General features: G+C 36.2%; 1 protein-coding gene across 1 annotated transcript; it reads right to left on the bottom strand.

Moving 5' to 3' along the window:
- Positions 1 to 39346: 39346 nt before the first annotated feature.
- Positions 39347 to 144690, bottom strand: LOC145683040 (dehydrogenase/reductase SDR family member 11-like). Its single transcript, XM_081754398.1, has 6 exons — positions 144410 to 144690; positions 128272 to 128434; positions 91517 to 91646; positions 84828 to 84957; positions 82604 to 82753; positions 39347 to 41585 (listed from the first exon to the last, which is right to left on the bottom strand). The coding sequence occupies exons 1-6, from the start codon at positions 144539 to 144541 to the stop codon at positions 41544 to 41546; spliced, it is 747 nt and encodes a 248-aa protein (XP_081610524.1). The 5' UTR covers positions 144542 to 144690; the 3' UTR covers positions 39347 to 41543.
- Between the last annotated feature and the right edge of the window lie 115430 nt (positions 144691 to 260120).

The raw sequence follows: 260120 nt of genomic DNA, 5'->3' as shown, positions 1-260120 counted from the left end.
TAATGGGGATTATGAAGGATAAAACAGGCAAACGCTGAAACGAAAAGCTGCAGTGAGTGATGGCTACAAATTTTAAACCCTGAAATAAATGTAAGTACATGGTCACAAAGAGAAGTTAATCCACAAAAACCTAACTAATATTACAAATCCTAAACATTGTCTGAGATCTGAGAACTGTTGGTATTTTGGAAGAATGTAAGGAATACTCAGTGGGACAATATATTCTTTACAATAAAGCTCATTAGCGGCACTCATTGGACAAGAATGTGTGAGATTGGAGTTTCCAAAACACAAACGCACAAAGATCACTTCAGCTCGACAACCATTTCGCGACGTCTCATACTAATTCCCAAAGTAGGTTTTATTGGGTGCTATTTATTTCGTCGGCCTAGTTACAATATCCCTTCCAGGAAAGTGCATTCACTGAAGAAAAATGGCTACAGAAATTCCACCACAGAACAGAGCACTCTAGTGTAACTGCTTATGTCATATTCTTGGCTTCTCAGTAAAAACGCTAATTTTCAGGACCCCAACATGTTTGGTACCCAACAAACTACGACAATACAATCCTGTTGCTTTCGCTAATAATTTAATCCCATCTCACTGAAACACCTTATACAATAACGTATTTACTAAATTATGTCTGAAACATTATAGTTACACGTTGCGAGTCAATGCAGATAAACATACGGCGGAATATATATATATATATATATATATATATATATATATATATATATATATATATATATATATATATATTAATATATATATATGTAAAGCGCTTAGTTAACGGCAAACTTAAGCGCTGTAAATTCTGAGTACCGATGATGAAGACTAAATCTTACGCAGTTCTTATTCTTGAAGATGGCTCAACTAACGGACGTTTCACTTTTGATACAACTCATGTAAAACGTTATAGGTCTAATTGGAGAAATCTAGTAATGCTCCGTATTGTTCCTGGTATTTGCAGGTACACTTGAAGAAATAAATATTTTCTATCTCGAAATATATTTGGCATCATTGCACATGCCCAAGGGTAGGAGCTTCAGAAGATACTGCAAGATAGGTGACTATGATACTGACTATGGTTTCATATATTTGCCTTCCAGCTAGCCTATATAAACCGAGATGTCTGTACCTTTTGTATCCCTTCCTCTCTGCCCCTATTTGAAAAAATACTGTTTTTTCCTCTCATGTTTTACATTTGATTTGTCATATTACGTTATTAAAGAATCAGCTTTTTAAAGTGGTTATAAGATACGTTAACAGTTAACACAAGAAAATACACGTATGTAGTTAACGAATGAAAGGAACAATAGAGCTACTCTTTTCTTGTATAATTGAAGATATGGATGCTTCCGAGTTTCGCGTTTTGGTGCTTGTGGATGGAATTCTCGTTGAAAACCTTAATTAGATTTTCTGCTTTCCTTATTCACATAAGGCGAATGACGATAATCAAAGCTAAGTTATTGACTATTAAATAATCAAAGTTAGGTTATTGACCATTAGTTAATCAACTGGAATGTATGTTTTTCCTTTTCTCTATGTCCAGCAAAAAAAAAAAAAAAAAAAAAAGACATACTGACGGGGAGAAAATCGATTTGTAGCACCTTCCACAACTAAATAACTATGGTTCTCGCTTTGGAAGTGGAACAGTTATCGTGAACCCAAGGCGACAAAGTTATGTTTAGATCTCACTACAAATTATTAATCTATGTGTCATATAACGATTGAAATATGTAGACTAAATAGAAAAACGCTGTTGATCGGAATATAACACTGGTATACAAAATAAATAAATAAATAAAGTATCTGTCACAAGAACAAAACAAACTGTTTCCGGAAGATAATTTGACCCTGAATCCAGATCAAATTGCACAATTTCGGCCTCAGTTTTCATGTGAAACTCGTTTTTGTGCATGCCTATGGCAGCTTACGCATTATATATATTTGCCACAAAGCCATGGTCTCGAAACAATAGTTTCTTATATGAAGTCTTTAAAAATTACTATTAATACAGAAAGAAATCAAAGGAATGAGCAGCGTAGAAGTAAGTTAAAATTAAGAAAATTACCTTAAAATGTTTTCTACCCGATTTTCTGCGAAATTTTTGCCTCAGGAAAGTCCCGTCGTAAGGTCCAGCAATAGTCAGACATCATTCGTGCACTCCACTTCCCTTGATAATTCTTTTCCATTTGAAAAATATCCTGGTGAAAGCGTTCACTATGTTTGTCACTAATGGGACTTCAATGTTATCGGGGAAGAATTCCAGATTGTCGTTCAGGAAATGCAGTTTAAGTGTCATGTTACATTCCATACGATGATATGATCTCACTAGTTCATGTACTATATCACATAATTCTCTGCCTTACGGTTGCCTAAAAGTTCTTGCACATATTTACAAACGACACCCATGCCACTTTCTCATCATCACTCAATAAGTCAACAATATTTTCATCATTCATTAATTCCCTAATTTGCAGACCTACAAATATTCTTCCTTTATTTTAATATCACTGATTTTTGGGAACTTCTGCGTAAGTACATGAATGCACGTGATGTTTGATCCTACCTTTCACAAGGTTTCTGATAAGTCCCAATCTCATGTACAGTGGAGGTAAATACACATTTTTAGGATTAACAAGAGGATGTTCGCCACATTTTTATGTCCAGGCAGCAGTTCATTGTGAGCACGCCATTTTTACCACAATGGCGATTTTTTCTGTCCCTGCTGTCCTACTCGCATAGAAAGCAGCAGTACTTTGTGTACCCCGGCTGCGTGTCAAGCAGAACAGAAATTGCCTTGAGATCTCCACAAATATTCCACTTGTATTTGTCGTATTGGATAAGAGTGACAAGCAGTTCCAAAGTCTCATAAGTCTCCTTAGGGTTAACTGCGTGAGCAATCGGAACAGAACGAAATTTTTTCCCGTTGTGAAGAAGAACTGCTTGAGACTCAATTTACTAGAATCTATGAATGGACGCCAATCATGTACACTGTGTGCATGGACAAGAGCCCTGGCCAATTGATAGTGATCCATCAAGTAGTTCTGAAATTTTTCATCTCCCGGACGGAGAGACATACACACACTCATACATTCATACTCATAGTCAGACAGGGTAAATATATAAAAGAGTTTTCATAAACCAAAATCCTTAAAAAGATGAAGGTGCAGGGACACTTTTTTTTGAAACAGTGCAATGTTATCCACCGACGTGGAGAGAGTAAAGCTTTTCATTAATTTGTTTTGACAAATGCAAGAGAATGAAGTCAGTATCATGTTCCGGTCGCCTTGAACTCCCAACGTTTCCCACAGGTACTTTACCGAGACTAGGAGAAGGCTTACGCTTAAATAATACAAAAATAAACAGTTATAAATACAGGTTAATATCTAAAATCAATTACGGATAAAGATTACGCAGGTACCCCAAAATTGACAACTGAAGCCAAGGAGATCAACGGAGAAAGAAGAAAATCACTTTCGAAAGAACTAAGAGACAAAAGAAAATGGATGAATGCAATAAAATTAAATCAACCAACATTAATAAATAGATGTTTCTACAAATAATGGAATACAAAATTGGATAGAATAAAATTGCAAAACTACAAGTGAAAAGAAACTAATAACAATAAATAATGAAGTAATCAATATTTGTAGAAGCGATAACAGCGTATTAGATTTTACAAACCCAAATCTTAAATCATTTCCGCAAGGATTCGCAACATAGACTGCGAGCTCACACAATGAATTTAATTCATCTGGCAAGTACGAACAATCACGATACAGAATTAGCAATATTTCTAATATTAGCATTCTAAAAAAATACAGCAAAAACACCCTTTATTCATATTATCTCATTTGGGCTTGACTTTATCCAAGATCTGGAAACCTTAGTATTATAGTGTAGCATCAACCTCAATAATTCATATGCCGCTGTTGCTCAGTGGTAGAGCGTTCATCTTTGGTGCTTGGGGTCCCTGGTTCGATCCCAGCTCGGGCCGTGTGGACTTCGTGGTGTACAAACACTGTGCTCGTGGGTTTTCTCGGGGTTCTCCCATTTCCTCCCACTTTATTCATTCCACCATTTTATTCATTTCTCATTATCACCGTCTCCTTTAGCTTAACCGGCATAACCGTGGGATGCAAAACATAAATATTTCATTTCAATAATTCCTATGAGGTAAATATACTGCAATATAAATGGGTAGATGGAAACATAAGCCATAGGATGTTCGAAACATAATAGATAATTAACTAACTAACTAACTCTATGGCCTATGGAACCCGGAGGTTCAATGCCGCGTTCACAAAAGCTCTCCACTGACTTCTATCCTTAGATAACTGCATCCAGTTTCTACTTTGTATTCCAGGCTCCGCGGGATCCATCTTAATATTGTCCTTCCATCTGCGCCTAGGTCTTCCTAATGGTCGTTTTCCGATTGGTCTTCCAGTCAAGACTTTGAAAGCGTTTCTACTTTCTTCCATTCTAGCTACATGACCCGCCCACCTAAGCCTCCTAGACTTGACGACCCTAACAATGTTGGGTAAACCGTAGAAATTATGTAGTTCCTCGTTATGAAGTTTCCGCCATTCCCCATTCCCCTTCCTCTTGGGTCCGAATTTATCATCTCAGGATCTTGTTCTTAAATACTTTCAGTCTATGTTCTTCCCTCAGTGTAAGTGACCATGTTTCGCAACCATACAAAACAACAGGCATGATTATCGTTTTGTATATTTTAAGCTTCAAATTCATCGACAGAATTCGCGACGACAAGAGATTTTGAACCGAATAGTAACACGAATTCCCTGCTTTTAGTCGACATTTAATTTCTCCGTGAATATGATTTTCCTCTGTCAATATTGATCCTAGATATTTGAAACTACCCACTTTATCAAAAGTATTATTTAATATTTTAACGCATCCATAATTTGCTGTATTCCGGTCCCGACGCACTTCCATGTATTTAGTTTTCTCTGCATTTACTTCTAAATCCATGTCCCTGCAAGCGTTTAATAAGATCTCTGCATTTCTTTCTATTGTTCTCCTATCATACCCTATTAAATGATATATTTGGTGACACCTGTTTCCAAAGTTTTGGCAGAGAAATAGATAAACCTTTCTCAGGGAAAATTAGGGAAAATTGTTTTCATAAAATTTTTTGGAACTCTGTTATACAGAACAAATTTCTATAGGTATCAGAACAAAATAGTAAGTAATATGTTGTATTTTATTTGGATTTTGAGTTTAGCGTCCCTTTCAGCAGCGAGGTTATATGAGACGTAGACCTACTGATTAACGTGGAATTCGAACTACACGAGCTCTCGATGGGAATCGAACCCGGGTCTAGTTGTATTTTATATTTTACAAGTGTAGAATTGTTAGTGTAATCTCATTATATGTGCTGTACGGCGGTGAAACCAAGTGTTTGCACACGAAAGATGACTGTAGATACTGGTTGCAGCAGGCGTGGTATTTCTGCGCAATATACAAAACTGTATTTTATGTTTAGAAATGTAGTGCTACTAGTAAGAAACCGTCACAAGCGCTATAGGAACTGGTATCATTGTGAAAACCCACATGTTCGTTTGCTTAAGCGCATTTATACAGTCGGTGACGGGACTACTTCCTGCGACACATTCCGCGCGGCTCTCCAACGTCGACCTGTCCTGACTCAAGTAGATAGTTTTGTTGTTTTGAATGGCCATCTAGCAAAAATTGGTTTGTTTTTTTTATTAATTTTATGATATATGTCTGGGCAGTGTATTTATAGGCAAATCGTGAAAAAAATTATAATTTTTCAAAACTAGTTTCAAGTGGTGTGCCTAAACTTGGTCTGCTTGCAGTTATCATCTAGAAAAAAGTTGGTACTTGTGTTTCACACTTGTATTCCTTTCTGCACTTAGAGTCTACACCTAGGAATATGTCTCCACGCATAATGTAAATCTGTAGGCAAATAATGAGCAGCATTCTAGCAGAAACTGGATGATGGTTTTAGATGGTATCGTCGGATTTCACGAAGAAAGTACTGTAATTATTTACTATCATGATTTTGCCCTCATAACGTCAACTTGCACGGAGGAATATAAGGTCACGTAAAATGCGATTGCTGAAGGTATCCAGTTTATTTCGTTAAAAAAGCAGAGCAATATAATAAATACTACTTGACCAACCATAGTCAATCTGTGCTGATCCTAAATGCACAGAGAATTACGTACATGGAAGTTCAAACTAGATGGTAATATACAGTCAGTGGCGTATTTAGGGGGCAAAGCAAATGAAATATATTGCAGAATTTTCACATTTCCAGGCAAAGTCCCCCCCCCGAAAGTTAGCAAACCTCCCCGAAACAAAATCGTAAATACGCCACTGTATACAGTATATTAGGTACGGATGGAATAATAATTTATTTTTCACTCCTTTGTACAATAATAAGTCATATTTACTTTGATAAAATCTGAAAGAGTTGCGTATATTGCGTCCAGTACTCCTTCCATTATGTTTGAAATGGTAGGCTTTGGAACTCGGTACAGACTTTCAAGAATTTTGTAACAATCTCCCATTGCAATATATCTTAAAATAATTTGAAGTTTTATTTCTGCTGGAAGAGCTGCTCTCATAAAAGTATCTTGTCTTTGAATGAGAGGTGACACTTTCTTCAATAAATATTGGAATTGCAATTCTGACAATCGTAAATGATTGTGGTAAGATTGAGGATCCTCTACTGAAATTTCTTTCATCAAAGTATTTGATGCTCCTAAATATTGTTTTCTTAATATCCATTTCCTTACTCAACACCGTTTTCTTTTCCTTCTCTTGTCATTGCTATTTTACTTTCATCCCTTAATTCTTCTACTATAATACGGAAAATTATTTTACGTTTGGACATCTTTAAAATAGCCAATCGATTTCGAATTGACCGGAGGAGAACGATTCGACAAGCAGCATTCAATTTCGGTTGAAACAATTGAACACATCCACCGATGTGATTCGGCATAGTTGCTTCGATTTAGTCGGAAAAGAAGCGAGTCGATTTAGCCATACAACTAAATCGACCGAGTGAATACAGGACTTTACTGCCATGTCTATAATCATAACTAGAGACCGGATGTTTAGGCACTAAAAACCTGGAAAATAGGCAGGCAAATAGGCACTTAAAATTTAAAAATAGGCAGTAAAATAGGCACTAAAATGTAACTCGAAATAATAAAGATAAATACTCAATACCATTAAAAAATATATTCAAGTCATAGATAATGTTCAAAGAATATAGAAATATACTTGTTTGTTAAAGAATATCTTCTTTTACTGTATATACAAAAACGAGGCATGTTATGCATTCCACATACTGGGTGAACCTGAAAGATGTGATTCGTGACATGAAAAGAAGACAAAAAGTGCTGTTGCATGTTGTCGAATTCTGCGTCGTGTTCACGTGACAGGGGTGCCAACTTGGAATCGAAAATCGAATCCTGACAATTGGAAAGGGACATAAAGGTGCGCACATACTTCAGGAAATGATTCGTGACATTCAAGAGGACTTTTGTCTTCTTTTCATGTCACGAATCACCTCCCGAAGTATGTGCACATCTTTGAAGTTCATCTTGTATAGCTATATATTGCAACGTACCACATATTGCCAACAGATGACGAGAAGAGCCCTAAAACAGGGGTGGCGGGGAAAGGTCAACGACACGGTCAAGTCCATTTTCGGTTTTTAAGGTGTGGTCTATACTTAGATGTCGTCTGCTATTCCGGGTAAAGTTATCTGTGTGCTATTCCGTGGTATCATTTGAAACGCGCGTTGTGCTTTGTGTTTCGTGCTTAGTTTCGTTGTGTTTTTCGAATTAGTGTGTTTTTAATATTATAATATACTGTGTTTTAGTGTAATGGCGAGCTCTAGGAAGAAAGGCGCGACTATTCATAGTGATTGTCGAGAAATAATAAGCAACATTGTTGAATTCTGTAACCGCGAATCAAGAGAGAAACAGTGTTTAGTACCTCTTGGTCAAGCCACAAAACGTGCTTCTAGAGCTACAGGTTTGTCTGAATCAACTATAAAAAGAATTCGCAAGGAGTCTCTTACACGGAAAATGCATTCTCCGACACGAAAATTGATTTCTCCCGGTAAACACAGGAAAAGACCCGATCACAGAAATGTCATTGTAGACGATTTTGATTTGTGTGTTATAAGAAATGCTGTGATTGAAATGTACGTGTCAGATCACATTGTACCAACGTGTGCTAAGCTTTTAACTGTAGTGCGGCAAAAAATTCATTTTCCTTGGAAAATAGACTCACTGCGCAAGGTATTGAGACAGTGTGGTTTCATTTGGAAGAGATGCAACAATAGGAGAAAGGTGTTGATTGAAAGACCAGATATTGTAACGTGGAGGAGTAAATATTTAAGAGCTGTCAAGAGATATCGGGGAGAAAATCGCGCTCTGATATATCTTGATGAAACTGGAGTCGACAGCAACATTACAACAAAGAAGTGTTGGCAGTCAGACGATGTCGTGGGGGTCCATGCGAATGCTAGTTCTGCATATCGACTCATAGTTGTGCATGCAGGAAGCATTAATGGATTTGTGCCGAACGCGTGTCTTATATATAAGGCAGGTAGTAGTACAGGTGATTATCACGGTCAAATGAATGGTGAGAATTTCCAGAAGTGGGTTAGAGAAAAACTTATCCCAAATATTCCTCCTCAGTCTGTCATAGTAATGGATAACGCTCCTTACCATTCAGTACAAACAGAAAAAGTTCCTTCGGGCTATAGCTTGAAAACCGATATGCTCTCCTGGCTAAAATCTCGACAAATTAGCTGTGATGAAACCATGAGGAAGGCGGAATTAAACGCTATAATTCAAGCCAACAAACCTCGTGAGAAAACGTATCGTGTGGACAAATTACTTGAAGAACATGGCCATACAGTGCTTCGTCTTCCCCCGTACGCGTGTGATTTGAACCCGATAGAACTTTCGTGGGCCAAGGTGAAAAAATATATACGTGACCATAACACGACAGGGTCACTTTCATTCACAGCACTCCAGGAACTTACCTCAATTGCAATATCATCATGCACTTCAGAAGATTGGAAGGGTTTCTGTCAGCATGTCGAAAAAATAGAAAAACAGTATTGGGAGCGGGACGGCTTGATGGAAAATGAGGTAGAAAAAATTTTGATTTCGTTTGGAGGAACAGAAGATAGCGACAGTGAGCCGTCAGATGATTCGGATGGTGCATTCGAGGGTGAAACAGATGATGACAGTGACGAATTGGCACAGCCGTTATCACAGTAAAGGGTAAGTACCCTATTCATTTAGTTTTGTGTCTAATTTTTGTTATACTTGTTATACTTGCGTTGCAACGATATTCCTTGGTAAAACATGAAGGTGGACGTTAGGGATACGCACAAGACAGGATTTGAGGCTGTCTCGACTCAAAAATATGTCGTGAAAGTGATGTCTCGTCTCAAAAAATAAATATGTTTCTATTAGAAGCACTCTGTCTCGACTCGAATTTTTTGACGAAAATTCTGTCTCGTCTCGTCTCGAGCGAAACCCTAGTGGACGTTACTTAAATGGAATCGCAGGTATCACTATTCATCATCGACTCCGAAAAAACTGTGGAATCGACAGTATCATTTCTCTCTAGGGTATAAGTGACATTTGTACCAAGTTGATTGGAATTTCTCGAAACCAATGCTGGCACATGCACACATACACACACACATACACACGCGGATACATCATATGATCAAGAGGGGGGCTAGGCTGTATATAGTCTTCAAATTGTCCAGTAAAGGATAAAATCAACTGCCATTTATGCCGTGTAAATTTTGATGTAAAGGGGGAGCGTACTATAGCCTCTATAGTTCCCTTGGATCCGCCTATATGTTTATATATATACATATATACGATATATCAATCACTCATATTTGTAAAATACATATTTAAATATAGAACTTATACGTTGCGCGCAAGAAAACGAATGTATTAATTAGATAGCATGAGAACTCGTATAGGGAACGACTTGCCGAAACCCCCGTGCGAAAAGTGGGTGAGCCCATACCTACGTCACACTACTTCTGCTAGGGCTCTTCTCGTCATCCGTCCACTGTACTTGTGTTTACAAACACATAACATACGTAAAAATGTGTGCATTATGTTACATAAATTATATATTTTCCCAATGAAGGCTTATTTTGAAGAAAATGCATAGAATAGGCAATATTAGGCACTAAAGCAATTATTTAGGCAGTAAAGGTCGAAATAGGCAAAATAAAATTGCCTTAAATCGAAACTGTAACCCCCCCTCCCCATATTCACTTTAAAACGTTATTTTTAATCATATCTTTAATTTTAACAAAAGAGAGATTGACCAAAGCTTAAAACCCACTTTATTTTAAATTATAATTTCTAACTGTTTCGGATATCTAGCATATCCTTCTTCAGACACTATCTAAAGTTTATTTATATGTCTGTATTTTCGTTTATTTTCGATAGTGTCTGAAGAAGGATATGCTAGATATCCGAAACAGTTACAAATTATAATTTAAAATAAAGTGGGTTTTAAGCTTTAGTCGGTGTCTCTTTTGTTAAAACAATCAATCCGAAGCCATGAATAGTCTTAATATCTTTAATATTAAAGAATAGGCATTTTGCCTAACATCCGGTCTCTAATCATAACCTAGGACGCAGATTTTGCGTTGCGTTGAAACAAACCAATACGGAATGAAGCTCCCATTCACTGAAACTATTTTGTGCAAAAACTCTTTCTTATGTTAAATTGTTTATCTAATTTACATTCCGAGCGGTGCCTCAGTGATAGAGCGTTCACCTCCGGTGCTTGGGTTCCCTGGATCGATCCCAGCTCGCGCCGTGTGACTTTGTGGTGGACAAACACAGTGCTCGAGGGTTCTCCCGTTTCCTCCCACTTTCTTCATTCCACTATTTTCACTCATTTCTCATCATCACCATCTCCTTTAGCCTAACCGGCATAATCGTGGGATGTAAAACTTAAAGATTTCATTTTTTCGTTTCTAATTTACAGTAATCCTGCAATAAGAGTTCATATGAAAAAACTGATTGCCTCTTTAGTTATAGTGTGTGCATTAGTATGTAATAATGTTTAAATCTATTTGCTGTGGAACTGGATGAACAGCTGTAAAGCACATATAAGAACAATAAAAATGAAATAGGACAAAAATAAAATTATCAAAAATCGTGAGGCAATTCCATGATAAAAATATCCCAAAACTGAGTTGATTCTAAGTAAACCACCCACGCTTTACATTAGTTATTCGTACATAAGAACATAAGATTATATTGATTCACATGTTTATTATATTGCTGAACGAGCCCTCAGTTCGTTCACCTTTGAAATGAAACTGACACAGCGCGATACCTTAGATTTTTTCTGGGGGAGGGGGGGGGGGTGAAAGCATAAATATTTGGTCCCCTAGAAAAAGTTGTTTTGGTCTCCCTCAAAATTCTAAAATCCCCCTTCTCTCAATCTTTGTCTTAGTCTTTGTGGGCCCCTGGAGCCTGTGGGGCCTACCGCACGCCCCTAGGTCCGTTCTCTACATGACAAATTAATTAAGTGTTCAATATTAACAAATCTCGAAGCCATATGAATAAATATTGTTTCTATTACCCCTAATAGTATATATATATATATATATATATATATATATATATATATATATATATATATATATATATATTTACTGAAATGGGCCCACGACTCATTTTTGTTTTATTTACCTTTTGTGTGATGTTTTGTTTATGTAATGTAGTGAACCTGTTTGATACTTCATTTATAATTTCATGATCGTATCGTATATGCAGTAAGAAAATTGTGTCTTAAAGTGGGCCCCCTTGTAAAATGGGCCTAGCTTTCCTAGCGAGTCAGTTGCCCCCCTGCCCCCACAAATTACGGATCTGTGTTACACTGATAATCGTAATTTACGTATATTTAAGATTAAAACGTAATTTGCAGTTACAATATGCACACGAGCGGTTATAAAATACATGAGGTGTGTCCTAGCTGTCCATACCCACCCTGGAAACCTCGAATTTCTATAAATTTAGTCTAATATTATTGGTGGTTTTACAACTTTTGATATAATTTACCCTCGCATTTAGTTTGGGCCAGCCCAAAACTTTTCGAAATTTCACTAAATAAATTTCTGTATGCGTGCCTGGTCACGGGAAAAATATTTGCTAGAGACTGTATTGTTTTAATATTTTTGATACCATATAATTTTCTATAAAAATGACATTTTCTTTTGAATGTATCTAGTGAAAGATCGTCTGAAGTGCAATGAATGTAACGAAGAAATTGCGTTGATTTGTGGAAGGGAAATCACAGTTATATTTTTCTAATATAGTGCAAAACGAACATGCGAAATGAATCTTTAATGCAAATTATGTTCAAATATGAATATGGAACGTAGGTTATAAACTTAGAATGCTCGGATGCCTACCGTCGGTAATACTCCTGCCCCTTACGAATGCACCAGTTTCGCTCTGCTTAAGTTATAAAATATACCGCTAATTGTGGCTACCTAATAAAGGTTTGTGCCTGCTTTTCGCATGAAGAACAGTTTCTGTAGTTTGTCAGTTTAAATGTATCAATCAATACGCAATTCCTTGACTATATGCCAAGCAAATAGCTCTCTAAAATGTATAGAACATTATTAAAAACGCGAAACGTAGTGTAACAGCAATATCATACGCAAGTGTGGTTCCAGGTTTTAACCACCACTAAAAAATCATTTATAAGATATGTACACAAACATCTGTAAATATTTGAATTCTGAAACATGAACCCATCTCTTAATGAACTCTTAATGAATCGTACGCTACTTTGCAAAAGGCTTTTCATAAAGTTTACTCTCCTCCCCCCGCACTTGTAATTCGTACGTATAGAAACAGGTACCATATTATTGTAATTTTCTAAATATTGTTTAGAATGTACACTAGAAGATTGTAGTCTAGAAATTCAAACTCTCGAGAATAATGCTATTAACGTCATGGCAAGGATGTCTTAATAACTAAGCACAACCCACTTAACAAAAGAGTGGCGAATTTATTAATTTGCATTTGCGTAGAAGGAAGAAATACCTGCAAAACTTCATTAACACAAGTGTTTAGGCTAAAACTCACAATGAGTTCTTTGTTTGTCGTGCCTTTAAACCTATAACAGATAAGAAGAAATAAGAGACTTACTACATTCTGTACGTGTTCGTGTTATATATCAAGGAAAGGACAAAAATGTTGATTCGGAAGTTGTACCTGAGAATAATATTACTAATTTTAATATTATTCTCGGCATTGTATCTATCTATTTTATTAAGTGTTATAAGGAATACTAATACTAATACTAATAGTGATGTAAGGAATACTAGGAATACTAATAGTGATGTAAGGAAAAAAATGTTTACAGATGGATTTGGAAATCAATATAAGCTATTTAACAAAGAGGAAGAAAGAGAATTCAATAAAAGATTCTAGGTATTTTATTTTTGCTGCAGATCCTCAAGCAAATCCCTCAAAAAATCTCACTTTGGCACATCTCAGAAATTTGGCTCGAAAGCTAAAATACGTAAATCCAAAACCGAAATTTGTTATATTAACTGGTGGCTTCAAACAAATTTCTAATTCCTCTGTGAGCCAATCAGAATATGAAATCACCATTAAAAACATATTGAATGATATTTCTGAGGAAATTCCTATCATTTTCTTGTGTTGTAACTATATTGATAATCCACTGACGGAAGAAAATTTACATAAATATCGATCTACTTTTGGTGATGATTATTTCTCATTTCTAGCTGGTGGAGCATTTTTCATTGTGCTTAATTCAGAATACTATATGACGGACTATCAAAACAAGTTACGAATCAAACATGACCAATGACTCAATAAACAGTTAAATGTGATTCTACAAAGTCCATATCAACATATTGTTGTATTACAAACTAGGCCATTTAACTTAATGGAACATCGTTTCACATTACAAAGTCAAGCTATCAATTTAAACACTAGTAGCATACTGTTAAACATGCTAAGTGATGTTGGAGTAAACATTTTATTTTGTGGACATTCATTTGACAATAGTGAAGGATATTTTGGAAACTTGGAAATAGCAGTTACGTCAGCTTTTCATAAAGATTATTCTGAAGTGTTTGGGTTCAGAGTTGTATATGTAACTGAAAAATTTATATATCATGAGTATCGTGAATTTGACGATATATCACCAGTTTAGTTATTTTATGCTATAACAAATGTATTAACGTTCAGAATGTTGCATGAAAATACATGTAACAATAATTAAGAAATCCAAATAAACAAATGATGCGGTAAAAATAATTGTAATAGTTTCACAACTTAGGTTATATTTTTAGAAAATTTGCAGATAAAATTATTAATTCACAATCATAGGTATTCTGGCATGATTCGCAGGCCACTTGCAGCAACCAAAAAACTTCCAAGCTTCAAATTCTTCATGTAGGTAATCAACCTGTAACTCATGTACTAGCCGTGTCTCTTGTATTTGCAAGTATAGTTTTGTTGTCATTCAATTACAAATCTTTTACGAACTCTTGGCACTGCCAATTCACATTAAAATACTTGTTACTGCAACAAACAGAGTAATTCAATATTATTACTTTACTAACCTAACCTACTGTATTAATCTAACTATCCTAAAATACTCTACTACCTAATCTGTAATACTCTACTATACTAGCCTCACTCTACTCTACTAAACTAACCAACTATATTAATCTTTGCTACTCTACCCTATCCTATCATCCAACTCGATTAACTAAACCTTTTGTGAACCACTAGCCTAACCTAATCTAGCATATTGTTCTCTATCTTAGGACAAGTTACTGTTCATTCTCAAGCAGCAAACCGACTTCGAAAAGACGTCCTTGTTTTGGTGTAAAACACTGTAAAATACACTGAAAATGTTGTGATTTACACGTCTTTTTCTACATGGAAATATCAGGGAATATGACGTTTTTTACACATCACAGAAATGCCGTGATTTATCACGTTGACGTATAAATCACGTCTTTTTCAAGTGATTTTCAAGTGTAAATCACGATTCTCTCGTCATTCAGGCCCTTCACGTGACCTTAGGAGAGAGGACAGTTCTAGAAAATGAGGCAGCGAGAAGCAAAGGGATGGAAGTGACATTTGCCATAAAGTATGAAAGTTTCAAACAAGTCACAATGTATTTTTATCAGGAGTCCTTCGTGAGTGAGTCGGCAGACGCATCGCATTTGTGACCACTTATTCCCGGTTTCATGTCCAAAATGGACAATTGAGGCCTATTCCGGAAGAAGGGCACATAGACCGTTTTCGTAAATGGAGAAAAAGAGGCTTAAAAATTTTATCAGAGTTATATAACAATAACATAAGCTTGCAAATACCTATTACAGGCTTTCTTATAAAAGATCTATTTGACTAAAAAATAGCTTGTATGAAATGAAAAATATATGCTATTTTATATATTTATAAACGTATTTGTATAAAATGTTATGTGCCCTTTTTTCGAAAATCCTTGTTGGTTGAAGAAATAGCACACTATTAATGCATCACAATAATGTCATTATTCTAAATAGAGCAAATATAAGCTATTACCCATGGCAATAGATGTATTATGGATTTAGTCCTGTTCATACTCATTCATATATATTCAATCCAGTTGCTGTCTTCAGCTGACAAGAACTTCATTAAAGACCGAAAATCTTTCTATTTCTGTTCGGTCACTCCAACAAAAGGGGCAGACTTAGGGCCAATATCTCTCAATTCTTCGATATTACTTTTTGAAAAATAAGAAAATGGGATATATTTTGGTATGTACGTAATGGTGTAGTTTGAAGGTTTTGATGATGGGTTGGAACGAAAGAAAGGATCAAGAGCTGAGTCCCAATCCTTAATCAAATCTTTATCCATTGTCAGTTCAAAAGGAGATGGATTCTGTCGACAGGTAACGATGGCTTCTAACCATGGTTAGGAGATACGATTCGCTCCAAGTTTTTTATTTTGTTTCGAACAAACCCGAAGTTGTAGTCACACTGGCTAAACGAGTGTCCACGCACAGGATATAAACAAATTATTTCCACTTTATGAACTTTAGCGAACCAAGAACATTTTGTTATTGTAGTGTTTGTTTTGTCCACCTGTAGCATCTGACAACAATACTACTGTTCTTAGTACTGAAACTTGCTGAGGTTCTTTTCTAAGTAAAATAAGGAAGAAGCTACCGCTGCTAGGGTCTGAAGTCAGCTGTGCGCCAAAACAGTAGTGCAAAGGCTTACAAAAAGAATAGCGCCAGTCTGCCAAAAATAAAGATATCGAGATGAAATTTTCACACCACCTACAGTATAACATGGAGGTTGGTTTCAATGATTTCCGGAAAAAGGGCGAATAGGCCTATGCGCCCTTCTTCCGGAATAGGCCTCAATTTATCTTGGATGTAAGCCGATGAAGCGGTTTGGATTCCGCTTTAAGCTTATGTGGTCCCTTCCATCATAACCCTGTTGTTTCATAAGAACACCAAGGCGAAACAGACTTATTTCTGTTCATATGTAATACAAATACATAGAGGAAATTATTTAAACCAAAAAATCCGGGTTTAAACCAAAAAAGCAGGTTTTTTTTAAAAAAAATAAAAACCATGCTTTTTGCCAACCCTGTTTGATGGTGAAGTTTGTCGCAGCGCACTAGAGTGTCTACCCATGAATGCTCCAGGACGAGCTTCATCATCCAGTTTATATACTTTGCGCTGCAAAACCCATTTTAGAGGCATACATACTTCGTTTCAAATGCCACTTATACCCCTTTGCTTCTTGCTGTTTCAAATGTCATGGGAATCTGACAAGATTCTTCAGTTCCGAATGCCAAAACAATAAGCTTAATGGCATACATTGAAAGGAAAACAGAGAACGTTGGAGGATGTACTTGCAAAATAAAAAAGACCTCGAATGTAGACTCACCCTTTGGGTAAAATAGAAAAAAAAAGTGCATTGCATAACTACATTGACTTGTAGGAATGAAAATAAGGACAACATTGTAAAAACAAAAAGGGAAATGGGTAAATAAATTAACATTGAACTTTCCATATTGAGAAAAATGTATTCATTTCAGCGCTGGAATTTATTTGCGTACTTTTACTTTCTTCCCAATAAAATTACAGCACAGTACTTGCTTCTGTGAGTTTTATACAACAAAGGCATATTTCGATGTATATTGTAAGTTTAAATGTGGCTACTGTTGAACATATAATGAGCAGACATAAATATAATATTTATGAAGTGAAATAAATAATTTTCGATTGTCTACTTAGTATAAAATAGTTCTGCAGTGTAGATTGATTATACGGGCACACATATTTGTAAAGTTTACAGAAGAAATTTGTAATAATATTTTAATAGAGTAGTGTGGAAATGATAAAAAATATTACGTGTGAAATGCTGTATGTACGTGAAAATACATTAATGAAAGCTGAACCTGGAGTTAATGAAAGTCGTACGTATTCGCCGAAAATGTAAATAATGACGAATGGACAATTTCTAAAATTAACAGAAAAAAATAGTATTACTATTGTATATTCCAATATTTGGAAAAGCGAAATACATTGTGCTCTTACATTCGACACAATTTGTACCTAGAAAAACAGAAATTGAAATGTAACACGTTACAAACATTCTCCTTTTGTACCTATTGAGCATAGCGTGTAAACGGAAGGAATGTGATTCAGAGTATAAGAAGGTGAAGATTTAGAACTTTAGAGTTATATTTCTGGGCTTTCGGCATCTATGGCCATTTAAGTCGTCATGTTTGTGGGATGACGTCCTTCGGCAAACTATCCGAGGAAAGAAGAGTACCAGATTGGGGAAGGAAGGAAGCGGCCTGAAACTTACAAGTTAGCTATCACCCTTTCATTTGTTTGGTGTGAATGGGGAAAATCGATTAAAACCTCATTCAGGGTGGCTGACCTAAGAAAGCATTTTACACTTTTTCGACCGAGTGCCTCAACCAGGACCGCTCGTACCGAAGGCGAGAGCGCTAGCGACTACGCTACGCGGGGCCATACGAAGGTGAAGATAAAGAAGCGGAACCATTGAACTGTTGTGAAAGTTCTTACAAATTTCTAAAGTTGTTACAAATTGTCAGCACGAAATAGTGATAAGATGTGGAGAATAGGGAAAGATAAGTTTTTCATATTATTTGTAAGTGATAATATAAATGAAGGGAATAATCACATATCTTCGTATCGCGAAAGCAGGTGTTTTCACAATCCTCGTTCGTTCGTATACCCGCCATCACCGACATGCCTCCTTCCTACGGATGCACTCTCTCGCTACCACTTGTGCTCCTGCTGCTCTTACTTGGTTAGAAAACATTCGTGTTTTCTAGTGGCGACCTAACACAGTCTCGTTGTTGATTTTGTACAAGACCTGTTAAAGTAAATCTGCAGATATATATATATTACGAGTTTATGTATGGATTCGTATAATCAATATGGATCCGCAATGGCACAGAAACAAGGCAGGAAACCAGATGGGGCTAGGGAGTCCTGGCCCCCTAAACTTTTCTTGGCCCCTCCAGACCTCAATACAAAAATCAAAATTTTGATACTTGTAGTAGTATTTTTAATGAATTTGCCCCTTAAACATAGTCATGCTCCTCAAACGTTTGTGGCTGGTTTCGGACCTGACAGAAACACCACCAAAAATGTTGCTAACTGACCACTGAAAAGATCTAATATCTCACAGTTAGGAACACGCCATATTTTTTATTACTTACACACTACTCTTTTAGATCATGTGGTTCGGATTCCATGTTAATCAGTAGGTCCACGTCTCATATAGCCTCGCTGCTGAACGGGACGTTAAACTCAAAATCAACTCAACTCAACACTACTCTTTTAGAGTATTATAACAAATTCTTTAAATTTTACAAATATATGGATCCGTATAATCAATCTGCACCTATCTATCTATTAACCTATGGAGCCCGGAGGTTCAGTGCCGCGTTCACGAAAGCTCTTCACTGACTTCTATCCTTAGCTAATTGGATTGAGTTCCTACTTTGTGTTACTATTTCTGCGAGATCCATCTTAATATTGTCCTCCATCTGCGCCTAGATGTTCCGAATGGTGATCTTCCTAATGGTCGATTTCCGGTTGGTCTTCCAGTTAGATTTCGAAATCGTTCCTACTTTCTTCCATCCTGGCTACATGGCCTGCCCACTTGAACCTCCAAGACTTGATGACCCTAACAATGTTGGGTAAACCATATAAAATTATATACTTCCTCGCTATGAAGTTTCCGCCATTCCCCATTCCCGTTTCTCTTAGCTTCGAATATTGGTCTGAGGATCTTGTTCTCAAATACTTTCAATCTATGTTCTTCCTTCCGAGTGAGTGACCATGTTTCGCAACCACACAGAAAAACAAGCATGATTATCGTTTTACATATTTTAAGCTTCAAATTCCTGGACGGAATTCGCGACGACAAGATACTTTGAACTGAATAATAACAGTAATTCCCTGCTTTTAGTCGACATTTAATGTCTTCGTCAATATGGTTTTCGTCTGTTAATATTGATCCTAGATATTTCAAAGTATCCACTTTATAAAGAGTGTTATTCGATATTTTAACGCATAACCGAATCGTAAACCTTTCTAAAATCAATGAATAGTTGATGTACCAATGTTTTGCATTCCCACTTCTTTTCGAGTATTTGTCGAATGGTAAATATTTGGTTGATAGTTGATCTATTTCGTCTAACTCCGCACTGATAATCTCCAATAATTTCATCTGCTCATGGGGCCAACCTTGCTAAGAGGATGTTTGAGATAATTTTATAGGATATTGACAGAAGGAAAATGTCTCGATAATTATTGGTCAGTTTTGTTGTCTTCTGAATAATAACAGGAATTCCCAGCTTTTAGTCGATATTTAATGTCTTGGTCAAAATGGTTTTCGTCTGTTAATATTGATCCTAGATATTTGAAAGTATCCACTTTATAAAGAGTATTATTCGATATTTTAAAATGGATAGACTCTGTGCGAATTTATAGAATATAGGGCATTAAATATCTTGAAAAAATTAGAGGACAAGCCCACTTTATGAAACAAATTTCTCTTGTTCCATCAATGTGCAAAAACATGAAAGAATTTCAGCCAGAATATTTTCTTGAATTAACGCATCGAGGAGAAGAAGGCACAGGAGGAGGAAAGTTGCGTTTATCCTCGAATACTCTAGTCTGAGAGGCTTGGTTTTATAATGAGGACCTGCCGTTCAATAAAATTTATGCTAGTAGGCGGAAGTAGGTGGTACATGTAAGACCCGAGATCGTATCCCGATATTGCAAGACTTCGTCTTTCGTCGTTAAAAGATCCCAATTTGTATTGTAAAAGATTCCTCCCAAAAAAAACATTCTTTGCCAAAGTCATCCGTTATTATTATTTGTATTTTTTCCCGCAGCCACCCTCCGTTAACGCAAGGTTCGATAAAGGCTGATATTGTAAGTTGATTTTCAAATTGTGCTCACTAATGCAGCTTATAACAAGCATGACAATTCGTCATTAATTCTCTAAATCTTTTGCTGCTAAAATTATTACAATTCTAAACCGGGAGTTTCAGCCGGATCTAGTTTACATTCATCTAACGCACGATTTTATAGAGGCATTGGAATCCATCTGTGCTAGTCTCATTGGTAGGAACCTGTCAATTGACGCACTCACCGATGCTATTACTGTTTTAACACAAAATATTATAGAAGGGTTGCATTATGTCCAAAGTCAGTAGATGGCTACGGAACAACTGTACTTGTTGTCGTTATCAGGAAGTCAAAATCTGGAAGTCCGAATTGCCATATTACAATTAATAGAGGCAGTATCATCTCTTTACGAGTATGGGAATATATAACATTGTAGGAACGGAAACTTTGGGAAAAACTCCTCGGTTTCATTCCTCCCCGACAGGCCTCTAAGATATTGTCACCCTTTTTCCGCTATTACCTGCGACGACACCTGGCATTGTAATAACATAAGATGGGTCAATTCCTGCTATTCAAAGGCTGGCTGTATACTTTTGGTTCGCGAACCGCAAAATGGATGAAGGATGTTTACGCGATTTATGGCTTCGGTTTCCGTGTACCTAGTAATGGACACCAACGACAATCCATTCCACGTACGGGTTGCTTCCGGAAGCGTAACCTGGGATAAAGTTTTAGAAGAAGAACAGATCCCGTTCTAGGTTAATTAGGTCATTTCTACAGTGCCCATCTTCGTTCTCTTTACAATAACCCGTTAATTATTAATTACAACTTACTTACTCTATGGATAGGATAGGATAAGATTTTAGATTTCTGGGCTTTCGGCACCTAAGGCCATTTAGCCCGTCACGGTTTTGAGGGATGACGTCCCTCGGCGAGCACACTATCTCGGGAAAGGGAAGGAAGAAAGGATTGGGGAAGGAAGGAAGCGGTCTGGGACCTACACGTTAGGTACTAACCCGGCATTTGCCTGGTGTGAATGAGGAAAACCCAGGAAAAACCTCATTCAGGGTGGCTGGCCTGAAAAAGCGTTTTATACTTTTTCGACCGAGTGGCCCCACAGGGAATCGAACCCGGGACCTACTCTATGGAATCCAATAGAGTATGGAGCAAACCATATTCCAAATCGTTATAGAAACAAGAGAATAAAGTTATGCTGTGTCCACCGCAGAGATGGGCACCCTCAATCATTTTTGCCCTCAAGAGGGCCGTCCTCACCCTCACACCCTCATTTTGGTAGATGAGGGTGAGAGTGTCTGAGGGTAAAAGTCGACTGAGGGTGAGAGTGTCTGAAGGTAAGATTGAGGGAGTCGATTGAGGGTGATGGTGGCTGAGGGTGAGGGAATCGACTGAGGATGAGGGTGCCTGAGGGCGTGTATGAGGGAATTGACTGAGGGTGAGGGTGGTTGAGGGCGTCTGTGAGGGAGTCGATTGAGGGTGAGGGTTGCTGATTGTGAGGGTGAGGGAATTTATTGAGGGTGAGGGTAAATGATGGTAAGCAAAAATGCCCATCACCAGAATGAATTCCTGAAGGATGTTTGTTTGAAAGTTATTTTTTGGAAAATGGTTGAAATAGCTCTTTCCTGCGAACTTCAAATAGAGTAGCAACGTGGCTGGCAAAGAGTGACGTAATTAGGTTACAAAATATCAGCTGGTCCAGCGTATGAATTGACGGGGAAGCTGAAAGGGATATTCCCTATGACAAAAATGTATTTCCTTCCCTGAAGAATATTTTATTTTTCCCCTTTGTAGGATATTTTGAGTGATCATAAAGATAGACAACGTATTTTATGCAACCAAATAAAAACATAGCATTTATATCTGACTTAAAACAGGTTATAAACATTTTTGCAGTTGTTAGAATCTACCACTTTGTTTAATCGAATAGTTACTTACTCATACGGGAAACACATTGTTTTTGTCAGAAGCAAACTATAGAGGCTCGTGAGGGGTGAAAAGGTCCCGAAAATTCTGTAATTCTTGGAAAAGCATTTCTTGTAAGACGTGTCAATGTCACAAGTTCTCATAACATTCGCTGTAACGGATGATCTATAATTTAATGGTTTGACGTATTAACTTCTATATGCCTATTCAGCAGTATATATATGGCAGCATAACAGTATATGGTGAAAATGCAATATATATATATAGTGTTGGGTAAGTTACTTGTAAAAACGCAACGCGTTACAAGTTACTTTACTTCGAAAGTAACGCGTTACTAACGCGTTACTTTTAGGTCCGAAACTTTAAATATGTGAAAAGAATATTACTTCAATTTTCCGTAGTACTATTACTACCGCTATTATTATTATTATTATTATTATTATTATTATTATTATTATTATTATTATTATTATTATTATTATTATTATTATTATTGCACTTCTGAATCGCTTTATGTAAATGCAAGGACAAATTTTTACTTCTTATATGAACATTTTCATATAATGTAACATTGATAAAATGCCATACTGCGTTACTCGTAGGAATGGGTACGAGCGAGTTTTCTTTGAAACTCGATTCGACTAGAAACATACATCTTTGAGCTTGACCCGAGAACTCGGCTCGAAAAATTTCCTCCAACTCGACTCGAATTGGGGTCGAGTTTCGAGTTGAGTCGAGCCAAATCCGGTGTATACTTTCGAATACTCTCTTTAAGTATATTACATAGACAATATAATTATTATCAATGACACTACTACTACTACAACTTTTATTATTATTATTATTATTATTATTATTATTATTATTATTATTATTATTATTATTATTATTATTATTATTATTATTATTATTATTATTATTATTATTATAACACCGTATATAAACATGAAAGATAGGCGGTTTGTATTTGAATACTAAAAACTAGTTGTTTGCCAACCTTGCTAGTCGTTAAGTCTAGGAGTCAAAGACATTGTTCACGACATTCTGAATTTGGGTCTAGGTTGAGTATTCGAGCTCGAGCCAAACACTTTAAAAAATTATAGGGCACTGGCCAAATATCTTCAAAACTGCTCGGGCCGGGCTTAGAATTGTCAACACCTCGAGCAGCTTGGCTCACAGCTCAATCACTATCGACCCGAACCGAGAAGTGAGCCGAGCCAACAGCTCACCCAACCAACTCGGCTAAAGCCCGCGGCTCAGTTGAGCCGAACCGAGCAGATGGCTCATCTCAACCAAGCCAGTTCGAGTCGATGGTTCACCCCAAGCGAGCCGGCTCAAGCTATCTTCTCAGTTGAGCCGAGCGGAGCTGAGCTTGTTATAAAAAATATCTTGTGATCTCGCTATCGAGACGAGAGGAGATGCGAAGAGTGTTCCCTCTCGTGAGCAACACTAAAAGTATTCCATATTACTGCTTAGCTTACATTTCTTATGGTTTTCGCTTTCCAGAGTTAAAACGAACGAGCCTATTAACAAACTCGACTAGACTCGAAACTCGACGCGATAAATTGAATCGGCTTGGAACTCGACTCGAGAATATTACCTTTGACTTCACTCGAAACTCGACTTGAATTCGAGTCGAATCGAGTTTTATCTTGACTTGTGCTCATCCTTATGCGTTAGAAAAAATTGTTGCTTATTATTATACTGCTAAACTAATTATATAATAATAACAATGTTGTTATGTAAAATTAAAAATACAGAATATAGAGAAACATAACACTACAACCAATAAAATGAGAACACATGAACTGGGGGTGAATCAAAACTTGCCAGTAATTCTAAAATCGATACATGCTTTTTAAAGCTGGTTTCAAACTCTATAATCAATGGGACTCTAGGATAAGCAAACTGATCTGAAAGAACTCCAATATTACATACCATTAGCAAACTATTTTCTAGTAATAAAGTAGGCCTGCTCATCAGAACAGTTTATTCATATTAACCCCTTACTGTATATCGTAAATTATGGCACCCTAGTTGTTGATATTTTCCACCAGGGGACTTCAGACATTTTACTTTTAAATTCTGTTCACCATCATCCTCAGCTCTTAAGAAAAAACAGTATTCTTTATAATGTTCGAACGGTAAAATATTTTCGTTCTCCATCTTCATAAAAACAATACCAATCAAAGTAAAATAGACTACCGATATCATTGCACTCCTAGTTCACTCACTGAATGTATTGATTTGGAGCTGTCAAAATCTACGACAAAATCTTCCAGGTGCTTGCAATCAGTACACGTGATTTCCCTAAGGCTGTCCTCATCTTCCAAAAACAGCAAGTGGCACTACGAACTTATCTGTTTCTCTGTGTGTCGATAACCGTCGGTCACTGACATACGTACTTAGGGTAAATGTGCCAGTCCTCGATCACCTAACTCATTTTCTTATGGTCCTTAATCGTTTTTCACTCAATGCAACAACTTAGGAGGATGCAAGCAACTCACATATGTTCCTAAAACTATATTTTATCTATACTTTATCCAAAACTGAGATAACTTATGCCATTTATGTAATATTAGTCGGAGGAACACCAGTAACTGATTTCTTTTAGTGTTCGACCATTTTTCGTTAATGTTCGACCGCCTACTGTTTAGTCATCGACCACTATTCGGTTAATGTGCTTTTAATTACAGTATGAAGGCTAAAGCATAACTTTACCAAACTAATAGCATCTGTAAATGTTACATCATTAGTTTTTCAGGTATCACTTCGCATTTTCGCACAATAGTCACTGAGATTAAGTAATTTTGTGATAATTTTGTCAAGAAAGGGACTACCAAATTCATTTAAGATTCAGTGGAATGCAGCACCAAACATGCTTCGTCTTCTCTGGATTGAAGGGGTATAAACCCCATCTTCCAAATTCGTTTTTAATTACTAATTGTGTTGCTACCTTGTATATCACTCTTTTAATTAGTGGTGCAGAAATAACACGTGTAACATTTTACTCAGTTTCCATGTAGAACTCTCGAAAACGATTTGAACACTGATACGTCGCAGGGTTGAAGAATATGTGTGCTGTTTGGTGGAAGGCAGTAGAATACTATAGCATGGCTGAAACAAAATTCGTTGACTTCCATTGCCAAGTGAGTCTTGTGGCCGTCGATTAGCAGAAGGACTGGTTTCTTAATAGAGGGATCATTCACTCATTTTAGGAAGCCGTTTTCTATCCATTCGTAGTGTTTCACTTCGCATCCGGCCGTTATCTGGCCTGACCTGCCTATGAAAATCTCTGAAGAAACTGCACTGATAACGTCCTCTGGAAGATCTCTTACAGGTATACGGCCATCGAGGATACAATTTCTCTTGCTGCGGAAAAAGTGCAAAGCAGTGTCAATGTTTCTTTCTCGTTGCCCTTCACCTCGTACATATTTTTCCACGATTTGGACCCCAACGCTTTTCTTGATTTGTGACACAGTTAAAAGCTGGATTGATCAGCATTAAATATTCGCTCAGAATCATTTAGAATACCACATTGCCCCGTTTCTTTCAAGTATTCCTTAAGCTCCTAAAACCACAAGCGAATGTTTCCCTCGGTTACAGCATATCGCGTTTTGTTCCAAGTTCAGGAACACGATTTGCGGATGTCTCCTCAAGTAAGTGTAGTACCAGGTTTCACCGGCTCGATTGTCTTTGAACGGCGTTTTGCGTTTTTCTGAATCGACAATTTTTTAACACTGTTCAGAAGATCGTATTTCTTCTGTAGAAAACCCTTTTGCTCATATTAAGGAGCCAGTTTGCTAATCCCTCTTCTCCTTTCTGTTAGGTATGGTTCTGGATCTATTTTAACTTTTTGGGACTGTGACCATGAAATTTATCCATCAGCGTTACCCGAGGAATTCCATAGATTACTGATGCCTTTCGTATGGAGCTTTTTTTTTTTCGACAAGCCTCCAGAGCTTTTTGTAGATCCTCGTTTGAATAAGCTGGCAGTTTAAGCTTAGGCCTACTCACTCATTATCTGTGAAAGAAACAAAAATTCTTAAGGACATGCAAGGAAAACAGATGTATTCCAGACGTAAGCTGATATTTGCTATTCCGCTAACAATATTTGAATGCGTTCCACGACGAAGCGAGAATAGTGTAGTTTAGTATTAAACGAATTAGACCATATAATAAATTTATTATTCAAGGGTGTCATACCCTAACAGGGCCGTTAATTTTCCATGAAAATGTTGGGAAACTACATGAATATTCAGTTATTTGAATTTATTTTATGGCCTTTAGGCATCTACGGTTCCGACCGGGATAGGGTGGGGGAGAGGATGTTGGAAGTTACACGGCCAGGGCCTATTTTGAAGATACCATCCCAGCATTTGCTTGGTGTGACTGAGGAGAAACCTGAAAAAACAGTCAAATGGTCGACCGCTGGGATGAAACCGAGGACCTTCCGAATGCTAAGTTCGAAATGCGAAAGTTCGTCTCAGCCGAGACATTAAGCCTGAATGCTCCTCGAGCCAATTGGAGGTAATCCAATCCTGACAGGGACACGAACACAGAAATATCGAGGATAATTAAAAATACCCTTGCTCTTGAGAGGGATTCGAACCCTCAATGGATTGCCTCTTCACCATTGCCACTGAGCCACGGTTATTAGGTGAATATTCATGTATTAACGGTAAGACTCAGCAGATGATTATACAAATGTAAATTGATCACTGAATTAGTGTTTGAATCAAGAAATTCTGCGAGAAAATACAAACGCAAAGCATGGCCGGACACTGAGAAAGAAACAGCTAATCTTCGACCAGTATAAATGTATTACGAAAAGTAGTGGTCGAACACTAGTAAATGTTTTCGTATTCCATTATAACTTCAGAATTGGTAACAAGGAACTCATTTCATGCAGATGAATCGAAAGTTAGTCGTTATTGATATTTCTACAATTTTTTAGTGCTCGACCACCCTGTGGTCGAACACTAGTTAACAAAGAATATTTCATAAGTCAGTGTCCGACCACTACATTTTATTGATTTATTCTTCATACCTTAAAGGTATCACTAAAATTTAATTACTAAAACGTGCTCTACAGTTTCATGTAACAGAATAATATGTGCATTTCTTACCTGGTGAGATAAAACTATGGAAAAGCACGAAAAACAGGGCGCTGTCGTTCCCATTTGCAACAGATTAAAGTTGTCGAAAATTCAGTGCGTCTTCCGTAGGCACACATTTGATTGGCTATTACCGAATGCATGTGCAATATATTTTGACAGTATCTTTGTGATTGGTTCAGAATAAGCTGCAATTCAATTATAACGGAAAAGCATGCTTTTTTATAGGAAAATAAGCTTAATATATGGTTTTAAAATGAAAAGTGGTCGGCAACTAGGGGGTGGTCGAAGACTGACACAACCACCCTAGTTCATGCTCGATTGTTTCATTCTGAGAAATTCACTTACAGGAAAGAAACATTTGTTTCCGAAAAAAAAAAAACATATATTGTAGTTACTTATCCGAAATATAACGCGAAAAAGTAACGCAAACTAGGTACGTTACTCAAAATGTTTAACGCGTTACCGTTACTGTTACTTAGGAAGAAATGTAACGCGTTACTTGCGTTACGTTACTTCCCAAGACTGTATATATATATATATATATATATATATATATATATATATATATATATATATATATATATATATATGGGGATAAAAATGCTTGGGAACGACGTCCCTCATCTACAAAAAAATATGTAAGACGTCCCCCAAGTTCCTAAAAAAATACAATGGGCAGAGATAGGCAAGGAAACGGCGTGACGTCATACCGCTACCTACCGTCCCCCTACCTTTTCTGATCCGCTTTTATCCCTATATATATGTTCCCTTGCCTATCTCTGCCCATTGTAATTTTTTAGGAACTGGGGAACGTCTTACATATTTTTGTAGGTGAGGGACGCCGTCCCAAAGCATTCTTACCCCCTTATATATATATATATATATATATATATATATATATATATATATATATATATATATATATATATATATATATATATATATATATATATATATATATATATATATATATATATATATATATATACACCGTGTCCGAGAATTATCCATACAACTTTACGACGTTATATTTAAAGAAGTTAAGGTGATATTTACATGCGGTTTGTTGCATTCAATGCAGAAAGTCTTAAAGTTTTTTCTTTTACAGGCGGTTTTGTGCATTCAAAGCAGAAAGTCTTAGAGGTTCTTCTTTTGTCTTTTACAGGTTAGCAAACAATAAATGAAGATGTGGACACCACAAGAAAAAGCACAGTGTCTTGCCTGGTTCATAGAAACGAAATCGGAGACTCAGGTGCAGCAGAATGTAAGGACCAAGTATGCACGTGATCCTCCAACCAGAGCTACAATTAAAGCTTGGTATAAACAATTCATGGAAACGGGAAGTGTTCTGCACCAGAAAGGAGCTGAAAGACCAAGTACCAGTCAGGAAGATGTGGAAAGAGTGAAACAGGCCTTTGTGCGTAGGCAACAAAATCTGTTCGCAAAGCGGCGAGAGAATTGAATATGCCCAGGGCTACGGTTCATGATGTCCTTCATAAATGGCTGAAGCTGCTCGCCTAAAAGGTGCAACTCCTTCAGGCCTTATTGCCAACCGACAAACCCAGACGTACTGACTTTGCGTGTTACATGCTGAACTGCATTGAGCACGATAACCAGTTCCTGCAAAAGATTTGTTTCAGTGACGAGGCAACATTCCATGTGTCTGGGAAGTTGAACAGGCACAATGTTCGCATATGGGGATCCGAGAACCCTCATGTAACACGTGAGATGGAGCGCGATAGCCCTAAGGTAAATGTCTGGTGTGGGTTAATGCATAATCGCATTATTGAACCCTTCTTTTTCGCTGAAAATTCAATCACAGGTAAGGTCTATCTGGATTTGCTCTAGCATTATGTGATTCCTCAGTTGGAGGATCTGCAACCAAACATTCTGTTTCAACACGATGGAGCTCCGCCACACTGGTCTTTAGGAGTTCGAGAATACCTGAATGAGGTGTTTCCCAATAGGTGGATTGGTCGCAACGGTCCGATATCATGGCCTTCGCGGTCGCCGGATCTGACACCACTGGACTTCTTCCTGTGGGGGTACCTTAAGGACATCGTCTTCGCTACGAAGGTAGCAAACCTTGAACAGCTAAAGCAGCGTATCCTTGCTGCTTTTCAGACAGTAACTGATGATTTGCTGCAGCGCACATGGGCTGAAATTGATTTTCGTCTGGATGTGCTTCGTATCACACATGGTGCCCACATAGAGGTGTACTGAACAGGTAAAAAACTTCCTGTATTGAATGCAAATAACCGCATATAAATATCACATTAACTTCTTTCAATATAATGTCGTAAATTTGTATAGATAATTCTCGGACACCCTGTATATATACTGTATATATATATATATATATATATATATATATATATATATATATATATATATATATATATATATATATATATATATATATATATTGCATTTTCACTACTAAACTTAAAGTATTTTAAATCTAATTCATCAGTTTGAAATTTGGTTGCCTCTTTAAATGTACAGTACACATCATGTTTTGCCACTCCTGTACAAAAATAAAATTAATGATTAGTTCAACTTTAACTAATACCAATATAAACTACTGTTACTTATTTTCTAACCCTCGTCATCGCTACTCTAGTGGTTAGCGTGTGCACCAGTGGTGAACAGAGTCTCAGGTTCAACTCTCGGTGAGCGAACACAAGGACTTAATTTTATGATTATTCATTTGGTATGTCTTTTATAGGGATCTAGGAAAATTCGATGTAGGAAAATTCGGTGTAAGAAAACTCGGTGCAGGAAAATTCGGTGTACGGAAAACTCGATGTGGGGAAATTTAGGTGTATGGTAGATTCGGTGTAATACATATTGAATATTACCACTTACGATAATTTACGATACTTCATATTGTGAAAACGAAAACTATAAAATGTAACGAATAAAATGTTATTACCTATTTCAAGAAAAGCAAATTTATTCTTTTGCCTTGAGTCCAATACCTCTTTCATGTCTTTTGAGGGTACTTTTCATCACACAATGAAGCTGACACTTTTTGTAAGAAATAAAACAATTACAACTATAAGTTCAGAAAATAGTTATAGGAACAACTAAAACATCTTTCCTATAGTACATCATACACACGTCCTATAGTTCGTGAGTATGTGCGCAAAATGTACAACGAGTTTTACACTTGTGTGTACAGTACCTCTCATCATAAGCTTTCAAACAATAATAACAATACTTTTGAGCCTTGAGGAAAGTTCTAATGTTACGAATAGGCTCGAAATGACCAACAATGTTAAGTTCCTTATAGTATTTCAGATCATTGTTTGACCTTTCATTGCTTTCCAGAAAATAGGTTTGTTACACTATTTTATAACATTATAGGGTAAATAGTTAAAAGTTTCAGTGTTCGAATATCGATATTCACAAATAATAGTTTTACTAACCTTTATCTAAAATTCAAATTTTCTTGGATATAAATTCTGTGCGTTTAACAAAGTAATTGAGTAGCAAAGATACACGTACATATGACTGACTGAACTTTTTCGTGATATATATAAATTTAGCAATACTTAATATGTTTGTATAAGAGCAGAGTGAAAGATAATTGTAAATTTAACCACAAAAAAATTGTGGAACTACAAAATAAACCTGTTACACCTTCATGTACAGATTAAGAATAGGTGAAGTAATCAAAAATCTTCGTTTAGTTGAATTAGACTTTAGTGTCCCTTTCGGTACTGAAACTATGAGATTCAGATTTTCAACTTAAGGTGGAATTTGAACCATCGTAATGAGTTTATATTTCAGTGTACTTCCTGGAAGACTAGGCTTCGATTTCCGGCGGGAGCTCACGTGGTTTGGATTCCTCGTTAATCAATATGTCAACGTCTCATGTAGCCTCGCTGCTGCACGGGACGTTAAGCAGAAACTCAACTCATTCAATGTACTTCTACCGCAAGTCAAACTGAGGAACATGTGCACTAAAGGTGTGCATATGAGCCATTTGACTAGTGAAGAAGGCATATAAAAAGTAATTACATATATCCTGTGTTTGATTAAACTGTACTGTTAGTACATTGAGAAGTTGCATTATATAACGGCAGGTTTGAATTAGAAGCACAATTATTATTGCTGCAGATGCATTTTCTGGGCAAAATGACTCATGTTGTCTAAAAGCAATCCTACTGCTGGAGTGTTGCAAATTAGCATATGGAAATTAGAAGTAATATACTATATATATGCCGAGGGAGAGATTGGGAGGTCGCAAAATTGGACAAATATTTGGGGCAGTGGTTTGGTTTGATTGGTCAGGGAGGATCTAAGGCGAGTTCTTGCCCCAGGCGACAACTAGCGTATTTCCGTCGCTGCATGGCTTGCACACGTGACTCTCTAGCCGCGGGTTGTGAGCTTTCGCTCTCTTGTCGGAACACCTATTTGTTACACACGCAACAATATTATCATTCTATCACCGGTGTGAACATTACAGTATCTGACTCATTTCTTTTTGAACACTCCTTATATATAATTTACGCGTAACTCATACCTGTAAGGTAAAGGGGAACCGAAGAATTTCAGCAATCAAGTCATTCCCTACGACAGAAGGCGTTCTGCTTCTCTTTGTTGGAGCATTATTTATCTTAAAGTGTGACCTAGTACTGAAAGAGCACATGGAATATAATACCAGTAGCTATAATGGTTATATGACAGTACTGTCAAGAAGTGAGAGTATTGTTGCTTTAGCTTGGTACTATTGGAGGTTACGTGAAATGCAAAAAGTTGATTTGAAAAAAAAAAGTATGCAAAAGCAAGTACAGATAGAACTAATGCTTACAAATTAGATTAGATAAACTTGTGCATTTTAAACAATTTTAGTGTAAATAATGCACGTTCTATGACTTACGAGTCCTAAGTCTTCGTGTTATTTGTTATGGATCGCTTTGCATGTTTCCAGCTAGTTCACGGAAACAATCCACTCGTTCAAGCAACTTAATGAAGAAATATAACTACTTCTTAATTAATTTGAAACGAATTTTGTTTTAAAAAATCACAGTATTCATCAGGCTTTGAAATCCAATCCATCAGACAAAATCCACATGAGTCCGTGTGGGTATTTTTGGTTTAAATTGATTTTGTGAAAGTTTCTTTGGGACGGTAATGTTAAAATGTGATTCTGTAATATCATATACAATAACTTGTTTCGGGGCATGGGTGGTTCAGTAGTAGATTTCTCACCTGTGCCGCATGGTGTATTAGGCTTGATCCAACCGAGCCAAATGGACTTTGCAGTGGACAAACATCATGCTTGTGGCTTTTCTCGGTGATCTCCCGTTTTGTCATTCCACTATCATCCACAATCTCTTTTAGCCTTGATGGATAATTATGCAACATTAAACTGAAAAAGATCTTCAGCTAACGAACTGGATTAGTAGGTAGCGCACGCACTTTTGTTGCACCACTAGGAGTTCTGTGTCAGATTCCTTGTTGTTCGGATTCCAGAACTATCACTTCACGTCTGATATAATTTTAGTGCTAGAAAAAGAACTGAAACTTCAAAAACTAATTGTAAGACTATTTTCTGTTTACTGATAGAAGAGGCTTCAAGATGCTGGTGATGTGTTAGGGGAAATTAGGTATGAAGAGCAATAAAATAGCAGTGTGCAGCAGAGCCCTGCACGGGCCGGGCGCGCCCGGTTCGGCCCGGAATGTGCCCGGCCCTGCCCGTTTCAAATTGTACCGGCCTAAACCAGGCTGATCACTCTAAAAGACGGATCGGAAACTAATGTTAGCCTATGCTAATCATAATGTGTCTGGGAGACTGATTCTTTATTCAAGACTGCAAAGAACTGTAATACTAGTGCTATTACTACTTCTACTAGTACTACTACCACGACCACTACTAATACTACTACAACTGCTACGACTTCACGTCAGAGTTGACATGTCTGGTGGTACCGAATTTACCTTCTAAGTACAGAAAAAAAGGAGAGATACTAGTTACTATGGCCGGTCTGCGTAGAATATGAACCGATGCTTGATCTACGAGGGACAACGGCGGCTCAGGTCTGGTGCTAGAGGTCGTCGGATCAATCCCTGCTCGTGCTATGTGAGCTTTGTGGTGGACAAACATCGTGTGCATGGGAGTTTCCGGAGTGGTCCCGCTTCCTCCCACTGTTTTCATTCCACCAATTCATCCCATCATCATCCATACGCCCTGAGCCGTAGTTACATGAAAAACGTACAGGGTTTGTATGATAAGTAATGAGACCAGGTCTGGAAACATTGTTTTATTGATCTGATCTGTACAGGGACTTAAAAGCTTTCGAAGTACTCTCCTCTTGCGTCGATGCACTTCTGCAATCGATGTTTCCACGCTGCAAACGCCCCCTGGAAGTCAGCAGCCGGCATGTCCTTTAGAAATGTGGTCACGGCTGCTTGGATGGCTGTGACGTCTGCAAAACGGGTTTCTTTCAAGCGTGGCTTCAGCTTCGGGAAGAGGAAGAAGTCGGCCGGGCTCACATCTGGGCTGTAGGGTGGTTGTGGAAGGACTTCCACCCCAATCCGGGTCAAAAAGGAGGTCACTAAGAAGGCGGTGTGGGCAGGGGCATTGTCGTGATGCAACTTCCACCGGCTAGCGATCGCCGGTCTTTTCCGCTTGACGCTCCTGTGCAGTCTCTCAAGGACTTGTTTGTAGAAGGCGGCGTTGACGGCTTGTCCTTGGGGTACAAACTCCTTGTGGACCACCCCCACATTGTCAAAAAAAACAATCAACATTGTTTTCACCTTTGACTTCGACATTCTGGCCTTCTTGGGGCGCGGGGACGCAGGAGTGTGCCACTCCGCGCTTTGACGTTTCGTTTCAGGGTCGTACTGGAACACCCACGACTCGTCACCTGTTATGACGTCATCTTCAAAGTTAGGGTCACTGTTCATGAGGTTCAACAATTCCTGACAACAATCAACACGTCGTTGCTTTTGTTCGTCAGTCAACACTCGCGGCACCAGTTTCGCACAGATTTTTCTCATTCCCAATTGTTCCGTCACAATCTTGTGCACTGTTGTGTGGTTCATATCGAGTTCATCAGCAATCAATCTCAACGATAATCGACGGTCTGAGTTCAGGAGATCCCTCACTTTTGCCACAGTTTCGTCCGTAGTCACTGTTGTCGGGCGTCCAGCCCTCTCCAGATCCTCAACGCTTTCCCGGCCGTTCCGGAACGCACTGTGCCAACGAAACACCTGGGCTTTGGATAGGGCTTCCTCTTTGTAGGCCTCCGTGATGAGAGAAAGCGTCTGAGTAGCCGTTTTCCCCAGGCGAACGCAAAATTTGATCGCATAACGCTGTTCGATGGAACCCTCCATGTTTGTTGATTTTCCGCCGTGACAAGAATGTTCACAAGGGCTTTGTCCAAGGCTTGTCCGCGCTCCACTAAGGCTCGGAGCCAACTGACGCGCGGTGCGTTGCTTTGCTCGGACCCCCCCCTACATCCTCCATCACCGACAAACCCGCTCCAGCGACACGCGCGCCGCGGCGCGGCGAGTCTCATTACTTATCATACAGACCTTGTATGATGAAGTCAAATACTTGACCTACTAAGTAGAATTTGGCATGCTACCATTAGACCACGGAGGCCAAAACCGTGAACTGGCGTGCTTATAAGATCAGCGCAATTTGTAGTAATGTTCAATTAGCAAGGGAAATACCAAATGGCGTTACATGTTCCTGTAATCTATTGTTTATAGTATGATACCACAAATATAACAAAATATAATGGTCAAATAAATCACCAAGACGCCAGAGTCGATTAGGTGTTCCTGGAACGGTGGCTCAGTGGTTTAGCATTCACCTCTGGTGCATGGGGTCCCTGGTTTGATCCCAGCTCTTGCCAAGTGAACAAACGCCGTGTGGGAGGGGGTTCTCGGTGTTCTCCCGTTTCCTCCCACTTTATTCATTCTCCATTTCTCCTTTAGCTAGCCGGCATAACTGTTGGACGTAAAACTCAGATGTCATTTCCATTCCTTTGTTTACGTATTACTAGTAATAGCAGTAGTGGTATTCGCTGTTGTATTAGTATAGTAACGAGTAGTAGCAATAGTGGCAGAAGCAGTAATAGTAGTAGCAGTGGCAGCAATAGTGGAATTAGCACTAGCATTCGTAATAGTAATTGTAGTATTAGCAGTAGTAGTGGTAGTATTAGTATCACATATGGTGTAGCAGTTTTACATATCTTATCTGTTACTCGTAATGCACTAATGAGTGTAGTATAAGACTTTTACGTCCATGAGCTGTATTATTGTACCTAGGTACAATAAACATGGTTGGACAGAGCAAGCATAGATAACATATAGACAGATAGAATAGGGATATACATCTCGACAACTGCAACATTTTTAATAACTCAATTTGTTCAATTGCTTTTAAGTTCAGTTTTGCGAGATACTTTATTGTTTTAAGATAATATTCCAAATACTTTAAACGTCTGAGCAGTTTAGGTGGCCAGACTCTTATTGATGAGGTCTGGGGTTCGAGTCCGGGCATAAAATGTTTTCGAACCTCAAATAAAATTGTTCTAAAACGGAAAAGGGGCCAATAAGTAACATCCAGAATTTCTAGTAACTAGAATGATCCATAAATATCACAGTTAATAGTCCAATGTAATCTCTGAATACATTTACATGAGAGTAAATATGTTACTTTGCTGCAACTTTTTCTTTATTTTGAGACAACTTCTGACCAAGGTGTACTTTAATAATATATTTCACCTCATGATAATCTTTGATGTATTTGCTGAGAGACATTCCCACTATAAATGCAACATGTAGTCAGAAAAACAAAATTGTACGTCCCGTAAATGTGCCTGGCAGTCATGTTGGATTGATTGCCATATTTGATTAAGCAAGAGTGGGAGAGGTACAATATTTTAACATGTTATTATATACATATATCTTGGCGATTCTAGGTGTAAGTTTTCACAAACTCAACAATTATATCCGGGTTTATCTTACACCTATACTGGGTTTTAAGTGTGGTTGGCAGCCATTTTGGATTATTCTCCATATTGGATGAAGCAAGCGTCGGAGGGGTGGGAACTTTTAATATGTTATTATACATACCTTAGAGATTCTGTGTGCAAAGTTTCAGAAATTCAACAATTATGTCCAGGTTCACCTCCTAACTATACTGGGCTAGTATTATTTGCTGGCAGTTTTCTTGAATATAACAAGAAATTGGTTTGGACAGAAATCATGTATCAATAGGAGGTTAAACATTTAAGAAACTGTAGATTAAAAGTAAACAAAGAAGAGGAAAATAAAAATAATTTTTAAAAATAGGTAAAAAAAAAAAAAAAGAATTATTTGATAATCAGTTGAGAAAAATTGTAATTTTAGAAGTGTAAAGAAGGTAAAGTAGAAGCAAAAGAAGAGAGAAGGGAATATCGAAACTTGATGTTTGGTATGAACATAAAAAATTGCTGTCTATTAAAAAGGCCAAGGTAAAGGGACTAAACGAGAGGACATATGACGACATATTCTGCTGTATAAGCACAATTCTAAGATTTGTTTACCAAAAATCGTTTAAGTATTCATCCTATCTGTCAGTATGTGTGTATCCGGAAGACTAGAATCTCAAGAACTTCTTTATGGATCCCCATCAATTTTGGCCAGGGTGTAGAAAGTCAAAGCTTAGGAATCAAGTTCGTTAATGAATGAGATATTCAAACCGAAAGTGATAGAATAAAATATTACCGGCATTAACGTTGATTACAATCGAATAAAAACGGTAATACTGTAGATAGCGAGGAATTGTTTCCCCAATCGACTAAATGTCACAAAATTATTTCATCTGCATCTTTAATTCTCTACTGAAACCAAAGTGATACAAATCGATTACTTTCGGTTTCAATAGTGATTTACATAGAACGAAAAAAGCAAGAGATATTCTTTTCGTGAGAATAAGTATGGTCTTCTCTCTTCACTCTCTATTCAAACAGGATATAACATAAATCAAACACTTAACATTTTAACAGTAAAAGTGGTAATAGGTAGCGGTTTTTTGCGGTCAATATTAAGTGTCCCAAAAATATATATTCCCTCTTCATTCTAATTTCTGTATGAAAACTGAAAGTGGTAGAAATCTATTACCACTTCTGCTTTCAACATTTATTGAGAAAATATCAAACCAAACGAACCAAACTGTTTTATGTGGTGTATACGTGACTATGATACTTGTGATCATTACATTAGCTAAAATCATCCGAAGAGATTATTACACATTTTGGTTATTGTATTTGGTCTAGGAATTAATTCGTGCGGGTGGACAAGAGATGGCGCAACGAACGGAGCGTCCCACAGTTCCGTGTATCCACACATGTGTTGCAAACCCCTGTCATCGCGTATCGTTCGTAGTATAGGGCAGTGGATTAAAGCGTCAACAACACCAGTTTGTAGTTAAGTGAACATGGCGCAATTTGTGCCTGATAAAGTGTTTTTGCGGGGTGTCCTGCTGCATTACTTTAACATGCAGAAAAGTGCGACTGAAAGTCATCGTATTTTGGTGGAAGTGTATGGTGACCATGCTCTAGCTGAGCGAACGTGTCAGAAGTGGTTTGCACGGTTTAGAAGTGGTGATTTCGGCTTGGCAGACCAAGAGCGAGCTGGACAGCCAAAAAAATTTCAAGACGAAGAATTGACAGCATTGCTCGAGCAGGATTCGTGTCAAACGCAGGAACAACTTGCAGCAGCATTAGGCGTTGATCAAACAACAGTCTCCAAACGCTTGAAAGCCATGGAAATGATTCAAAAGATGTCACATTGGGTTCCACATGAATTGAAAGACAGAGACGTTGAAAGACGAAAAACCATTTGCGAATTGCTGCTTCAACGACAGAGCAGAAAGGGGTTTCTGCATCGAATTATTACGGGTGATGAGAAGTGGATCCATTACGAGAACCCTAAACGAAAAAAGGCCTGGGTGAAACCAGGTGAACCAGGTCCATCACAACCAAAACGAGATATTCACTGTGCAAAGGTTATGCTGTGCATATTGTGGGATATGAAAGGTGTGGTGTACTATGAGCTGCTGCAACCGGGTGAAACTATGAATGGAGAACGTTATCGACGACAATTAATGCGTTTGAAGCAAGCTCTGGCCAGAACACGATCAGAATGGGAGAACAGACATGATAAACTTATTGCTCAACATGATAACGCTCGCCCACATGTCGCAAAACCGGTCAAAACCTATTTAGAAAATGTCGGATGGGAAGTTTTACCCCACCCGCCGTATTCACCAGACGTTGCTCCTTCGGACTACTACTTGTTCGATTGCATGAACAACGATTTGATTGGACAGCGGTTTACTTCTTCAGAAGATATCGAAGCATGGGTCTCTGACTGGATCGCTTCCAAGGATGAGGACTTCTTTCGCCACGGAATCCGTACATTGCCTGACAGATGGGCGAAAGTGGTGGCTAGCGATGGACAATATTTTTCTTAAGGTATTTATGTATTTTGTGTTTGTACTACAGCTTCAATGTGTGCGTACCAACCGCACGAATTAATTCCTAGACCAAATATATAAATTATGTTATTGAATAAACATTTAAAATTTAATCTTTTATGTACAATACTCAATTGGTTTTTACTTTCAGGTTCATGACATAATTGTACGTCCAACTTAAGATGCAATGTAATTGTTGCAAATAAAACAAAAAATGCAAGAAAATCCCATTTAATTTCAGAAAACTATTAAATATTATACAAGGTAGAGATTAAGGAATTCAAATGCGTTTTCGCTTGACATACAGAGCTCCTTCCTGGCTAAGCGGTTAGCGTACGCGCCTTTGGCGTGGGAGACCTGGGTTCGATTCCCGGCGGGAGCTCATGTGGTTCGGATTCCACGTTAATTAGTAGGTCCACGTCTCATATAGCCTCGCTGCTGAACGGGACGCTAAACTAAAATCAACTCAACTCAACTCGCTTGACATACAGGACCTGTCTATATAAATATCTTAAAGTAATGTTTTCATTTTGACTAAACTAATAAATACTTATAATAATTATATTTTTTATCTTGTCTAATTTATTTCTTACTTATCGAACCTTGTTTACTCCTTATAAATGAAAATCACTAAATTAGCATTTTTACCGAATTGAAATCTTGTCTAAGACAAAATAGCCAATTTACATGTATGATTGTTAAATATTTCATTTTGAAGAAAGGTAAGGGTTATAATTTTAAACTTGAGTGAATGGTGTGAAATAAATAAATTTGAACTTAATATTTCAAAATGCAATCTTGTAAAGTTTACGATAATCAAGAAACCTGTTATATTTAAATATATTATACTGAATCAAGTACTGGAAAGAAAAGAAGTTGTCAAGGATCTTGGAGTATGGCCTGATGCAAATCTTTAGTTTACGTATCATATTAATATCAAAACAAATGAGGTGTTTAAAATGCTTGATCTATTAAACGATGATGTTATCATTTTAAAAACAAAGACAATATTAACATTGCATGATTCTTTTGCTACAACAAAATTAGAGTATGCTTCTATAATTTGGGAACCAATCTATCAAAAACAAAAGCAATAAATAGATAAGGTACAAAAGAAAATGTTAAAATATAAGTTATAAAATTAATAATTTACCAACTTGTTATATATCTTACAATATGTTTCTCAGGAGATTTTACCTTTGTCGTTGGAAGATAGAAAGTTCATTCAATGTGTATACTTGAAGAAACTTATTGATAACGAAGAGGATAATATGTCTTTCTTAAGTAGATTACCCTTGTCAAAATCTACCCTCTATTGCCCTCGTCAAAATCTGAGATTCAGACAAATGTTTTATATGCCTGATAACAAAACGAATTTAGCTAGAAATTCTCGATTATGTAGAAAATGTGATGCAGGAAATAAAATACATTTTGTGGGTTTGGATATATTTCAATTCAAATTCTCAATATTAAAAAAAAAAATACGTCCAAATGTTCAGAGGCGGATCTAGAAGGTAAAAACTGGGGGGAGGCAGCCACACCCCAGACTATGGAAGGTATATCATGAGTTTACTATAAACTTTGAAAAGTATATAAATAAGAGCCTAAATTACTTTTGTCACTCAAAAACTGGGGGACTAGGCCCCCGGCACCACTAGAAATGTTAAATTAAAAAATGTAAAGATTGTTATCGTATATTTTGTACATATTTGACTATATCTAAATGATCAAAATGTTAGTAATGGTTGTTAATTCTTGAAATTACTTCACATGTAGCATTTTCTGCACCATTATAAAATTAATAATTTGTACTTTGTAATTGCCTTCGGTTGTTAACTGGAAGTAAATGAATATTATTATTATTTAATTCGCTCGTTATTTATTTTAGCGTTAAGAGTATTTTGAAGACAATATTCTCATATGGATTTTTTTTTTAAAAAAGTTCATGTGTCCATGATTCGGCCATTATTACTTATTTACTTATTCAACTTTTGCCTCAATATTTTGTTCAATAAACGATTAATTTTAAATATAGATAATACAATAAAAACACAAGAAAAGGTAAATAATTTACGTAAATATTAAAATTATATCTAATACTGAAAATATTAAAATGTTATTTATGCATGCTAAGGCACATTAGGTTCATATAATGATATTGATGAATGAGTATACAAAGTAATTCTGTGCAACTGTATTGTGTAACTTTAATTATCATATCACATTTCCTTAAACAATGAAAATATATTTCATTTCCAAAATCTTGAATAACTGAAAATTACCAACGAATATCTCGCTAACAATGTTTAAACCATTATTCTTTTTTTTTTTTTTTTTTTTTTAATACATAACTGGCGGACGGGTGCTGTTGTTTACTACACATATTTCAATTCCAAAAATGGGTAGCTTTGATGAGGTTACATGAAATTTTCTTGAACTGTTTGCTTGTTTCCGTGTAATTATTAAGTCAAATCACATGTTGGACATACAAGTATGTCACGAACCTGAAAGTTAATAAAAAAAAAAAAAAATGTTACTAAAATATTAATTGTTATCTTATGTTACAATATAAAGAGTTCAGAGAACCTGAAAGAATTTGTCAATTATGAAATGTGCAAAGCTAAAATCATATAATTATATGTATTTTATTACAATAAACTTCACACTTTTTTTCTGGTGTATAATATCCATCAATTTTCAGTTTATTTTGCCCACTCTTTTACTTTTATCATCCTTTCCACAATGTCCCATCTCAAATAATTATATAAGCAATCTCGTTTAATATTTAAATTATCATTACTGTATACGCTTCTTTATTCGTTTCAACATCTTGTTGTTTTATTTTCTAATTTACCATATACTTAAATGTTTAATATTCATTCGGAACATTGTTTTCAGTTGAACTCTTCTTCAATTCTTCAACTAGTGCAAATATACAGTATGTTGAGTAAATTGGTTGAAAGAATGTCCCTATACAACTATATCTATTAAGTAGAGGGTCATGACTGTTCAGTATAGTTTTTTTTTTTTTCATTCTTTCTGATATAATTCAAGAAACAAATACAACGCACTGTTTTAGATTAAAGAGCTATAACTACTAGGTTCCATAACAGGAGAAATTATAATAGTTATACTAAAGTGAAATCGAACTTAATATAGAGTAAACGCAGATATAGATAGTGAGTGTCAGAATTTAGTACGGATGCGCACGAGTCAAGATATGTCTCGAATCTCGACTCGACTCGACTCGAATTCGAGTCGAGACACACTTTGTAAAATTCGAGACGAGTCGAGACAGACGTATTTCTCGACTCGAATTTTCCAGTCGAGACACGAGTCGAGTCGAGACTGCTCATAAAAATCTCAACTCGACTCGAATGTTTCAAAAAATTTTCTATAACTTTTAATATTATTTTGAAAAAAGTTTTCACTCAGAAACAGCCTTGAAATGATTTCTAGAATTTATTACTTTAGAAAGGTACAGAACGCATAAATTTAATAGTTAATCTTTCCAGATCAAGATTTAATTTTCAGCTCAATTCAGTTAATTAACACTAATAATTAATGTCGTGATATTTGATTGTACTTCAAATATAATAATAATATTTGATTATCTAGTTTGTATAAAACTATTATGCGTAGCCTATATCTAGCTTGTATAAAACCATTGCAATAAAGTGAACATCAAAAATCTCTGAATGAGCAATTGGCAGTCTATAGTAATTTAGCATAGTTATAACTATTGTGTTTTTATTTCCATGAACCAGGCACGTAGACAGAATTTCGTGAAAGGAGGGGGGTTCGTGACATGAAATACTGTGGTCATCACACCAGGGGCTCGATCATTCTGAACTATTTTACTGCGATAAATACTGGTTAGTTTAGCCAGGATTTCATAACGGGGAGGGGGGGGGGAATTGACGTGAACACAGAAAGCCCAATCAATCTAAACTACTTTACTCAGTGGCGGCGTAAGGGCGGGGCGAGTGGCGCCCACGCCCCAGGACCCAATTTCTGAGGGCCCTCGACGGTAGGTAAAAATAATTACTTAGGAACTTTGTTAGCATGAGCCGTACAAGGGCTGTCAAGGTTTATAATCCACACCTTCCCTAAAAGGAAACGCAATTACTTGTCAATCAATATGACACCAAATGACGAATGAAACAACAGAAAAATTTGTCTAATGAAGCTAATCAGTGCCGGATTTCAGTATAACCTATACAAGCTATAAGCTTCGGGCCTCACTCTCTTGGAGATCCGAAAAAAAATTAAAGAAAAAATGAATGTAGATTAAAAATAAATAAAATAAAAGTTTCATTATCTTGCAGGCTCCCAAAGAAATTTAAAGGAAAAAGATCTGAATATAGGTGAAAAATAAAGTAAACGTTTCACTTTCTTGGGACCCCCAAGAAAATCAAAGAAAAATGTTGAATTTTGGTGAAAAATAAATAAAATAAAAGTTTTACTCTCTTGGGGCCCCAAAAAAATTTAAAGGAAAAAATGTATGTGGATTAAAATATGAATAAAATAAAAGTTTCACTTTGTTCAATAACCTCAGAGAAATTGAAAGGAAAAACCTGTCTAGATTAAAATATAATAAAAGAAAGTGAAAGTATATTGTATTGTTTACATTCTAAGGTCTTATCATGCAAGTAATAGGGCCCCATCTGCTTGCCTGCTTCCTAAAACATCACTATTTATTTATTTATTTATTTATTTATTTATTTATTCACATATCAGTTCAAGAGAAGGGTAGAAAGAAGGGATTAACGTAATACTTTATTAAGGTACTAGCATTCTGTTGCTAACTGAAAGCTCTTAGGTGCAGACGCTATAGTCGCAGATTCACTTCTTTTTCCTCTGTCTTTTTCTTTTGTCCTTTACAAGTCGAATCTTCAGCGAGCGAAACCTTTTTGCTCAGTTTGTTTCCCCATTTCCGCTCTTGTGTTTTGGCGTATGAATTTACATTTCAGCCCACAAATTTAGGATGAAAAAGTGTTCAATAAGAAAACAAGTGTTCAAATATTCAAAATAGTTCAGCATTATATTTAATTCAACTCCTGATTGTTCTCATGTTGAACAGTTCTCACAAATCATTCGATTTGTTGACATACAACGTGATTCTATTCAAGTTCGGGAAGCATTTATTGATTTTATCTCTGTCAAAGGAAAGACTGCTGAGAGTATTTCTGCTGAAATACTGAAGTAACTACAACGTGATAGGCTTGATATTAAGATTGCAGAGGCCAATCTTGTGATAAAATCAGCCTACAATGACCGGGCAATATTCTGAAGTTCAAACTTTGATACGGAATATAAGTCCTTTGGCCATTTTCGTTCCTTGTAATAATAATTCATTGCACCCTGTGGCTTACATGCTGCGCACGTTAACGTTCTGGCGGTCACTTTGTTTGGAGCAATGGAACGTTTTTGGTATTCTTTTCTAGATCTACTCACCGATAGAATGTGCTGGAAAATCACGTAAGAATTGGTCCGAAACGTAAAACTGACACTAGATGGAGTTCAAAAGCAGAAGCTTTGAAGACGCTTTCTAGTCAATTGGATGAAGTTGTTGATCTGTTGGAAGATCTGTGTGACACTTCAACTGACACACTTGATACTAGAAGAGACGCTGGTCTTGCATCATCTTCTTCTTGCAAGCATCCAGTCATTTAACTTCATCGCTTTACTATATTTCTGGTCTGCAGATCTCTCATATATTGATCGGATCCAAAACTTCCTTCAATCTCAGGATATGAGTTTCAATCAAACTCTTATTCAGTTACAGAGCCTGGTTGACACCATTGATACCTGGAGACTTGAGCTGGGCAAGGAAATCATATCTGCAGCTGAAGGAAGTTGCGGGGCATGGAACATAACTGTATATACACACAGGAGAAAGAGATGCATGCCTGGAGAAGTAAAGAATGAACCCCTGACTACACAGGCCAAAGTGAAGCGCTCTATCAAAGAAATTCTAGATGAAATGAGACAGGAAATGTATGACCATTTTACTCAGATGCATGACCTGAACGACAGATTTGGATTTCTGTGTTGCATGGCCAACTTTGTGCAGCAGCTAGATGATGAGAGCAAGGAAAGACTAAAAGCATGTTGCTCTGATTTGGCTTTGTTCTACTCGAATGACCTGGATGGCTTAGAATTATTTCAGGATTATAAAAATATAATTCGTTCACTAAGGTGTGCTCAGAAAGCTAAAGAAAAGCTTGACTTTTCCCCAAGAGGCATCCTGAAATATGTATCTTCAATGGGGCTTGAAATTTACTAAAGTTTGCGAACCGCTCTTCAGATTTTGATTACACTGCACGTACCTGTCGCATCGTGTGAAAGGTCTTTCAGCAAAATGAAATTGATAAAATCATGCGTTCCACAATGAGTCAAGATAGACTCACGAATCTGGACATTCTTTCTATTGAAAGTTAAATAGCGTCTACTTTGGATTTTGATAATATAGTTGAGACTTTTGCTGCTACCAAAGCAAGGAAGGTATCATTCTGAATGTTGCTGGAACACAGGCTCATATGGTAGTGGAACTACTGTCGAAAGCAGTTTCATGTTTGAAGTGAAGGCAATAAAAATACAAACGTACCAAAAGAGTAATATAATAAAAAGCCGTTAAGATCTGTCAATTGACTGGTGATAGCTGGTAATGAAAAGTAGGATGGTATAACCCGTAGTAGAATTCTGTGCTCACATATTTAATCTATAATATATTCCCAATTATTCAATACATTCAGGATTTTTTGTTATATCCTAATGCTATGTTAGTAAGAGGTAATGGAAATAATCATAAGTGATAGAATATAAACATGACTGAATTATTAAATACAAAATAATATAATCATAAAACAAGTGTGAAATCTGGAAACAATAGTAAAATAGACAAGTAGGAGAGAAATATTCTAGTGCTTAACTATTCATTGATACTTCGGCAAAAGAAGTGGGACTAAGTAGATAGTACATTATCACTGGAGAGAAACCTAGTGAAAGATAAATGAAAAAGACAAGCAGGAGAGAAATCTATTCTAGCTATTATTTACTGATAGTTCGGTTAAAAAAATGTTTAAGTATTGTGTATGATCACTGGAGAGGAACCGAATGTTAAAGTGAATGGGGCTAATTGTAGAAGAAAAATCTAATCAAATAAAACCCATGTAGCGCAAATTCAGACAGGGAGAAACTATGAATAAACTGACTCATATGAGAAATTGCACAGGAGAAACGCTAAAGGAGAGAACCGAACAAAGAATTCTAGAAAACATAGAGCTTACATTTAGAAATCGCATCGGTTATATTATGATTTGCATTTTTTTTCAACATCAGCTCATTGTTACATTTTGTAGGTAAATTTGTCTCTAAATGTATTATTAGGAGCATTACTTCCACTATTCCATCTTATTACAGTACGCGTTAATACTAGGATAGTATAGGTGTAGGATAAATCCTGGATTCTTGATTGTTAAGTTTTGTTTGTTCTTAAGATTATGTTATTTTTGTCCTGGGTTGTAGTTTCCGTTACACTTGTATCCCTAATCCTTTTTCTATCGTGTCCTTTGTTTAAAAATGAATAAAAAAGAAAACAACATGCAATGATAGTCTTGGTCCAGTTTTATTATTAGATACCAGCCTGAAGGTAAGTATTAAAAACTAGACAGGGATGCTGAATGTCACTCCATTTGTTTATATATATAGTGAGTAAAACGAAATGTTGCTAAATGGAGAAGAAAGTTTCATTTTTGTTTTATTGTTCTTATTTACTGCTCTTTTGACAAAATTTGCCACTTACATGTCTTTGCCGATTATACACATACTACCATTGTAAGAAATACCGGGCGAATTCGTTATCAAATTATACTCCTACAACAACATATTTATAGACATGTGACAATAATTTTGGACATGAGTGTAAATATAAACTCAATAAGGTCTTGTAAAATATTTTACAATATCTTAATCAAATGTTACAGAACTTCCTTTTCACATAAATTTTTGTTTTAGAAAATAGTTTTTGAACAATTAGAAAATTGATTTGAAATAATATATTTGATACTGCAAGGATGCGATGACAAAAAATTATGATCAGAAATGTCCACGCTGTTACACAACTGGCATTATTTCCAAGCGGGAGCTCATGTGGTTCGGATTCCACGTTAATCAGTAGGTCCACGTCTCATATAGCCTCGCTGCTGAACGGGACGTTAAACTCAAAATCAACTCAACAACTGGCATTATGCTTTCAGAAGCTTGAAATCTCCCTGACTAGTTGCAGAAATTCTAAGAACTGCGTAACTTCCGGAAATTTCAAATTGTCTGACTCTTCCAGGATACCCCACTCACCTCGCCACCATGTATTGCAAATAATACAAATGTCCTCATAAGAAAGAGTAACCAAATTTTTTTGTAGTTTTTTTTATTTTTAACGCCGATTCTTCTTTTTCACATTTCATTTCGTTTTATCCTTCCTTAAATTTTTTTCATTTCTGGTCTCGAAGGGGGGTCCGGACCCCACGGAACCCCCCTGGGCTACGTGCCTGCATGAACGCAATGGGGCTACATAACTTCTGGATTATTCGCTTCCCCAATCGCGTGTTACGGATAATATATAATGCAACATTTATTGTAAATTACATATTATGATACGGGACTATTTTACATAGTATATTGCAATAAACGGACTGCTTGGATGCCAAGAACTAGTACAGGTATCTTTCACTTCTATAGATAGGTATTTTCTGAGAGGAGTTTTTTAAACACTAAATAAAACAATAAACTGCATACAGTAGTTATGGTTTTGGTTCCCAACATAAAAGAAATATGAATTGTTCATGAAATATTGAAGTTCAACTTTCAATCTTGAAAAATTTAAATTTTGAGTTAGACTACTTGGCATCAAAGCAGTTCACTGTGAGATAAATACACTTCTCACTTTACTCTTCTGGTTGCAACGGTATTTTCTTTTCTTTTTTTCTTTCTTTTCATGACAATTCCAGATAGTTTTGTTTTGTGCTGGGATCATATTTTATATTCACCTAATAAAATTACGGATTCCTTTTGTAATCAGTTTTAAATTTACAGAAACATTAATATAAGTTCACAATCAAATCGAGTTAATTGTTTAATGCATTTCGAAGGCTTCATAATCGTAACGTTTATGTACTACGAAACTATGAACGTAAAGTGGACTCGACCTAGTCCCGGGTCCGCTGTGACTCAGTGGCACAGTTTTCACCCTTGGTATGTGAGGACTCGAATTCGATTCCAGCTGGTACCAAGTGGGCTTTGTTGCACAGAAATACCGTGTATGTGGACTTTCTCGTGGTACTCTAGTTTCCCCCCATTTACTTCATTCTACCATTTCATTCATTCTCAACGTGACTGTTTTCTTTAGCTTACAGGGCAAAACGTGAGACGTGAAGTAATACTGAAAGATTTCATTTCGAGTTAGTCGCCCAAAATTATTTTGCCCCCCCCCCCTGTTTTAACTTATGGTTGGAGGCCTGAGTTGGAGGTGTGAAATCCAGGATGCAAACACTTTGCTCATGGAATAAGAAGCAGTAATTCCTATACTGCTCTAACTTCAGATCTTATAAGCACATAATGTTGAAGTGAGGATTCACTTAAGTCAGAGACATGAATCATTGATTGTAAGCTCCTCAATAAGAATGAGCAAACACGTATTCCAGTTTTTCCGTTTTTAAAGGAGAAAAGAAGTTATTTCTTATAACACTGACATTTCTGGGATTTTATTCATTAAACTTTATTCTTCCTCACGTACCTCGGAAACTTCTGCTAGTATATGTACCTAGGTACCGGTATAAACTGTTGTGCAACTTTTAGGACAAAAGTAAATTCCGTGTGGTATGTCACTTTCAAAAGTAAGTTTCGTATGCAATAAATGGCATAGATTGGTGGAACTTGAACCATACATAGAAATTATGATACAGGAAGCAATACAAAGAAACACATGATTAGAAAAAATGACACTTTTATTCAAAGTCGACGCTGAAAGAACTGCGTTTCATGATGTCTCCTCAGACATTACAGTAGGCACTAAGTGTAATTACAAGGTTCTGTGATTACCACTCACAGTGATCCATGCTCTGCACTGTGCTTTCATGCTACTTACAAGGTTGGTAATGAGTAGACATCGGATTTATATGCAAATGCATATTTTGTTTCCTTATATGCATCTTTGTTAGACTTGGTAGGGGTTTCTAACAACAATAATACAGCTCGAATTTGAAGTTTTATAGTGCATATAAACACATATTTCAAAGGTTAATGCATATATTAGTGCTTAAGAGCATATTCAGCATATTCTGTGTTTTTACTTAAGATATATGCTTATAGCATGCAAAAAGGTCTATGTAACAGAATGGCTTTTTACACATGGGAGCATGAGGAATGCCTAGTTTATGGAGAAACAATATTGTTAACAACCAAGACAAACAAGAGATAAACTTGTTCTGAAGTCCTACAGGTTTTTATCTCACATCTCTCAGCCCTTCCTCGCTTTCTAGAAGGACTAGGCAGAAAATAGAAATTTTAAAAAAATGCACCTTCATACTCTTGTAGAAGGCGAAGGAAAGTTTAGAAGAAGGAATAATTGGCCCACTCCCTCCTCCCTGCTCTCTCTCTCTGCCTAGTATATTTTCTGTATTTTATTGTCTCCGAAACACCATTCCAGACAAATGCTTTTCGGTAGAAAAGTTAGAAACAAACCGTCCCACTCTTGGACAAAGTGGGCAAGATGCGGTACTCAGGTCAATGAACCTGCTTTGGAAATTTTCGTGCAATTTAGTTTACAGAGAAAGTATAGTTACTTCAACTATGCCGCCTTCTACTATGGCTCGTGCCATAAATAAGTCATCGTCTGATCATATGGGAAAAACCGCTAGTTGTTCTTGCCTGACATCTGTTTCATATTCATATTAGCCAGTGGCAGCGATAAAGGGCCCGCAGACCCCGCGGTGCGCGGAACAGACTTGAGTGGGCCCCTACAAGGTACGCTCAGCAAGTCAACTTTCACTTGTCATTTATAATTTTAATGGATTTTGAAAGCGTTTCTACACAGTCTGTAATTAATTCTAACAGTTTCACAGAATTAAATAATGAAGTAATCATTAAAATTAAATAATGAGGTATGACTGTGAACATCAATGACAGGTTGCTCTTTGCGATTTTCCAAAGGTTTTATTTTCCAGTGTAACATTTGCATATTATTATGTTAGTCTATAATGCCATATTTTCGTTATCATGTATCTTAGACTACAATTACCGTGTATTACATAAATTATCGTATTTACCAGAAATATCTACCAAGAAAACAATTTGAGATGTTGCAACTTGTTAATTGAAAAAGACAGTTGCTTACTGACAAGGGAGTGGCTCCACTGAGATCCGAACGAGACAATTGTGTTCGCATTTGATATGTTATAACTAGAGAAATCCCGAAGTTACACGTACCACCGGGCAGGATATTGTGAGTTACAACATATTCAACGAACTTTAAGAAAGTTCGTTACTGAATTGTCTACTGTATGTCTATGTGTGTGTGCGTCTGTCCGTCTGTCTGTTATTTGCGATTTTTTCAATTTTGAACACTGCATTCGATAGAGCATCAAAAACTATCAGAGAAAGTGATTAATTTTTTCGCGTCACTCTTACCGTTCCCGAGATATTGGCCAAAAAAACGCCCGATTTCCAGAAATTTAAGGTCCCATATCTCGGGAACTGTAAGTCATAGAGTGATCATATTGGTGTTGATCAATATCTAAAAGAATGGTGAACATTTGGTACCAAATAGTAACCAGTGGCCACTGTCCAACTGGCCAGTGGTTTGACTAATAGCCAGTTGGCCAGTGGCCACCAATTAATATTGGTATAAAAATGTTTAACATTTTATTAGGGATTGATAACCACCAATATCATCTCCCTATGAAATACCATTCCCGTGATATTGGCCAAAATGGTCAATTTTTACATATTTAAAAAGCCATAGCTCGGTAACCATAAGTTGTAGAGAGATTATATTGATGTTGATCAATACCTAAGAGGATGGTAAATATTTTGGTACCAAATAGTAACCGGTGGCCACTTTCCAACTGGCCAGTGGTTTGGCCAATCGCCAGTTCGCTAGTGGCCACCCATTATTATCGGTGCCAAAATGTTTACCATACTCTTAAGTATTGATTAACACGGATGTCATCTCTGTATGACTTACCGTTCCCGTTATATTGGCCAAACAATGGCCAATTTCTAGATATTTAAAAAGCCATAGCTCGGGAACCGTAAGTTGTAGAGAGATGATATTGATGTTGATCAATACCTAAGAGGATGGTAAATATTTTGGTACCAAATAGTAACCGGTGGCCATTGATTAACTGTCTACTGGCCAACTGGCCACCGTTCCCCAGATATTGGCCAAAAAGTTCGAATTTCTAGATATTTAAGCAGCCACATCTCGAGAACTCTGAGTCATAGAGAGGTGATATTTTGCTAATTTTTGAGAAAAGAGAAGACGGTGTGCATCAAAAGATTTACTTTTACATCTAGGAACAATGACAGTTATCCTTCCCGCTCCATATCTCCATTCTTTTTAAGTTCGTTCTGGCAATGCTCTTGAAGCATTTTCAACTGGTTTGTAATGTGAAAGCTAAAAAAAAATCTAGTTAAATAGTTTCAACCGAGTCATTTGTTCGGAAACGGTTGGGTAAATGGAAAACTCGGTGAACACGTATCCCATCATTTTTAAGGGCAAACTTTTTGGGGTAAAAAAGTTTGCCCCAGGGTACGCCGCACATCCCAGACGGGGTCAACTCAAAAGTTTCAAATGGCAAGGGGGGTTAAGTAGCACATCGTTTAAAAGCTGTTGTAAAATGAAGGAAAATGAAGCAAGTCTCGACTCTCTACGACAATCCTGTGCAAAATGGCGGCGGGTCAAAATGTAAACAGAAACTTAATTGAGAAGTCCACGGCCACCCCTATAAATCGAAAATGGCGAGACACATGTAAAAACAGGAAAGGACATGTGGCATTACGAGATTGAGTGAGAATCTTGACTAGTGTGATTCTCATTGAGATTACCGAACACAAGCTCCATTGAGGATAGAGAGAATGAGCCCCAGTGAGTCACGGGTGCAAAATTCCCATTTTTACTTCTTTCTATCTATCTTTCTTTTTCCTACTCGAATGCGTAAGGTTTATGAACAGCAGAAGTGGTTGCTAGAAAGACCTTAATTAGCATGTGCTTGAATTATTCATAGGAACTGCTTATATATCTAATGCAACTTATGTTCACATTTTAACAATTCAGGTTGTAATTAAAACCTTGAATACTGAGTAGATGAGCACGCAGATTCTTTTGGGGGGTGTATTTCTAATACACAATTAATTCTTCGTAAACAAATACAACTATATAGTATCTGAAGGGGCTTGGGTTGGATTGAATGAAAACGTGAACATGTATTCGAACTGCGCAAAATACTGTTAATTATCATGAACTGGAACAGTTAGAAAAAATGGAAGCGCGATTGATGAGCACCAAACATCAAAATTTCACAAGGGATGGTCAAAGCTCACACCTCAAAAACAAGAAAAAAGATTGCCTCATCAACTAACCGTTGTCTTGTCCAAGTCAGTTGCTTCTTGTCATAACTTGTGAAATTTCCTGCAAGTTAATCAGAATATTGAAAATTTCCTACATTTTAAATTTATTTATTACATACTGATCAACCAGAACATGATGACTACTTACCTGCTATTGATATAAATCCGTCAAGTCGATATCTGCGTCACCTGCCGACGAATGCCTGTTAGTCAGTCACACGTACGGTGCATGTAGTATCAGTGAGAGTACTGGCCGTGTTTGTAGAATGGGGAAGACATGCCATCTATTTGAGTTTTACCGAGGGCAAGTTGTAATGGCACGGAGACTCGGCAGGAGAATTTCGGAAACTGCAGGACTTATCGGGTGTTCGAGGAGTGCTGTGGTGAGTGTCTTCAACAAGTGGCGAAACCAACGGGAAACGACGTCCAAACGTCGAGGGGTTGGGCGCTCCCACCTCATTACAGATGTCGGACGTCATAGGCTGGGCAGACTGGTAAAACAGGACAGGCAACGAACTATGGCAGGACTAACACCAAACTTTATTACTGGGCAAAGCACAAGTGTGTCTGAACACACAGTGCACCGAACATCCCTAACGATGGGCCTCCGAAGCCCATGTCCCATCCATGTGCGAATGTTAACACCACGACATCGGCAACTACGACTGAAATGAACACATCACCATCGTCACTAAACCTTGGCACAGTGGCAGAGCGTTGCATTGTCTGATGAAACTCGATACCTCCTTCATCACGACGATGGGCGGGTGCGACTCCGTCGTGTTCCAAGGGAACAGCTCCTTGACACCTGTACTGCTGGACAGAGATAATCTGGCGGCGGCTTAATTATGCTCCGGGGAATATTCACATGAGCATCCATGTAGTGATGTGAGGTGGAAAATTTTCTTCTATATTTTTTCGGAAAATTTTCCGTTCTAAAAAAATATCAGTAATCAAGTAACAATTCCTCAGCAATCATAAAATTGTTTGAATTCATGTACAGAAATGTTAAAAAGTGAAAGATCGTTTAAAGAATCTGAAAATTTTCATGGCTCAGATAATTTTCACTACTATGTAGGAACAAGTTAAACAATTTTTCATGAATCGAAATATTTTCTGTCTTATTGAAAAACTTTTTATGAGTCGGAAAATTTTTATAATTTTGAAGCAAAAAGTAAAACAACTTTTTGTGAATCGAAAAGTTTTATTGCTCTGTAGAAACAAGTGTAAGGAATTTTCATAGATCGGAAAATTTTCATCACGATGTAGAAACAAGTGGAAAAAAACTTTTCATAATCCGGACAATTTTGGATATTACCTATAGTGATGTTAGGTGGAAAATTTTCCACTATATTTAACTGCACATTCAGCTACAAAATTGAATTTCTGTAGAGGAAAGTTAGTCAGAAAGATATTATAATTTTCCAATTATCTTTCGGGAACCGGAAAATTTTCTAATATTTCAAGTTGGGAAGTAAAATTTTACACAGTGTTTCTCTCTTCATCTGCAAGCTCCTTCTTTGGTAAGCGGTTAGCTTACGCACCTTTGGTATGGCAGACCTGGCTTCGATTCTCAGCGGGAACTCGTGTAGTTCGGATTTCCCGTTACTCATTTGGTCCAGTCTTATATAGTCTCGCTGCTGAAAGGGGCGTTAAACTCAAAATCAAGTCAATTCAATCCGGTGCTTGGGGTCCCTGGTTCGATTTCAGTTCGCGCCGTGTAGATTTTGTGGTGGACAAAGACCGTGCTCGTGGGTTTTCTCGGGGTTCTCCCGTTTCCTCCCACTTTCTTCATTCCACCATTCCACTCATCTCTCCTCATCACCGTCTCCTTTAGCCTAACCGGCATAATCGTGGGACGTAAAACTTAAAGATTTCATTTCATTCCATTTTCAAGTCAATTCAACTCCTCTCTCTTTCTCTCTCTCTCTCTCTCTGTGTGTGTGTATGTGTGTGTATGCAAAGTGCAGAGAACATACAGTGAGTTCGTAGAGTACAAATGTCCCATTCTATTATTTAAAATTTCAATTTATTAAAAGTCATGAATATTTTCCGATTCATAAAAACATACTCCACTTATTCCTATATCATTGTTTAGCCGTAAAATTTATTGTTAATAAATATTTTCCCTAAAAGTTTCATGAAGTGAAAATCTAACAATTCTTCATTTCAAGAATGTTTCAAAAACTTCAATGCGTTCTTCCCTCAGAATCCATCTTTGATCTTACAATATTAGATTTCGTCAGTTTAATACGCGTAAGACGGTTTTCTCATATAGTCAGGTTCACTGTGTCATGATATATAACTTCGCGGGAACTTTGTGGAGAGTCTGAAAAGCGTACATTTCTTCAAAGCTTATAGTATAAGCAATAAGAAAAACAATGTTTCCATTTTCTACGACTCCTACGTGGACGCCATCTTGGATTTTACAAAATGGCTGACGTAAAAACAGTTTTTGTTAATATCTGAGCGTCTAAACAACATAAAAATATAATTTTGACAGATAAACATGCATTTTCCAGGCCAGGGCCCGTGTGGAGATTAACATTTGTAAATCCGATCTAAAACATGCAATTCTTAGTTGTATCACGCAAACTAAAAAAGACCGTTCAATCAATCTTGTTTATTTTAATTAGCGTTTTGTAGATGTTTTGTAGATTGTTATGACAGCAATCATATATTGAAGTTAAGTATATGTATCATAACATGAGTGAAGAACCACAAACTGCTGAAGTAATTTGTCAAGGTCAATCACCTGTGAACTGGAAGCTATGTATATTGTGTCAGTCCTCTGATGAGAAGGATAACTTGGTGCAAAATCTTTGGATGCACTCTTACCAGCGCACTGTGGACGTAGTAACAGAGAGAGCCAGTTTGCAAGATGGTAAGTACGTTGATATCCATCGACGAATTTACAGCGGGAAAGACGCACTCTGTACACATCAAGCAGTCTACCATCGTAGTTGCTATTCAAATGCAGTTAACAACGACAAAATCCAACGTGCCCGAGACCGTTACGCACATGCATTAGCAAGTGGTAGACACGTCCCCAAGAAACGGGGATTCAAAGGAGGAAGATTTGAAACGGACGAAACAGGTTCATCAACATCTGACTCTTCTTCACCATTCACCAGGTCACATACATGCCCACTGAATAAGGAAAATTGTTTCTTTTGTCAGAACGATGAAGATGAGAAGCTTTATAAAGTGAGGACAGTCAACGCTGGGGATCTTTAAAAGAAGCTGTTAAAAGATCTGATAATTTAAGACTGAAAACAAGACTGAACACATGCATTGTACCAGGGGATGCACATGCAATTGACGTCCGGTACCACAAATCTTGTTGGACAAAGCATGTTTTCCATAGACAGCGAGAAGGCCGCACCAGCAGAGTAGACCGCAAAGAGCCCTTTTTACAGCGTGCAAGTCTGCTCGAGTTGATAAACCTAGTTGACATCCAAACACAGAACAAAGCATACTTACCTATGCAAGATATCGAAACCACTTATGTGAATATGCTTGGTACAGAAGGCTTGGGAAAGCACAAACCTACATTCACTAGAAAATGGCTCAAAGAAATGATTATGAATGCCTTGCCACATCTCAAGTCCTGTCTTTCAAAAAACTGAAGCCAATCAGCTGTTCTTTATTCCCTAGAGGCCTGTGATGAACTCATAGTTCAATCTGCTTTGGAAAATAGTAATGACGATGCGAACAACATGCAGAAAATCTACAAAGGAGCACAATTGATAAGGAAGAGCAATGTTCAAGTCAATGATGAACTACCTACAGCGAGTGGAAACAATTCTTATGTTTGTCGCTGCAACTCGGAATGCAGATCTTGAGCTTCATCTTCTAGCTGGAGAGCAGCTCAGCAAGCTCTTCTTTGCATTTGACCGGATCAAATATAAACGACTCTGGCCAAGATACATCACGGACATGCATAACCTTAGAAGCAATCACCCTCAAACATGGGCAGAACTGAAAGCAGGTAACATTTCAGTGACGAAAAATGATATCCCCTTTGTATCCATCGGGGCGGACCATGCATGCGAGCATCTGAACAAGCTCATGAAAAATCATTCTGGAATTGTCGGCATCTCGAACAATGCCAGTGCTCTACAGATATTCTTCATGGTTACATCTGAACTCTCCCGTGTTGTCAATAAGTTTACGAGTCAGTTTGATTTAGACTGATAAAACCAGAGAACATCATGAACTTGGGCCAAGTACAGTCAAGAAGCATCATCATGTTATAGACAAGACAAAGGAAGCAATTTTGAAACACGGAAGCCCATTTGCTGCTGTAGGTGACAAGTTGTACAATGTTATCACTCATACCTTCATCCCTGATGAGTATGTAAAAATGATCGTGAATGCAGATGAGAATGACCAAAAGCTGTACGAAGAATACGTGTCGGAGCGAATCAATGGGGATGTTAGTCTATGGGCACTAGTAAAGAAGGAAAACAACAAGATGTTTATGTCGGCAAATAAGAAAACCATACAACTCCGAGACAAGACTGTGTATCTACAGGAGACCAGGAACTTATATGGCAGAATGATGGTCTTGGCAAGGTCCACCAGAGACATTAATCAGAAAGAGGCCATTGAGAACTACGAATTCACTGTGACACCAAGAGATTTTTTTGTTCCAGATGGTACAATCTTGCCATGCCTAGACAAGTCGAAACTGATCAGTCTCCTCAACAATTTGGCAACAGCAGAAACATTAAAGGAAGATATGCACCCAGAGGATTGGATGGACACAACATGAGATGCTTCAAGTCGTAAGATCGCCCTGGTAGATGGAATGGTTCTTCTTCAGAAGATGGCCAAAAAACCAGCAACGATGGCGACGGTCAAAGATCTCGGTGCTTCCTTCAATAGCAGGCTTATATCTCTCGTGGGAAATTATGATGAAATCATCCTTGTGTTTGATACATACAGAGAAGATTCTCTCAAAGGTGCTACTAGGGATAGAAGAAGGCAAGGAAAAGCACCAATTCAGTATCAGATCAGAGATGACACAAACATTAAACAAATCCCAATGAACAGGTTTCTTTCACATGACAAGACAAAGATTGCTGCTAAGATTCTAGAGTACAATAGTTCCTCACAAAAACTCATCATTACTTCTTCTTCAGGGTGCACCAGGAGCAACAAAGATTTAGTTTTCGACGACAATAATCATGAAGAAGCAGACACACTGTTTATCTACCAAGCTGTCCTGGCAACACAACGAAACTCGCCGGATGCAAAGATGGTTTTCTTTTCCCCAGATACTGATGTCCTGATGTTAGTTATAGGTAACTATGACCTCATGCTGAAGAATACTTGGATTTCAATGGTCTCTGGAGTAATCGACATAGAGAAAATAAGGAGAGCCCTAGGGCCGGAAAGAGCAAAGGCTTTGCTAGCTTTCAATGCATTCACTGGAGCCGACAACACTGGACGATTCTCTCGTATAGGTAAAGCAACCTGGTTGCAAGCTTTCATAAGAGCAAACCCAGATGTGATCAGTTCTCTGCAGATGCTTTCAACAGAAGCAGAAGTGCCCGATACCATGTTGTCAAGTCTTGCTATCTTCGTCTGTGTAGCTTATTGCCCCAAAGGCATCTACATCGACAATATCATCGAACTGCGATGGCATCTATTTTGCAAGCATATGGCAGAAACTGACAAGCTACCTCCCAGACTAGAAGCTCTCAAACAGGAAAGTCCACATCCAAGCCAGAGTGTGGGGACAGGCTAACATTGCTATGCAAAATCATCAGCTGGATCCCACGAAGAATGGCTATCACAAAGATTTGGATGGTCAGCTGAAACCAACCATGACAGATATTCTTCCAGCTCCAAAGGCAATAACGTTATCATGCACCGATCTTTGCCAGTGCGGCAGTGAGTATACAAATGATGAGGACACACAAACACAGTATGAAACTGATGATGGCAATGACGACGATGAATTGTAAAGATTCTGTAGTTGCTATAAAATCAAAAATATTAAACCCTATGTTGTTGGTGTCAGGAAATTTGTATAAAAAGCCATTTGATGTAAATCAACATAGTTTGTCACTTAATCTAGATCATTAATTTCGATACCAGTGGATTCCTTAGTCCGGAAAATGCATGTTTATCTGTCAAAATTATATTTTTATGTTGTTTAGAAGCTCAGATATTAACAAAAATTGTTTTTACGTCAGTCATTTTGTAAAATCCAAGATGGCGCCCACGTAGGAGTCGTAGAAAATGGAAACATTGTTTTTCTTGTTGCTTATACTATAAGCTTTCAGAAAATGTACACTTTTCATACTCTCCAACAATTTCCGGCGAAATTACATAGTGAACCTGACTAATAGCTTTATTATTTTTATAGATGTATACACGACTCCAAAAGTGCATTACCACCTGCAATTCTCCTTTTCCTGCAATAGCAGGCAACCCAAAAAGCTCGGCGGTTGAGTTGGTTGCGAATTCGAAAGGAGTTGGACAAAACCTCAATTTTGTCACAAATATATCAGTGTGGCAAACTGCAAATAAGGGAATAAAACAAATAGTTAAGAATGTCAATTTTATTATTGTGATGGAGTAGGATGACATCAAAAGTTACAAAATGACTTACTTAAGCAGTTCAAACAAGATGAATGGTAAGAAACAGATATCAGAAGAAAGCATTTCTCTCTTTCCCCCCGCCCCACCCAAAAAAGAACTCATAAAAAGAAAAAGTTACATAATATAAAAGTTTCATATAAAAGCCTAACAGCACAAAAACACATATCTACACGAAACGAAAAAGACAAACACAGAATAAGGGACACCAGTGGCGTAGCAGACTTGCGGCCTTCCCATGCAAGATAAAGAGACAAGACCCTAGTTGTAAACCCCATTGTTATAATAATAATAATAATAATAATAATAATAATTATTATTATTATTATTATTATTATTATTATTATTATTATTAAAAAGTCGTTTCCTTTTCTAAATATCTGACTCTCCCTCAGAGCATAAATGCATATAGAGATCATGTGTGCACTATTTGTCAATTAGCGGTCCCAAAGGCCAAAAGGGATGGAAATCTCCAAGGAAAAGAAACGAAAAACTTTTTTACGGTAAATTCTAGTTCAAAGTTCGAAGTACTTGCTTTTCCACGTGATTTTTTGTTTCTTTCTTCAGGGAACAAAAAAGTTCTAGCGCCTACGAAATTACATCATATAATATTGCAAATTTGCAAGTGGATGTATTTACATTGCAATGTTTGGTAATAAAGATATTATGATTAGAAAACAATCTTGCAAAAAGTAAGTTTAATTTCTTCATCCATCGCAAGTCTTAGGGGACCTTATACCTCGCATCCCCACTCCCCGAATATCGATATCGAAAATTTAGAATGATTATATTCATGTCCATATATTTGCGATATCGAATGTTGATATATGATAATATAGATATCGATGATAGCGATATATCGACATATCACAGGCCCAGATTCCGAGAAGTGATGCTTGAAATATACCGGAATCAACAATCAAATTCTAAATAAGTTTTTCATTTCCGTATCCAATGTTGAGGGGGAAGGGGTGGGAGTCTACTTAGCTACAGAGGCCATATCAATTGTGTTCTCAAACCAGCCATTACACCTGCTATTATCAAAGTGTTAAGTCAGCCATTGTCTGCGAGTTACCCCAGTTCCATTTGAAGTTTGAATTGAAAACCTGAATTACAAAACATCCCAAGACCACTCTTTTTCTTCGTATTTTTCGTTTTCTGTTTTTTATGTTAGCATCTATGTTTCAGGGCTATTCACTTGCATAATACGTAAGTCCAAGTCAAAACTTTAAAAAAAAAATCAAAATAATTTCAGCTAAACAGAATAGCATTCCAAGTATAATCTTCTTGCCTTTCTTCTAAAAAACAAAAAAGTACTCCGGTGGACTTCGGATGTTCTGCAATTCAGAACTTCAATTTTATTTACGGTCTTTAACCATCTTTAACTCGCAGGCTCCTTGCTTTCATAAAAAGCATTTGTTGTGTAGATTAAAATCAAAAATGAATTAATCTATATTCTTGGGAACTTATTGTTGCACCAACACACATATATACAGGGTGTAACAAAAAGGTACGGCAAAATTTCAGAGATGGATTCCTTATGGGTAGACAAGCAAAATCGTTCATATGACCATATGTCGGGAAATGTATCATTACAGAGTTACGGCCATTGAGTCGCCTAATGGTGGAAATAGTCTAATGGTGGAATATTCTGGTCGCTCCTTAATGTGACTCAATTTATACCTCAATAACTCAGATCCTAATTAACCTAGGAAGATATTTTTGATATCTATGTATTTCTAAAGGACGATGCTTTCCGCGTATATATATAGGGTAGGTCAAAAGTCTTGGACACCAGCATAAGTTTTAAAATCGACGGGAAAAGTTAAAAGTGATGATGGGAAAAGAGGTTTGATGAGGGGCTGCAACTTTTGGAGTGTATGTCATTCATGGCCGCCATCTCGAAACCTGCCATTTTGCATTCAAGTCTTTTTTTAAATGGGAAAGTGTATGTCACATCAAATGACACTAGCTTGAGCTCAGAAATTTAGTGGTGTAATTTGTTTTTTTTATCTTGTACAGTTTAGAAGTTATTAATGTTCAAAAGTGGGAAATTATCTTGATACTGACCCAGTTCTCTCTGTTCCAGGTGATCTAAAATAGGTCTGACACGTGAACAGAAGATCGAAATCATCCTTATATCAGTGGAACGCAGCTACCGAACAATAGCAGCTGACTACAACCGACGGCACTCAGACAGAGAACCGGTATCGCACAGCACGGTGGCTCACGTGATGACCAAATTCCGAGAAACGGGCTCTGTTCAAGATAGGGCACGTAGTGGGCGACCAAAGACTGCCACCAATGAGGAAACTGCAACGGCGGTTGTTGCGTCGTTTGTGAAACGTCCTACACGAAGTACCCATCGTGTGTCCCTCGCATGTCCAATAAGCCAATCCTCCGTTATCCGGATATTGCACACCAATCAGTGGCATCCTTAAAAGCTGCACATGCAACATAAACTGAACGAGGATGACCCTGATCGCCGGTTGGAGTTCTGCATGTGGGCTACTAAACAACACGAACTGGATCCTGCGTTTGTCAAGGGCATACTGTTAAGTGACGAGGCGTATCTCACTTTGAACGGGGAGGTTAATCGACATAATTGTCGACACTGGTGTGACGCAAATCCGATCTGGGTTCACCTGAGTCGAGAACATAGTCCAGCGAAGGTGATGGTTTGGTGTGGCATATGGGACACCCGCATCATTGGGCCATTTTTCAGTTACAACACCTTAACTGCACCACAGTATCTGATGCTGTTGCAGGACTTTGTGTTCCCTGCCACACTGAACGCTGACGGCATTTTCCCATCTTATTTTCAGCACGATGGACCCCTCCATACTATAGACTTGGTGTCCGTCAATGGTTGGATGAACAACTGCCACGGAAGTGAATTGGTCGCCGTAGTCCCGTGAAGTGGCTGCCCAGATATCCTGACTTAACGCCCCTTGATTTTTGTCTATGAGGACATCTTAAGCAGATAGTGTATGCTGAGACAATCAGTGATTTGAGACACCTGGAGGAACGCATCCAACAAGCCTGTGACCAAACTTCAGGAGACATCTCCTCCGTGTGAGACTCCAGTCAGAGTGGTTGCAGGGACTACAGTTGTGCATTGCACGAAATGCACGAAATGGACAACACGTAGAAGATGTGTTGTAGCATTCAGTATCAAGGTAATTTCCCACCTTTGAACATTAATAACTTCTAAACTGTACTAGATAGGAAAAACAAATTACACCACTAAATTTCTGAGCTCAAGCTATTGTTATTTGATGGGTCATACACCCCCTTCCCATGTAAAAAAATGACGTGAATCCAAAATGGCGAATTTCAAGATGATATACACTTCAAAAGTTGCGACCCCTCATCAAACCTCTGTTCCCATCATTACTTTTTTCTTTTCCCGTCGATTTTCACTTATGCAGGTGTCCAAGGACTTTTGACTCACCCTGTATATTTTATGTATGTGTGGGAGTACCACGGTGGACATGGGAGGGTAATTACTTGATTTTTGTTTGATTTTTGCATCAGCATTTTGGAGATGGCATTCCTTGGGGATACACTCATAAAATGCATATCAGCGGAAAGCTTAATTTTTGCAGAACACGTTGCTACTAAAATTACCTTCCTATCTTAATCAGAGTTTGATATATTGAGGTTTAAATTGAGACACATTAAGGAGCGACCAGAATGTGACTATTTCACACTAGTAGTCAGCTCAAAGGCCGTAATTCTGGAACGATGCATTTCCCGACATATGGTCATCGGAACGTTTTTGCTTGTCTACCAATAAGGAATACACCCATGAAGTTTTGTCGTACCTTTTAGTTACACCCTCTATATACAAGATCCGTTTTGTTGATTTACGAAATCACTCTTTTTTCCTCAAACAATTTACAAAAAGGGTCTTGAATGAGGTGGTCGCACTAGTAATGACATCCCGTAGCGTCGTTACGTAACACACAGTATAAATAAAGCTTCAAAACCACAAATTGCAAGTTCTGCCGCAGATAATTCGGTAAGGTGTCTGCTTGTTGAGTGGGCAACCCAGATTCATATCACGGCTGGTACGGTTTGCTTTTTTTCCCTTTCAAAATACGTTTCTATATGTATATATTTCTTCTTAATAATTACTTTCTTGCAATATTAAATTAGTCGGGGTTAAGTAGTCAGAAGATTAAAATACATGTATGACTACTTTATCCGTGTGTGTGTACTCATATATGTATCTTTACATATTTGTTTCTTTCTTGGGGCCGCGGCGGCTCAGTGGTAGAGCGTTCAACTTTGGTGTTTGGGGTCCGGGTCCGACAAGTGAACTTTGTGGTGGACAAACACCGTGTGCGTGGGTTTTCTCGGGGTTCTCCCGCTTTGTTCATTCCACCATTTCATTCATTACTCATCATCACCGTCTCCTTTAGCCTAACCGGCATAATCGTGGGACGTAAAACACACAGATTTCATTAGTTTCTTTCTTTCAACTAGTGTTGCCACAAGACCAAACAGAAACCTTTGATACGAGACACGAGACGAGACAGACTACTTGTCCCGTCTCGTTTCCCAGACGAGACGAGACGTCTCTTGAAATGCCTCGTATCGTCTCATGTCTCAAAAATGAAAAGTCAGTTTTTGAAATTGTTTAAAAATTTATTAACTCGGAGTAAATTATTGCCTTCGAAAGTATATCAGCGTTTATTATTTCAAATGAGGACTATCTTAAAAGAACAAGGAAGACCTAAAGTTATTTTTTAAATGATTCTTACAAACAGCTTTCATTTCTATTTTCCAACCGATTCAAGTTTAAATATTTAGTGTTACTGTTCCAGATTCAAGTAAAATGTTAAACCATTCTTTGAGATCAGTGTTTCAGAATATTTCATTCCGAGGGCTGGTGGTTATATCTATGTATAAAAATCCTTTATAGAAATACAAGTTCTCTTAATGCCAGTTTCATCAGCAACTAACCATTGTTTCATGAGTTTTCTCGTTCCGAACAAAGACAGAAACGTGTAGGCCTTTTCCTGTACTGAGTTTGAAAGGATGTTGGTTTGACAATAAAATTTAGTTTCGTTTTTTTGTTTTTGTTTTATGATGTTATTCGAACCAAAGTCATTTTTGAAATCAGAAAGTCACATGGGCCTTCTTATATTTTGAAGTGGCGCCAGAGGTTTTGAAAAAAGGATTTCAGAATAAGTGGGGAAGGCTTGCCTTTCGACTGTACCGACGATACTGACAAATATTCCTGTCGTAATAATTCATTACTGGAAACCATTGGCGCCCGAATAATTTTTAAGGGGCTCATCTCCTTGATTGCTATATTACGCCTGATATTTAATATACGTAGTTTGCTATATTACACATACATTTTCGTGAGCAAGGGCGGCCGGGCCCCTTCCCCCTCCCTTGGGGCGCCAGTGGTCGAAACTAAGTAGTCGTTGTTTTAAGCAGTGTTTCTTCCAGACATGTTTTTGGGGTGCTGCCCCCTGGAACTCTAAGAGTACCCCCCACGGGGAGACCAAAATAATATATGTATAATAGAATAATACCAGCAGTACCCCCGGAATCCTAAATATACCCTCCCAGGAACATTTTTTCTGAAAGAAACACTGATTGGAAGATTGTAGTCGTGTTGTGTGTTGTGCTGATAACCAAACAAAAGTGGTTAAAAGCTGTAATTTTAACCACTTTGTATAACAGCTCCTTTTTGTGGGCCTCATCCGCTCTAATGTTGCCACGAGACGAGACATTTCTCGAGTCTCGTCTCACGAGACTAGACAGCTTGAAGTCTTCTCTCGTCTCATCTCGTGGAAACACTACTTTCGACCATGTGGGTTACTGCCTCGATCCAGTAGCGTAGCGTTATATTCCGAAATGGGGATGCCAAAGTTAGTCATTTGTGCGATATAGTACTACTGCAAGCAGCAATACATAGCTATTCCGAATGGAAATATAGGGTCATACAAAATTTAGGAGGAAGCCCCCCTAATTGGAGGTCTAGTGGGGCATAGAGAAGCGAATGCGTGGATTATGTTAGAATTTAATAACCAATTGTCTCAGCTCCTTCTTGCCACTACCATTGTGACGAGAAAACCAGGCCCCACTTTTGTATGAACATTGTTTCCAGTATCGTTCCCTTCATTTCTTTCTCGTGGGCGGCTTTTTTCTCCACATACCACACGTCAAAATCGTTCTTTCAAAATATATATATATATATATATATATATATATATATATATATATATATATATATATATATATATATATATATATCGCCCCTAGAAATTTGTCATCTTGGGTCCGGAACTCAGACGCCCGTTCGTGAATATGGGCCTGAGTGTATATATCATTTGAAGATGTAAATACAAAGCACTTAAACCAACTCTGGGGGCCTGTTTCTGTATCCAGATACTGAAGTCAAGGGCGCAAATCTGTCTTCAACGTTCGTGGGATGGGTAAGACTGTTCCCATAATCCCTTCCTTTTTTTAACGATGTTCAAAATATTTATGAAGTTGAAAAAATGCTGTGGAGGATTAGGGGAGCAGAGTTGTCTATAGCATCGGCAGAAGGGCACATTTTAAGGCTTATTGTGGGGGGAGGGGAGAAGAGACTTATATTACAGTAGATAAATCAGATTTCTGAGGTAAACCTGTTGTACTCGTATATTATATACCAAATGATGTAGACGAAATAGTGGTACATATCATTATTACAACTCAGTACCGTGAGCACATTCTGAAATTTGAATATATGCATAATAATAATTGACATGTTTCTTACGCATCCACAATGATCCACATTAAAATTTTAGGACATTTGTTTTATAACAATACAAATAATGACTTCCCCAAAACTATAAAAGAAAATCAATCAGGCCTATATTTGGCGCAACAATACTCTTATCTGAGCAAAATTAGGATTACCACAATAGCATTATAGGAATTGTTACAGGAATTAAACAAATAGTTGAAAATAGACTACTAATAATTAATGACAATGAAATATTAAAGAATACGATTCTTTTTTAAAAATAAAACAAGTCAAAGGACATCAGTTTCCTTTGTGGCAGTCGGATAGAAATCATCATCATCACAATCTCAAATCGGATTATTTGGGGGGGACAAGATTCTAGGGAACATGTTCCCCTTATGTTCCCGAGATTTGTGCCAGTGGCTGAAGGGCTCTGGCACAATCTTTGCGAGGGACGGGGAGTGGTGGCTCTCTTGCCCTACCAGATCGGTGACCGTAATTCTACAGAATGCTTTAAATTTATGCCTGTGTCTGTGAGCTCCTTTACGATGAAGATTACAATTACGATGCATTTAGTTACGATTAAGGCATAACTATTTTAATACTATTATTTACATAACCGGCATGCTTCAAAAATGCGTTGAGCTAACCATTTCCGTTTTGTTCTATTTCCTTTATATTAGGGCTCGTACGTTCTGTTCAGAAACTATAGCTTAGTTCAAAATATATACAGTTGGAAATACTTGAATATGCCAGCGTATATCTAAAGCAAATGTAGGGTTGCAAGGGATGAGGACGAGTGAGAAGGGAAGTATTGCGCATGTGCATTCAATAGAAAGCAGACGAAAACCCCGATGCTTTCAATAGGCCTGGAAGCCCGAGGAAAATAGCATACGACAGGAGGAAAGACAGAAAATGTGCATCTGAGCGACGCGCATGCGTAGGCTCCTCTTGTCAAAGTAAGTCGAGAGAGCGCGCCAGAAGATTGCAGTGGAAATAATTGTGATAATTACAAGCAAACAATTTATATATAATGAGATACGTACTTTTTCTTATTAACAGGGGATGCCGGGCATACCGGCGTTCCCTTACGCTACGCCGCTGCCTCGATCTTGGAAATGTCCTCGAAGGGATTGTGCTATGAATAACATATTTTATTCGAACTAATTGACTGACTCCGATGCAACATCGTTCCAATTTCGCCTATTCGCAATGTAATTGAATAGACAAACATACGTTTATATGGTTACATGAAGGCGGTCCCGTGTTCGATTCCTGGTGGGGGCACTCGGTCGAAAAATTTAAAAGTTTTTCAGGTCAGTCACCTTGAATGAGATTTTCCTTGGTTTTCCACATTCACACCAGGAAGATGCCAGGGTGATACCTTAGGTTTCAGATCACTTCCTTTCTTCCCCAATCCTTTCTTCCTTCCCTTTCCCCGGAAAGTGTGTTCGACTAGAGATGTCATCCCTCGAACGTGACGGGTTAAATGGTCTCAGATGCCGAAAGCCCAGAAATCTAAATCCTAAATCCTAAATTTACAAAGTTACTTCTGGGAAACATTGTTCTTTCAAAATATATTTTTATATATTGATATTTATTATTAATAATTGCTTTCTTGCATCTTTCCTACATTATTCTAGATTAGTTATCATCGGTTAGTTTAGTCACATTATGTGTAGTTAAATACGGTTACGTATGTTTACCGTTTCTTTTCTTTTTTTTTTAAAATACATTCCTATCTGATCACATGAATTGTCAATAATTTATTTGTTGCATTTTTTAATAATTTATTTCATACACACAACAGATAAAACAACTCATACATTTTAATTACACACCACATAGTTCTTTGACATAGAGGGAAATCTCCTTTGGCTATAGGAGGATATAGTATTACCAATGGGGATTTCCCTCATCCCCCTTGTAATTCGCACATCGTCAAAAGATATAGAACATTGTTGAACATTTCTTGAACCACTTCATCACACTCCTGGCCTTGTGATATGGTGCATTATTTTGTCGAAAAATGCCACTACCGTTGGGAAACATGGTCGCCATCAAGGGGTGTACGTAGTCTGCAAGCAGTGTGCGATACGCGTCGGCCGTCATTGGGCCTTGCTCGAGCTATACTAGATACATTCTCACGTGTATGTCCCCCACAGCATTATTATTATTATTATTATTATTATTATTATTATTATTATTATTATTATATTTGAAGTAGAATGAAATATCACGACATTAATTATTAGTTTTAATTAACTGAATTGAACTGAAAATTAAATCTTGATTTCGAAAGATTAACCATTAAGTTTATGCATTCGGTACTTTTCTAAAGTAATAAATACTGGAATTGGTTTCAAGGCTGTTTCTGACTGAATACTTTCTGACTGAAGTTATTATAAATTCTAACTACAGCCGAATTTAGTATTGTAGATATTTGTCTTCAGACTCTAAATCGTTTGCAGAAACCACTTCTCACTATCCGTTATCATTATCTTTATATATGGACAAACGTTGAAATCGAAAATGGCTAATTTGAAGCAATTCCGGTTTGAGTAGAAGGTTAACGGAGGAAATAGAATATATTCTTTGGATACTGAATTAATTGCAAAAGACCACATCTTGAAGCATTTACTATTTCTATTAGGCGGAAATTGGAAATTGAAACCGGAAGTAATAGTAAATTTCAACCATTTATAATTTCGGTAGAATATTTTGTGTACCCATGATATTGACTCTAGATGGTAACTCGTTTTCAAAAATCAGTTCTCGCTATGTTACCGTTTTATGCTATGACGATGAAAGTTGAAACTGTTGTTGAAACCGGAAGTAATAATAAATTTAAACCATTTTCATTTTTGGTAGAGATTGTGAATGACCATGATATGTTGCCTATACACGCGCAATCGTTTACAAAAAAAAAAGTTTTCATGTATGTTACCGTTTTCATCTATGGGTTGAATGTTAGAACCGGAAATTGCTAATTTGAACCACTTCTGGGTTCAATATAAAGTTAACGGATGAGATGGAACCTATTCTATTCATTGTATGAAGAATCAATAGCAGAAAACCATTTCTCTATACAGAGGCGGATCCAGGACCGACTTCTGGGGGGGCGGTGGGTTGTCATAATGCTACTTTTAAGGGTTCCAAACTCTGGGATGGATTTTATTTATATATAAAAAATAAGAAAGTTTCCTCTTCTGGGGGGGAGATCGCCCCGATCGCCCCCCCTTGGATCCGCCCCTGTCTCTATATCACTTTCTGTCTTTGCTTTGGTATCTGTCAACAGACACACGGATTAAATCACTCTATAAGATTTCCGACTTTATGCACAGCACAATTTGGTAGTTTAAAACCTGTCTTTGGTTAAATAAATATTATTAACACTAGCATATCAATGATACTCTTGTGTATGATTCAAAAAGTTAGCCGTGAAATTTAATCTAGATTGGAAGTAGTTGTAGAAAGGCCTCTTGCTATAACAGATTTGTGGGTGTTCAGATAAAACCAACATAATATTTCTATTTCACAACGGGTGAGTAAGGCATAGGTCATTTCTACTGTATATCAACTTCAGACCAAAGCGACTTGTGACTTCATGAGAAACCATTTGTTAGTTCTTCAAGGTCAATAACAACAAAATAGCTAATACCAGCACTACACGCGACCCATTACTTCGATAGAAGAGGCAGATTCAATAGATGTGTTTACGTATAAAAGAAGCCCTCCGGCACTTAGGCTGGGTGGAAGCAACAACATTCTATGCGAAAGAACGCTGTTTGTTCTATCTGTTCGAGTTTGCTTGTGTGTCTGTCTGTGTGCGGCCTGGGGATCAGACGAGTTGACAAAAAGTTACTAAATTTTAATAACGGATACTTTTATGCAGGCCCCAGACCAGGACCAAGTGGTTTTTATTTTTAAAAAATCGAACCAGGGGTCTCAGGGGAGGGGGACGTTTACCGAGACATGTAATAATATTAGGAAATTGCCGATATTTGTGTCGAATTCATAGTTTTCACGGTCACTGAGATCAATGGTGACACTTCAATTAGCGATGACTTTCAAAATCAGCTACCATCGCGTGCGGGCCGGGGTCACCGGGAGGGGGGAGATGTAATGAAACATGTAAAAATAGTCCAAAATGACCTCTATTAGTATCAAATCCTTAGTTTTCACGGTCGCTGAGATGAATGGTGATTCTTCCAAAGGCGTTGAATTCTAAATACAGCTCCCATCGCTTGCGAGCCAGAGGCGTTCTTTTTAAATTTTGAACCAGGGGGTCTCAAGGGGCGTTTCCCGCGATATGTAAAAGTAGTAGAAAATTACCGATATATTTTCGTTTCGTTGTTCAGTTTGTTTACATAGATATTTTATCTGACCCATGCGAAAAGTGGTTATTTTCAGCTAGTTATTATTAAATGCAAGAAATAAATTATTAATAATATACAGCGTGGCCCAAAAGTACGTATACAGTACCGTACTGATCAGCTCATTGCATTTTATATAATTTCTTATTTTTATCCATCAGGTAAACTTAGTTTCTTTATTATTTGTTCTTAATATGTTTTTACTTACATCTTAAGCTCAGAAGAGTCGAAGCAAATAAACTCATACACTAGAATGTTATAGTTGATCAATACAGAGGTGTATGCCTACGTTTGGACTACGTGAACAGATAGGAGTGCATTTTGAAAGAAAGAAACGAAAATGTAAACATACATAACCGTATTTGACTTTACATAATCTATCCTAAACCGCGGTCACTAATCTAAGATAATGTAGGAAAAAAATACAAGATAGTAATTAATAATAATAATAAATATGAGCATATAAAAATATATTTTGAAAGAAAAAAGTTCCTCTGGCAGAACTGGTTTACTCCATACGGCGAAACGTTAACCAGAGTTGGAGTGGGTGAGTGGGTCAGTGGGTCGAGTTTTCTGAGTGGGACGTGGGTCAACAGCATGTGACCCACCACCCATCGTGACCCACTGCGACCCAACACCCACCATGACCCACTCTGCTTACTGCATTGTAAACAGCATTTTCTGAACAGCATATTTTTTTTCACCCTCGACTCTAACCATAGAAAGTAAAAACTAAAAAGAAGAAGAACATTGAAGAAGCAGTTGAAGTTAAATTTATATCATGGCAGTCACGGTGGTTCATATCAAGGACTGCCTAATATCAATATTAGGCAGTCAACTAATATCGATCAGTTTCGATTATTTTTAGAAATCAATCCTATATATAGAAAATGCCCCCCCCCAACAAAAGGGAGTTTTAAAAAATGATATTGAGATTAGGGCCTAACTATGTATATGCCAAATGTCATTTCAGTTGACTTTGATGTTGATGATCACACATACATAGTTATATTACATTTTTATATAATAATTCATACATTATAGGTGATTCAAAATAAAACAAGTAGTTAGCTCCTCTAAAAACTCTTAGGCTGTGTCTGAAAAGTCAAGAAGTAAGTCCTATTGCTATTATTACAATTGCAAATATGATCAATTTCCTAAAGTTCTGCAAGAGTGCCTGAAGTTCTTTCTTCAATAGAAACAAATGAAAAAGAAGAAAAAAGAAGGCCTTGAAAGTAAAACGTAGACAAATTCACCAGTGCTCAGAAGAAGCTGTTTACAATGCACTGAGCAGAATGGGTTGGTGAGTCATAGTAGTTCGGTGGGTCAGCGTGGGTCAGAACGGATGGTTTGGTCAAAGTGGGTCACGGTGGGTTGTGTGTTGCAGTGAGTCATATCCTGTTGACCCACAACCCACTTAAAAATCTTAATCCAATTGACCCACTGACACTCCATTATTTCAGTCATTTTTACCGAAATCCAGAACATCAACATTTTCGATTACTTTCCAAAATTGGCCCTGTAGTGGCGAAACGGTCAGTGAGTGGTGGTTGTGCCTATTAAATTCTTTTCTCAGAATCACAATATCTGCAACATATCACAGTTTCAGTCATTTGTACCTAAATCCAGAACATCACCATGTTCCGTTACTTTAAAAAAGTGGCCCTGTAATGGCCAAACTGTCAGTGATTAGTGGGTATGCCCATTCAGACCTTTTCTCGGAATCACAAAATCTACAACATATCACAGTTCCAGTCATTTTTAGCGAAATCCAGAACATCAACATTTTCGATTACTATCCAAAAAGTGGCCCTGTAGTGGCCAAACGGTTACTGATTAGGTGTTGTACCATTTTCTCAGAATTACAAGATCTACAACATATCACAGTTTCAGTCATTTTTACCGAAATCCAGAACATCACCATCCTCGCTTACTTTCAAGAAAGTGGCCTGGTTGTGGCCAAACGGTCAGTGATTAGTGGGTGTGCCCATTGAGACCTTTTCTCGGAATCTCAAGATCTACAATATATCACAGTTTCAGTTATTTTTTTAAGAAATCCAGAACATCACCATGTTCCGTTACTTTCAAAAAAAGTGGCCCTGTAGTATTGAAACGATCAGTGATTAGTGGTTGTGCCTATTAAATCCTTTTCTCAGGATCACAATATCTACAACATATCACAGTTTCAGTCATTTTTACCGAAATCCAGAACATCACCATCCTCGCTTACTTTCAAGAAAGTGGCCTGGTTGTGGCCAAACGGTCAGTGATTAGTGGGTGTGCCCATTGAGACCTTTTCTCGGAATCTCAAGATCTACAATATATCACAGTTTCAGTTATTTTTTTAAGAAATCCAGAACATCACCATGTTAGGTTACTTTCAAAAAAAGTGGCCCTGTAGTATTGAAACGATCAGTGATTAGTGGTTGTGCCTATTAAATCCTTTTCTCAGGATCACAATATCTACAACATATCACAGTTTCAGTCATTTTTACCGATATCTAGAATGTCACCATCTTTGGTTACTTTCAATTGGCCTGGTTGTGGCTAAACGGTCAGTAATTTTTTGGTTGTTCCCATTAGGACATTTTCTCATAATCACAATATCTACAACATCTCACAGTTTTAGTCATTTTACTTAATTCCAGAACATCACCATTTTAGCTTTCTTTCAAAAATGTGGTCTCGTAGTGTCCAAACGGCCAGTGATTATTGGCTGTACCCATTAAGAATTTTTCTCAGAATCACAATATCTACAACGTATCACAGTTTCAGTCATTTTTACCGAAATCCAGGCCATCAATATTTTCGGTTCTTTCAAGAAAGCGGCCTGCTTCTGGCCAATGGTCAGCGATTATTGGTTGTGCCTATTAGGACCTTCCCTCAGAATCAGCAATCTACAACATATCACAGTTTTAGTCATTTTTACCGAAATTCAGGACATCAACATTTTCGGTTACTTTCAATATAGTGCCTTCAATGGCCAAACGGAAACTGAGTAGTATGTGTGACCATTGAGACCTTCTCTCGGAATCAGAAGATCTACAACATATCACAGTTTCAGTCATTTCTATCGAAATCCAGAACATCACTATGTTCCGTTATTTCAAGAAAGTGGCCCGGTAGTGGCCAAATGGTCAGTAATTATTGGTTGTGACCATTCGAACATTTTCTCAGAATCACAATATCTACAACATATCACAGTTTCAGTCATTTTTAATGAAATCCAGAAAATCAATATTTTGGATTACTTTCCAAAAACTGGCCCTGTACTGGCCAAACGGTCAGTGATTAGTGGTTGTGTCCTTTTCTCAGAATCCCAAGATCTACAACATATCACAGTTTCAGTCATTTTACCGAAATCCAGAACATCACCATTTCGGTTACTTTCAAGAAAGTGGCCTGGTTGTGGCCAAAGGTCAGTGATTAGTTTGTGTGCCCATGGAGACCTTTTCATGGAATCACAAGATCTATAACATATCAAAGTTTCAGTCATTTTTACCTAAATCCAGAACATCACCATGTTCCGTTACTTTCAAGAAAGTGGCCCGGTAATAGCCACACGCTCAGTATTTATTGGTTGTGCCCATTAGGACATTTTCTCAGAATCTCAAGCTCTACAACATATCGCAGTTTCAGTTATTTTTACCGAAATCCAGAACATCACTGTAGCCCTGTAGTGGCCAAACGCTCAGTAATTATTGGTTGTGTCCATTAGGACATTTTCTCAGAATCACCACATCTACAACATATCACAGTTTCAGTCATTTTTACCGAAATCCAGAACATTACCATGTTCCGTTACTTTCAAAAAAGTGCCCTCGTAGTGTCCAAACGGCCAATGATTATTGGCTGTGCCCATTAAGACTTTTTCTTACAATCACAATGGTTACAACATATCGCAATTTCAGTCAATTTTACCGAAATCCAGGTCATCAATATTTTCGGTTACTTTCAAAAAAGTGGCCTGGTTGTGGCCAAAGGTCAGTGACTAATGGTTGTGCCTATTAAGAGCTTTTCTTAGAATCACCACATCTACAACATATCACAGTTCAGTCATTTTTACCGAAATCCAGAACATACCATGTTCCGTTACATTCAAAAAAGTCGCCCTGTAGTGGCCAAAGGTCAATGATTAATGGTTGTGCCTATTAAGACTTTTTCTTAGAATCACCACATCTACAACATATCACAGTTTCAGTCATTTTTACCGAAATCCAGAACATCAGCATGTTCCGTTACTTTCAAAAAAGTGGCCTAATGGTCAGTAATTATTGGTTGTGCCCATTAGGACATTTTCTCAGAATCACAACATCTACAACATATCACAGTTTCAGTCATTTTTACCAAAATCAAGAACATCGCCATCTTCGGTTACTTTCAAAATAGTGGCCTCGTGGTGGTCAAACGATCAGTGATTAGTAGTTGTGCTTATTAAGACCTTTTCTCAGAATCACAATATCTACAAAATATCACAGTTTCAGTGATTTTTACCGAAATCCAGAACATGGCCATCTTCGGTTACTTTCAAGAAAGTTGCCTCGTTGTGGCCAAACGGTCATTGATTAGTGTTTGTGCCCATTAAGACCTTTTCTCAGAATTACCACATCTACAACATATCACAGTTTCAGTCATTTTACCGAAATCCAGAAAGTGGCTATCTTGGGTTACTTTCAAAATTGTGGCCTCGGGGTGGCCAAACGATCAGTGATTCGTGGTTGTGCTCATTAAGACCTTTTCTCAGAATCACAATATCTACAAAATATCACAGTTTCAGTGATTTTACCGAAATCCAGAATATGGCCACCTTCGGTTACTTTCAAGAAAGTGGCCTTGTTGTGCCCAAACGGTCATTGATTAGTGTTTGTGCCCATTAAGAACTTTTCTCACAAGTAAACCTTACGTTTGGGTGAATCGAGTTGCTGACTGAGACACATATGAGAAAGTAGTACTAAACGTGGTCAGTATTTCAGTGAAGTTGTAGGTGCGAAGCTCCAGAGGTTTAGGAGATACAGCTACCAGAACATCAATTGCAAGTACAGAATAGTCTTCATGCAGTTGGAGGTATAAGCCCTGTAAGACCTCTTGTAACGACAAAAGGTGAATAACAAATATATGGGTACATATTAGGACTAGGGGGAAGTCATATAGTAAGGGTATACCTGACGGCGGCCATCTTGAAATCCGCCATTTTGAATTAAGGTTAAGTTTTTAAAATAGGAATAGGGTCATGTGATACATGATTTGAGGCCCAAATTTAATCAGAAGAACAATGGTGACGTTAATTTTGATTTATGCACAATTGGTAAAAAGTTACAGGGAATTTAAATATTGTTGCAGCATATGTATTAGTCCTATACCCCACCTTGCATATTTTGCGTTAATGATAATAATTAAATAAAAAGCAGGTGGATAAATATTAGGTCTATGGTAAGAGTTGCCTTGGTGGCGGCCATGTTCAAATCCGCCATTTTGAATCAGACAAAAGTTTTAAACAAAACGCATAACATTGACACCTTATTAATAGCAAATTGTACCATAAATCCAACGGTATAACCATTTTTGCTTTATCATTAACCAGCATTTGTTATCGCATAAACAAGTTGCTAATTTAAGGAAAAATGACCAAAGTGGAATTGAGTAATAATTGAACTTGGGCCTTTCTTCCAGAAAAGTCCTCAATTAGTACTATCAATATGTAGTTCAGAAAAGAGTGCATGACTTGCACAAATGCTCTTCTCACAGTGAGCACACCTCACAAAGGCAATCGAGTTACACTTGACACATTTGTCGTTAACAATTCCGTCAAAGCAGTATTCGTAAATCAAAATTAACGTATGGATTATGGTAAAATTTGCTATTAATAAGGTGTCACTGTTATGCGCTTTGTTTAAAACTTTTGTTTGATTCAAAATGGCGGATTTGAACATGGCCGCCATCAAGGCAACTCTTACCATAGACCTAATATTTATCCACCTGCTTTTTATTTAATTATTATCATTAACACAAAATTTACAAGGTGGGGTAAAGGACTAATACATATGCTGCAACAATATTTAATTTCCCTGTAACTTTTTACCAATTGCGCGTAAATCAAAATTAACGTCACCATTGTTCTTCTGATTAAATTTGCGCCTTAAATCATGTATCACATGACCCTATTCCTATTTTAAAAACTTAACCTTAATTCAAAATGGCGGATTTCAAGATGGCCGCCGTCAAGTATACTCTTACTATATGACTTCCCCCTGGTCCTAATATGTACCCATATATTTGTTATTCACCTTTTGTCGTTACAAGATGTCTTACAGAGCTTTTACCTCCAACTGTATGAAGACTATTCTGTACTTCCATGTGATGTTCTGGTAGCTGTATCTCCTAAATCTCTGGAGCTTCGCACCTACAACTTCACTGAAATACAGACCACATTTAGTACTACTTTCTCATATGTGTCTCAGTCAGCAACTCGATTCACCCAAACGTAAGGTTTACTTGTCAGAATCTCAATATCTACAACATATCACAGTTTTAGCCATTTTTACCGAAATGAAGAACATCGCCATCTTCGGTTACTTTCAAAACAGTGGCCTCGTAGTGACCAAATGGTCAGTGATTGGTGGTTGTGCTTATTGAGACTTTTTCTCAGGATCACAACATCTACAACACATCACAGTTTTACTGATTTTCATTGAAATCCAGAATATCACTATGTTTGGCTGTTTTAGAAAAAAGTAGCCCTGTAGTGGCCAAATATCAGTGTTTGGTGGTTATGGCCATTAGGACCTTTTCGGAATCACAATATCTACAACATCACGGTTTTAGTATTTTTGTCCAAAATCTCGAATGTCGTTTTCTTCGGCTTTTTTGTAAGAAAGTGGCCTCATGGTGGCCAAACGGCCAACGATTTTTGGATGTGTCCATTGAGACATTTTCTCAGGAACATAATATCTACAACATAACACGGTTCCAAGCAATTCCACCGAAATCCAATTTCCATAAAGATTGTTCGGGGTCCTTTCTCATTTCGAAGGAGCATTGCCTCTGCAAAACTTCTCTGTGAAAAACTTCAAAACCCGTATTTTGTACTTTGAAGTCATCTTTGCATCGGCAGAGTATCGTTTCTTTGATTTGGTCCTTTTAAATCAAAGGTACCCTTTTTTAAAAGGGACCCTTTGCCTCCTTTAACATGTTCTCCGAAAGAAACAAAAAAAAACATGTGTGCATTTATTTTCGGTCTAGTATATATGTGCCAAGTTTGAAGAAAATCAGATGAATAGAAATCCTTGTGAAGCTATCTCCTTTATAGTTAAACTTTTTGGACTTGATAAGTCGTTTGTCCTGAAGTCCTCAATTTCTTCATTACCTCAAATTGCATTGTAAATAAATGCACTTGCAAATTTGCAATATTATATACTGTAATTTCTTAGCCGATACAATTTTCTGTCCCCGAAAAACAAGAAAGCACCTGTCAAAAGCAATTCCTCGAACTTTTCCCTAGAATTTATCATAAGAAAGTTTTTTGTTCCTCTCTCTCAGATATTTGCATCCCTTTTACCTTTAGGGCCACTCATTGACAAAAGGTACTCACATGACTGCTATATACAGACATGCTCTTAGGTAGGTCAGAGATTGGAAAAGTAGACGATTTTTAATAATAATAATAATAATAATAATAATAATAATAATAATAATAATAATAATAATAATAATAATAATAATTATTATTATTATTATTATTATTATTATTATTATTATAACAATTAGGTTTACAACTAAGGTCCCATCTCTTTATCTTGTATGAGAGGCCCGCTAGTCAGCTAAGCCATTGGTGTTCCTTATTCTGTGTTTCTCTCTCTTTCTGTGTCGTGTGGATGTTTGTTTTGGGGTGTTAGGCTTTTATATTAAACCTTTACATTATATAATCTTTTTCTTTTTTACGAGATTTTCTTTTGGAAAAGGAAAGAAACAGCTTTCCTCTTATGTGTGTTTCTTACCATTCATCTTGTTTGAACTGCTTAGGTAAGATGATTTTGTAACTTTTATGTCATCCATTGCCATCACGATAATAAAATGGTAAGTCTTAACAATTTATTTTATTCTCTTATTTGCAGTTTGCCACACTGATATATTTGTAACAAAATTGAGGTTTGGTCCAACGCCTTTCGAATGTGCAACCAACCCAAGCGCTGAGCTTTCTGGGTTGCCTGCTATTGCAGGAAAGGGAGAATTGCAGGTGGTAATGCACTTTTGGAGTCGTGTATACATACTGCAGCATTTAGAATTAAGTAGATATAATATAAAGTGCATACTGTAAAGTTTTGACTACCCAAAATTCGAGTTTAAGTAACTCATGAAAGCAAATAATGACCATTTTCTGGAAATAAACATTTATTTATTCATATATTCATTGAGAAGAGAAAGTGAAATATAACTAATGAGGAAGCTGATTTGTGTAGTTGTTCTTCCAATAAAATAATAAAAGAAACATATTTTAATTTACAAAATAAAAACATTTTTCTTTTATATATATGTACTTGTTCTATCGAATCGTCATTACTTCTAAGACATTTTATACATACTAATGGTAGTTTTACAATACAAATATCTGCTCTAAGATGTTGATTATACAAAATTCCAATATTGAAATTATGACTTACGAGTGTTAAACACAATAAAATCATTTTTTGAAGATTATGAAGATTATTTTCTGTTACAAAAATAATCTTCATAAGGAACTTTTATGTAGTTATTTCATTACATAGACAGGCCTACATGTGAAAAAGTAGTGGAATTTTCTGTTTCTGAAATTGATAAATTTACAAAGGTTTGTTTTAAATTTCTTGTTACATTTAAAATATTGGAATGGGATATTTGTTCTCTACGAACTCGAAGTATGTTCCTTGCACTTTACACATACACACACACACACACACACAGAGAGAGAGAGAGAGAGAGAGAGAGAGAGAGAGAGAGAGAAACACTGTATATTTTTAGTTTCCGAAAGCTAATTGGAAAATGATAATTTGTTGCTGTCTAACTTCCCTCTACAGGAATTGAATTTTATAGCTGAATATGCTGTTAAATATAGTGGAAAATTTTCCACCAAACATCACTATACATAATATCCCAAATTGTCCGGATTACGAAGTGTTTGCACTTGTTTCTACATCATGATGAAAATTTTCTGATTCATGAAAATTCCTTTCATTTGTACCGTCTCCTTTAGCCTAACCGGCATAACCGTGGGACGTAAAACTTAAAGATTTCATTTCATTTTTTCCTTTCATTTGTTTCTACACAGCAATAAAACTTTCCAATTCACAAAAAGTTGTTTTACTTTTTGCTTCAAAATTATGAAAATTTTCCGACTCATAAAAAGTTCTTCAATTTTTCCATACAAGACATAAAATATTTCGATTCATGAAAAAAATTGTTTAACTTGTTTCTACATAGTACTGAAAATTGTCTCAGCCATGAAAATTTTCAGATTCTTTCAACGATCTTTCACTTTTTAACATTTCTATACATGATTTCAATCAATTTTATGAATACTGAGGAACTGTTACTTGATCACTGATATTTGTTAAGAACGGAAAATTTTCCGAAAAAATATAGAAGAAAAATTTCCACCTCACATCATGGCTAAACAAAGATGTAGAAATAAGAAGAATATGTTTTTATGAATCAGAAAATTTTCATCACTGTATAGGGCAGCCAATTCTTCGATTCATGAAAAATTGTTTCACTTGTTCCTACATAGTATTGAAAATTGTCTCAGCCATGAACATTTTCAGGTTCTTTAAACTATCTTTCACTTTTTAACATTTCTATACATGAATTCAATCAATTTTATGAATACTGATATTTGTTAAGAATATGATCACTGATATTTGTTAAGAACGGAAAATTTTCCGGAAAAATATAGAAGAAAATTTTCCACCTCACATCACGGCTAAACAAAGATGTAGGAATAAGTGGAGTATGTTTTTATGAATCGGAAAATTTTCATCACTTCATCCATGTGTCTAGTTGAGCTCGAGCAAGGCACCATGACGGACGAGGCGTATCGCACACTGCTTGCAGACTACGTACACCCCTTCATGACGACCATGTTTTCCAACGGTAGTGGCATTTTTTGACAAGATAATGCACCATATCACAAGGCCAGGATTGTGATGGAGTGGTTCGAGGAACACAGGGCAAGTTCCAAGTGATGTGCTGGCCGCCCAACTCACCGGATCTGCACCAATCGAACACATCTGGGATGTGATTGAACGCGACGTCAGAGCGCATCGCCCCCCTCCCCAGAATTTACGGGAATTAGGTGACCTGTGTGTACGCATGTGATGCCAACTCTCTCCAGTGACCTTTCAAGGATCATTGCGTCCATGCCAAGACACGTCGCCGTTGTTATCCGTGCCAAAGGTGAACACACTGACAATTAAGTAGGTAGTCATAATGTTCTGGCTGATGTGTGCGTATATTTTAACTCGTATATTTTGTCTCGACTCGAATTTCGAGACGTCTCGTCTCAAATTTGAGTCGAGTCGAGACAGAAACTGTCGAGCCGAGGCAGAAACATATTTTCGAGTCGAGACACGAGTCGAGACAACATTTTCTCGAGACGAGTCGAGACAGGCTTAAATTTCGATTCGATTTGACTCGTGCGCATTCCTAATATTTAGTAGAGTACAGATTGAGAATATATCTAAAAGATAAGATATCAATATTAATACATCCCAAGTCATTCTGACAGCTTAAATTTGGAAATCAATTTTGCTTTCTTTGTATTTTACACTGTTATTTAATAAACTCATCACTCTCATTGCTTTGAAAATCATTGTATTTTCATCTACAGGTGCAATTAAATGAGAATAAGGTGAATCGTCTTCGATCAATAGGGGTATTTATTTCAAATCAAAGTAATAAATCTAGTGAGTGGAGCCAATTTTGCCTGCCCTTCTAAAATTTTAATATTTCTTACCAATCTTATAATAAACTGTTTTCTAATACTCTTGATTTTTAATTGTACGTTTAAATGTAATGTTCACTTTTGTTAGTGCTATATCACAGTATAGTGTGTTGCATCTTTACCCCCCCCCCCAAAAAAAATGGTGCGTAATGATTTGACCGCCCCTTTGCACTAGGTGTAACCCACCTTTGTTTTCGTCATTTTTCTTTTCAATTTTCTATTCAGAGCATAAACTTCATTTATTTAAAAGAAAGTTACTTCTGTCTCTTATATAAACACTGGATATTTTTTATTATTAGTGATATTATTACTTTCACCTTTTTTGAAACGATGTTTTCATAAAATTACACAACGGATGTGTTCTGCTGCTTGGTCTCCTTTCTGGAAGATTCGAGTACTTCCGAGTGTTTTCAATAACGTTCTACGCACCGAGAACGTATGGTACAAATGTGTGAGACAACCAAGAGTTAGACAGTTCCAAATTTTGAGTTCACTGCTCCTCATATATTGAACTTTGAAATTGGAATTATCCTTTCCTTTTAAAATGCATTACCAATTGTACCGAGTTGTTATTTAACATAAACATGTATTAAACATTAATACATTTTACGTCAATGGATTATTATTAGGTCTTAAATGTGTGAACAGTATTTACAATGAACAAAATCCAAGAGAACGGACCAAGTCCGGATAGATGTGTAACCTGCAGGGCCGGATTTAGCATTTTCGCGCCCCTAGGCCCAATATTTTTTTCCGCCCCCTAGTCTGGTTAAAGTTACTTTCCTAAAAACGTTTATTAAAAATTACAGCCAGTTCTCTCGTGTTTGAGATCAATGTTGTAACGAAGTTGATGCATAATGTTGAAAAATAGTTTAACTTTACCAACAATTATTTGTTCCAATGAACTTCAAAATCAGAATGCTTTATTAGCCTGATTTTTTAAATCAATTAAAAAAATATGTTAAGTTATGGCTATTTATTTTTATTTCTAGATATTTTTTAATTTTTTCTCTCGGCCGTGCGCCCCCTGTGAGCTTGCGCCCATAGGTCCGGGCCTACCGGGCTTATTGGGAAATCCGGCCCTGGTAACCTGACTTATTTAGATTAGTTAAATTAATAGCGATTGTTAACAATAGTAACTTTGTTCTCGATGACAAGTATTACTTTATAACCATTTACCTGAACTCTATGATGAGCTGACAATATGTAAATTACAGCATCTGCCACGTCTTCTGCTTCTATTAAATTCATTTTTGCAGTAAGTTCCGGACTTCGAACTTTCATGGATACAGCCACCATTTCTGTTTTAACAAGGCCTGGGCTGACGGACTGCAAATAGAAATATTTTCTGTTGTTGCTTTCTCTATGGTTTAGGAATTATCTATTTGTATCAATTGAACCACACACCTGAATTACAGGGTCATCGAGGAGCATAAACTGAACCAAACCCGGAAAACAAAGGGGTGAATGTTGGTCTAGTAGCGCAACAATAATCTTGGAAATTTAATTACTGGTCGATATGAGGCACTTTGATAGGCTACTGACTGTAAATCTGACGGAAAGTGAAAAGCCTTAGTTGAAAAATTGATTTAAATTATGGAGAAATTGTTTTTAAAACTTATAGATTTGTAAATAAAATTCAAACTTCAAATAGAACCAGGGGTGACTCTTTAACAGTTTCGAGTTTAATAGCTGATTTAACAACATGTCTGATATGGTCTGTGTAGCTTAAGTGGACAGCATGTGTGACTCTCATTCTAAAGGTTCTTGGATTGATTCCAAGTCTGGATTTACAGTTGTTTCTTCATGGAATTGCGCAATGTAAATTATGTTCGCGATTGTTACTGAGAGGGATTTATCTCATAAAGGGAGAAAATCCTAAGTTAGAGAGAGTGGGCAGGGAGAAAAGACGTGAACTGTTTATCCTCAAGCGTTAAAATTTCATTTATTCCCATATCTTTTGCTCTTTTCTTTCCCGTCTGTTCTTGTGTTCTCCTTTTGTTTTGCTCTGCTTTGTCTGTCTCTAAATGATGTATATTATTAGTTTTCTTTTCTTTGTATTAATTCCTACCTCTTAGAACATAAAATGAGTAAGACTTTTGCCTATCTATCTCGTGTTTTTCTAAATGATGCAAACATTTCTTGCTCCAAATAAAGGACATGTCTGTATGATTATGTTGATTGTCCAACTATCATGCGTACAGTAAAACAATTCTGAAACATTTCTCCTGGAAGAAAGAGCTATCATTTCTTATAACTCCAACTTTCACAAAATTATATTGTCCAAGTAGATACACATTTTTGTAAATGTTAAGGTTAATAATGAATTTGTCATTACTGAATTGTTAATGTTTATCTTGTACATTATTGTTTATATGTATTTATTTTTTACTGGAATACTTCACAAATTTGTTCTACTACCAGTGTTCGAAATGTTATGGGATATTGATTTATTCGTTTGAGATTAATGTATAGGGTTACAAAAGTCTACCGAATAGTATATTGCTTAATTATTTTCTAACTTGTCACATTAGAGTTAAATAAATGTTAATAACCTTTCACTATAGCTACTAACAAGAATTTTAGTTCAATGTTTCCACAAATTTCTCATTCGTATTACATTGGGAAACATACTGATACTTTTTTACATGATGATTTTTTTTTCAAAACTAGAGCCAAGTATTCTATTGTAAATAATTGGCAATTTTGCAAAAGAGCAGCAAAGTACATATTTATATTATCTAATCTTGTCATATCATGCTCAAATGAATGTAAAAAAATGTAAAATTAGAGAATTTAACACATTCGATCAAACTTTGTTAAATAGTGATGTTCAAATATGTGAACTCTCTATGTCTAAACTTTCCAGTGTGAAGAGTTTTTTTACTCTCTTCTCTCCCTCCGATACACGCACACATACTTCGACTGTTATGATTTCGTACCCTATCTTGCATTATTATTCTAATAATACAATATAAATTTGATATACTGTGAACACATAATGAGTTTACTTTGAAAAGGGAATATTTCTATCTTTCGTTTTTCTTTTCTTTTTTTCTTTTTTTTTTTTTTTAACAAAATTGACTTTCAATGGTTTCTCAATATTTGGAATGAAACATTCAAAAATTGCTAATTTTACAGTGGAAGTGAATGAACGAAGTGGATATATTTCTTTCTTATAGACACGACTTACTTCATATTATAAACTTTGACAAAAACTTCCAGTTTGAATAAACTCTATCACGTATTCTGACAGAGTTCATCCCAATAGATTTAAAAACCGTTAAAGTTCGTTAGCAAAAAAAAAAAAAAAAAAAAAAAACCTTTTGAAACTATGCTCCTCATGCGTAATTATTTTATGTGTTAGCCTACGTTAAATTGTAGGTGCACTTTCCTTACTTACTGAGACTCTGATATGGCTTCCCAAAGCTGCAAGTTCTTGACGTAATCCTTCTGTCAGGGCTTTAAGAGCATACTTTGTCCCTGAATAAAAATGATGAGACGGAAACGGACGCACATAATGGCCAGAAAAGCTACAATTGTAAAAAGAAATAAAATCAAATAATTCTATTTGTAAAGAGTTTAAAAATAAACAATCGTCCCCCATTTTTTAACTTTAGTTTACAGATAATGACTAAGACCAAGATAGTGAGCCAGATAGTATATGTACAAGAAGTTATAAAATGAAGTAATAATTGGTGCTTGCAGGCATTTTCTTAGGGAATAGAAAATTAGATGCGCATTTTATGAGTCACAATTGTTATGCTTTTAAAATTTTATGCTATATGAAATGTGTTGAAAGCAACACATTTTTTGTACATAATAGAGATAGCTCATTTCAAAATTATTACAGTACACTCACGGCTGACTGAGTCCCGGCTATCTGAGCCAAGGCGATTATTACTTTTAAATTTTTATTTTTATTTTCAGCTTGAACCTAATACTTCAGAGTTAAACATTGTTTTTTAATACCTTAAACTAATACATAAAATTTTGTTAATTTTATACTGTTACTCATTGAATTTCATGATGTAATAACTGGATGCAAATATACAGTATTAATGTTACGTTCGTGAAGATTTTAAATATTAACTTAAAAAAATATTAGTCACTGGTTGCGTATGGCATGGAATGATGTTAAAGATTCCACAATACAAAAATCATAGGGTAGACCTAACATTTTTGACATTGAAAAAACGATCAAAAAGAATGGAAAGACGAGAGAGTTAAGGCATCTCACCGAATATGAGGAAAAACGATAATCTAAACAAAAATTAATATTATTTGGAAAATGTAGGTGAGCTTACTAATCTACCCAACCAACTCTCCTCAGAGGTGCCGATAACACATGAAGATAGAGATGGAAAAGAAGTATAATCTTTTGAGTCGACAGACAACGATATCATCGATTTAGTAATGGCATCAGAGGGAAACAGTGAAGAAGGTGATGTCAGTAGAAAAAGATCTCCATTTGGCAGACTGAAATCGATTGAAGCAGCATTGGCATTTGTCGAAGAACAAGAAGAGTATACTAATCATGATGTTCTACTACTCGAATAATCATATGGCCGCAAAGAACACAGGAAAACTTCTGAAACAAAGACAACTAAGAACTTTTTAGTACTTGTAACTAAATTTAAACTTAGTATTTGTAAAATTAAGTGTTGTTCATTAACAATTTCATTTTACTCTATTATTCTTAAAACTGTTTTCCTTCAGAATTATTTCTTTAAAATCAGTTTTCTATAGACTAACACTAGATATATTGATAATAAAGATATTTTAAATTCATTTACTTGTTTAGAAAAGTCTACTTATACAATAACCTCAAAATGCATTTCACCTCCTTATTATCCGAAGTTTTCGTTATCCGGGTAGCCTCAATTCCGATGATCTCGGATAAACGGGAGTGTACTCTATATTGTTTGTATTACTTAGCTCTTAAGAAAATAAGAAAAAGTATGGGGAAATGTAGTGAGAACCAGCGTCGAATTTTCGACTAGACAAACGAGGTCATTTGACTAGGGCCAAAAGAAAATAAATATACATTTAGAAAATGTATTTTCTCTAAATTACCGATAACTAGTGGTAAGTTTTCTAGTCAAACATGTATTGCACACACATACACACACACACACACTGTGAACAGTAAAATAAAATGAACAGTAAAATGAGTTTTAACTGTAAAAATTTTAAATCGTACCTGTATATTATTACACACTATCTAACTTTGATTAACCACAATCTTAAGTAAATGGTAACCTAGGCAGTACTTTTCTATATGTATTTATGACCTCACAAATAAATGTTTTCACCAACAATCAGAAATTTAGACACGGTATATATATATTCGTAAAGCGCTTATGGAAATTAGAAAAGACAAAATCTGAGCGACAAATATCAAAAGAGTGTAGGGGTTAGAAATACCTAAAAATAACATTGCTATCTATGAATAATCTTATTTTCACGTTAGCTTCAAATTTCTACTATGCAGACACGTTAAGATTGACGAAGTTTCAGAAGACAGGAAGGGCACAATTAGAGCGTGATTGCAATGGGAAATTGCTATTGGAATCAATTTAGGCAAGAATCAATGACAGTTAATGCTTATTGACAGTTAATATGAAGATCAGATACGAACGTATGCGTTTGCAAACAGTCTATTCGCAGTAAGAACACTTCTGCCGACTTCCTTCAAGGGATTTAATGTTTGCAGGATCGCCGGGTTTTGATGCTGGAATGATTCCGATAGCACGGCATAAATGGGTTTCAACTCTCCCCAAGCATTGAGATAACAGGGAAGATCATATATGAGTGCGTAGTTGCGCTGATGGATCCAACAGAAGCTCGTATAATAAAAATGCCACGATGACGAACAGACCGGTAAGAGTGCTGTTCTCAAAGCGGCATTGGTCTACATTCAACAGATTCTCTGGCTGTAGTTTTTCATTCAACATCAGCTCACGAATATACATTATGGAACAATTGCAACATTTTTCCTAGTCGGCCTAATCTAATCTCTACTTTTTGCTGACGCGATGAGTTATGGCACGAATGACAATCGAATGACGTTTGAATCGGAGAACCCAGGATTGTGATATAAAGTTGAGACGATTGTGTAGATCAAAGATTGCTTTCATTTTCAAGGCCCACAAACGCAGCGTATGGTCATGAATAACAGTGTATGTTTCCACCATTTTCTTAAATTCCTTAAATTTAAGGAATTTATCTTTTAACAGACTCGTTTATCGCTTTCATCGTTGGCTTTAGCAGATTGAAAACCTCCTCGTACTCATTCAACGTTTTCGTAGTTTTGAACAACTTGAACTCGTTTATAACAGTTTTTCCTAGTTTCCTCTTTTTAAGAATTCTAACATATGAAACAGCAGTCCAGTGAAGGAACTTTCTCTATGCTCGTCGTCCAAAACAGCTCGTTCTCTCTTTTGGGGAGGAAGTTCCATAAACTCCAGATGAAGAAGCTTGTGATGTTTGTGCAGATTGCAAATCTGTGAAACTGAAGTCATTCCCACATTTTCGTCATCTCGCAATCAACTTCATCTTCATTACCTTCAAAATCACCCACAAAATATATTGTTTTAACCACATTAATGTTTTATAATGGAAACAAAACAATTTGATTGAAAATTTGCATCCGTATCTGTTCATTCTCAATTCAGTTATGCCATACATGTTCACCAGAGCGGAGACCACGACCTTTGGATTCATTTGTCTCCCTGTAATATAATATCATACCGAAAACACAAATTTGAAAAATAGAGCTAAATTTTCCTGCATTTATCACTTTGTTGGGCCAGAGAAAGAACAGAGATCTAAAATGATAAAGTTCTACTGAAATTCAGAAGTCGGAATATGAAATTAGCAACTTATCGCTGAGAAAAGCTTGCCATGCCATAGCCCTCAAAGTACTAAAGTTGCAAAATTAATTTTCCGACTTTCGGATTTCCATAGAATTTGGCGTCGATTAAGTTATTTTTAATACTTACAAATTCATTTGAAATTCACCGTGATTCAAACCATTCCTTATATTATCTTTGACAGAATTGAAAGCTTCTAGGTAAGTATTCTGATGCCAAGTTCTATATAGATTCGAAAGTCGGAAAATTAAATTTGCAATCTTAGTGCTGAAAACAAATTATACACAGTCGCCTCGAAAGGCTTTGTCTCACAAGTTCTCAACACTAAATTTGCAAATTTCATATTCTAATTTTGAATTTAATAGAACTTGCCATCGATTCAGATTTCTATTCTTTTTCTGACCCAACAAAGTGATAACTAAATGAAACCTTGGCTCTATTTTTCACATTTATGTTTTTGGTGGAATGTTACTTCCTTCTGGAAAATATTTAGAATTATTTACTTAGTACGTAAAGAGGCAGATGAACTGTTAGTTAGTATATTAAATAGTGATAGTAGTGAGTATTTAAACCTTATTTTTTCTTGTCAAGTTCCAGATTTTCTTGTTTATAGGAAATATTTTACAAGTTTTAGTTGATTTTCAGTGACATCATCCTAGCGACCCAACATGCAATTATAAGGAACCTTCTACGTTATTATGATTGTTGAATTGGTGAAATTATCATTCCTGTAAGTTCTATGTTTACTTATACCAAATACTTACTCTATGGAATATTAAATATTTTGTTTAGAAGAAATAGTCTATTGTTTGTGTTTGAATTAATATTTCTGAGTTACTCAATATGAAAGTTTTTTGTTTAGAGGAATGATAATTTATAATCATCTTCACAAGTGATTTATATGTGACATTAATATGTAAATTTCCCTTTATCTTTCAAATTCTTACTTCGGAGAGAAAAATTCGGAGTTTTGGGATTATTTTTTCACTTCAGTTGCAGCTTATGCCTTCACTTCTGCTAAACTCCAAGTTTGCATGCTTGCAAGAAGTTCCCTGTAAGTTTCGAAGAAAAAGTTTCTTTGTTCTTGAACGGTCCAATGCAGGAAACACACAAAGGTCCAAAGCAGAGAACTAAAAGGTTGAAACTAAAAGACGTGTTTGTGAATTTAAGGCCTACTACTATTTTCCATAAGTAGAAGGTTTGCTTTATATACACAATTAAATACGCACTAATTATTTGTTGAGCAAAACCATTATATTTTCATTAAAAATTAAATACGTGTTACAGTTTCACCAACTAACTTTTTGGCTTCATCAGACACTTTGAGTTCCAGGATAACTATACAATCTTATATACATGCAACAGCTAAGACATCTTTCTTCTGATTGGCTCCTGGCAGCAGCAAATCTCCTTCAAGTATACTTATTTGAAAATTCCTATATAGATGCTTTCTATTGGTGCTAATAAGACAAAATGACGATCTCAACTAAGTATAGCTGTAATAATGTTTATATGATTATATATATATATATATATATATATATATATATATATATATATATATATATATATATATATATATATAATAAATAAACATATAAACATTATTACACCTAAATATGCACACATATACAAGATGTGCTTCAATCAATCAATCAATCAATATATATATATATATATATATATATATATATATATATATATATATATATATATATATATATACCGTATATATACAGGGCCGGATTTAGGGGGCTGCAAAGGTGCAAGTGCACCCCCCTTCGTTGTAAATATACACTACCTAAAGTGAGAAGCTAACAGTGAGTTTTGCAAAATCAATAAACAGCTTAAGTCAATTTTCTGAAGGTTGAAAGAAAATAATTCATGGAGAGCAGATATTTAGCATTTCCAAAGGTATTCCTCATTCACATCACAAATGTCTAAAGGCATTTAAAATACTCAAATTTAATTCAAATGTATTGGTAGTTATTGGTGCATCCCCCTCAGAGAATCCTGGATCCGGCCCTATATATATATATATATATATATATATATATATATATATATATATATATATATATATATATATATATATATATATTATTCTTTAAGCTTTTGTAACAATTTGTTACACTTCTGGTTTATGTTAAGTCCTGCGTTCCACTTCATCGCTTTATTACCGTTTCCCTTATGTGTTTGTAGATCGCATTTTTGTCCCTCTCTAATCTAACGTCATCTTTATGTTAAGATTAGATCTGCTGCCAGGAGCCAATCAGAAGAAAGATGCCTTAGCTGGTGTATGTATATAAGATTGTACAGTTATCCTGTAACTCATAGTGTCTGATGAAGCCAAAAAGTTAGTTGGTGAAACTGTAACAAGTATTTAATTTTTAATGAAAATATAATGGTTTTCCTCAGCAAATAATTAGTGCATATTTAAAACATATTTATTTAACTTTCACCATAAACGAACTCTGTAATTATACAGTACATAGCAATATTTAGAATTTAATTTTGTACAGCATAAATATAATAATCTTTCAGAATTATGGTAATCAAAATTCTATTGAATTCAGTAGAAAGCCTGTGTTTCGAGCAACGTTCGGATAATTACAAGTATATATTTCGGTTGGTTGATTAGGAGTTTAGTGTCCCGTTCAACAGCTAGGCTATATGCGACATAGACTATCGTGGGATCGGAAAATCACATGATCCCCTACTGAGAATCTAACGGGAACTCTAGCGCAAAAGACGCATATGTTGTAGCCACAGGGAATTCAAATCTATGTTTCGGAACACAGAATAAACTCATAATACTGAAGTGCGAATGAGTACTCGAAAATTAGGTTGGGAAGTAGTTGGGGATGACAATTTAATTTGCCATTTACTATTTAATGAAGAAACAAAATACGGTATCATGTGCATGATGCCATGTACAGTGTTTTCATGATAGTTTCATTGCTTGACGTTGTGTACGTAGCCAAGAAATTCTTTGACGACCAACTGGAATGAAAAGTAAGAACAGTATGGTTTTCGATATTCGAGATTCAGAACTATGTTTCTTTCCTAGATCCCAATGTCAAAAATATGTAATTAAATTCATTTTTTTAACTTACCTGAATCTTTCTAAGTAAACAATATTAGTCTCGATTTACGTTTGATGGTTTTGAAATTTGTAAACATACTTTATAATTTTCAGTGGCGTACTATTGCTTACCTATTAATGTTAATAATATGTCCATCGTCCACGTTTCTCTCTTTCATAGATTTAATAGCTTCTCTGGAGAATATGCTGGGAGCCAAAACATTTACATTTAAGGCATTCCTCCAGTGTTCTGTTTTTCCATCTAAGAGAGAAAATAGTTATTGACTCGTTAATTCAATATGTTTTAAAATCTCTCTTTGATAAAGAAGTAAGTCTATCATAATTTAATTTATATGTATCATCCCACCATACTGCCTATGTTCCAGCCTGGCTGTCGCTACAATAGTGTAGATTATATTTCCGTTAGCAGGGCTTAGTCCACTTGTCATTCGTAGGGGAATGATAGAATGTGTAAATTTGAACAGAACTAGACCATTTGACCAGTAGATAGAACACAGATGTAATGAAGAATTGTCTTCCTCTTTAGTCCAAAGCATATACAAGGAACTCGAAATTGGAGAATTGAAATAATGTGATAAAGATGTAGTATATTGAATTTATAAATTTATAAGTTTAACAATAATATAAGACATAATACCAAAGATTAAGTAATTCTGTAATGCATTTTTAAAAAATATTTCTTATATATGTCGAACAATATTATTCTGATATAAGAGTTTGTTACATTTCACCGTCAAGAAGCCAAATCTTTAGCACTATTTGTAGTTCGAAGGAAATTTTCCAAATCTAGGGAAACTTCGTAAGTAAATTTAACAAAAAGGGAATTTTTTTTCTATAAAACATGAAAGTCCTGGAAAATTGTTGCACAGAGTACTTGACCAATACATATTGTTTAAATTTTTCTTTGTTCTTCAGAAATGAACCAATACAATAGCAAGAATGTGTGTGTGTGTCTTTTGAAAAGAGCATAATTTGTACCTATTCTTGGCTGGATGTATTTGTGTCTATATTTTTTGTAAAAAAAAAAAAAAAAAAAAAAAACCCCGAAGGAAAAACTAAAAGAAATAGAAGCAAAAAATGGAATAAAACAAGTGTGATTGGCACTTCCTTTAACATAGCTAAATTAATCTTGTCACGTAACTACTGTCATAAGAATTAGACACTCAATAAACTAGCGAAAATTTGATAAGAAAAAGGAAAAATGTGTGTCAGTTAAGGGGATGTCTACCCACTTGCAAGTGTTTCAGGATCCCTATAAGATAACACGTAGGTATTTCTATGTGAATATTTAACAAGATATTGCACTTACCGTCTCAAAATTTTCCATGATATTTTCCAACAGCAATACCTATATGTTCATGGTTTCTGTTTTTGATTTAATGCCCCAGATCAATTTAGATTAATTATAATGTATACTTCCGTTTACACTTGGCAACGTAGAGGATAGAATTTCTCCAGGAATTGAGAGCTCTCTGCTGAACCTCTAGCCCTAATAGTCTTCGCGTCACGTGGTAGTGATTTATGAGCGCTTCTGGCTAAAAACAAATGTTGTCTCTGTTTCTTCCTTTTTTTTTTTTTTTTTTGTCAAAAACTTGTTTTGGGCAGCTTTGTCCTCAGTTTTGTCCACTGCCTCTATCGAGATAGCAGTTATACAATGGAGATCGTTTGCAGATCTCATAGCAGATAATGTAACATTCTTTGAAGAAACTCGAAGACTGACATACGAACCGCGTGACAATTTGGGTAGGGAATCTGGAGCGTTGCAATTTTGTGTTCTGAAGTCCGCCTTATCACACAAGATGAAATGACCATAAACAAGAGACTTGTGAAGGAAGAAGGAAAATGTTCTTAGTAATTGTATCCAATTGTTTCCACATTTTTCACCTTTCCCCCCGAAAGATCCCTTCGAAAAGGGAAAGAGGGGAGGGTGATTTTGTGACCCTTGAGTTTTAGAATAGTCTTGAAACGAACTGCAAAGTGCACTTACTGGAAATTCTACTGTCGTTGTGCTATAATATCTGTGTTGCAAGAAGTGTGACAAAATGAAGGAATCAAAGAGGAAAAGAATTTGGTACTCTCTCCTTCAAAAAGGAAGTCTCGCCAAGTTAAATCATATGTGTGGTCGATCTCAGAGTATGGAGTTCAGAGACTGGATAGTTAATATTTACCATTCAGGATTACCTTACAACCAATTAAATTCCATTTTCACCTAGCTTGGGCTGGGTTTGGGCAACTCCCTCTTGTGCAGTCGCCTGGACCCAGATCAGGCTCGTATTTATGGACATGTGTCTATTTCCGGATCACTTCGGAATTGATCCTTCGTTAATAACCATTCAAGTTCATTACTATATTTCCTGAATTATCCAGTAAACCTTTCTCCTCCAATCCTTTATCTTTCTTCATTCTTTCTCTTTTTCTTTTCTTCTCTGCCTCCCTCTGCTACTCTTCTTTCTCACTCTTCTTTTTCCTAACACTAACAAAACTGAAAAACGGTGTCGTGACGGGGAGTAGTCGCTATCAGCACGGTCAATAAGCTGTTTCGATAGTTTTTTTTTTCTTCGGGAGTCCGATATGGAATGATTAACTCGAAAATGAACATATACAGAAAGAATAATAATAATAAAATTTATTCATGATTTCAATTATCAGATAGGAGAGTATTGTATTTCTTCCTTACTTCGGGCGACTCCTCCTTCCACCCACGAATAAAATTACCCGTATACATGACAATAGGAAGGTATTTCGTTGAAAAATATGCTTTTTGTAGAATCATTTTAATTTTAGGCATATAGTCATTCTACTCCTTTTCATAATGTAATTAATATAGATGTATGCACAGTATAAATGTAATGTGTTAGAGATGTAATAAACTATTTCGTTGATAATTGTTTTTGGTAGAATCATTTGAATTTCAAGCATAACGTCATACTAAGGGGTTCCATAATATTGTGGTTAGAACTTTTGACTCCTGTTCGCGTGATTCTAGGTTCGATTCCCTACTAGAATACTCAGATCATTGGCGTTTGCTCATCGTTGTGAGGCAAGCTGGGGAGCCACGTGATTAAAAGACGTGACAGTCTATAGAATTAATATAAATGTATACACAGTACAAATGTTGTTTGACAGTAGTAAGGTATTTCGTTGATATGTATATACTATTTCTAGGATGTATACATTTCTTTGTATACGACTTTTATAATGTATAATGTATTCTTATAATCAAGAACGAAATTTTAAAATTCTTCTTCTTCTTATTATTATTATTAAGTATTCTGCCTTTTGGCCGGTCCTGGGACTGATGAGATTTTTTTCGTTTCTTCTTAATTTTCAGTTTGGACCTTGAAATATTTCTTCCATGTTTCTCGATTTTCAGCTTCTTCTTAATAATAATTAATTATTAATGCTTAATAATAATTAGGCATAACAATGTTAGAAAACTGAAATATTTTAACAGAGCAGTTGATTTCCACGAATGTCTAATAACAAATTTTACCACCCAAGTGAGATTTATACCACTTGACACTATGGTTCGGAACTCATGACTATCATATTTGTGTTACAAGGTTATTTTCTAAAGACAGCTGTTTATTAGTCTAAAATCTAAACTCAGCAATACAGCCCATAGGGGCCTGGACATGCCAGCTGATAAACATTCATAACCTAGAAGATCGAGATCAGTGCAATGACATCAAACAATCCTTTCGTCTTTCTTGGCCAGAGATCGCTACCACTTTATTCGGATAGTTCTCCATTTCTTTCACGATGTTGACTCAACTTCGGAAGTTGTGAGCTTACACTGGCAATCGAATCCTATTCTACGTACAATGGAGACACAATATAACGAGATTCAGCTAAGGAAAAACTCCTAAATAGTCATTAGTAGGAAAAGAAGCTGAGTACTATTCAGGAATGAATTGTTGATCATCTCTTAGGGGGAGGATATTTTCGAGAAAATGTACGCATGGAATAATAATAATAATAATAATAATAATAATAATAATAATAATAATAATAATAATAATAATAATAATAATAATAATAATAATAATAATAATAATAATAACACAGCTACACAAAAAGAATAAAAGTTCTGTGCACCAGACCCCAGGGTATGGATTCAAAATATTTTGGTACCCAGAATCCAAATTTCGAAACCCCAGGACGATTGACCGTGATATTTTTTTAAATGGGCGATAAACATAAGCAAACGTAAAACAGCACTTACGTTCTCCGCCCATAAAACAAAGTTGACACGGTCAAATCGTCCTGGAGTTTCGAAATTTGGGTTCTGGGTACCAAAATACATCGAATCAATACCCTGGGGTCCAGTGCACAGAACTTTTATTTATTTTGTGTGGTTGTGTAATAATAATAATACTGTATAAGGAAAAGGAATGAAGACGTACTAAAGGAAGCTAATGAAGGACGACAGATCATGAAGATAATAGAAAAAAAAAAAGAAACAGCATGCTTGGACATCTTATTCGGCACTCCGATTGGATCACCATGTTGATAGGGGAAAAGGCAGAAGAAAAACCAGGAAGTGGAAGATCAAGGATAGAAAAATCTATAAGTTTTACGTCCCACAGTTATGCCTGGTAGGTTAAAGGAGCTAGTGATGTTGTGAAAAGAAGGAAATGCTGGAATGCAGAAAGTGGAAGAAAACGGGAGAACCCCGAGAAAACCCCCACACATGGTGTTTGTCCTCCACAAAGTTCACTTGGTGCGAGCTGAGATCGAACTAAGGACGCCATGCATTAGAGGTGAACGCTCTACCACTGACCCACCGCGGCCCGATCAGGGATAGATGCAGTTACGAAGAAGAGACCTTATCAAATTATAAAACAGCTCTCCCAGGGGAGAGAAAAGTTTTAAAATTTCCTTCTTGCGCATCAACCTATGATTGAAGTGAGAAAGATTATTATTATTATTATTATTATTATTATTATTATTATTATTATTATTATTATTATTATTATTATTATTATTATTATATCGAGAATGTACTTCTGGGTTTCCTCCTTAAAAAATACACACACTATTTCCAATTATGGTTATCCTACTTTTTACAAATTTGTCTTTTTTTTTTCCTCTGTCTTTCATTCCCATCATGCGATGGGTGGGCCATAGAAGGTGACGCCTTTTCTGTGGCCAGAGTGATCAAATTTGTCTAATTCAATATTGGTTTAAATAGTATTAGTTTTCAAGCTACATATATGAGTTCTTTGACTAACTGAATAGTGCACGCCCCTTCTGACTCACTCGCCACTATTTAACATTAAATTTCAGATGCCTCGATATACTTGCATAAGTTTATTATTTCTAAAATAAACATTACGTAAAAGGTTATTCAAATTGATATCAAGTTTTTCTGACATTTGTATATTACGCATATCTTTCTTAATTTGCATTACTCACATTACCCCAGAGAACGAACAAATTTTAGAGTTCTGGTTTGAACTTCTCTTACAATAATAAGCAAATATACGAGGAACAAATTTACCATTATTGACGATGCGGAGGGGAGGAGATTTTCTGGACTAGGAAGGAATGTGTGCGGGTGCAGAGCAGAGGTCTGCACGGGCCGGAATTTTCAGCCCGGGCCCGGACTGTGAATTTACAATGTGAGGCCCGACCCGAGTCCAAAATATGTCTTAGCATTTAGGCCCTAGCCCGGACTGAGCTCTGTGAGAATCAAATGAGCCCGAAATAAGCCCGAATTGCAGAAACTTAATTATTAATGCAAAATTGTATTTTTATTTACAGCAATTCGAGGTTTGATTTTGCAGTTGTGTTTTAAAAGTCCTCTAGAAAGAACGGTGCAATTTGTATCGTTTTACACTATATTTACAAAGTTAGGCCCGAAAAAGTCCGAGAAATATGGTTGTATATTTAAAAATTCACAGCCCGAACCCAGGGGCGTCATTTAGGAGGACAGGGAGAGGCATTTGCCCCCCTCCCGAGTTTGAGATTTATATAATTTTATCAATAGCATAGTAGTAAATCAGTGAAAAATGCGAAATTTTACATATATCAAGGGGTCTTGGCTCCCCAAGCCAAATCTGAAATGACGCTACTGCCCGAACCCCTCCCGGGCCCGAAGTCATACATTCTTTGTAGGCCCGAGCACGTGCAGACCTCTAGTGCAGAGGCGTTTCAAGTGGTGGGCGACTGCCCACGGCCTTGCATCTTTAGGGACCTCGCAAAGACCAACGAGCCTAAATCGATTTAGCACTCACTTTTGTCGATGCAACAATAGAAACAAATATGAATTCGGACTTAATTACAGAAAAACAATACGCTTCAAACTAACTTTTCATCTATTCGTATATATTAGATCGCTAGCATACGCGACAGGCGGCGAGTTTATTTTAAAATTGCAATAATGAATGAGTATAAGTCTTTATCGTTGAGATGAATTGTTTTCGATAAATTTTATTATAATTAGCCGTTTTTAAAAAAGGGGGCAAGAAGGACTCGTAGACCTTATTCGCCTTCTGTGCAGATGGTATGGTAAAAATCAATACTGGATAATGAAAGTGTAAGTGTAAAGGCTAATATGGAACAAAGAAACAAAAGAGAACTTCTTCAGAAGGGAATTGGGAGGGGAGGGGATGAGAGTACAATGCTGTGACACTTAAAATGCGTCTTGATTTGTATACTTCAACAAACTTTTCTTATTAGATTACGCAATTTCTAGTTTCTTACTCCGATTATTCGAAGTATTCAAATGTTCTCGGAGGGAGTGACCGCCCCTCCCTTTAATCCGTCCGTGGTGTCATTCAGTTTGGCTTTTCGCTACTAATTCAAAGTGCTTTCCGAAACAAGTTGTCTTCTTGTGACAGCAGGGGGTGGAAGAAACAAACAAACCGTGAAAGGAAGAAAGAAGAGGTTTTGGGCTCTTCCAGTCCAGACCATTCTAACCACTGAGAAGTGAGAATCACAACGTGATTTTTCTGGTAAGAGCGTCCTTTTAAAAGCAGCTAACAAGCAAACAGATGGTCAGCCCTCTCCCCTCTGCAGCATACTTTTTATTCTCTGTTGCCAAACTTACTGAAGAATATATTGCAATTAATCTAACGCATGTAACGTAAATTGGAGACCGTGGTTGGATTTATATGGGTCTTGTGTATTTGTATTAAAAATTTCAAGTTATTACCTGCAATACTTTGTTAGAAATTACCATATTAAATTTTACATGTTATCAAATGGAGAGTTAGAAACCTAAGCGGAGATGGTAGGAGATCCCCTTAAGGGAACTTTTCTTAGGGAAACCAAAGAATAGTGATCTTTACAACTGTTCCACATACGTTTCGACAGCAATGCTTTTTATTTGTTGCCGACTCCAAAGGCATGGCCCTGTATTCAACATCTCTTGGAGAAGAAACGTTGTAATAGGAGTATAGTATAAGAATTGAACCTGCCGGCTGCGACAACAGTTTTTAAGGATATATATATATATATATATATATATATATATATATATATATATATATATATATATATATATATATATATATATATATATATATATATATATATATATACGGTAAGCATCAAAATATACAGTACTGGAAAAAGTATTCATAGTTGAGCATTATTTCCGCTCGTGAAGGAAGGTGGAACAAGTTTGAAGAAGGTGGCAGAGCAATTCGGTGCTTGGGGAAGGCTGCAGAGCCTTAACTTCGCCACGTAAAAGAAGTCATAAATACATAAATAAATAAATAAATAAATTCCGAGAGGAGATTAATAAGACGGCACCACGTAGCACAGCTATGCTGTGTATTGTTATGAAATCTCGCCTTTCTGGTAGTGTACTGTGTCAACAGAAAAGGAAGTCTGGTCGACCAGGAACTGTTTCGACAAATGAGAATCACGCACGTATTCTCCAACAGGTGCTGCATACACCCCGATGAAGTCTATGACGAAGGCCTTCTAACTGAACGTCAGCGGTATGTATTTTTACCGATTGTTTAAGGACATAAGTGGATTTCCGTACCGGATACAGCTTGGACAACGCTTTACAGAGCCAGATATGCTAGCCAGGATGGTGTATTGCGGAACATTTTTGGCAATGGTGTACGAGGATCCAGATTTCTTGAAGAATGTGTGGTTCTCTCACGAAAGTCACATTCAATTGAATGGCTACATCAACCGCTAGACAACTTGCTTCCTTGGTTTTGAGCGGCCAGATGTTATCCAGAAACCGCTACATAGTGCACGTGTGACGATATGGTGTGCCATCTCAGCACACGGTTTATTAGGCCCTATTTCGTTGAAAATGAGGAAAGCAATGCTCTTATCGTCATACAAGAACGAAACAGGAGTTTATAGATAGAGACATTTCTTCAGAATTTGAGAATGATCTGTCGTGCAAGGAACATTCGGGGCGACCAGCCATACCACTCGAAAATGTCTAGCCATGCTGCAGGAAAACTTTCAAGAACGAATCATTTCACGTAGTACTGACTTCTCATATCCGTCCCATTGCCCCGATCTTAAACCACCTGATGCCTACTTGTGGGGAATGTTAAAGGAGAGTGTGTTCAACTGTGAAGATCCACTAAGAACTCTGCCCGCATTACGTGAGCAAATCATCTCCTTTTGAAAGTGTGTGCAGCAACCTTTCTTTCAGGATATGTTTGAGAATCTGCGTGAATGATATTAACACTGTCTACAGTGAGGCGGTGCACACTTTCAACACCTACATTACTCATGCCGTGGTAAATCAACACGCTAATAGTATGCGTATGTATGTATGTAGTATGTTGATTTCTTTTGAGGGGAAATGAACTCACAAATGACAATAATGTAATTTTGTTCACCTTTTCATTTCAGTACTGTATCCGCATACTATATACAGGGTGGTAGATAACTCCACCGAAAAACTTTGGGAGGCGGTTCCTTATACGAGATGAAGGGAAAAAGTTCTAATAAACATGGGTCGAAAAACGTCTCCTTTCAGAGTTATGAACCAGGGGTGCCCACAAGGGGGGCTATGACGCAAACTGCGTCATTGAAAATGTTTGGGGGGTTAAAAATCTATATAAATATGTTTGAGGGGGGGGGTAAAAATTAATCGAAAAGATTTTTTTTTCATGGAAGAACACCTACGGATAGACAATTGAGGGGGGTGCGTCATGGACATGAGGGGGGGGGGGCACCACTGTATGAACTACTGAAAATTCGAAATATCACGTTTCAAAACGCCCTGGCTTAGAAACTATAGGGCCTCTCCCAAGCGGTTTAAGGGATTACACAGGAACTGGTATACGCTCTATCTAAATATCCATGTTTCAGAATTCACCGGTGCCAGCGAAACGAACGCACCATTATGTCTTAAAGGAGTATCCGTATAATTCAACTTCCTTTTTACAGTTCCTTTCACCGATAACGGAGGATAGTAAAACATTGATAGATAGAACTGTATCCTGCTTTAGATAGAACACATCCTAGCTCCTGTGTAATTTCTTAAACCACTTGGGATAGGTCCTATAGTTTCTAAGTTAGGGAGTTTTGAAAAGTGATTGTTTGAATTTTCAATGGATCATAACTCTGAAAGGATACGTTTTTCGGCCCATGTTTATTAGAACTTGTTTCTTTCATTTCGTATAAGGAATCGCCTCCTAAAATTTTTCGATGGATTTACCTACCACCCTATATATATATATACACTTCAATTTCTTACAAAATTTTACTTAAGAAATTTAGAAATTCCCTACGATTCAAGTTACGCAAACGTTTATGGAACGCATTACCGACATAAACGTGGGAGTTTACTGGAGTTTTTGACAAACATTAAAATACAAAAGATATGTGTTAACATCTTTTACAAAACCCAGTTGAGGATATTGCTGATAGATTGTCCTTAAAGTGCAATAAAGTCTGCATAATAAATATAATATTAATCTGAGCTATGATTGCCTTCTACATAAACTCAGACACCAGAAAATGCATAAACTGTATTGAGAGAAGGCACGTTCTTACGCAACCTGTAGAAATAAGCTTAACTAATATTAAAAGAATATTATGCACACAACATGATGATAGTCATCAAATAATACTTTTTATTATCCTCTGGTAATTCTTCTTGAATTTATTACAAGACCGCATAATAACACGATCTTTACAATTCACAACTCAAATAAAATTGGTTTGGACCGTTATGTATTTCTATGCTTTGCAAAGAAATGAACCGTATGTACACATAAAAGTTGAATATCTCTTACGAAAGCACTTTCTGCTAAACCACCAAATAAAATGTCAACTTATGACATCCATACCCTGTTGATGTTCTTTATTAATTATCCTACCTTCAGAAACTTGTGTTACGAAACACTGCTTATCTGCACTAAAAGCCTCACTCATTTATTAACATAAAAATCAGTTTCGTTATTGCTCTTCATAACTTTCTTCTCGCTTCTTCTGTTAGGATTATTACTCATTCTTCTCACTTGAAGAATCTCTTGATTGGTTTAACGCAGATTTCCACTATTTACTATCCTGAACCAGAGTTTTAATTTCTATGCATTTTTCCTTCCCTACATCTTGTATTATTTGGTCCGTATACTTCAATTGTGACCTTTCGCTGCATGTTCTTCCTTCTGCCATTCCCTCTGTAGTCAATAACATGAGTCCTCAATGTCTCATAATATGCGTTAAAGATCCAATCTCTTCTTTTCGAAATATTGTTCAGCATACTCCTTTTGTTTTCTCCTCCAATTCCCAATATTCTTTTATTTGATACCTTATTCATCCTTCTAATTTTCAATATTCTTGTGTAGTACCATACTTCATTCTCTTTTCTCATTTTCTCGTAAAGTCTATGCCAATATCTATACAACACCACTCTCTTTGCATATGCTTTCATAAATACTTTCTTTAGTTCTATATTAATGTTTCTAGGTCGAAGGCTTTCTTCGAACCTCTTTGCATTTTGTTTCCTCCCAGAATCGCTTGTAATTTTACTCTGTTTGTACTCTCTTAAATAAAAAATAACGCTTTTGTCTACTAGATTTATATGCGAGTTCCCTGGTGGCTATATGTTAGCGCTCACGCCTTCTGTTCGGGTTGATTCCCAATTCCCAGTTGTAGCCACTAGTGGATCCATAGGGGCGAAGGGGGCGACCGCTTCCCCCCAAGAAAGGTCTGGTTTTTACTTTCAGCATTTATCGTTGGAAAATAAAAATATGGTCTTTCCCCGACCAATTCAATGTGTGTGACAAGCCTAGCAGAGTTTAATCAAAATGTGTGGTACTTAATAGTATTTAATACAGACATATATTTGAAGTGTGAATATTTCTGTCTCTAGTTTCTTAAGGCGGTCACCATAAGTCTCAAAGGAGCGAGAATATGACTTATTCGTTGTACGAACAGTTGTAGGAAGGAGGATAAGAGGGCTCACTCTTTGAACTAAAAAGGTATATTTTAAATTATGTCGTAGAAAAAGGAAATGGAAATGAAATTTGAGTTCCGAAACTTCAAGTACCCTTACATTGAATAAAGAGAAATATAGAATCTGCAGCGTTCCTTACCGGAAAACTCTCTGAATCTGAGACTTTTCGGTTGGTTGATTGATTGATAAGTACTTACGTCGTTTGTCAAATGCGATGCTTTACAGAACGAGAATGAATCACTGTAGTACATTCGATGCTCATTCACCGGGAATCAAACCACAGAACCTCATGCATCAAAGATCAAAGATATGTTCGCTAGCTACTAGATCAACAGAGGAAGCCATGACTTTTGGGGTCCAACACGGAAACAGTAGGAAGGCACCAGAGATTTATTGTGACTTTTAATGGCATGGCATGTTTTCTTGGTAAATAATAATAAAAAAACTGTTATATAAAAAATGAAGTCCTAAGTAAATACTGATCGCACAGGCCAAACCGCTCAAGCTAGAAATTTGGAATTAGGACTGTAGATAATAAGATTTTTGACATAGGGTATCACTAAGGAAGAATTTCTGGGAAATTTGAAGAAAGGAAGGGCTGACTATCCCTCCAAATCCCTTAAGACTTGAGATTTTAAATGTAGTGTTTGGATTTCTCATTACGGGTTTCAACTTTTTTTGATACTTTAGTAAAATGGGGGGAAAAGAGATGGAAAGAAAAGGGGGCGGGGATTGTAATTATTATAATAAAATATCAATATCTAAGAATCTTTGAAGGTTAGAAACATGAAATTTGGTGTATGGACTTCAAACTCAAAATAATTCAATATGTATTTCAGTGTTTTTGATATTTTACTAGAAGGAAAGAAAAGTGATGGAAATTATTATTATTATTATTATTATTATTATTATTATTATTATTATTATTATTATTATTATTATTATTATTATTATTATTATTATTATAAGATGCCTATATCTCGGAATCCCTTACGGTTAGAGACATGAAAGTTGGTAGTTTAATTTTTATTTAAAATAATTAAACACGTATTTGAGCGTTTTTTGCCACTTAACATAGAAAGGAAGTAAAAGAAATGGGAGTGGTTCAATAAAATGTCTTTCAAGGTGTTTGAATTTCGTGACAGAGTTTTAGCTCAATCCAATTCTAAATTAAAGACACAATAAAAAAACGCAAAATATTGTACCACAATAGCACATAAGAGCAATTACTATATCTTGCGAAGCTGTATGCAGAGCAAAGTTTTGGTCTGAGGGCGAAGCCCTACCTAGACGAAGGATAGTATAATATAATTTTATTGTTATTGTAAGCGTAGCTATAATTATACTATGTTTCTAAAAACTACATTTAAGAAATTACCTAATAGAGCCAATTTCCAACCCCCTATTCCTAGTCTGGTCTAATTCTTCTTTTTTTCCTTTCTTTCTTTACATACTCAATTATGTCACTGCAAAAGAGATGTATTCGGACAAAATACGCTATACAGAGCATCAGCCGAAAGAAGTTTTCAACACTAAAAAGGTTGAAGACATGGCTACGATCCCGGATGGGCGCAGATGGACTTAGCGGCCTGGCACTACTATATACGATCCTATCATCGACAGATTTGCGAGGAACAAGAAAGGACGTAGATATGAGTTTGTGCTGCAATTTTCACAAGATGGACCGCAAGGTGACTAAGGCCGTTGTGTGGTTTCCGCCCGTTGTGGTTTTTGTCCGTAAATATTTTCAACTCGTGGGTATTCCCCAAAAATCTGAATCGCAAACAAAATCAAGAAAGATGAAAAAACTCGAAAAAGTTTTTGAAATTACTTTAAAAAAAATCTTTAACTGAAGCAAAAGGGCACAACTACAAGTGTAGAAAATGTGTACCAGTATATAGGGTATATTTTTAATAAACAGTTATATATTATACATATGATGTTTGTTTAACATTTGTGCCAGGACGGCTAACCCTTTTAAATTCTAGCCTTTTTTGGCGTTTTTCGTGAGTCTCAGATAAGCAGCGACAGTATCATCCCTATTTACCCTAGGATCATGGTTCATAGCTCGTTTTTTCAGAATAGTACAACCTTTCAAACAGTACCACTTACATGTCCCTATGATGTGCCGGAGGGTATATATTTGAGGGAAAATGGGGATTTTTTTTTAAAAAAAAATATATGTTTGTGGCCCTCTGGGTCCCGCCTGGGTCTATGCACAAGACTCATTTTTTTTAAAAAAAAATACTACTTAGTGTACTAAACAACTGTACTAAATTTTGTTCTCATAGGTGGAATAGTAAGGGACGGAAATTTTTTTTTACCTCTGTGGGAAAGCATCAAAAATGCACCCAAAATAGGCCTAAAAACACAAAATGTAACTTTAAAATTTCTTGACACGTCATTATTTACCCTAGGATCATGGTTTATAGCTCGTTCTCTTCAGAATAGAGCTGCTTTTCCAAAAGTACTATTCAAATGTCTCTATGGTGCACCTGATGGGAAAAATTTGCAGAAATCCCTCAGTTTTTCGTTAAGAAAGCCCTCTTTTTAAATTTTGGGACCCTCTGGAGTCGCCACTGTGTTAACGCAGACATAAGAAAATTCAGGAAATAGTAACTGGTATACTGAGTCTGGTCCATGTAAAAAATTTCAGGTTCCTATCTTGAAAAGTAAGGGAGAGAATTAAAAAAAAAAAATCTCCACAATGCCCCATTTCACCTTAAATTACCCGGATGAAATATAAAAGTTTTATGAGATGTCCCTAATTAACCTAGGATCATGGTTCATAGCTCGTTCTTTTCAGAATAGAACAACCTTTTAAACGGTACTACTCGCATCTCTCCATCGTGTATATAAAGCAAGAAAATCGAGAAGAAAGGGAATTTCTAAAAGAAAAATACCTTCCTTCCGTTTTCCCTCTTTGGAGCCACCCCTGTGTTAACGTAGACATCAGAAAAAATTCAGAAAATAGCAACAGGCATGCTAACTGCGTGTATAAAATTACAGGCTACTCTCTTGTAAAGTAAGGAAGGAAAAAATGTTTTAAAAAATCCCCACAATGGACTATTTTACCTTAAATGACCTGAGATAAAACTTTCCTGAGACGTTTCTAATTAACCTAGGACCATGGTTCGTACCTCGTTCTTTTTAGAATAGAACAGCCTTTTAGACGGTACCAATAACATATCTCCATCATGTATGTAAAGCGAGAAAATCGGGAAGAAAGGGAATTTTTAGAAGAAAAATCCCTTCCCCCGTTTTTTCCTCTGAAGCCGCCCTGTGTTACCGCTGACATCAGAAAAATCCAGAAAATAGCAAGGTGTATGCTGACTGCGTGTACAAAATTCCAGGCTCCTTTCTTAAGAAATAAGGACGGGAAAAATATTAACCAATGTGCTACGCATATTTCCAGAATATTGCACATGCCTGCTTATACAGGGTCTCAGATAAAAATTTCCTGAGACGTCTCTAATTAACCTAGGACCATGGTTCATAGCTCGTTCTCTTCTGAATTAAACACTCTTTCACATCGTATTTTCTAAATTTCCTCATAATGTACCAGAGGCGGGAAATTTGAGGGAAAAGTGAAATTTCCCTGAAAAATCGCATTTTCCCCGTTGTCGCCTATCTGGACTCCGCCCATGTTAAGGTACAGACCTGAAAAAAAAAACATAGTAAATACTAGGGTATACACTGAATGTTTGTACAAAATTTCAATCTTCTAGCTGCAAAAGTAAGTTCACCAAAAAATAATGAACTTAGAAGTAAAAAAAATATATATATATATATATATATATTTTCCCCCTTTTGACGTCATTTACAGTAGTTATGACATCATGACCCCGAGATGCAAAAACCCCCACGAAACGTGTTCTACAATGCTTCTATGCTTGAGAAAAAAAAAAAGGTAAAAAGCTTTATTGGTTCATTTATAAGCTCATGATTATAGTGGAATCCGAACCACTTTTTTCGTTCAACAGTACCCACACTGGGCATTGAACTCGTGATCACCAAAAGCAAGCATGTTAGGTAATAGACCAAACGGGGTCCATATTTGAGATGAAAGAAAAACAACAAGTTATATGTATTCTCCATTGGTTATTTCATTCAAAAGTGATAATTTTTCAAAATTAAATTTTTATTTGCATTTTTTCAAATATCTGATATTGTCAAATAATATCGCCTGAAGGTATGCTTTAGGAAATACAATTGGTGTGCAGTAATGAACGGAAACATCACTTTGGTTTTACATTTCTGATCTTTCGTTCATTTTGTTGTAAACTTTGCTAATCTTTCAGTTTATTTATTTATTTAGCAAACCCGCATGTTCTGCGCGAGCACAGGACACTATTGTTGTCTGAGTGATTGAATATGATACAAAATTAAAAATATTTATGGCTTGGAAAGTAGTTTTAATAACACGTTAATAATATCTTTAGGAATTTCTCGATAATTACGCGAATTTAAAACGTCCTCGAACCTAAGACGCACCCTGATTTTGCTAGGTTAAAGCGCTCTTTGCTATTGGTCATTTTCGGTGATTTTTATATATCCCTCTCCCCTCCCCGTGTTGCGAGCCACGGCATGATAAAAATTATCCCAGGCCCGAATGTCATGTATGTTGAAAATTTGATCGAGATTGGTTGGATGGTTCAAGAGTTAAGTTATATTTATTTTTATATATTAATCTCTTCTTTCCCTCCCCTAGGTTCTACCCTCAAAGTGAATATATTTAGAAAGAAAACTTTCCAGGCTCTAACGTCATCTATGTTGAAAATTGGATTGAGATCTGTCACGTGGTTCAAGAGTTATTGTTTTATTTATTTTTATATTTCTCTCCTCCTACCCTAAGTTCTACCGTCAAAGAGATATGATAAAAAACACCCCAGGTCAGAACGTCATCTATGTTGATAATTTGATTAAGATCGGTTCGGTGGTTTAAGCGTGATGAGGTCACAAAAACAATTATTTTTATTTTTAATTTTTTTTTACATATATGTCCCTCTTTTCCTCCCCTACATTGTGTCATCAAAGTAAAATGATGAAAACATTCCAGGTCCAAGCCTTATTTATGTTGAAAGTTTGATCGAGATTGGTCGGGTGTTTCAAATGTTAAGTTTTATTCATTTTCATATATTTAGTTTTGGTGCCACGGTTATGCCGGTTAGACTAAAGGAGACGGTGAAGATGAGAAATGAATGAAACGGTGGAATGAAGAAAGTGGGAGGAAACGGGAGAACCCCGAGAAAACCCACGAGCACGGTGTTTGTCCACCACAAAATCCACACAGCGCGAGCTGGGATCGAACCAGGGACCCCAAGCACCGGAGGTGAACGCTCTACCACTGAGCCACCGCCCCCCCGGATGGTTCAAGAGTTATTAACACACAAACATGGTCACTTTTATTTTTATATTTATTGATTTTTGTATATCTCCTCTCCTCCCTTTCCCCTACGTTGTTCCATCAAAGTGAAATGGTAAAATCCATCCCAGGCACGAACGTCATCTATGTTGAAAATTTGGTCAAGATTGGTCGTTTAGTTCAAGAGTTATTAAGTTCTATTTATTTTTTTATTATTCTCCACTCCCCTCCCCTCCCCTAAGTTGTACCGTCAAAGTGAATAGCTAAAATAACTCCCAGGCCCGAACTGCATCTACGTCAAAAATTTGATTGAGATTGGTCGGGCGGTTCAAGAGATTAAGATTCACAAACATAGTCACTTTCAATTTGGATCTGAAGTTTTTTGTTCACAGGCACTGCTATTAATATATACATAGATAATGGTTTATATTGTGATTCTATATAATTTTAATTCATATTTTAATTCATGTAAAAATTTATACACATTTCGTGCTAGATCTGACAAAATTTCTGTTGAGTTCGTGTAAGAGAAAGTTTAGTATTGATATTTTTGTTATTACATTATTTGCAGTATTTTGTTGAAAAAAATGAGCATTTACCTTCGTTGTGATTTATATGGTTAAGGAGTGCTGCTATATATTACATTTATATAGGATTTATACTGTATATTCATATTCATTCCTTTATATCTTACTGCTGTAATTTAACTTCAAACCGTCGCTCAGGGTTACTGTTAATAGTACATTACAAGGTTTAAATGCACTGAGGATTAGTATTGCATATTAAGAAGTGTATCTATTTCATTCTACTGTACTTGATCTGTGCGCAGGCAAGTTCTTTTAAGACTAAAACCATAACATTCTTAGTTCGGTGTAAAGCCACGAAATTCATGTTGGGGCAATCACTACCATGGTGAATAATCACGGAGAATTTTAAATATTTAATTTACAATCTGCTGCTGAATTATACCTGATGCAAACAGAAATGAAAGCAATATGTAAAGATTGGTCCCCTCTATTTTGGCCGATTTGGAACACTGTGTGCCATATATTATTTAAACATCACTTTGTAATTAATTAGTGTATTATTTTTAAGCTACCAAGAAATGTGCATAGAAATATCATAATATATTTTGTTATTTGTTGACATTTTGTATTATTCTCTATGCATGTATACTTTTGTTAACTATTTTTGCGTAAACCGACTTTTTTTAACTGTTTTCCCGCAATTGTTATTCAAAATATAAATGATTAGAGCAGATTGTACACTAGGGTGGAGCGAATTGTTTTTTCGACATTCGAATTTGGATAAGGGGCAAAAGTTGCATCATACCATAGTACTTTACCATAGAAAATTTCAATTCTCTAAAATAATTTTTAGCCGGGGCGCAAGGGGCTTTAAATTTGAGATTTTGCAAATCAATTTCCGTTTACTATGTAACTATTTAGCAAATCTTCGCTGAAAGTAGACTGTAATTTGTATTGTGGATAGAGGGCAAAAGATGCATCCTTTGTCAATAGATAACAACATGAATTTTTAATTATCTAAAATTATATTTAGCTGGGGTGCAATGGTCCTGAAACTTGGAAATAATAAGACGAAAAGTGATCAACTAGAAGCATTTTGCAAGTTTGTCATAAAGAAGCTTCTTGCTTTTTAATAAGTCTTCTGATATCCTACAATGAACTTTTGGCAGTATGGTTAATAGTACAGTTGTTTGGTTGGTAGTGACAGTGACGTAACTAAAGGGAAAAACGGGGCTTGTGCCCGGGCGCCGAATTGGGGGGCACAAAACTGGGCAAATATTTATTTTCACTATAAGGCAAGGAAAGGAGTTTTTAGCAAACTAAAGATCATAAAAAATATCTCAAAAACTTAAGAGGACAACAACGACTCACCAATCTTAGGATCATATCCATAGAACATAAGTTAGCTTCAAAGTTATCTTTTCAGGACATTGTAAAAGCCTTTGCATCCAAAAGAGCCCGAAAGTTTAAATTTTAGTTCCAGCTTTTTGTGTTTTCATTTAACTTACATCGATTTAGGAGATTTGTAAAATGTCCGAGTATACTCGAGACAAAAGATTGACTGTTTGTCGTAATTAAATATTCTATTCAAAAGCAACAGACTGTTGATTCATTCTACACATATGCACATTCAAATATTCTATTCAAAAGCAACAGACTGTTGATTCATTCTACACATATGCACATTCAAATATTCTATTCAAAAGCAACAGACTGTTGATTCATTCTACACATATGCACATTCAGATATAATTTGAAAAACATTGCGATTTGCAGTTATTTCGTTAAGACTGTAAGAATGTGTCAAGCATGCTACTCTCAGATTATTTGTCAATCAGTTGCAAACTAGTTTAGTGCTTTACCTTGTACTAAAAATTAAAGTATGTACTACAATTTTGAAATCAAGCCTTACCACTTGAAGAAAGAATGTAATAGGAGAATTACTGTCTGATGCCAATATCAGGTATAGTTGGGGAGCGTTTTGGTTTGGTTGGTCGGGGAGGGGGGCACTTAAGTGAGTTCTTGCACTGGGCGACAACTAGCCTAGTTGTGTCGCTGTCTGGTGAGTAAAAAATGATATTTGGTATTATTGATATTACTTGGACAAAGAAATTCACGAAAAGAGAAGGAAGGTAAGCCAAAAAACGATCTTACGGTAAAGCTTTTAACCAAAGAGTACTGGTATTGTACTTTACTAGTTACATTATCGAATCTTCAGACTACTTGTCATCTTCGGAAACAAGATAGGGAGTCAATAAAGAATACGCTGAAGCTAGAAGAGATCTTACGCGTCTTTGGCGTGAGAGACTGAGATTCGATTCCCGGCGGGAGCTCATGTGGTTCGGATTCCACGTTAATCAGTAGGTCCCGTCTCATATAGCTTCGCTGCTGAAAGGGACGCTAACCTCAAAATCAACTCAACTCAACTCAAACCTCTTGTCAAATACGGAGCAAAACATTTGTTCTTGACCATAAAACTTTCGCGATGTTTGAAAGAACCATACAAGACTCCAGTCAATAAAGTAATTTCCAGAAATGCATTGTATGCGAATCCTTAAAACATTCTCATTGCCATGATTGGTGTCGATATAGCAGCTACACGAATCCTTGCTGCTGATAAAATATTCCAATCCAGAAAGTAGTGTAAACGTTCTGAAATTCGTTCCTTCGAAGTGCCAGTATTAATCTTCGAGGCTAGTAATTACAGAAAAATGATAAATTGGAATGAATGTAACATAACAGAACCGCCAATACTGACTCATGTGACCGACGAAAAATTGCAAGAGATTCTTTCTTCGGAAAATACACGTGTTGATATCCCTGAGTTCAAATGTCATAAGCAAGTGGTGGTAAGATTACTGGAAAATAATTAGTGAAACTTCTACCAGTGTGTGGGGCACGAGAGAGCGATTTCTTTATTTGTTCCAAAATTGATTCGAAAAAAGACATGCCTACTTTTGAGACAAAGTTGCTGTATTTTGCAGGAAGACATGAACGAAACTTATGAAACATTCAATCTAATGTTGGCGGGTGGGTGGGATTGAACTCGACGGCAGCCACCTCTTACGAGGAAGGTCCATAAACCGTGAGAGTTGAATTTTGATGAAAATTTGTGACAAGATTCAGTTCGGGTTGCTAAGTAACGTAGTAATAGTCACTCGATGCGCAAATGCTTCGTTGAGCTGCTACATCGACGCCACCTTGAAATCCTGTAGGCAATGTCCAAGAATACCCTTTTAGCACAAAAATGAAAAAGCTTTTGATATATCTGACTTCAGTATTGTAAACCAAGGTAAATCATCTATATGCTAGAGTACTTTCAGTGCATGATCGCCATCTTGAAAGGCGCCATATTGAATCGCCGTCAAATATGATAAATGGCAAGGGGGTCATGTGGGGTATCAAATAGCACTGGAATTTACTCCTGAATTCATTTCCGTAACCAAAGTTTAGATATCTGTTTTCACTTCAGAGTTAAGAGCCCTCTTACCCACAGGAACATATAAAAACTGTGCGAGTTAAATTTGTGTCATGGAACACGGTCGTGCGAGCACTTGCATGATTTTAACTAATGCAGTAGTTAATGCAGTACAATTTCAACTATACCAATCAGATCTTGAGACTAGTAAGAGAAATCGTTAATTAAATTGAAATTTCTGTAGTGAAAAATGGAATATCAGCATGCTACAAGTTATACCTATTTCAAAGTGCGATGGAATAGACTGTTGGTCGATGAAACACATGCCTAATAGTACTGACAAGCAGAGAATACCAAAGGGATTGTTCGGATATATATTAGAAAAATTATATAAACTGGTACATATTAGTTGAACGACCAAAATGGTTCGGATTCCACTATAATCAGTAGGTCCACGTCTCTTTTAGCGTAGCAGGCGTGTGGGACGTTGAATTGTATCAAACCAAAAATCTCTTTTGGGCAATTTTACGTGGTCCATTATAGTGTGTTAAGTTTTATTCTCCAATCTAGAAACCTTACGCAAAGACCATCATTGTTGCAGAATATTGCGTTCCTTTCCAATACTCATATTTGACTACCTATAATTTACCGTGCATACGTATTACGAAGTTAAAATACTTTAATGTATTTATTGACAGTTTCTCTAAATACAATCGATTTATTGCTGCCACATTGAACTATGAAGGAGATTTAAATTATCAGTTCACAGCCAATTCTTAGAAGATACACCTGGAAACTTAAAATTCACTTTTCTTGTGTCTGTTCTGCTATTAGTGATAAGAGAATGCATGCACAACTGCTAAGAGTATGTGGCAGTAAAGATTATTACAAGATTCAATTCCAAGTTGCAATCTATAAAACAAGCCTCTTTCTTCCTTTTCCCTTCAATATAAAATAATTAAATATCTGCATCTTTCCACCTTTAACGATAAAACACTTGCTTATAATAAGGGCAAGACTAGTTTTCGTATCAAAACTGTGATAAATAACTGATTGTAGCAGGTGTTCACTTGTTCGGTGTACAAGTTTAATGGCAGAATTTTCATAAAGAAAATGCATTCTGTTGTGTATCATCAATTTTGTGCGCCAGTCCTAAAGGACATGCTTGCATATGCATGGCAGAAATGTGAGTACGTAACAGGAGCAATAATTGGTTCATTTACAAATGTTCTGAAGACTAGTAGAAAATAGTGTCTGTGGTCATGAAGATTGTGACGAAAGTTCATTTGTTAAGTGTTTGCACTGCTCCATGATGCTGTGTGCTAATCACTACGTTTTGGATCTCCATAATCACAATTGAAGACCAAAAGGTTAGTAGGTTAATATTTGCTTATGTGCAATAGTTTATATTATTTTTCTAATATTTTTTCTGTTAATTTTCTAATAACTTCAAGACAGATTCTTTAAAACCATATGTGCCGTTCCACCTAACTTATATTACAACATTTAAATGCTATGCATAATCGCAACACACACAGACTCATATATATAGCGATTTTGAAATAGGTATAATTTGTTACAGTGCTGCTATTCCATTTTTCACTACAGGCATTTCAATTTAATTAACGATATCTCTCACTAGTCTCAAGATCTGATTGGTATAGTGGCTATTGTAGATCAAATAACTACTATTTCATTAGTTAAAATCATGCAAGTGTTTGCACGACCACATTTCATATCACAAATTTAACTTGCTCAGTTTTTGTATGTTTCTGTGAGCGAGAGAGCTCTTAACTCTGAAGTGAAAACAGATATCTAAACTTTGGTTACGGAAATGAATTCAGGAGTAAATTCCAGTTCTATTTGATACCCCACATGACCCCCTTGCCATTTATCATATTTGACGACGATTCAATATGGCGCCTTTCAAGATGGCGGTCATGCACTGGAAGTACTCTAGCATATAGATGATTTACCTTGGTTTACAATACTGAAGTCAGATATATCAAAAGCTTTTTTCATTTTTGTGCTAAAAGGGTATTCTTGGACATTGCCTACAGGATTTCAAGATGGCGTCGGGGTAGCAGCTCAACGAAGCATTTGCGCATCGAGTGACTATTACTACGTTACTTAGCAACTTGAACTGAATCTTGTCACTAATTTTCATCAAAATTCAACTCTCACGGTTTATGGACCTTCCTCGTTAGTGGTGAATTCTGGGTTGATGTAGCCTGTAACATAGAATCAACTTCGGTAGCATTAGAAATGCATCTCGTCGCGACAACGAATCTTAACACACTCAAATTACAGTCTACTTCAAGCAAAGAACTGTCTAATAATTACACAAATACACAACAAGCATGTACTTGTTTACAAAATCTATGAAACTTAAAGTCTATTGAGCCCCGGCTAAAAATATTTTAGAAAATTTCAATTTTCCATGGGTATGATGCAACTTTTGCCCCATATCCAAATTCGAATTTAGATTTTTTTTTTAAAAAAATGGCCTCTTTTCACTTATTTACATAATCTATCAAACTTAAGACCCATTGCGCCCCGGCCAAAAATTATTTTAGAGAATTGAAATTTTCCATGGTAAAGTACTATAATATGATGCAACTTTTGCCCCCTATCCAAAATCGAATTTCGAAAAAAAAATTTTTTTTGGCCTCTTTTTCACTCCACCCTATTGTACACTCTTTCGTTAAAATGAATGCCTTCCTCAATACAGTATTTCTTTTGTGCAAGTACTATTCAAGACAGCGCATTTGATATATTGCGGTCACTAGTAAATCATGACCATGCCTCCGAAACGGAAGTTCGTATTTAATTTAAATCCACAGAAAGAATATACTTTCAGTTAAAAAAAAAAAAACAAAAAAAAAACTTACAAATTCGGGTCCAAAAATGGAATCTGGGAATCAGGTTTACACACCCCTTCCAGTCCCTTCTTGCAAAGTGAAATTCTGGTCAGCTTGAGGCTACGCTCATCTTCCAGGAAGCGAACCACCCCCTCCTCTAAAAAAAAAAAAAAAAAAAAAAAAAAACACGATCCTTCTGGATCCGCTAGTGGTTGTAGCTTATGTCGTTCGGATCTCACGTGAAGCTCTAAGTCAACATTGCATATTCTCGGTGTTGAACGTAACGCTGAACTCCAAATTAACAGTAGAAATAGTTACATATGCTTTTCTTGTTCTCTCATAATATTTTTCCTATTCTATACCAAGTTTTCATATGCAGAGAAATATTTACAAACTATCAATGTTGGAAGAAATACAAGAAGAGAAATTTTGGAGAGGGTAATGATAGGAATTCTTCAAAATGTCAAAGGCTCCGCAACTGAAAAATGCACTGTTGTTGGATTATCTTCATATACGTATATTCGAAATATACGTAAGACTCCGGCTTGCTTCTCAAAATCTAGTTCACTAACATATGTAAACCGAATATGAATCATCAGCAACGTGGTTTCTTACTAAGGGAAATCTGCTTAAATCATCACAGCATTATTTATATTTAACTCATTATTATGTTAGGTTGCGTAGTGGTAGAGGGCTTACTTTTGGTGCGTTGGTTCAATGATTAGATCTTAGGTCTCGTCAAGTAAGCTTCGTGGTAGGTAACATTGTGTACGTGGGCTTACTCAGAGTTCTCCCGTTCCCTCCCGCTTTCTTCATTCAACCATTTCATTCATTATCAATATCATTGTCTTCTTCACAAAGGTACATTCGCGACCTGGTGTCCTCTCGGGGTTCGTGTAAAAAATTGATTCAAAACCAAAGTTCTCTGCGGCCCAATGTGTGCAGAGTTGGCGTGGGTCAATGAAAACCTGACCCATGACCCACTGACCCACCACCCATCATGACCCACGACCCACTGGCCCATCACCAACCATGACCCACTCTGACCCACAACCCACCATGTCCTACCACTCACTGTGAAACCACGACCCACCATGACTCACCACTCACCGTGACCCACTCTGGCCCACCACCCACCATAAACCACTGTCATCCACTGTGACCTACTCTGACTCGCCAAAATCCATCGTCATTAACTCTGAACACGATCCACGGCCTCTTCTGTACTGACTAAAAAGTTTACACTTGTAACAAAACAAGACTGTGAAATTGTCACTAATCGGAGTTTGAATTTCTAGTCTATCGCTCAAGCAACACTCTGTTACAAATAACGGTGGATCTTACCTTTACGATATAATATGGTAAAGTGTTCGTCAGTGAGGAAATTGAAACAGTCCGAGGTGGGGGGGAGGATTAGTGTGTGCCTAAAATATACTTGTACTAAGAGAGTATTCTTGCAAGTGTTAATTTCTGAACGCATTCCAAAAGAAACTTCTATTCGCAGGAAAATACCGTACCCCTGTACAATATGGAAAAGGTTATGGTTTCTCAGTTCACAGTATTTTTCTCACAAAAGACTTGAAAAATCAGCTTTTCATAGTGAATAAAGGTGCTCGGGTATCCTATGTGAGAGCATCTCCATAAAGTATGCTCATAATTGTAATTTGTGTAATCACTAAAACACTATGTTAAATTTAAGTTACAAATATGCAAAATTGCAATTATTATAAATATTTATTCAAAGTAGTTTATCTAAAGCAAAGAAGAGACTTACTAAAAATTAGGTACAAAGTTGAATAACACAAATAAGCTATTAGTAATACAGGTATACATTTTCCATAACTCGTAATTTTCCACCTTAAAACAAATCTGAAATCGGGTTTATTTCCTGTTGGTAACTTTTTCGTGGTAAATCATCCGCAGCGGAATGATGTCCATCTTTCAGCCAAGAAATAACTAGCTCGTCTACTTTGAGCTTGTCTAGCGGTGGGCCATTAACATTGATGAGCAAGTGAGACGATGTTTGAGCGCTTAGTCTATTTCTAATATCAGTCATCTGTAAATTCATAAGGAGAAATCCCCGTTCGCACTCTGTCGTGGAAATTGATAATACTTCTACCCGATTTCTGCAACTCCTCATCGACAATCTGTTTGTCAGACTTAAGTCTGATAATGATTTTCCTTGGTCAGTTTTGAAATACTCAGCAAGAAGTATCATCTCTGTATCACCATACAACATCTTTTCCATGTCAGTTGCCAACGTCGACTCATGGAGAACAGAAACTTCATCTGCCACGCCTTCGATAGGGAATCTTGTGAATAAATTATCAATTAAAGCCTGATAAACTGATGATTTCTTATTTATTTATTCTTATTTATTTATTTATGATTTCTTATTTCTTATAAATTTATTTTTTGTAATTACACATGAAGGTTTGATGTCATTACTAAGTTACCTCCCCCCCGCAGAAAGCAAACGGGAACGAGGTTCCGGAAGTGCTGAGAGGTGCCTGGGAATTTCCCCCTTCTTCCCCTTCAATTACTTCATTGCTGTTTGTCATGGGCCAAATTACAATGAATTTCAATTAAATTATCATAGTATAATTACTTCCTTGTTGAATTGTCGATACGTTTCAGTGGAAAAAGGGATGAAATTTGAAAGTCCCGAAACAAAGTAGGTAGACCAACATAAAGGAGAAAAAAGTGTAAAATTTTCCATATAATTATGCATACAATCCAAACTTAAAATTTCCGTGTAATTAAGCTTACAGTACAAATTTTATGTCTATCTTTCTCACAACTTTACGAGTTGAATGTCCTGTGCTGTAAGCGCTCCATATAATAAACATAAGCTACAGCAATTATTATACGTAGTAGAAAGCAATGAATATGTGAAGCGAAGCACTGTATTTTTTGTTTCTGAATTTTTTTAAACTAATATCGATCGTTTTTGATAATTTTTACAAACCAACTCACTACCAATTTTCCATATATAGAAAGTCCCCCCTCCCATAAAGGAGAATTTAAAACATGCTAGAACACATTCTGTTTATTTTCAATAAAGAGTTAATACACTGAATTTCAGCTCCGTAAGTTTAATGGCTTGCGAGATACTCATTTTTTTCCGCAAAAATTCGGATCTTCACTACCTCCTTAGGATATGTATTATAATGAAAGCAATATAACATCCCAGTTTGGATTAAGGCCTAACTATATACCAAAAGTCATTTCATTTGACTTTGCAATTTGGCCGTGATGATCAGACACACATACTTACATTCAATTTTTTATATAATAATTTATATATTACAGTGACTCAAAAAAATATTTTTTCCAGTAGTTAGCTCCTCTGAAAGCTCACAGGCCTCGAAAGCCAAGTAGTAGTGTAAGTCCAATTGCTATTATTACAATTGCAAATATCAATATCCAAAAGAGCGTCAGGCACGTAGCCAGGATTTCGTGAAGGGGGGGGGACATGAAATACTGTGGTCATCATACCGGGGGTCGACCATTCTAAACTATTTTACTGGAACATATATTGGTTCGTTTAACCAGGATTTCCTAACGACGAGAGGGGGATGACATGAAAGTCTAAAGGTTCAGGAACTCGATGATCTAAACTACTTTACTATCGACAAATATTGGTTTGTTAGGACAATAGAATGAAGATATGTTGGTAAGTATTTACGTCCTTCCTCTGTTTATTCAAATATAACAATTTTCCTTTCATTATGACCTCAACTATTATAAAAAGTACATATTCACTATTACAAAAAAATACATATTCAATTTGTATACTTGTAATCTATTTTACAATATATGCGTTTCTTTCTCTCTCGAATCAAATGCTAATAGAAATTTCTTTCCACATATTTTTTTTGTTGTTGTTGTTTTTATTATTCTGTCAACTCCTGTCTACTCCAAATGACAGGTTAAAGGAGCAGTAGAAAATTGTTTTTGAAATAACATGTTTGATACTGCAATTATGCGATAACGAAAAATTATGATAAAAAACATCCAGCACTTACACAACGGCATTATGCTTTCCGAAGTTTGAAATTTCCCTGACTAGTAGCAGAAATTCAGAGAATTCCGTAACTTTCCTAGAAATTTCAAATTCCCTGACTCTTCCAGGATTCTCGCTCACCTCGTCACCATGTATTGCAAGTAATACAAATCTCCTCGTAAGAAAGAGTAATCAAAAGCTTCCTGTAGTTTTTTTTTTAATTTTAAAGCTGATCCTTCTTTTCCTCATTTCATTTTGTTTCATCTTTCCCTAATTTTTTCATTTCTGGTCTCGAAGGGGGGGGGGGGGCGGACCCCATTGGCTACGTACCTGAGAGCGTGAAGTTTTTTTTTTTTTTTTTACTTAGATATAGCCTACTCACGTAAGGTAAGTAGAAAGAAACAAATGGAAAAGGGAGGGAAATGAAGATCTTGAAAGTGAAATGCAGACAAATTTACCAGCCTTCAGAAGATACTGTCTACAATGCAGTGAGCAGAGTGAGTCGGTAGGTCAGACTGAGTCGGTGGGTCTCAGTGCGCCATGGTGGGTGGGTGGTTGTAGTGGGTCACGGTGGGTCGTAGTGGGTCATGGTGGGTGGTGGGTCGCAGTGGGTCACGGTGGGCGGTGGGTCATAGTGCGTCACATGCTGTCGACTCACGACCCACTGAGCCACTCAAAACCTTGACCCACTGACCCACTCCATATCTGGTGTATTGTGCTAATTTTAGCTGCCCATACGGATAATTTGCATATTTTTGGGCCTTCATATATCAGGAATTCAATCATACATTACTATAGAATAAAGCTCGGACAGAAAATTGCTTTTAGTTTATTTAGATGAAACCACACATAATTGTGGACATATGCAAACAAATTGGATCAATTTCTGTTTTCTGACGCATATTATTTACCCCGACCGCCATCTTGGGTCTCCCATATTGGATTCAACTTTCGGTTTTTCAAATGGGAATAGGTGCAAGTGATACATTAAATTCATGTACACTGGTGCAGTATACTGGTACATTGGTGCATTATTTTCACGGAAATTCACTGGTGCCGTGAATTTTACGTACCCTGTACCACTTGGAAGATATTGCATGTTAAATTTCACCAGGCACTTCGCGACTAGACATTGCAGAGTAATATCAGTTACGCTTACGTTTTTGATGTTGACAAATCAAAACAATTTCTGACTGGAAAAGTACTGTAGGTATCAATAAACTCTTAACAACATCGCTGTCGTAATCTTATTATATTTCTGTGAATGATTGCTTTACTTCCATGTTGTACAGCCAGCCACAAAAGTAGTCCCCCCCTAAGCGCTCCAATTTCATTACTTGGGGTCCAGGTCATTTGCGGTTGTGAGAACGCCTAGACAGATGCAACCCAACTTACACGTAACTTTTCTCGGTACTGACACCAGTTGGTAGCACTGAGTCAAGTTTTTGTGCAAGTAAAATTGTGAGTAGATGACGCACGAAACATTTCTCCATTCTGAGATCAATTTCTCTGGTTCAGAGTGTGTTGTCCAATGAACATCATATATTAATCTCACTATTGCTGTGTATGTACTGCATTTTTTTCATTATATACTGTATAATCAAAGAAATAAAAACACTGATCACATATGAATCAGAAAATGCTTGAAAGTAGCTGAAAATATCAAATTTAGAACAACTGCTGGAAATAACTTTGTAAATGGTTGCCCTATTGAGAGACCTTCTTCAATTCTCCTCACTCCGACATATTTTTCTTTCTAAGGAAGAGAAGATCTTGCTTATCACACTGAGTATGCATTGAAATTGAAATTGAAAGCGGAACACTTGAAAAAGTTTCAGCCTCGCCGGGATTCGAACCCGGGTCTACCAAACAGAAGTACAATGAGCTAAACACACTCACCTACCCCGCCACTCAACCTTCCATCAAAACTAATAACTAGTTAAAATTGTTTCATGGAAAATATAAACAAGATACTCAAATATATAAAAAAAACAAATATAAACCAAATATAAATAAAAATTTATATAAAAGAATATAAGCAACTTGTGTGAGTGTCTTAATGACTTATTCGAGATTTCCTTGTTTAACTCAAAAACAAGTTATATACACGTTGCTCAATGAAGAAAGTATCACGAAATGTTCTCCAAGTTGAGGTTACGTCATTGGCAGAGGCATAACTTGTGGGGGCAGGGGGCAACTGGCCCCAGAGAAGCTCCCCGCTATTCGATGCAACCCATTTTCAGACAAAATTTTTCTACTCCATATATGTTACGAACATGAAATTAGAAATGAATCATCAAATAGGGTCGCTACATTACATAAACAAAACAGCACACAGAAGGTAAATTGAACAAAAATGAGTCTAGGACCCATCTCAGTAATATTTATTCGTATGACTTTATGATTTATCAATATTGTCCCCTAAATAATTTTGCCATGTATGGAATGGGCCCAGGGAGTAACTAACGGAATCGCAGTCCTTGCCGTGCGGGAGGCCACTCAGGCTCCGGAGGGCCCATAAAGATTAAGAGAAAGTTGGAGAGAGGGGGCTCAATAATTATACGTCAACTTTATCCAGGGGTACAAATAAGCTTATTAATGCTTGCCCCCGAAAAGAGTTAAGTTGATTTTGAGTTTAACGTCTCATTCAGCAGCGAGGCTTTGTGAGACGTGGATCTACTGATTAACGTGGAATCCTAACCAAATGGGCTCCCGTCGGGAATTGAACCCGGGTCTCGAACGCCAAAGCCTCCTCCAGAAAATAATCTAAGTTACGGCGCTGGTTATCAATGCAGGGATGGTCCCTATTTACATTATATTTCGTCTTAATATAACTTCTAATTTCCAAAGAAGAAAAGACTACAGAAATTATTTTCACATTCTTTAAGTTTAATCAACATGTGTAGAAATAGACAGTTTTATGTTTATGTTCCATAACTACTAGTTTAGTTTCTTATATTCATATGAGAAGTTTGTGGCAAATTGAGGCCACATGATCATGAGGCTGCTGATCAAGAGGCGCAATCCACTAGGGGTTCGAATTCCTCTCAAGAGCAAGGTCGGAATTTTAATTGTCCTCAGTATTTCTGTGTTCGTGTTCCTGTAATGTTTGAAATACGCTGGAAGCACATGAGGCGCCAGTGGTGAACAATACTCCGGTTGGGAATTTCTTGAAAAAAATTTGTGAAAGCAAAAAACTCTTATTGCAGCTACGTGGGTTCAAATCCCTTCGTGGTAATTAGTAATTTTTCTGAATGGGAAGATAATGTTTATGTAATTGGTATTGTAATTATGTTATTCGTTTATTATTATTATTATTATTATTATTATTATTATTATTATTATTATTATTATTATTATTATTATTATTATTATTAATACCACAATGGAAAGAAAAAGTAACACGGTCGAAGGTATTCATAGGAACAGAAAAGATATAGAGTATGTCAGATGTTTCTTAGCTTTACACATGAACGCAATAATATTATTACGTTTTTGGATTTACAGATAGTATTATCATTTTATGACAAGAAATGGACAAGAAATAGAGAAAGATTTGTTTCCCCCTTTTAAGTAGGAAGGTGAGGTGACATCTTAAATAGGATCATTCCCGTGATTGTAAATTCGATCACTATTAGCAATTTGTGCACAACTACTAACAATTCCTTGGAAGTTATTTTTGGTCCATACTACAGCAGGAAGAACGTGTTTAACCCTTATGTGTTCATCAATTCTTGTCCAAACACGTTACTTGCCAGACAGTTACGAAGGTTGATACAGATGACATACTTTTGTGTTATTGGCGTTTCACCTGTAAAGGAAGTTGTCTCAATTCTTAGACCTAGAGAAATTGAATATTTTTCACATTACTATACATCAGAAGTATCAGTTTTGTAGATTGTAAAAATTTACTGAATGCCACACCCGGAATCGAGCTCGTGTTTCCAACATTACGAAAGTAACGCTTAAGCCACTACTCTAAGACATCACTGTTTTGGGAGAAGGAAAAAATGAAGGTATAGTGAATTCAGTAATTACACACTTTTACAATTCTAGTGTAATAATGCTGAAACTTTCTGATTTCAGTCATGATAAAATAGCAAAGTATTATGCAGAAAGAATAGTCCAGAGAAGTCAACTTTAAATTGACAACTCATATGTACGGAGGCACTGCCATATGCTCTTGCCTCGGGCCATGATTTTTCACGGTACGACATTGGACATATACTTATATTGATTCGAATCTGGTGTTTCAGGGCATTGGATTATTTTTTAAAGTTTATCAATTTAACGAACCTTTCTCAGTACCTTGTTTCCTATTTTGACGCGTTTTACTGACTTTTACAGTTTTTCCACTAACTCTTTAAGAAGAGAGACAAAAACTCAGAAACATGGAGGACAGTAAAAATCACAAACACTATTTGCGCGTTCTTCCCTTCCCTGAAGTAAAACAATAAAATATGAAGAATATGCAATTTTTGGTCCTACATTTTTCATGTGGTGTCAAATCCAGAGTTGGAGTGGGTGAGTGGGTCGTGGGTCAACGGCATGTGACCCACTGCGACCCATCATCCACCGTGACCTACTGCAACGCACCACCAACCGTGACCCACCACTCACTATGACGCACTCTCACCCACCGAGTCTCTCTGCTCACTGCATTGTAAACAGCATCTTCTGACGCGACAAAACGTCAGAATTACTCCCCAAAATATGTTAAATCGCATACATGTGTGATTTGATTACATTAAGGTGAGTCTAAAAAAGCACCAGAAAAGTACCCCGGAGGAGGCTTCAACCACCAACCTTATGCTTACTGGACGGGTGTTCTTCCGACTTCGCCACGGATGCGATGAAGGAGAGGTCGCTTGTAAAGGGATAAATCGTTGAGATCGTTTTATTTTTTTTCAATCAGAGTGCTCTTTTAACCATATATATGAGACAATACCTGTTTGGGATAATATAAAATGCGTTCGCCATGTAATTTTATAACAAAATGACGCGTGTCTATTTACTTTATTTCATAGTTGTCCCATACTCACTTTCTAATGATCGATGACAGTTGCCATCTAAATTCATACAATTATCGCACTTAAGATTTTTTACTTCATGATATTGAGGTTATTCTTTATCCCCGAAGCTCATTTTACGAAGAATTCGTCAGGAAAAAATAATATATAATAATAACTGCATGCATATGACTGGCGATAGTTCATGTTGGTCCCTTCGCGATTCTCCGCGACGAATCGCAGGAGCGCGGACCAAAACGAAGTCCTCGCTGCGACGCGGTGGTAACTTCAACACCCCGATTCTAGATATCTGTTTCGACTCAATGAAACCCTGCCGGCAGTGGGACACTAGCGGCAATCCTTCTACTCGTCTCTATATTGACGATCGACGTTTACCCGCAAGTGAGCCACTAGGTGTTGGCGACGTTTACAGTATGGAGTAGATCCATTTTCATATAGTTTCGCTGCTGAAAAGGACGTTAAACTCAAAATCAACTCAACTCAATTCAACAAAAAATACAGTGCTTCGCATCATAAATCCATATATGCTTACCCTGCGCTTTATAATAATTGCTAAAAGCTTGTTTATTATATGGAGCGATTAGAGCACAGAGCAATCAACCCATAAAGTTGTGAGGAAAATAGACATAAAATTTGTAATGTAAGCTTCTGTATGTTGGTTTACGTACCTTGATTTGGGCGTTTTAAATTTCATCCGCTTTTCCACTGAGAAGTATCGATAATTCAACAAGGAAATAATTAGATCATGATAATTTAATTGAAATTCATCGTAAGTTTGCCCATGACAAACACTTTACCATTTTATATCGTAAAGCTCATATCCATCATTATTACAACAGAGCAGTGCTTGAGGAATTGGCCGTAGAAATTCAAACTCCGATTACTTAGAATTTGACAACCTGGTCTTATCACAAGTGTAAACTCTTTAGTCGGTAGAAAAGAGGACGTGGATCATATGTCAGAGTTGATGACGATGTGCTTTGGTGGGTCAGTGGTTCATGGTGGGTGGTGCGTGGTGGGTCGGAGTGGATCATGGTGGGTAGTGGGTCAGAGTGGGTCGCGGTCGGTGGTGGGTCGTTTTCATTGACCCGCGCCATCTCAGATCAAATCTGTAAAATCAAACCAAAGAGCAATACTACTACACAAAACGCTCAACATCTTAGCTTTCATGACAAACTATTGCATGATCCGAATAACTCTAGTATATCCACAAACCATCATTTGACATATTTTACCGAAATACGTCATAACTTTTCTGACAACCTGATATTTGAAATGTTGTTGATACGTAAAGCTCATTGATGTCATCGCTTATTCACTTATTCTCTTATGATCATAACAACCTTTAGGGTACTTCCCGTAGATGTAGAAAGGTGAAATATAGTATCAAGGCTTGGTGTAGCTTGCAAGTAAACAATCAAAAGCAACAGGATAATATTTCCCTCCTCCAAACCCCTTAAAGTGGAGTGTGTTGATTATTCAACAAAAAGACTTGAAATCCAATCAGAAAATTCATAAAATATAAAATATGTAGCCAAGTCTCGACTTTGCAATGATAATAATAATAATAATATCAATTACGTAAACAATACCTTCCCATTGTTTGCCACTATGACGGGCCATAACTTGTGGGGGCAGGGAGCCACTGCCCTTCATCCCCAGGGAAGCTTCCCGCTGTTCAAGGGGTTCCCATTTTAAGACAAAATTGTCTTACTCCATATACGATACGAAAATGAAATTATATGTGAAGCATCAAACAGGTTCACTACATTACATAAACAGAACAGCACACTAAAGGTAAGTAAAACAATAATGAGTCGTGAGCCCATTTCAGTAAAAAAAAAAATGTCTACTATTAGGGGCACTAGAAATAATATATATTCGTATATTATTGTCAGATTTGTCAATGTGGTACCCTTAATTAATTTGTCGTGTATGGAACGGGCTCAGAGGTGTAACTAACGACCCCGCAGACCTTGGTGTGCGGGAGATTCCATGAATTTCAGAAATGCTCTGATCTTATTGGCCGATACAGATACTGCATCAAGAGTCATGACCGTTGAAATTAAGGCAAACTGTAGTCGGCCCTCGTGGCCGCGTGTGCTAGAACAACGTTCTAGTAATGAAAATACTTTTTTGCGTAAGTTCAAACCTTGCCCAAGGATTTTTTAAATTTTCGTAACACTTTTTTCATTAAAATAAGCTTGCAGTTTTACCATACGGATCCATAGAAAGGTAATAATAATAATAATAATAATAATAATAATAATAATAATAATAATAATAATAATAATAATAATAATAATAATAATAATAATAATAATAATAAGTAGAAGTAGTAGTGGTAGTAGTAGTAGCATCATTGATAATAATTATATTGTTTATATAGGATACTTGAAGAAAGTACTTGAAACTACACACAGTATTTGGCTCGATTTTCTTAGTTTTGACTCGAATCGAATCGAAACTCGAGTCAAATTCGAGTCAACTTGGAGGAAATTTTTCAAGTTGAGTTCTCGAGTCGAGCTCAAAGATGTCTGTTTTGAGTCGAGTCGAGTTTCAGTGAAAACTCGCTCGTGCCCACCCTTACATTTGTTCTTTACCTTCTAGCTTCCAAAGAAGAAAAGACGATATAAATAATTTTCACATTCTCTGAATTATATCAACATATGTAGAAATAGTGTGTGCTATGGTTATCTAACATAACAACTAGTTTATTTTCTTATCTTTGTCTGTTTTGTTGGGGGCTGTTTCGTTTATGTAATGTAGCGACCCTATTTGATGCGTCATTTCTAATTTCATGTTCCTATCGTATATGGAGTAAAAAAATTTTGTCTGAAAATGGGCCCCCTCGAACGGCGGGGAGCTTCTCTGGGGGGCAGTTGCCCCCTGCCCCCACAAGTTATGGTTCTGTCAATGGCGTAGCCTCAACTTTCGTTTCGTGATATTTTCCTCATTGAGCAACGTCTATATAACTTGTTTTTGAGTTAAACAAGGAAATCTCGAGTAAGTCATTAAGACGCTCACACAAGTTCTTATTTTATACTTTTAGTTTGTTTATATATGTTTTGTTATATTTGAGAATCTTGTTTATATTTTTCCAGGAAACGATTTTAACTAGGTATTAATTTGGACGGATACATAAATGGCGCGGTGGGTGAGTGGTTAACGCATTGAACTTCTATTTGGTGGACCGGGGTTCGAGTCCCGGCCAGGCTAAAGCTTTTTCAAGCTTTCTTGTTTCAATTTCAATGCATATTTAGTGTGATAAGCAAGATCTTCTCTCCTCCAGAAAGAAGAATATGTTGGAATGAGGAGAATTGGAGAAGGTCTCTCAATGGAGGCAATCATTTACGAAGTTATTTCCAGCAGTTGTTTTAAATTTGACATTTTCAGCTACTTTCAAGCATTTTCTGATTCATATGTGATCAGTGTTTTTATTTCTTTGATTATACAGTATATAATGAAAAAATACATTACATACACAACAATAGTGAGAATAACATATGATGTTCATTGGACAACACACTCTGAACCAGAGAAATTGATCTCAGAATGGAGAAATGTTTCGTGCGTCATCTACTCACAATTTTACTTGCATAAAGACTTGACTCAGTGCTACCAACTGGTGTCAGTACCGAGAAAAGTTACGTTGCATCTGTCTAGACGTTCTCACAACCTCAAATGACCTGGACCCCAAGTAATGGAATTAGAGCGTTTAGCGGGGGAGGGAATTACTTTTGTGGCTGACTGTACCTCGTCAGATTCGGCACACAATCGTGCATCACGTAAGGGGTGTATCTCAGCTATGGGGACAAACTTCAGGGGGTGATTCTACAACAAACGAACAAAATTAAAACTCAATATTAACTCACCGGTAATAAGTAGTATAGGGGTTACAGGATTCCGAAACCATCAGAAAGTGAACTTTAGAGGAATATTGTCTCCATATATTCCCATTGCAGAATTGTTGCCAGTCCAATATAAAAGATGATGTGACAATCATGCAATGGCGCCACAGGGGTGCCCATCGTATGGCAAAAAAGACTTCTGGTAACTCGGCTAAGTGGTAAATCGGCAACACCTAAAATATCTTTCCCACCTTGACACTACGTTTTAATATTCCTGCCCTCTAGTACTTTTCTATTAAAACTTAAAATGAACAAGGTACCGTATATCGTCCACATTACCATAGTAGTTAAGATTTGTTTCTATAAAATTCCTTGCATATTCGTTATTTTTATTTGATTGATTTTTTACGTACCTATGAGTGAATCCTTGATATTTATGCATCCTGCGTTATTTATGCAAACATCAACTCCTCCAAACTTCTCTTTCACCCACTGGAAGATGGAAAGTATATCTTCTTCTCTTGATACGTCACATTTCAATGAGAATAACTCACCCTTCAATTCATTCGCAATAGCCTAACATAATAATAATAATAATAATAACAATAATAATAATAATAATAATAATAATAATAATAATAATAATAATAATAATAATAATAATAATAATAATAATAATAATAATAAAGTTATAAAATATGAACAAGCACTAAGAAAAACAATAAGAGACATTATTATCAAGGAAGCTTAAAACAAGCAAATTCCTGCTTCAAATCATAAAAATGAAATGAAATCTTTGAGTTTTACGTCCCACGATTATGTCGGTTAAGCTAAGGGAGACGGTGATTATGAGAAATGAATGAAATGGTGAACGAAGAAAGTGGGAGGAAACGGGAAAACCCCGAGAAAACACAAATTGAAAGATGAATTCATTTTTGTGCAAAACAACAGTGGTATTCACACTTTCTTGAGGCAAACTCAAGATGATTAGAAGGGCACTCAGAGGTAATAAGTATCGAATGGTCTCCTCGATCACCCCACATCGCATAGAACATCTTTAAGCATTAATGATTCATGAATGAGAAGAACGCCGACAAGACCATAAAAAAGATATTCTACAGACGTATGTAATAAAACTCTGGTATCATTTTCATCAACATCCAGCTATATTCTCAAACCTTGTAGCTAGGATACTTATCATTTAGATGATACTACTGAAACCCAAGATGACTACACAAAATACAAGAATTCTTTTATTTCAAAATATTCTTTTGTTCAATGGTGAAGGGCTGAAGATTATTATTTTTATTTCCAATTAATGCCTAAGAGATATTTGAAGCTAAATTAATTTTTATTTTATTCTTTATAAATTCCAACTTTTATATATTATAAAATTCAGATTTTATAAAGTCTGTTGAGAAAATTATTTTCATCTCAACAGACCTTTGAGGCTATTTATATATATTTTAACTAGTCTTTACGAAATTAAATTTTAATTTTAGTTTCTTCCTAATTAGTACCCAAGACGAGTATCCAAATATTTGATGATAGAATTAAATATTTTATTACTTCTTCACAAAATTGGGTCTTATTATCATTACTGATGTATGTGCACGGAAGAAGTATGCGAATTTTTTAAGACGAAAGACGAATATTTTTAGCAATTTTTAAAAGACGAATATTAATTTACATTTCCTATCTCTTCACCGACTACAATCATTACAAATAATAGTAATTCTTAATTTTCCAAGAAAATTCACATTTTCTTCACGAAATCTGTTAGAAAAAAGGCGGAAGTTACTTTAAATGATAAAGTTGGACAAATTTACACTATTACTCTTGCCTAATATCAATCATAAGTTATATGTTGCATAATATATAATCATAAGCTAGAGGTTAAAAGAAAATATACATAATACTTCATGAAAATCGGGTACTTGAAGAAAAGTTATTGTTAACTCATTTTTATGAAATGAAATGAGTTCACCTTTCTCCTCTGATAATTTCAGCTCCAAACAATAGTTGTAAGCCTGTAATTTCAAATAAAACACATTCCGCCTTATGCAGAGTCGTATTGACGTATGACTAGCGTCATACGTAAGGCCTGACTCAAGGTGCAGGAAACATATGTTAGTCGAACTCTTTAGTATGGGATTAATCACACGTCAGAACGACTCTGCATAAGGCCCATTATGTTTAACAATATTCTAAGTTTCACGTAGTATTTCTTGTTATATGGGAACAAAATTTACTCCCTCGTTATTGACAGATTACAAGTTCAAGCAATGAAACAATTTTATTAATTTATAGAAGAGGGTAATTTTCACTTCTTCAAAAATAATATATACCATATTGCATCCTATAATATCTTAACGGAAGTTAACGAGAATATCTTTCGAAATTAGCAGGGTGAAGTAATTATACCTCTATTTCGTGACCGCATTCAACTCCATTTGGCGAGGATGATTGGAAAACCTCAAAGAACATATATGCCATATTGCATTGAAATTGAATAATTTTGCTGAAAGTTATGGAAGAAAATTATTTTAATATATCGGGGAACTTGCCCCTATTATGCACTTACCTTTTACCGATTTCAAGCGCAACCTGTTTGGATAATATAGATGACCTAAAGAAAGATATACTGTTTTGCCAAAATCAAGTAATTTTTAGATAGTTGATACTACACATTTTTGTATTATGTGTGCCAAACTTCCAACATAGAGTAGGATTTGCCCGCTGTTAGCCCCTTACTTTTGATACAGTTCAACTTTAAACAGTAGTATTGTTTTAAAAGACTAGGGAAAGCACAAGTTTAATTTTGATAAAATTTACGCATGTTATTGTGGAACAAGCAAACGAACACACATAGACATTATAGGCTACAGAAATGCTATTGAGTGGAATGGTGGAAGCTCGTTACGCTCGCTCCAACTATAACTAGCAATGTTGTGCATTGTGGAAATGAGCGAAAGTGTTAGTTTTTAAATCGGGCATTTTCATCGCATTATCTTTTATCCATTTCACTATGTTTGATAAAAATGGGAGTTTCTCTTTTTTCTCCCTTTTTTATTAGGGAGTTATAATACAAGGTGATTTTTTAAAAATTCACGGATTTTTTTTTCGTCTAGAATTTCTAGCTTAGGTCCGATTTTCATGCGGTTTGTGGCAAATGACCAAGGAATGATGGGAAATTTGTGGAATTATGTTTACTAGTTAAATTCATCCGGGATAATATCGGCCAGGCATAAAGAAAAACAGCAAATATTCGTCAGTGTACCTTGCAATTGGAATTAAGTGCGGTGCGGTGTGGAGATTTGAATTTTCTTCGTTAGATGGCAACCTTGCCAGGGTCAATAAGAAACTAGGCATTTGCATTAGGAAATGTACTGTACAGTTCTGTGCTACGGTGAGTATGATCAGGACACAGTAAAATTAGTGTAGCTTTTGGAGCAACATGAGTTTATCGTTAAAAGTTTTTGGAGAACGGAATCTGTTGTTGCTACACAAACAGCATTTAGAAACCAATTTATCTCACATTCTGCCCCAGACAAGAACATAATATGGTTGCTAGTGAATAAATTGGAAAAAACAGGATCGCTTCTGAGTGAGACAGGGAAGCATCGGATCCCGCAGGTGGGTGTTGTGGAACATGTCAGTTATTGACTCCTTAGGTCGCCCAAGAAATTTCTCCGTCGCTTGTCGAAAAAAAAACAAAAAAAAAAAAAAAAAAAAACGGCTATAGCCATTCAGCATGTGATTGATGAGTATTACCACTAACATTTAATTTGTATTCTCACTAACATTTAATTTGTATTTTGCAAATTCGCTTAAAAAATCCAAAACCTCATTCCAATTGTAAGGTACACTGTTCAATATTTGCTTTTTTTTCTTAAGGTGTAGTCCATATTATTTCGGATAAATTTAAACCAGTAAAGATAGTCCCATAAATCTCCTGTTCTTCCTTGATCACAAACCGCATGAAAATCGGACTACAGTTAGAAATTCTAGACAAAAATGAAATGCGTGAGTTTTAAAAAAAATCACTCTATATATTAGAGAACATTACTTGTCGTGTACACCTAAAGTGATTGGATTTTAGTTTAACTATGTGAAATGTATATGTAAATATCTGTGTAATGAAGACAATTACTTCATTACTTTAATTTTTTTTCAGTGTCATGCTTCTAATCTTACATCTATTTTGTCCTACCACTCCTGAGTCACAATTTCTAATTTTCCATATATCATTTCCTTTTGAACCAGAAGGCAAGTCTGTAGCTAGAATATTATGATGTATGGGATAATATTGAAGGAAAGGATAGTAACTTGAGTCCACTTTACATTCCTGATTGTTTCTTTTCTTGACTCCTTTGAACATATCTAAATAAGTAGCCGAAAGTTTAAGAGAGACTGAAAGCTGTTGGAGAGGCTCCAGCTCTCTTGGCTACCCGTAGATATGAGCCTATCAGTACGAGGGGTGAGGGGCACACGTTCTAGTGATCCATTTGATCAAGTTAGTTTATGATAAACCATTCCTTTGGGCAGAACACTGAGACACTTCAATTTTACGAACGGATAAAGTTTATTTGTTTAATGTTTTAATTCCACTTAGATTGAGACACGCATTAAAATTATACTTGGGTTTTGAGTCACTTTTACTATTGGTAGGTAGTCTTTCCGATGAGAAGAGACAGAGCTCCTTCGTGGCTAAGCGGTTAGCATATGCGCCTTTGGCGTAGGAGACCCGAGTTCTATTCCCGGCGGAAGCTCATGTGGTTCGGATTTCAAGTTAATCAGTTGATTCTCGTCTCATATAGCCACGCTGCTGAAAGAAATGTTAAAATCAACTCAGCTCATGAGACGAGACTAACTACAAATAAAGTTTTTCTCGACTCGTCTCGCAAGTTTTATAAAGGTCCCGTCTCGTCTTGACTTTAAAAGAATTTTTTGTAGTCTCGTGTCGTTTCAGTTTATAAATATATGTACACTCATGTCCAAAATGTTGTCGCATATCTATAACTGTCTTCTTTTAAGAATATAGTTTGATAATGATTCTTCAGGGTACCTTTATTACTGACACTATGTGTATAATCGGGAAATGTATATTTGTGGTAAATTTCATAGGAAAAGAATTATAAATACGAAAATTAGAATCAATAAAACAAAATGGTGCTAAATGGACAAGAAAATTTTATTTTCGTTTTATTGTTCTTATTTGCTGCTTTTTTGACATGAATTTTGCCACATATATGTCTTTGCCGATTATACACATACTTACATTATAAGAAACACCAAGCGAATTCGTTATCAAATGATATTCCTACGACGACATATTTAGAGACATGCGACAATAATTTTGGACATTAGTGTACATTCACGAACAATAATAAATGGATGCTGAAGCCATTATTTCTTATGGCTCCAACCTCCATTTATTTAGTTCGTGACTGTTAGGGATGCGCACGAATCGAGTCGAGTCGAGATTTAAGCCTGTCTCGTCTCGAGAAAATGTTGTCTCGACTACGTCTCGAGATTCGAGTCGAGACAAAATATACGAGTTAAAATATACGCACACATCAGCTAGGCCATTATGATTACCTAGCTAATTGTCAGTATGTCGTCGACCTTTGGCACGGATAACAACGGCGAGGCGTCTTGGTATGCATGCAATGATCCTTGGTAGGTCGCTGGAGAGAGTTGACACCACATATGCACACACAGGTCACCTTTCCCGTAAATTTCGGGGAGGGGGCGATGCGCCCTGACGTTTCGTTCAATTACATCCCAGATGTGTTCGATTGGGTTCAGATCCGGCGAGTTGGGGGACCAGCATATCACTTGGAACTCGCTCCTGCATTCCTCGAACCACTCCATCACACTTCTGGCCTTGTGGCATGGTGCATTATCTTGTCGAAAAACGCCACTACCGTTAGGAAACATGGTCGTCATGAAGGGGTGTACGTATTCTGCAAGCAGTGTGCGATACGTCTCGGCCGTTATTGTGCCTTGCTCGAGCTCCACTGGACACATGGATGCTTACGTGAATGTTCCCCAGATACTAATTAAGCCGCAGCCAGGTTGTCTCCGTCCCGCAGTACAGATGTCAAGGAGCTGTTCCGTTGGAATACGAGGGATTCGCACACTCCCATCGTCATGATGAAGAAGGTATTGCGATTCATCAGACAGTGCAACGCTCTGTCACAGTGCCAAGGTCCAGTGGCGATGGTCAGGTGTTCATTTCAGTCTTAGTTGCCGATGTCATGGTGTTAACATTCGAACATGAATGGGTCGTCGGCTGCAGAGACCCATTGTTACGAGTGTTGGGTGCACTGTGTGTTCAGATTAGTATTGTGAAGGCCTGGGAGAAAACGGAAATTTTGGATTTAAAAAAAACACTTCTTTACGGTCTTCCCGAGCTTGGAAAAAAACGGAAAATTTGGGTAAAATTGAAATTTTCGAATATTTTATTACATTATGCTTTCAAAATTAAAACTATTTTGTATTTACTACTTTAGAGTCAAGATAATTGATTACTTATGTTTCTTGTATTAGAATAGGGAAATTTTGTGCACAACTCAATCAGACACTACAAAGTTAGCACCGTGATAGAATGGAGTTATGGCTACAAAAGAAACTAAAATATAATCCTAGTTAGCTTAATTAGTATAGACGCATTAAAATTATCTTAAGCAATCTTGTGTTCCCCCTTGATGGCAGGGAAGAGTTAAAATAACGGGGCCAGAATCATTTTAGTTAATATGTTAAATCAAACTGTATTTTATAGAGATATGTTCTTTTTTCTATGTAAAATTTCCGGAAATTTTGAATCCATTAGAAAAATAATTTCTTGGGAAATATTGGTAAAAACAAGAAAATATAGTTTAAAAACTATTTCTTGGCCTTATGCTAGTAATCTTACTTGCTGTAACATGGCTGCAGCATATACAGTAGGAGGTAAAAAATCCGAACTAATTAGGACCACAGGTAGTTCGAATTTTCAAATTGTTCGGATTTTCGAAAATTACCAAGAAAATGCCATTTAGGCTTACATATACTGTACGGTATGTTCTTCTATCGATACAGTGGTTATTCAGTACATACAGTAACTACAATACCGTACGTAAGACTACTTACATTTAATGTTTCTGAAGAACCTGCTCGTACACTAAATTACACTGATCTTGTACGTCACACTTAAAATTTATACGCCTAAGACAAAATAAAAATAAAAATATGTATGACAAACGATTACATATGAATATACTTTTGTAAAAACACTGACTTCACACAACGTCGACGCACATACTATTGTTTATTTATCGCTACCGTTAAGAAAGCTTCTAGCGACCGCGTTCGGATTATCGACGTCCTACTGTATATACAATGTAGTTCGCTAACAGACAAATACTTAAAGCAACAGGTTTTAATTCTACTTATTAGTTTTCTGATTTCTGGTAAAATCCCTCTTTATTCTTTGTATATTTTTCGAATAACTCAAAAAGAGATATGATACACACATGTACCGCACAAGTGAGTAAATTTTAGCAGCGGGAAATATACTAAATGGTTGAGTATGTGAAACTTCCGTTCGTTATTATTACAGACTAGCCGAATAGCTTGCACGGGGAGAATACGTTTCATTTTGAACACAAAGGGCACCAAAACTGTCACCAACGGACTTATGGAGCCCCATAATTATGAATTCGACATTAATATAGGTAATTTTCAATTATCTTTACATGTCACCGTCCCCCCTTATAGTACTAATGGGATTTGAATTTAGACGGCCGGAAATGTCACTGTTCATCTCAGCGACACCGAAAACTATCGATTCGACACTAATATTGCTCATTTTCAATAATTTTTATATATCTCCTCCCTCCTCCAAGTTGTGGGGCTGAATTTTGATTTAAACGGCATCGGAAATGTCATTGTTCATTTCATAGACCACGAAAATTATGGATTCGACACTAATATCTGTCATTTTCCCCTCTCCCCTTCCTTCAAGTTGCACCTTGAAAGTGAAATGATAAAAAACAACCATCGCGAACTTCATCTATGTTTAAAATTTTATCGAGGTCGGTCTGATGATTCAAGAGTTATTAAGTTAGAAACATAGTCACTTTCATTGTTGTTGTAATAGATAATCTGTCGCACTAGAAAACATGTATTTGTTTACATGCAGGATTTTGTACCTAAAGTTTATATAAGTGTCTATATTAAATAATAGTAATTATACGAGTATGTTTTAGTGCATGAGCATTTATGAAATTTGCCTACTGCTCTTTCTCTTAAGAAATAATTTGGTTAAAATTCACAAAACTTCACCAGATCAAAGAGCATATTAAGAACTCAGTTTCATTCAAGACACCTATTTGATGCAATAGAAACACTTCATGTTGGTAGGCTTGTATGTAACTGTAAAAGTTCTGTAATTAATGCACATCCACGAATAAACGACATAAGTAAGCGCAGACTATTAATTTTCAACTAGCTGAACCTGCGCTCTCTACACAGCTCCCCTTTACAGATACAAGTGAAGGACGTCTCCATAAAAATCGGCAAGGGGTATCATAAAGGGGATTTTTTTCGATTTTTTTTCAATATCTCGCACCGTTTGCAAGTTTTGAGCCCACTTGTGGTTGGAATTTCTAAGTCATATATAACCAGTGTTTTCTTTCTTTTTGTATCCATTATGTAGTAAGTAAATAAGTTAGACACACAATTAATTTTGTCAGTGATACAGGGAGTTCATTGGGCAAAAAATAAAATAAAATAAAAAATAAACTCTACAAACAATAAAGATTCTCTTAGACTGGAGAAATGGTTATCCTTCGTTTTCTTATCATTTGGCCATGAAACAAACACCTGAGAGATACACAACTCCTATATACAACTATGTGATGTTGGAATATATAACTCGTAGAGTATGATGCTTTACTTCTTCAAAAATTTTAGTACTACCACTAAAAATGTAATAATAAAGAACTAATGGCAATGCTGTTTCTTAAAATATTAATTAGAACTGGACAATTTACACAAAATTTGGAATCGACCAACGAAAACGACACGTCTCTAGCACTTGTGGGTTCAAGATCTCCCTGCCGAAAGAACTGGAGACAAACATATAAACTTTTCTATGAAGACATCCATATACGCATAAATCTAGTATTTTAATATATAGATATTAACTGGAATAGTTTGATTTTCGAGTCCTATTTTTAATATTCGCAAATTGAAATTTTGAACTTATATTTTTCACGCGTTTGAAAAAGATATATCATTACTAGTAAAATTAACCTAATACAAACATTTTTTATTTTTTTCAATTTTTCCAATTTTTCCAGAAAGAAATCGAAAAAAAAAACGGTTTTTCCCCAACAGGTTCAAAATTTCCGGAAATTTTACAACACTAGTTCAGACACACTTGTACTTTGCCCAGCATTAAACTTTGATGTTAGTTCCGACGCAGTTCGCTGCTGTCCTGCTTTACTAGTCTGCCCAGCCTACGACGTCCGACATATGTAATGAGGTGGGGGGCGCCCAACACCTCGACGTTTGTACGTCGTTTCCCCTTGGTTTCGATACTTGTTAATAGAGATGCAAGGGCTCGGAAAAAAACCGGCTTTTTTGGAAAAAAACTCGGTTTTTTCTGCTTTGCTTTTTTGCTTGGGAAATTTTGGGCTTTTTTGAAAATTTTGCTTTAAACTGATAAAGCAGACTTTGTTTCGCTTCTCTACAACAAAACAACTTATTTAAATAGTGGCTGATGCAGATAATAATATGAAACCTCGAAAATAAACCATGAAGTTCAAAAAGATTTTTTTTTTAAATTCTTAACATATTTACATTACGAATTCCAAGGGATTAGCCAATATATGTAATAATATTTTAACCTCTTATATACAATAAGTACTTTAAAAAAAGATACACAAATAACTAGCAAAATTGTATGTAGTATTTTTACTTCAAAATATCACACACCCTCTTTTTGAAGCAAAATAAAGAAAAACATGAGAGAAATCTGCACATTAAGAGCTTCGTTTCGGGTGGTTCTGTACATTCTTGAAATTTTTCAGTTAAGTTTTAACTTTCATATACATTGTAAGAATATTTCGAACAAATTTTTCACTGATTGATCACATACGTAATAATCTGTTACCACCTATCAGGTACTTCGGATCTGCAAAATCGGTAAAGCTCCAAATTCTGTAATGCACTGGCTGCTCCTTAAGCTTGTTCAGAATCGGGAAAGTATCGAATTTTCTGTTCATGGATCATATACCTAATAGACGGTTCATCTGAGCGTATGGTTTCCTAGGCTGTAGAATATATAACCACCATCACGGTTTATCCAATGCTGAAGGTTTGTAAATTTTTAACAAGAAAATTCAACATATGGTTAGGGGAAGGCGTTGTACCTTTGAAACAATGTACCTTTGAACACCTGTGCTTTTCTCGAATTCAGAGCTATCTAGGTGCAATGATTAAAATTCATTTGAAAGATTAAATGAAAAAAAAAGCACTACAAACGCGTTTGGCTGTTGTTTACTGAGTGTTGTGTCGAGTAATGTTTCTTTTAATTTTTCACCCCCAAAACGAAGATTTTTTGCAGTTACCTTTTGAGTTTTGTGCTCTTCGGTTTTCGCAACTTGTGATATTTATTTGTCCAAACTTGGGGTAGAATCATTGGTGAATAGAGTAATACTTTAGTTTTAACTTGTGTTCAATATTTAAGCTAGTGGAGAACTTTTTTTCGTAATGGTGACCCTCTTGTACCTATGAACATTAATGCATCGTGTACCTTTGAACGCTAAATAATACTGCTTAAAGCTACACAATGTAAGTAGTTAAAACAATTTATATATTTTATATAGGTTAGGTTACGATATAAAGGTATTAATTATAATTTTAAGTAGTTTCTATATATTTGCTTATTATATAACATAATGTTAAGACTGCTTTATTGTTCACAAGTTTTTGTTAGAACTTCTCTTCAATTTTTAATTTAATTGATAAAATTTTAATTTTGGGGAGCTTTTTATAGCTAAACCTTTTATTGCAATTTATAACTGTTAATATTTCTGTTTCTTTTTATATTATTGCCGGAGAAACATTGTAATTATCACTGTTCAAAGGTACAAGAAGGTCTGTTCAAAGGTACACGACCATAATGTAAATGTGAACAAAACGGATTTGTCCTTATTTTATCTTATAAAAGCTATTGTAATTATGTAACACGTTTAAAAATCATCCTATCTGATAGCAAAGAGATGACACTTCAAATGTACGACAAAAATTGGGGAATATTAGCACCAAAATTTCGAAGACTAAAAGTGTTCGCAGGTACAACGCCTTCCCCTACGATTCTTTTTTACAAAAAAGAAAAAATATGGAATACATTTAAAAAGAGTGGAAGAATCAATCTCTGTTCCAATTCACAAGAAAGACGACAAAATTGATTGTAATAATTATCGAGGTATTTCTCTTAACATTCTATTAATAAGATTGACCCCATACGCAGATAAAATTATTGGAGATTATCAGTGTGAATTTAGTCGAAATCGACCAGATATTTACCATTGGACAAATACACGAAAAGAAATGGGCATATATTACCCAGTACATTAACTGTTTATTGATTTTAGAAAGGCCTTCAACTCGGTAAGGAGGGAAACATTGTACAACATTCTTACAGAATTTGGAATACCGAAAGAGCTAGATTTATTAAGTGTTTAAGTGAATTCCAGAGTAAAGTCCGAGTAGAAAAATGCGAGCTTCCACGTCGAGATTGGCCTGAAACAAGGATATGCGTTATCGCCCTTATTATTATGTTTTGTTCCGGAGTACGCTATAAGAAAAATCAAAGATAGGAACCATGGCCTAGAGTTGAATGGTATTCACCAGGTTATGGTGTATGCTGATGATGTAAATCTGATAGAACAATCGAAAGATTTGATTGATTGATTGATTTTGAGTTTTACGTCCCGTTCAGCAGCGAGGCTATATGAGACGTGGACCTACTGATTAACGTGGAATACGAACCACATGAGCTCCCGCCGGGAATCGAACCCGGGTCTCTCATGCCAAAGGCGCGTACGCTAACTGCTTAGCCACGGAGGAGCTCAGAACGATCGAAAGAAATGCAGAGGCCTTATTAAACGCTTGCAGGGACATGAGTAAATGCAGAGAAATCTACATACAAGGAAGTTACGGCAAATTATGAATGCGTTAAAATGTCAATTAATACTTTTGACACAATGGATACTTTCAAATATCTTGGATCAGTATTACCAGACCAAAATCATACCCACAAAGAAATTAAATGTCAACTAAAATCAGGAAATTCTTGTTATTATTCAGTTCAAAATATTTTGTCGTCGCGAATTCTGTCAAGGAATTTCAGTCTTAAAATATATAAATCATGCCTGTTATGCTTTATGGTTGTGAAACATGGTCGCTTACGCTGAAGGAAGAACGCAGACTGTAATTATTTGAGAATAAAATTCTGAGACGAATATTTGGACCCAAGTGGAAAGGGAATGGGGAATGGCGGAAAGTTCATAAGGAGGAACTACATAATTTATACGGTTTACCAAACATCGTTAGAGTCATCAAGTCTAGGAAGCTCAGGTGAGCAGGTCATGTAGCCAGAATGGAAGAAAGTAGGAACACTTTCAAAGTTTTAACTGGAAACCCAATCGGGAAACGTCCATTAGGAAAATCTAGGCCCTAGCAGAAATAGGAATACAGAGTAGAAACTGGATTGAATTGGATAAGGACAGAAGTCAATGGAGAGCTTTTGTGGCCATAGAGAAAGAGAGAGAGAGAGCGAATACATTTAAGTTAAGCACAAGTGCACAACAAACATGAGTGAGTGCTTATCTTTCGCCCTTCTATCGTGAAGTCCGGAATTCAATCCCGCATTCGACCATTTTGACAAAAGTTTTTCTTAATTCCATCTGTGAATGTAGAGATAGTGCGTGTACTGTGAGTCCTGGCCGACTTACTTTCTAATCGTTTTTAAATCTTTGTTATTATTAATTACCAGCAGTGATAGATTTTCAAAGAGGGTTAGGGTGGGGATGTCTTTCGGATTGAAGCCTCTACTCCGAAATTACGGAATTTCTAAAACAAACTAAATAATTGTTTTGCCTTTACTCATAAACTTCAAGCTGTCCTCAAATAAAATTTAGGAATTTTAGAAAAACTAAGCATTAATAAGAAACCCTCCTAAAATACTTTTCTAAATCCGCCACTGATTATCAGTATAAAGTGGTCTTCAAGGTTGTATCTGGAAGATTATCGTTGAATATACAAATGAAACGAAATATTTGTTATGCCTGTACTCATAAACTTAAGCTCCTCTTAAATAAAAGTTAGAAATTTTTAGAAAAACCAAACATTATTCAGAAAAAAAAACTCCAAAATATTTTTCTAAATCCGATACTGATTATTTCTATCAAATGGTATTCAAGGTTGTGTGCGGAAGATTACTATTAAATCATTGCACAGCTACAGTATAACGGGAATGTGGAAGTACGCTCTGACAGATATATTGAAAAACGCACGCTCTGATGGATATATTGAAAAACATAAGTTTAATTATGTGCTAGAAGCTAGAGTACTAAGCTCTAAGAAGTGAAACACGGATGACTAAAAAGAAATGATCTAGAGAAGAAAAAATGTCGATAATTCAGCAGTTAAAATAAAGTTAAATAGCTTCTAAAATTGCCCTCAAATAGGGGAAAGTCGTCTGGTATCGGACAGCGGGTGGTATCGGACAAAAGCAGTTTTCGTTATTTCCTGCTTAAGGCGGCACCTGTCAAGCACACAGTTAATTGATCAAAATGAACTAGCTAAGCTCACGCCATAGTGGATTTGTCCGATGAGCGGTGTATCTCGTGCTTCAAGGTTTTTGTATTTTTGCGAGTGATCAGCTGCAACGAGATAGATTTGTGTGCCTGCAACTTCTCACAAAGTAAATGTATTGATATATGACTGCTATCACAGCATTTATTAGGGTGTATATATATTATAATTTAGGCGTATACTTGCCTTCGTGTTGTTACAAGCTGGTAGATAGCCATTCATAAGTTACAAGTCTTTCGGCTGGTATCGGACAAAAGAGAATCGGGTGGTATCGGACACAACACTGGTAAGTAAACTTGACGTTTTTAATCGTTTCTGGCCTTTTCAGGAAACCATGGGGAAAATACGTGGCAATTAGAATGAGAAAAATATGAAGTTGGCCATGGACAAAGTTATTTCCAAAGAAGCACGTGCGGCCAGTGCTAGATCTGGTGTTCCTTAGAGTACATTAGAAGATCGTGTTGGAAGGGAAAGAGGTAACAGCTAAGCTTCGCTGCTAGGATAACAAAGGCACATCTAGTAGAACGTGACCAAGAAGAAATTCTATACAATCATGTAAAGGCTTTGTATAGTTAACTAGCCTAATGCCACTAAGAATATCAGAATTTTTTAAACTAGTTTATAAACTTGCTGAAAAACTAAACATTATAATCTGCGGGGAATCTTTTGATGAGTGGATACAGCGCAATATATGTAAAAACTTGGTACATGATCAATGTCAAAATTTTGAAGGCAGACTATTTTATCATTGTGATTTATGTCAGAATAAAAAATAACAACTCTTGATGAGACTAAGAATTATAAGATATATGTTTTACTCATATTTTAAGCTCTATTTCAAAACGTAATAAAACTCTATTTTGTGTGTAAGAACTCCTGTAAGTAAACAGCTAAAACAGCTAATATTTACAATTTGTTCTGTTATTAAATTGCTTCAAAAGACTAATTCTCTATAGTTTTATGTTTGTCCGATACCACCCTCCACTTTTTAAGAACGCTAATTTGTGTTCCTTTGATTTTTTTGACAAAAATATATATTATTAGTTTTTACCTATCAAGTCACCTTTAACACGTTGTGTGTAAGATACCAAGGTATCATTTTGTGCATTAAGTTATTTGATATAGCTATTTTTCAGCATGACAAACTAAAAAAAGCTAAGGTGTCCGATACCAGACGACCTTCCCCTACTACTTTCTTTATGTTTACTTTAATTCATAAACCATGTGCTCCATCCATCATGATGGTGAATTTCAGAGCGAAATATGACATTCAGGTCATGAAATCTTATTTAACTTTAGAGTATACTATAAAAAAGCTATTTAAACAGAAAAATCATGAAAATGAAAAAAGCCAAAATTTCCAAAATTCTCGTTTTTTCCCCAAAAAAGCCGGCTTTTTATGTGCAAAAAACCATCGATTCAAAAAAGCCGGCTTTTTTGCATCTCTACTTGTTAAAGACACTCACCACAGCAGTCCTCGAACACCTGACAAGTCCTGCAGTTACCGAAATTCTCGTGCCGAGTGTTTCTGAGGAGTACTTTCTTCAAAATAATAACAAAAATTATAGAAAGATTTTTACGAGCTGTCTCGACTCGAAAATTCGAGTCGAGAAATACGTTTGTCTCGACTCGTCTCGAATTTTACAAAGTGTTTCTCGACTCGAATTCGAGTTGAGTCGAGTAGAGATTCGAGACATGTCTCGACTCGTGCGCATCCCTAGTGACTGTACAAAATTTATGAACTGATTGTTTCTTAACTTGATCTAGAAGTTATCAAAACCCTTCTGCGTCAGAAGATGTCTATGAAGAGTGTGATATAACAACATTTAAACTATATTTATCATTAGAATATATTGTGTAATGACTTGTAGAAAAAATACGTCTTTGAATGTTGATAAGTGCTCCTCCCTATGTTTGTAAAATCACTTTATCAATTTATAGGTGTTATACTATGAATCGTGTTATACTGGATGAACTCGTGTTATCTGCGAGCAGTAGATTTCCAGGTTTTTCATTGGTATATTATATTTTATGAATTAAAATATCTACAAATGTCAAAGTGAGATTGGACAATTGCTGCCCGTCAATGGAGTCCCAAGTGAAGCCCCTGTCTACAAGACTCGTAAAACTTCTCGTCTTGTAGAGAATTTAAAAGTGTACTTCTGGCCTCGTAAACAATATTACTGGTAGGAGGTTCACGGTGGCTCAGTGGTAGAGTGCTTACTTGTGGTGCGTCAGGTCTCGGGTTCGATCCCCGGCCAAGTAACTTTGTGGTGGACAACAACGTGTTCGTGGGATTCCTCCATGTACTCTCACATTCTCATTCCACCAATTCTTTCATCGTCATTCACTTGACTTGACTTAATCATCCGTCTCCCTTAGCCTAACAGGCATAATCGTGGGACGTTAAACTGAAAGATTTTATTTCATTTCATTACGTTACTGGTAGGGTTCAAATCCTAGCCGTTGTCCAAAAGTGAGAATGAACAAACATGTAGAGAAATAATGTATGTATAAAACATACTTTCTCCGTATATTTCATACTGGTACTTAAGTAAACATAAAGTTAGATAAGACTACGCGTTCTGCATAATTGGCTCCAGATTTCCTTATTCACAACACGTTATGAATAAACAATAATTAATAAAATAGTGACAACAAAATAATGTAGTTTACCTGTATTCTTTCTACTCTTCTTGCACAACCAACAACTTTGAGTCCATGTTTAACTAATTCCCTGACTGTTGCAGCTCCTATACCAGAACTGGCACCTGTCACCAAAGCCACTCGACCCTTCCAACGATCCATTTCAACGATGACTTCAGGTGGTTTTAACAGAAGCAGCTGGCTTCTTTAGAAGAAAGAAAGGAAGTATATAACTCTTTTTATTACACAATCTTAGTGTTTCACAATGTTCAAGGTTTACGTTCTTTCAAGTTAGATTTCAGTTACATTAAAATGTCAGCACTTCTAGTTTCACTTGCGGTTTTCGAATTCAACGTCCTTTTTTTTTTTAAAAAAAAAAAGTGCAGTGAAGACTGATTATTAGAGCAACCCACATTATGCTTTATGTTTTGTTTAATTATGCTTTATTTTTTTTTCAAATTATGCTTTATTGTTAATTTCAGTGTTTTACATTAATCGTGTATAATGTATAATATTTACTATACATCAAATATTCTAAATATCTTGATCTATTTATTAATATTTTATGCAACCAGCTTCTTTCATATTTACTGAACTTGCTACTTAATGCACTGTAAAGAGATATGCTTTACTCGAGTCATTTTTTTTTATCACTTGTGTGCGCCTTAGAGGTGCATATATACAGAAAGTGAAAGTAAAATTAGCCACCAAAAAGTACAGAAAGTGCTCAAGTTCAAGAGGTACACATAACAATATAGTGTGGAGATTTTGTGTACTATTCATTGTTGGCGGAAAGTTTTTTTTCTTATCCTTCTTTGTTTTTCTCCACATCAAAGGATTACATCGAAATAAGCTTTTGATTGTTGCATTGTTATGTTCTCAATGCGTTTGCATTGTAAATATTGTTTTTTTTTTTAAAAAAAAAGTAATGCAGTATGTTAAACTTGCAGTTAAACAGAATTTTCCAAGAATTGTGCTATACCTAGATATATTTTAAATTATGCTTTATGCTTCATTTTCTAAAATTATGCTTTATTATGCCTTTAAAATTAGCTTCTTCTGGACCCTTAGACAACCACAATCATTTTCAAGATACGAACCATATGTGTAAATTGCTGTTATGCTTTTTATGCTTTTGAGTTGCCCTACTGATTATAATGCAATGTGGATCAGGGGAAAATGAGAACCATACTTGGAAGCTATTTTCCTTCTTCCCTCTATGAATGTGCATGAGTCATACATTTTTGAATTTTAGTGGCATTTTGGCTTTCCTGCGAACGTGAAATAAAAGCAAGGATAGGAATGGCGAAAGAAGCCTTTAGGAGGAAGAAAAGTCTGTTTTGTGGGACCTTGAAGAAAGAGTTGAGAAAAAGACTCATAAAATGCTTCGTGTGGAGTGTTGTACTGTATGGGGCGGAAACGTTGACATTACGTAAAGGTGATGAAAATCGACTGGAAGCCTTCGAAATGTGGGTGTGGAGAAGAATGGAAAGAATTAGTTGGGTCGAGCGCAAAACGAATGAGAGAATGTTAGAAATGATGGGTGAGAAAAGAACACTTTTAGATATTATTAGGAATAGGAAGAGAAACTGGTTGGGACATTGCCTAAGAAGAGATTGTATCATGAGGGACGTCCTAGAGGGTATGGTGTGGGGAAAGAGAGGGAGGGGACGAAGGAGACTACAATTAATGGATGATATTAAAACAGAAAGATTATACGCGAAGACGAAAGAAGTTAGCGGAGGACCGTGGAGCATGGAAGCTTCTCAGCTGCGGCAAGTAGCCTGCCAATAAAGGCAGAATACTTATGATGATGATGATTGGTTTTCCTAACTTACGTTTCAGGTTCCTGGACTAATCAGGGCTTACGCTATGAACATTTGAAATGTAACCTTATGAAAAGTTCATTTTTACAAAACGCGGAGCGGTACCAACAACCTTGTTTTGCAGAATAAACTGAATAACCAAAATATTAAGAAAATTAGTAATATTTATAAATGAAGCATCCATTTACAAGTATAATGATGATCACTACTGTTTCTGTTATGCGTGGAGTTAAAAGAAAACAAATAATATTTAATTTTACACTTTTATTTTCCTGGCTGCATGAAACAAACTCGGAGACCGGATCTTGCTCCAGACAACTATTCACCTGTCACTATTATGTATGTATCGAATCTTATAGGAAAAAAAAAACTTTGATTTTTTTCTTTCTTCTTTCGGTAACATACAGAGTGTACGACGATAAATACTGAAACTTGCATTGTAAAAGTGAGCGATTCTTTTTAAGTTCGAGATTTCCAACATAATACTCTTCACAAATTTCAATCTTCGCCAACAGGAACAATTCTTAACTTCCAAGAAACTCTCATCTTTGATGTTTTGTTTAACGAAATTCAGTTAAAAACACCGGAAAAAGGCAGAAAATGAAAAGTGTGTCAGGTAACCTGATACCTACGTGAGGAGAACACGTGACGAAAAACACTGCAGTAGTGTTACACAAGCAGTGTTGCCATCCCAACACTTAGTTTTTCAAATGCAACGTATACAATTTTGTGGCATTAAAGCAATTGGTATAGAACGTGAAAATAAACAAAAGATGGTTTATCAGTGTTACCAAATAAGGGATACATCAGGCTCTAAAATTGAGAAATTATGGGATCCATACGGAAAAGCGCATAAATGTGCAACAACAACAACACTTCAGAAGGAACGAATGTACAGTAGGAAGTAAACTGCAACATACACAGCATGCAGTGACTAACGGGTTTGACACAGGATTCACCCAATAAGGGCACATGTTAGAATAGCCGTAGAAAGAAGTCCCATGTGACATAATGTGTAAATGTGAACAGCAAGTCTTCCTGTAGCCAAATAATTCCATTGGCGTTTGTGTAGAATCGATAGCTCGAACCATTCCCGAGAGCTAGAAAATTGTTTTGGAGTTATAACAATACATAAAACCCTGCATGCATTCCAACCACAGAAACGACAGCATAGCGCCTGAAAAGAGTACAGAAAAGCTGTAGCATAAAAGGTAACAAATCTATGACAAGAGAGTAAGTTAGAATCTAATCGCAAAGATTAATGACCTGTGATAAGTGTCAATCGAGAGTATAGGAAACGTTAGCATGGGAAACAGCAATGAAGATAAAACACACTGCATTCAGGTTACCAGTAATATACAGGTGCAAAATATTTTAACATAATACACCAATACATACAACAGAAAAGCCATAGATAGTATGGCAAAATATGTACATTTTTAGCCCAGCTGCACACTCGATATAACATATCAAGCCCGTTAGTCATTAAATGCTGTACATGCTATGATTTATCCTTATTTTACATTTGTTCCTTCTGCAGTGTTGTTGTTGTTGCACATTTATTCGTTTCTCTGTACGGAACCCATAATTTTTCATTTTTAGAGCCTTATATCTCCCTTCTTTGGCAACACTGATAAACCATCTTTTGCTTATTTTCTTTTATGCTAATTATTTTAATGCCATAAAATGGTATATGTTCTATTTGAAAAAAAAACTATAAGTTTGTGTTAAGATGGCAACACTGCTTGTGTAACACTACTGCTGTGTTCTTAGTTACGTGGCTTCCTCCCGTAGGTATCAAGTTTTCTGCACACATTTATCATTTTCTGAATTTTCCCGGTGTTTCTGGGGGTGTAACTCGGCACAGTCTCACCCGGTTACGCTTATACGTAACAGGTAAACAAGGAATTTCCGCACCGAGTGACTATCACCACAATGATTAGCGATCCACAAGTAATCACTGTACTAATATTCATAAATATCTAGCTGTCATGATTCGCATACGTCTCTTGTTAGTTAATTTCAACCTCAAACACGGAAGTAAGCTTCTTATTTCAAAACAAACGCACACACACACACACACACACACACACTGTAATATGTTTTATGTAACATAAAAGTCACTGCTTTTTGTATGTGTAATATCTTATGTTTATTTAATATGGGAGGGATTTAACTTCATCATTATTGATCAATTTCAAATGCAAGCAGTAGGGATGTTATGAAGACCTTATGACTCATGGTAGAATACATGCGCCTGGTGTATGGGATCCCTTATTTGTTCCCAGCTCGCGCCAAGTGGACTTTGTGATAGATAAACACCGTGTGCATTGGTTTCCTCAAGATTATTAGTTTTTTCCCCACTTTCTTCATTCTTTTGTTTAGTTTCTTATCATCATATCCATCTCCTTTAGCATCGAAGCACAATTGTGGGACATTAAACTTCAAAAAATTTCAGTGAACATGTACACTATGCTTATCAAAATCAAATGTTCTTTACACAACTTGTCACGGAATTTTCTTTTAAAATCAGGCGAAGGTTAAATTCACTTTCTCATTCCTGAATTCTTGAGGTCCGTCAAGAGTGAGGGGTTAAAAGGGTGGCAAATCTGCCTCATATTTCAAATTTGTCTCCAAGATCCCGTTTATTGATAGAGTAGACGCACTTGTATTTGAATAGTGTCCACTTAGCGTATACAACGTCATACAACTGGCATAGGTAGTTTGGCTGTTGAGATATAGAACACATTTTTTTAAGGTTTGATACTTCGAAGATTTTATAAAATATCGTGTCCGTTGGAGATTCTCTGGAATGGAATTTCGATTAAAAGTGACAAGACCACGGTGATGTGCAAGTATAGCCTCATGGATTTCTGAACCAAACCATCACAGTATTCAACATCGTTGACTATCGCCTTCGAATTCTGGAATTGAACCACAGTTAGAATCTGTTATGGAATGTTCGAATATATCTACATAGTCAGTCACAGTACAGAGTGCTCATCAACAGAAAAAACTCAGTAAATTCAAGAAATGATTGCCAATCATTACGGTTTACGTTGAAGCGTGGAATATAAGTTAGACTGACAATAGGTAGATCTGCAGTGAACATAAGAAACAACAGAGATGTAGATACATATTCCATGTTTAAAATCCATAAATTAATATGTGTGGTAGCGAATAAGTAGGAGTACGGCCGTTATGAATGAGAATCTCACACTTCTCAGGAAAGTTTGTCACCTGATGACCACTATTATACGGTGAGAATCCAGCCCCATAGACGTTGATATGAATTCAGACCTCTAGCAACCAACACAAGTTTATCAAGTTGATTGTGGAAGCTGAATCAGAGTGGCTATCAAAAGGATTTCAGATCGAGGAATATATAATGTTTGGCCACTAGAGGGCCATTTTTTTAAAAAATAGCCGAAGATAACGATATTCTGAATTTCAGTAAAAATGAATGAAACCGTGATATGTTGTAGAAATTGTGATCCTGAGAAAAAGTCTCAATGTGTACAACCATCCAACACTGACCATTTGGCCACTGCAGAGCCACTTTTTAAAAAAGAGCAGAAGGTAACGTTATTCTGGATTTCGGTGTAATTGTTTAAAACATGATATGTTGTAGATATTGTGATCAGTGGTGGATATAGAAGGTAAAAACTGAGGGACAGCCATTACCCAGACTATGATAGGTATATATAAACTTTCAAAAATATATAAATAACAGCTTAAATTATTTTGTCACTGAAGAAACTGGGTGGCCTAAGCCTCCCCGGCCCTGGCCTAGATCCACCACTGATTGTGATCCTGAAAAACAGTCTCAATGGGCACAACTACCAATCAGTGACCATTTGGCCACTGCAGAGCCATTTTTTTTAAAAAAGAGCAGAAGGTAACGGTATTCTGGATTTCGGTGGAATTGTTTGAAGCTGCCATATGTTGAAGATATTGTAATCCTGAGAAAATGTCTTAATGAGCAAAACCACCAATCACTGACTGTTTGGCCAGTACGAGACCACTTTTTTGAAAGAAGCCGAGCCGAAGATAATGATATGCTGGATTTCGGCCAAAATGACAGAAACCGTGACATGTAGATATTGTCATCCTGATAAAAGAGCCTCAATGGACACAACCACAAGTCACTAATCGTTTGGACACCATAGGGTTACTTTCTTGAAAACAGCCAAGTATGACGATGTTCTGGATTTCTGTAAGAATGAGTAAATTTGAGAAGTCTCGTAAGTCTCTTGAGAGAAAGTCTTAATGGATACAACCATCAATTGTTGACCGTTTGGCCACTACAGATACAGACTTTTGAAAACAGAAGGGAATAACGATATTTTTGATTACGGTGTAAATGAATGAAACTGTGATACGATGTAGATGTCATTATCAGGAGAAAAATTATCTAGGGTTTTCCAGGGTTTCCCTTTGTCCCTCAAGATGAACATCGTAATGTTGTCTATGCTTAAATGATGTTAGCCGCCACTCTCCTAATCCCTTTTCCGGGTTGTGCGATAAGATTTTTCATGGCTTCACAAAATTCCAGAATATTCTTACCTTCTGCTGTTTTAAGAAATGAGATCCCGTAGTTGCCAAATGGTCAGTGGATTGGTGGTTGTGTCCATTGAGACGTTTTCTCAGGATTACAATATCTACAATATATCACGGTTTCAACCAATTCCTCCGAAATCCAGAATACCTACTTTCTGCTGTTGTCAAAAAATGTGGTCCTTAAGTGGTTAAACGATCAGTAATGGGTAGTTGTGCCCATTAAGACTTTTTCTCAGGATCCAATATTAACAACATATTATGGCTTCAAGCAATTTCACCGAAATTCAGAATACAGTTACCTTCTATTGTTTAAAAAAAGTGGCCTCATAGTGGTCAAACGGTCAACAACATATCACAGTTTCAAGCAATTACACCGAAATCCAGTGGGGGAGAGAGAGTCTCCCTCCAACGGAGCATCAAGCCCAAAAAGTGATATCAATAAAGATAAATAAACATCCTAACTAATGATGCCACGTGTATGGCCATTCTTGCATACAGTGTTGCAAACAGTGTTGCCGACTTCGAGAAAATGAACTTTTTATTCCAGATTTTTTGAATTTCTTCTTCTTCCTTTACGGGTTAGGCACGAGAGCACAAAAGTTATCTCGATGGAATATATGTCCTATAAGGTTTCCAACGACGAATGGCTTGTGTATCTGTGACGATTAGGGGCGTCAGGGTGGACGAAAATATTTTGAAAAATGTATACAGGCTGATTCTCGTAGGACACAAGTTTGGAATTTTTTTCTCACTTGGTATTGAACTTTCGTCCTTCATTCTTTTACAAGATTGTACTCAATGTCTGGCGTACACGTGAACATATGTTTTCCAGCGTATGACAAATCACAGTGTTGCCATAGTACCACAAGCTTCGAAAAAATGTATTTTCTTTTCATTTTTTTAAATTTCTTCTTCTTCTTTTACGGGTTAAGCACGGGGAAAACAAAAGTTACCTCGTTGGAATCTGTGTCTCATAAGCTTTATAACTAGGTATGGCTTATATGTCTGTGCCAATTAGGGGCGTCAGGGTAGACCTAAATATTTCGAAAAATATGTACAGGATGATTCTTGTAGGAAACACATTCGCAATTTTTTCTCATTTTGTATTGAACGTTCGCCCTTTACTTTTCTACATGATTGTACTCAATATCTGGCGTACACGTGAAAATATTTTTTCCTGGGTACGACAAGTAACAGTGCTGTCAGCTTCTGACAAATTTCCAAAAACAAAAAAATATCAATTTTTACAAAAATTTCGTCTTCTTCTTCTACATGTTTGGTACGAGGAGCACGAAAGTTAGCTCTTTAGAATATGCATTCCATAACCTTTACAACGAGGTATAGTTCATGTTCCTGTGACAATTAGAAGGGGCACTAGGGCTGCCAACGTACGAGGGTAATTCAAGTGAAAACCATAAAAGTAGAAAAAAAAATCCGCATATGGCGCCAGTGAGCTGTAAGTTGGCATGCCTGTTTATGATAGTATGCCGGATGTCTCCTAGGTGGCAGCAGCCGGCAGATGCACAAACACCGGCGCAACAACAGTTCCAAAATGGCAGCCCCACTAGCCACATGCACCGTTGAAGACATCGTTTTGGAAAACCGCCGTGTGACAATAGACGAAATTGCAGCATGTGTACTCATGAGTCATGGATCGGCACATCATATTGTGAATGATGTTTTCCAGTTTCTTAAGGTGTCTGCAAGATGGGTGCCCCGACAACTGACGCCTGAACTGAAACAGCGACGTGTTGATGCGTGCGAAGACCTTTCGTGGCGTGCTGAACGTGACGGTAATGCCTTCCTGTCACGAATCGTCACTGGTGACGAAACATGGGTGCATTACCATCAGCCTGAAATAAAGCGAGCGAGCAAGGAGTGGCGGCAGGAAGTTCCACTCCGATGAAGAGGTACGCAACGCGGTGCACGAGTGGTTGCGCCGTCGCCCAAAAGACTTTTTTTCTGCAGGTATTCAGGCTCTTTCGAAGCGCTGGCGGACTTGCATTGAACGAGGAGGGGACTATGTTGAAAAGTGATTTACTTCTGTACCCTGTGTGACCAATAAATAATATTTAAAAAATAATTGTGGTTTTCATTTGACTCCCCCTCGTAATACCTACGATTTTCTTGAAATCACTATCCGTCTTGCAAAAAAGTGGCCCTATAGTGTCCAAACGGTCAGTAATGGATGGTTGTACAAACTGAGACTTTTCCTCAAAATCACAATATCTACAACATATCACGTTTCATTCACTTTTACCGAAATCCAGAGTACCGTTACCTTCTGCTATTTTCAAAAATGTGGCCCTGTAGCGGCCCAACGGTCAGTGATTGGTGGCTATGCCAATTGAGACGTTTTCTCAGGATCACAATATCTACAACATATCTCAGTTTCAGTCATTTTCAGCGGAATCGAGAATATCACTGTCTTCGGCTGCTTTAAAAAAGTGGCCCTGTAGTGGCCAAACGGTCTGTGATTTTTGGTTGTGCCCATTGAGATTTTTTCTCAGGTACGCAATAACTACAACATACCACGATTTCAAGCAATTTCATGCGGTCGTTTGCCATTTCGAGGGGAGGCATTGCCCCTAAAACTTCTCGCGAAATCGACAAAACCCGTATTTCCTACTTTGAAGTCATCTTTGAATCAGCAGAGTTTCGTTTCTTTAATGTGGCCCGTTTAGCCAGGGGGACCTATTTTGAAAAGGGGCCCTTTGCTCCCCTTAACCTATTTTCCGAAAGAAACAAAGAAAAAAATACGAGTCTATGTATTCTCTGTGTAGTATGTATGTGCCAAGTTTGAAGAAAATCAGATGACGAGAAACCCTTGTGAAACTATCTCCTTTACACTTTCACTTTTTGGACTTAACGGGTTTTTGCCCCAAAGTCTTCAAATGGTCATTACTTTCCTACAATCCAACCAGTGGTAACCTTGCGCGAAGTAATTTTTCCGTTTGCCTAATAGGTCCATGATTATGTCTGCGTATGATAAAAGTAAACCTAGGTCCCGCTCTTCTTACATATTATCAAAAACACAAACGAGCAAATTATCCATTTCTTCTCATTAAATTTTCAGAAATTTGCAAGAAATGGACGGCCAACTTTGGAACTTAACCCGAACATTTTAGAAGGGAATGGCGTTAGTGAATCAAATCTTAGAGTACGAGTCGCAACGGTCACCACTAATGTTATTTAAAGGTGAGAGGTGAGAGTTAGTATATATTCAAAACGTTTTGGAATTCTTCAAATCAGACGTAAAGTAGTGCGTTGTGACGATGGGTGATATTTCCATCAAGATTTATTCAAGTCACGTGAGGTCATAACTTCTTCACATGTTTCAATTTCAATGTCAATCCATACTCAGTGTGATAAGGAAGATTTTCTCCTGTGAAGAAGGAGAGAGGTGTTGGAATAACGGGAATTGGAAAAGAACTGTGATTGGGGACAAATATTTACAGTCATATATCTCTATTCTTCCATATTTGATATTTTCAGTTTATTTCATTCCTTTTCTAACTCATACATGATCATTGATATTTTTCTTCCTTATACGGGATGTAGTGAAATAATACAGGAGGATTTAGAAAAAAACTCACGGATTTCATTTGAGTCTAGAATTTCTAACTGAAGTCCGAGTTTCATGCGGTTTGTGTCAAATGATCAAGAAAAGATGGGAGATTTACGGGACTATTTTACTAATTTAAATTCATCCGGGATAATATCGACCACGCAAATATTCGCCAGTGTACTTTACAATTGGAAAGAGGTTTTAGATTTTTGAAGAAATTGCAGAATACAAATTAAGTGTTAGTGGTAACACCCATAAATCACATGTTCAATAACTATAGCCGGTTTCTTGTGACAAACGACGGAGAGATTTCTTGTACGACCTAAGGAGTAGGGGTGTTCGGAATTGAGATTTCAATTCCGGAATTTTTCGGAATTCCGTTTTTCGGAATCTCGGAATTTCGGAATTTTCGGAATCTCGGAATTCCGGAATTTTCAGAATCTCGGAGTTCCGGAATTTTCGGAATCTCGGAATTCCGGAATTTCGAAATTCCGAGATGCCGGAATTCCGAGATTCCGAAAATTCCGGAATTCCGAGATTCCGAAATTTAGTATCGTGTTCTGGATTCCGGAATTCCGATCTTCCGAAATTTCAGATCTTGTTTCGAGATTCCGGAATTCCTAACTTCCGATATTTGCGATGACGTTCCGGAATTCCGATTTTCCGAAATCAAGTCTGTTAAGAGGCTTTATATTTTAGTATAAATATGTGGGAATACCAACTGAAAATGTTCGTTGTGTAACAACAGTAGTGCCAATACTGTAAAGGCCATTGTTGACTTGAGCGATTTCCAACATTTGAGTTGTTTCGGCCATATTTTGAATATTAGAGTAAACAAAGCCCTTGAGCTACAGGGACCTTCGGAAACAGACAAATTATGAGTCAAAGCAGGAAAATGAGACATGCGCTGCAAGAAGAGTAAGATGCATTAGGCCTTCTGCGTAAAATACTTCCGTCATGCACGCCAATAAGATGATTGTTTACTTTCCTTTTGATGCTGGTAGTTTTAACACGCCAAGAAGAAATAGCAAAAGTTCTGTCTCAAACAATATATAAAAATCTTATCCTTCAGAACGAAGAAACAGAATTATTAACTATGATTATTAATTAGAATTATTAACTATTATCGTCCTTACAAATGCTTTGTGACAGTATGTCAGCAGAAACATCTGTTACAGCGTCGGACATATGGCCATCATATGAACAAATTTCAAAAGATTTTCCAGTCGAAGAATCTCAACTGATAGACGATATATCATAACAAGATGAAGCAAGTACGCAGGAAACACATCTTTCATTCTATGACTTTTTGACTGAAGAGGGAGATAGTGAACAGATCTTAGAAGCAACCTCAAAGAAGATGAAAGAAGCATGAAAATGGAAATTTTGTCTCTTTTGAAATCGCGATTCAAGAAGGATGAAAGAAGCAGAATTCTGTAGAAAATTTGTGCTTTCTTTGATCTCAGGTTTAAAGAAGATAATTTGGGTAAATATATTGAGATAACAAAAGGTAGAGTACTGTATAAGTTGAGACTTATTCCAGCAGGAAATCCTAAAAAAGATAATCGAGGGAATGTTGGTACTAAAAGATTAGACAGTTGCCTAAAATGAAGGACATTTGGTGACAGGATAAAGAAGGCAGTCACATAGAATAATTGAACCTGTACCTAAGCCTTAGGGATGCAGATTTGGAGGAAGAGCCACTACTTTGGTGGAATAATCATTCCCACCATCTTTCAAGATTAACAAAATTAGCGAGAAAATATTTGTGTACACAAATAATCTTACCGCTGAGCATGCTGGGCAGTTAATATTTCTGTCCATGAACAAAGCTATTGTCCCAAAAACATTTTAAAATACTATTGAATATAAGCTAAATTTTCTCATTGTTTCACATCTCTGGCTTAGTATAACAGGGGATTCATAAATCAACACGAAGTACAGAGTCCGACATAATTATTCTAACATAAACATGTTTACTAGATTTATCATTTCTATAGGTATGCAAAGAAAGTAGACAAAATTACAACTGCTACAAAATAAATTTGAGTCTTCTACTAAATATATAAACTCATGAAAAGCATCGGATACTTATTTCCACTACTAGAAAGGATGAAAATAGTTTGTTTACATCTGGATATCAGCATTCAACAGAGAACAGCTAGTAATTAGTTATGTTCCCCTTTCTATGGATTACTACGATAATTTTTTAACATGACTGTACTTTTTTGTGCTGACTGCAGAGTTCATATTTCTCCACTCTGAAGAAATTCTTTCAGATGGTCCTTACTTCTAATGTGATGTTTCCTAACACGATCTTCGAGCTCGTTCCAGATGTTCTCTGTAGGATTTAAATCTGGTGATTTGGTCGGTATCTTCAAAGTGTGAGGAGTGTTATACACCATCCAAAGCCTCATAATTTCCGCAGTATACTTTGGATCATTGTCCTGATGGAAGTAATAACCATTTCCCAATTCTAGCTTCTGTGCACTCCTCTTAAGATTGTTTTCAAGAATTCTCTTGTATTCAAACTTTTCCATGATTCCATCTATGAACACCAGTTTCCCAACGCCTGATGAAGCCATACATCCCCATACCATCACACTGTTGCCTCCATGTTTCACTGTAGTTACCATGTTCTTAGCTGTATTTGATAGCCTTCACACTGTAACACGTCCATCACCCTTGTATAAGCAGAATTTGTTTTTATCCGACCAGAGAACGTGATCCCAGAATTCTGTTGGCTTCCCCTATACAGGTTAACAAATTTTAGACTCTTTTTCTGATTCACACAATTGACATATGGTTTCCTCGTAGGAAAACTGGCATTGTAACCGGCACTATGTAAAACCCGTCCAACTGTTCCTGTGTGCATCACAGTGCCAGAATATTGTTCAAGGCTTCCTCTAATCTCAGATGCCGGATTCTGCTTGTTTGGCTCCTGTCTCTAGTAGTAAGTTTAGAAGGAGCGGCGTATCTCGGCTTATTCACAACACTATTAGTCTGTTTGAAGCGCTGAATGATAGAGAACACCATGATTTTGCTTCTGTTGACTGTACTATCAATTTCGGAGAGGGGTTTGTGTTGTTTGTACAGATTAATTACAACATTTCTCTCTTCGACTGTTGTCTCCTTACCTTTACACCCCATGTCACTTGTGAATGCTTAGCTTTACATTACAATTGCTAGCTGCTGTTGCGAGGCACAGTATGAAATCAACGACTGTGTGGTGGGGGCATAAAACATGCATCCAGACATGTGTCTACTCGTTTGGAGACGTTACGTCGTCCTATAAGTGAGACCGCAAGAGAAATATAGTAGACTCTATATATTGTGTGCTAAATACATGCATTATGATATTTTAAATATAGTTTCGGAGACACATAATGGTAACGTTTATATGTTTACAAATTCAACACTACTAAGCAAATATGATGTATGTTGTTTATAATTCATACAATGTAAATAAAGTATTAATTATATTATTCCAATACTTCTGTCGGTCTCTGTATCTGTTTTTTTTTTCTTATTTTCAAAGGTACGGTAAATTTAAGCTATTGAGAAGGGCATAGTTACCAGTGTCATTATCACTGCATAGATGTATCTGTATATTATTCAAATAACATTCCCTTTGATTTCATAAGGTTAATACATTATTTCAATATAATATTTCAATTAATATATTTCTTAAGTTTCATAATATTTCGTACTTAAAATGTTGTTTGTACAGCATAACATTTTCTTAGTTTTCTAGTGTTACGTATTAAATATGCGTAATATATATTGTTATTATGTTATTTGTATAACATTTCCTTATGCTTCATCATGATAAGTACTTTTTATTTTAATTTGTAGTTAATGTACATTTCCATTCTGCCTTTTACATATGTCCTAGTAAAACTAACCAGACTGAAAACGCTATGAAAGGATAAAAGAATTTTCAAAAGTAGCATTTTGTAGTAGAAATAATTTACAGATACAATCAGGTTTAATGGCATCCATCAAATATATAGGATATTATTTCTAATTTTTAAAACATTTATTCTTTTGAAAATTGTCGCGAACATAACTATCCTCTCACTAGTCGGGATCGAAGAACTGATTTTATACTCGTACATCAGAGTCCAACGAAATAAAGGTTGTTCTATAACCGCGAGTACTGTGTTCAGAAAAGTATTAAAATGTTGTACAATGATAGTATTGGATTTAAGGTAATGTGTATTTTTTTTAGTTTTTGTAAATTAATTATAATAATGTATATTCTAATCTATGAAAATTTATACGAAATTTATATTGCATTAACCAACATCTTTAAACATAATAAGGTATTTTTGTTTGTTTATTTTATTGATCTTATGAACAGGTAGCCTAACTTATAAGAGTAAGAATCCGCTATTATGTAAAGCTCTGATAGAAAAAATTACGGAAGAAACTAAAATTATAGGTTTCCTTTAAATTAAAGAAATTTGAGAGGATTAACATTCTATTGATATGGCATTTCATTATTACTTTATGCTGAAAGCTAGATTGATTGTATATTTTTCCACTGCTTTTACAAATATTAAATACAGTTATTACAAATATATTACATTGTATTTCCAATCTTCCACAGTTCAGATCTATCATATTTTTATTTCTTCTTTATATTAACGCAAAATACATTTGACATTAAGGAAAGTTTTCATTTTGTGTATTAAAAAAGGTGTCATGGTATAATTGAATTAATTTTTGTGCCATGCTATCTACAAAAAGTACATAATTATGGTATAGCATTATGCAAAACCTACGTTATGAAAAACTATTTGCTATCAGCTAGTTACGGGACCGACTACGTATGTGAGCTCCGAACCACATGTTTTCGTTGAAAAGTTGTTTTTCTAATACAAGAAAATAAAAACTAAGAAAACTATGAGGGAGAAGAGCTAGATGCTTTGTCTTATAAAAATGGATGTATGTTTGTTCCAGCATAATTCTGGAACACCTGAAGCAATTTCAACCAAACTTGGTACACATATGACTAAACTAACTAACTAATTCTATGGCCTATGGAACCCGAAGATTCAATGCCGCGTTCACAAAAGCTCTCCAGTGACTTCTATCCTTAGCTAACTGCATCCAGTTTCTACTTTGTATTCCAATCTCTGCGAGATCCACCTTAATATTGTCCTCCCATCTGCTCCTAGGTCTTCCTAATGGTCGTTTTCCGATTGGTCTTCCAGTCAAGATTTTGAAAGCGTTTCTACTTTCTACCATTCTAGCTACATGACCTACCCACCTAAGCCTCCTAGACTTGACGATCCTAACAATGTTGGGTAGACCGTATAAATTATGTAGTTCCTCGTTATGAAGTTTCCGCCATTCCCCATTCCCATTCCTCTTGGGTCCGAATATTCGTCTCACGATCTTGTTCTCAAATACTTTCAGTCTATGTTCTTCCCTCAGAGTAAGCGACCATGTTTCGCAACCATACAGAACAACAGGGATGATTATCGTTTTATATATTTTAAGCTTCAAATTCCTCCACAGAATTCGCGAGGACAAGAGATTTTGCGCCGAATAGTAACACGAATTCCCTGCTTTTAGTCGACATTTAATGTCTTCGTGAATATGATTTTCCTCGGTTAATATTGATCCTAGATATTTGAAACTATCCACTTTATCAAAAGTATTATTTAATATTTTAACGCATCCACAATTTGCCGTATTACGGTCCCGACACACTTCCATGTATTTAGTTTTCTCTGCATTTACTTCTAAATCCATGTCCCTGTAAGCGTTTAATAAGATCTCTGCATTTCTTTATATTGTTCTCCTATCATCCTCTATTAAATTTACATCATCAGCATATGCCATAACCTGGTGAATACCGTTCAACTGTAGGCCCTGGTTGCTATCATTGATTTTCCTTATAGCGTATTCCAGAACAAAGTTAAATAATAATGGCGACAACGCATCTCCTTGTTTCAGCCATTTTCGACGTGAAAGCTCGTGGACAAAAACTTTCCTACCCGGACTTTACTTTGGGATTCATTTAAACATATCTTAATTAATCTAATTAGCTTTCTCGGTATTCCAAGTTCTGTAAGAACGTTATATAATATTTCTCTCCTAACCGAGTCGTATGCCTTTCTAAAATCTAAAATCTCTTCGTGCGCAGAACGAGCATTTCAGCTACGTATCCAGAACCTGGCTTCTAAACATTAAGGAGTACGAGGGTGAGTATCGGCTCAAGTGTGCAAGTAAATATATAGATAATGAATACGAAACTCGCAATCTATGGCTTCACCCTGTTTCTAAGTTTTTCATTTTCTATATGTCATTTTGAAGCCACGCAGGGAGGAAACTGGTCGATACTCTATCCGTATTGCACTAGTGACCCAGCTAGCAACGATGTATAAACATGTTAGAGCCTGCCTTTGAATAGAACATTAGAACAAGACAAGAATCAGTAAATGAAGTCTTTACACTTTGTTCAATGAGTCCTTCTGCTCAGCTCTTTTCGTTCTGCAGAAAGACGGAGTAATGCCGCCACTGACAATGAGTAAAAAAGAGTAAGTTTCATCATTACATTGTCTGAGTGTTGATGTCTATCTCATAATCATGTTACTTGAAGATTTCAGATGCTGACATTTCAGCATTCCGAGATTCCGATATGCTGGATCGACGTACCGTTATTGGGAATTTCGAATTTCAAAGATTCAGAAGTGCTGAACCGAAGTCCTCATATTCTGGAATTCATAAATTTCTAGCTGAAGTTCCGAGATTCCGGAATTCCGAGTTTTGGAAATTCCGAAATTTCTGACTGAAGTTCCGGAACTCCGAGATTCCTGAATTCCGATATTTCAAGGTGAACTTTCGGAATTCCGAAATTCCGGAATTTAGAGATTTCGAAATCTCTGAATGAACTTCCTGGATTCCGAAATTCCGAGATTACGGAATTCCGACATTCCGAGATTACGGAATTCCGAAATTCCGAAATTACGGAATTCCGAGATTCCGAAATTACGGAATTCCGAGATTCCGAAATTACGGAATTCCGAGATTTCGGAATTCCGGAATAACTAAATTTTTAATTCCGATTCCGGAATTAAGATTTTCATTCCGAAGTATTCCGGAATTCCGGAATCCGGAACACCCTTACTAAGGAGTCGATAACTGACATCTTTCACAACATCCGCCTGCGGGGTCCGATGCTTCCCAGTCTGACTCAGAAGCGATCCTGTTTCTTCTACAATTTATTCACTAACGAACATGTTATGTTCGTGTCTGGGGCAGAACGAGAGGCAAATTTGTTTGTAAATGCCATTTGTGTAGCAACAACAGATTCCGTTCTCCAAAAATTTTTAACGATAAACTCATGTTGCTCCAAAAAGTACACTATTCTTATTGTGTCCTGCTCATACTCACACAGTAGCATAGAACTGTACAGTACATTTTTCAATACAAGGGCCTAGTTTGTTATTGACTTTGGAAAGGTTGCCATCTAACGAAGAAAACTCAAATCTCCACACCGCACCGCACTTCATTCCAATTGTAAGGTACACTAGCGATTATTTGCTGTTTTTCTTGAGTCGTGGTCGATATTACCCCGAATGAATTTAAACAAGTAAACCTAGATGAACAAATCTTCCATTCTTCCTTGATTATTTGCCACAAACAACATGAAAATCGGACTTCAATTAGAAATTTTAGACCTAAATGAATTCCGTGGTTTAAAAGAAAAATCACCCTGTACATTATACTAGTTACAGTGTCTTCGATATATGGCTCTTTCGACAACCCACTCCAAAGAATAGAGATTAATCTTCAAGTGGATAATTTTTCTCGTTTATCAATTGCACTGTAAAAGCGTGTTTCAGTGCTTCACAGACTTAACAACAGCTGTGATTTATATTGCATATGTTGAAGCGTTTGCAATATTAGAAAAACACACTTTACCCGACCTAATAGAACTATAGCTTTCGGCGGTTGAAGTACTTTTGTCACTGATTGTACAAGCTGCTCTATGATTTCCTTTGAATAAAATACACATTCACTCCTGTTTTGCAGTTCAAATTTCGTTATAACATCATTGTAGCGGAGCTGGTGAAGTGGATTTGCAATTCTGACAAGTTTTCAGGAGCCGTTAATGTGATGTCTTCGTCAAAATCCTCTTTACAAGTTGTAAGCAGACAAAACCAGCAGTCCATTACCGCGATATTGGAAAGCGACCAGGATGAGCGGAAAGAGGATAACAGACAAGGAAAAATATTGACCAAGTTCAAGCAGGAAGATGAGTACCTTGTCCGTAGATGAATCTAGACTTTGGAATCGTCACTACTTTACAGTTAGGTGAAGGTTATATATATATATTCAATAGTGGAAGCATATATTTTCAACCAGTGGCCTCGAGCGTGCCAAATGGTCGTTCACTAAACATAAGAATGTGTTTAGTTCAAAAGAAGCTAATTCCAAACATAAATATTTGAGGTTTCAATATATATATATATATATATATATATATATATATATATATATATATATATATATATATATATATATATATATATATATATGTGTGTGTGTGTGTGTGTGTGTGTGTGCGTGTGTGTGTTTGTGTATTTACCGAATTATCATACAGCAATTAGATTCTTTAGGTATGGATTCCGATTGGCGCATCACATGGACCCATAATACAAGAGAAAGTTTATTTATAAAAACTTTGGATTTAGCTCCTTTAGAACTATATACGGTACCTTATAGCCACGATGACTTCAGCGATATAGTTTTGATAACGCAGTTTTCAAATTTGAGAACTTTATTTTATAAAACCTTATAATTAGATTAGCTCTTTTAAACTAAAAAAAAAAAATCCTAAGGGTTTGTTTATTCATTATAGTTTTGTTTTAAAAACATGAAAGTATGTATGGTGAAAATGGAGCTAAGCAGTGTTATATTGCTTTCAGAGCTGCAAGTAGAACCGTAACAATCGTCAGTGGAAACGGTACAACGCAACATGACCCCCCAGGCGAAAGGTTCACCATGCCCATTGTTTGAAGCTCATCTTGCTTATTTATTACTGAGTTCCTAAATTAGGCGTTACGTGGCTTTTGCCCGTAATTATTTTCTACTCGTGTTTTTTATCCGAAAGCTATGATTTCAAGTCTAAGTTTCGAGAAATCTTTGTCTGTATCTGAATCGAAAATTAGAACAACAATTATTAAAATACAGAACTACACATTTTAGACATCATATAGAAGTGAGAAAAAACAAGTGTTATATCTGCTGCTCCTCATATGTAATGCATTTTCTGTTGGTTGGATAAAATGACGTCCTTACCTGCCTTGTTCATTAACTTGAAAGATTGATATATTCAAAAGTAACTTTCAATTGGGATATTTTATATTAAAAAAATGAAGGTACAATTGCTCTAGGTGGTGAAGGACACAATTGAAAGCTCAATTATTTGTATACTCACCATACTATACCATTTGAGCTCGTACTTATATGTATCTCCTGCGTTCTAAAAATTAACTTGATTTTTTTATTATTATTTTGCAGAACAGAGATTAAAAAATCCGAATATGCAAGTCCAATTGTGGCATGTTTATGTCCTATTTACATGGAATCTTGAATTAAAAGCTATAATTTAATGTAATACCTTACCACCAAGGTCTTTTTCATAGCTAACTCTCTCAAAAATTAAGTAATTAGCAGCAACTTCACGATTCAGTCTGGTGAAATTGATTTATCTGCAAAGGAAAGGAAAAACGTATCATGTTTTCAAGATATGATGCTGATGGTCGATAGGTATCTGCAGTTTGTTTTCTTAAATAATGAGTCACGTTGTTTCATTAGAGAAAGTATTTCAAAATTGATCCAATGTGATGGCGGTCTGTGTACACGCTTCCTTTTCAGAGGAGCACGTTTATTATATAATTCCGATATTAATTTATTCAGCATATTTAATTGATCTATTCAAGAAGATGAACTCACAAGAAACCATGGAATATTGGCTTCAATCTTGGTTTAGTGCATCCACATAATTGTGTTTAATTTTTCTGTGCTTAATCATTTTATCTGGTACTTAGGAACTAATAAAGCATAAATAAAACATATTGCGTCGTGTGGTTGTCTTAGACCAGATACAACTGTCTGTCCCTTGTTAATTATTCTACGTATCTGGTTTAGTAGTTAATATGACATCTAGTCATGAGTCTCTGCTTGTCGTATGACAGGTCGTCTCAAAAGGTAATATTTGCAGATCATACAATGAGATGATGTCGCGAATGTCACTTACTTCTTCACAATTTTGAGAAAAGTCGTAATTTAAATCTGCAGTGATAAAGATATGCCGATAATTATTCAGATAATTCGATAGCTGTCTCAAAAATGTCCATATAATGAGGAGCGTTCAATATACCAGTGAGACTAATTTATGATGTATGCAGAATGTTACTTATATTATAGGTTTTTAGTTTAGTAAAATGTTATGTTATTTGTTTTAGAAATAACCTTTAATGGTAAGTTTTCTTTAACATAAGTTCATTCTCTAACCCCTCTTTTATTAATTCTATGATTTCTAAATACCGTATAACTTGGTACGGTAATCTATGAGACTGTCATCTATGGAAAGTTCATCATGTTTCACTAACCAAAATGCAATGAATGCCGAGAAAAGAAAATAACGCAAGAATCTCGTCGAATATGCCAAGAGAGATTGACTATTGACATGACATATTTTAAGCGCCCATGGGTATTTGTTGGCAGACAAATCCCGCTTTATAACGAATCACGTCAGTTTGCAGAGGGAAGTGGGAAAAGGAAGTGGTGAGGACGCAAACTCATTAGATATTGTTAAGTTCCGTTATAAATGAAACGAGTGAACCCTCTAACCTGTCACTATTTGTGTCATTTGACATTAAAATAACTTAAGATTCTGATTAGACTATTAAGTAAAGTGACCTTCCAGCATGTCACGTACACCCATGCTTAAAAAAATGCGTGTATACTGTAAATCACGAATTTTCGCATTTATTCCATTTTCCTTACATTTATGGATAAAATTATGTTATTAGTAAGTGGAGATAACAGAAAGCAATCCATCTAAGGAGATATTTCCAAATAACATAATAAAATAATAAAAATATAAGCAAAAAACAAAATTACGCTCCGTTTTGCGTATACTGACAATCATGCTTTCGAGAAATGTTTACAGTAGCACAGCACGATTGCGCAGGGAATTTCAAATTGGCAGCTGTGGAGTTAAATGAAGGAACGGATGGGGAGTAAAACATTGTATTTATAAGTTTAAACCTAGTGTTTAGATTGTCTGCCAAATATAAATTAGCTTCTGTAACCTAGATGTCGTACGAAAATATAGAAACAAATAGGAAAACTTGTCTTAAGGTTATAAGTGATACGCACTATGGCTATGAGCAATCATTTGTTAAGTAAAAGGGAACAAGCAAGAAGCAGTTCCTGTGGTTAGGTGGGTAGCTTGGTGTACTAGTAGTTCTTATACTGTTTTGAGACCAGATCGAATCACATGCCATCTTTTATTATTTTTTTTACAAAATATTATAGGAAGTATATAATTGCCATGCTAATAAGGACCGAAACAATATTAAAAGGAAATAACTTATTGATAGTGTTCTTTAATCGACGTATTTATTCATGATTAGAGTACTAGTGGTAAGAGCGATTGTTTTCAGTTTATGTATTCTTACTACTCCCCTCCTCGTGAAAACGAGAAATAAAAAAAAACACAATAAAATACAATAAAATAAACTTCGTGATGATGGGAGGTGGTGTCGCTAGCGGAAGGAAAGAAAAAAATCATAAAAGGTTTATGACTAGGTTAAACCATGACTAAATCACATTATTACTATTCCTTCCGTATATTGCTCATTTTCTGGTTAAATTTCATATCGGACTTCCGAAGAGGAAAAAAAAACTATCCAAACAATTTATTGACCGTGTTAATACCGACCACTCCCAGCCACGGCCTCGTTTTCAGTTTTGTTAGAAATAGGAGAAGAAGAAAAAAGTAAGTAAGGAGAGTAGGAGGAAGAGGTAGGAAAGAAGAGGAAAGGAATAAGGGAAAGAGGTAACAAAGTGAGGGAAGGAAAGGACAACAGAACTATTACTGGATGTTGTTGCAAAATGTAGCAAAGGAAAGTAGATGGTTATTAAACTGAGTTTGTTTTCAAGTGCTATTGAATGAGGATTTAGTACTAAGGTAATCAGATATAGACGCATATTCGTAAATACAGCTCAGACCTAGACCCAGATAACCACGACTACTGGGTTATCCCAATCTAGCCCTGATCGGTGAAAAAGTTTAATTTAATAATTTATCCACTGTTTCCGAAGTACTCAACTAATATCCATTCTTGGAAGTTCAGACTTTGAAATCGACCACACATATAAATTAGCCAAGAAAAAAGTCAAAGTTATCAATGTAATACTCATATTTTATGCGTCGATATACATTTCGATGTATCTAAAAGAAAACATCGTATTCAGACTCATCCTGCTACGTTAGCTTCTCTCCCAGAGCAGATTTAAACCAGTCGGTATTGGTCCTTCATGATCTTGGTCGTGAACTACCACATATCTTAAACTATTAAGCCTACATTACCAATATTAGTACAGTAAAAATATTCGTATCAATACTACAAATTAAAGCTAGATTTTAAAGCTAGATTTATCACCCAATCACACACTCATTTACAGAGGACAGTGTATAGGTATTGAGGTTTATAGTCGAAGTAAACCATCTAACTACAATTTTTACAAACATTTATTTCGTTAATTTAGAAGAAAGAAAAGAAATTCAAAGCACGAATTGTTGTAATATGTCAGTAGCATATACATTAAAATACACACACACACACACACACACACACATATATATATATATATATATATATATATATATATATATATATATATATATATATATATATATATATATATATATATATATATATATATATTCATTGTTTGGATTATACAATGGCATCGTTTTAGATGCAGATGAATATATTTTTGTTTGCATAGACGAAAGGAAAAGAAAAAATATGATCACATATATGACGTCTTAGATATCGTAAAACAAATTTGTAATTCACAATATGAATCACTAAAATATTTCCCTTACATTATTTATTTAACAGCAGTGAACGAGGAAAAAAACTTTTGTGGGTAACTAAAAGATGAGTCTTTACCTCCTAACTCAAATCTTTAATAGTATTTATACGTCCTGACTCATATATCAAACGAAGCGTTAAAATCACAACTATCAGACACTATTCATAGCGTTCAACTATTTCGCTCTACTTGTTTCATCTTTATATATATGTATATATATAGTCATAAGAATATCTCATCGAGCAGATGCTACACAACTTTTATAAGTACACTCACATTTTGAATAGTTCTCCCACCTTGGGACTCTAAAAGACGAAATTTTGTTTATATCACACTTAGGATATCTTTGCTCGGGTCGGTCCGATTACTAATTGGTTAATTTATCAAATCTAAGTCACTTGTTCTTTGTCGGGACACATCCTTTCATTTTATTTAATTGATTATGTAGAAAATTGATATAGGGTATTCCAGTTCGGAGCGACATTTTCACTTAGGATGAAGATGGCTGGGATCCAGCAAAACACCACTAATTAGGATTTAGGATATGTAGGTGATGGAAGGCTGTAAGGGTACAGTTTCCAAGTAACCTGTCATCGTCGAACAGATATTAAACAGGTTCATGTGTTTAGGTTACGTTTAAGACCTGCCGTTATTCCGCCATACATGTTAGTAACACTATTACATTTGGAATTACTAGTTACATTCATTGGAACAATATATTTATTACGCGGCGGTATTCTTAACCTCTACCTCTCTACATTCACAGGGAAATTACTTAAAAAAACCCACGGCAACCAATTAGCGTTCGGGGTAAATGCGGCGCCCTTACATATATCCTTTCAATCAATTTAACATTTGGTATTTCAGTTTAACATTCTATTCATATTTAATATATATTTACATCTCGACACATACATATATATACAATAAACGCGCACACATATGACTCAATAGCCCCAACAAAATATTCAAGGTTGCAACATTGTACAGAGAAACCAAATTCCCCTTTTTTTCTATACGGCGTGATTATAAACTTTAGATTTTACACATGTATTTCAAGAGTAGGTCATAAAAAAAAAAGAAATATTGTGGCAGGCACGTAACACAGAATATTCATAAATACATGAACACATATACAATAAAAAATTTTATCTTAACTTTGGGCCCAGGATTACAACAATATTCACGGAAATCAAATAAATGGAAAGTGACCACTGGATCAGAAGAGAATCCCAGACGGACCATGGTGAAGGAATGAAAGTGGAACCTACGGTGTACTGAATCGTTACTCACTTCGGCGATGGGTCAAATATAATGTAAACCAAGTCCCTAAATATTTCATCAAACGAATCGTGTCCCGAGAAATCTCAGCTGGTCATTTCGGTTTAAAAAATTATACATTAATTCATTGATAACTAATACTTTCAAAATCGGGGGGTAAGGTTGGAAAATTAAAAAAAAAGAAAAAAACTTTAGGGAAGGAGTAGAAGAAAGAATAGGTAAAAAGAGAGGAGAGAGAACACTACAACTACGAAAGAACACTATTTACGTATACAACATACTGTAACCAAATATTTTCTTTTATGCCAAAAGGGGTTCGGCTTACCAAATTAATAGCCGAAAAACAAATATCTTCAACAACGAGACGAGTCTGTGCCCTCAATGGGATTTTCGGAAAGACAAAGGATTTAAAGAAATCCCACCACTCGCCGTATCCGGTCAACGCCATTGAAGACCCCGGAATCACCGGAAGGTTAGTGTAGATTCTTAATTTTGGGAATTTAAAAAAATCATCCGACCTCTCAGAAAACAAAGAAAGTCCAGAATAGTAATGAAACTAGAGTAAATAATAGCTAAGATATCCCTAACGAGTAATTTGCCAAAAAAATTTAAATAAACTGAATTTTGGATCGGTGATTTCAGTGACAAAACATCACCGATGGCTACCTGCGCAGACATGCCAAGGTCTGGGACGTCGTTAATTTCCATAATCTAATTAAACTAAGAAAAGAAACGAAAATATTTAAGAGGACTAGGGGTCGACGTCCGGGTACGCAAATAAACCTTAAATTTTAGTAGCGGTTAATTTAATTTGATTTGTCTCGTCTGTCCTATTCACTCTACAAACACTGTATGGTAGCGTAATATGAGAAAAAAATCTCAGAGTCATAGGATCTTCTCTTTCATAACCGACCGAAAACATAATTCACAACAGCCCAAAACACCAACTATTTGGTATCATGATCGATTATCAATTACATTTAGTTAGCCATTATATGATGCTATCCCTACCCTGCTGTCAGACGAGATTGTTATAAATAAATACTACTGTTATAGCATACTCAACTACGAAGTAGTAATATACTCTGACATATAACTCGCCTACCTTGTCGAGTAATGTCTTGGAGTGGGGGTCACAACTCGAAACGATTCTCACCAAGCATTTAGGTTTCATCTATATATCAACATATGGTTAAAATACACTGGGCCCATGTATGCACTATACGGGTGTCCTATCATCTATTCTCTTTTACTACATTACATTTATATTTCACTTATATTATCATTTTATTCATATATTTATTCATTTCTGACAGCGCAGTATTCTTTTTAGGCACCCTGTTTCTTCTATCTATGCCCAGACTATACATTCATTTCATTATATACTTTGAAAATCTATAGATCGCGTCCCGACCAACACGCAAGAAACATTACTCGAACCCAAGATTTCTTTACCACACAAACCATCCTATGTCTTATTTCGCAGCTGTTTTAAAACAAATCTCTATATAGATATATTTACAAAAAATAAAATATCCGCGATAATATTGCTGAATGTGATGAAATTCTGACAGCAACAATGAAAATTATTCTGCAACCACAAGAAAAAAATTAGAATTCAATATCGTAATTCCAGAACGGAAATAGCATCACATTGGCTGACTTCTGTTAAGAATCTATGCATAGTTTATTTACTTAAATATTTTCATTACTGGACTACGCAGAATGTCGCTGTTTTCAGAATATTAGAGTGTCAAATCACATTATCCAACTATCTGTTCATATGGGCCGGAAATTATATTTACTCGGTTTTAATTCGACAATAAGGGTCAATTTTGTAGAACCTAAATCACTAACTGGGTTCAATGGTAAAATATGCACGACTGATAGTACTGAATTCCGACACAAAGGCGCTAGTAACTATTTGATCGAACTGTAAACCACGAAATGTGACCTTGTATATTGAATTATTGTACTATATTACTCTCACTTTCAGATAGGGATTATAATGAGTTCATTTACTGACAGAATAAGAAAATCAAATAGTAAATACCACACTGTCCATATTTAATTATCTCACGCTCCCAATCACTCACTACTACAACAACTACTACAAGAAAATATTTACTACATTACAAATACACACATACTACTTAAACTACAAGACATCCTATGCTAATACATACTAATCATCATTACCATTTTTTTAAAATCGGCTCTTGTTAATTTAGAGGAAGGAAATGGACAGGGAAAACTGAACCAATTGGTCCTGACTAACTCATGATGTTCTGAAAGATAATGGTCAAAACGTGTCCCAAAGGGACATACCAAAGCTCTTCATTTAGAGGTTCCCCTCCCTAAAAGGGAAAGGATACCTAGAAAATTAAATATTTAGCCCATCCCTACTGGAAGCTATACCTCAATTCGGGATTAAAACAGGAGCCCTTAAAGTTGACCTAAGCGATCATTCTAAATGTTAAAGAGACTATGCTAAACTTAAAATACCGCCATGTGGGTTAGTAAAAAAATCACTTGCTATCTACATCAACAAGTTACTACACGAACAGGTCTTGTCTCTATATGATATTGGGAGGGGTGGAAAGGATAATCACTGTATTGAAGTTACTGAGTCAAAACAACTGAAGAGTTTATCACATCAAATTAAATGCACTTAAATGCAGAATCTGTCCACACTAATTGTTTACAGCCATCATGGCGTCCTGTATTGACAGCTACATCTCACCCAATTTTAGTCCGTTTTTACTATGAAGATTTGGAAAATTTTAGCTCCTGTACTTCCGGGTTAGTGTAGTTTTGACTTTGAGATATAAATTACCTGGTTTACTCGGCTTTTCTGGTGAAAACCCTCTCAATCTGCTGGGCTGATTAGATACGGATCTATACTCTTCCTGTGCTTGAGGTAGAATGAAGATGATCGCGCCTTAATATGTAGCGTGGGTAACTGCACCAATCAAAGTAAAGCTTTTTTGGCGGTGGAGTATTGAAAACGAATAAAAAATGGTAAAACCTGGATTGAACCGGATCTTTAGAGGAACATTGGTACCAAAAAGAAGGGTGAGGAGAGTCTGAAATATTGTGCCAAATTTAGATTGGTTAATTATTCTAAAACTTCCATTAAATGGTGGGCCTATATTTCCGAATAGCACTGACACTGCGAGATTTGTAATCGTCCATTTAAAATATGCATATATGAGATTTATAATTAGTTAATATATGAATAAAGATATGAATCCCCAAAAATATGATTTCTAATGAATTTGTTATCGTTTTCCATGTTAATTTGGAATAAAATAATGAACAATTAAATAAGTTATATGGACCGAAAGGAATTTTTGCTAAATAGAAAGTGCAGTCGGTGCAAAAAATTTCTGGCACCCTCCCATCAAAAATATCATTACATTAAATTGTAATGTTACATTACACTCGTATTTGCACTCAGACCAAGTCCAACTCACTTCGTGTGTGTGTGAGAAGGAGAGTCAGGAACAGAAAAAAACACGCGACCTGCAGCCTTAAAGTTCCAGCGAATGAAGTAGAATAGCTTGTTGTCATGAAAAAGAAAATAGTAAAAAGTTGATGTTATATTGTTCTAGTGTTTGTGTGTGTTTGTGTTTCTTTATAGAGTATTAACATTCTTTCTTTTCATATTCACATGTGTAAGAAATGTAATCATAAGTCTGTGTAAGGAATAAAGAATGGTTTCTTTGAACAAAACCATGTTATACAGATCTATGTGTGCGAAAGACAATGCTTCCAAGAGATAGCATGAATATGAACGATAATCATACCATTCTTCTAAAGTAGCGTGAAAAACTGATGTTAAAATGATATCAGACATAAGCTTTTTATTCTAGCATGAAAATACATTAAAAGTTACTTATTAAATTTTTTGGATTACAACTTATCACCTTACTTGTCGGTGTAGGCCTATTCGTTTTCAGATTCGAGCAACGAAAGAAGAAATTGTGTTGATAGTGGTAAAAATCGAATTCGAAATTTCAATGAATTCAAGTTTCATGCCCCTACAATGTCATTTTTCGATGTCTGTCCATCTATTTGTCTGTCGGTTCGTCACGCTTTCACATGCACTCAAGTAGAGGCCATACTGTTCAACGTATCTGCACCGAATTCGACACATGAAGCTTTTATCGTTTCGAATTCTATACCCTAGACCTAAAAATAAGGGTAGTTTACTGAAGGATAGGAATTTAAAATAATTAAATTTTCTCAAAAACAGCTTTAACGATTTTGTTTATTTTTACAAATATATATTTTATTAACAAGTCTCCACCGTAGTATGAATCACTGCTCTGAAAAAATACATAAGGTGTAGTTTACCGTATGGGATGCGTTTCTTCGAACGATTTTCTCAACCACATTTCATAAATAAACGTATCATTAATAGCGTAACAATATGACATAAATCGTTCGTCATATAAACATTCAGAAGGGGTAGTTTACTCTTAGAGTGAGCTTTCCCCCGACGATTTTCCCATTAACGCCTCAGGCAATTTTGTTCATATTTCGTAAAGAAATGTTTCAGTAATAACCTAATATACTGCACAACTGGTTTGTTCTGAAAACATCCAGGAGTGGTTTTCTCAAGGAGTGATTTGTTTTTGACGATTTTCTTAGTAATAACTAGATACCGAATGTTTAGGCATTAAAAACCTGGAAAATAGGCACTTAAAAGTTAAAATATAGACACTAAAATGTAACTCGAAGTAATGCAGATAAATTAAATACTGAATACAATTAAGAAATACATTCGTCATAAGTAATGTTCCAAGAATATAGAAACATACATGTTTGTTAATGTCTTCTTTTACTGTAATTATAAAAACGAATTGACATGTATTCCATGTGTATTTGGTAAATACATTTTATACAGCACTTTATCAATACATATAGTAGTCCAAAGTTTTACGGCATCTTATCACCACAAACAATACTTATATTTCTCGAAAGAGGCAGAATTCTTTCTTGAAATACCAAATTATATATTTTCCCAATAAAGTTTTGTTTTGAGGAAAATTCATAGAATAGGCAATATTAGGCACTAAAGCAATTATTTGGGCAGGAAGGGGCGAAATAGGCATAATAAAATAAGCTTAAATTGAAAATATACCCCGTGATATAAACTTTAAAACGTTATTTTTGATCATATCTTTAAGACTAAAGAATAAGCATTTTGCCTAACATTTGTTCTCTAGTAATAACTGAGACGAATTTGTTCTAATTTCAGTAGTAACCTTACAATATGGTGTAACTTACTTGTCCGGAAAAGAAAAGTCCAATAGAGATTTACTTTGATGGTGATTTTTTTCCCAACGATTTGCTTAATAAGACTCTAGTTACTTGGTACAGATTTCATAAATAATTTACAATATACATAAATCGTTTCTCCTCAAAATTACAGTTACCTTTGGAAGTAAGTTTTCCCCGATGATCTTCTCAAAAAGAACTCAGGAAATGTTTGTTGTTCTTATTTCATAAATAAATATTACATAAATAACCTAATGATATAATTCCATCATCCTGAAAATCTAGAAGTGGTACATCACTTTTGGGAATAAGTTTTACCCTGCGATTTTCTCAAGAACGACTCAGGCGATTTTGTTCATATTTCATAAATAAATGTTTCATGAAAATAGTAACAACATAGCGCAACTCGTTTGTTCTGAAAAGATCCACAAGTGATAGTTTATTCTTAGAGGTGACTTTTTCGACAGTCTCAGAAATTATTCAGACGATTTTGCTCATAGTTCATATTAATAATTCTAATATATGGTGAAGTTATTTGTAAGGAAATATTACTAATGGGTACTTTAATTTTGTGCCTAAAATTTCTTCGAACATTTTTTTTCCAAAACACATTCTTTTGTTCGCATTTTCCAAATAAATGTTTCAGTAATAGCTGTAGCCTAACACGAGTCAGTTTATAAAATTCGAGCGAGAAAGTTCAGTGTGTGTTCCGTATCCTTTCTTATAATATATTTTTAAATGTTACACCTAATCACAATCTTCCTAACAAAATTGAAACTTCTTTTTAAATATGCCTTGTTGTGGCCAAATGGTTCAAGTGCATTGGTTCTGGATTTGATTCCCGGTGAGAGCTAGTGTATTTTTATCCAACGTTAAGGAATAGGTAATAAGTAGGTGCAAAGAGAAAAGTGTTTAAACAAGCCTAACCAAGGTAATCAATAATACAAAGAAATAATACAATGTTACGAAATTATCGAAGAAACGTTGCTAATATGAGGTAGGTGCGACTGAAATGTCCAACCGATGATTGTCAGTTGCAAAGGCAAAAAAGGGAAAAATACAACACCAGATTAATCAGTGGTCTCTAAGTAAAGCTATCTTACTAAGAAGTGATTGATATACCAAAAAAACGTAATCGCTGAGAGACATGTTAGGAAAATACTGTGGGTGAGAGAGAGGCTCCCTACCCTTCGATTTAGAAATACGGTTCGCGAGAATTTCATTAAAAAATAATAATACTGCAAATCATGAATGGTCTGCATCTTCGTTTGAGGGCGAGAATTGAAGTTCGTATGTAGGTTGGCACTGAAATGAACATTAGAACACAATATCTGTTGAACTTTGCTGACAGCTTGCGGACAGGTTTGCAGTGCAGTCCACGGGATTCAATATTGTAATTATCTAGTGAACTCTTGAACCTTCCCCACTGTACACTACCAGTTAAATTCGTGCTTAATTAAAACTCTATTTGTTTAAATTTAAAACTGTTGACCATTATCACCTGTGCACCACGGGCAACACTCGCCAGTAACACTTTGTTTTCGCCTTTGTTTAAGCTCCATAAATGTCTTTGTTCATAAATTTCTTCGTTTATGGTTTTGCATTTATGTGGCATGAACATTAAATTTTGCTTTCTACGCCATACGTATCTAATTACATACACCCCTATAGAATGAACACAACAAACTTGTAAGATATTGTTTGTGTATGGAAAATTACACACGCAGCGCTGCACGGGAGAACCGTATGTATGGAATTCCATACACAGGGCAGTCAACGTGTTAAGAAATGTATAATAATAATAATAATAATAATAATAATAATAATAATAATAATAATAATAATAATAGTAATAATAATAAAAACAGAAAACAAAACGATCATTTACATAATTTACAAACATAAGTTAACATTTATTAACGCATGTAAGTGCAATGGACATAAGTTATTTCTCTCTCTATCTCTCTGAACGCAACAGCTCTTATTGTGAAAAGGCGTAGAACAGAACTTGTGGCACTCACGACTTTGGGGTGGTGTGCGATCAGCACGGTTGTAGATATATGCTCACTATCAAACTGCACCTACATCTGTAAAATCATACTTTGAGCAAAATTTGCACATGGGGCTTTTTAAGGCTCAGCAATGGTATATACTTCAATGTAACTCCTCAAACGATGAGATATACTATCTATGATTTGAAGTATAAAACCCTTCCCTACTTACAATATTATCCTAATCTCTATCATCAATTACTGCTTTTTCTGGTATTTCAGTAACTTCTTGTCAGGGTAATTTTAGCCAAAGACTGCTGACTAAACCTGGTATTGTAGTTTTGATTTTTACCTTCGAAAGTGACTCATTTAAGATGGACATTTCAGTCGCTCCAACCTCTTTCAAATAATATATCCTTGATATCTTCCTAATATTGTATGCTTTGTTTGAGTGATTGATTTATTTGGTTTGGTTTATTTAAAACTCCTTTTATGCGCCAATATGTTATCTATACTTTAACATGGGAATCGGATTTCGGACTTAACCCGTTTTTCTACAAGAGACACATAGGAGTTCTTTTGATTTCCTTAGGAATATTAAGATTGGCATCACTTTTACAACTATCTTTAGGAAAGAATACACATCGACACACAAGATGATAATCTGAAACCTAAGAAACATATTGAATTGTTTTCAATTTGTTCTCACGCTATCAAAACAGTACTTATGCTTTTTATTCCACCCTTTTAATATAAGCATTTCACACAATTGTCTGTTCTAGGATGATACAATTTTAGTTCATGTATATGCTATCTTTGTAAATACAGTAGAGTTTTGCCTATCCGACATAAATAGGCAGGCAGAACGCCGGATAATATGGATCTCTTAAGAGAAGACCTATTAAAAGTAAAACTATTATATAGACTAATTTTACATATTAAGCATCTAATAATCATGTTTTATAACATATAAATGTACTGCACTGAATCAGGGACGTATCCAATGTGAGGTCTTGGGGCTGTCCCCCTCCGAAACTCAAGCCCTTTTTAATAAACTTGCTTTTACCCTTTTGAGGTTCTTTTATATCAATGTACTTTGAGTAAGTGTCCAAACTTTGAGCAATGTCTTGTCTTGTTATAATTCTAAGAATATACCGTAATGCCATTGATTCCACGTGGAATCAAAGAACATTTTAAAATAGGATTAACATTTTGTTTCCGTTTTGTTTATAGCTTTAATGTATTAGAACGATACACTCATTGCCTTCTTGCTATTTTTGATATGTGATATACGTAACAGACAGTTTTCCTTAGTTATAGTATGTCTCTCGAAAATATGTTTTATTTTGTTTATACTACAATGCAGTTTGTCCAAAGTAAACCGCTTTATAAATAAAAAGTATGAAAAGTTTAAGAGAAATACAGAACTGTTGCATTATTATTATTATTATTATTAGTAAGATGTCTCTTTCTGTCTGCATATTTCCTTCACACTTTGTTGTAGACAAAATTGTTCTTTCTCCAAGAAAAGAGGATGAGAGGAGAAGCTATACAATAGTATAAACTGAAAACAATAGCTATTAACAATAGTACTTTAATCCTGGATAAATACGTCATTAAACCAAAATATCAATAAGTTATTTCCTTATTATATTGCATCGGTTCTTACTAACATGAAAATTATACACTTCCTATTATGTTTTGTAAAAAAAAAGAATGAGATGGGATTCGATCTGGTGTCAAAATAGTATAAGAACTAGTAGTTCACCACGCTACCCACATATCCACGGGAACTGCTTTTTGCTTGTTCCCTTTCTCTTAACAAATAAATGCTAATAGCCATGGCGAATGTCACTTCAAACCTCAAGACAAGAGATTACCTATTTGTTTCTATATTTCCGTATGACATCTTGGTTACAGAAGCTAATCTATATTTGACAGACAATCTAGACACTAGGTTTAAACCAATAAATGCAATATTTTACTCCGCGTCCCAGTTCCTTCATCCAACTCCGCGACTGCTAATTTGAAATTCCGTGCGCAATCGTGCTGTGCTACTGTAAAAATCCCTCGAAAGCAGTTTTGCCAGTATACGCAAAACCGAGCATAATTTTGTTTCTTGCTTATATTTTATTATTTTATTATATTATTTGGAAATATCTCCTTAGATGGATTACTTTTTATTATCTACACTTACTAATAACATAATTTTCTCCATAAATGTAAGGAAAATGGAATAAATACAATTCGTGAGTTACATTATACGCGCATTTTTTTTTTTTTTAGCATGGGGTACATATGATAAGAATGATTTCACAGGCCCGTATCCATGGAATCTAGGGGGACCGAACTCCCCTAAATTTTTACTAGCCCCCTAAAATTTTCACGATAAGATTGCAAATGAACTATAATATGGTTGGATCGGGCCTCCATTACCTTCTACCGGACCCCTCTGCATTTTTAGACTGGCTACTGAAGTGTAATTTCAAACTATCACACTTCACTAAAGCTATTAAAATGTAACTATTGTATACCAAATTTCAATTTTCTTTTTCTTTTCAGAAATAAAATCATAATGTACACGATTCTGCGTTGCAATAATTAGTTTCTGTAATTACTTGAACTTCCAAATTAATAAAGTTCAGAGAAACTTGGAATAAGTCCGAGATCTATATCTACCTAATAAAGATGAAAAATATTTTACACACGCAAGCAAACACCAACTATACACTAAACAGAAAGCATATGAAACAGGAAAACGAAGAATTGCAGTCCGTATTAGTACAGTAACTAAAAAAAAAAAAGTGGTTACACACGAAACTATTTCTTGCGTTACCATGCAGTCGTTCGTTTTTTCTCTCTTTCTATTTCTTCTTATTTTCTTTTCTATTCCCTTCTGATACATGTGTATGAACATCACTTAAGTATGTGCATCATTTTATCCATACATAGTCAATCATAGGAATGTATTTTATTTTATATATAATCAAGATTGATGTCTTTGTTTCTCCTTGTATAGTTTAACATGTCTTTAGCATTGTCGCTTGTTTATTTTAGAGTTTATTTTATATGTAATAAGTTTCATTTTCATTTTCATGTTTTATTTTCTGTATTGTTCTCTATGTCGGTAACTCTTTAACGTGCCTAAGTGTAAATCATTTTTATTCTCGTCGTAAAAAAATACTATTATGAGATCCGACTGTAAAAGAAAAATGTAAATGGTTGAGTGGAAGAAAAGGTTATGCCTTAACTCCGCCATTTTAAATAAGAAATAAATAAATAAAATAAATACACTTTTAAAGATAATACATTATGTTCACAGTAAAGTTCGTGTTTGGGACAGATTTGTATTTTTCACACCACTTCATAGTTCGGTAAGTCTTTTCTTTGTTGAGATTCAGTTCTTATTTAAATTTATCACTACTACAATCTTATCATCTTGAATATATACTTGTTTGTGATTAAACTTTTGTACTGCAGACCGAAAAGGATTTAGTCGTGCCTAACAGATGTCTTTAATGGTTACACCAGTTCCATTCAACTTCTTTTTTGACTGAAAATTTGTGATTGTGCGTGACATATCGAAAATTTTACAATGATGGAGCAGGGTTTCCTTCCTGATCTCCGCCCGATACAATAGCTTCTGCTGCTGAATTTACCTAGTTCTAATTTTACTTTAAGGATGTTTCCAAACCGTTCAAGCGCTACATTGTCATTACTTTAACTTGCCTTTTCCGAGATCCCAAAATTTTAATCGTTATCTCTCCTTAGTACTGTTCAATTTGTTCCATGTTTGTTGCATGATATACTTATACCGTTATTGCAACTCCGGATTTGGCTTCTCTATTCAAATAGACAATTGAAAATGGCCAATTAAATGATAACAATTTTAAATCAAAAACCAAAGAATACAAACCAAACAAAAATTATTTCGCATTCAAACGTAAGTATGGCAAATTTTGGTTCAACACAAATATTTCTCGTTAAGTTCTTCAAGAGACACTTAAATCAAACAATTTACCTGAAATCTTCCACAGTATATAATTATATGAAAAATAAATCACCAATCCACAACTCATCACTTTCTGTTTCCAATTACGTTGTCAAAAGTCAGTTCAAATTTGATATAGTAGATTCACTATTTTCGAAGAAATATTTCTTTTATTTAACACCGACTAGTAGATCCATTCTGTAGAATTTTTGACTAAAATAAAGACCGAACACTAATAACACATATGTCCATTAAACAGTCCACATTCAACACTAAATGTTACAATTTCGAAGAATACTTTTTAGTTAGATCTAGCTGGTTACATGTCCCTCTGTAGTATGAAGGTTCGTTACATTATACATTATAGATGTCAGCACCTATCAGCCTACTTCTATCCACCCACCTGATCGCCAGAAGGCCAAGGTCAAGGCTGGTTTCTATAGCAACAAAAACTAAATAAACAGCCACCTACAATCTTTTTTGGCTGATATTTTTTTAAATCAATAAATTTATCGATATCAATAAATTTCAACCATTTTTTCATTCAAACGGTCAATTGTTTTCGTTTCTTTCCTTAATTTCCTCTCGTAGTTAACGAACTTCTTTTTGAAGATAGTGAATAACTAACAAGAGTCGACCATAATTGTTCGCTATATCTCATTAATCATATTATAATCAGTGGTCTCGGTAATGTGATAATGAAAAGCTACTTTAGTGTATAATTCATTATTAGTAGGGCAACCAACTTTGTGCTTTATACAGCTCTATATTATTCTTTATTTTTCTTAACATCATGCTTTATTATGCTTTTTCCTAAATTATGCCTTAATATGCTGTTCCATGAATTGTGCCTCATTTTTACCCATTTCTATTACATATGTTTTATTTTACTCCTTTTCATTATACAAGCATTAAAAATTTATCTGAAACGATTCATTTTTCCCACTAAAACGTGACAACACGACATACTACGTCATTTTGTGCAGTCTTCCTTATGCGGAGTTTCGAAGAAGAAACGTGTACCTGCACAGTAGACTTCTCATATTTAATGAATTAGGAACAAAGAGTACAAAATATATTATCGACTTCTACTTAGAAGAGTTGGGAATTCTCTTACTCTCTGAGATTGTATATACTCTTGATTTTGGCATCTTTGGAATAAGCACAACCAGTCTTGCCTGCCTTTTAACACAAAGGGAGGGGGGAATCCTTCTGAGCGGAAGGTGCGGAAAGAGGAGGAATTCCAACTTTCCATTATTACATATAAAGACAATTGGTAGTTGATTTCCATTGTTTGCGGCATTGATAACAGCCTTTGTTGATCATTTTTTCCTTGGCACAAAATAACATTTTTTTATTGTACACATACAAAGGTTCTGGAATAAAACACATTAAGCATTATGCTTTATGCTTTATTTCTGTAAATTATACTTTATTATGCTTATAAGATTGACAAATTTGGATATGTAAAGTGGTCAAAATCACAGATACGATACCAAACATAATTAAAAAGTTCTATTATGCTTTTACTGCTATTTATGCTTTATGGTTACAATATGCTTTAGGTTGCCCTCTTTATGCTTTAGGATTTACGACACCCATATCATTTTGTTAAGCTCTATGAGTTCTGTCAGCTGGTTGGTTGATTTAGACTTTACTGTTCCGTTCATCACAGAGACTATACGAGACATTGACTTACAAGTAAACTTTGAATCCAAACCATATGAGGCCCAACAGCAATCGAACCCGAATCGGACCAAAATCACGTAGGCTAACAACATAGCTACGGGACAGTACATCTATTGATCGGTATGCTTCTAATCTTTTATTGTGAAACGTTAAGGGACCACATCACGGGGAAATTAAAATACCGCGAATTTTAGGGTAACTATGTGATATCTTCAAATAGATAAAAGATAATCAAAATGTGAAACAAGAGCGCGATAGACAATATTATTTGTATGAGGTACCATTATCACGAGCCACGTAGTAGCTTTTCGTTTGCAGCCATTAAGAAACGCGAAAATAAATGCCGATTTTCTAAATGACTTGAAATCGAAAGCAGATAAGCGAACCATGATAACGGAATCTTATGCAAAATAAAAATTGTCTAGCGAGCTCTTGTTCCACTTTTTGATGATCTTTTATCTATTTGAAGATATCACATAGTTACTGTAAAATTAGCGGTATTTTAATTTCCCCGTGATATGGTATCTTAATAATATTTTTAATATTATACACTTATTGGTGAACTAAGGTATGACAATAGTAAAGCACTTTTCCTTTCAACTGTAAACAGTTAAGTTTATTTTCCCTAAATATTTTCAATCCCTTTGCTTAAACATGCTCCGTAAACTGTAGCTGGTAACAATACCTATGCAGTTATACACGGGTCAATCAGTTGATTACTTTTCTTTATTGTAACGTTTGATCTTTCTTTTATTTTCTTTCACATTCACTAGAGTTAGATTCTCAAAGTGTTTTTCAGGCAATTGTGAACCATCTTCCTTTGTACTTGATTCGGTCTCGCTAGGAGAAGAGATGAGGTCAGCGAGAAATTGTTATTGCTCTGGAAAGAGAATTCTAATCCTGTTTTCCCACTGTCTCCATGTCCTTCGGCAAACCTCACGAAAAAATAGGGAAAAAAAGTTTCAAAAGAAATGAAGAGAAACACAGAGCAGAGTATTTCGACTACAAGAAGAAAAAAATTGTATTTCAGAAAATACGAAACGTGACGTCCATAGTTAATTAATTTGAGGTATCAACTGCTAGTGTATCTTAAAATGCAGGATTGTCCACAGGCGAACTTTAGGACACAAGTTATGCCCACTGTATTCTCGATGTGGTCAAAATTTTTCATTCAAAATGGCGCAATTGAACTTCAGTTATACCATAATAAAGGTTATAAGAACGCTGTGTAAAGGAGAGCTAAGCATGTATAACATTTAAAAATAATTGTCAATAGCAAGAAGTGCGTTCGCTTTTGGTTGAAACGAACACTTTGTGGAGAGAGGACTTAAGCGGAAATATACTGATTATGTTTAGAAAGAAGTTGGGAACTAAGTTCTATGATGTTAATATGAAAAGCAGTGTAGGAGGAACAGTCTTCTCTACCACTTGTTTTGGGAGTTAATTATAAATTTGGGGCTTTGAGGTCAAGCACTTTGGAACGATGGTCATGGTTGGTCACATGTAATGATTTAACTGTCTGCAGGTAAGTGTATATTTAATCTTATTCGTTTCCACAAGAAGTAGCAGTGTTACATGTACATTGTACGAAGGAGTTTGGTTTCTATGGCGTCATATTTTCTCAATACTGAAACCGTAAGTGGTAGTAGATTTTTACCCTTACAGTCTTCGTAGAGAGATTAGAGTTGAGACGGATTCTATTCTTTGAACCTTAGACTCAACTGTCTTCGGAGAACTGCTTCTCGTTATCTCTTTTACCGTTCTTGCTCTATCTATCTATTAAAATGCTACAATAGCAGTTAGCAACGCTTTTTTTAAAAACAAGAGTTTCATTCCCATCCAATAGATGGACAGGCCGTAGAAGGCAACACTTTCTCTATGGCCAGAGATATTTTCAAGTTTTTAGATTAGCATAGGTAACTTTTTAGATCAACTTTTTAGGTAAGCATAGCGTGGTACAGCAGGAACTTGGTCTAACAGCAGGAGCAGGACTCCCGGAGCTGTGTTCCGACGGCATTTTAGAACAGCTATAATATCGCCTGATGTTATTGGAGCAGTGAGCTGATTTGTAAAATCAAGGTGGTAGTTGAAATCAGGTTGAAACGATGGCTGCACTGGAAAACCAAAGTGTAAGATATGGATGTCTGTAGGACAAGTGAACAAAGGAGTAGTGTGTGGACTGAAGACTCCCTCAAGATATGTAGCGAAAGCAGTTGTGTTTTCTGCATCCGTCGTTGGTACTTGGCCAGCACATATGATGGGATATTGTGGGCCGTGTTTCTGAAATGTGAGACGTTTAAAGGTATTGCAGAATTTAGTGGGATTTGTTTCTTGGCGCAAAGCATTACAGGAGATACGCCAGTCTAGTCGTTTGCGTTCTACTATGTAGTTCTGTACCGTACGTTGGAATTGACGATGGAGAAGAAGAAATCGGCAGTCATTTGTGCGACGAAACTCTGTTAAATACTCGTGTGAGCGTCGGGGAAGATCGAGGGCGCATGCTGGTAAACTAGGTCTAGACAATTCGCTGACTCATTTAGAAACTGCGTAATCTGTAGCATGAGAGACTATGTGAGAAGCTTTCAATAGATGCAACTGTTGTGAGAGTAGGTGCAGTAGCCAGCAGATGTTCGGCGATATAAGTGCTGTACTGATCCCACCGATCTTTGCTAAAGTTATATTTAAGTATGCGTGGTGATGCAGATGCAGTGGATTTCAGACGTGGAGTTATAGAGAGAAGTATTGGGAGATGATCACTACCTATGGAACCAAGGACATCAATAGTAGTAAGTGGTAACAAATTATAGGAAATGATTGCTACGTCGGGACTAGTGCCGCTTTCCGGACGAGTAGGATGTGGCAACAGCAGCAAGAAACTATGAGTAGTTTGGAGAAAATCTTAACAGCGTTGTTTCTGAGCTGCTGTACGAGAATAGTAGTTGATGTCTGGTAATAAGATGTATGTTCTAAAGTTGAAATCTAGATACGTCAGAAAGCGATACGGAAGCGGTTGGGTAGATCGAACATAGACGGTGCCAATGGTAATAGTATCTCCTGGAATGTAGAACGTCAATATGACGTGTTCGGGATATTGTTCGGGAGAAGGTGGTATGAGATGATTGCATGGAAGATAGAAGCGGTCAGATTGTTTTAGAAATATTTCATTAAGAAGGATGCTATCTACTTTGTGCTGAGTTGCCAATGTTTCTAAGAGAACTTGGTTGGTAGGTAGCAAACGAATATTGCAGAATAGCAATGCAATAGTCTTCCGTCTCTGATCTGTACTATTCATGATGGGTGTCAGTATGGAAATGGAAGTAGGTAGACAGAGCAGAATATGTAGCTGCCATGTGAAGCTGGAATTTATCGAAGGCGGCTTTCGTTGCATGGTTTAGAATAGCCTCACGCTGGTAAGGAAAGGCATTTTGAAGAACTATAGTGATGAACTTCAAAATATTTTCCACAGTAGGTGGTAGTAAGAAGGATGTTTGCGTGGTCGCTGAGATGCTGGTTGGACGTGATGAGACATGGACACATAGAGTTACAACAATGTCGGGTTTATCTGGAAGTGGTTTAAGTTTGGCCTTACACTTGTAGGAATAAGTTGGATGTTCCCCGTCACAAGTGTTACATCTGGAGCTTTGGACACACTTTTATTTTATGATCTCCTTTGCAACGGGAGCAGACGGAAGGATTTGTCCATTTATTCCTTGGATGCATATTATAAGTTAGGCAATTTTCATACCGTAGTGAGAGAGGCGGAGGTGTGCGCGAAGGCTCCACCCGATGATGGCAACGGTAAATGTATACACCGTTATTTAGAAGATCGTCTACCAGTGCTGGATCATGTGTTAGAAGTCTGACCATGTATGTAGGGCCATTAGCATTCTTAATACGGAGAGCTCTAGTAGGTTGAATTCCATCCTACTTTAGTTCCTCTAGTATGTCTTGTTCAGTATAGGTAGGATCAACTCCACGGATAACTAAAGAGAGAGTAATGAAGTACGCCAAGGCTGAGGTGGTGTTTTGATATGAGTAATTTTAAGGAGTTGAATCTTCGCGTTAACGCCAAACATTGCTGGTCCAACTTTATAGATGAGATGTTTATAAAGATCGGGATTCTTTGCTTTTAGGACGATTCCGTTAGAAGTCTTGTTTAATTGATCAAGGTCGAGTCTAGAACAGTATCGTATTAGTTTTTGGTAAAACGTTTTGATGTCCATGAGCTCAGGTGGAAGATTGGTAAATAGATTCGCAAAAACCAAAGTAGGAACAACGTCCATAGCATCTCCAGAAGTAGATGGTGCAGATTGATGTTTGATGCTGTCTGTACTAGTTCTAGGAGGACTGCGCAAAGCATCAGTATACTTCAGTTTTTTTTATGTGAGCGCGAGCTGTCTCTGGTTCTCGAGCTGGTAAGAGGTTAGAGGTGGATGTTTAAGATGCTGAACGTGCATGCGCCCGTGGCGGTCTGTTGGTGGACTCATAACAGTTTGCGGTAGTTTATGCCTTTCAACACGACGACCCAGGACCCGGCATTAGAGAAACAACTTAAGTATTGCCTTGTATGATTGCTAGTATAGGTCAAAAATTGAGTAATAATAAGAGGTTAGAGGATAAAGCGATAAACTACACGCAACTGTTTTCCGGTAGCTCCGCCTCCGAAGAGGAGAGAATCAAATAAATCGAAAAGCCTAAGAAATAGCAAGGTCGTCAACTTAGAATCAAGCACGTCTCTTTACCTCCGTGGAGACTTATAATCAATTCGGCGGTTGTTTCCTTGAACCTCAAGAGGCAAGTAGTCCAACCGTATATGAGAAGTTTCCGATTTCAGTTCACCAATGGTGATGGAAACACCAAGTGACTCGCTTATTTTTCTCCGCCAGCTACGGATACCCTATTTTTTTAAAACCTGGTTAGAGCTCCAGGTGGCCAGTTCTTTTAGCAACGCCTGAGCTCCAACCTATAACTTTGGCTTTCAAATCTTTCATTTACGGCTATATGTGATTTCACGTTTAACACAGACAAACATTTTAAGTGTGTATGCTTTAAATAAGTTATTTAAATAGATCTTATTCATAACGTTAATGATTTAAAAATATTGTTCAAAGCCTTTGTATTTTAATAAGCCTTCTCCAAAATCAATGCAAATGAATCGTGCTGCCTTCTTTGGAGTTCTTTTAGACTATATGTTTGTGGACGTTTATATGTTTGTGGCCAATCCTTTCGACAATGAGATATCGGAAACTACAGGCTCTAGAAAGATAACGTTTTTACTGACCGATTGCAAATTTTGCGTAGATTGTCCAGTTCTAATTGAATATTTAAAACATATGGCCATTATTTCTTTATTACATTTTTACGGGTGTACTGGAAGTGTTGAAATTAAAAACAAAAACTAAAGCATCATATCGTACTCATTATACATTCCAACACCACATAGTTGTATATTGGGGTTGTATATGTCTCAGGCGTTTGTTTCATGGCCAAATAATAATGAAAAAGGAAGGATAATCATTTCTCCAGTCTAAGATGAATCTTTATTTTTGGAGTGTTTTGCCCAATGAACACCATATACAACTGACGTTATAATTAATTGTGTATGTAATATATTTGCTTATTACATACTGTATGCAAGAAGAAAGAATACACTTTTCAAACATGAATTAGAAGCTTCATCCGGAAATAGGCTCAAATCTTATAAACGGTCCGAGATATTGAAAAAATAATCGAAAAAATCTTCCTTTTATAGTATGACTTGCCGATTTTTATCACGATGTCTTTAACTTTTGTAAAAGAACATGCACAGATGTTGTGAGGAATGAGAAGGAGATTCATGCTCATATGCGAATGATGCGCTGTGTAGAGAGCGCAAGTTCAGCTAGTAGTGATTAACGTTAACGCCGGAAATGGTTGATGTCTATCACTTCCGGCGAATGAATTAAATCTATGAACGAAGTCAATTTCTATCTTTTGATCATCTACTTCTCGAATATTTATAGTTCTTACATTCTTGTTCCTTTTCCTACATTGAGAAGAAAACGTACATAAAAACGTAGTTTACATGTTTAAATCTTGTGGTTTTTGTAGAGATGCAAGGGCTCGGAAAAAAAAACGGCTTTTTTTGGAAAAAAAACTCGGTTTTTTCTGCTTCGCTTTTTTGCTTGGGAAATTTTGGGCTTTTTTCAAAATACTGCTTTAAATTGATAAAACAGACTTTGTATCGCTTCTCTATAACACAAAAAATCATTTAATTAGTAATTGATGCTGATAATAATATAAAACATCGAAAATAAACTATGAATTTCGAAAAAAATATTTCAAACAATTTTTCTTCAACATATTTATATTATGAATTCCACAGGATTAACCAATGTATATAATAATAATTTTTTAACATCCTATATACAAAAGTAAGCAGAGTTGGCAAGAACCGTGGTTGTTTTTGAAAATGCCAAAAACCCGTTTTTTGGGGGATGTTTAAACCAGGCTTTTTTGGTTTGAACCAGGCTTTTTTGATTTAGATTTTTTGCTTTATGTATTTATATTACATATTCACAGAAATAAGTTTGTTTCGCCTTGATGTTATTATGCAACAGCGGGGTTATGCCGGAAGAACTCCCATAAGCTTAAAGAAGTGCGGTCAGTAAATTTCTTAAGTTGAGAATCTCCCGCCCTAGCCATTGGGAAAATCCCGTCATTACTTGAAATGTAAGACAATAACGGGAAAATCCTGTTATTGCTTTGCATGTAAAATTTAAAGGTCAACGTACCATAATCAGTACGCTAAAACTGAGTTAGTAAATTACAAATTTAGTACGTAGATATCATTGAAAGTCCAATCCAAGCTAATGTTGGAAGCTACGTAGGCAATCGATAAATTTTGCCAATTTCTATCAATATATTTAAGCAATCTTGGCTTCTTTATAAAACAACACGCATTTAGGCATGCAGAAATATACAATTTGGTTTGTTTCGTATATTTAGGCTTAACATCCTTAGGATGTTATCAAGGATAAGACTTTCGCTTAAACTGACATCCGAACCGCTACTTGGGTTACGCATGAAAGAAGGTTTGTGGTTCGACCGAGAATTGAACATGGGACACCTTGATTAAAAGGTGAAAGGGAAATAAAACTATTGCAGGTGGTTTGATATCTGGAAACGTAACCATGAAGTTCACACGATTCGCATTTTTCATTCTTTTTATTTTTGTAGTTTAAACCAGTTATTAAAAAAAAAAAAGTTGGAGTAAACCAGCCAACCCTAAAAGTAAACACTTCTTTTTAAAGAATACACAAATAACTAGCAAAATAGTATGTAGTATTTTTACTTCAAAATATTCCATACCCTCTTTTTGAAACAAAATAAAATTAAAATAAAACATAAGAGAAATACTTAGATTTATATGATACACTTAAAGGCTGCACATCTAGAGCTTTTGGTTCTGTATATTCTTGAAATTCTACAGTTAAGTTTTATAGAACCACCATCACAGTTTACCCAATCCTCAAGTTTTCTGAATTTTTAACAAGAGGGATTCAACATATCATTACGGACCCCCCCCCCAAAAAAAAAGACTACGGAATATATTTAAGTTAAGCTAAATACAACTGCACAACAAACTTGACTGAGTGATTAGCTTTTGCGCTTCTATCGGGAAGTCCGGGATTCAACCAGCATTCGACCATTCTGACAAAGCTTTTCTTCATTCCATCTGTGAATGTAGAAATAGTGCGTGTACTGTGAATTGGGCGACTTCCCTTTTTATTGTTTTTAAATCGTTATTATTACTAATTACCAGCAGTGACGGTTTTGCGAAGGTTAGGGGGGCGGTCTTTCGGACTGAAGCCCGTTCCCCAAAGTTACGGAATGTCTGCAACAAACGAAATATATATTATTTATGCCTTTACTCATAAACTTTAAGCTCCCGTCAAATAAAAATTACGAATGTTTAAAAAAACTAAACATTAGTAAGAAACCCTTCCCAAAATACTTTTCTAAATCCGCCACTGATTCTCAGTATAAAATGATTTTTAAAGTTGTATCCGGAAGATTATTGCTAAACATATAAACGAAACGAAATATTAGTTATGCCTGTACTTATAAACTTCAAGCACTTACCAAATAAAATTAGGACTTTTTAGGAAACGAAACACTCAGAAAAACCCCTCCTAAAGTACTTTTCTAAATCCGCTACTGATTATTTGTATAAATTGGTATTCAAGGTTGTGTCCGGAAAATTATTGCTATATCACTTCACAGCTACAGTATAACAGAAATGTGGAAGTACGGTTTGACGGATATATTAAAAAACGTACGCTTTGACGGATAAATAGAAAAACGGGCAAGTTTAACTTTTGTTCTAGAAGCTAGAGTACTAAAAGCTTTTAGAAATGAAACACGGATGACAAACTAGAGAAGAAAAAAGATGTCGATAACTCAAAAGTTAAAATAAAGTTAAATAGCCTCTAAAATTACCCTCAAATACTACATTCTTCATGTTAGCTTTAATTCGTAAAACATGTGTTCCATCCATCTTGATGGTGAATTTCAGAGCGAAATATCACATTCAGGTCATGGAATTCTTACCTAACTATAGAATATACTATAAGAAAGCTATTTAGATAGAAAAATCATGAAGTTGAAAAAAGCCAAAATTTCCAAAATTCTCGTTTTTTATGTGAAAAAAACCATCGATTCAAAAAAGCCGGCTTTTTTGCATCTCTAGGTTTTTGGACTTAATGTACAGCAAACGTGTAACTGAAAAAGTATAAGGGTTGAATTTTTAGTAATAGCAACAACGGTATATCTTCAGAAGTAGAGTACTCAAGGTTCGAAGTTTTACAAGCCCTCGATGTAGTGATGAGCAAATGGAAGACGAAGACCAAGACCGGGGTGGTCTTGGTCTTGGTCTTGGTCTTGCTTGCAAAAGTCTTGGAAGTCTTACTTTTAAAAAATCTTATGATTTTCATAGGTAAATTTTACTCTGGAAATAAGGAATAATAAATTCTACAATGCTCCAATAGTAACGGAAATACAATGTATGTTTCTAAATGTAACATAGTTTATCTTCGTGTAAGTATAATAATAGTGTACAACATAAGTTATGACCTTTATTTTTAATTGGGTGCCTACGCTTTGCTACTTATAAGATAAATCACGACGTTTCGTAATCTTTTTATATTTTTTAACAGATCCAACACTCCACTGGTTCCTAAACTGGGGAGGCTACCCCTGAGACGAATGAAAGAAAATCAAAACGGTACAGATTATTGAAATCCCATGAACTGCAAAATTATTTTTACACTCTAAAGGTGTCAGATTTTTCTTTTCAACCACGATTAGCTAATCTTTGTATTAAACAAACTTATAATTAAATATTGAGATTTTGTTGTACTGATTGCAATGGGGCAGAAACTTGGACATTACTAGCGATGGAGAAAATTGCAGACTTTCGAAACCTGGGCATGGAGAAAAAAAGGAGAGAATTAGCGGTGTTGAACGGAAAACGAATGAGAAGGTGTTAGAAATATTAGCAGTAGGAGAAAAAAGAATAATTTTAGATATTGTTAAGAGGAGGAAGAGGAATTGGTTGGGATATTGGCTGTAGAGGACGTGCTAGAGGGTATGGTGAAAGAAAAGAGAGAGAGAGAACAAAGGAGATTGTAGTTGTTAAAGGAAGGTATTAAAACAGAAAATTGCTACACTAAGACGAAGAGACTAGCTAAGGACCACCGTACATCGAGGTTTCTCAGCTGCAGCAAGCAAATGGCAGAATAGCTTTGATGGTGATTATGATGATATGTTTAGCATATCGACCAAAAAGAGAGAAAAAATTAAAATAATTATTATAATCGAAACGAAATATTTTAGAATAATATTATCCCTAACTGACCAAAGTTCCATAGGACTTTTTTGCTGGTTTCAGTGTCAGGAATCTGCTCCCGAAATTTGTTCAAATAGTTTCTTACCATCCTGTATGTGTATTAAAACACAATTTGGTATTTACAAATCCAAATAATTTACTTCCTGAACTGAACTCTATTACAAGAATAGTTTTTGTTAAAGTATAATTATAATGTATAGGGTTTCTATTTTTAGAAAATGTGATTACAATACATTTATTTATATTAAAATGTAACTTATTTTCAGCACTTCATAAATAGTAGTTATCCAAATCCTTCAGAAGTATTAAAACATCATTAAGTGTACTTATTTCCTTATATAATTTCATATCATCCACATAAAATAAACAGTGTGAGTGTTGAAGTGCAGGTGCTAAATCAGCAACAAATAGCAGAAAAAAGTTTTCCAAGATTAGAGCCTTGCGGTATATTCGAATTAACATCAAACAATGGAGAATTATGATTATTATCCACTACACATTGTTTTCGACTATTTAAGTAAGAAGAAATTAATAATAATCGTTGCTTTGGAAAGCCGTAATTAGATAATTTTGCAAGTAATGCAGCATGATCTAGCTTATTAAAGGCCTTCTCAAAATCTGTATAAATTACATCCACAGAGGAATCATTATTAATGAATCTGCAATAGACTGTATAAATACAAATAAATCAGTAAAAGTCGATCTCCGTGGATAAAATCAATGTTGAATATTAGATATGTAAGGTTTGACATGTTGAAATATTCTATTGTAGAAAAAATGATCAAATATTTTGGCTACTGTGGAAATTAGAGATATTGGTCTATAATTTTCAATACTCTTAGCATCTTCTTTCTTAAGTATTGGACAAATTTTACTAATCTTCCACATTTATGGAAATATTGAAGTTTTTAATATCAGATTATAAATGTAATTTAATGGTTTTGTTAAAACTTCTCCACATCGTTTTAATAAATAAGGCGGCAATAGATCGAGCCTACTTGATTTTGAAGATTTTAACTTCTTAATACCCTCTTTAAGTTCACATTCAGAAATGGAGTTCACCGTCAAACAATACGGTATGGTTGACTTGGTATGGGAGATACTATCATATTCAGAAGGCTGGGGAGAATAAACATTTTGAAATATTGAGCAAAGTTATAAGCTTTATTTACATCTTTTGTAACTACTTTACCTTTGTAAGTCATATGACTTATTTCTAAATTTTGATTCTTCTTATTTTTAAAATAATTTGGAAAGCTTTTAGGATTATCCTTCAATGCTATTTCTGACTGATTTATATACATATAAAGCGTGAGTCCTCTTAATCAATGTTTTTGATTTTCTACGCAATTCGTTAAATGTATTTAAATTATAATAGGAATGTTTTATATGTTTTCTGTAATAATACTTTTGTTTAAACGTATTAATAATTTCTAATGTATAGGTCTACTAACATGGATATTGATATTTCATGGATGTTTTCCTTTTTGGCACATTTGTTTCAAGAATAGTAAAAATAATTGACAGCTTTATCGACATAATTTATATTATATAGATGCATCTAATCTTGCAGCTCAAGTCGGGGGCGCGGTGGCTCAGTGGTAAAGCGTTCACCTCCGGTGCTTGGGGTTCCTGGTTTGATTCCGGCTCGCGCCGTGTGGACTTTATGGTGGACAAACACCGTACTCGTGGGTTTCCCGGGGTTCTCCCGTTTCCTCCCACTATCTTCATTCCACCATTTTCATTCATCTCTCATCATCACCGTCTTCTTTAGCCTAACCGGCATAACCGCTGTACGTAAAACTTAAGGATTTCATTTCATTTCATTTTTGTAGCTCAAGTTGTTTGTAAAGGATATAAAAGTTGACCTTACTAAAATTAAACAAAGTACTAGAGCTATGTTTTATACCTGGTGTGAAATTTCCAAAATTAATAGGGTCTATTAAGAGATAGCTGATGATGATAGCATGTCAATAATGGACATATATTTATAGTTAGTTTAATATAATCTCCAATATTAGAAAAAACTAACAAGGGAATAGAGGGAGATTATATATCGAAGTGGAGGATGGTTTGTACACCAATCGAAAGCACTAGAAAACCGATTAAGAAACTGGATTAAAATTTTTCCGAGTACAGATACAGTGCGAGTTATATGCATATACAGGGTGTCCAGAAAGTCCGTTGCCACCTCTAGAAATCGCAAACGGTTGGACAGATGCCAAAACAGGAAAGCGCGTGTTTGATCATTTGAAAAGTACAGCGTATCAAAGCAAAATTTGTTGTTTCAGGGTCACCCGCAGGGTCCCAGGCAGGGCCCAACTCAAAAATTTCAAATGGTAAAGGGGTCAAGTAGCATATCTTTGGAAAATTATTAGGAAACGAAAGAAGGCAGAACAAGTCTCAACTCTCTAGAAGTACAATATGCAAAGTGCCGGCCGGTCAAAATGTCAGCAAAAACGTCACTGCAATGTCAATGCCTTCTCGCAATATATCTAAAACGGTGAGACAGATGTCAAAACAGGAAAACACGTGTTTTATCACTTCAAAAGTACAATGATTTAAAGTGAAAATATTTGTCCCACTGTCCCCACAGGATCCAAGACGAGGTCCTACTCAAAATTTTAAGATGGCAACTGGGGTCAAGTAGAATATCGTTTGAAAGCTGTTGTTAAATGAAAGCAGATGGAACAAGTTTGGACGCTCTACGATAATACTGTGCAAATGTCACTTACGATAACACTGTGCACTTTTGTCAAACGGAAAAATCTCTAGGAAATCAGTTTCAGACTATATTAAAACCATTTCTGATGCGATCTGATGTGATATTCGGTGAAAATAGGAAATTTTTCAAATAAAAATGCATATTACTCGCACAGTACATGCATTCGGAACAATAATAGCACAGTTGTTAATGAGCATAATAGTACCTTCGATTGGTGTATAAACCATCTTCCACTTCGATATATTAATCTCGGTATCTTTTAGTTTTTCTGTCCTTGTCGTTTCTTTTTCTTCTTCCTTTCTTCCATTCTTTATTTCTGCACACATTACTGGACCCAAAGAGCAGAATCTCACAGTAGGGGCGTTACTTTTCTTTAAGTTAAGTACACGAATTAAAGTGAAAACCAACTAAAACCTGACTACAGAAAGAATAATTGAGGCCTATTCCGGAAGAAGGGCACATAGACCGTTTCCGCGAATGGAGAAAAAGAGCCTTAAAGATTTTATCAGAGTATATAACAATAACATAAGCTTGCAAATACCTACAGGTTTTTTAATATAAAAGACCTATTTAACTAATAAATAGGTTTATTTGTATAAAATGCTATGTGCCCTTTTTTCGAAAATCCTGGTTGATCAAAGAAACAGCATACTATTAATGCATCACATTAATGGCTTTATTCTAAAATAAATCAAATATAAGCTATTACACATGGTAATAAATGTGTTATGGATTTAGTCCTGTTCGTAGTCATTCAATATGCATTGAATCAGGTCGCTGTCTTCAGCTGACAAAAAACTTCATTAAGGACCGACCATCTTTATGTTCGCTCACTTCCAACAAAAGAGTATTTTTGAAAGATAAGAAAATGTTGGCATGTACGTGTTAGAACACAGCAGAACGCCTGATAGAGTGCACTTCATCATTACGTACTGCATAATGATATACGTTGAGTTTTTGGTGTTGGGTTGGAACGAAAGGAAGGGCAAGAGCTGTGTCCAAATCCTTAATAAAATTTGTATCCGTTGTCAGTTCAAAAGGAGATGGATTCTGTCGACAGGTAATGATGGCTTCTAACCATGACTTCGATAGTTCTGACCGTAGTCGAACTCCAACACTAAACGAGATGGACTTACGTGGGTTCCTGTCACCACGGCATGGCGCGTCCTCAGGTTGCGGATCGAGGAGAAGGCCTCTAAATATAGAGGTTAGCTGCGAATATACTGAATAAGCAGTCGCGGACAGACGACTAGGAGTGGTCCTCCAGCTTGGGGGTTTGGGTAAGGCTAACACCCTCATCCTGTAAAAAAAGGTACTTGTTCAGAAACATTTACAAAAGCCTCGGGACAAGGACTGATAACTTGGCACGACATCAGCAAAAGAAAATGGACATGAGATTTGGAACATGGAATATTAGAAGTCTTTATAGGGTAGGCGCGTTAAAATCTGTAACGAGTGACTTAGAGAAATACAGGATGGACTTAGTAGGAGTTCAGGAAGTTAGGTGGGAAGGAAATGGATCTGAGAATTCCGGAAATTTTACGTTCTTTTACGGGGAAAGAAATAAAAATCACCAGTTAGGAACAGGGTTTTTCGTTCACAAACGAATATTACCAGCAATTAAACGGGTTGAATTTGTTACTGACAGACTTTCTTTTATTACTCTTAAGGGATGGTGGTGTGATATTATTGTTTTAAATGTACATCCTCCAACTGAAGATAAGGGTGATGATATAAAAGATAGTTTTTACGAAGAAGTTGAACGGATATTTGACCAACTCCCGCGATACCATATGAAGATTCTATTAGGGGATTTCAATGCGAAGGTAGGACGAGAGGATATTTTCAAACCGATTATAGGGAACGAAAGTTTGCATAAGGAAAGTAATGACAACGGTGTTAGACTCGTGAACTTTGCAACATTTAAAAACCTAATCGTGAAGAGTACAAAATTCCCACATCGCGACGTTCATAAATACACTTGGACATCACCAGACGGAAAAACACATAATCAAATTGATCACGTTTTAGTAGATAGAAGGGGACAATCTAGCATAATTGACGTCCGGTCGTTTAGAGGGGCTGATTGTGACACTGATCACTACCTGGTAGCAGCGATAATACGGGAGAGATTATCGTTGAATAAATGTAATACTCAATGTCCGAAAACGGAGAGATTTAATTTAAAGAAATTAGAAGAGAGCCAGGTAAGAGAGGAATACCAGATTGAAGTTTCGAATAGATTCTCGGTTTTAGAAGACTCGGAGTGCACTACTGTTGAGGATAATTGGATTGAAATTAGAGATAGCATTAAAAGTTCAGCAATAGAAAAATTGGGACACACGGAAATACGTAGGAACAAACCATGGTTCGACCAAGAATGCATTAAACTAGTAGAGAAGAGAAAACAGGCAAAATTACGGTGGCTACAAAATCCGAATGAAATAACTACACAAAATTTCGCAGATATCAGGCGGGAAACTTCCAAAACTTTTAGAACAAAGAAACGGGATTTTTTGAAAGCTAAAATTAAGGAACTTGAAGATAATAGTAAAAATAAAAATATTCGGGACATGTATAAGGGGATCAGCAAATTTAAGAAAGGCTATCAACCTCGTGCTTATATATTAAAGAAATCTGACGGAACAGTTCTCACTGATACGGATAGCCTCTTAAATAGATGGAAAGATTTCTTTGACGATTTGCTGAACACGCAGCCAAAAACTAATGTGCGTAGAGAAAAGGAGATACACACCGCAGAACCGTATATTCCAGAACCCAATCGAATAGAAGTGGAAGCCGCTATAAAGAAATTAAAGAAACACAAATCTCCGGGTGTAGATGAAATTCCGGTTGAGTTAGTTTTAGCTGGAGGCGAAAAATTGTGGAACAAGATACACAAACTCATTCTCCTTATCTGGAACAAGGAAGAATTGCCACAAGAGTGGAAAGAGTCAATCATTGTTCCAATTCACAAGAAAGGCGACAAAACTGACTGTAATAGTTATCGAGGCATTTCTCTTCTGTCAACATCCTATAAAATCCTTTCAAATATTCTGTTAGCAAGATTGACCCCATACGCAGATGAAATTATTGGAGATTATCAGTGCGGATTTAGACGAAATCGATCAACTATCGACCAAATATTTACCATTCGCCAAATACTCGAAAAGAAGTGGGAATACAATACCCCGGTACATCAACTATTTATTGATTTTAGAAAGGCTTACGACTCGGTTAGGAGAGAAACATTATACAACGTTCATACAGAGCTTGGAATACCGAGAAAGCTAATTAGATTAATTAAGATATGTTTAAGTGAATCCCAAAGTAAAGTCCGGGTAGGAAAATTTTTGTCCACGAGCTTCCACGTCGAAAATGGCCTGAAACAAAGAGATGCGTTGTCGCCATTATTATTTAACTTTGTGCTGGAATACGCCATAAGGAAAATCAAAGATAGCAACCAGGGCCTAGAGTTGAACGGCATTCACCAGGTTATGGCATATGCTGATGATGTAAATTTAATAGGGGATGATAGGAGAACAGTAGAAATAAATGCAGAGATGTTATTAAACGCTTGCAGGGACATGGGTTTAGAAGTAAATGCAGAGAAAACTAAATACATGGAAGTGCGTCGGGACCGTAATACGGCAAATTGTGGATGCGTTAAAATATTAAATAATACTTTTGATAAATTGGAAACTTTCAAATATTTAGGATCAATATTAACAGACGAAAATCATATTCACGAAGAAATTAAATGTCGACTAAAAGCAGGGAATTCGTGTTACTATTCGGTTGAAAATCTCTTGTCGTCGCGAATTCTGTCGAGGAATTTGAAGCTTAAAATATATAAAACGATAATCATGCCTGTTGTTCTGTATGGTTGCGAAACATGGTCGCTTACTCTGAGGGAAGAACATAGACTGAAAGTATTTGAGAACAGGATCCTGAGAAGAATATTCGGACCCAAGAGGGACGAGAATGGGGAATGGCGGAAGCTTCATAACGAGGAACTACATAGTTTATACGGTTTGCCCAACATTGTTAGGGTCGTCAAGTCTAGGAGGCTTAGGTGGGCAGGTCATGTAGCTAGAATGGAAGAAAGTAGAAACGCTTTCAAAGTCTTGACTGGTAGACCCATAGGAAAACGACCATTAGGAAGACCTAGGCGCAGATGGGAGGATAATATTAAGATGGACCTCGCAGAGATAGGAATACAAAGTAGAAACTGGATCCAATTAGCTAAGGATAGAAGTCAGTGGAGAGCTTTTGTGAACGCGGCACTGAACCTCCGGGTTCCATAGGCCATAGAGTTAGTTAGTTAGTTAGTTACACTATTAGTTGGCTGTGATTTGAAATAAACTCGTCCTTCAAAGTTTTCCGTCTATCATCTTTCCTTTTACGAACTTGATAATGAACTTTACATGGGTCACTAGGATAACTAATCTTTTTTTCGTCACATTCAGCACAAAAGTCACACTTGTCAGTTTTAGATTTAACACATCCATATCTAAACTGCAGATTAAACATTTTAAAGTAGTTCACATACGATAGTTTCAATGCTTCATCGGTTTTATCCTTATAGTATCCTTGAAACATTGTGTGCAACGCCTCATGTTAAAATGTGAGTTTTCAAAATGTTTCAGTTTTGATTTATGTCCACAATAATGTCTGTAATCACTTGAAAAACTGCACGTGATTCTCCATCAGTTATTAGATATTGTTTCTTAATTTGTGTGGACGATTACTATATGTACCCGTCTTTCTTGTAAACCAGCTCCATCCATATTTTGGACTGAATCACTCGCAAACGTTTCACTGAAATATTAAATAAACTAAGGATAAATTTCTGAAATAACACAGTAGCCATTCCACCATCCCTAGCACAATATAGCCATGTATGGAGCCGTGGTTTCTTTTCCTCACGAGTATATTTTGTGCTTTCCGACCTAATCATGCACCAAGCTAGGAACGAGTCTTGAAGAGACATTTCTTTGGAACTATAAAAGGAATCATACAAATTAGGAGTTTGAAAGAAATATTTCTCATAGCACTTGTTTCTACAACACTGAGTAACCAAGGAGAACACTTCAGACGGTATTTCATTCTTACTCGAGTTGAAGTGTTTTTCACCAGAAACCCTGTTAGTTTTTGATTCTTCACGTTTCAAATTCATGTTACTATAAACTACACTCGTCTTATACACAGGTTTACTTTCAGTATTCATTTTAAATTACTGCCACATTTTTAGGTTAATAATATAGCAAGCAGCACAGTAATAACCGCTGCTAAAGCCTGAAGGTAAGTTGTGCGCCAAAGCAGTGGTGCAAAGGCTTACAAAAACAATATTGCCAGGCGGCCAAAAGTAAAGATATCAAGATGAAATATTCACAGCACCTACAGTATAATATGGCGGTTCGTTTTAAATGATTTCCGGAAAAAGGGCACATAGGCCTATGTGCCCTTCTTCCGGAATAGTCCTCAATTAAAACGCAAGATGTTTGCAGAGTGTTATCCTGGAACGTCCAGAATTGTTCCATATGATTTCATTTAACGACAGCTTTCAAACGATATGCTACTTGACCCCAGTTGCCATGCGAATCCGTCTGGGACCCTGTGAGGACCGTGGGACAAATATTTTCACTTTAAATCATTGCACTTTTGAAAATGATGAAACACGTGTTTACTTGTTTTGACATCTGTTTCACCGTTTCAGATTTCTGGGAGTGACCATGGACTTTAAAATGACATTTTTGTTGACATTTTGACCGGCCGGCATTTTGCATATTGTACTTTTAGAGAGTCGACACTTGTTCTGTCTTCTTTCATTTCCAAATAACTTTCCAACGATATGCTACTTGACCCCTTTACCATTTGAAATTTTTGAGTTGGGCCCTTCCTGGAACCCTGATGGTGGCCCTGGGACAAGAAATTTTGTTTTGATACGTTGTACGTTTCAAATGATCAAACACGTGTTTTCCTGTTTTGGCATCTGTCCCACCGCTTGCGATTTCTAGAGGTGGCACCCTTTCGGGACACCCTGTATATTCATATAACTCGCACTGTATGGCATTCAAAAAACATTTATTGCAGTTTCTTAAGCGGCTTCTTTAGTGCTTACGATTGGTGTATAAACCATCTTCCACTTCGATATATAATCTCTCTCTCTTCCCTTGTAAGTCTATAGTTTTCCCGTACATACTTCTTATTAAATAATGTGATGTTAAATTATATAAAGAAATGAAATTTGCCAACATATTACAAATAGATCCACCTTCAATAAATCAAAATCAGTATCCATAATAATTGATATATTAAAATCACCAACAACAAGCAAATTTTGATCATGTATGTGATCGATTTCCTATAATTTTTTGGAAGAAATCATTATAGGTTCCTACTTTACTATTCGGTGGGAAGTATACCAATACTATGTAAAAAAAACTTCTTTAGATATTGTAACTTTTAGACAAAGAACTTCAATACAATTTACGGTTATGGATACCTCAGATTCACAATAATCCCTTAAAATAGCTATAAGAACACCACCGCCATTTTTATGAGTCATATCATACCGAAAACATTATATGTTTGGTTAATAAATTCACCATTGTGTATATCCTCCTCACACAGCCAAATTTCAGTTAGTAATACTATGTCAAAGCTTAAAGCTGCAATATTTGTATATATTTATGTAAGTTTACTACGTATACCTCTAACATTCTGTTAATTTAAATGTATCAAATTATGGTTTTCACTCATGCATCTACTATGTCAGACATCTTACTTCCTCAACTATGTTAAGTATATATACAAAAGTATTATCAGCTTTCTTCTTTAGTCGGATATTACTAGCATAGTCTATCCACAAATAGTCGTAACTTTTTCCCCTCTTAACTTTTCTAGCTTCTCTGAAGGCCTATGCAATGTCAGATTATGATTACTATAGATGGGATCTCCAATAGATAAACCAAGATAATTTTCTTTTGATTAATAAACATATCCTTGTCGGAACGTTTAACAAATTTTAGGATAATACCTGGATTTGTCTGATTGGTGATTTTTTTAAATCTATGATAAACATCGATCATATTTTCAGTTACATCAATATTAAGTACACCAGCAACCTTTCTGACTGTCATTAACATTTTCGTAAGGTAGAAGAGAAATCCCTCGAATTTCAACTGTGTTTCTCCTATTGTATTGATCTATTTCGTCTAATTCAACTCTTAATTTACCTATTTGTTTTTTTTTCTTAACGGTAAATTTTCATTTTTCAAAACATCGATGCCATCCTTTGAGAATGTCACATAGAACCTTCAGGTTCTATAGGGCATAGATTAAGTTAAAACTCAAAGTGTTAGGAACATAAGTTGGTTAAGTTACGAGCAAGCAATGACATTGTTCTGAGTTCTATAAAAGAAAGAGGAAAATAAATTAAACGCTGATTTTTTTTTTAATTTGTAGAAGTTTGAGGGATTCATAGAAAAAAGTCGATATGAATATCTAAGTCTGTAAGTAAATGGCTGCATTTGTACAATTCTACAGGATGGTTGTAGGCCACAAGTTTACGATTCAAATATTAATATAATAAAACAATGTTAATAATTCAATTGAAAACAAGAAACATGTATAACAAATAGAATCTACAATCAGATTTAGTGCCCTATGGAACATTATGGAACACAACATATAATTATTTACACTTAATATTTAATACATTTAAATCAGTCTTTGTTTGCCACAAAAACTACTGGGAACATATGAGGAATCCCACGCGCTAGAGGTGAACACTCTGCCGCTGAAATACTATGGACCCACTGAAGATTACTTAAGATTAATTGTTTATTTTCATGTTGTGTGGCTTGAAAATTTTTCAGCTGTGTGTGTATAGAACTAACTTTAAGAGAAGTCATTGGAAAGAATAAAATAATACTGAGATTATCATTCTATGGAATACTTTTTATTAAATGAACGAAGATCGTTCCGAAATTAATGCCTCCTATTTTTTTATGTTGACTTTGTATGTCCGTGCCAGATGTTTTTGATGTTGTGCTAATGCTTGAACCTTCCTCTTTTATTTGTAGGTGGTACTGTTGTTCTGCGGTAGTTGGCACTAGCATAGAAGTGTTCCAAAATTCAGCCTGATATGGACGTGCATATAAAACAACGATGAGTGATTGAATACCTCACTGCTGAAGGAATTGCGCCGATTGAAATCCATCTACGCTTGGTAAAGGTTTATGGAGACGATACAATAGACGTCAGCAACGTGAGACGATGGGTACGGCACTTTCAAGGTGGTGAAAAGAGTATTCATAGTATTCACCGGTCGAGCCTGCACAACTCTCATCCCTCCCAGTGAAGAGCGTCTTGATCAACTCATCCGTGCTGATCGCCGGATAAAGACCAGAGAATTGTGTACAAAGCTGAATATGAAGAACATTTTCAAGACTCGGAAGCTGTTGCCAAAGCTGTAAGGAAGTGGTTAGCTTCAGCTTATTCTGACTTTTACAAGCGCGGCATACAGACTGTGGTCCATCGTTCGCAAAAGTGCATAGCGAATGGTGAGAACTATGGGGGAAAATGACAGTCTGTAGCTGAAATATTTCTCTAGTTATCTGTGTTGTTGTTATGTATGTATCTCCATTAGTTTTCATGAGAAAAATAGGAAGCATTACTTTCGGAACGAGCCTCGCATTATGGATTATCTCTTTATGTATAACATTAAAGTTCATGAATGCCTACGTCATTCATAATATGCTTCTAATTAAATATTTAAAATTGAATTAAAAAATTATGATGAACAGTAAAAGGAACATATCGTGAGTTCAATATTACATTTCAACTATTGGAATTCAAGTCTGGTTTAATTTGAAAAATATATTTTCAAGTATCATTCTTCAAATACGAACATAGTTAATATGAACATACTTCATAAAGTTTCAAATATGAACATAGCTAATTGAATTTGATTTGAATGACAATAAATTTGTAATTAAGATTATAGTTGTTTCCAAATAAAAAATCTTTTTTAGTTGTTAAAATTAACTATTGTGTTAGAAATGTAAGATGTAGAATATCGTTAACAGAAAATTCTAATACTATGAAAATAGCAATATCACAATTTTAAATCATCGGTGAGCATAGAAACTGAATTCAATACTACATATTTTCAATTTGTGATAACTATTGCTAATTTGTTAAGTATCTTTATTAGGTTAAGTATTTAGGGGTTGTCATCTTTTGATGTGGATTGAATGAGTATTGCTTGACATGCAACATTATCTGCACTACGAAACTGATTTATTAAAATGATCATTATTTAAGTTAGTCACATATAATACATGTTACTGTTAACGTATTCCTCAATGTAGAATTTCATTTCTGACCTACTACATCTGAAATCTACGGAGATTTTTAGTTGATCAAGGGTTAAAGGTAATGATAGAATTTTGGATGGCGGGTTATACAGAGCGTTCAAAACGTCTTTATACACCTGAATCGTGGCAAGTCAAAGTCGCATTCAAAGTCACATGAAATAAAATTTTATGCGAAGGTTTGCAACACTGCTAAATTATTGCCTTGCGTGAAGTTCCTTTCTTAGATTGCAATCGGCAAAGTGACGTTGAAGTGATTGTTGCATCTAGTTAGCGGTCTCTGAAACAATGGTGTTAAGTTTGGAACAACGAATATTCCTGGTTGAACATGTGTTCTGTGAACAAGGTGAGTACAAACAGACAGTCAAAGATAAGTTTGCAGCTAGGTTTCCGGATACACCTGTTCTGAATCGTCACACTGTAAGGGCACTGATCGATAAATTTAGAGACATTGGAACGGTAATGGACTATGATTGAAGTGGTAGACCGTCAGTGCTCGATGAAGAAAAAATGCTACACATATCGGATGCAATGCAACGTAGCCCCATAAACCACTTTGAAAACTTGCCCAGGAAGAAGCAATAAGTGTTGGTACGGCACAAAAGGCGGTTCGTAAGAAACTGCGTCTTATCACGTATGTGAGAGCTGTGCAGCAGTTACTTCCTCCCGACAGTGTAAAACGGGTGCAGTGTTGTGAATGGTTTACATGGTTCGTTATGGACAAGTCTGACGATGTTTTGGATATATATTTTTTTTACTGGTGAAGCCTGGTTCCATTTATCAGGTTACGTCAATGCCCAGAAATCACGTTTGTGTTGTGCAGAAAACCCATCAGCCATGTCACACATGAAGTTCCTCTGCATGACCAGAAGGTAGGGGTGTGGATTGCAATATCCAGAAGAAGAATAGTCGGCCCCATATTTTTCAGACAAACAATAGATGTCGTTATTATGAAATTATTCACCAGTTGATGGGAGAACTAACGGAAGACAAAATTCGTAATGCTTGGATACAACAAGATGGCGCTACAGCACATACAGCTCGCCAATCCATGAGATTACTGCAAGAGGTTTTTGGAGATCGAATAATTTCAAAGAGATTGTGGCCACCTTGGTCTCCTGACTTTTCTCCTCCGGATTTTTACTTCTGGGGTTATGCAAAGAATTCTGTTTATAAAGGGAACCACCACACGCTACAAGAACTCGAAACAGCTATTCGAGATTTTGCTCATAACATTCTACATGAACAACTTGTGAGAGTATTTGAGAACAAGAAGAAACGTGTGCAAGCATGTTTGGAGGCTCATGGGGGTGTGTGTTAAAATGTGTGTGTATATGCTACGCCCTGTACATAGTGCTTTTCTGCCATAAAATATAATAAATTTTGAGTAAAATAATTTTCTTGTTGCTTTGAATATGTGACAATTCAGGTGTATAGAGACTTTGTGAACGCTCTGTGTAACCCCGATTGAATAAACACTGGATAGACCACAAAGGAGTTTTTTTTAATTTTTTTTACGAAATGGAATTAAATGAAATTTCTATGATTGTGCCATTTAGGCCAAATGAAACGGATGGTTAAAAAGTAAATACATATAGAAATAATTAGGTGAATGACAATGTGGAAGGGTACGGAAAAACCTTAACGAAACTCACGGACACAATACTCATTTTAGCAGCAAGACTATATGGGACATGGACCTACAGTTTAATGATAGATCCGAACCACATGAATATCCACCGGGAATCGAAGCCGAGACTCCCATGGACACGTTATTGGCCCATCACAAATTCACTTCATCTAATATCAAATCAGAAGTTCATCACAAAAATGGTGAGCATTCTACCATTGAGTCAATGTAACCTCCTCGACCTTTCTGGATCATATGTGGATTAATCATTGGGTGTGTTATGTCATAGAGTACGCTAATTAGTTATTTAACTGTGTTTTTGCATTCGTAAGACTTTACACATATTGATTTAATGTCTTCAGATATTTATAACAGAAAATGTGGAATTGTAAAAGAACATACCTGAGTTAAAGTGAATTGACATTCAAGTATTTGAGTATTCCCAAGACACTAGTTTAAATTCATATAAACATTAGAAATTTGATTTTCAAACGAATAGTTAAACATTGGTTAATTCTTCTTAACTAAACAGCTTTATGAATGAGTTTTCTGGAGTCAAATTATGCCTTGTTTCCAACTTTAATTAATTTCAAGTCGTTAAAGTAAGTTATTGAATCTCAAAGAAAATCACAATCTGAGTCTTAATGAGTGAGGAACAACAAAATTGATGATGATGTATTGGAGGGGAAACGAGAAGGTAGAAGCAGAGAAACTGAGGTAACTGGCAAAGTACGCTACATTTCCACTGATGGTGTCCCCTTCGCTAATCGAATGAAGCATCATTTGCACCAGCGATCAAAGAGATTGGAATTGATTGCCACTTCGCTTGAATTACGTATTCTACCTTTGTAAGTGACCGACGCTTGTTGGCCCATTATTGCTATTTTCTTCGAATATCCCAGAATGGATGTGTAAAATGAACTTTTGTAGTTTACTTTTCTTTAAGAATTCTATGCAATCGAGTTCTACAAAATAAATAAATAAATAAGTTACTAGTATGTGTCTTCTGTTCGTATGATTTTGGGTTTGATCCTCGGTGGGAAAAATGTGTCTCGAATCTTCATCTTAAACTTTGATCCATATATCATACAGGCTCTGAACGCTAAGCTTTACCAACAAACCGAGTAATACGTGTACTTATATTGTGTTAAAAATAGTTCAAGAATATGAATGATTGGGCAAAAAGATGGGATGAATGTAAACCTTAAAAAAGGCAATTGGAACTGTAATTCAAATGGTAATTGGAACGTACCGATTGGTATCAAATATGACGAGCTAGTAGCATGGAGGGAAAATTAAAGCCTACAGTATATTGTGGTTCTTTCCCACAGATTAAACATAACTTTCTTACAAGGCTGTCTATATTCTTTATTATATATTAACGAGAAATGTTACAGTTTCGGAAGTATATCACTTCCTTCTTCAGACTACTATTCCAACTGAAATCATAGGTAACATAACATAATTTGTTATCTCTACCAAATGTAGAGGGAGTTTGGCTACGGGCACATAACTTGAATTACTCACCAACTACCTCTATAAAAATTGTTGCGGAAGTACCTCATGACTCTAACGCATGGATATTTGGATAAAGCACATACTAGTTCCTATGTGAAGTCTTAATCCGACTACGGTAAGTCCCATAGTATTGGAACTATGGACCTTTCGGGCAGCCTATAACTCCGAAAGGAAGTATTTGTGCATCCAAGTTGGTCTATACTTTTTGTCTTATCTTCGTGTCAGGAATCACCTCCCAAACGCTGTCTATGTTGTTTTTAAACACCCTCTCTCTCTCTCTCTCTCTCTCTCTATATATATATATATATATATATATATATATATATATTGCCAACCTGGGTTGCTTTGCCTTACAAGGTACATTCGCGAAGTGTCTCCTCGGGATTCGTGTAAAATTGATTCAAATGCAAAGTTCCCCGCGGTCCAATGTGTATTGTAGCCCATACGGGTAATTTGCATATTTATGGGCCTTCATATATCCGGAATTTATTCAACCACTACGATCATGCTCAGTGACAAATTTTCTTTTAATTTGTTTAGATATAATTAGACATGAATGTGGTTCTATGCAAAACAAATAGGATCAAGTACTGCTTCTTTGACACGTGTTACCCATCCCGGCAGCCATCTTGGATCCGCCATCTTGGATTCAATTTTCGTTTTTTTTCAAATGGGAATAGGTGCATGGGATACATCAAATTCATATAAAATTTTCTCGGAAATTCATTGGTGTAGTTAATTTTAACGTAGCTTGTACCGTTTGCAAGGTATTGCATGTTAAATATCAGGACTTTACGAATGTTGAAAAAATAGAAAATTGTGCAGGTTTTCTGTGTGTATATGTAATCTTTTAAACAATTTATTGTTGACGAAATATTCCCTGAAAGTAAATACATACATACACACAAACATAAATACGAAAATGCTAGGTCTTCACCCAAATCTGGTCGTATCTTCATTTACATTAGGCATTTTGACCGTAATGGAATACTTCCTTGTTATGGTATAGCATGAAAGTAATAACATTCACTCACACCAATGTAATAAGACTAAAACACCAATGTTGTAAAGAGTTTGCTTATATCTACAGTCAGTGGCGTATTTACGATTTTGTTTCGGAGGCTTTGCTAACTTTATTTCTAAAAATGTGAAAATACTGCAAGATATTTCATTTACTTTAAGATAGTAAATAAAATTTTGGAAGGCGACTTAAGCCCGGTTGCCCCCTCTTGAATACACCACTGCCTACAGTTTTTTTGCAGTTAGAAATTATTTTGATTTGTCAACATCGTTACCGTAACTGATATTACTCTTAAATGTCTATTCGCGAAGTGCCTGGAGGGATTTAATATGTAATATCTTCCAAACGGTACAAGTTACGGTAAAATTAACTACACCAGTGGATTTGCAAGAAAATTCTACATGAATTTGATATTTCACTTGCACCTATTCCTATTTGAAAAACCGAAAGTTAAATCCAACATGGCGGTCGGGGTGGGTAACATGTGTCAGAGAAACCGTACTTGATGCAATTTGTTTTGCATATACCCACATTCATGTCCATTTACATCTAACGAAACTAAAAGCAATTTGTGTCCGAGCGTTATAGTAGTGTATGAATTCCGGATTTATGAAGGCCCATAAATACGCAAATTACCCATATGCACTGAGAAAAAAAATGTAGGTGGCATACTTAAAAACGTAGCTTACATTCGTAATTCCTGTAGTTTCCGGACTTAACGTACAACCGTATATAACATCCTGCAGCAAACGTATAGCTGAAAAAGTATGTATTATACATACTGTCTGCATAAGTGCAATGACGTCATTCGTGTGACGTCATCTGCAGTAACAAGTATATACGGAGGTAATATCTAGCTTTGTGACGTCACGATCGTATGTAGCATGTGGGTTAATAATGACGACACTCACTGACTATCAGGACGGAGCATAATTTCAAGAAGTATGCAATATACGTTCTGTACGTGTGTGTTTCTTGCGTTCAACCCCGAGGCAGCATCTATATTGTACTTGTGCCCCGTACGTACGACTAGATACAGTATGCGTCATGTACGTATGTATTATACAGATTTTCCTTATGTCGCACACAGCTTGTCCCGATAGAGCATACAGAATATCCGTATGCATCATACAGAGTGCACATTTGCAGCTTACAGACTGTGTGCATGCAGCATATAGATTATACGTATGTCGCGTACAGGCTGGCCATATTTAATGTATGGATTGGATGTATGTAGCTTATAGATTGTCCATATGAAATATACGGATTTTACCTGTATCGCATACGTATTGCCTTGTTGTAATATATGGATTGGACATATTCAGGATCTAGATTGTACGTATAGTGCACCGTTATTGAAGTGCTGCAACATACTGAGAAATGCATGATACATTCTTACTGTAATGTTGTCACATATTGTTTTTCTCTGTATGGAAACAAAAATAGCTTAAAATATGGTTGATCTCCTTTGTGCCAATAATAATGAAATTAAAAATACTACACTTTTCAATCTTAGTTTGGAGCCGTGAAATGTCCAGAGAAATGTATTTACCTGCAGGGTGTAAGTTTGGACTTCCTGCTAATTCTTTGGAAAGCTACTGCAAAGCCAAGGTTGAAAAGTGGCACAAGCGTTAATTTTAAAATTATTGGCACATAGGAGGTTAACCATATGTTAAACTATTTTAGTTTTCATACAGAGTAAATCAATATGACAATATTACTGTAAGAATTTATCATACCTTTTGCAATAACTTAGTTGCAGCACTTCAATAATAATGCAAAATGCACAGCCATGTACAATCCTATGTTCAAACTCAAACAAACTTACGTACAGTCATTTATTAAGCCGTTATCATCCATTGCTTGTACAGTCACGAAATTAAATATTCTTCAGTTGACAAAATTTGTTTTCCTAAAAACTCAACAATAAATTAACCTATTAGAGTACCGACTTTGGCAGGTTGTCAAGTTATAACTATTCCAAGAATAACAACAAAAAGATCCAAATAAATTCATTTGTTCCCGAGCTATTGGCAAAAGAAAATTTGTCAACTGTCAAATACTTTCTTTTCCGTGTGTACTATATAAAGACGACTTTACCTAATTCTTTTCCTTAATAATATCCTCTTCCAAAATGCAGAAGTTGTTACCACAAGAGGCGTGAATAGGATTTTCCAGAAATAACTTCTCTGCACATTTTAATTAACAGATAAGTTATTTTTTAAATGACGCTATAATTAAAAACATGGTGTCAGCTGAAAACGTGTTCCCTCACAAGATGATTCCTAAACAGTACTTGCCATTAAAAATGCAACTTCAGGGAGACAGGGTAGCTACGCCAAAATTCCCAAGCCGATATCTAATAGTAAGTGTCGAATATGCTTAACCCTTAACATACCAAGCGGGGTACTCTAGGGACCCCAGAGAGTGATATTTAGTGATACTGCCGCAATCATAAGAATCAATTTATTCTCAATTTTTATATGTATCCTGCAACCCTTTGAGATATTAATTACGATTAGATCAACGACTCGTTTCTTTAAAAAATACAAAAAATAAAAACACACTTGATAATGTAAAAACTCCATTGTTAAACCTGTGTTTCAGATTTACGAACACAAAAATATAAAATTGTATGAAGAACTGAATAGTGCTCAAATATACATAATATTTGATGTCAACAATGTTCATTTAACTTAAGTATGCTTCTAGACATCCAAAAAATAATAGTTGGAGTAACCCTCTGCAATACTTTGTTGAGAAATTAAAATAATACTTGGGGTCTCCAGAAGACTCCAGCTTGGTAAACAACTTTGACGACTTAGGCTTGGTACGTTAAGGGTTAAACTTACCGCTGTTTTCGCTGTGTGACAACGTGGTGAGAAAGGAACAGAACTGACCCAACATTGACAACCAGAACGACTGTAACACAGCGAGACATCGAGAGGATGTTCTCTTCTGGTATGGTAAGCCATGCGTCTTACGATCCAATGCCACAGCTCATCAACTGTAGCTGGCGGAGTTCACAGGTATGAGAAGCTGTGCAGCCATCGAAAAAACATATTTATCCTTCCCTGCTCTATACATTCTGCAAATTTGGACTTTCCTGGATGTATCCTTCTTAGTTCAACATTTTAAGTAACGAGCAGTGTAATAGTCTCATACATTATTTAAAGAAAGAGCGATGATTCTCAGAACTACTCGGAAGTTTCTAGTTTACAATTTTATATGATATTATATATATATATATATATATATATATATATATATATATATATATATATATATATATATAGATAGATAGATAGATAGATAGATAGATAGATAGATAGATAGATAGATAGATAGATATACAATAATTTAAAACGGTTATATCAAAGTTTGCAATTCAGAGTACAAAAAGAAGTATAGCTCTCGGAACACTGATTATAGCCAGATAATACCACTAGTCAACTCAACCACACTCAGTACCGTTAGTTGCTTGGTATTGTCTATGAGGCAAAGATCATCGTATCTCATTGCGTGTAAATTTTTGTATTTGTTTAACGCTAAAAATTGTTTGTCGCTAATCGAATCCAGTAACATATATATACCGATAGGACGTACGTTAGTCACAAGGTTACATGAGTGAAACACTAAATTATTCGATTGACACTTGCGGCCTTGTCAACACTAGAGAAAGGTACAAAGTGATTAAATAAATACGAAACATAGTTCATACAAAATATAGCGATGTATGAAGTCTCCTTTTCATACGATTTGGATAAAGGATACATCTGTAGAGAGCAACATAAATGATTTCTCTGGATAATTTGGATTAGTCCAGAATTCGAACAAAAATAATTTTGAAATTCGTTAAGTCCAACATTTTTTCTTTCTTTCTTCGGATTCTCAATAAAGTTGACTACTGAAAAGCTGAGTTACAGATTTTATGTTAAAACATGTTCACTATACCATTGCCTTATTAACAGAACAATACATTAGTTATTAATGTATGTCTGAAATAATAGTGCTTCGTGCAGATACTTTATCCAATCGGAATTGCACAATGATAAAAAAATGTTGCAAGGTATAATGTTCTTATTTACAGAGAAAAAGAGTTGAAAGGACTTAACGCTAACAAACTTTTTCTTTAAACATACATTTATTCTAATTTATGGAAGAAAGAAATAATTTGTGGAGCTGTATATTTATTAAGGTTACATATTCGTACAAAAGAATGTAAATATAATCGGGTCTGTCTTCAGAAAGGACGTGCTTTTAGCCACAAATTACACTGCTTCTTTTCGCTGTCTTTCATGCAGAATCCTGGTTTTGTTTTGATGCATGAAATACCTGAAACAAAAATCCAAAAAATATTTAAAATGTTACATTTTAAAATATTTAACATTTTTTAAAATTAAATGGACAAAATCTGTTCAGTCAGGTATGGACTTTTGGGTTTCTGGTAGAAAAACGATTAATTAAAAAAAAGTGTTTATTGATGCTGAACAACTCGAAACGTATTACTATGCAAAAGTAAGTGGGTACCCAATGGCGTTCGAGGTACTATGGGGTACCTAATGTCTGCATTTTTAGATATGTGGAAATATATGTCTCTAAAATGTAAAGAACTGATATCTGTTTAGTACAGGAAACCGCAACTCGGTAAGCCTTATGGATCCCGAGGTATGGGAAAATAAAGAACAACACCATAGAAGTGTGAGGTTTGCGTACCAGATTGTGCAGTTTCGAAAACGTAATTACTGAGGGCTAACAACAACCTGAAAAGTAGTTTCAATTCAATACACTACACACACGTCCTTATGTGGGTTTTCGGGTACTATAGCATTCGCAGACCTCCCATTTCTAAACATTCTAAAATATATCTTAATAAACTTATAAAGAACGTTACAGGTGTGTGTTTACCGAAACCGCAAGTCGGTACGTTTAACAGTTACCGAAATATGGTGAAATAAATAGGAAAACCATAGGTATGTGGGGCTTCCATACTTGACAGTACAGTTTAGAAAATTAATGAAAATATGACTAATGGCTATCAAGATATTGTCAAATAAAGGGAGGACCCACACAGTTATGGGGTTTTGGTGTTAGGTGGTAAAATTTCCGAAACCGGTCATGAAATCTGAATAAGCACCAGTAGCAATTTCATCCTAAAGTAACTGGGTATTTCCATGGGGTTTTAGAACATCATGGGTCTAAAAAGATTAAGTTTTAAAAGCTTTGGAAAATATAATTTGACCTTTGTAAAGAGTATTAGAAAAGAGAATAGAGCTACCCAAAACTTCCAGCCAGTACATCTTACAGCTAGAGAGACACTGTGAAATAAAAGAGTATTAGATCTTGAAATTTCATAAAACAACTTTTGATCTTAATAAAAGTTAAATAAGATGGTACTTATATGGGTGAAGTGAGTACCTCACACTCGTCAGGGCAATTCCGATCGAAAGATTAATTCAGCTCGAAGTTTTCTTCGGGTAAATCCAAGCGTGATAATTCCTAGCGTACAAAAAGAATGAAAATTCTTTGTCAATATCTAATATAGCAACCGAGATATAAGTAATTATGTATTTTATGACGTCGTAAAAATGGAGACCCACATGGATTTGTACTGTTGAGTCTTTGCTGTAAGAAGAAGAAATTTCAGAAAATTACCGTATATACCTTAATAGACAATTAAATGGGTGCAGGCACGGTGGCTTAGTGGTAGATTGCGTACCTTTGGTGTATTGGGTCCCTGGTTCGATCAGCGGCCAAGTCAGTTTGTAGTCGACATCGTATTCGTGGGTATTCTCGGGGTACTCCCGTTTCCTCCCACCTTTGCACTCCATCAATTCTATCATCAACATTCATTTGCCTTAATTTCATTTTAAAATTAAATGGGCAGTTAAGTGTGATCGTATCTCTGTGGATTAAGAGAATACTCCAGTGTAGTTTCTGCAAAACATACTAGGTAAACACCCCACCACGAAGTTACTGTGTCCTCACTGATTTAATTGTCTATTAAGGTATATACAGTAGGTTTTTGAATTTCTTTCTTATAGCAAAGACCCAGAAGTACAAATCCTAAAAGATCTCTATTTTTACGTCATAAAACATATGACTCGTTATAGTTTGGTTACTATATTAGATATTCACAGGGAATTTTCACTCTCTTACACAGCTCGATGAACCTTTGGAACTGCCTGAAGAAAACCTAGAACTAATCTGTCCACCGAAAATGTAATGAGGTACTCACTTAACCCATAGAAGTACCATCTTATTTAATTTTGTTGGGACCAATAATTTTTCCGAAGTTTCAACATCTCATACTCTTTTATTTTACGGTGTTTCTCTATATGTTAGATGTACTGGTTGGAAGTTTTAGGTAAACATATTTATACTTACATATTTCTAATACTCTTTACAAATGTCAAGTTATATTTTCAAAAGCTTTTAAAATTTAATCTTAGTAGACTGTAAGATGTTCTAACACCCCATGGAAATATCTAATTACTTGAAGATGGAATTGCTACTGGTGCTTATTAACTTTCCATGACCGGTTTCGGAAATTTTATCATCTAACACGAAAATCCCATACTTGTATTGGTCCTCCCTTTATTTGACAATATCTTGAAAGCCTTAGTCATATTTTAATCCATTTTCCAAATTGTACCTTCAAGTATGCAAGCCCCAAGCCCCACATACATATCGTGTCGCTCTTTATTTTCCCATATCTCGGTATCCGTAAGGCTTACCGAGTTGCAGTTTTCAGTAAACAAATATCATATATCTAAAATGCAGAAATTAGGTACCGCATTGGAACCCCATTGGAGTACCCACTTACTTACGCATAGCAGGGTAAAAACGCCAGTGGTTCTCACTTTAAGGTTCAAAACATACTATTTTGTCTCTTCTCTGAGCATCGTGAATTTGTCGGAGCTGTACCATAGTTGGAAAGACTCACTGATCCTTCCTATAATGATCATGTAGTCAGAATTCAAAAAGGAGTAGCCGTTGAAGGAAAAACAATATTTTAAAATCCTTGCACCAGTAGTCGTCAGCTTAAAATCAAAATGTTCCAGTAGTAGTCAGAATTTTCTACCAGTGTTCGTCACTCAAATAACTTGACATAATTTATTCAGAAACGCACTGTTTATCAGTTTAAAATTAAGAATAGAGTATAAAGTACTAATGTTAATAACTGTGCATCACTTTTGGCACTCAAGAAAGAAAATAAAAAAGTTTTTACATACTTTTTTAAAGCAATTTCAGTAAGAAAAATGTTAACTGAATTCAAAAGTTAACTGTATATTATTTTAACGTTAAGAGTACAATATTAAATACTATGTTTAATAACTATAGTGACTTTAAGCACTCAAGAATGAAAATAAACATGTTTGTACATACATTTTTAATACAATTTGAGAAACAAAATAAGTTAACCGAATTCAAAACTTAATTATATATCACCTTAAGATTAGGAATGGACAATAAAATACTGAGGTTAATAATAATGCATTACTGAAGAATGAAAACAAAAATGTTTTTAACTACCTATATTGTATTTACATGTTGTTATTTCTCATTAACATGCTTTTTGATAACGCACGATATGGGCTAGGGGTGCGCACGAGAAATGTTTTGAGACTGTCACCTCTCGCAAAGATGTCGCGAAAGTTGTCTCCTCTCGAAATCTGTATCTGTTTCTATTGGAAGAGCTATGTCTCGTCTCGAATTTCGTAACAAAAATTCTGTCTAGTCTCGTGCCGTGCGCAACCCTAATCAGGCCATAGACAAAAACTTCATTTCGGAGGGGTTTCGATAGGGCTTTGTGATATCCAAATTTTGAAATAGATAATCGATATTGAAATACTATTGAAACTTGTTCGAAATATCAAAAAATACATCAATATCAAAATATAAGCAATATCAAAAATTGAAAATATAGAAATTGATAAAGATCAAAAACATCGATATATCGGTCAAAAATTTCGATATCGATAGTTTGATATTTGAAAATATTAATAGTTCGATCGAAATATCGCACATCCCTTGGCTCCAACTGTTACCACCTTAAAAAAAATGTGAAAATTGCTAACTACCTAGATAATCTGTAAGTACCTTAAGACGGGGTTACTTTGCACTTCAGGGTTAACTTCGCACAAAATACGAAAAAAGTTACACAGTCTTCCGTCGGTAAACCCATGAACTGTAAAGAGAAAGTTTCAATTGCCACCGTAAGATAGAACATCTAACTGGATTTTGGCTATAATGTTCGCGGTTAACATCAGTTCTAATCACCTGAAGGGTTTGTTGTTGTAGAGGTATCGAAAGCACTCACTGTAAATGCAGACAAAATTTGGAAGATATCACCTACAAGAATTTCCGTCAAAGTTAAGTCGGTTTCGTAGAATTCTACTGTGTATGATGGGACTTCCAAGCAATAGTTGAAACTGAAGGGTGAAACATTGTAAAGTCATAGAAAAAATAAAACTGGGAGAAGGCTGTTTTGAGCCTCAAATCGTGGTTACTTTGCACCGGGTCAACGTAACCCCTTAAATGGGAAATTCTTACTACTGGCACCTCCTCCCGTCTAACTTTAGGAATATTTCCTCTTTAGGTAGATGTCGAAATGGATTTCTTGTTGGAAAATAAATTACGAACAGCGGCGGATTCAGAAGAATAGTTTGAGAGGGACTTCACACAGAAATACTTCGTTTATTTAGAAATCACTAGACTTTTTCAAGGGCTTGACGGGCATACGCATAGGAATGACTAAATTAGATTTTTTAAAAAAGAAATCCTGCAATTTGGGTGGGCTTTAGCCTGAAAGCCCCAAATCCCGTAAATCTTCCACTGATTACGGTTGAGATGATATTCTTGGATATAAAGAGCAACCAAGGCAAATCTGTTCACGGAGATTTTTTCTGTTTTTCAGTTGCCATTTTTGTGGGTCATGCTAAACTATCAGAATGTAACTCCTATTTCGGTACCAGAAAATACACAATTTTCTTTACAAATATCGATAATTCATACTAAGTACTGATACCGGTACCATAATTCCAACATCAATATTTGTAGACTGCATGCAGTTTTGTGTAAAAAGTGAAATGTATAAATACAGGAGAGAAAACATTGCAGACAAACATTATGTTAGTATGTTGAACATACTTTTTTGTATGCGGTGCAAAATATCTTCATCTATGGGGTTACTTTGCACCAAAGTTTATATGAAATGAAATCTTTGAGTTTTACGTTCCACGATTTTGCCGGGTATGCTAAAGGAGACGGTGATGATGAGTAATGAATGAAATGGTGGAATGAAGAAAGTGGGAGGAAACGGGACAACCCCGAGAACACACGGTGTTTGTCCACCACAAAGTTCACTTGGCGGGGACTGGGATCGAACCCGGGACCCCAAGCACCAGAGGTGAACGCTCTACCACTGAGCCACCGCGGCCCCTCATATAGAGTACAAGTAACAATATTTGTAAAAAAAATGGCCCGTCTGGAGGTCATGTAAGCTAAACACCAATACAATTGTTACAGATTTATTTACTAGCACTGTTTAATTATCTACGGTGCTGAACATCGCTACACCAATATCATTATGTCACATCCTTTCAAAACTATGTTAACTGCAAAGTAGACCTGCTTTGCTTCGTAATGTCCAAATAGTTTGTTACTGTGCTCGAATGCAGGCAAGTAGCATACAAATTTATGATGTTGAAGGCGTTATTTTTCACAGCTATGAAGAAAAGACATGAAAACGAAAAATAAAAATAAATCTTTGTTTTACGTCCTACGGTTATGCTGTGTATGCTGACAGTCACAAATGAGTATTGAAAATTGATGATCTTGGAATACGATTTGGTGGAATAATGAGGGGGAAAAAATAGACATTGATTAAATATAAAATTGAAAAGAAATAAGGGCCTGACGCTCAAATATTTATCTATCTGGCAGCCATCTTGATCCCTCTAAAATATCATGAAGTACTTGATTGATTCTAAACCCAATAATAGTAATAGTAATTATAACAATAAACACAGAATATACCTAGATATAATTTACGCACCTTGAAGTCTAGAAATTAATAATTGCAATCCTCAGTATTCCAATAGAACTTTGGTTTCTCCAAATGAAGATTCGGACATCGGTTTTCTTCTCAAGCAATAATGGGGTACAATAATCAGTTGCAGTCCAAAGCCAAGTCACTAAGCATGAATATAAAAGATTTTGTGTTAAATATTTCAATGTAAATTTCATGAAATACAATTCATTAGTTAGTTACATACAAACTCTTACGCATGTAAGTCAGAATCTACTTGTAATAACTTGTAAATTTAAACAAAATTATACTACAGTTATAGGGACATCAAACATATATTCCATAAGATATATAGGGTGTCTCAAAAGTTCCCTGACATAAAGTAACTCGGTTATTATCAGAGTTACAACAAAATGTAATTGGGAAACCGTCTCCAAATATGATGTTTCCAATGTAAGTTGAAGGAATTTTCGAAATCGGATGAGTCGTTTGGCTGTACACTCTTTATGCGTCCAATGTTAAATGAAAATGCAACGTTGCCATTTACCTGGACCCACAACATAAGTGAATGAAGTTACTGTCTTTTGCGTTAACATGTCGATGGCCCATTTCAAACAGTAACTTCATTCACATATGTTGTGGGTCCAGGTAAATAGTAACATTGCATTTTCATTCCACATTGGGCGCATAAAGAGTACAGCCCAAACGGCTCCTCCGATTTAAAAAGTGTTCACTTTAGATTGAAAACAACATATTTAGAAATGTTTTTTCCTCTTACATTTTGTTGTAACTCTGATAACAGAGTTACTCTGTGTCAGGGGACTTTCGAAACACCCTGTATACATCATACGAAGTTCCTTTCTAAATTCTACACGGGTGTAGTTTAATTGAATGTGAGATGGATGATACATCAGGCCGTTTGGGAATACTCACACAGATGGCCGCCATTTTGGATTAAATTTGTTTGTTATAAATTGGTGGGTAATGTGATACATATATATGGCCACGGGCTAGAATTTTCTCAGTATGTCAAATATGCAATCAGATTCCATGGAGCTTAATTTGGTGAAAAGTTATTGTCAATTGAACGTTGTATTTACCTCTTTCTTCTAGATGTAGAACCATACCGTTAGAACATGAGGAATGTATCGAAATATTCAAACTGTGGGGCGGGAGGAGTGCCTGTGCAGTGGTTACCGATTGCAAACAGAATCATCCACAATGTGACTGTGTTACATGTTGCAGTGTCACAGTAATTAACTAAATTTGAGGAGACGGGCACATTCGTGGACATACGTCGTAGCGGACGATCGTAGACAGCTACAGATGAAGCAACGCCTACGGCAGTGCTGACTTCCTTCTCGATGTGGCCCCAAAGGAGCACACCTCATTTATTAATGCAATGTGGGTTGAGTCATAGGGTCTGCGCGTGTATAAGTGCATCCGTACAAGGTGCAAATGAAGCAACATCTCCACGAGAACGATCTTGGTCGCCAAGTGCAGTTTTGTGACCGAGTTATGGAGTAATTATGGTTAAACTCTAACATTTTTATGCAAATACTCTTTTCAGATGAAGCTGACCTCTACGTAAATAGGAAGGTTAATAGGCAGAACATGCACAATTGGTCACCTGACAACCCCGCGTGCAAGACCCCTCCAACATGACCAGCGCAAAGAAAATTAATTATGGTGTTGGCAGATAAATGAGGAATACGTCTAATCAGTCACTTTTTCATTCCATAAAAATAACTGCGGAATAATACCTCACGCTCGTACAGGGATAGATATTGCGAGCTGCGATGCCCGAGGATGTTACATTCTCGCAGTTTTTTCAACACCATGGCGCTTTCTTCATTATGGATTCGTGGTGCGTCACTACTTGAACAATTCCCTAAAACATGGGTTGATCGACGAGAGGCAGTTGAATGGCTGCCCCATCACCGGACCTAACGCTGTTCAATTTCTAGCTTTGTGGACATGTTAAGCCTATGGTTTGTGCAGTAAATATTCATAATTTTTATCATCTAGAACAAAGTATCACCATCGTCTGTGCACGAATTTGACCCTATATCCTACTTTGTGTCCACATTAATTGGAAGAAGCTTCTGCAAATGTTTATTGCTCAGTAGAAACATGTGGAACATATACTATAACCAGGGGTAAAAGTGGACCTGAAAAGGTGGGGGGACGGTAGGTAGCGGCATCACTCCACACCGTTCCTCCTGCCTATCTTTGCCCATTGTACCATTTTAGGGTCTGGGAGACGCCGTACATGTTTTTCGAGGTAAGGAACTGTGTCTCCCGCGTTCCCCCTCGCTTTTACCCCTGACTATAACAGGGAAATGTGTTCGAAGTGGGAACAATCAGAGGCGGTGCGTTTTATTACGATTTTGACTCGACATATCGGCTATCTAAATGTTCAAATGCAGTGAAGTGTGAAGCCTACAAGATTGCATTTCTATTTACATAATGTCTGAAAACCACTGGAAAGCCTCTTTAGTTACGGAGAAAAAATGGAGAGACTGATCCATCCATCGTGAACAACATTCTGAAAAAAAAAAAAATAAAAATAGCCCCTTACCTTGTATCAGAGAATTATACACGAAAGTGCTCAAAAACCGACTTTTAATATTAACAATTTCCAGCGGGAAAACTCCTGGACCACACACTCGAATGAGGGGTATTTCAAACTCCCGTAAGATTCGCCCCCACTGCAATCCCCTAAATCCGCCCACGCTCAAACCACGACGCTTATAAGACTTCAGACAAGACGACACATACCAACATACGAAATAAACAATTCAATATGGCACATCAAAATATAAACTAATGAACTTCTTTGAAAACACCTCATTTTACAAACAAAAGGTAGAAAAAGGTAAAAAAATGTCAGTATTGTCAACTTAGAAGTTACTTCTACATGAGAAATAAAATCTTTGTCAATATATAAAAATGGATTTATTAAAGGTATTTAGCATGTATTCTTCCCTGAAGGTATATCTTGATCACTAAAAAACCAGAAACGGTATGTCTCTATCACTGAAAAAAAAAAAAAAAAACAGAAGGGTATGACATACTACATATAGTCTCACTTGGTTCACTGCCAATAACATTTCACCAGAATAAGTTACATGATATCTGATTGCACATTTGACATCCTCAGAACATTTTAGTGCATGGCCATATATCACACTACCCACTTATCATCCGTATTACAATTTCGAATCTAAGATGGCGACCGTCCGCGTGATGTAATCCGAAAGTATCCCTCTGGGCCTAATGTGTATCTCTTATCTCGCATTCAATGAAACTACATCCCTGTAGTTTTCAGAAAGGATGATAAGGGACTTCTGATGCATCCTGTATATAATAGTTGTATCAATAATGAAGTTGGAAGTATGTGATCTAGATCGTTGTTTCCAATTTAACCTAATGTATTGCTGAAAAGGGAATATTTGTTGAAATTTGAGTTTTACGTGCGACGGGTATACCGGCTTGGCTAAAGGAGACGCTGATGATGATATAATGAATGAAATGGTGGAATGAAGAAAGTGGGAGGAAACGGGAGAACCCCGAGAAAACCCACTCACACGGTGTTTGTCCACCACAAAGTTTACTTGGCGCGAGCTGGGATCAAATCAAAGACCCCAAACACCAGAGGTGAACGCTCTACCACTGAGCCATCGAGGCCCGACAGGAATATTTGTTGAAGTCTACTGTCTTCTTCACTACCAAGGTTACACAAAAATGAGCCTATGGTTTGATGGAATTCGAACCAACATTATATGTATACTCTCTCAGCGAGAATCAAAGCTGGCACCAAGTTTACATATGCGCGCGCATTGTATGTTACTTATATAGCTCACAGAGCTATGGGCGAGCAAGCAAGGCACGTGCCCCGGGCGCGTGGTTGGAGGGGCTACTAAAAGAGAGGTTATATATTAGTACTTTTCCGTTTTGGTGTTTAATACTTTTCATCAGAGTGCGAAATCATGAAATCAAAGTGGGGGAGACTGAAGGACTGAAGAGAGCGAGAGAGAGGAAAAAAAAAGCTGTGCAGTTTTACACTTCAAAGAATTGTAGTGAAATGAGAAGGTCAGAATTCAAGATGACATTCGGATGCTTGGCACGAAGAAAAACATTGCAAGCAATTTTAAAAAAAAAACTTAAATAATGTGATATATTTTGTAGGCTTTGGATATGTATGTTTTAGTTGGCATCAACAATTATTGGTGTGTTTTGTCACAATTGACAGTTTAGCGAGAGACTAGGCTAACTGACAATTTTAACTTTCTGAAAGAAAAGGAAACAAATGAAAACAGCACGTTACAATGGATACGTCTGATATTCATAGTTTGGCTTAATATACAACAGGGGTGGATCCAGGATGGACTACTTGGGGGCGGTGGGTTGTAATGCCACTACTTACAAGCTATCGCTACTTTTAAGAGATTCAACTCTGGGTGGATTTTATTTTATATTAAAATACACAAAGTTTCCTCTTCTTGGGGGCGATAGACCCTCCCTGGATCCGCCCCTAACTCAGGACAAGCTACACCGACAAGTGGTTGAGGCAAAGGTCAATTAATGACATTGGTATGCTGTTCCGTCAAAATATCAATCTTGACTTGGATGTAGGTTAGCCTGGTCCTCACTGAACCCCTCAATTGAATGTTTAATATGTAAATTAGGCACTCCTACATCACAAACAGTAAATATAACCTATCTTATTCTACGTTTTTAAATGCATTTCTACAACTGATTGTAACTTTAAAGGTTCTCGTGAAGATTAGCTGGCGGAGGTTACCTAACATAGCCATGAGTTATCAAATTAACAGTTGTGCAACGTGGGTGATGATAATGATCCTGAGGTTAGATGTTAAATTGGACTCGAGAGCGGAACAAGGGCTGATGTTATTCGTGTCTCAGACAGGGCATGGAATGGAACGAATATGAAAATAAGGTTCCTGTACTAGTTTTCCACAGGGTTTGTAAGATTTTCTAAACACTTGGCATTTTACTGGTAGCATATATTCGTTCGTTTAGCCAGGATTTCGTAATGGAACGGGGTGCGTGACTTGAAATACTGTGGTTACAACACCAGGGGATCGATCAATCTAAACTATTTTACTGACAACATATCCATATTGATTTGTTAGGACAATAAAATGAGGATATGTTACTAAGTATTTTAATTAAAGAATTATGAAGAAATCTTGCGTAAAAGAATAGAAAAAAGTATTAACAAAGACATAGTCTTCCGAGGTCATTCGAACTCGGTTCTTCTCATCTTCTTTCTATTTCTCTTATCTTAGTTTAATGCCGTCAAGGATAGCAACGAGATCTCTTTCGGGAGTAAAGACATCCTATAAAATGGATTAGTGTTGCCGCGAAAATCAAAATGGTTCATATTATTGGTAATTCTGGGCATTGCTTAAGTTCTAACTGACAGGCTATCTGAAAGAACCGGTTTATCGATCGTCATTTTAGTCCATAGGGTTACCGGCGCAAATCCCGGGGGGATGAGGACATGTCCCCTCCAATCTTAGAACTGGGGGGGACTTTCCCCTCAATAATCCGATTTGAAATACGTTTTTGGGGGAGAAATGTGATGATTTGTGTCCGATTGCCACAAAGGAAAGTAAGATGAAATGATGTCCCCACCCCAGAATAAGCCTTCAATCTGCCCGCCTCACAATTTTGAAGACAACTCTGCTCCCCTGATCCTCCGCAGCATTGTTTTTCAACTTCATAAATATTTTGAACATCTTTAAAGAAATATGAGAACTGTCTTACGCGTCCCTCTCAATGTTGAAGACAGATTTGCGCCGCTGCATAGGGTTAACATGGAGCTAGATGGAATTCGAAATGTTCCGTTACAATAATATCCAATTTCAACGTGATCCCCCCCCGTTTCCTCCACACAAAGCTTCTCGTAAGAAAGAGTAACCAAACGCTTCTTGTAGCTTTATATTTTTGAGGCTGATTCATCTGTTTCATCTTTCCTTAATGTTTTTCATTTCTGGATCCAAAGGGGGGGGTCTGGACCCACCCCTCGGCTACGTGCCTGCTTCCCGTAAAAAGCTTCATTCGAACCCTGAATCATACAACTCCATCTGTAAAGCAGTGCTGAGTTGATTTTAATATCCTTTTCTGCAACGAGGCTGTATGAGACGTGGACTTACTGATTAACATGGACTCCGAACCACTCCCGCCGGGAATCGAACGCGGGTCTCCCACACCAAAGGCGCGTACGCTAACTACTTAGCCATGAAGGAGCTCATCTCTAAAGCAGTGTAAGCAACAACAACAACAAAAAAAGAAACAAACAAACACACACACACACACACACACATATATATATATATATATATATATATATATATATATATATATATATATATACTAGAAGTTTGCGCAATTGGGGATCAAAACATTCTCAATGAAGTATGAGAAATAGTAAACGTCAATCAAAGTGGGCTTCTGCTTATTCTTTACTTCGTTAATACTTAATTCCTTCTAGAAATAGTGAAACAATACTATGAAGTCACAGTACTTAAACATAATCGAAAGAATAAGACAAGGAAACAGAGTAATTTCCGACTGATTAAACTAGTCATATATACTATACCTAACTGTTACATTGTATTTCTTACCATATTACGAAGGCGATATAACTTTTTTACCAGCGATAGAAGCTGGACGCAATCCAATACTGCAATTTAGACGCTGTAACGAAAGCTGCAAGTCAAACGCCTGACACTCCTAACTCTTCAAGCTGTGTAGTGGCTGTTTCAAGCGGTCTGCAACTTATGACCTTGAAACTAAGTGCTAGTAACCAAATTAATGCCAAGGTACGATACAAACACCCCAACTTGCCACAATGACGTCAACACGAGGAAAAAAAGAAAAACATCTAATTTTTGGTTCGAAAATTATGAAACAATAATAATAATGTTGTAATTCTCAGTAACTCAAATATTAGTTAACTAGAGAACATAACAAGCAAAACAAAACAAAACAAAAAGAACTGACTGCTGTTTTTAAATTTCAGTGAGGCTGTAAAATATGTTTTCTTTTATTGCTAAAAAACAAAAAGAAAAAGAAAAATAAACAAAGAAATGAAATAAATTTTGTTGTAAATATCCTAGTAAAAATAAATTTTCTAGACACAAGTGGCTCCGCGTAGCGTAGTTGCTAACGTTCTCGCCTTCGGTACGAGCGGACCCAGGTTCGATTCCGGTAGGGGCACTCGGTCGAAAAAGTATCAAAGTAGTAATCGCGGGACTTGAGGCCATTTTTACCGCCCCTAGAGCGTGGCGCCCGCCGCCGCCGTCAAAAATTTGCGCCCCGGGCGCCCGGCGCCCATTTTTGGGGTTACATGTTATGACGTCATAGGGTCACGTGATGTTAGGCCATGCCTTTTTGGGTTACGTGATGTTAGGCCCTGGAGCATGGAGCCCGCCGCCGCCGCCAAAATTTTGCGCCCCGGGCGCCCGGCGCCCATTTTGGGGTTACATGTTATGACGTCATAGGGTCACGTGATGTTAGGCCATGCCTTTTTTTGGGTTACGTGATGTTAGGCCACGCCTTTATGGGTTACGTGGTGTTAGGCCACGTCTTTATGGGGTAGTTCTACCGAGGGGGGTTGATTTTGTTTTCTTTTACGGCATAAAATTTTTGGAGATCGTTACTTTTTAATGGAATATAGGTGTATGTATAGTTTACTTAGCGGTATATATTTTCAATTTAGCATCCCTAGGCCACACCCCCGTTCGCCTTTATGGGGTAGGTTGTTGATTTTGTTCCCTTTACGGTATAAAATTTGGAGATTGTTACCTTATGATGAAGTACAGGTGTATGTATAGCTTATTTTGTTACTTGATTTTAACTTTTGCGCCCCTGGAGTGTGACGCCACTGAAATTTTGCGCCCCGGCCCCTTTAGTTTACATAGTTTACGATCCGCCTTTATGGGGCAGTTTCACGTATGAGTTTATTTGTTTCTTTTTATGGTTATAAATTTGAAGAATGTTATTTCCTTTTTACCTTATAGGATGTATATATAGCTTACCTTATTTTTGTTCCCTTTGATACACCCATGCGCACACCTTAGCATTACTTCATGAGGTCACGTGGTGTTAGGCTTTATGGGTAGACCTACCGAAGGGGTGCAGGGGTACATAGGACCACCCCCCTTACATTTTGGAAATTGCCAAATCTAAAAATTTGGTATGGTAGCCTAGGACCATAGTATGTACCTCTACTAGTATTGGGTGTCTATGTCGTTCCCTTTCATGGGTAAAAAATTGCCAAAAATTCAAATTTCGGGGTTTTTTGACCTAATTTATCCTCTTGGATGAGGTGTTATTATCCCCCCTTTGATGAGGTGTTATTACCCTATATGGATATATGTGCATATACAGGGTCAATTACCTTTCATAAGACATGGGTATATTTGTGCACCCCTTTAAAAATTTGGGAGGAGTACATTGGCCCACCGCTTAAATTTTGGAAATCGCCCAATTTAAACATTTGGTATAATAGTATAAAATCCTAATATAGGTCACTATAAATTTGGGTGGTCTACCTCGTTCCCTTTTAGGGGTATAAAATTGCCAAAATATAAAGGTAAGCAATACGTTGTATCACGTGTTTGGTTTTTTGACCTAATTTATTCCAATGGATGAGGTCCTATTATCTTATATGGTTATATGGTCATGTATAGGGGTCCATCCCCTATTATAAGACATAAATACATTTGTGCACCCCTTGAAATTTTTTTTATTTTGGGAATGATACCTTGGCCCACCCCTTAAGTTTTTAGAAATTGCCAAATTTAAACATTTGGTATCATAGTACTGGACCCTAATATATATTACTATAAATTTGGGTGGTCCACCTCGTTCCCTTTTAGGAGCCATTTTGTTCCGCTTTAGGGGTGAACATGGATACAGTGGTCCACCTCGTTCCCTTTTAGGGTGCATTTTGTTCCGCTTTAGGAGTGAACCTTGCAATCGTCCCGAGTTTGATTCTTGGAAATGTTGAATTTAACGTACCCGCGAAAACGGTGAGAGATGATAGGACGAAACATGAACTTACTTGACTGAGGATTGAAGCAGTGACCTCATACAGTAGAGACAAGCGCTGAGCCATCGTACACGTGTGTTGATTACTATGCAATGGTCCCGAGTTTGATTCTAGGTGTTAGTTTCAGGAAATGTTAACGTTCCCTTGAAACGATGATGAGAAATGAGAAAACATCATAAACTTACTTGCTTGCGGATTGAAGCAGAGACCTCACACATCAGAAAAAAAAAAACGCTGAGCCACCGTACTCCATTCAGTGCAAGCAATTTTTGCGTATGAAAAAAGAACATGAACAGATTATGTTACATTACTACACATTTCTGCTCGTTGTTACGCATAGAAGCTTGTTATTGTGAAATTGCAGCATGTGCTTTTACTACATCAGCATTTTTTCTCAGCTGACGGACTTTTAAAGCTCAACTTTACATTTATGTCAAAGACAGTTTCGTAACATATCGATGAGTGTTACATTTTTTCAATCAAGTTTAAGAAAAATGAATCACATTTTAGATGTGGTAATTTGAATGTCGTAAGAAACTAACGAGTCAACGGTATGATGTCATTATCAAAATTGCGATACTAGATGTCGTAACGATTGATGTGTAAGGAGAAAAAACGTGAATAATGTCACAACCAATCAGATTGCTTCTTACATCACGTTTCGGCTCATGATACATGATGAAAGCTGTGTTTTCATTGGTTCTCCGTGATGTCATTGATTCATTTCCTCGTTTCTGATTGGCTGATAGTGTTGTCACTTTATAGTTGAACACGTTTCAGACCTAAATAAAATTCTTAATTTCATTTTCAAGTCCTACTTCCACGAAGATCTTGAATGAACGTAGGTGTACCTCTAGTGACAGCGTGACTTTACTCCGTTCCTTGAATTTGAGGTAAGTATCAACCGCGTTTCTTAATATCAATGGAGTGTTTTTGCATGAGGATAACATTGTTATCACTGTTTTTATTTAACATGAATTATTTAGCAAATGGAAGAATAACCCTCACTTACTTGACCGGGGATCGAATTAGGAATCCCACACATTAGAAGTAAGCACAAGAAAATTGTTGATTTTGGTTTAGCGTCCCTTCAGTAGTGGGGTGCTAGGAATACAGCTTAATGTTGAATTTGAGCGCATACTGGGTGTTGAACCCGGGCCAGAGTTGCGTAACGCTAACCACTTAGCTCAGTTTCTGAAAGTAAACAAAGAAACTACGCACGAATTTGTTCCCTACAACGTGAGACGTGGACTTGCAGTTTAATGTGGGATCTGATCTCCCGCCGAGAAACGAATTCGAGTCTTTCTTGTCTTAGCTCGAAAAAAAAAAGCAAGCGCATGACATTTTGTTTTCGTTTCATGTTCGTCATACGTTTTAAAGTTCAGTGTCAGAGGAAAAATGCTTACTACAATGATTCTTTCAGCACAGTTAGAAAAACAATTTCATTCATTCTTTTTATCACTACAGAAACTTAGGTCATTTACATGTTGATGTTGGTCCGGGTTTGACGACAATAAAACGTTTCAGTAGTAGAACTATTTGAGATATGATCATTCTTTTAGGATTGATCGTGTAGTCATTTTGATAATGTAGTGATCTCTGAATTCAATTTTAATTCGTGCTTTTTTTTTCTCTTTTCGTTTTAGATATTTGTTTTTCTTTGCCTATTCCTTTTTTGCTTACCTTACCTTCTTCCCTATTTGAATATGGCTACTTCTGGCTTTACTGTCTTGCGAGAATTCAATAGACATTATCGGCGTTTTAATCTTGAAGGACGAATGCTGGAAATTCAAATTAATGCTCCGACTAGTGACACAGATATTGTTGAGTGGGTTCAGGCCTCCTTTCAACAGATGTTGGATTACTTATTGGAAAATGTCGACGAATTATCGATGGTTGGATTGTCGATTTTATCCCACGATGAGAAGAACAAACCGTTTTATCTATCTTTCCGGCGTGCAAGTAATCTGACACTGGAGACTTTATGGGCATCCTTTGATCGCATTCTTCAAAGTAACGATAGTTTTCTCATGAACGAACCGTTCATTGTACATTTTCATCATGTGGATGTGCCCCGTGGATTTGGATTGGTGCGTCGAGGTCTTTTATCAAACGACGAATTATTAAAACGCAAGAAAGGCATTTTACGAGTAAAAAACACCGACAAGAAATGCTTGGCTTATGCAATTGTGATTGCTATTGGCCTAAAGAAATATAAAGATACAAATCAGAAACTGTACAATCAATATCGCAAACAGCGCAAGTTTGTTGTTATTCCAGACGTACTTGAACTTTTGTCTCGATCCTCAGTGAATTTAGATCATGGGGGATCCGTGGAAGAATTGCGACAATTGCAACGCTACTTGACAAATTATAAACTTACCGTATACACCAGCTTTTCCGGAGAAGATATTCTGTATGAAGGACCGGGTGGCGAAGACAAGATTCCAATCAATTTAATGTGCATCAATTCTCATTATGACATCATCACATCATTAACGTCTGTTTTTTCTACCAGCTATTACTGTACTGCATGCCACAAAAAATATGATCATCGTAATGCACACGTCAAGAACTGTTCGGCCATGTGTGAGAAATGTTTGCAGAAACCGCCATGCAGTAAGACCAATACGGAGAAGCAGTGCCCAGAATGCAATCGTGAATTTTATGGTGAAACATGCTATACAAATCATCTGACTGTACCATACCATAAAGGCCAACCAATATGCAAGATGGTGAAACAGTGTGCCAAATGTCTACGCATTTATTCGTTTGTCCATACAGGGGAAAGAAAACATGATTGTACTGATTATTTTTGTAATGTGTGCCATAAACACGTTACGTCTACCCACCAATGCTACATGAAGCCTGATACGACTCAATTAAAACCTGGAGTTCCATCAGTGTTACATGCCAAGAAAGCTATGATTGTCTTCTATGATATCGAAGCCACACAGGATACTTTCTTCGATGAAGACACGTTCATTCATAAGCCCAATTTACTGGTGGCCCAACAAGTATGTTACAACTGTGTTCAAGATGAGGATATACATCATCCGTGTGAAGTTTGTGGACAGCGAGAACATATTTTTCAAGATGATCCGATCAATGCCTTTCTTGCGTATTTACGTCAACCACGACCCAGCATCAAACTTATTGTATCTTTAGGACATAACTGTAAGGGATATGATGGTCATTTTATTCTTAAATCTTTAGTGGAAGAACATGAATTGAAACCTACTTTGATCTTGAACGGAGCAAAAATTTTAAGCATGAAAGTGAATCACTTATCGTTTATTGACTCCTTAAATTTCATGCCAATGGCTTTAAGTAAATTATCCAAGGCATTTCATTTACCAGCGACCAAAGGATATTTTCCACACTTTTTTAATACTGCTGCAAATCAAACGTATGTGGGAAAATTACCGGACATCCATTATTATGGTGCAGATGAAATGAAAGTAGATGAACGAGAGAAATTCATGACATGGTACAACGAACACCAGAACGATACGTTTATTTTCCAAGAAGAATTGGTAAACTATTGTGTCCAGGACGTCAACGTACTTCGAATGGCTTGTATATCTTTCATGACCACTTTTGAACAAGAAACTCACGTCAATCCTTTCCTGGAGGCTATCACTTTGGCGAGTGCGTGCAATTTAGTATTTCGACGAAATTTCTTAAAACCTAATACTATTAGCATTCTCCCTGCACGTGGATATCGTCACAGAAACAATCAGTCACGGATTGCTTTGCAGTGGCTTGCCTACATGGAAGAAAAAGAGGGTCATTCAATTCAACATGCTGCGAGAGGAAAAGAAGTTTATGTTGCTGGTTTTCATCTGGACGGTTACTACAAAGATCCTGACACTAAAGAGAAACACGTGTATGAATTTGAAGGGTGCAGATTCCACGGCTGTCCTCTATGTGTCCCTACAGGCCGTGATCAACCCATTTATGAGAACTCCGAAGAAACAATGAACTATCGCTACGAGAGAACACAGCGTAAAATGAAGTTATTACGATCCATGGGATATAAAGTACATGAAATGTGGGAATGTGAATTTCGTCAAGTGTTAAAATCCAATCCAGCATTGGCCTCTTCTTTAAGCACACATCCTTATACTAATAAGACACCATTAAATCCAAGAGACAGCTTCTATGGTGGCCGTGTTAATGCCATTAAATTGTACCACGTCGCAAATGAAAATGAAGGCGAAGAAATAAAATTCTTGGATATCGTCTCCCTGTATCCTTATGTGAATAAATGTGGACGGTATCCAATAGGGCATCCACGAATATATCTACAGGGAGATCCAGAAATGCCCGACATTCAAGATGTCAACGGATTAGTCAAGTTGAAGATCTTGCCTAGCAGAAATGTGTTTCATCCAGTACTGCCATTTCGCTCAAATAAGAAGTTGTTGTTTCCACTTTGTGCTGCCTGTGCCACAGCATTAAATCAAGATTCTGAATGTACACATTCGGACAGTGAACGAAGTCTAACAGGAACGTGGGTGTCCTATGAAATTCAAAAAGCCATTGAACTTGGGTATCAAGTCATTGAAATTTACGAAATTTGGGATTACGACATCACCGTATATGATCCAGAAACCAAGACTGGCGGATTATTCAGCGAATACATTAACACATTTTTGAAATCTAAGCTGGAAGCTTCTGGTTGGCCTGCCAATTGCGTCACCGAAGAAGAAAAGCAGCAGTATATCCAAGTGGTACAACAACGGGAAGGCATAACTTTAGATGCAGCAAATATAATGACAAATTCAGCACGTCGTAGTCTTGCAAAACTCTGTTTGAATGCCTTCTGGGGACGACTCGCTATAAGAGACAATTTCAGCCAAACGACCATCATTAACGACCCCAAAGAACTGTATCAGAAATTAACTGCTCCAGATATAAAAGTCAACCAAATTTTACCTGTTAACGATTCGATGTTATACCTTTATTGGCAGTATGAAGATGATGTTCCAGTACAAAATCACAATGCTAATGTTGTCCTTGGAGCATTTACAACGTGTCAAGCTCGTCTGGAACTCTACAAATATTTAGAACTGCTGCAAGAAAGAGTGCTATATTTCGATACAGATTCAGTGATATTCACGCAGCGACCATCACAGCCCACAATAGAACCAGAAGTATTTCTTGGTTCAATGTCAAATGAACTGGAATCAATTGGACCAAAAGCATACATTAAAAAATTCGTGTCTGGTGGCCCAAAACAGTACGCCTTGGAAATCTACAACCCCGACACGAAATCAACCAGTTATGTATGCAAAATTCGTGGATTCACACTCAATTATACTGCAAGTCAAAAGTTAAATTTCAATAGTCTGGAGCAAATGATCGTAAATCAATCGAGTGAAAAAATCTCCATTAGCACGCCGCACAAAATTTACAGAACCCACGATCATCATCTTGTCACAAAACCTGAAGAAAAGAAGTACAGTTTCAACTATAAAAAACGCCGATTAATACCAGACACATACGAGACATTGCCCTATGGGTATAAAAAAGCCAGAACAGAATAACAGCCATATTTTCCCCTAATCCCACCAACATCACCTCCCAAAGACGGGGCAAAGAATCAACGCAACACGGGACATGCTTCAACGAGGCCACAGCGGAAACAAAACTCAGATGACATCACCTTGCAGAAACCCGTGGAGAAAAAAAAAAAAGGAATTCAGGTACGTCACATTTGCGTTTCTTTTCTCACCTCACTCTCTCTTGATCAGTTAGTTCGATGTTAATAATCTGTTTTTCTTCTTTCACAGGAAACAAAATAAATATTACCATGTATATTCATATGTTTTATTTTCTCTTTACAGAATTTGTACCCGTCACGGACACGTCTTCCTTTGAAGAAAAAAGAAATTCTGTATTCATTTTCACATGCTAAAAATAAATGTACAAAAACATGATTCTGTGTTTTTTATTTCACATCCTAAAATCAAATTCTTTTTCCTGTACTGCGATTTCAATTTCTTTTTCTGAATCAGTTTACCGGTAAAATAAATCAATGTTTTACGAAAAAAAAATCAAACTAAATTTTTGTTTCAGAAAATTTTTAGTGTACGAAAAAAAAAACTGATTCAGAAAATTTTTGTGTACGAAAAAAAAATGTTTTCAGAAAAATTTTTTGTGTACGAAAACAAAATTCTGTTTCAGAAATTTTTTGTGTCTACAAAACAAAAACTGTTTCAGAAAAATTTTTATGTACAAACAAAATTCTGTTTCAGAAAAATTTTTATGTACAAACAAAATTCTGTTTCAGAAAAATTTTTGTGTGCAAAACAAAAATCAGTTTTCGTCACGAAACTGCTCCGACTAAATGAATCGATTCATTCTGATAGTGTTGGCAACACTGGAAAAATTTCGGTAAGTATCGCTCAGACCCTGATTTACAGCGAACACAACTAGATTCGAACCAGCAACCTTACATGTCTGATTCATCTCTAAATACAGCCAACTAAACAATAAGATTATGTGTATACGTCAATGCTTTGCACTGAGTCAACAAGGTTTTCTTCAAGGTCAAAGTTGCACACGAAGTAAAAAAGATGACAACGCAGATCTTCTATCTTTCTATATGAAACATAAACCTAGTATAAACTGCTCGCACTGAAATGTGTAATGTAACATAATCTGCTCGTCTTCTTTTCATACGCGAAACTGTTCGCACTGAATGGAGTACGGCGGCTCAGCGCTTCAATCCACAACGAAGTAAGTTCATGTTTCCTCCTATCATTTCTTCATCATCGTTTCAAGGGGACGTTAAACTCAACATTTCTTAAACTAACACAAAAATCGAACTCGGGACCATGACATAGTAATCAACAAACTGAACTTCTCAATCGAGTATGGTGACTCAGCTCTTATTTCTGATGTGTGAGGTCTCTGCTTCAATCCGCAAGCAAGTAAGTTTATGATGTTTTCTCATTTCTCATCATCGTTTCAAGGGAACGTTAACATTTCCTGAAACTAACACCTAGAATCAAACTCGGGACCATTGCATAGTAATCAACACACGTGTACGATGGCTCAGCGATTGTCTCTAGTGTATGAGGTCACTGCTTCAATCCTCAGTCAAGTAAGTTCATGTTTCGTCCTATCATTTCTCACCGTTTTCGCGGGGACGTTAAATTCAACATTTCCAAGAATCAAACTCGGGACGATTCCAAGGTATCCATGTTCACCCCTAAAGCGGAACAAAAATGCCCCCTAAAAGGGAACGAGGTGGACCACTGTATCCATGTTCACCCCTAAAGCGGAACAAAATGGCTCCTAAAAGGGAACGAGGTGGACCACCCAAATTTATAGTAATATATATTAGGGTCCAGTACTATGATACCAAATGTTTAAATTTGGCAATTTCTAAAAACTTAAGGGGTGGGCCAAGGTATCATTCCCAAAATAAAAAAAATTTCAAGGGGTGCACAAATGTATTTATGTCTTATAATAGGGGATGGACCCCTATACATGACCATATAACCATATAAGATAATAGGACCTCATCCATTGGAATAAATTAGGTCAAAAAACCAAACACGTGATACAACGTATTGCTTACCTTTATATTTTGGCAATTTTATACCCCTAAAAGGGAACGAGGTAGACCACCCAAATTTATAGTGACCTATATTAGGATTTTATACTATTATACCAAATGTTTAAATTGGGCGATTTCCAAAATTTAAGCGGTGGGCCAATGTACTCCTCCCAAATTTTTAAAGGGGTGCACAAATATACCCATGTCTTATGAAAGGTAATTGACCCTGTATATGCACATATATCCATATAGGGTAATAACACCTCATCAAAGGGGGGATAATAACACCTCATCCAAGAGGATAAATTAGGTCAAAAAACCCCGAAATTTGAATTTTTGGCAATTTTTTACCCATGAAAGGGAACGACATAGACACCCAATACTAGTAGAGGTACATACTATGGTCCTAGGCTACCATACCAAATTTTTAGATTTGGCAATTTCCAAAATGTAAGGGGGGTGGTCCTATGTACCCCTGCACCCCTTCGGTAGGTCTACCCATAAAGCCTAACACCACGTGACCCCATGACGTAATGCTAAGGTGTGCGCATGGGTGTATCAAAGGGAACAAAAATAAGGTAAGCTATATATACATCCTATAAGGTAAAAAGGAAATAACATTCTTCAAATTTATAACCATAAAAAGAAACAAATAAACTCATACGTGAAACTGCCCCATAAAGGCGGATCGTAAACTATGTAAACTAAAGGGGCCGGGGCGCAAAATTTCAGTGGCGTCACACTCCAGGGGCGCAAAAGTTAAAATCAAGTAACACAAAATAAGCTATACATACACCTGTACTTCATCATAAGGTAACAATCTCCAAATTTTATACCGTAAAGGGAACAAAATCAACAACCTACCCCATAAAGGCGAACGGGGGTGTGGCCTAGGGGCGCTAAATTGAAAATATATACCGCAAAGTAAACTATACATACACCTATATTCCATTAAAAAGTAACGATCTCCAAAAATTTTATGCCGTAAAAGAAAACAAAATCAACCCCCCTCGGTAAAACTACCCCATAAAGACGTGGCCTAACACCACGTAACCCATAAAGGCGTGGCCTAACATCACGTAACCCAAAAAAGGCATGGCCTAACATCACGTGACCCTATGACGTCATAACATGTAACCCCAAAATGGGCGCCGGGCGCCCGGGGCGCAAAATTTTGGCGGCGGCGGCGGGCTCCATGCTCCAGGGCCTAACATCACGTAACCCAAAAAGGCATGGCCTAACATCACGTGACCCTATGACGTCATAACATGTAACCCCAAAAATGGGCGCCGGGCGCCCGGGGCGCAAATTTTTGACGGCGGCGGCGGGCGCCACGCTCTAGGGGGCGGTAAAAATGGCCTCAAGTCCCGCGATTACTACTATCAAAAGCTTTTAAGTCCATCCTGAATGAGGCTTTCTTGGGTTTTCCTCATTTCACACCAGGCAAATGCCGGGTGGTACCCAACATATAGGTCCCAGGCCGTTTGCTTCCTTCCCTTTCGCCGGATAGTGTGCTCACCGAGGGACGTCATAACTCACATGTGACGGGCTAACAAGGTCATTGATGCCGAAAGCCCAGAAATCTAAATCCTAAATCTTCATTCACTACACAAGAAAATGTTCGCGCTGAAAACGGTTTCTTAGCAATTATGTTAAGCAGTCCTGTAGTAAATCTCCATCAAGTAATAAACCGTCACATATAAAAAGGAATGAATAAACACATAACATTCATTTTGAGTACATTGAAATGTAAAAAGTTACAAAACATTAATATTCAAAGATTTCTCAAAATTCAGATTAACCCATTCCTTTCTCCTCAACCATTAACGAGTTACAATAGTAAGAATTGTAGTCATAAATCACATTACTTGTTCAGTACTATATTAAAGCAAGTTATACTAAAGGAATATATAATTAATGGAATATTTAACTAAAGTGATAGTTTACTATTGCACTTACCCAGGCTTTTGTTTCCTTCCACTCTTCTTTTCCGTTTGTAAACAACCTCGTTTATAAACCAACTCGCAAGCAAACGACCGTTGTTTCATGACGTCATCTATGGTGCAAGAAAGCGGTGTCTATAGGAGGTCAGGACCTCACACACAGATGGACGTATATAACATATAGCTGAAGTATTTAACATACGTATACGTATGTAAAATACAGAAGATTGTTAGATGGCAGACATCCTGCAGCGACATGATGTAATGTCTAAGCGGGTAAAAGGCAATACCTGTGTAGCATATGGATAAAGTACGCTCCGTACAGATTTCCTTAGTAAACATAACGAATCCTTGTATTTGTACAATATACCGCTGTCCGGATAATGGATTTTTCTCAGTGTGGGTTACTAGAATTAGTACAATACCCATTGGGCAGCTAAGAACTTTTGGATTTAATTCAATTTTACACGAATCCCGAGGGGACACTTCGCGAATGTACCTTGTTAGATTAAATACATAATGTACCATGTAGAGCACTCAGAGCTCCCGAGATTGTTCTATTTAGCATTAATTAACTTAACGTATACATATTGCAAGAGGTAATAGGGATGATCCACCACTGGTTACATTGATTAAGGGCCAACCAGAGTACAATCAGAAATGACAAATAAGACGTTGATTTTGAACATGTATATTTAAATAATTCATTATAATTGGTGCGATATATGTTGTTGTGTAATGCGAACTCAGTATGAAATTACTTTGTATGTAAGTCGTATAAGAATCGTGTTAGCACAGCATTTGGTTGTTTGGTGAGAGATGTTCAGCCCAAACACTGGAGATCCGTACTTCCAGAAACAGTAGATGGTCGTATCTCTTATTGCCGCTGGTTCAGATTGTACTATAATTTCCAAGTCCAATCTCTCCTACTTGTAACGACTTTCTCTCTCCAATTCTCGGTGTAATTCTCTCCTTTTCAATGAATAAACTAAAGTTTTTATACGACCAAAACTGTTGATATTCTAGAGATACGGTTTCAGTACTCGAGCTGATTTTCACCCACGCGTGTCCTAGATCTTGAAAGACCTTAATCAACCAAATTCTTATAACCTCGATTCAACATAATGTCACTTTCCTGATGTCCGCATTGTCCGGCGAAAGTATGTATGTTAACAAATTCGTTACAAAACATTACAAGCATTTTTGTCTTTAATACAGTATGCACAGAATCTAAAATATACACATAATGTTATATTAGTACATATCTTATAAACAAGAAATGAAACTGAAATTAGATTTTAAGAATTAACGACAATTTTAAACTATAACAATTTAATTCTAAAATATCTATCATCTTGACAATATATATATTAAAAATAAGTGGGTCTGAACGTATTTTATTTACGGCTACTGAACCTTTGTTAATTGGTCAGTTTTGTAGTTACTCCCCCCTTTACTTTAGTAATTAAGTTAAATCTAATTTTAAATTTATGAAATCAAAACAATTCTTAAATCTCTCAACCATTCCTTATATAAGGTTATTTAATACAATTTAAATTGGAGAAGTGACGTTTAATTACTCCCTTGTGTTCTAAAGACTTCATCTAGTTCGTAAATTGAACCAAGCTAGTTTGCTTATGTTGAATAAGCTGTATTTTTTAAAATTCCTTGAGTAATTACCGTGCAAATTCCATCAGTAATCATCATCAGGGATTTGTTTGTGTACATTTTAATACCTTATTAGAGAGAAATTTTAAAAATATATACTTTTCATTTTCCCCGAATATTACGTAAATTCAATAAATTGGTTGGTATGACTGGCAGCTAATACTGCAATGGTTATAATTTTGACATTTACAGAGTAACATCTTATCTGTTGTACTCTTGTTGTGCTGAACTCGACAAATACAATACCTCTCGAAGCCATCAAGCAGTGTCGACTACAGTGAGGAGAAAAATGGAGAATAGCTGGGTTGAACGGAATATGAATGAGGAAGTATTAGAAATAGCAGGGAAGGAAAGAACAATTTTAGATGTAACCAAAAAAATGGAAGGGAAACAGGTTATAACATTGACTAGGAAGGAACTGTTCATGGATTATGTGTTAGAAGATACCGTGGTAAGGAAAAGAGGAAAGCTTTTAAAGACGGTATTAACACATAAAATTTCCACGATGAGACGGCAAGGTTAGTGGAAGACCGTTAAAACAGAAGTTTCTAACTTGCGGCAAATGAATCAGAGAGATTACCTATAGCAATGACGACTAGAAGGAGGAAATAACTATAATATTAGAAAAACAAGAAAAAAGACAAACTTACTTGTTGTCATTCACAACTAAGTGAGTCAAGTGGTGTGAGAAAATCATGTGATGAAAATCAAGCAATAAAATAAACTTTTATTACACTGAGAAAAAAAATGTAGGTGGCATACTTAAAAACGTAGGTTACATTCGTAATTCCTGTAGTTTCTGGACTTAACGTACAACCGTATATAGCATCCTGCAGCAAACGTATAGCTGAAAAAGTATGTATTATACGTACTGTCTACATAAGTGCAATGACGTCATTCGCGTGACGTCATCTACAGTAACAAGTATATACGGAGGTAATATCTAGTTTTGTGACGTCAGGATCGTATGTAGCATGTGGGTTAATAATGACGACACTCACTGACTATCAGGACGGAGCATAATTTCAAGTATGCAATATACGTTCTGTACGTGTGTTTCTTGCGTTCAACCCCGAGACAGCATCTATATTGTACTTGTGCCCCTACGTACGACTAGATACAGTGTACGTATTGTACCTATGTATTATACATATTTTCCTTATGTCGCACACAGCTTGTCCCGATACAGCATACAGAATATCCGTATGCACCATACAGAGTGCACATATGCAGCTTACAGACTGGCTGCATGCGGCATATAGATTACACGTACGTCGCGTACAGGCTGGCCATATGTAATGTATGGATTGGATGTATGTAGCTTATAGATTGTCCATATGAAATATACGGATTTTACCTGTATCGCATACGTATTGCCTTGTTGTAATATATGAATTGGACATATTCAGGATCTACATTTTACGTATAGTGCACCATTATTGAAGTGCTGCAACATACTGAGAAATGCATGATACATTCTTACTGTAATGTTGCCACATATTGTTTTTCTCTGTATGGAAACAAAAATAGCTTAAAATATGGTTGATCTCCTTTGTGCCAATAATAATAAAATTAAAAATACTACACTTTTCAATCTTAGTTTGGAGCAGTGAAATGTCCAGAGAAATGTATTTATCTGCAGGGTGTAAGTTTGGACTTCCTGCTAATTCTTTGGAAAGCTACTGCAAAGCCAAGTGTTGAAAAGTGGCACAAGAGTTAATTTTAAAATTATTGGCACAAAGGAGGGTAACCACATGTTAAACTATTTTAGTTTTCATACAGAGTAAATCAATATGACAATATTACTGTAAGAATTTATCATACCTTTTGCAATAACTTAGTTGCAGCACTTCAATAATAATGCAAAATGCACAGCCATGTACAATCCTATGTTCAAACTCAAACAAACTTACGTACAGTCATTTATTAAGCCGTTATCATCCATTGCTTGTACAGTCACGAAATTAAATATTCTTCAGTTGACAAAATTTGTTTTCCTAAAAACTCAACAATAAATTAACCTATTAGAGTACCGACTTTGGCAGGTTGTCAAGTTATAACTATTCGAAGAATAACAACAAAAAGATCCAAATTAATTAATTTGTTGCCGAGCTATTGGCAAAAGAAAATTTGTCAACTGTCAAATACTTTCTTTTCCGTGTGTACTATATAAAGACAACTTTACCTAATTCTTTTCCTTAATAATATCCTCTTCCAAAATGCAGAAGTTGTTACCACAAGAGGCGTGAATAGGATTTTCCAGAAATAACTTCTCTGCACATTTTAATTAACAGATAAGTTATTTTTTAAATGACGCTATAATTAAAAACATGGTGTCAGCTGAAAAAGTTTTCCCTCACAAGATGATTCCTAAACAGCACTCGCCATTAAAAATGCAACTTCAAGGAGACAGGGTAGCTACGCCAAAGTTCCCAAGCCGATATCTAATAGTAAGTGTCGAATATGCTTAACCCTTAACATACCAAGCGGGGTACTCTAGGGACCCCAGAGAGTAATATTTGGTGATACTGGCGCAATTATAAGAATCAATTTATTCTCGATTTTTATATGTATTCTGCAACCCTTTGAGATATCAATTACATGATTAGATCAACGATGCGTTTCTTTAAAAAATACAAAAAATAAAAACACACTTCAAAATGTAAAAACTCCATTGTTAAACCTGTGTTTCAGATTTACGAACACAAAAGTATGAAATTGTATGAAGAACTGAATAGTGTTCAAATATACATAATATTTGACGTCAACAATGTTCATTTAACTTAAGTATGCTTCTAGACATCCAAAAAATAATAGTTGGAGTACCCTCTGCAATACTATGTTGAGAAATTAAAATAATACTTGGGGTCCCCAGAAGACTCCAGCTTGGTAAACAACTTTGACGACTTAGGCTTGGTACGTTAAGGGTTAAACTTACCGCTGTATTCGCTGTGTGACAACGTGGTGATAGCAGAGCAGAACTGACCAAACATTGACAACCAGAACGACTGTAACACAGCGAGACATCGAGAGGATGTTCTCTTCTGGTATGGTAAGCCATGCGTCTTACGATCCAATGCCACAGCTCATCAACTGTAGCTGGCGGAGTTCACAGGTATGAGAAGCTGTGCAGCCATCGACCAAATATATTTATCCTTCCCTGCTCTACACATTCTGCAAATTTGGACTTTCCTGCATGTATCCTTCTTAGTTCAACATTTTAAGTAACGAGCAGTGTAATAGTCTCATACATTATTTAAAGAAAGAGCGATGATTCTCAGAATTACTCGGAAGTTTCTAGTTTACAATTATATACATATATAGATAGATAGATAGATATAGATAGATAGATAGATGTACAATAATTTAAAACGGTTATATCAAAGTTTGCATTCAGAGCACAAAAAGAAGTATAGCTCTCGGAACATTGATTTTAGCCAGATAGTTGCTTGGTATTGTCTATGAGGCAAAGATCATCGTATCTCATTGCGTGTAGATTTTTGTATTTGTTTAACGCTAAAAATTGTTTGTCGCTAATCGAACCCAGTAACATATATACCGACAGGACGTACGTTAGTCACAAGGTTACATGAGTGAAACACTAAATTATTCGATTGACACTTGTGGCCTTGTCAACACTAGAGAAAGGTACAAAGTGATTAAATAAATACGAAACATAGTAATACAAAATATAGCGATGTATGAAGTCTCCTTTTCATACGATTTGGAGAAAGGATACATCTGTAGAGAGCAACATAAACGATTTCTCTGGATAATTTGGATTAGTACAGAATTCGAACAAAAATAATTTTGAAATTCGCTAAGTCCAACATTTTTTCTTTCTTTCTTCAGATTCTCAATAAAGTTGACTACTGAAAAGCTGAGTTACAGATTTTATGTTAAAACATATTCACTATACCATTGCCTTATTCACAGAACAATACATTAGTTATTAATGTATGACTGAAATAATAGTGCTTCGTGCAGATTTACTTTATCCAATCGGAATTGCACAATAATAAAAAAAAATGTTGCAAGGTATAATGTTCTTATTTACAGAGAAAAAGAGTTGAAAGGACTTAACGCTAACAAACATTTTCTTTAAACAGACATACATTTATTCTAATTTATGGAAGAAAGAAATAATTTGCGGAGCAGTATATTTATTAAGGTTACATATTTGTACAAAAGAATGTAAATACAATCGGGTCTGTCTTCAGAAAGGACGTGCTTTTAGCCACAAATTACACTGCTTCTTTTCGCTGTCTTTCATGCAGAATCCTGGTTTTGTTTTGATGCATGAAATACCTGAAACAAAAATCCAAAAATATATAAAATGTTACATTTTAAAATATTTAACATTTTTTAGATTAAATGGACAAAATCTGTTCGGTCAGGTATGGACTTTTGGGTTTCTGGTAGAAAAATGATGAATTAAAAAAAACGTGTTTGTTGATGCTGAACAACTCGAAATGTATTAGTATGCAAAAGTAAGTGGGTACCCACTGGCGTTCGAGGTACCATGGGGTATCTAATATGTCTGCATTTTTAGATATGTGGAAATATATGTCTCTAAAATGTAAAGAACTGATATCTGTTTAGTACCGAAAACCGCAACTCGGTAAGCCTTATGGATACCGAGGTATGGGAAAATAAAGGATAACACCATAGAAGTGTGAGTTTTGCGTACTAGATTGTGCAGTTTCGAAAACGTAATTACTGAGGGCTAACAACAACCTCAAAAGTAGTTTCAATTCAATACACTACACACACGTCCTTATGTGGGTTTTCGGGTACTATGGCATTCGCAGACCTCCCATTTCTAAACATTCTAAAATATATCTTAATAAACTTATAAAGAACGTTACAGGTGTGTGTTTACCGAAACCGCAAGTCGGTACGTTTAACAGTTACCGAAATATGGTGAAATAAATAGGAACACTATAGGTATGTGGGGCTTCCATACTTGACAGTAGTTTAGAAAATTAATGAAAATATGACTAATGGCTATCAAGATATTGTCAAATAAAGGGAGGACCCACACAGTTATGGGGTTTTCGTGTTAGGTGGTAAAATTTCCGAAACCGATCATGAAATCTGAATAAGCACCAGTAGCAATTTCATCCTAAAGTAACTGGGTATTTTCATGGGGTTTTAGAACATCATGGGTCTAAAAAGATTAAGTTTTAAAAGCTTTGGAAAATATAATTTGACATTTGTAAAGAGTATTAGAAAAGAGAATAGAGTTACCCAAAACTTCCAGCCAGTACATCTTACAGCTGGAGAGAGACCGTGAAATAAAAGAGTTTTAGATCTTGAAATTTCATAAAACAACTTTTGATCTTAATAAAAGTTAAATAAGATGGTACTTATATGGGTGAAGTGAGTACCTCACACTCGTCAGGGCAATTCCGATCGAAAGATTAATTCAGCTCGAAGTTTTCTTCGGGTAAATCCAAGCGTGATAATTCCTAGCGTACAAAAAGAATGAAAATTCTTTGTCAATATCTAATATAGCGACCGAGATATAAGTAATTATGTATTTTACGACGTCGTAAAAATGGAGACCCACATGGATTTGTACTGTTGAGTCTTTGCTGTAAGAAGAAGAAATTTCAGAAAACTACCGTATATATCTTAATAGACAATTAAATGGGTGGAGGCACGGTGGCTTAGTGGTAGAGTGCGTACCTTTGGTGTATTGGGTCCCTGATTTGATCCGTGTCCAAGTCAGTTTGTAGTCGACATTGTATTCGTGGGTATTCTCGGGGTACTCCCGTTTCCTCCCACCTTTACACTCCATCAATTCTTTCATCAACATTCACTTGCCTTAATTTCATTTTAAAATTAAATGGGCAGTTAAGTATGATCGTATCTCTGTGGATTAAGAGAATACTCCAGTGTAGTTTCTGCAAAACATACTAGGTACACACCCCACCACTAAGTTACTGTGTCCTCACTGATTTAATTGTATATTAAGGTATATACAGTAGGTTTTTGAATTTCTTTCTTATAGCAAAGACCCAGAAGTACAAATCCTTAAAGATCTCTATTTTTACGTCATAAAATAAATGACTCGTTATATTTTGGTTACTATATTAGATATTCACAGGGAATTTTCACTCTTTTACACAGCTCGATGAACCTTTGGAACTGCCTGAAGAAAACCTAGAACTAATCTTTCCATCGAAATTGTACTGAGGTACTCACTTAACCCATAGAAATACCATCTTATTTAATTTTGTTGGGACCAATAATTTTTCCGAAGTTTCAACATCTCATACTCTTTTATTTCACGGTGTTTCTCTATATGTTAGATGTACTAGCTGCAAGTTTTAGGTAAATACATATTTCTAATACTCTTTACAAATGTCAAGTTATATTTTCAAAAGCTTTTAAAATTTAATCTTGGTAGACTGTAAGATGTTCTAACACCCCATGGAAATATCTAATTACTTGAAGATGGAATTGCTACTGGTGTTTATTAACTTTCCATGACCGGTTTCGGAAATTTTATCATCTAATACGAAAATCCCATACCTGTATTGGTCCTCTCTTTATTTGACAATATCTTGATAGCCGTTAGTCATATTTGAATTCATTTTCCAAATTGTACCTTCAAGTATGCAAGCCCCACATACATATCGTGTCGCTCTTTATTTTCCCATATCTCGGTATCCGTAAGGCTTACCGAGTTGCAGTTTTCGGTAAACAAATATCAGTTCTTTACATTTTAGACACATGTATTTCCATATATCTAAAATGCAGAAATTAGGTACCGCATAGTACCCCTCTACCCCATTGGGGTACCCACTTACTTTTGCATACCAGGGCAAAAACACCAGTGGTCGTTACTTTAAGGTTGAAAACATACTCTTTTGTCTCTTCTGTGAGCACCGTGAATCGGTCGGAGCTGTACCATAGTTGGAAAGAGACACTGATCCTTCCTATATATGACCATGTAGTCAGAATTCAAAATCGAATAGCCGTTGAAGGAAAAACAATATTTTAAAATCCCTTGTATTGCACCGGCAGTAGTCATCTCAAAATCGAAATGTTCCAGTGGTAGTTAGGGTTTTGTACCAGTGTTCGTCACTCAAATAACTTGACATAATTTATTCAGAAACGCACTGTTTATCAGTTTAAAATTAAGAATAGAGTATAAAGTACTAATCTTAATAACTGTGCATCACTTTTGGCACTCAAGAAAGAAAATAAAAAAGTTTTTACATACTTTTTAAAGCAATTTCAGTAAGAAAAATGTTAACTGAATTCAAAAGTTAACTGTATATTATTTTAACGTTAAGAGTACAATATTAATTACTATGTTTAATAACTATAGTGACTTTAAGCACTCAAGAATGAAAATAAACATGTTTGTACATACATTTTTAATACAATTTGAGAAACAAAATAAGTTAACCGAATTCAAAACTTAATTATATATCACCTTAAGATTAAGAATGGACTATAAAATACTGAGGTTAATAATAATGCATTACTGAAGAATGAAAACAAAAATGTTTTTAACTACCTATATTGTATTTACATGTTGTTATTTCTCATTAACATATTTTTTTGATAACGCACGATATGGGCTAGGGGACGCACGAGAAATGATTTGAGACTGTCACCTCTCGCAAAGGTGTCGCGAAAGTTGTCTCGTCTCGAAAACTGTATCTGTTTCTATTGGAAGAGCTATGTCTCGTCTCGAATTTCGTAACAAAAATTCGTTACACATGCAGTTTTGTGTAAAAAGTGAAATGTATAAATACAGGAGAGAAAACATTGCAAACAAACATTATGTTAGTATGTTGAACATACTTTTTTGTATGTGGTGCAAAATATCTTCATCTATGGGGTTACTTTGCACCAAAGTTTATATGAAATGAAATCTTTGAGTTTTACGTTCCACGCTTTTGCCGGGTATGCTAAAGGAGACTATAATCATGAGAATGAATGAAATAGTAGAATGAAAACTGTGAGAGGAAACGGGAAAACCCCGAGGAAACCACACACAGTGTTTGTCCAACACAAAGCCCATTTGGCACGTGCTGGGATCGATCCAGGAACTCCACGCAGGAGAGGTGAACGCTCCACCACTGAGCCACCGCGACCCCTCATATAGAGTAGAAATAACAAGATGTAAAAAAAAAAAAATGGCCCGTCTGGAGGACATGTAAGCTAAACACCAATACAATTGTTACAGATTTATTTACTTGCACTGTTTAGGCTCAACATCGCAACACCAATATCATTATGTCACATCCTTTCAAAACTATGCTAACTGCAACGTAGACCTGCTTTGCTTCGTAATGTCCAAATAGTTGATTACTGTGCTCGAAAGCAGGCAAGTAGCATACAAATTTATGATTTGAAGGCGTTATTTTTCACAGCTATGGAGAAAAGACATGAAAACGAAAAATAAAAATAAATCTTTGTTTTACGTCCTACGGTTATGCTAGGTATGCTGACAGTCACAAATGAGTATTGAAAATTGATGATCTTGGAATACGATTTGGTGGAATAATGAGGGGGGGGATAGACATTGATTAAATATAAAATTGAAAAGAAATAAGGGCCTGACGCTCAAATATTTATCTATCTGGCAGCCATCTTGATCCCTCTAAAATATCATGAAGTACTTGATTGATTCTAAACCCAATAATAGTAATAGTAATTATAACAATAAACACAGAATATACCTAGATATAATTTACGCACCTTGAAGTGTAGAAATTAATTATTGCAATCCTCAGTATTCCAATAGTTCTTTGGTTTCTCCAAATGAAGATTCGGACATCGGTTTTCTTCTCAAGCTATAATGGGGTACAATAATCAGTTGCAGTCCAAAGCAAAGTCACTAAGTTAAGTATGAATATAAAAGATTTTGTGTTAAATATTTCAATGTAAATTTCATGAAATAGAATTCATTAGTTAGTTACATACAAACTCTTACGCATGTAAGTCAGAATCTACTTGTAATAACTTGTAAATTTAAACAAACTAAATTATACTACAGTTATAGGGACATCAAACATATATTCCATAAGATATATAGGGTGTCTCAAAAGTCCCCTGACTCGATTATTATCAGAGTTACAACAAAATGTAATTGGGAAACCGTCTCCAAATATGATGTTTCCAATGTAAGTTGAAGGAATTTTCAAAATCGGATGAGCCGTTTGGCTGTATACTCTTTATGCGTCCAATGTTAAATGAAAATGCAACGTTGCCATTTACCGGGACCCACAACATAAGTGAATGAAGTTACTGATTTTTACGCTAACATGTCGATGGCTAGCCCCCATTTCAAACAGTAACTTCATTCACATATGTTGTGGGTCCAGGTAAATGGTAACATTGCATTTTCATTCCACATTGGGTGCATAAAGAGTACAGCCCAAACGGCTCCTCCGATTTTTAAATTGTGTTCACTTTAGATTGAAAACAACATATTTAGAAATGGTTTTTCCTCTTACGTTTTGTTGTAACTCTAACTGTCAGAGGACTTTCGAAACACCCTGTATACATCATACGAAGTTCCTTTCTAAATTCTACACGGGTGTAGTTTAATTGAATGTGAGATGGGTAATACACATTAAGCCGTTTGGGAATACTCTCACAGACGGCCGCCATTTTGGATTAAATTTGTTTGTTATAAACTGGTGGGTAATGTGATATATATATGGCCACGGGCTAGAATTTTCTCAGTATGTCAAATATGCAATCAGATTCCATGGAGCTTAATTTGGTGAAAAGTTATTGCCAATTGAACGTTGTATTTACCTCTTTCTTCTAGATGTAGAACCATACCGTTAGCACGTGAGGAATGCATCGAAATATTCAAACTGTGGAGCGGTAGGAGTGCCTGTACAGTGGTTACCGATTGCAAACAGAATCATCCACAATGTGACTGTGTTACATGTTGCAGTGTCACAGTAATTAACTAAATTTGAGGAGACGGGCACATTCGTGGACATACGTCGTAGCGGACGATCGTAGACAGCTACAGATGAAGCAACGCCTACGGCAGTGCTGACTTCTTTCTCGATGTGGCCCCAGAGGAGCACACGTCATTTATTAATGCAATGTGGGTTGAGTCATAGGGTCTGCGCGTGTATAAGTGCATCCGTACAAGGTGCAAATGAAGCAACATCTCCACAAGAACGATATTGATCGCCAAGTGCAGTGAGTAATTATGGTTAACATTTTTATGCAAATACTCTTTTCAGATGAAGCTGACCTCTACGTAAATGGGAAGGTTAATAGGCAGAACATGCACAATTGGTCACCTGACAACCCCGCGTGCAAGACCCCTCCAACATGACCAGCGCAAAGAAAATTAATTATGGTGTTGGCAGACAAATGAGGAATACGTCTAATCAGTCACTTTTTTCATTCCATAAAAATAACTGCGGAATAATACCTCACGCTCGTACAGGGATAGATATTGCGAGCTGCGATGCCCGAGGATGGTACATTCTCGCAGTTTTTTCAACACCATGGCGCTTTCTTCATTATGGATTCGTATTGCGTCACTACTTGAACAATTCTCTAGAACATGGGTTGATGGACGAGAGGCAGTTGAATGGCTGCTCGATCACCGGACCTAACGCTGTTCAATTTCTAGCTAAGTGGAAAAGTTAAGGCTATGGTTTGTGCAGTAAATATTCATAATTTTTATCATCTAGAACAAAGTATCGCCATCGTCTGTGCACAAATTTGACCCCATATCCTACTTTGTGTCCACAGCAATTGGAAGAAGCTTCTGCAAATGTTTATTGCTCAGTAGGAACATGTGGAACATATACTATAACCAGGGGTAAAAGTGGACTTGAAAATGTGGGGGGACGGTAGGTAGCGGCATCACTCCACGCCGTTCCTCCTGCCTATCTCTGCCCATTGTACCATTTTAGGATCTGGGGAACGCCCTACATATTTTTCGAGGTGGGGAACTGCGTCGCCCGCGTTCCCCCTCGCTTTTACCCCTGACTATAACAGGGAAATGTGTTCGAAGTGGGAAAAATCAGAGGCGGTGTGTTTTATTACGATTTTGACTCGACATATCGGCTATCTAAATGTTCAAATGCAGTGAGGTGTGAAGCCTACAAAATTGCATTTCTATTTACATAATGTCTGAAAACCACTGGAAAGCATCTTTTAGTTACGGAGAAAAAACGGAGAGACTGATCCATCCATCGTGAACAACTTTCTGGAAAAAAATAAATAAAAATAGCCCTTACCTTGTATCAGAGAATTATACACGAAAGTGCTCAAAAACCGACTTTTAATATTAACAATTTCCAGCGGGAAAACTCCTGGACCACACACTCGAATGAGGGGTATTTCAAACTCCCGTAAGATCTGCCCCCACAGCAATCCCCTAAGTCCGCCCATGCTCAAAACACGACGCTTCTAAGAATTCAGACAAGACGACACATACATACATACGAAAGAAACAATTCAATACGGCACATCAAAATATAAACTAGATGAACTTCTTTGAAAACACCTCATTTTACAAACAAAAGGTAGAAAAAGGTAAAAATGTCAGTATTGTCAACTTAGAATCTACATAAGAAATAAAATTTTTTATGTGCAAAGCTATTCGTCAATACGTATAAAAAATGGATTTATTAATGGTATTTAGCATTTATTCTTCCGTGAAGGTATATCTTGATCACTAAAAAACCAGAAACGGTATGTCTCTATCACTGGAAAAAAAACAGAAGGGTATGACATACCACTACATATAGTCTCACTTGGTTCACTGCCAATAACATTTCACCAGAATAAGTTACATGATATCTGATTGCATATTTGACATCCTCAGAACATTTTAGTGCATGACCATGTATCACACTACCCACTTATCGTCCGTATTACAATTTCGAATCTAAGATGGCGACCGTCCGCATGATGTAATCCGAAAGTATCCCTCTGGGCCTAATGTGTATCTCTTATCTCGCAATCAATGAAACTACATCCCTGTAGTTTTCAGAAAGGATGACAAGGGACTTCTGATGCATCCTGTATATAATAGTTGTATCAATAATGACGGGTATACCGGCTAGGCTAAAGGAGACGCTGATGATGATATAATGAATGAAATGGTGGAATGAAGAAAGTGGGAGGAAACGGGAGAACCCCGAGAAAACCCACTCACACGGTGTTTGTCCACCACAAAGTTTACTTGGCGCGAGCTGGGATCAAACCAAAGACCCCAAACACCAGAGGTGAACGCTCTACCACTGAGCCATCGAGACCCGACAGGAATATTTGTTGAAGTCTACTGTCTTCTTCACTACCAAGGTTACACAAAAATGAGCCTATGGTTTTGATGGAATTCGAACCAACATTATATGTATACTCTCTCAGCGAGAATCAAAGCTGGCACCAAGTTTACATATGCGCGTGCATTGTATTTTACTTATATAGCTCACAGAGCTATGGGCGAGCAAGCAAGGCACGTGCCCCGGGCGTGTGGTTGGAGGGGCTACTAAAAGAGAGGTTATATATTAGTACTTTTCCATTTTGGTGTTTAATACTTTTCATCAGAGTGCGAAATCATGAAATCAAAGTGGGGGAGACTGAAGGACTGAAGAGAGCGAGAGAGAGGAAAAAAAAAAGCTGCGCAGTCTTACACTTCAAAGAATTGTAGTGAAATGAGAAGGTCAGAATTCAAGATGACATTCGGATGCTTGGCACGAAGAAAAACATTGCAAGCAATTTTGAAAAAAAAAAAAAAAAGAAAGAAAAAAACTTAAATAATGTGATATATTTTGTAGGCTTTGGATATGTATGTTTTAGTTGGCATCAACAATTATTGGTGTGTTTTGTCACAATTGACAGTTTAGCGAGAGACTAGGCTAACTGACAATTTTAACTTTCTGAAAGAAAAGGAAACAAATGAAAACAGCACGTTACAAAGGATGCGACTGATATTCATAGTTTGGCTTAGTATACAACAGGGGTGGATTCAGGATGGACTACTGGGGGGCGGTGGGTTGTAATGCCACTACTTACAAGATAGAGCTACTTTTAAGAGATTCAACTCTGGGTGGGTTTTATTTTATATTAAAATACACAAAGTTTCCTCTTCTTGGGGGAGATAGACCCTCCCTGGATCCGCCCTTGTCTCAGGACAAGCCACACAGACAAGTGGTTGAGGCAAAAGTCAATTAATGACATTAGTATGCTGTTCCGTCAAAATCTCAATCTTGAGCTGGATGTAAGTTAGCCTGGTCTCTCACTGAACCCCTCAATTGAATGTTTAATATGTAAATTAGGCACTTCTACATCACAAACAGTAAATATAACCTACCTTATTCTACGTTTTTAAATGCATTTCTACAACTGATTGTAACTTTAAAGGTTCTCGTGAAGATTAGCTGGCGGAGGTTACCTAACATAGCCATGAGTTATCAAATTAACAGTTGTGCTTCGTGGGTGATGATAATGATCCTGAGGTTAGATGTTAAATTGGACTCGAGAGCGGAACAAGGGCTGATCTTATTCGTGTCTCAGACGAGGCATGGAATGGAACGAATATGAAAATAAGGTTGCTGTAATAGTTTTTCATAGGGTTTGTAAGATTTTCGAAACACTTGGCAATTTTTTTTTATCAAGACTTGACATTTTTTTAAGAAAAAAATCAAGACTTGGCAATTTCAAGTTTCATTCCCCTCCCAATCTTGTAAGCCGCTGCGCCGCTGTAAGCAATACATATTTTCGACAATATTCGTTGTTCATCTGTTTCCGCTGGGTTCCAACGTGGTGAGCTGCATATGGGACTTTTAATAGTGTTATTATAATGAGAAAGAATTGCAAATTATGTTCATGTTCCTAAAAGAGGGAAATTGAAAGAGAAATTAAATTAAAAATAAATAAGGGAGAGAAAAGTAATTACTTGAAAATAAAAATAAAGTCTTTGAGTTTAATGTCCCACGATTATGCTGTTAGGCTAAGGGAGTCGGTGATTAAAGCAAGTTAATGATTATGGAATATTTGGTGAAATGAGAAAGTGGGAGGAAACCAAGTCCCCGAGAACACCTACGAGCACGTATATGAAAATGAAGTAAAACATACACTGGCCTATGCTTTCTTTGTCTAGCAGAGTCATAGTTTGGAATCGAAAATGTGTTTTGAATCCTTGTATTTAGAGATTGAGAATGTAAGTAACGAAATCACTTAACAAATCCATTAAGATTTCGGAAAGCGAAATCTAAATTTAGGTAAGCTAACTCCATGTATTAACGGCTTGCATCCGCTTCGTACATTGCTCGAAGGGTCACGAAGCAAATCACCTCATTTAGTCTACACATACCTAGTACTAGCGTTAATTACCTGCTTCGTTGGGTGAAAATAAGAAAATCAGTAATATGTTACGTTAGTCAGTCACTTTTTTTACTATTACGAAACGCTCTCTCATATCGGTTATTTTCGATCATTTGTAAGATCCGTCTCCCCTCTTTCCCTCCCCAAGTTGCTTGGCTGAATTTTGATTTAAATAGTATCGGAAGTGTCACTGTCCATTTCTGCGCCCCCGAAAACAATGGATTTAGATTAGGATTAGTTCACTTAACTTAGTAAGCCTACACAGCTTTGGCGCGGCTCGACTTGTTGGAAAGCAATCCAAAATATAAACAAATATATCGATGTCACTGGGGTTTAGTAAAGTGTGTTGTAAGTCAAGAAGATTGAGAATCACTGCCTCGATTATTCACTTCAATTAATCATCAAACTCCTTTAACCTGAAGTACATAATCGTGGAATGTTTAATTAAAATTATAATTTTATGGCATCTAGAAAATGCACATATCGCACATTACGTTACATTACCATTCAATCGCAATAGGTTATTACAGACATGTGGTTGGCTTGAAGCTTAGCGTCCTATTCAGCGCCAAGACTGTGTACTACCTACACCTACAGCATAATATGGAATCCTACTCGCATGATCTTCAATCAAGATTTGAATCAACGGGAGGATGAAGATTTTCCCTCTCGTCAAGTAATTTCCCCAACTCGCCAAAGAATTTCTCCCTTGCCGGGAAAATATTTTCCCTCATTTCATATTTTACATATTATATACTATATATTATATCTTGCATCACTGAGAAATAAAATGCTTGGATTGTATATCTGAAAAGTCGCCCCCTCCCTGCAGGCACGTAGCCACGATTTTGCAATACGGGAGGTCCGTGACGAAATACTGTGGTTATCACACCAGGGGTTCGATCAATCTAAACTATTTTACTGACAACATATCCATATTGATTTGTTAGGACAATAAAATGATGATATGTTAGTAAGTATTTTAATACAAGAATTATGAAGAAATCTTGCGTAAAAGAATAGAAAAAAGTATTGACAAAGACATAGTCTTCCGAGGTCATTCGAACTCGGTTCTTCTCATCTTCTTTCTATTTCTCTTATCTTAGTTTAATGCCGTCAAGGATAGCAACGAGATCTCTTTCGGGAGTAAAGACATCCTATAAAATGGATTAGTGTTGCCGCGAAATTCAAAATGGTTCATATTATTGGTAATTCTGGGCATTGCTTAAGTTCTGACAGGCTATCTGAAAGAACCGGTTTATCGATCGTCATTTGTAGTCCATAGGGTTACTGGCGCAAATCCCGGGGGGATGAGGACATATCCCCTCCAATCTTAGAACTGGTGGGACTTTCCCCTCAATAATCCGATTTGAAATGCGTTTTTTGGAGAGACATGTGATGATTTGTGTCCGATTGCCACAAAGGAAAGTAAGATGAAATTGATGTCCCCACCCCAGAATAAGCCTTAAATCTGCCCGCCTCACAATTTTGAAGACAACTCTGCTCCCCTGATCCTCCGCAGCATTGTTTTTCAACTTCATAAATATTTTGAACATCCTTAAAAAAATTATGAGAACTGTCTTACCCGTCCCTCCCAATGTTGAAGACAGATTTGCGCCGCTGCATACGGTTAACATGGAGCTAGATGGAATTCGGAATGTTCCGTTACAATAATATCCAATTTCAACTTGATCCGCTCCCGTTTCCTCCACACAAAGCTCCTCGTAAGAAAGAGTAACCAAAACGCTTATTGTAGCTTTATATTTTTGAGGCTGATTCATCTGTTTCTTTCTGTTTCATCTTTCCTTAATATTTTTCATTTCTGGTTCCGAAGGGGGGGGGAAGGGGTCTGGACCCACCCCTCGGCTGCGTGCCTGCTTCCCGTAAAAAGCTTCATACGAACCCTGAATCAAACAACTCCATCTGTAAAGCAGTGCTGAGTTGATTTTAATATCCTTTTCTGCAACGAGGCTGTATGAGACGGGGACTTACTGATTAACATGGACTCCGAACCACTCCCGCCGGGAATCGAACGCGGGTCTCCCACACCAAAGGCGCGTACGCTAACCGCTTAGCGGTGAAGGAGCTCATATCTAAAGCAGTGTAAGCAACAACAACAAAAAGAAACACACACACATACTAGAAGTTTGCGCAATTGGGGATCAAAACATTCTCAATGAAGTATGAGAAATAGTAAACGTCAATCAAAGTGGTCTTCTGCTTATTCTTTACTTCGTTAATACTTAATTCCTTCTAGAAATAGTGAAACAATACTATGAAGACACAGTACTTAAACATAATCGAAAGAATAAGACAAGGAAACAGAGTAATTTCCGACTAATTAAACTAGTCATATATACTATACCTAACTGTTACATTGTATTTCTTACCATATTACGAAAGCGATATAACTTCTTTACCAGCCATAGAAGCTGGACGCAATCCAATACTGCAATTTAGACGCTGTAACGAAAGCTGCAAGTCAAACGCCTGACACTCCTAACTCTTCAAACTGTGTAATAGCTGTTTCAAGCGGCCTACAACTTATGACCTTGAAACTATGTGCTAGTAACCAAATTAATGCCAAGGTACGATACAAACACCCCAACTTGCCACAATGACGTCAACACAAGGAAAAAAAGAAAAACATCTAATTTTTGGTTCGAAAATTATGAAACAATAATAATAATAATGTAATTCTCAGAAACTCAAACATTAGTTAACTAGAGAATATAACAAGCAAAACAAAACAAAACAAAACAAAACAAAACAAAACAAAACAAAACAAAAAGAACCTTAAACGTGAGCTCTCCCTGACTGCTGTTTTTAAATTTCAGTGAGGCTGTAGAATATGTTTTGTTTTATTGTTAAAAAACAAAAAGAAAAAGAAAAATAAAGAAAGAAAGGAAATAAATTTTGTTGCAAATATCCTAGTAAAAATAGGTTTCCTAGACACAAGTGGCTCCGCGTAGCGTAGTTGCTAACGCTCTCGCCTTCGGTACGAGCGGACCCAGGTTCGATTCCGGTAGGGGCACTCGGTCGAAAAAGTATCAAAAGCTTTTAAGTCCAGACATCCTGAATGAGGCTTTCTTGGATTTTCCTCATTTCACACCAGGCAAATGCCGGGTGGTACCCAACATATAGGTCCCAGGCCGTTTGCTTCCTTCCCTTTCCCCGGATAGTGTGCTCACCGAGGGACGTCATAACTCACATGTGACGGGCTAACAAGGTCACTGATGCCGAAAGCCCAGAAATCTAAATCCTAAATCTTCACTACACAAGAAAATGTTCGCGCTGAAAACGGTTTCTTAGCAATTATGTTAAGCAGTCCTGTAGTAAATCTCCATCAAGTAATAAACCGTCACATATAAAAAGGAAAGAATAAACACATAACATTCATTTTGCGTACCTTGAAATGTAAAAAGTTACAAAACATTAATATTCAAAGATTTCTCAAAATTCAGATTAACCCATTTCTTTCTCCTCAACCATTAACGAGTTACAATAGTAAGAATTGTAGTCATAAATCACATTACTTGTTTAGTACTATATTAAAGCAAGTTATACTAAAGGAATATATAATTAATGGAATATTTAACTAAAGTGATAATTTACTATTGCACTTACCCAGGCTTTTGTTTCCTTCCGCTCTTCTTTTCCGTTTGTAAACAACCTCGTTTATAAACCAGCTCGCAAGCATACGACAGTTGTTTCATGACGTCATCTATGGTGCAAGAAAGAGGTGTCTATAGGCGGTCAGGACCTCACACACAGATGGACGTATATAACATATAGCTGAAGTATTTAACATACGTATACGTATATAAAATACGGAAGATTGTTAGATGTCAGACATCCTGCAGCGACATGATATAACATCCAAGCGCGTTATAGGCAGTAGCTGTGTAGCATATGGATAAAGTACGCTCCGTACAGATTTCCTTAGTAAACATAACGAATCCTTGTATTTGTACAATATACCGCTGTCCGGATAATGGATTTTTCTCAGTGTACCATTATAAAATTACGAAGTTGTATCTGTCTTAAATGGCTCTTCATTTTCAAAATAAAATTCGATTTTGAGTATATTGATTTAAATTTTAGATATGGTTCTTCGTTAATCTCGATTCGTTTATAGTACGAATATATTGTAAGAAGATATATATTGTAATGCTCTACCTAATCATTATAATTTGATTTTATATTTTCTCGAGTTCTTTTCACTTTCACCCCTTTTATTTTAATTTCTTTTCTTCAGATTATTTGTTTTCAATTATTTTATAAGCTGCCAACAGTCCCCCTGCGCGACAATGTTGATGTGAAAAACCTTATGTAGAGGCAAATGGTGCTATGGCAAGCGTTATAGTGGTGTATGCTTGAATTCCGGAGGCCCATAAATATGCAAATTACCGGTATGGGTCGCTAAAATTAGCACAATACATATTGGACCGCGGAGAACTTTACATTTGAATTAATTTTACTCGAATCTCGAGGGAACACTTCGCGAATGTACCTTGTTAGTTGTAGTGATAGTTCTACACTACGTTTTCATTCAAATGATTCATTTCACCCCTTTTATTTTAATTTCTTTTCTTCAGATTACTTGTTTTCAATTATTTTATAAGCTGCCAACAGTTCCCATATCTGCGCGAAAATATTGATGTGAAAAACCTTATGTAGAGGCAAATGGTGTTATGAATTTTCTTGTTCTATACGAAGATTATCTGAAATATGCACATCTTTCCAGATTATTAAAACTTAATGAAGCTCAATGATTTTAATTATGTAAGTAGTAAAAAGTGAATAAACATGTGAATATGTATATTTTTTATATTTTTTATTATTTGAAAATATACATTCTAAGCAGTGAATTGAACAGCATAGTCAAAATATTGAATTTACATAAATTGTTTTGAATATTTTATGTTCGCTAAGGTACACGAATATAAGAGATCGTGCAATGTAGTCTATGATATTTAGCGCATCCCGTGCCGTTCGAAAAAACAGTTTACTAAGTAATATTTTTCCACGATTGCTTGCTGGAATGGCGACGACTGGGCTATGGTTCAGATTTTCTTCGAGATCGCCTTAGTCTACTAAGAAGAACTGTTACGAATCGTAATAACATTTCTGTTGGGGGATGCTATGACTACTCATTTGACTCTATATTGTCTTGTTAATTGAGTCGGGACTATTGTGATTGAACAGCGTATTCTGTAGGAGTTATCATACAGGTTGTTGGACGAAAGAAGCGATGGGGTGTTAATATATATATACACACACACACACACTATATATATATATATATATATATATATATATATATATATATATATATATATATACAGGGTGGGCCATTTTAATTAATCCACGGAAATATCTGAAAAATTATAAAACATAGAAGAAATGTTTCAAGTACACGTTATATATTGCTAAGGGGGAAACCAAATTCCGCCAAAAGTACCCCTCCCCGCCCCCCCTAAATGGGGGTAACGGGGGGTAACTTTGAAATGTCCAATGGGAACATGGGTCGAGTAATACCTCGTTCGAAAGGTCTTGGAAAACTGAGTAACGCTGTATCAAAAGATGTTCCATATTGTGCACCGGTTTCAAAATGGCCGCCATAATATGGTTCGCAAACTAAAGTACCCGTAGTGTGAAAACCATGGAAGGTAAATGAATGGAACAAAATTGAAATACGTAAATATCATAGGGCATATCGAACGGTGTGGTCCCTGTGATCCCTGTGGCCTCCCTAAAGGGGTCTTGGGGGCTAACTTCTAAATTTCAAATAGTAACATGAGTCGAGTGGTACCTCGTTCGATAAATCTTGCAAAATCTAACATATTGCAGGAGAAAACGATTGATGTGAAATGGCAGTGTTCTCAAAAGGCCGCCGAAACATAGTATGCGTGTCAGAGAAAAGGTTTAGTACCCGTAGTATGAAAGCGATTGGAGATAAATCAACAAAAGAAAAACTGAAGTAGCTAACTGACGTAAGGCACATCGAGAGGTGTTGTCGGGGTGACTCCAAGGGCCAACTGAAAGGTATCCGGGGCCAACTTGAAAATTTCAAATAGCAGCTTGAAGCGAGTAACATCACGTTATATAGACAAATTAATATCAAACAGCTTCTGTAAGAAAATTTTCGACATGAGACACCGTTTTCAAAATGATCGCAAAGACATGGTGAATGTGTCTAAGAAAACGTCTAGTGCCCATAGTATGAATACGGTTAGACATAAATGAAAATAACAAAAATTAAATAGGAAAACCACGGAGGCGTTCCAAGGCTCGAGAATAATACAACAGAGATAAAAATATTAGAGTAAAATTGCCATAATGTATAGAGAGAAATCCAAGTCCTGCAAAATAATCTCTCCCTGCGCTCTGTATGTGAGTGGGGTGGAAAGTAAAGTGAAAGTTCAAACGAGAACTCTACTTTAATTCGTAAATTAAGGCTAACCTTACAAATAGGTATGGTGTGGTTGAAACATTTGTTTGTAAGGATGACGCTGTAGTGACTAAAAAAAAGAGAAACTTTTATGCAATGCGTGTTGGTTATTCAGAAAGCATTTCGGGGATATACGTACACACCGTTTCGTCCCTCAAGCTCACAATATGACATGAATGCTAATAGTTAATCAAAATGTAACTGTGGCCATCCGCGTTAACTTAGTGCACCAATTCTCTATGCATGAAGTCTGCCTTCCAAACAGCATTGGGTAGGTCAAGCGTACGCCCGAACTGTTGTCCGATCGGACATTGAAATTTTGAAGTTAGCCCACAAGACCCCTTCAGGGAGGCCACTGGTATCACAGGGATTACATCATTCGATATGCCCTATGATATTTACGTATTTCAATTTTGTTCCATTCATTTACCTTCCATGGTTTTCATACTACGGGTACTGGAGTTTCCGAACCATATCATGGCGGCCATTTTGAAACTGGTGCACAATATGAAATATCTTTTGGTACAGCGTTACTTAGTTTTCCAAGACCTTCCGAACGAGGTATTACTCGACCCATGTTCCCATTTGACATTTCAAAGTTACCCCCCGTTACCCCCATTTAGGGGGGGCAGGGAGGGGTACTTTTGGCGGAATTGGTTTTCCCCCTTAGGAATATATAACGTGTACTTCAAAAATTTCTTCTATGTTTTATCATTTTTCAGATATTTCCGTGGATTAATTTAAATGGCCCACCCTGTATATATATATATATATATATATATATATATATATATATATATATATATATAGATAGATAGATAGATAGATAGATAGATAGATAGATAGATAGATAGATAGATAAATAGATAGATAGATAGATTTACTTGGATGTTTCATTTTGTAAGAAAAAAATAAAATGTACAATTTTTGCAGACTTGCTTACGCCCCGAGTCTCATTAATGTAAAAGATATATATACCAAATTACGAGACGACTGGATAATATTTGGAAGTTGCACGCTTTGATCAGTATCGTACAAGTAGAAAAAAAAATATATGGTAGCTAGAAATACGGAAATTTTTGACATGTCTTGGTCAAGGCTCTTAGCAGTTGCGCTAAATGAAGTACTTGAATGTCTAGTAGAGAGCTGT

Source organism: Thermobia domestica, chromosome 4, assembly GCF_964235325.1.
Source record: "Thermobia domestica chromosome 4, izTheDome1.hap1.1, whole genome shotgun sequence".
NCBI lineage: Eukaryota > Metazoa > Arthropoda > Insecta > Zygentoma > Lepismatidae > Thermobia > Thermobia domestica.
This window is presented reverse-complemented; position numbering and strand designations above follow the sequence as displayed.

What these genes read in the sequence shown, in the direction of transcription:
- LOC145683040 (XM_081754398.1), bottom strand. Translation starts at nt 144,541, where the DNA reads ATGGATCGTTGGAAGGGTCGAGTGGCTTTGGTGACAGGTGCCAGTTCT. An exon ending in CATATTATTAACATTAATAG is followed by an intron (nt 84,958 to 91,516) that starts GTAAGCAATAGT and finishes TTACAATTGTAG; the next exon opens with CTTTTCTGGCCATTATGTGC. An exon ending in GAAGCCATATCAGAGTCTCA is followed by an intron (nt 82,754 to 84,827) that starts GTAAGTAAGGAA and finishes TTCTATTTGCAG; the next exon opens with TCCGTCAGCCCAGGCCTTGT.